Here is a 288,358-nt window from a genome sequence, read left to right as displayed (position 1 = left end):
CCGACAAGTGCATCACAGCTCCCAGTTTGAGAAACCCTATCTTGCTCCCTTTCACACTCTTTGTTCTAAGTTGTGGCAGTGTCTTCAGCAGGCTCACAAAGATGGTCTTTGAAGGCTCCTGGCCCAAGAGCCCTAAACAGGACTTGCTAGTACTCCTCTATTGGTCAGAGTAAAGGTGGAAATTGGACCCATGTTGTGAGGAAACAGCTTGGAGAATCCCCTGGGGAGATACCTGTGCATTGGGGGGGGGGGGTTGGTTGGTTAACTCTCTTCTATCCCAGTGTCATCTTTCTCCCTCAGCAGTCTCCTTCTCCTCCTTTCTCAATGTTCCACTTCTCCCATCTTCTTTCCAACCCTCTTCCATGCCCCATCCTGCCTGCTTCACCACTTTCCAACTTGTCCCTTGCCTCTATAGCTTCCTTATCTCCAGGTGCCAGCCTTTGGACTCATCAGTTTTGTCTTCTTTTGTGCCATTGTCTCTGCTCTGCCTTTCCCCAGCATCCCCTTCTCCCTCCCCACGTTGGCTGTTCCTCATACTTTTGTATCTTCTCACTTTGTCACCTGCATTGCTGGCTGAGTATTGTGGGACTTTCCTACCCAGAGGTGACATCACCTTGTCCAATGGTCACTTTGCCTGGCTGATCTTCACACCACATCCCAGAGGAAGACACAACATTTAAATCAGTACAGAACCAATATCCTTGGAATGTAGCTGTACCTTCACTTTCTTTTGTTTCATTTTCTCTTCCTCCATCTTTCACTCTCTTCTTTTTTCCTAATTGAACAAAAGCAGTGGTGACACTGGTGTGACTTGCTTAGGTCAGGCTGCAATCCACTTGTGGGTCCTGATCAACTAGCTGACGAAGACCAAAGGAATAAATGACTACTGGTTAATTGCACTCAACTGCATTCAACCCAAACACTTACCTCTTGACTCGCATGTCTTTAAACTGATGGAGTTATTGACAGTGGACCTTGAGGCAACAATTATGCATGTGATATACTCAGATTGGTCTGTATTCTTTGGCAGTTTGATACTGGAGTGCTCTTCAGAGCTACCTTCATTACTAATGTCATTCATGTTGGTGTAATTCCAATGGTATGACACAGGTAACTCATAGCGGGTCACTGACGTACAGTTTACATGGATGCCATCATCGTCAATAGTGCAGGCTAAATTAGGTGCTGATGGAGGTTCTGGTGGAGGAGAAAACAGAAATATAAGTTACCCAATAAGATTACATGACTTCAAAGTCCTATTCTCATTTTCCCCTTCCAGCTTGTGCTGGACAAATATAGGATTCAGCTATGTTGTGGAGATTTTGAGATTATCTAGTCCACGGGTCTCCAAACCCTAGCTCATGGGCCAAATCCGGCCCATGGAAGGATTTGATGAGGCCATGGCATGTGGTGGGAAGCTTGACTGGAGTAACTTCTGCCTGATTCTCCCAAAATTATAACACACCCTTTGGAAACCTGAGGGAAGGAGTTCCAGATATATTCAATACCCTGATCAGTCTGCTAACCAATCAATCCCATCTATCCAGTACATATTGAAAGTATGTTTTCTCTTTACAAATTAATTTCTCAGATTTCTCCCAAGTTTACTAATTACTCAATTGTTCCCTAACTCTTTATCCCTCCAACACATTTAATTCTCTCTCCAATCCTTCCAAATAATTTCCCCATCAATTTTTTCCCAAAATACTGATGCTTTATCATACTTCTCCTTTCAAAAATTTTCCCAAAATTAATTTTCCTTTTCAAAATCCATCCTCCCCTCTTCTTGCACAAATCAATTTTGCCTTCTGTTCCCCCAAATCCTTTTTCAAAATCCATTTCCCCCCCTTCCACCTCTAATGTATTTACTCTTTATTATTTAAATTTATTAATTTTCTGACCCTCAGATATAGGATGTGGCCCTTGTGCTGAAAAGTTTGGAGATCCCTGATCCAGTCCAATAACTGAAAACATACTACAGGTGCGTGTTACTTAGCGTGATTCCAAACCACCACCAACTGCATATATGTTGGCGGTCACCTCCCCTTCTCTAACTCCCACGCACCTTGCAAAGTCTCCTGTGACAATTGCCATTTCCTCCTTTTGATCTCTGAAGCGGAACGGCAGAACTCCCACTTGCCTAGAGCAGGGGGGTCTCCAAACTAAGGCTCAGGGGCCACATTCGGCCCCCTACCAGATTTTATCCAGCCCACAGCAATTTAAAATATTTTTATTGCTAATTATTTTTTGCTAACGTTTTACATTTTTACTCATATATATCATTTATCAGTTTAAGTTCTTTTGTTTTGAATCATATCATGCCGATTATAAAAAAGATTCAAGTAAAACTTATAAAACTGACTCTTTTTTTGGCCTGCAAAAGTTTATAAAATATACGATGTGGCCCTCGTATATTATACTCGTAATAATAATAATAATAATAACTTTATTTTTACCCCGCCTTTCTCCCCAAAGGGACTCAAGGCGGCTTACAACATATTAAAAACATAATTTAAAAACAAATAAAAACATTAACACATCATAAAAAACAGCAGTCAGAGTAAAAAAATAGGTAAAAAGAGCATAGAGCAGCAGCAAGTCATAAAAGAATCAGGCCTGTAAAAAATATTAAAAGATGTTTAAAAGATGTTAAAAGGCCGAGAATTCAGAAGGCCTGTTTAAACAGAAGGGTCTTCAGGCCTCGCCGAAAGGTCTCAAGAGAGGGAGCCATTCTTAAGTCAAGGGGAAGGGAGTTCCATAGCGTTGGTGCCACTACTGAGAAGGCCCTATTTCTTGCAGCCGCCCCATGTACCTCCCTAGGCGGCGGCACTTGTAAAAAGGCCTTCTCTGATGACCTAAGAGGACGAGCCGGATTGTACGGGAGCAGGCAATCTCTAAGATACCCTGGCCCAGAGCAGTATAGGGCTTTAAAGGTCAAACCAGCACCTTGAATTGGGCCCGGAAACGAATGGGAAGCCAATGCAGCCGCTGGAGAAGCGGACTGACAGAGTCGAACCGCCTACCTCCAGTAACCACACGGGCTGCCGCATTCTGCACTAGTTGCAGTTTCCGAACCGTCTTCAAGGGCAGCCCCACATAGAGCGCGTTACAGTAATCTAATCTCGATGTCACCGAGGCATGGATCACCGTGGCCGGGTCGGCACGATCCAAGTACGGCCGCAGCTGGCGCACCAGCCGAAGCTGAGCGAAGGCCCCCCCTTGCCACAGCCGCCACCTGGGAATCCAGGAGCAGCTGCGAGTCCAGGTGGACCCCCAAGCTGCGGACCTGCTCCTTCAGAGGGAATGCAACCCCATTCAGCGCAAGCCGATAGTCCAGCACCTGCATCGAGGATTTCCGAACCAGGAGAGCCTCTGTCTTATCTGGATTTAATTTCAGCTTGTTAGCCCCCATCCAGATCCTCACTGCCTCCAGACAGCGCTCCAGGCCCTCAACCGCCACCCCGGAGTCTGGAGGAAAGGAGAGATAGAGCTGGGTGTCATCAGCATATTGATGGCACCCCACTCCAAACCCCCGGATGACCTCTCCCAGCGGTTTCATGTAGATGTTAAATAGCATGGGGGACAGAATTGAGCCCTGTGGCACCCCGCATCTCAAGGGCCAGGTTGTTGAACAGGCATCCCCCAGCAGCACCATCTGGAACCGACCCTCCAAGTAGGAGCGGAACCACCACAAAACAGTGCCTCCAGCTCCCAACTCGGCCAATCAGCCCAGAAGGATACCATGGTCGATGGTATCGAAAGCCGCTGAGAGGTCCAGCAGGACCAACAGGGACGCACTCCCCCTGTCCAGTCCCCGGCGTAGGTCATCCACCAAGGTGACCAAGGCGGTTTCCGTCCCAAAGCCCGGCCTGAAGCCAGATTGAAAAGGATCCAGATAATCTGCTTCATCCAAGACCCTCTGGAGTTGGGACGCCACCACCCGCTCAATTACCTTGCCCAGAAACGGGATGTTGGAGACTGGCCGGTAGTTATCCAACACAGCGGAATCCAGGGTGGGCTTCTTCAGGAGGGGGCGAACCACCGCCCGTTTCAGAGTGAGTGGTAACGTCCCCTCCATCAAGGAAGAGTTGACCACCTTCCCTGTCCACTCAGCCAGCCCACCCCGGGCAGCTCTTATCAACCAAGCTGGGCAAGGGTCGAGCAGGCAGGCAGATGGCCTCACACTCCAAAGGAGTCTGTCCACATCCTCAGGCTGTACAAGCTGAAAAGAATCCCACAACACAGAACAAGCAGTTGCCAAGGGGACATCGTCAGACACTGTCAATGTGGCATCCAAGTTGTGACGAATACGATCAATTTTATCTGCAAAATGTTGCGCAAACACGCCACAGCGGCTGACCGTGTATTCTTCCTGGTCTACTGGGGGGGCCTGATGGAGGAGGCCCCGCACCACACGGAACAGCTCTGCCGGATGATTGTCAGCAGACGCAATGGTAGCAGAGATCTCTTCGCTGCTACCACCACCACGGAATAGGCTCTGTAATGGGATTGTGTCCGATCGGATTCATCCCGAGTTTTCTGCCGTCGCTCTAGACGCCTGCCTTGCAGTATGTAATATACTGCAAAGTTGGGAGACCACTGGCCTAGTGACCTACTCAGCATGATCCTTTGATCTCCAAGATATGAAGTGAGGCGCATGAGACCTCTTGCTGCTGATATCACTTCCGCATATCTCAGAGATCAAATGCCTCCCTTCCACATATCTTGGAGACTACGTTCAGAATGCTCTAGCCTAGGTGGTTCCACTTCAATTATCAAAAGAAGGAAAAGGCAACCAGCGCATGAGACTTTGCAAGTTGTGTGGGGGTTAGAGAGGTGAAAGACAGTGCTGCAGCTTCCCAGGAGGAAACTCAGAAGCCTGTGGTGTTGCTCCTTTCACTTAACAACAAATTCACTTAATAACGGGAATTAGAGAATGCATCCCCATCATAAAGTGATGCACATCTGCAAATGGAGTTGTTCTATTTTGATAAGAAGTAGCTGATACTAGTTTTTATTTTTAAAATTTTCTCACTCACTCCAAAAATATTTGAAACCGTTACCTGCTGGGATTGACATGGCCAACTGATTTGGTAGCTAGGCCCACTTGACCAGGTCAGAGGGCAGGCAGGGATGTTCAGGTGATGCTAAAACATCCAATCAAATGGGGCAATCATAATTGAAGCTAGGGTACTCAAGGTCAAGCCCATGGATGCCTGGGGTGATTTAATTCTGTCAGAGGAACGTATGCATGGCCTTCCTGACTGGGATAAGAGAGGTATAATAGCATCCAGAAGTCTGAGGCCTCGAGTAAGGAGAAGCAGTGAGCCAAGAGGCATGAGTGAATCTTGATTTTAAATTTGCCTGTACGTTTGCGAAGATCCCTACCGTGGTACTTCCGTCTCCAAGACATTTTCCAAACTTTCTTGTTTTATGCTTGCCTCCCTACATTACCTATGCCTTTTTTGTGTTTAATGAACAATTTTATGTTTTAACTCTTTATCTGCCTCTTATCAGTTAAACTCAGCCAGCACTTTGCCCCAGACTTCTAGGATCCTTGTCTGTTGGATGGGTTTTGGGGAAATTATCCACATAACTAGGAGGGAGGTTTTTGAGGACAGTTTCTCTTGATCTGTCTTTATCTTGGGTTCCTTGGGGTAACTGCAGAGTCTACTGTTTTGATTCTGGGAGGAGGAAGGGGCCAGCACCAGCCCCCTTCCTGCCCCCACCCCAGATCACTACAAGTAGTTTTTATTAGTACTTGTGGAGGAAGATCAAGGCATTTTTGGGTACTTTCTTTAAATTTCAACTACACATTTTCTAGCTACTGTTAAAAACATTACTCTGATTACCAAGAAAACACCTGGGAGATAAGAGTTCCACCTGCAAGGCAGTTTGCTAGCAAAAGGGAACAATCACTTCAACAGGAATTAACCCGTGAAAAAATATTGGACTCTGAGAGCCCAATCCTGTGCTCAGCGGCAAGGCTCCGTGTCGCCAAGCACAGCCGCAAACGTGCCGTAAGGCACATTTGTGAGGCTCACCGCCGGGCTCCCACCCATGCTAGCCGAGAGCCTGCCAGAGCTGGGGTAGCGCCGGGTGGTTGCCCAGCTCCCGCGGCTTGGCAGTCTCCCAGATCGCCAACCAGTGGCACGATAGGTGGGGGCAGGATGGGGAGAAGGCGTTCTGGGGAGGGGGGAGGCCGGCGGAGAGAAGGCAGGCGGGAGGTGTGCCAGGGGAGGGAGGGAGGAGGATCTGCGCAGCTCTGCTCCGCAGGATCGAGGGCACTCGTGTAGGGCTGCATGCCCTACATGAGAGCCTTTACCTTACCGCCGACGGTTGGCGGTAAAGTGAATAGCCCCATTGGGGGGCTGTTTACCTTACTCGGGGGAAGGGGACAAACGTCCCGAGGTGCCTCCCGCAGTAGCACGGGAGGCGTTGGATTCGGCGGCAGCCCTCCTCGTGCCGCTGAGCCTGGGCGCCCGGGCAGCTCAGGATTGGATTGTGATACATCAACAGATGCAGTTGATATTTAAGGTAAATTTACAAATGAAATCAGAAGCTTTTTTGTTGGGAATATTGGATGATTCGATTTAGAAAGACTATGAAACTATGTTTTCATATATGACAACTGCTGCAAGAACATTGTATGCCAAATACTGGAAAGTTCCAGAGATGCCTGCATTGAAAGAATGGTGGCTAAAGGTATTGGAATTGGCAGAAATGGATAAACTTACAATTCTTCTTAAAGATAAGTCAGTAAAAACTTTTATGGACAATTGGAAACCATTCATGGACTTCCTGCACATTGACGGGAAAATGGGCCATATAATCTATGGATCTGATGAGTAGATAGGAAATTTAATTTTTATGTTTTTCTCATTTTTCTTCTTGCATCAAAAATGTACTTTTTAATAAGTGCAGACTGTTTAAGATTAGATAGCTAATATTTTGAATGATTTAGTAGTGGAACAAAGAAATGTAGTTCGAGATCTCCACACTTGCCACACAACTTGCAGTATCGTTTACTTTTTAATGTTTTGTTTTTAATAAAAATTAAAAAGTCAAAATTAAAAAAGGAATTAACCCAAGAAAGCAGACTGAACATCTGGCTACAGTTAATGGTTGGCAACCTTCAGTCTCAAAAGACTATGGTATAAGCCTACAGCACCCAGTATTCCCAGGCGGTCTCCCATTCAAGTACTAACCAGGCCTGACTCTGCTTAGCTTCCGAGATCAGATGAGATCGGGCATATCACTTTTTAGTGCCAGAGAAAGATCTCCCCTGATATACTGTACTGAAGAGGGAAAACAACTAAGCTATTTGTCTTGGGGCACACAAGCACATTATTTAGCCATTTGTGATGAAGAGTTCTATGAAATGTATATGGCTGAACCATCTTTAAACTATATGTTGGTCTAATAAAAGATTATCTCACCAGTTTTGTGCTTCTATGTATATAAATTGCTAAATTCTCTTGTACCAGAGTTTACAGGTTAAATAAGCCTCCTTAGGCTCAACAATCTTACCAATTATAGAAGAGAAACCACCTTTTCCCCCAGAGCACTGGGAGGGAATTTAGAGGGGTTTTTGTAACATGAACAAGAAAACCCTTGGGTTTCACAGTAGAAATTTAAAAAAATCCTACTTCTCTTTTTTCCCCAAGCAGTAATTCAAAATGGACACATTCACTAGTAAAAAAAAAACAAAAAACAAAAAGACCAGTCTTTTGGCATCTTGAACACAAAGTGAGATGTGTTATGCTAACACAAAACATGTTTTTAAAGTGCTGCGAGACTGTTATTTTTGCTGCCACAGACTGACACAGCTATCTGTCTCAGACGCCTTCCAGTCCCTTTTGGTCCATGCCTTCGCGTGCCTGACCCAAAAAACACTGCTTTGAGTCAAAATGACTGAGGAATTTCGGGGGGGGGGGGGAGTCAGCAAAGTGTGCCCATTATAAGAACATAAGAACAGCCCCACTGGATCAGGCCATAGGCCCGTCTAGTCCAGCTTCCTCTATCTCACAGCGGCCCACCAAATGTCCCAGGGAGCACACCAGATAACAAGATACCTCATCCTGGTGCCCTCCCTTGCATCTGACCTTCTGACATAGCACATTTCTAAAATCAGGAGGTTGCGCATACACATCATGGCTTGTACCCCGTAATGGATTTTTCCTCCAGAAACTTGTCCAACCCCCTTTTAAAGGCGTCCAGGCCAGATGCCGTCACCACATCCTGTGGCAAGGGGTTCCACAGACCAACCACACGCTGAGTAAAGAAATATTTTCTCTTGTCAGTTCTAACTCTCCCAACACTCAATTTTAGTGGATGTCCCCTGGTTCTGGTGTTATGTGAGAGTGTAAAGAGCATCTCCCTATCCACTCTGTCCATCCCCTGCATAATTTTGTATGTCTCAATCATGTCCCCCCTCAGGCGTCTCTTTTCTAGGCTGAAGAGGCCCAAACGCCGTAGCCTTTCCTCGTAAGGAAGGTGCCCCAGTCCCGTAATCATCTTAGTCGCTCTCTTTTGCACTTTTTCCATTTCCACTATGTCTTTTTTGAGATGCGGCGACCAGAACTGGACACAATACTCCAGGTGTGGCCTTACCATAGATTTGTACAATGGCATTATAATATTAGCCGTTTTGTTCTCAATACCTTTCCTAATGATCCCAAGCATAGAATTGGCCTTCTTCACTGCCACCGCACATTGGGTCGACATTTTCATCGACCTGTCCACCACCACCCCAAGATCTCTCTCCTGATTTGTCACAGACATGAAGACTTATGCATGAGTTGAGTCGTCAGGGGTGGAGACTTGGGACTCAACTCTCACCACAGGACCAAGTTCCCATCCCTGCTGCATATTGTGACATACCTAATATTTCCAGGCATACATATGTGGGCAGGTAACTTCCGTTAACTAGTGGTTCTCCCATGTATCTTCCGCCATCTATCTTCTGTGATATATCCCTGATAGTCAAATTGCCAGAATCTTGGTCAATTCCTGCTCTTTTCACCAAATGAGAATATAAGTGCAGTTCACCATCCCATTGAGCTACTTTGTTGAATGTTGTACCCATTTCTTTCTTCCAGGTAATATCTGTTAGTTTGCCCTTGAATTCTGCTGACAGAGTGATGTCTTCTCCTTCAATGCCCTTATAAGGCTTGCAAACTAGGTCGAAAGAAACACAAATATAAAATAAGCAATTGTATACTGAACTGGGGTTCCTTATATTTCATTGAAATGTTTTGAAGCAAAGAAAGCCTGAAAGAGGACAGCCATTGAAAGACAGATGCACACAATAGCAGCAACTAAAACCTGTTCCACTCTTGAACTAAACACAGCCAGCCCACTAGATGTGGCGAGGCAACTGACTTGCACTGATTGACATCGGAGATGTCCCATGCCCACCTCTGCCAGCTGATCACCCCCTCTCTTAGGTTGCCTCACGTCCTCCTTCATCATTATCTTCAAAAGGCACAGGAGGAACGAGTGGCATCAGCACTGCCCCATAGTAAAATAAGGGGATGGAAACACTACCAAGGGAAACATTGGTGGACTCCATTTTATTTATTTTTCACATTTTTATGCTGGTGTACATAGTTCCTTCCCTCAATTTGCCTGCACAACAACCCTGTGAGGCTGAGAGATAGTGACTGGCAAGGTCACCCAGGAAGCTTCATGGCTGAGTGCTAATCTGAACCTGGATCTTCCAGGTCTATATCCAATTCCTGAACCATGACACCATCCTGGTTTTCTAAAATGGACTCTTTCACAAAAGTTTATGCTACAATAAAAGTGTTAGCCTTCCTAGTGCTACTGACGTTTTTTCTATGAGGTAGGAGAGATAAACAACTGACCAGGGTTACCCACTGATTGTAGACTCAACTGGTCTGAGCCTGATATTGGATTTAGACCTGGAAGATCCAGGTTCAAATCCCCACCCAGCCAGAAAGCTTCTTGAATTACCCTGGACCAATCACTATCTCTCAGACTTATCTACCTCACAGGGTTCTTGCGAGAACAAAAGGAGGGAACAATGTACACCACCCTGAGCTCCTTGAAGAAAGGACGGTATAAATTTTATGTTGATACTGTAAGCTGCTTTCAGACCCCTTTGGTGTGGAGAAAGGCAAGATTAAAAAAATCCTATAAATAAATAAAGTGAAAAATAAAGTACCACAAATAAAAATAAATTTTGTCAGGGGCATGAAGTTCACAAATCCCCATGGGGGCACAGAAAGAGAAAGAGAGAGAGAGAGAGAGAGAGAGAAACCCACATGTGTGAAAGAGTTGCTGAATGCAAGCGGCACATGCCGTGAAAGTTTAAGGTTTAAAAGAAGGACAATAAATGTGAAGCAAAGATTCAAGCTAGCAGAAATAAGGCAAGGCCCAATCCTATCCAACTTTCCATTGCTGGTGCAGCTGCAGTGCAGCCTTGAGGAAGGGGAAAAAATGTTCCCTTATCAGGAAGAGGCCTCCATGATTGTCCCCTCACTGCCAGGATGCAGCGCATGCTCCATTGGCAAGGCTGCACAGGTGCTGGAAAGCTGGACAGGCCCTAAGGCGGTCTTCCTGGCTCTGCACATCAACAAACACGCAATAGGGCAAGAACAGCGGGTGCTTATCAGAGCTCCAATGGGGGGACCCATACCTGTGAAGAATGGGACCCAGTTCCCACCCAGCGCTGAAGCTGGTTGCTATCCTTGCCCTCCAGGACAGCTGGGGAGGGCCAGGCACCACCGAGACACCCCCTGGAGGAGTGGCACTGCCATAAAGGGCACTTAGTAGAAGGAAGGTGCTCAGGGCACCTTGCAGAGACCTGTGCCCAAGGCGAGGGACACGTCTGCTGCCTCTCTGAGGCTGCAATCCTATCCACATTTACCTGGGAGTAAGACCCATTGACTATGATGGGACTTCTGTGTAGACATGCATAGGATTGGGCTATCCACACTTTCCAGGGAGTAAGCGCCATTGACTCTGATGGGACTTACTTCTGAGTAGACACGCATAGGACTGGGCTGAGGCTGCAATCCTCTCCACACTTCCCTGGGAGTAAGCCCCATTGACTCTGATGGGACTTACTTCCGAGTAGACACGCATAGGATTGGGCTCTGAGGCGCCATTCCTAGCCACACTTTCCCGGGAGGAAGCCCCACTGAATCTAAAGGGATTTACTTCTGAGTAGACAAGCAGAGGACTGGGCTCCGAGTCAGCAGTGCGAGAGAAGGGAAGGCGCGCCCTGCTCTGCCTGCAGGTCGCCCCATCTGTGCGCTGCACCCGCAGCTGGGCCTGCCGCGGGTCTTTCCCGGCCGTGGCACCCCGGGGGACCGGGCCGAGCTCGCCATTGCGGAAGCAAGAGAGCGACAGAGCAGCGGCGACGCCCTCCCGCTGGGCGTGGGGGAAAAGCGGGGGGCCTCCTTACCCTCCGCGCTGCAGAACGCCAGCTCTCCCACCAGCAGCAGCAGCAGCAGCAGCAGCCGCCCCGGTAGCAGCCTTCTTCCGCCTCCCCACATGGCCACACTGCCTGCGGGACCCTCCGCTTGCCCCGAGCCTCGCCAGCAGCGGCCGACGTCCGGCGGGGAGCGAAAGCGAAAGCCCCGTGGCCACCTCCCCTTCCTTCTTCTCCTTCTAAGGACCCAGCGCGCTGCCTTCCCTACTCGGCCACTGCTCGCTTCCCCAGGCCAGCTCCCCTCCAGCCGCAGGGGGAAAATGCCACAGGCACAGCCCAGCTCAGCGGCCGTGCAGCGCTGCGGAACTCCCCGCCGCTTCGGCAGGGCAAAACCTGGCGCCGATCCTGTGCACGCCCACCTGGGAGTCCGCCTCATTGAACACAGTGGGACTCACTTTTGAGTAGGAGTGGGCTGCCTAGCATCCCTAGGATCGCATAGGAGAGGAGCGGGCTGCATGGGATAGATAGGGCATGCATAGCATTGCCTAGGGTGGGGCTGTTTGCTTTTTTGCTCGGATCTAAAAGCCACCCTGCTAACTGGGCAAGAAGGCACCTTTTAATGTGGCAGCCTCTTATATATAGCAGGGGAAGAGCAACTCTTTGCTCAGTCAGGTTGGTGCCTTCTTCAGAGCCAGTTGCTGGTATCTCTTTTGTATTTTTTTTAGAGTGTGAGCCTATTTGTTGATTTATTTCTGTGTAAACCACTTTGTGAGCTATTCTGTTGAAAAGTGGTATATAAATATTAAGTAGTACAGGGGTGCCCAAACCCTGGCCCTGGGGCCGCTTGCGGCCCTTGAGGCCTCTCAATGCAGCCCTCAGGGAGCCCCCAGTCTCCAATGAGCTTCTGGCCCTCTAGAGATTTGTTGGAGCCCACACTAGCCCGATGCAGCTGCTCTCAGCATGAGAGCAACTGTTTGACCTCTTGCGTGAGCTGCGGGATGAGGGCTTCCTCCACTGCTTGCTGTTTCATGTCTCTGATGCAGTAGCAGCAGCAAAGGAAAGGCCAGCCTTGCTTTGTGCAAGGCCTTTTATAGGCCTTGAGCTATTTCAAGACCTTCATTCATTCATATGTTCATCTTTAATATATTCATTTATGTAAACTTAGGTAAATTTATTCAAATTTTAAATGTAAATTCTTTTTTTCCCTGGCCCCCGACACAGTGTCAGAGAGATGATGTGGCCCCCCTGCCAAAAACTTTGCACACCCCTGATGCAGTATATAAATATTATATATTTCAATAATAGAAATCTCACAACTATGGCCAAAGCATACCAAAGTGGTCCCCATTATCATCGGGGCACTTAGAACAATCGTAAAAAGTTTTACAAATTACTTTAAACAAATGCAGCTTTCTGAAATAACACCAACAGATCTGCAAAGAATGGCACTATTGGGAACATCATACATACTGCACTGATACCTAGTTGATACTTAGGCTGAGACTTGTATCAATTGCTCAACACCAGTTAACATAAGCTTGTTTGTGCTTTCAAGTTTTTCAGGGTAACCAGATGTCATTACCGCAAGAGGACAAGGCACCCCAAAATGTAGGACATCCAAGAAAAATGTTGGACATTACAAAATAAAAACTAAAAACACTAGTATATTGATTTCATATGGTTAAACATTATATTACTTATTATTAAATTTAAAACTTGATTACATAATTTATTACATATAATTTATTAATTACAAGAAGGCGATGTGCTGCCTACAGGGGCCTGCTGACAGGGAAAAGGAGGACATTGAAGTTCTTTTCCAGGACATGAACTAAAAAAGAGAACATGTCCTGGAAAAAGAGGGTGTCTGGTCACCCTGAGTTTGTTGCTTAAGAGCCCTTGGGATTGTTTGCTGCTTGTGATTTTTGGTGCGACCTGGAAGCCACAAAGCATTCTGGGCCACATCACACCCCCAGATGACTTGTGGCTTCCAGGTAGTGCTGGCACGCGACTCACTTTGTCGGCTGCATCATGCCCCAGAATGCCTTGTGGCCCTGCATTCTGGAGCATGATGTGAAAACCACCAGGCACTCTGGGGTGTGATGACCACAGACGACTCCACAGACGACAAAGTGGGTTGCAGTGGTAAAAAGTTTAATAACAGCTGGACTAGAGCATTGGAGGTGCTCTGGCCCACCACTGGCCACATTTCTTCTTGTGTTCTGTACCGTTTTTCCTTTTCCAAACCAGGGAGTTGGAGAAGAAACAGAGGAGGTGGGTATCCCAAAGTGATATCTGGAGTATTGTGCACAGTTCTGGTCTCCACATCTCAAAAAGGACATAGTGGATCTAGAAAAGGTGCTGAAAAGAGTGACCAAAATGATTACTGGGCTGGGGCCCCTATGAGGAATGTCAACAGCGTTTAGGACTCTAGCCTAGAAAAAAAAGTTACCTGAGGGGGGACATGATTGAGACATACCAAATTATGCAGGGGATGGATAGAGTGACTCGGAAACCGCACAGGACCTCACAGGTCCACCACTGATATGGTATTCTCCCTTAGACAACCGCAGGAGAAATGCAGAGAACAACGACAGCCACTCTTTATAGCCTTCATAGATCTCACGAAGGCTTTCGACCTGGTCAGCAGGGACGGCCTCTTCAAGATTCTCCCCAAGATTGGATGTCCACCCAGGCTGCTCGGCATCATCAGATCTTTCCACAAGGACATGAAGGGCACTGTTGATGGCTCCACATCAGACCCTTTTGACATCCGAAGCAGAGTGAAGCAAGGCTGTGTTCTTGCGCCAACCTTGTTTGGGATTTTCTTCGCTGTCCTGCTGAAGCATGCCTTTGGAACTGCAACAGAAGGCATCTATCTCCGGACCAGATCAGACAGAAAGCTCTTCAACCTCTCCAGACTGAGAGCAAAGTCCAAAGTCCAACTGAAATGTCTGCGTGACTTCCTCTTTGCCAATGATGCAGCTGTCACTACCCACTCTGCCAAAGATCTCCAGCAGCTCATGGATCATTTTAGCAAGGCCTGCCAAGATTTTGGACTGACGATCAGCCTTAAGAATAACACAGGTCATGGTTCAGGATGTGGACTCACCTCACTGCATTACAATCTCTGCGCATGAATTGAGGGTTGTCCATGACTTTGTGTACCTTGGCTCAACGATCTCCGACACTCTTTTGCTCCATACCGAGATAAACAAACGCATCGGTAAAGCAGCTACCATGTTTTCCAGACTCACAAAGAGAGTCTGGTCCAACAAGAAGCTGACAGAACGTACCAAGATCCAGGTCTACAGAGCTTGCGTCCTGAGTACACTTCTGTACTGCAGCGAGTCATGGACTCTTCGCTCACAACAGGAGAGGAAACTGAACGCTTTACACATGCGCTGCCTCCGGCGCATCCTCGGCATCACCTGGCAGGACAAAGTTCCAAACAACACAGTCCTGGAACGAGCTGGAATCCCTAGCATGTATGCACTGCTGAAACAGAGATGTCTGCATTGGCTCAGTCATGTCGTGAGAATGGATGATGGCCGGATCCCAAAGGATCTCTTCTATGGAGAACTTGTGCAAGGAAAGCGCCCTACAAGTAGACCACAGCTGCGATACAAGGACATCTGCAAGAGGGATCTGAAGGCCTTAGGAGTGGACCTCAACAGGTGGGAAATCCTGGCCTCTGAGCGGCCCGCTTGGAGGCAGGCTGTGCAGCATGGCCTTTCCCAGTTTGAAGAGACACTTGGCCAACAGACTGAGGCAAAGAGGCAAAGAAGGAAGGCCCATAGCCAGGGAGACAGACCAGGGACAGACTGCACTTGCTCCCAGTGTGGAAGGGATTGTCACTCCCGAATTGGCCTTTTCAACCACACTAGACGCTGTTCCAGGACCACCATTCAGAGTGCGATACCATAGTCTCTCGAGACGGAAGGTTGCCAACTAACTAACTGGATAGAGTGAATAGAGGGATGTTCTTTACCCTCTCACACAAAACCAGAACCGGGGGACAGTCACTAAAATTGAGTGTCGCAAGAGTTTGAACAAACTAAAGAAAATATTTCTTTACCCAGCATGTAATTAGTTTGTGGAACTCCCTGCCACAGGATGCAGTGATGGTGTCTGCCCTGGATGCCTTCAAAAGGGAATTGGACAGATTTCTAGAAGTGAAGTCCATCACAGGTTACAAGCTGTGATGTGTATATGCAACTTCCTGGTTTTAGAGGTGGGCTACCTCAGAATGCCGGGTGCAAGGCTGTGGCACCAGGATGCAGGTATTTTGTTGTCTTTTGTGCTCCCTGAGGCATCTGGTGGGCCATTGTGAGATACAGAAAACTGGACTAGATGGGCCTTTAGCCTGATCCAGCAGGGCTCTGATGCTAATTCAAGTGATGAAGCACTTGAGGCATGTTTTTTCCCCATTTTCCTCCTCAAGCAGGTTTCAAGATCAGTGTTCCAATTAACAACATGAAAGGAAACTGGAAAAAAGTAAGAGTGAAGACAGGTTGAAAGACTGTGGGGGCAGGCTGGAGGAGCACAGGCAAGGTAGCCTTGAGAGCAGGACCTCTACAGATCACAGAAGGTTCCAGTGTCTATGATTGCATTTACTGCAATCCATGCTTCCTAGGCAACAGTGTTGTACTCACAGGCTTTGTACCATCACTGAACCTTATTAAAAAAAAAAATAGTGATGTTTTTGGCAAGCCTAAGAAACAGCAGCAACCTGGCAAATTAATTCAGAAGATAAAGTGAAATTTAGACAAAGCATTCTTCTATTCATTTGTAGCCTCTTAGGGCCCAATCCTGCCCTACTTTCCAGCATTGATGCAGACATGCCAATGTATTGCATCCTGCAATTGGAGGGGGCAGTCATGGAGGGATCCTTAAAGTAAGGGCACGTTTGTTCCCCTTCTTGGGGGGGGGGATGCATTGCAGGTGCATCAGTGCAGGAAAGTTGAAGTGGATTGGGCCCTTCTTTAACTGTGTCCTTGATGCAGTAACTTTGCTCCAGCCGCCTTTGAAATAGAGTCAGTAAACAGTGTTTTGACCCATTGCCAGACCGTTGCGATGCAAAACTTTGATTCAACCATGTTTGTGTGCTGCAGTCTGAACAGAGCGGTTATTGAAACATCCCCTGTTACAAGATCCCCCTTTCAACAGAAAACAATACTTGAAGCTCCTCCTACCAGCGGATTGCTTGGTCTGAATCCATTTTCCATGCAAGTGTTGCAACAGGCAAAGAGGAGACTGTCCCCATTTGTAGCCTCATAACCTCAATGTCCATTGATGATTAACCAAGGCAAAAAATAATCTGAGCAAGCAACAGTACAGTAGTTGAGAATTCACATTCATCTTCTCTGGAACTTCATCATCCACTGCAGGCTGCAGCATTGAAGACTCTAGCAGGAAAGATGGTGGAAGGTCCCAGCAGATGGGTCATAGTACAACTGCTTTTCATCTTTGCTGCTGCAGGTAAGGAAGGTGCTGGCAGACTTTCAAATGTCTGTCGTGGTAGAGGTCCGGGAAGGACCGGGTGGAGGGCAAGGATGGACCTGACAATTGTGTATATTAGTAGAGGTTTCAACAGTTAGTAAATGATATGAACCTTTAAATTCTGGGACCCCTGAACAGGTTGCAGTAAAGCAGGTATGCTCAACTTGCAGCCTTTCAGGCTCAACAAGGACAACCAGCTGGTTGCTGTAGCTTGCCAGGTGCTCAATAATCCCCCTGTTTCTGTAGTCTCAGGTATGCAGCAAAATGAAGAGCCTTTAGCCCCAGATGGTAGGCTGTAGTAAAGTCCTTGGGCTATAGTCACATCAGGGAGGTAGACACAGCTCTTTTCTGTTCTGTATGTGACCATGACCCTCATTCATGAAGTTCCAAAGAACCTTCAAAAATAGAAAAGAGTGTAAGTTCAATGCTGGAAATGCTTCATGTTCCCTGCATCCACCAACCCATATGTGGTGAACATGCTAAAAGATACAGTTTTACTGGAAGCAAGTCATAGGGGTCAGAAATTAGACTGTGGACCTTGACCCTTTCAAATGTCTGCTGTGGTGGAGGTCCAGGAAGGACCAGGTGAAGGGCAAGGATGGACCTGACAATTGTGTACATTAGTAGCGATTTCAACAGAGAGTAAATGATATGAACCTTTAAATTCTGGGGCCCCTGAACAGGTTACAGTAAAGCAGATATGCTCAGCTTGTAGCCTTTCAGTCTCAACAAGGACAACCAGCTGGTTGCTGTAGCTTGCCAGGTGCCATAGTCTTTTGGGGCAATCTTTTCAATCTTTTGTTGATGTTACAGATCACAAAGGGCAATAATTATATATGTGTTAAAAAATCTCTTATCACAGACATGCTACGGACTATGAAAATCATTTGGGTGCAGCCCTGGAAAAGTGTTTACCTTTCCTTCCTTCCCAAATGCAGAATGGCTACTGAAAACATTGCAAATGGACAAATTGATTGACATCGTTCATGAGAGTTGGGTTATCACAATGGACAAATTTAGCTGATGGATGGACTTTATTAGTTACGGTCCTTGAATATGCATTATGATTATATTAGACTGAAAGGAAGTCTATTTTTGTAACTCTTGCTTTTCTTGAAAAAAGAAGAAAGGATATTACTTAGGAAAAAAAAATCATAACTGACAGTATTAATTACAAAGAGGAAGAAACACAATCAGAGCCTTCTCTTTTGAGTTGGAACTCTTTATTTCCGATATTAAAGAGGGGGCATTAGAAATAAACTCAAAATAAATTCCAAAGTCATTACAAACTGAGCTCAATTCCCCTTCAAATATCGCCTTGGCTTATAATGTCTCAGTGCCAGCCCTCTCTTCTGCCACTTTCCTTTCCTTGTCTTTCCCAAGCTATGGTGGTCCAGTGAGGCCTCGTGGTCCACCAAATGTAAGTAACTTCTGTGTAAACAAACTCAATAGGATGTTGCTGCCAGGAGACAAAATTTACATCTGAAATCTAGGAACAGCTAGGGCTCCCTTCCTCACCTCACCTCCCACCTAAAGTACTTCCAAAAGACAGAGGTTCCCTCAGCCCAGATGCTATAGGAGATATCTGGAAGGCCAACCGCTCAGGTGTAGCGTGACACATGCCTAGCTAGCTGATGACAATCAGCTGGGAGGTGAATGATGGTTCCAGGGACAGACTTTAAAGCTGAGCCTCAGGCTGCCAAGGTAGATGAAAGAAGGAGAGGATAGAGAAAGCATCAAGGAGGATGAGAAGAGTTGAAGTGCAGAGACAAGCTACTGTGAGGAAGGCGGCTGGCCTAAGAATGACCTATCAGAGTGACCTGGCAAAGACATAGGAGTGTTAGAATTACTCATCTGAGCCATCTCCTGCCTTGGGATGAGCCAAGGAGGTGCTCCTGAAACTATAGCCAGACTTGCTCTGCCACAGACCTGGAGGAGACTATGTGCCATCGGAAGACTTGGCTCTTGAAACCCCACTCTCCCTTTGGTCAGCCTAGCTTCCTGGCTGTCTTCCGTGACAAAACCAGAGTCAAAATGGCTCCTCTACAGTCAACTGTCTGAGGACTGCAGCAACCTTTTCATGTGCTTAGTAAAATACATGGGATGTGAGGAACCATGGAGAGGCTGTGCACGCAGAAGGAACTGATCCTTGGTGTCCAAAGCCATCTTCAGTAATAACATATAAGCCATGTTCTATTCTACTAGCAGATAACAGCTGGCTCTGCTAAATCTCATTCCAGTGCCTGAAAAGCTTATGGGAAGCCAAGCCTGCACTGACTTCCAGTCTGCAAGCTTCCTGCGGGGTACCAATCTCCGAGTTCAGTTTCTTCTGTTCACACCTTCAAATTCCGGCTGTGGACAGCTCCTTTCTATAAGTGATGACCTCCAGTACTCCAGCTTCAATGCCAGCTTGGGAACTAAAATTATCATCCATGGTTTCAGGTACAAAACTGAACAATTTGCATCTGGAAAATATCTTGGTTCCCACTAACATTATGAAATAGTTTGATTAGTCATTTTTGCAAGTGGTTTGGTCTCAGTGGCAGCAAATGGACACGTTTGCCTAAATTTATTACATTACAATATTTATATCCTACACTTTCCTGTCCTGTTAAATTTAAATGGATAATCCAAACAAGATAATCCATTCAAGAGGGAATGGCCCTTCTCCATTCCTTCTTGTGAGCTTCCATCCATATCCAGATCTATTCTGAACTTCTGAGGTGAGACTCATCTGACCTAGTGTATTTTTCTTCCAAGAATTTTAAACACTCTGAAATGTCTGAAGAAACACTCTGGAATTTTAAACACTCTATTCAATGGGCATAGTCTGAACAAACCAGATATTTCTGATCGCAAAATCAGTCACACGCCATTCATTATTTGGAATGTAAAAAAATTTCAAGCTAGCCAACAGTTTAGATACATCAGTGTTTTCACTAAGAGAAGCAATTTGTACTTGCAGTTTGGACCTCTGAGAGCAGGATGCAGGGGGTACATTGTACCTGGAGCTGAGGTAAAAAAAAGGGGGGGCTGGGAGCCAAATTTCACATTTAAACGGAGAAAGGTAGAGGCCCAAAAGAAATGTTGTACCCTCTGATAAAATTCCTCTCTTACAGTGTAAGAAATGAATGAGGCAGGAGTACCATCAGTCCTAGAACCTTTTCATGTGGTTGTGTTGACTTTTCTACAATGGTTAACAGGGAAAGTTTTTTTACCTGCCTCCATAAAAACTAAATTAGATGTGACTTTGAACATTCCCTGCGTGTTTGATTTGTTTGTCTGTAAATAGGTGCAATGGGGGACTCCAATCTGGTTCAGGAACCTATGATTCTTTTAGGATACAAAGACAATAAACACACCAATAGGTGAAGAAGCAAGGTTTAATATGACAAGTTCAAGTAATCAAAGCAGGTTTATCAATATAGTACAAACAGGATGAGCAATGTTTAAGCCACTTCTATTGTCCTGGTATAGACGAACTCCAGCAACAGCCAACAGGGGTGTATAACTCTTCTCCCAAAGCTCAGACTTACACCAATATGCCCCCTCTATGAGTATCTCAGAGGATTTAAATTGCTTGAAGCTACATACCTTCTATCTCATACAAAATGGCTTTTTATGCCATATGTGCCTCCCAGTCTCAGCCACTCTGGCCTTGGACTGGTGACCAAAGTATCCCAAGATACAATAAACATCAAAGGAGGCATCTTCTTGATAAGCAGTGACTGCTGTCTGGTGCCAGAAAGCTAGTAAGAGTGAACTCAACAATTCTCGTTATATAGTCAATGGGGCTTACTCTCAGGTAAATGTAGAAAAGATTGCAGTCTGTGTCTATAAGTAGAGATCATAAGAACAGCCCCACTGGATCAGGCCGTAGGCCCATCTAGTCCAGCTTCCTGTATCTCACAGCGGCCCACCAAATGCCCAAGGGAGCACACCAGATAACAAGAGACCTCATCCTGGTGCCCTCTCTTGCATCTGGCATAGCCCATTTCTAAAATCAGGAGGTTCCACATACACATCATGGCTTGTAACCCGTAATGGATTTTTCTTCCAGAAACTTGTCCAATCCCCTTTTATTTATTTTTTTATTTATTGAATAAAGATATGGGTAAAGGAACCAAATATACATGGGTTGAAGGTAATAAAAAGGGGAAAAACATTAGGAATTCGCAGAACTGTAGTTATTACCATTTTAAATCACCATCAAAAAATTAATTACTGCTTTCCTCCATTCTATAATGTCAATACCAATTTAACAACAATTCAGTCTAATCTTGTCTATAATTGTCATAAACATTAATGTGTTTACTTTTGTCAATTTTGATTTTACTTAATTGACTCTTAATCATTTATCCATCTGTGAAACGGATTCCATAATTGCTGTATTGTTTCCAGTCATGACATCACTTCCGGTGGGTCCCAACAAGATTCTTTTTCTAAAAAGTGGGTCCCGATGTTAAATGTGTGAGAACCACTGCATCGTATGATGCAGTGGGGTGCAGCAACGGTGCAGCACCACAGCCACTGCCTGGGGCATGGCCCCCTGCCCACAGCATAGGAGGTGGTCCATCATGGGGGCGACGTGGCCTCCCACATTGGGTGATGAAACACTAGTAACGCCTCTGGGGCTCACAATCATATTAACCAAGTCTCAAAAAAGCAGGCTGAACATTGGGAAGAACTGGTGCAGACAGTACTAACTCCTGGAAGCAAAAAGGCTTCTGGTGATGCTGCCACTACAGAATGTCACATGAGGGGAGATGGATTTTTCCATTTATTTGCACTGTAGTATGATTTAAACTCCCCCCCCCACCTGCTGATTACAAAAAATCCAACCAAAACAGGGCAAAATGAAGTCCTATCCTTTTACTCAGGCCTGCAGAGAGTAAAAGTGAGAGGACACTTTGCCTTCATCCTCAAAACAACTTTCTGAGCTTCTGTTTATTGAATCAGTAATTTTGAACCAGTTACTAGTTTTTCTGTGTAGGCAGGTTTGGTTCTGCTTCGGGTATAAGCTTCGCTATTGTTTCCCATGTCAAAATTTATGATATTCCAAAGTTCTAAATTCTCTAAGTGCTTCCCAAACATTTTCATACCAGGACCCACTTTTTTAAAACAACAATCTATTGCAACCCACATAGCTTAGTAGACCAAAAAAGAAGAAAAGAAAACGAGATCTTGAAAGAAATATCTTATTTATTATTAATAAGCAATTAATAATTAATAAGTGGGCTCCTGAGGCTGCTAGAGACCTTATGTAATTATGTGTGTGAAAACATTTGCTAGACTTTCCCTAGAAATGGTTTGAGGACTGTTTTCCCAAACCTTTACAGTCATTCCAGGGGACCCAGAAGGCTGAATTGGAGCGCAAGGTGTATAGTTTGGGTCTTCTAGGCTAGATAAAAGGCTGAAACTGGGTTCATTCATGATCTATTCTATAGCATGCCAATTACTAGAGAAAATTGAAAAATGTGATGTTTTAATTTTGGGGTATGAAGTTTACCTCACACCACAGGTTAGCATTTCAGCCATGAAAGTGTTCTCTCCACCTGGACTGCCCACTGCTACACTTTTCTTCTGCAAACTGATGCTTGAAAAGTTTTTTTTAACATACAGGTCCAGCCTATTTATACACGGATTTGACTCAACATGAATGGCCCCTACAAATGAGAAAGAATGTGCTGATCCCTGGAGAAGGGGAAAAATGCATCCCTTTAAAATCAGTTTTAAAAACTCAATAATTGGTTTCCAAAAAATCAATAATTGGTTTTATTGAACCAAAAATTGGTTTCCAAAAAATCAATAATTGGGTTTTTTTTTAAACAGAGAGAAGACAATGATTTGATGTATTATGGATTTGAAGATTGGTTTTGAAGGATTAGATAGTGGTATAGATTACCATTTGTTAATGTTTGGACTTTATGTATCTAAAATATAACTAGTAGGAATTTTTTGGCTTCGCTCTTGCTACACCATTAGAATATTGTTTATGTATTTTATGTTTATTATAGTTAAATAAATAAATAAAAATAATTTAAAAAATCAGTTTTAAAAACTGAACAGTCCTTTAACAACAGCTTCCTTAATGAGAGAGGGGTAGCAAGGCTAACAATCCATCAATCCTTCTCTCTCCTTCGGACCCCTCCCTTCCCCCAGCACATGAAAGAAACGTGATCATTTTGCATTGGTGAAGGGAGGGGCTGAGTGAAGTGCTGATGGATTGTCTTCTTAATGACTCTTATCTTGGAGTCAAAAGGTCAGCAAGGCTGTTTTTCAATAACTGGAGCAAAGAAACTTTGTTTTTTAAATTGATTTGCTATAGTGCATTTTTTTAAATCCACGTGAGTGCTTGAAATGGAACCTACGCGAATAATTAGTCTCAACCTGTATTTCAGAAACTTTTCATAATCCACCTAAAATGGTCTTGCAACCCACTGGTGGGTCCCAACCCACAGTTTGGGAAGCACTGCTCTAGCCTCTTTCACCTCGGAGTCACTTTCATTTCACTTTTGGTTTTGCACCATTGCATCTGCCTGCAGAATGTGTTTCACTATAAGTGCTGCTGATAAGGATGGGAGGTAGTTATAGGCACTGCACAAACTGATAACGAGCAGCCTGAGATCAGGCCTTGCTTTTAACTTTGCAGGGACTTCGACCTGTCATGGTTAGTACATTTTGAAAGTCCGCTGGTTTGTTAAATGTCACACTTTGTGGAATAGGCCTCACTCATCCATCTTAAGAGGAAGCAAGCTCATGCATTCATTTCTGTCTGTCTCCTCAGGGCACTAGGCACCAAACCCTCCTGGATAAATGGGCTCATTTCATCCTTGCTGAAGGCAGCCCCGGTCAATGTGATTGCTGTTGACTGGGTGAATGGAGCTACTGCAGCCTATCATAATGCAGTAGAAAATGTCACAGAGTTGGCATTGGAAATAACCAGTTTAATCCGGAAGTTCCTGGTAGGTGAAATGTACTTTGAGGTTTGGCTATTTGGCTAAAACACATTGAATCCAAGACAGTTCAGGCAGTTTCTTCCTCTCTGCTGCTAAAACAAACAAACAAAATGGGACCTTTACCCAGTACACAGGATCATGCATCAAGGTGCATGATTCAAATGAATAGGTGTGGTGCCTGGGGGTACTTGCCTTGCTTTTGGGTAGGTCGGAGGTGGTAGTGGCCCAGAGAATATCTTTTCAAGTGCCGCTATTGTGACAACTTCACACTTTCTTAGTGAGAAAGGAAGGATCTGACCACATTGATAATTTTGTAACCTTTAGGATTGACTGCTGCCATATGTTCTACGTAAACGTGCCCTTGAAGACAACTCAGAAGTTATACAATGTGCATAATGCCACTGTTGATACGAGGCGGCAGAAGCTTATTTGGCTGATTTTACAAAAGTTGCACAGGCTGCCAGTTTGCTTCTGGTCTGAATTCAAGGTGCTGTTGCTCACCTTGAAAGACCTACATACAGTACTCCTGTTCCATATGGCTTCTCTACGGGAGGTAAAAACATCAGATACATGAGCACGGCCTTTGCTCTCCTTGCTCTAAGATAGTAAAATGCAATCCCAGATGAGGTCTGAAATGGTAGCTCTCTCATTTCTTTCCAAAAAGAATGCAAAACCTTCTTATTCTGAAGGGAGATTCACTTCTGAGATTTGTTGTGCTGTCATTATGCCTTTTTTCTGCTTCATTCAATTAATCAAATAATCACAGTACTGTACTGTTTAATATGGGGGTTTAAGTTTGTGTTTAATCTTTTCCTGTTGTTAGATAGGTGTTATCATTACTGAACCCTGAGGCGAGGAAATGTGGGAGGAAATTTAAATACAGTAACTAAAAATAAATCAATGTAAATATACGTATTGCTGTTCCTGAAAGGTTGAGATGTGTCCATTGTCAGTGATTGGAACATTGCTAAACATTACTTTACAGTGATCGGAACATTACTAAAAGTTAGGAAGTTATAAAAGTTGGAAAGGAACAGATTAAAGAATAAGGATGCAATCCTAACCCCTTATGTTAGTGCTTTCCAGCACTGGTATAGCGGTGCCAATGGGACATGTGCTGCATCCTGCAGTTGGGTGTCACTCATGGAGGCCCCCTCAAAGAAGGGAATGTTTGTTCCCTTACCTCAGAGCTGCATTGCCCTTATGTCAGTGCTGGAAAGCACTGACATAAGGGGTTAGGATTGCGCCCTAAGACAAACAAATGAATTTAAATCAGCAGGATTTGTGAAATCTGATTGTCCATCTTTCCATTTATAATATTTCTATCGCTTCTTCAAATAGCTCACAAAGTTAAGGCAATCAACAGTAACAATAAATAGACAGCATAAAACAATAAAAACAGAAGCAAAGTTAACATGAAAGGCAGTAAACACCAGGCTAAAAAGAATCCAGAGCATGTTTCCAGAGCATGGATGACTGTGCCAGGCTATTGCTGTCCAGGAAAAATGGCACCTCAGCCAGAGCTGGTAGAAAGTGTGTTACAGAGGCCACTTGGTTCTCTGTTGTTATGTGAAAGGACTCCAAAGTTGGCCCTGATCCTTCTGGAGAAGGAGTGCAGACTCATTCAGAACAGGACAAACCACCAGCCAGCCAAACCAATCTTGCTGCTCTCTTAGCAGGATTCCACTACCTCTAGTTGGCCCTCATCCACGCCATTATCTGGTCAGGGCAGTGGCTCAGCAGTTCTGTGGCTTTATCTGTGTTTAAGAGAAAGAGAAATAAAAGTTGGGTGTCGCCAGCACAGTGATGGCAAAGCTCTAACCAAGATAGTATAAAGAGCCACCGTCACTTATTTGTGCTGGTTTGTATAGTGAAAAGGAGGACATTTCAGCAGATACAACTCTTTGTACCTCTGCATGACAAGCTCTGTCTGCCAAAATCCTTTCTGCAAAACTCAAGGTTTACAGGAACGCTGATGGCCTCCTCTGCAGCTAGTCATCCTGCTCTCATGCAAAAAAAGTTAAAATGCTGCCATCTGCAAACTTCTTGTTTTTCTCCTTATCTGATCAATTGGTTCTGTATTGCCTAACACCTCCCCAAATGGAACCATTCTACTCTCTAAACATTTTTATACTGCATTTGATGGTATGATCCCATACCTTTTTCATTAGTAAACCATATGTCAGTGGGGCAGCCTGTCAGGTAAGGAACAATCCAGGCTGCCACTTCCCTGTTTTTGAAGCATCCTTCATTTTTGCCTTGCTTCGCATTTGGAACAGATCAATAACATGAAAAGGGCATGCAAGTGAAAAACATGAAGATAGAATTAATCTGTCTTGAACTGAAAGAGCAGGTTGCTGGGAGAAATGTTTCCTGAAGTGTGTTTTGAGAAGAAAATACTAAACTTTCATGAATATGCCTATCTTTTTGATTCTTCAGGCTTTGGGGGTGCCAAAGACATCCATCCACCTTATTGGTGTGAGCCTTGGAGCCCATGTTGGGGGTCTTGTTGGCTATTTCTATGAAGGTTCCCTGGGGAGAATTACTGGTAAGGAAATCTGCTCCCTTAACAGCACAATCCTATGCATATCCTCGCAGAAGTTTTATTGAATTCAGTGGGACTTACTCCCAGGAAAATGCGTGTACTGAGGCTTCTCAATCTTCTACTGCCCCAATCTGCTTCATCAGCCACTGCAGCTGCAGCACACCCCAGAATGCCTCTTGGCTTCCTGGTAGCGCCCCAGAATGCCTTGCAGCTTCCAGGTAGCGCCAGTGCACAACCCACCAAAAATTGTGATGTTTGAGAAATGCTGGAGTATAGGATTGCAGCCTTATGTTTTCTTAACCCAAGTAAGTGTGCGTGTAGCAGTGTTTCTCAAACTGTGGGTTGGGACCCGCTAGGTGAGTTGCGAGCCAATTTCAGGTGGGTTCATTTCAATATTTTATTTTTAATCTGTTAGACTGGATTCTACCATGGTATGTGACTGCATTTGTGGAAATGTTATAGACCTGTACTTTGTACTGTGTATATTCTTTTTACAATGATAGTAAATGGGACTTAATCGTGGGTAGGACTGCAATCTTGGATTGTTAAAAAATTTTCCTGCTTGATGATGTCACTTCCAGTCATGACATCACTTCTGGTGGATCCTGACAGATTCTCATTCTAGAAAGTGGGTCCTGGTGCTAAATGTGTGAGAACCACTGGTGTATAGGATTAGTTTTCCAAACTCCAAGTCTTCAAATATACTAATGTAGTATTTTACCTCTACAATGTGCACTGCTATCCATCTATGGCTGCGTGACTGAATGAAACAGAAAAAAAGTATCTGTTTTTCTTGCAGTTTAATTTGCAGTACATTTGCATTTCTGGGTTTAGTGAGGGAGTAGATGAGTGAGATTTCTTTTTCTTCAGGAAACCGATTTTCTTATCAAAATAAAGGAGGGCAATTAATTTCACTTTGCCATTTGTTTATGAGATCTGCTCACTTTAATAGTTAACCTTTTAAAAAGATGGTTTTAGATGAGATGTGCTGTTTTTATAATCTATTGTTCTTATATTGTTTTATTATTTTTATATGATGCTTTAGTTGTATTGTTTGATTTCAAATATTTGTGTAAAAGAAATCTCGGATCTCTCACAATCATGTGTAGTTTGGCCTTTGTTCTTTTTAAAATTTTAATCTGCAAAGTGCCATCAGGCTCCACTCCTGCTGCAACAGGCTTTACTCCTGAACTTCCGGGCTTCACTTCCTGAATGTCAGGGTCTGAGTTTCAGGTGACCTGGCATCCCCTTATCTAGCAAGGTCATTAAGATAGCATGGATCCTGTGATACGCCAACACTATTTTTATCATGTTCCAGGTTTGGATCCTGCAGGACCCAAGTATACCAGAGCCAGCCGTGAAGAGCGCCTTGATCCTGGAGATGCTCTCTTTGTGGAAGCTATTCACACAGATGCAGACAGTAAGCTGGTTGTGTCTCGTCTCTCCCTATTCTTTCCCTCTTGTTTGCCCTCCCCTGTCTAATGTTGCAAATTGGAGAAGCGCATGATATAGGGACTTTCTGGAGATACCATCCCCACGGCTTGCTTACAGCCCAATTCTAAGAGACCTTTATGCCACTGGAACAAGCATTCCAGTGGCATAAACCCTTTCACAGCTGTTGCAAACTTGGCAGCACCAGTTTGCATGGCTTGGCCACCACCACAAGCAGCAAGTAGCCAGGTCCATGCTATAGTGGATAGTGGACACCATCAGAGCAGGTAAACCCTTGCAGGGGTCTGGAGGAAGGCAGGAAGGGGTGGAATGAGGCAGGGTTGCACACAATGGGGAGATGATGGGGATGGAGTGGAGGGCAGATCAAGCCTGGGAAGGGAGCAAATTCAGTGGCAGTGGTGTCCACCAAATCTGAATCTCCTTCCCAGGCTGAATCCACCTTCCTGTATCAACATAGACATGTGCCAGCTATAGAGCTGGAACAGGTACGAGTTGACCCATGGCAGCTGCTGGGGCATAGTCAAGGGTGAGATCTCACACTGGTGGCTGCTATTTTAATTAAAACAAAAACAGATGCACAAATGAGATGTTCAGCAGCTATAGTTTCACACCAAATCTGATCAACCCTTCCAAATGACTTTAGTGGCAGAGGAAGGGGGGGCAATTCTAACTCAGGTTGTCTTTCAGATTTTGGTATCCGGATCCCTGTTGGCCACATTGATTACTACATCAATGGAGGCCGAGATCAGCCTGGATGTCCCCGTTTCTTCTCATCTGGTGAGGTTTATGGCTTATTATCAGAAGCTGCTTTTCACAGTCATTTTTCACTCCTGGCCACATCATCATAGCTCCCCGAAAAAAGAGAAATGTAGCTACTTGCCTTGCTCCTTGCAGTGCAATTCATTTCAAAACTAGAGGAAGTGCAGGTCATGCTGGGAACTCCCGCTGCATTCTGCATGTTCTGTTTTATTTAGAGGGACCGTAAAGGAGGAGTGAGGTGAGTGGGTAGTGAGGCTAATGAGGTTTCCCTATTGAGTTTAGCTGGAAGAGTCAATCTGAAATTAGCTCAAAATTGTTCCTGGTGCTGAAATTAGGTCTCTAGGAACCTCGTTAGTATATACAGTATTCACAATCTTAATTTTGTTCATCCAGAAAAAAACTTCCATCTCTATTTCTGTATGCTAGAGTGAAAAATACAGTACTTTAGAATACAGACCTATGAACTCTCCTATGATCTTAAGTTTTCTATGCTCTCTCTTTCTCTCCTGCAGGCTATAAGTATCTGATTTGTGATCACATGAGGGCTGTGCATTTCTACATTAGTGCCTTGGAGGACTCCTGCCCCATGATGGCGTTCCCTTGCTCTAGTTATGCTGATTTCATGGCTGGGCACTGCTTAGACTGTGTTAATCCTTTTTTGCTTTCCTGTCCCAAAATAGGTATGTTACTTCTTTCTGATTAACCCTGTCATACTAGATGTATACATGGGTATCCAGGAATCTAGAATTTTGTTGGAAAATGTGATTCTAAGAAATGTCACATTTACTCACAAGATGAGAAGTGAAATGACAGTTGCATTTGTGCTTCTTACAAATCTTATTGGAATTTCTGTACAAGTAGGAAAGGGGTAGGATTGCAGACCCCTCATCTGACTAATGACAGAAGATAGGTAGCAGGCTCACATGCAATCATTCCACCTACCCCATGTTTTGCCAGATTCCAAGGCCAAGCTCTGCCTGGAGAATTATGCCCACTTTAAGCAAATTGGCTCCCCTTCTTTCCCCCAACAAATGACCCTGGTTCTGCCCTGCAGTCCTGCTGGACCCCATCTCCAGGGTAGCTCGCCTGTTCAACCTGCAGAGGTCCTCTCTCCTGCCAGCAGCCTCCCACCACTACAGCAGACCCTTGGTCCTCAGCAGGTCTTGGGCACAGCAGCCACACACCAAACTCCAGTGTCTCCAGCAGTCTGTTCCAGCAGTCTCCAAAGTCCATTCACCAATGTCTCCAGTCTCTCCTCAAGCTTTTCCTCCTTCTGCTACCCACACCAAACTCTCCCTTCATCAGGTGCTTTTATGCCTGAGGGCCCTATTGCCTTCAAGTAGACAATATTCAACCCTGAACCCAATGAAGTTGGCCGGCTGGGCTTGAAGTAAGAATAGTAAACAAAGTAAGATAAATTAATTCTCTGATCACTTTAGCTATAAATGGTCCCTATGCTTGTGACTTACAATTGTCCCAAGAATCCTCACTTCCTACACTTACTCTCCAGTAAGTTGGTGTCTTTTGGGTGCCAGTATTAGGTTCCCATGTAGCAGACCAACACAACAAGCTTCTTGGAACTTAGACCTTCTCAGAGCTTTCGTTGGATGATGCGATCAGCTTACCTGATTTGAGGAGTGAAGCCCTCATGGCTGCTCCATCCTGCTCTTTTACCTATATCAGGGGTGTCAAATTCGTTTCATACCAAGGGCTAAATACCATTCATAATGCCTGCCGAGGGCCGAAAGTGATGTCATTAGGCAGGCAGTGATGTCATGAAACAGGTCATAACCGAAAATAAGCACTTCTTCTCATTTAGGAGCTCATTCACTGCAAATGACAAAAGAGAAAATACACAAATCTTGATCATATTTCAAGATAGGAGAGAGCCCAATTTTCATGTGGGCTGCCCTTTCAGCAGTAGCACCTCAGCACTGCTCAGCAGCTGAAAGCCTGAGGGCAGGATAAAAAGCTTCCATGGGCTGCATTCGGCCCCCGGGCCTTATGTTTGACATCTGTGACCTATATAGACAGGTTTGGCTGCCTGTCTAAGGGAATCAGCTCTTAATTTTGGGCAGAATAACTTCTGCAGACAGGATGAATCTACAAGCTCCTGGGGAGATAATAGAATTTCAAATAAAGGACAAACACTGCTCATTAGCTGCTTACTAGGCTGCTGAACTTGCATAGGAGCTTCTGGAGAGTTAGAAGTGTCCAAAAATGGAGGGGAAAAAATAGGGGGAAAACAGTGCATTTGTCACATTTAAAAGAGATTCTGCATGCTAGTTAAGTGTTACATATTCTTTTCCCATATTCTTCCTAGAGATGAATTCTGTGGCGTGTATAAATTATGCACAATAATGCAATAAGCAAATCATTGCCAATTTTATCTTACATTTTGCATCTGTTAGCTATAAGGAGGAACCAAGAGTTAAGTTGGAAACAGAAGGACTCCATTATATTGGGTATCTTACACAACCTCACCTCCCCTATTCATCACACTCACACACTTTCAGGCCTTTCTTCAGAGATATCAATGTTTGCAGCTTGCTTTGTTTTCAGATTGAAAGTTGAGATTTTCAAGAAGCTGAGTTCACAAATGCCATGTTCACGCTGTTTTGGGGCAAGAATTGCGGAATACGCACAGCCCCAACCTGCTCTGTTCTTACCCTGGGTTCCTTCTGCATTCGGTTCTGTTTTCATTTTAGGACTGTTGGACAATGGAGGAGTCAACATGGAAAAACTGCCCACAGAGGTAAAAGTTTATTTGGCCACTGCTAGAACTGCACCTTACTGCGGTGAGTAGCAGGGCATCTGGTGGGGAATTTTTCTTGATATTATCCTGGGGGGAGTATACAGAATCCCACAGATGCTAGGCTCTTTTAGATGTTCACTGAATGCATGTGGCAGGAGAAGCGTGTGACCTACACACATTTATTTGAAGGTCTGCATGCAGCCCACGTAAGCAACTCTTTCCATATACGTAACTGGGAACTTTTGTTTTTCAGAGTTACCAGTCACATACACAGGGATACGTACGTATGGCTGTGGTCATTATTACACTTCCCTTACCTTTGCACATGCAGGTGTACACAGTGTGAACATCTGAAAGGAGTCATGAAAACTGCTGATTCACACATGCACATACATCAGTTGATTTCTCATACCAAACTAGACATGACATGAGAAGCATGTTTACTTTCCAGTTCATAGGTCTTTTCTTTGCCCCACAATTTTTTTCCCCTTGTATAAAATGTTTTGATCTATATGTTTTGATCTATCTGGTGTGCTCCCTGGGGCATTTGGTGGGCCGCTGTGAGATACAGGAAGCTGGACTAGATGGGCCTATGGCCTGATCCAGTGGGGCTGTTCTTATGTTCTTATGTTCTTATTGCATTCAGTATCAGGTTCCCAGCCAATGCTGCAATCTCAGATCAACCATGAACTAAATTAACATTTAACCATAGAGACTATTGAAATCCACATATAGGTGCCTGGGAATGCAGTGATCTTGGCAGAGGCAAAGTAGTGAAGGCATAATTGTTCAGTCCCACGCATATAGGGCACACAGAAAGTGAAAGTGCATGCATGAGAATACAGAAAAGCAGAGTCAACCAGAGATAACCACATGGTTATCAAGTGGTATCTTGTAGTTAGAGATGTAGGCCCAAATCCTAACCCACTTTCCAGCACTGGCATAGCTGTGTCAGTGGGGCATGTGCTGCATCCTGAAGTTGGGTGGCAGTCACAGAGCTCTCCTCAAAGCAAGGCAATGTTTGTTCCCTTACCTCGGACCTGCATTGCCCTTATATCGGTACTGGAAAACGGGTTAGGATTGTGCCTATAATTTAATATGTCTAGTTTGACCTTTGATTACTGAAGGTTGGTGTGTGAATTGACTCCAAAGCAAAGCACTGTGCATGAGATGACAGGAGAAGATAGGGAGGTTTGTAGTTCTCACACGCTACAATCATTTAGTCTTGAATAAGCATGCGTAAACCAGCGCTGAGAATACAGTGTATGAAATGCATCCTGTCTTGTAGGCTGTGTCAGCTCCTCGTGAAGCACCAAACAGATTATTTATTACGCTGTGCAGCTGAAACATTGTTTATGTAGAATTTTTAATGTTCCTTATACAGTTCCAAGGAGCTGATTCCAACTGTAAACTTGGACTGCAATCTAACCTCACTTTCTTGAGAGTAGATTTAGAGACCTTTATTGGCATTAATTCATGTTCCAACAAATGAGTCATTAAAGTAAAATAAAATGTAAAATAAAAAGAAATAAAGAATTAAGAATAAAATAAAAATAAAGTAAAATAAAGCTCACACAAATTTAAAGTTAAAATGCAAACAGGCCATACAAATAAACATTACACCAATCTCTTTCCATACTTTTCTACCACGGACAAAAGGAAATTAGTAGTGCCCTGCAACACATCTACTGGGCCGTCATTTAATAAGTATACAAGTTTCATGTGCTCTGGGAGCCCATTCTTCTTCGCTAGATTAGATTCTAGAAAGCGCATAGCCATAGAATTGTTGTTTGGAAACCTTCAGTCTTGAAAGACTATGGTATAAGCCTACAGCACCCAGTATTCACAGGTGGTCTCCCATCCAAGTACTAATCAGACCTGACCCTGCTTAGCTTCCAAGATCTGACAAGATCAGGCATGTGCAGGGTAACAGTTGCTGTCTAGCCATATATGTGGGAGAGGGCCTCAACCTGGAGCAGAGAACAAGGGCAGAGCCAATCAAGAAGAGGGACCTTATGGTGCCTTCCTGAGGTTACTGCCGAAGGAACAACATTAAATCTAGCTTGTGTAATTACACGACATTCCTTAGGATTAATCAAAAGAGTCAGATAAGGAGCCATCTGGTTGTGGGCTAACGGAATGTGGAAATTTAAGGGGGAACAAGTTCGTGTGGCCTGGCTAAGAAAGTTTTGAAATTCGATGTCCGCAAGCCCCTGTTTAACTTTTGAAAGGAGTTCTGTTTCCGAAGAGAGGACCAGATGGTCGAAAAGAAGGCCCTTAGATTCTATTTTCTTCCAGATGCTAGTGAGCCACACAGTGGTATCTTGTTCAGACTATCCTGGCTAGTGCAAAAAAGGACACGCAGCCAGTACTTAAAGGTTAGCTACCATGCCCTAGTCTCCAACAATGATTGCCCCCGTTCTAAACAAGTAGCTGCATAAGGTGCATATTTAGGGAGACCCAGTATACCCCTAAAGAACTTAGCCTGAGGATGCTCCTGGGAGTAAGTGCCATTGAGCACTATAAGACTTACTTCTGAGTAGACCTGGTTAGGATTGTGCCTTTAGTTTATTGAGAGCCCAATCCTGAGCTCGGCTTGCCGGCTTACTGTCGGCTTGCACTGTCACAAACGTGCCATAAAGCACATTTGCAAGGCCCAGCACTGGCCAGTGCCGGGCTACCACCAGACAGGCACCAGACTTCTGCCGCTCAGAGGTCACGCAGACCACTGGGCACCGGAGAGGTAAGCGGGAGTGAGAGGGGAGGCGGGAAGGAGGCATTCCAGGGAGGGCAGGGAGGAGATGTTCTGGGCATGTGGGAGGCAGAGAAAGGGTGGGGGGAGGGAGCAGAGAGGGAGGGAGGCGGGACTAGTGGAGCAATGCTCCACCAGATCCAAAGGCTCCTTGTTTGGTTCTCCGCCTTACAGGGAGGCTCTTGATTTACTGCCAACATTTTGGTTGGCGGTGAATTGAATAACCCCATTGCAGGGCTACTCACTTTACCCAGGGGAAGGGGACTCACTTTACTACCACTGTAGCCCCACGCCCTGGGCAGCTCAGGATTGGGCTGTGAATCAAAAAAGCTTGTTTATTTATCTTGAATTTTGTGTGTCTATTAATCCTATCGCCTAATCATTAGGCTCTAATGCAGTGGTTCTCAAACTTTTAGTGTTGGGACCCACTTTTTAGAATGAGAATCTGTCAGGACCCACAGGAAGTGACTAGAAGTGAAACCATTAAACGGGAAAAATTTTTAACAATCCTAGGCTGGAATCCTACCCACACTTACCCAGGAGTAAGTTCCATTTACTGTCATTGTTAAAAGAATATATATAGTAACCTGTTAAAAGTGCAGATCTGTAACATTTCCCCAAATGCACTCACATATCAATCCAATATATTAAAAATAAAATACTGAAACAAATGGGGACCCACCTGAAATTGGCTCGCAACCCACCTAGTGGGTCCTGACCCACAGTTTGAGAAACACTGCCCTACTGCATTGTAATACATGTTGTATCATACAACTGCATAGATTTGGAGGAGCATGACTATTGATGGTATGCCAAAAATAGCAGCAGTTTTGAAATCCTTGCACAATAAACATCAGAATATTCAGATAACCATGAAATTGTTTATAGATATTGTTTGGAACTTTGTCCTGCCAGGTGATGCCGAGGATGCATTGGAGGCAGCGCATGTGGAAAGCGTTCAGTTTCCTCTCCTGTTGTGAGTGAAGAGTCCATGACTCGCTGCAGTACAGAAGTGTACTCAGGATGCAAGCTCTGTAGACCTGGATCTTGGAATGTTCTGTCAGCTTCTTGTTGGACCAGACTCTCTTTGTGAGTCTGGAAAACATGGTAGCTGCTTTACCGATGCGCTTGTTTAGCTTGGTATCAAGAGAGTGTCGGAGATCGTTGAGCCAAGGTACACAAAGTCATGTGCATCCTCTGCATCACCTGGCAGGACAAAGTTCCAAACAACACAGTCCTGGAACATGCTGGAATCCCTAGCATGTATGCACTGCTGAAACAGAGACGCCTGCGTTGGCTCGGTCATGTTGTGAGAATGGATGATGGCCGGATCCCAAAGGATCTCCTCTGTGGAGAACTCGTGCAAGGAAAGCGCCCTACAGGTGGACCACAGCTGCGATACAAGGACATCTGCAAGAGGGATCTGAAGGCCTTAGGAGTGGACCTCAACAGGTGGGAAACCCTGGCCTCTGAGCGGCCCGCTTGGAGGCAGGCTGTGCAGCATGGCCTTTCCCAGTTTGAAGAGACACTTGGCCAACAGTCTGAGGCAAAGAGGCAAAGAAGGAAGGCCCATAGCCAGGGAGACAGACCAGGGACAGACTGCACTTGCTCCCGGTGTGGAAGGGATTGTCACTCCCGAAGATAGATAGATACTTTATTAACGGTCATCCGACCAGCTAGTCACAAAACAACACAACAAAATACACAAAATTAAAACCAACATCCCTTTACACATATATAAAATCATAAAATCATCAATTTATACTCTCAATTTTCTTTCTTATCAACTGTGCAGCATGGCAGAAACGGGCCACCCTGAGCGATATATCAGGATTTACATCAGACAGCAGTAAGGCAAGCTGCTCCTCCACCTGCATTCCCGTTACAGCGCCAAAAACCGGGGAAATAAATTTATATCGCAAATCATCATAGTTTGGACATTGCAGAATAATGTGGGCAGTTGTCTCCACCACATTATTATGGCAGGGGCACAGTCTCTCTGAATAAGGACGCTTTGCGTAATGCCCCTAAAGAACTGCTGATAGGAGTGCATTGCACCTGGCTTTAGTAAAAGCAATCCTGAATTTTGGAATAACGATGTTATAAAAATACCTGGCAGGAGAAAGCGTAAGAGCTTGATCCCCAAGAAAAACATATGTAGAAAGTCTGGTTCTCGCAGATCTCATTTCAAGATCCACCAACCTCTGACACAAAATTTCTTTTGCGTCTCCCAGGCTCATCATCGTTAAAGACTCAGGGGAAAGATCACAAAAATTAAAGTAATCCAGGCACCTCTTTTCCCAGGAGCCTATAAAGGGATCCAAAAAGATCAAATGAGTAAAATTACCCTGTCTCGAGAGAATCTTCAAGAAATAATGCAAGGCATTTAGCCACATCGACATCTCTATACTTGGGATACCAGATTCCAGCCTAACCACAGTATTCGGCACACATCGGGGGACATACATCAGTTGACGCAAAAATTTGGTCTGGATCACCTCTAAAGACCTGGTGTTTAAATATCGGGCGATCTCAGAACCATAAAGCAATTGAGCCCTAGTTTTAGCATTATGCAGCCTTAGAGCCGCAGGGAGAAATTTGGCGCCTTTGGATGAATAAAAACGATAAATGGCACCAGATGTTTTCTGTGCTGATTGACCGACATAGTTTTTATGGGCCAAACGGCCACCTTGATAGTGAAAAATCACCCCCAGGTATTTTATTAATTTAACCTGCTGGATGGGTTTCCCATTTAGGAGCCATCGATGAGTCACTCCCGAATCAGCCTTTTCAGCCACACTAGACGCTGTTCCAGAACCACCATTCAGAGCGCGATACCATAGTCTTTTAAGACTGAAGGTTGCCAACATGTCATGTGTCTGTCTGTTTATAGAGTTTGTTACACATTGTTATCAGTGAGGAGGCCAATGTTGGTGATTTGCACTTCCTTAAGGAGACCTGCCGAGGGGCCTCAAACTGCAGGGCAGGTTTCTGGTGGTCTTACAATAGTAGCATTAGCAATCTTCTGTTAATACTGGACGCTGAGTATATCCTGTGCTGAGTGTCCCACATTGTGCTTTCCCTCTTGCTTAGTGTACCACAGCCTGGTGGAATTCCACCTGCAGCAGAGGAGGACTTTGGATACCAACATTGAGATAACCTTCCTCGTCAGCAACAACTCCTCCTTCAGAACTAGCATCAACATGTGAGTAACAGAAATCTCCAGTATGTCTCTGTAGTTCTCTGCCACTTTCTTTGCTACAATGCACCCAATAAAGTATCTGTTCAAAACATAGCGATGATAATATTGCATAGGGCCAAATATATTGATTTTCAAAGGGGTCTAAGTAAGATCTAAGTATTGTGAAGATATGAGTGCCTATGGATCTACGGCTGCTGAAATTTATGCAACATTTAATTAAATGTTGCAGAATTCAACAGTTTATTGCAGAAAAACCAGTAGTTGTGGTCCCAGGAGTCACACCAGTTGCCAGTCCAAGCACAAGGGGTCAAGTGTTTTGTTCATCTAATGCCAAATTTGCATGGCTGAATACAAAGCTGCAAAGCATCTGCAACCTTTGATGAATCACCTGTTTGGATTTCCCCTTGAGGCCTGGTCTCTTTCCAATGCCTCTTTTCTCCAGAAACTCCACTCCTTGATCCACTCCCACTCCTTGATCCATAGAAAACATTGTCACCACCTTGCAGCTTCCTGGGTGCAGGGTGACCAGATGTCCTCTTCTTCCAGGACATGTCCTCTTTTTAAGTCTTGTGTCCTGGAAAAGAACTTAAATGCCCTCCTTTTCCCTGTGAGCAGGCAGTGCAGAGCCTTCTTGGAATGAATAAATTATATGTAATAAATCATATACAATATAGTTTAAAATTTAAAACTAAGTAATCTAGTATTTAAATTAACCACATGAAATCCATATACGAGTGTTTTTAGCTTTTATTTTGTCATGCCCTATATTTTTCTTGCGTGTCCTACATTTTGGGGTGCCTTGTCCTCATTTGCGGTTATGACACCTGGTCACCCTGCCTGGGTTCCATGACAAAATCTGCAACAAGTCAATAAAGATTTCTTGACCAAACCTGGCCAAGAAGGTCTTTTGGTTCACCTACATTCCTTGTTTGGCTTCCCAGACCCAAGCAACAGACAATGGGCAAAGGCCTCCTCACTCACTCGGTCCCCTTGTGCCAGATGGAGAGAGTGACACTGAAGTACCTTCCCAAGATCTGGAGGTCAAAAAGGGATGAGACCCCTGTCATTGGTCAATTCTGTACTGCTCCCTTGCCAGTCAGTACAAGGTAAGCAAGAAGCCTGTAATTCTGAAGTCTTCTCCAGGACGGGAGTTTAAGCAAATGTTCTTGCCTTTTGGTTTTACAACTATTCGAGAGGGAGTGTAATTGAGAGGGTTAATATAAAGGGAAGTTTTTTTTCTTTCCTTGCTCCTTTTAAAGGACAAATTATGTACAGGGCAAAAACTTCAATTAATAGTTTTTCTATGGTCTTTATATTTTTTTAGACTCCTTCCATCTTTAGCCTCACCCAGTCCCTCTCAGCAGGTTACAATAAATTTACACACTAAGGGCGCAGTCCTGACCCAGGCTTGGGTGGGTGCAGGTCCCTTGTGCCAGCCCAGGAGGGACGCAAACGTACCATAAAGCATGTTTGAGCCTCTTTGGGAGTCAGTTAAGCCGGCGCACAGAGGCATGCTGGCCTGCAGAGGTTGGAACAAGCCGCTACGCTTATGGAGGCACTGAGCCTTGCATTAGCCTGGCTGGGCCTACACAAGGCTCTGAGGTAGGTGGGGAAGGGACAGGGAGGAGGCAGGAGGGAGGCATTCCTGGGCGGAGGGAGGGCAGGTGGTGGTAGGCCCCAGGGGGTAGGCAGATGGGGAGCAGGAGGTGGGGCTGGATCCAACCCCCGTTCCCTGGGGAGATCGGAGCAGCTTGAAGCCGCTCTGTTCTCCTCGGACTCAGGAGGTAGTTATGCTGGATCCAACCCCCGTTCCCTGGGGAGATCGGAGCAGCTTGAAGCCGCTCTGTTCTCCTCGGACTCAGGAGGTAGCGCAAGTCTGAGGAGACCTATAGGGGCAAGGGTGCCTTGCCCAGAGGTAAGGGGAAAAGTTTCCCCTTCCCTCTGGTTGAGCCGCTTTTGGCCCCTATCCTGTGCTGGATACAGCACAAGCCTCCTGGCTTGCCTGTTCCAGCTCAGGATAGGATTGCGCCCTAACAGAAACTAGATGTAAAATTAGACAAGAACATAAACTTATTAGATATGAACATAAAGTTCTCAGTTATAACTTAGTCACTGAGGTCCACTTTACCAGGCCAGTGTTTCTCAAACTGTGGGTCAGGACCCACTAGGTGTGTTGCGAGCCAATTTCAGGAGGATCCTCATTCATTTCAATATTTTATTTTTAATATATTAGACTTGATGCCACCATGGCAAGTGACTGCACTTGTGGAAATGTTACAGATCTGTACTTTTGACAGGTTTCTATGTAAATGCTTTTAACAATGATAGTCAGTGGGGGTTACTCCTGGTTAGGTTTGGATAGGATTGCAGTCTCGGATTGTTGAAAATTTTCCTGCTTGATGATGTCACTTCCAGATTAATTACATCACTTTCAGTGGATCCCAATAGATTGTAAAAAGTGGGTCCCGGTGCTAAAAAGTTTGAGAGCCACTGCCTTAGACCTCAAAGACAGCTCAAGACTTTTTGCATAGAGTTAGTAAAATGGTACAAGGACAGCTCGTGGCTGCTTCTTCCAATTGGGCAGACCAAACTTCAAGAGCCAGCTGGGGCCTTGGGCCAGGGACTGTGCTGGTCCAAGAGATGTTGAGGGGTGACTGTAGACAAGTCCCCTGCCAAAACCCTAGAAAAGATATGCTGATTCTGAAGCCAGGTCAGGGACAGGTGAATGAAATGGGCAAGAGCAAAAGCATAATAGTACTTCACATTCACGTAGTGCTTTCTGAATGTGCACAGAGCTTTTTCGTGTGTTATCTTGGTGTAGTTCTTACAACAACCCTGTAAGGTAAGTATATTTATCCCTATATTGCAGCTGAGGCTGAGAGGGAGCATCTTGCCTAAGGCCACCTAGTAAACTCTCATGGCAGAGGCGATTCACAAATTGGGGAAGCCCTGCTTGCAGCTCAGCCTCTTTGCTGCTGTGCTATGCCAGCATACATGAAGCAAGATGGCTGATATGTTGCTATGTATGGTAACCTTCAGTCTCGAAAGACTATGGTATAAGCCTACAGCACCCGGTATTCCCAAGCGGTCTCCCATCCAAGTACTAACCAGGCCTGACTCTGCTTAGCTTCCGAGATCAGACAAGATCAGGCATGTGCAGTATGTCACTGGGGTATCTGAGGTGTCCTGGTTGCTGATCCCAACCTCCTCCATGTATTGGGAACTTAATACAACATTTATTTAATAGGACTCATTATTGACTTTGTGACTTCCTTTAACTCTACCTGACTTTTCTGCAGTGAGAAGATGTTCTGCTTGCCTCAGCTACTGCTCGTGACAAGGAGCAACCCTCAGCCCCTCGGCCTGACCATTGCCTGTGTTTAGCGCTGCTTTGCCTGGTGTATACAGGACCCTAAAGGTGAAGTCAGACCATATATTCTCAAGAGCAAGAGAAGTGGTTTCTCTGATCTACAAACAGATGCCTTGGAATTGGGCATTCCACCTCTCTTTAGAAAGTGTCTTTTCAAAGCAGTTCTCTTTTTTTGCAATGCAGGAGAACACAGATATAACACAGCACACATCAAATGACTGGACACTGAAGCACCTTCATTTCAAAGTTACCTGTTCCTCTCAAGAGTCACAATGCACAGAATCTGGCAGACAATTATTGGCTGTCCTTCCCCAATGATGTCTTCAGTAGCTTCCTTCCACTCCAGTAGTGGTTTGTTTGCAGAGCACTTTAGAAACAGTTTTCCTTTTTTAATTATTAAGGCAAAAATGAACTTAGAATTGTATGTATATAATTTATATCCTATTTACAAGCAATTAAAAGGCTTTGAAAAAGAGGCTGTCCAAACCGCTTGTTCATAATAGCAGAAAAAAGAGTGAGGAATGAATGTGGAAAAAGTGTTTCAAAAGTAAATTAAAATTTGATCGGCCAATGTGTGTTCTATACTACAATCATGTCAGCATCAAAAGATCTGTTTTGAAACTTTGTCATATAATAAATGATATAATATCATGCAACTGCGCTAAAAATTAAGAATAAAAGGGAGAACAATTAGAAAGTAAAGCTTCACATGTGAAGGGGATCAAATTGTCATATCAGGCGTATTCCACAGGGAAACTCTATATTCTGTAAATAAACTCATAATCTAACATAATCTAACATAATCTAACATAATCTAACACTTTGCCAACAGTCTGAGGCTAAGAGGCAAAGAAGGAAGGCCCATAGCCAGGGAGACAGACCAGGGACAGACTGCACTTGCTCCCGGTGTGGAAGGGATTGTCACTCCCGGATTGGCCTTTTCAGCCACACTAGACGCTGTGCCAGAACCACCTTTCAGAGCGCGATACCATAGTCTTTCGAGACTGAAGGTTGCCAATACAATCTAACTGTTCATAAATTCAATTAATAATAGAAAATATATTCTGTGAGATTGTGCCAGAAGCAGCAATCTATACAATTAAATGCACTTGTAATAAATTACATGTATTTCAACATTAATATCATCTTAGTGGACTGACATTTTTTGGGCTGACATTTTTTTTTCTTTTATTGTCTTATATTGTTTGAGTGTTCTTAACAAAAAAGCAGAATACAAAGAAATCGTCATTCTGTATAACAAAGTAATGAAACCTTTAAAAAGATAATTGGAGGAGATCACATCTGAAATGTAACAATAAAATAAGGCCCCTGCTTGTCAGCGTGCCATTGTATCCAAAATTTGCCTGCCAGCTGAGGGGGGGGAGATAGAGTGTTCTACTGAGAAGTCAGATGGGCCTTAATGTAACCAGATACCTGAAGAGTTGAATGAAAAATGCTACATCTTAAGCCCTGAATGGTGCAGCAGCTTTTTAGATATTAGTGTCACTAATATTACTGAGCAGGTTCTGTTGGAACAGAGTAAGCTCATAGCTACAACTAAGGCTTTGGCCTTTTTGTTTCCCACAGCTGGAAGCAGATTCAAGTAATTTATATAATCTTAATATTTTATACTGGTGATTTTCAACCACATTGAATACTTTCCAAACAAGTGTTCGGACTTCTTTATTTTGGCTAAACCACTTCTTGACTAGAACAGGCACAGGGGCCCATTCATAGGAATCTGTGAGGCTTCGTGGCTTGTCCCATTACTTTCAGGTACTGCACTGTGACTCGTGATTTTGGTTGGTTCATCTGTCAAAATGCTTTTCCTGCACCTTAGTTCAGCAAAACACACTGAAAATTTGGAACCTTTTTTTGAACTCATTTATTTTGAGGCAAAGAAGCCATGATTGCTTACCCAGGGGGAGCTTCCTGGAGGGAGGCTCAGTAGGTGCTTGAACCAAGGATTGAGGTGGTGCTTGGAGGAAGGGTGCAGGTAAGAAGGGGGAAAGACTTGGAAAAAGAACACGGTCTCACCCCTGTACTTGGTGCTGGCTGGCACAATGGTTCTTGGGTTGCAGAGGGAAAGGAGGTGTTTCATTCAATATCAGCAGGTCACTGAGAAATCCATGGGTAGCCCCCAAAACGGCAACAGCCCAATCCACAGATGGTTGACCAAGGGGACTGTGACCCATCTTTTTATAATCAGGTTCCCCATAGGACAACAGAGAGACTTTGTGGGATAAGACATCAAGGACTATTCTTTTGTGTCTTGGTGGCCCTTGATGGTTCAACCACAGTTGGAGATGGTTGTCCTCTATTGTTTTATGCTCTGAGGTAGGAGACTTCTTGATTGTTCCAAAGACTTGTGAGACATGATGCTTCCTTGCCACCTGTTGGCAACCTTCAGTCTCAAGAGACTATGGTATCGCGCTCTGAAAGGTGGTTTTGGAACATCGTCTAGTGTGGCTGAAAAGGCCAATTCGGGAGTGACAAACCCTTCCACAACGGGAGCAAGTGCAGTCTGTCTCCCTGGCTATGGGCCTTCCTTCTTTGCCTCTTAGCCTCAGACTGTTGGCCAAGTGTCTCTTCAAACTGGGAAAGGCCATGCTGCACAGCCTGCTTCCAAGCGGGCCGCTCAGAGGCCAGGGTTTCCCACTTGTTGAGGTCCACTCCTAAGGCCTTCAGATCCCTCTTGCAGATGTCCTTGTATCGCAGCTGTGGTCTACCTGTAGGGTGCTTTCCATATACTTGTGCCATGATTAGGCCCTTTGGTGTTTTCCCACTTTCTCCCTCTTTTTTCATCTTCTACCTTTCCAGCTCCTCCCCTGCTACCTGGTTCTTCGGTCCCTGTCCTCCCTGGGCAATCACTCAGATTTCCCTAATATGTTAATATCTTACTCTCCCTTCTTACTTCTCACTTCTATTTTGCACCATAATGTACCCCTTTTCCTCATAAGGATGTCCCCTTTTTGCCTCCTAGAAACCAAGGACACTTAAGGCCTAGTTGTGTTAGTGTGTAGTTGTGTTAGTGTGTTGCATTATATTTTTGATTCCCCTTCCGGGTTACTGTACTTTTATCCTCACTATAAAAGCTATATATTGCTGCACCCATATCCTTGCTTTTCTCTTCATTTCATACCAGGCCAGTGAGTTGTGCCATGAGCCAGTGTTCTTGGTCCATGCAAGTGTAGACAATTTCTCTTGCCTGCACATATGGCATGTGTCTTGGAGCACACCAGCTAACACTATAGCTCAAACAATTAATAAAATATTCTATTATTTTGGTTCTAGTAGGATACATGACTGTAGTATTTACATGCACAGGCACTAAGGTTTAAGATGTCTTAGCATATTTGGCATCAAGGACAGTCAGGCATGCCTGCGCAGTTGAGCACACTCAACCAACCTTGAAAATATGTTGGGTCATTGAACTCTGTGCCTGTGAGCAGCAGAATGTTATGAAGAAGAATTATATCTAGGAATGTATTGCGGTTAAGCTTTTGAGGACTACTGCTTACAGCCAGTGTGAGTCTTAACATCCTCTTAGAAAAGTCCCTATTATGCAGACTATTGACTCATGGGTTAGTATTGTAAACAAGATGAGAGAATGGAAAACCCCAGCCTGTTGTGTAATGTTTGAAGAAGGAATAAAAGGCAGAAAAGGCAGAATCTCAGAACTTCTTCTTCTTCTGCATCAAGCCTTCCTTCTGCATCTAGCTACTATACTTGTCTGTTGTATTCATTGCTCTAACTCTTTGCTGCCTCAAGATCTAACTTTCAAACCCTCAGAGTGCTTCTGCTTTTAAAACTCTCCATCAGGCCACAAGATATAGTCTTGTGTGTCTCCCACCAAGCACGAAGGCCCTCAAAAGCCTTGGGTGCTCCCCAGAGCAGCATCTTGCGCTGCTACACATGACATAACCCAACAAAAAAAAAAGTTTTATTTTTGTTGGGCTGTGTAATATATCCTACTCGCACCAATAGAATTTTTTTTTCTGTTGCTTTGGGAGTTAGACCTATTCTTGGATATATTTGGGATGCTGATTCCAAAATGGCATTGGTTTGACTATATCAGCTCTAGTTTTGGAGCTACGGCATACCCACCTTGGATGTTGATGTGCAGGTGACCAGTTGAATCACATATAAGGTGGTTGGAACCAAAGGTAACAAACTGTGTCCTGAGCAGTGTTACTATGTTATGGGCTATAGTGCCAGATTTAAAATGCTGTATTTCATCTCCTTTTAATACGTTGGATTTACTTGCAGGAGTTTATTTGATTCAGGTCATCACATTTCAAAGAAGGTTGTGATTAAAGATGTGATTCAGACAATCCCAACAATCTATTTTTGCATTCTTTGAATTTCATTATCACAGTCTTGAATATGTGAGTAATCTTGCATCAGTGTCATTCAGTGGTTCTCAAACATTTTTGACTGGCACCTCCTTTGATCTCCTGGGCCATTGGCCACGGCCCCCCATTAGGGCTACAATATTATACATTGTGTAGGGTGGTGGGTTTTTAGCAAGGATTCCATGGCTACCCTGGCTGGTTTCTGCAATTCTCCAGGGAGCCATGGCTCACAGTTTGGGAGCCACTGCTATCATCATTTCTGGTAGCAGCTGCATCATCTTTTTACTTCCTGCACTGCAGTATATTGGATATAAGACTGCTTGCTCTCCCACTCAGTTATATAATATCAGTTTTCTCAGCTTCCTTGAAGAGCCCTGGCCTTCCCAGCTCTGGTTCATATCCACATTCTGTTCTTTTGCACCATATTTCCAGAGCCATCATTTGCCAAGCCAGCCATTTTTACCTCTACTTCGGGTAACATTTGTTGGAAGAGCAACAGTACATATGCAGAGCAACCAGGTATATACAGTGGAGTCACATCATATACACATTTAGCTTACTTAAATTCAAGTATACGCACTCAGCAAAAACAAAAAAGAGGGAGAAAATAATTTAAATAGTGCGAGCGATTCCCTGTGCCATTCCACTCAATTAGTGTATGCGCTGGAGTGAATATGAAATGGGAATCATGATGTTTAAGAACATATATGGTCGATAGTAATTTTGATTATACTGTATCTGATTTTCATCTTACGTGCTGACTTTAGATCCTAACCCCTGCAGACGATTCAACTCTACTGTACTGTGGGTATATAGTATATGTTAATCCTTACCAGTAGGGGGAGCTGTAATCTATCTTGTTGTTAGTGGATTGCTATCTCATACTTTGACTCTCAGTTTCTTCTTTTTTTTTTCTACCTGTGTAACAATGGCTACAGTTATTTCTTTGTTGTAATAAATTTCTTAGCAAACCTCAGCTTTGTGCTGTGTAGGAATGATTGGTTCCTTCAGCTCTTAACCTTCTGCAGCAGGAAGAGTGAGCCATATATCTACATAGGTTATCTCCTTGCCCAAACCATTTCAGGTCAGCCAGGGCTTAGCAAGTACATCTTTGTCAACCAACACAGAAAGCAAGGACAGAAGATTTATTTCCTCTCACTGTGTTTTGTAGCAAGAGAGAACTTACAGACCCTCAGACGAGGGCAAATTCCATTGACTAACTATACATTTTACCGTTCAAGTTGTTTAATGCACCTAATAACAGGACCATGTGACAAGTGTTCAAAAATACAGACCCATATAAATAGGTGGTACCACTATCAGCAAGCTGTGGGAAGTGTCCCACCATCACACTTCAGTCTCACGCGTGTACTTCAAGTGTGTCAGGCTGGTGCCAATGTAACACGCGTGTCGACACACAAGCAACAAGCACCATTCTGATCAGGCATGAGTGACCATAGAGTTGTGTGTAGGACTTCATGATTCAATTATTGTTCTCTATAGTTCTGGGGTCTGAGTAGGAGCCAGAGGGGCTCGTCCTTTTGTGAGGGCTTGACGACCAGTCCTCAGGAGACTTCCAGAAGCTGCAGAAAGGAAAAACAGATTGTTATCTTATGATTGCTGTTTGTTTGTACCTATGTGCCCAGTTCTTCCAGGGGAAAACAAATGTACTTGGGGGACCCACAATCCAAACAACTATTTTCCTCTTATTAGTTTGCAAGGTCTCAATTTCTCTCACAGACTGACAGACCAAAACGCTCAAATCAAACTGTCCCTTTAAAATCAGCCCATGAATTATGAGCCTCTCTATGGTGCAAAATTCTTAGGTGAGTTTTGTACCTTGAAAGTTACTAGGACTATGACAAAAGAGGCTTGAAACATGAGCTCTTGGCTTTATGTAGCCCTGACATAGGTTTTTATGGTTATTATTCATTCCCTAACCATAACCCCATTTGGAAAGGTTTACAGAACTATTGGGCTGTGGAGAAAGGTAAACTGGGCTCCTTGAAGAGTCAGATTCTGGGAATCTGCCCACCTTCCCTCGCAGGCAATTGGTCTTGAGGTACTAGGAGTAGACCATCACTCAACCGTTTTAAAAAATAACAAAGAAGAAAAAGTGGCTATAGGGAAACCATTTGTTAACTGTGTCAGTTTATTGAGGGTTTATGAGAGACAGAGCGCCCAAACCTATTTATGTCTACTCAGAATCCTCATGTCTACTCAGAATCCTCATGTCTACTCAATCCTATGCATGTCTACTATGCGTGTCCCATTATAGTCAATGGGGCTTACTTCCAGGAAAGTGTGGATAGGATTGTAGCCTGAGGGTCATTTTTATTAGTACTGCTAGTATTATCAATGGTTTCACAGCCCGCCAAACGCTTAGACTGGGGTTTTGGGTTCTCACTAATTCAAACTCTACCCAAGAGTTTAAGAATTAGTGAGATATTGCTGTATAAAGTTTGATGTTCCAAGTAGTGTTGCTCATTGCAGTTGTTCAACTGTTATCCTGTCGATATTTATATTGGCCAGATGTTTCTTAAGGGCTTTGGGGATTGGGCCTCGTGCACCAATGGCAATAGCAGGCACTGTACAGTATTTCAGTGTCCATGTCTTTATATTTTGTAATATTTTCCACTTGGTTCTTTTAATCTGATTAGCTCCTGGAATGGCCACATTAATAAGCATCACCTGTTTATACAGTACATGTATATATATTGCATGTTGTGTTCCAATTTTTTAATCTGTCTGCATTTTGAAGTCCCACAGGATTTTGACCTGTTCATTTCCTATCTCCTTTTCAGGCACATGTTCCCACCTTGTCTTTACTGAAGTTATTCTATATTTCTTGCACAAGTTCCAGAGGAGCATAGCAGCAACTTTATTCTGGCATCTTTTGTAATCACTCTGTGGAATTTTGCTGCACCCACTTACAATGTGATCTGTCATTTCATCATTTTCTTTGCAAAGCCTACACTTGGCATCATTTGGGATCTTTTCCACTTTTGCTTTAAAATCTGTTTGTAATGTCTGGTCTGGTGCAGCAAATATCAGTCCTTCTGTTCCTTTCTTCAGTCTGCAGCTACTTCCAGTTGGAGCCCTTGTATACCTTTTCTTCTGTTTTCTTGATGTATTGGCTATGCAGTGGTTTATTATATTATGCATCTAATGGATTTTTCACTGTTTGCTGCTTGAAGGCCTCTCTTGTTCATTACAAGAATTCTCATTGTTCATTCTCTACAAGTTCATTCTCTCTATTACATCTTAGTAAACTTCTGCCAACATTTTTTCTTTACTGTTCTTGATGTAGTCCTTATATGCCCTCTTTTATTCTTTCACTGTTTGTTTTACTTGCAGTAGACCTTAGCCAGCAATGTTCCTAGGTCCTGAGGTGACCAATTGCGGACTAATCAGCCTATAGTTTTCTTTACTTACCTCTCCTGGACCATATAGTCCCCAGCCAGCCCATAGCATTCAGCACACATTCCATCAGCAGCACTGCATGCTCTGGGCTGGCCCTGGATAGGACTGGGTTGTAAATCAAGCAGAATTATATAATGGAACAACCTTTGTCCAATTGCTCCCCACCAATCCTGTTGGCTTCCTGCTAACAATAAAATAGGAGCAGAGGCAGTAAAGAGGTTTCAAAGGAAAATAGTTTACTTACAATTCAAAAGTATGTACATCCCTGGACAGGTCCTACACTTTCGAACAGGGAATCCTAGAACTATTCCCTTTGCATGTGTGTGTGAGACCTCATGGCATGGTGGACTCCACACCAGCTGGCAGAGCTCATGGAGAGAGCTGAAAATCACATTGGAAGGGGAGAGATGGAGGGGAGAAGCCAGATGGGGATAAAACCCCACAAATGAAAGAGAACATGAATAATGGCCTGACACAGCGGTGGCCAAACCCTGGCCCGGGGGCCACTTGCGGCTCTCAGCGACTCCCAATCCAGCCCACTGGAATCCCCCAGTCTCCAATGAGCCTCTGGCACTCTGGAGACATGCTGGAGCCTGTGCTGGCCCAACACAACTGCTCTCAGCATGAGGATGACTGTTTGACCTCTCGCATGAGCTGTGGGATGAGGGCGCCCTCCACTGCTTGCTGTTTCATACGTGTGATGCAGCAGCAATAGCAAAGGAAAGGCCGGCCGGCCTTGCTTTGTTCAAGGCAAATATGCCTTGAGGTATTGCAAGACTTTCATTCATTCATATAAGTTCCATCTCTAATATATTCATTTATTCGAACTTATTAAAATTCTAAATGTAAATTAATTCTTTTTTTCCCGGCACCCAACACAGTGTCAGAGAGATGATGTGGCCCTCCTGCCAAAAAGTTTGGACACCCTGGTCTGAGATAAGTAGGCTTGGAATCATCTGCCTCCTGGACAATACACTGCCCCCTGGAGGTGGTTTTCCAACATCCAATAGACACCACATACAAAGGACTGTAATATGTCATTCAAGCAGTTAGGCTGATCTGGCCAGATCACCTCACAACCAGAGATTAATTTTCAGGTTCCTACAAACACCAGAACCGACTTCAGATGGCAACACTTAAAGTCTTGACACTTCCAAATAACAAATTCACTGGACCTAATTTTGTCCTGCATTTTCCAACTGATTTTTGTGCACTCTCTGTGATGGTATGTAACCTGACCGAGTCACCAAAATCAGATCCCACATACCTAGCAGTAGGAGCTCTGAGCACCCTCACATCCTGCAAGGAAAACTAGCAGAATGGTGCGCACCTCATGCTGGGCACATCAGTCACCACCTCCCAGCACACACTGTTGTGTTGCCTTCCACAGGCACAAAGAGTACTTACTTACACAGAGTGATGTGTGCCCATGTTAGAAGTGCCCTCACTTCATATATTCCCCTTCGCTCACATAGTCCATAAAAGACCCTGTCATCTCAGCAAAATCTTCCAATACAAGACTGGTAGAGTCCTCACCAGACAGGTCACTGTCAGGCCGAGTTTTCCTGGGAGGGGCAGGATGAGGCACAGAGCAAGGGGCCATGGGAGCTGTCTGGACAAAGGTGGGTGAATGATGGCATAAGGGTTCTGAAGGTTTTTCACTTCCTCCTGGTTCTTTCTCCACCTCAATGTCTGAAGAGGTGGGTCCCAGGAGATGGTAGATGCTGGGCAGACGGATGTCAAATCGTAGGCCAAACTTAGCAAACAGCTTTTCGTTCACGGCATACAGCTTCTCTGATATGTCATGGCCCAGGAGGACTGAGAAGAGACGAGCAATGTAGCGCTCCTTTGCCAGGAGCAAGTAGAGCTTCTTCCTTTGCCAGGTGATGAAACTGCAGTCGGTCTCTGCTGTAAGTGTTACCTGCCAAGGAAAGGAGAGCAAATTTAAAATGTTGTAAACCGCCTTGACTGCTCTTATCGGGAGAAAGGCAGGGTAGAAATTCTTTGAAAAATACATTTAAAAAATCACTGAAATTGCCTCAGCAGTTAGTCAAGGGCTGGCCAAAAGTGTGATCATTCTTGATACCTGAGAAATCTGTTTCCTGTACCTTTTGTAAAAGGCACTCTAAAGTTCAGGAAGGGGAATAGGGAATGGCCCAAGAAACAATTTGGACAAAGCCAGTTTAGCCATTTGAATGTGGAATCAGAGGGGCAGACAGAGAGCAAAGAGTTTTAAGTGGCATTATTTTAAGCCTGAGTGCTGTTTTAGGGGGCTGAAACAATGGCTGTTTGGAATCTGATGTGGGGTATGGTTAGAAGCTATACTTTCTTTATAGATATGTATTTGTCTTCACTGTGCTCTGCTTGAACATTTGTAAATAAAATTATTTTTTTAAACATTTATACCCTGCCCTTTTGGCCTGAAAGGGTCTAATATGAAGACATCAAATGACTCCACTGGTATCTCATTCAAAGGATAGTTGTCACCCTATCCCTCAGCTCCTTATCACTCAGGGAAGTAGGACATGCAAAACAATATAGTCTGTAAGATTGAAAACTGGAGATCATTGCAGAAAATTCTGGAAGATTTTAAAGCCTGACCCAAGAGATGTGGTTTTCTTTTCTCAGTGAGTACAATCTGGCTAGTAAATAGATGACATTTCACAAACTGGAGTGAGTAAATGAGCCGCTGGCATGTGGGTATTGCAAGAGCTGGGCCAAGACATGCAAGGGGCCTCCCTGTGTCCAGGTCTCTTTGGCCAAGGACCAAGGAATGGTTATTTGGGAAGTAGAACATGGACGAGTGACACGGCATGTCCTTGGGCTGGATATTTAATGCTGCTGGCTGCAAGCAGCTGCTTTGGCCTTATTACACACAGGACCCAGAATATGAGAACTTATCTGAGCTAAGCCTGACAGGCTCCAGGGGACAGCAATCCGGTTTTTCCAAGCAGCAGTTCCTAGCCTATTAGACAGCATGGTAATTTGTATAAATTGATTCCAATTACACCGAAACCAAGATCAAACTAAAATTAAGTGTTGTTATAAATGTCAAACCCAATAAGCAATCTTTCCCTGTTTACAGCAGCAAAGAGGGGCTTTCTTGAAACATGAAACAAGGGCCCAATGCTATGCAAGACTCTAGCACAAATGTAGCTGCAACACAGCTCTGAGGTAAAGAAACAAATGTTCCTTTTCCCTGAGGAGGCCTCCGTGATTGCCCTCCCACTTCAGGGTGTCCAGCTGGCACAGCTCCATCCTTACTGGAAAGTTGGATCAGTCTGGGCGCAAAGTTTGATAAATATACAAGTAGTTGTCTGATGGAACCAGTAACCTGTGAAATCTCAATCTGTTCACACTCTTGGCCAAACAAGACATGTGACAATCATGTATATACTTCCCTTGTGTTTTTTTTCTTGAATCAAAATCAGATTTACAGTCCAGTCCTATCCTCCCTGGAACTGCTGGTTACAGCGGCACCAAAATGGCTACTGCTATAGCCAGCAGGACCAGGGAGGCTACTGGAAGTCTTCTCATGCAGTGGTGTCGCTAGGGGGTGCAGGGGGTGCGGGCCACACCAGATGACGTGCACGGGGGGGATGACGCGCACAGGGGGGTGACGCACACTGGGGGGGTGACAAGCTAAAATCACGGTGGTTAGGAGTAACCTCAATATATTATATACTGTTGGATGCAGAATTTTGAGTGGAATGCAATGCAACAAACTAAAGTGAAATATCTCCTTTCTATCAAAAGCTATGGCCAAAAAACTGGAGAGCAAAAAATGCATGGATCCCTATGGAAAGTGAAAGTGAGCCATATTGCGCGTTTACTCACGAGTAGGCAAACTTGCCTTAGTCCGTTGGAAAGGGCAGGCTGAGAGGAATCCAACAACACCAGATTGGTCCTGATCCAATAAATGCAGCCCCCAAAAACACCTGAGAAGGAAGTCCCTCCCTCCAAGTAGATGAATATATTTCGCCCTATGGAAAGTGAAACTAAGCCTCATGGTTGAGTTTACTCAGAGTAAGCAAACGTGCCTTGGCTGGTGGTCAGGCCAGGCAAAGGGGAATGTGAAGCCACCGGAATGGTCCTGATCTGATGGAACTGGAGCTCAACAAATGCTCCAGAAGGCAGCCTTCCCCCCCCCTCCACTAAAAAAGAATCAAAACAGAGGCTTCAGCTGATAAGGTGAACCTTTTTGAGACTTGCAAAGCCAGGTGGACCCTGACAGTGATCTGGTTTAAACAGAAGTTCTTAAATTGAACTGGGCACTGGGTAGGGCTGAAAACCTTGCTGGTTTTTTTTTTGGGGGGGGGGGTGTTATTGCAGGCAGGCTTCAGAGGAAATTCACTTTGTGGAACAGGGCTGGCTTCTGCTTATTTAATTATTTGTTTTACTTTAGTTATTTATATTTATTTATTTTAATTTTCCTGATGATGTCACTTCTACCATGACATCACTTCTGGTGGGTCTTGGACAGACTGTCATTCTAAAAAGTGGATCCCAGTGCTAAATGCTGGTGAGAATAGGATTGGGCCCTTAGCTGTGATTCTGAGTGGAAAAATGGTGAGGGTACAATGAAGAATTATTTAACCCTCAGTAGGCTGTCATACTCAAATCCCTCTCCCAATTATTTTTCTCCCTGCAGGGGAAAAAATTGATATCTTTTCCTCTGCATGGAGAAAATGCATTTGAGAAGAGAATAACCTTGAGTGGCAAAAAAAAAGGGGGTGGGGAGGGTTAAGGACTCATAAGAACATAAGAACAGCCCCACTGGATCAGGCCATAGGCCCATCTAGTTCAGCTTCCTGTATCTCACAGCGGCCCACCAAATGCCCCAGGGACTCACACATACACCATACCACCATTCAGTGTTGAAACTTTCTAAGGTTGTTTTTTTTTTTTAATAGGGAAAAGATAAATGTGACCAGTCTGTCACATATCTAGTTTGAACCTGATCCAGAGGCAGTGTGAGAAGAAAACAACATAGAAACTTTCAAAAATTAGTGGGGTCTCTGCAAAAGTTTGAATTTGAACTGAATTTGGACACAGAACCATCACTGGCATCTTTAACTGTGAAGCTGGCTGAGACTCTAATCTTGGACCAGTTCCAACTCTGTCATAGCCTTTCTTCCTAAAACAGTGCACTGTATATCTGCATTCCTTACGTTCCCTTTATCTCTTGTAACTCTGTCGTTCCTGAAAGGATGTGTTCTATGAAGGTGTTGGCATCAGAGATAACTGCTTAACACTCCCTGCAGGAATAAATGCTTTCCACTTGTCCAAACGATGGCCTGCAACTCTGTGTTCTATTTTCAAACTTCCTGCAAACGTGACAATTTGTCACAGACTGTGCTCCATACAACAAATTCTTGCAGGGTCTCTCCTATTTCAAATTCTGATTTGGCATTCTTGAGAGTAAGCCCCACTGAGTCCAGTGAAACTTACTTCTGAGAAAACAAAGGCATACGAGGATGGTGCTACACATGTATTGTACTTTCTGATACAGCCCAGTCTTTCAAAGTGTGATGCTATCCAATGATGTTAAAATTACTAGTACATCCATCTGATGTAAGCCTTACAGGAAAGGAGATGGAACCCTGACATCAACTTTGCAATTATTTTCCTCACTCATCAGGAATTGTCTCCAAAATGACAAAGGACGCAATCCTAACTCCTTATGTCAGCGCTTTCCAGCACTGACCTAAGGGCAATGCAGCTCTGAGGTAAGGGAACAAACATTCCCTTACTTTGAGGAGGCCTCTGTGAGTGACACCCAACTGCAGGATGCAGCACATGTCCCATTGGCACCAACCGCTATGCCAGTGCTGGGAAGCACTGACATAAGGGGCTAGGATTGCACCCAAAGTGATACTATCCAAGGTTGCTTCCATACTAAAGATGAGAGCCAGGATGGTGTAGTGGATCAGGAGTTAGACCTGGAAGACACAGATTTAAATCCCTGCTCAGCCTTGGACCAGTCATCTCTTTCAGTCTCATCTACCTCACAGGGTTGTTGTGAGGACGATCCATGTACCCTCTATCCATCTACCATGTACCCTGAGCTCCTTGGAGGAAGGAGGTGATATGTATAAATAAATAAATAAATAAATAATTGAAGCCCTGTAGTCCAACCAAGGCATTGCAAGAGCAATTACAACAGAGCCTGGCAGGATGTGGCTGCCAGAGACATAAGAAAAAGAGGGAGCAGGCAGCTAAGTTGCTGAGAGAGTGGTCAAAGGAACAAACATGATTTGGGAAAAGCCTCTATCATATTTGTCAGTCTAGTAATGATTTTATTACTACTACTACTACTACTACTACTACTACTACTACTACTATTATTATTATTATTATTATTATTATTATTATTATTTCCCTTTACTGATTTTTTCAAAATCACAAAAGAAGGGAACAAAAGAAAGAAAACACAAACATCAAACAAGAGTAACTTGTTGCTTACCCAAGCTCCAGGTAAGACTTAAAATCCAAAAAAGACTGGGGTGATCATTATTATACTTAGGGTAATACAAATCCTTGTATTTCAGTTAAAAAAAAAAAAACAACTATTGTGTTTTCCTTGTGTTTTGAATTCTAATGTCCACATGGCATCCATTTACTCTTTAGCTACCAATGGTGTTGTTTTGTATACTATGAAACAGAAAGACAGATGATATGTGTCAAGTATAGACCCAGAAGCATATAAAAGACTTCCTGCCCTCTCCAGGTTGATATTGTGTCTGCTGAACAGTAGCTGAGAGTCAGTTTCAGACCAAACTCATGATATGTGCAAACATGTGGCTGGAATCCCATGGGGACAGAAGTACCTGGGGGAAGAGATTTGGAGGACAGAAACACTATATGAAAAGAGTTGAGTTATTGTTCAATAAGCACAAGCACAGAGGCCTCTTGGCCACATGGGATGGCTTGAGTGATTCTTTAGATTCCAGTCTCTGTTATATGTTTCTAAGCAGGAAAATAAATAAAGAAAAGGTGCACAAAACTGTCAGGCAGTTAGGTTTTGCAAGGTTACCTGAAATGTTCCCTCTTCAGAAGGCCTCAGTGATTCCCACTCTGGGGAATCCAGGAACTGATATGGGAAGATATAATGGAGAAATTGTCCATCTTGGCTTACTCTAACCCTATAGCAGGATGAAAAAGACAAACTTTAAGCAGATTTTAATTATTTTAAAATATTATATCCTGCCTTCTAATTAATCTTTTTTCAAGACAAATTGTATTATCTAAGTAACAATAAAAAGAACTAAGTAAAAAGTAAGAGCCACGATGGTGTAGTGGTTTGGGAGTTAAGCATCCCTGGAAGATCCAAGTTCAAATCCTCACTCACCCATGAAGCTTCCAGGGTGATCATGGGACAGTCACTCTCTTTCAGCCTCATCTACCTCACAGGTTTGTTGTGAGGACAAGAGGAAAGATGGAACCATTTACATCATCCTGAGCTCCTTCTAGGAAGGGTGGTGTAAAAATGTGAAATAAATAAAATAATAACACTTTTTAAAAACTGTTGCAAATATGTATCCACGAAATAGCACATATAGTTCTAAAGCAGCAAAACAGATATAACCTAAAGCATAGTAATCACATTTACTAAATATTAAAATGTGGGGTTAATAAAACTTTTATCCTGGTGCCGACTGCTCAAACTCATAAAACCGGGGAGCGAAATGAGTAGCTCTGGGGAGAACATGGCAGGGTCACATTAAAGACCCTTCCCCACTGGCTACCTGTCTAACCCCTGTTTGCAGGGGGAAGCCAGAGAAGGTTATCTGATGATGGACATATTTGTGTTAGAGCAGGCAGCCCATGCAGACAGCACCACTACTAATCTAGTATGAACATTTTTTCCTGGTATTTAATTTCATTCATTCATTCAAGTTGTAACCCGTCTTTCTCCCTGGAGGACATCCAAGGCGGTTAACAGCAATTAAAATACATAAAAGATATACCATACATAAAAAACTATAAAATACAAATAGAAGTATAGCGAATAAAAGCGGAATGAGAGGTATGAGAGATACAGCAGCTGTAGACGGTGACACACCTGGTAAATGTTGGCATTTTTTAAACAATGCCGTGGGAGCAGTTGTCACCACAACTGATGTGACCTAAACATGGAAGAAACAGGCAGAGAAGTAGACAGGCAGATGAGCCTAGAGAACAGGAAGGGATGGCACTACCCCCCCGCCTAATGCTGCTGCTGAGTTTGCTCACATACCAACCAGCATACCGCACAAAGTGCCAGCTGCTCTAAGTGTGACTGCTGAAAGGCAGTAATAGCACACTTTGCCACTGGGATGCAGCTCCCTCCCATATCTCACCTCCCCTTGTCAGGGGCATGTCGCTCTGTGTGTGAAGATGCTGGGAGTCCCTTCCTCACTCCACTTTGTAATGATCGCAATCAGTCATCTGTACCCAGGAGCGATCCAAGTGGATCTGTTGCCTGAGCTGAGACAGATCCAGCCCCTGCTACCTCATTATACCCTCCTCCTCTTACATTAAAAAAAACAAAACCTACCTCATGTACATTATCAGATGTGCACCACCACCTCTGTTGCTGCCACTGTCTCCTCCTCCTCTCCTGCCCACCTACTTAATATAACCAGTCAGGTAGACAAGGAGAGTATGAGAGTATTTGCATCCTGGTCAATTGTGTTCTGGTCAAATGTGTTCTGGTCATTGGCATCCCTGGACATTCACGTCTGATTTTTTTTTTTTTACATTCTGGTTCTTTGCGTCGCACTATACATGGGCGACAAACTAACTATAACTAGGGAACAAACCCCATGCTATATATGCTAAGCCTCTTCTCCCAGCCCTAAGCCTACCTTTGCATTTTAAAAATTATAAAGTACATCTAATATAAATATACATATATGGGGACACAAATGTCTGGGACACCAAAAAAAAAAAATGGGCGCAAATGTTCAGGGACCCCAATGACCTGGATGATTTGGCCAGGACACAGTTGTCCAGGATGCAATGGTCCCATCACCGACAAGGAGGGCAAGGCAAGGAGGGCTGGGATGCTACAATCCCCAGCTTCCCCTTGAGTCATCACTGTCATTGCTGTCCTTGTTGCCTCCCTTGAAACAAAAAGAATTGTCAAAGCAAGAGAGGGGCAGCAGTGACAAAATGCTGTATTATGAAGCAGGGCTGCATTGTGACCTTTGTGGGTTCTGGGTACTTTTGCCTTTGTGGGCCCCTCCCAACATAATAATATCAATATTAAAAATTAATATTTTTTTTAAATATTAAAAATTATTGTTGATATACGGATAACTTTAAATACTTGGATATTTAATTTCTGTTTGAGGCCAAATTTAATAGATTTCTGTGGGCCCTAAAAGTTTTGTCTTTTTCTGGAGAAAAAAAATCAAAGCATTTTCTTGGATCCTATATGTTCATATTTTTTCTTCTGATTTTAAAAGAAATTAAAACATTTTTGTGGATCCCTAGGTACTATGCCTGCAATGGATAAGTCAGCTCTGGCTATGGCGGGGGGGGGCGGACATATTACTGGTCTGGATCAGTCTGCTGCTGCATGCTGGGTGGTACTTTTGTGTGTAGAATGTTGTTGATATGTTTTGCATGTCCTGGCATTTGTTTGCATGTGTTGTGTTGCGGCACACCTTTGAGTGTGGCATGCATGTTTGCATGTCTGTATGCACACTATGCCTACTGTCCCTAATGGGTAAGTCGTCCCCAGTAAGAGGAAAGGGGCAGTGCTGGATGAAAAAGTGGGCTGCCACTACCCTGATCCCCCTCCTGCCCATCCTTAACAAGCAAGAAGATTGGAGAGCCCATTGAAGTAGCATGGTGCGGGGTGGGCTGATGTGGAGGATGGACAGGGCACCTCTTGTGTTTGCCGCTCCCTCCACGTCGCCACCTGAAGCTGGCACTTCAGTCAGCCTCATGGCTAGGCCGGCCCAGTCTGAACCAATCATCTTGAGTGCAGACACCCATTCAATGCACCGCCACCAATCACATTTTGGAAAGATTTGCAAGTGAACCGGGCATGCAATACAGCAACCTGTGCTTTCGACAAATGGTTGGGGTAACCAGCTGGCCACGGCCATAGCTATAAGTTGGTCTCCAGTTACCTGTGCCAAATTATGACTAGAAATCGCCTGACAAACATGGCCACTTAGAAGAGATGGTCTAAAAGAGAACGCACACACAGATCACATGCAGTGAATATGCCAGCCGTTCAGGACAAATGCTGCACATCTATTCTCCCTGGCCATTTAGGAAGAATGTGCAAATTTTCCTTTGCTTTATGGGGAGCCATGTGGAAAAACCTCTGTTCCACAAAAGCAGAGAAGTGACTGCTGGAAAGCAAGCCTCCCTGAGGAGAGTGTTCTGGAGACGGGCTGCTCCAACTGAGAGGACCTTCTCCCCAGTTGCTCCACTCCTCATATTAGATTGTTGGGGCCCTCTGATAAGTCATGCAGGGCTTTGAAAGATAAGCACCAGCACATTTAATTCTGCTCAGAAGCAGACTGAAAGCTAATGCAGCTGTTCAAACGTTGGTGAGGTATATTCCCAGCATCTGGTCCAAGAGTTTAGCAGCTGCTATTTTGCACTAACTGCAGTTTCCCAGCAATCTTTGAAGGTAGCCTTACATACAGTACAACAATCGAATCTGGAGGTTGCCAGAGCGTGGATAGCAGAGAAATACCCATTTACTCTGGGATTGTACGCAAGATATTTCTGGCTGTCTTTTGAAAGAACCAGACTCAACAGAAAGATAAAGAGTTGGCTTGAAACACATTAGCACAAGAAACCTTTCTCTGAGCACCTTGAGGTCTTGTCTGTCCCATGTTAAAAAAAGAGCCACTTGTAACTAACTAACTAACTAACTAACTAACTAACTAACTAACTAACTAACTAACTAACTAACTAACAGCCCAATCCTGAGCTGCCTGCAGTGCCCAGGCTCGGTGGCTCCGTGGAGGGCTGCTGCCGGATCCTGCGCCTCCCACGCTACCGTGGGAGGCACCTCAGGAGAAGGGGACATTCTTCCCCTTCCCCTGAGTAAGGGAAGCAGCCCCACAATGGGTCAGCGCTAAAGTAAAGGCGCTGGAACACCTCCCCCACACCTCCGCCACACCCCCACCTCCTGTTCCGCAGCCCGGTAGTCCATCGAGCCACAGAACCCAGGTGACCACCGTGCGCTAGCCCAGCTCCGGCCGGCGCTGGGCTAGCTCCGGCGGGAGCCTGGTGGTGAGCCCCACAAATGTGTGACAGAATTGGGCTCTAGGACCCAATTCTATCAAATTTTCCTGTGCCGGTGCTGATGTGCCTGTGGGATCTGCACTGCTTCTTGTGTTGGGGAGGCAGTCTTGGGGGCCTCCTCAAGGTATGGGAACATTTGTTCCCTTACCTTGGGGCTGCATTGCAGCTGCCAAGGTGCTGAAAAACTGGATAGGATTGGGCCCTAAGGCTGCAATCCTAACCAAACTTTCCTGAGAGTAAGTCCCATTACTCTCCCATTACCTGAGAGTAAGCCCCATTGAACAAAATAGGACTTCTGAGTAGACCTGGTTGGGATTGTGCACTAACTAACATGATGATGATGATGATGATGATGATGATGATGAGATTTTTGCACAGTCAGGTAGATGTTATTGACTGGTTTGTTTTGTCCAAAAATTGTTGTTGTTGTTAATAAGATTCATATACCACTTTTTAGCAAAAAAAAGTTCACAGAACAATTTTCAGAGCAAAATACAGTAAATATTTACTTCACCAAGGGCCCACTCCTATCCAGCTTTACCACCCCAATGCAACCACAGTGCAGTCTCACGGGAAGGGAAAAACTTTCCCCTTACCTTGAGGAGGACTTTGTGTCTGCCCCCCCCCCCCGCCCAGTACAGGATTCAAAGCCCTGTTGGCTCAGCTGCATCAGTACTGGAAAGTTGGATAGGATCGGGCACAAAGTTGCCATTGTCATAAGGGGTTGCTTAACAAATACCCTATCTCAGGGGTGCCCAAACCCCGGCCCTCGAGGCCTCTCAATGCGGCCCTCAGGGAGCCCCCAGTCTCTAATGAGCCTCTGGCCCTCTGGAGCTTTGTTGGAGCCCGCACTGGCCTGACGCAACTGCTGTCTCAGTGAGGGCGACTCTTTGACCTCTCACGTTAGCTGTGGGCTGAGGGCTCCCTCCACTGCTAGTTGTTTCATGTCTGTGATGCAGTAGCGCAGCAAAGGAAAGGCCAGCCTTGTTTTGTGCAAGGCCTTTTATAGGCCTTGAGCTACTGCAAGACCTTCATTCATTCATATAAGTTCATCTTTAATATATTCATTTATGTAAACATATGTAAATTTATTCAAATTTTAAATGTAAATTAATTCTCCTCCCCCCCGGCCCCCGACACAGTGTCAGAGAGACAATGTGGCCCTCCTGCCAAAAACTTTGGACACCCCAGCCCTACCTCAACCCAGTTCCCATCTTTACAGCTTGTCTTTTCGAAACCTCTTTTGAAAAAGCCTCACTATTTGCCAGCATTCTCAACTGCCTGAAAATGGGTTGTTTTCTACGACTACAGAACTATCACCCTGCTCCCATAGGACACTAGCGATTTCTCAAAGCTCTGAGGCTCCAAGTATCTGCCACGCTACAGCCAGCTGCAGTGCAGCTTGACAGCCACTTCTCCCCTGCAAAGTGTTCTCAGGACAGACAGCTTCCAGAAGAGAAGCAGTGGGGAGGGCAGTTACTGAAGTCTTCTCCTGCTTACTGCTTTTCCCCTAAACCCCCCCAGCTACTAAACCACTTTGTGAACTTTTTGTCAGAAAGTGGTATATAAGTACTGTAGTAGTAGTAGTAGTAGTAGTAGTAGTAGTAATAATAATAATAATAAAATTACAATGTCCTAGGCCCCTGGGTGGGGCCCGACTAGTAGTTAACGCCAAGTCCAGCTAAAGTGATATGCAAGATAATAATAATAATAACTCCCTGCCCCAAAGAATTCCAGATCCATGTTTTCTTGGGCTGTACCACTTCAGACTGCAAGTACAGACTCATACAACTGAATATTAGAAAGTCTTCCCACAGAGACATTAGAGAGAAGAGTCCGAGCCTCCACTTGCTATGGTTTTTTTGTGAAGGATTTTTTTTTTTTCATGAGGAACCATTCTGTCATAAAAGTTCCCACCTCCAGACTGACTCATACAATCAATACAGTCAAAGTTGCAGTCTTAAGTTTCATGCTTAACTTTCGTTTGTAGGCTTCACTATGGAAGAGGACAGTTGGTCTTTCCGGTCTGGTTCTCAAGAGGAGGTGAACTTATTTTACAACAGTCCTCTTCCGTAGTGAAGCCTACAAAGTTTAGCATGCAACTTTGATGCTCTCTGTATGTTCGTCAATATACCGCTAATGAGGCCAAAGCCATAAAAAGTATATTCAAGCTGAGCAGAACCCAAACCCACTCACAGCAGCTGTAGACTCACTTGTCACTGTCAAGACTCACTTGTCTTGTCAAAATAACAAGAAAGCCAGTGAGACATAACTCCCCCACCATGTGCATACACTTTTTCTATGGTAATGGTTCCCCCACTGATTGATTTTTCTATCAGCTGCTCAAGGAGTCTTTTAAGTGAAGGAACAAAGCAGGAATGCTTTAAATAAATATTGTCAGGAGGAGGTAAGACCTACCTGCCTGACAGCAAGAATGACAGATGATCAATGGACGTCTTGCCTTCCACAGCATAGGTTTGGTCTTTGGTCAGCGGCAGAACCTGTTCTTCACAACATTTGACAATTTCTTTGTAGATCTTAAGAGGTACTTGCAGAGGCTGGCAAACTTGTTTGTAGAGCTGGTCAAATTCTTCAGAAACGGTGTCCTTTCGGAACTGGTAAGCTAGGTGAGCTAATTGCAGCAAGCAGATGACAACTAAAAGCATGTTCCAAGTGAAGATGTCTAGTCCACAAGCATCTAGCCAGCCCCAAAGAGCAAAGCAGAGGAAGCCAATGGCCAAGAAGCTAAATATGTAGAGGCAGCCAAAGGTTCCACTTCCTCCCATGTATCCTAGGAGGAGGATGCAACCAGCAAGGTGATAGGCTGCTCCCTCTGTACTGAGTTTCCAATCCTCACACAAAGTAGGATGGAAAATGATCCGGTCCAAAAGGGTGCTGTTGGGACTCATTTTCTTGCCTCCTAACTTCCACACCTGTTTGCCTTGAAAATTATATTGAAACACACAAGTGACGCCAATTTCTTGAACTGGAGTTAGAGAGCTGCTCCCCCTCTGTTGGGATATTAGAGGCACATTTTTGAAACTATGAAAGCGTTTGCGCAGAATGCAATCCCTTCCCAGAGAGCATAGGAGCAAATGACTTTCTGTGTGCTCCTGCTGGGCTCTGTGACCCTGCAGCCACCTGTAGAGAGAACCCCAGAAATTCAGTCCCGAAAAGGTAGCGGCCTTTGAGTTTGAGAACGCTTTGGAAAAACAGAGCTGGAAAGAGTATCTGTGACTTGCTCACTCTCCAGCCCTGTAAGAAGTGAAAATAGACACAGGGAAAGAGCAGCTGGGAGGGCAAAAGGGGCGGGGAAGAGACGGAAGCAGAGGGTACTTGTGTTTAATTTGGAATGTATAGCACTGGGCAGCGGGAAGAGGAGAGACCCCAAACGGATACCATGTTTGGAATTGAAATCCTAGAAGCAACGGCCGGCTGTGAGGGGAAGAGAGGCCAGGCAGGCTCACACCACTTAACATAACTCGGAGAACTAGATTACACACAGTATTGTTTGTGCATGTGTCCCTTGTGTTTGTGTTCTGTTCCTGGAGGCCGTCTGAGATGTGATCTCTCTCATATCACAACACACACAGAGAGAGAAAGAGAGAGAGCCTGAAATGCAGGGCAGTATGAACAAGTTGAGTTGGCAAAGAGGGATTACAAACTGGATTTTGTACATACACATTTAAATAGCTACACAGCACAGACTTCCAAAGAAAGGACTGTCAGGACATTTAAAATTAGACTGACGTCCTGGATTAGAGTTTGATTGCACAAGCAGTGATGTGAAATATGTGCTGCAGCAAACTTTGTAAACGATTCACATGGGAGTGTAACAAAGGAAGTGTACTTGATGTGCACAGTTCTTACACTGTGCATCAAGCTGCTTCTTTAGGTTTCTGTTCCTTGCCTCATGTTCCCCCAAACGGCTTCCCTCCACGCAATCACATGCAGAACATCTGTGTTCCAGTAATGAGCAATGAAAAAAGTAGGATTTTCCACTTTTCAAATTCTACTGGCAATCTTAAAAACACCACTGTAGCAAGCATGCTGGTCGCCTGGAAAGAGGAGAGTGAGGAGTGATATGGGGAGAATTAAGGTCCATCCTCCTCTTTACCTGTTTTCTTTAGTAGCAATAATACCCCTCTGAGATGTTGCCACAGATGGTGGGTGGGTGCATCTTGACACTGAGAGGGGCATCACTGTTTGTGTATGGTACTGGTGGGAGAAGCTGCAGTTGCTGAAATTATCCCTTTTATTCATAACCTAAAGAGATACCAGCCCCCTCCACTTTGTACCAGGCAAGTGTTTGCCCTTTGGTTTTCTAGTGTACAGTTTCCCCTTGCTACAGCTCAAAACAACCCTTCCAGCCCCAGTGTCCTGTATAGGTTTGCTGCCTTCCTTTTTCATTGGCAGAGCTCCAGTGAGGATCACCCACTCATTCAGCCACAAGGGAAATTCCTGGAAATTTCCAGCACTGATGCAGCCACAATGCAACCCTGAGGTAAGGGAAAATTGTTCCTTTACCTTGAGGAGGCCTCCATAACTGCTCCCACCACCACAGAATGTAATGCACAACCCATTGGCATGGCTCCATCAGCTCTGGAAAGTTGGGTAGAATTGGGCCCTAAGTTATTTAAGAAAGGGACTGTCTAGCTTGGATTACAAACAGGTTTTGATTTTGTTCTTTGCCATACGAAACTTCTCTGGCAGGAGGGGCAGGGGGAATAGTGGCTTGAGGGATTGAGCTAAACACCAGCTCCATCTGCTGAGCGTTAATGGTTATTTTCATCCTTTGGGAGAAAACTTTTCTTTATGCTATCCGGCCAAGCTCAAGCATTTCCCATGTGCCTGCTTGTATTTTTGCTACCTACTTTTCTTTAATCCCTTTTTGTTTAGAACTTTAAGAAACAAGTTACCGCAGATACTCGCCTATAGGGCGATAAATTTGTCCCAACAGATAGCTCCTGAATCTACCCTTCGCCTTATCTGCAGGGCCACTCGGGTGTCAGAGCTGTTTCAGGCACATTGCGGAACAGCTGTGGTGCTGCTGGGGAGGGTGACATGCCACCCGCTCCCCACCATGCGTGGGGAGCCTGACGGAGCTGCTTGGCTCGCCTGCCACTCCCTCCTTCCCACCTGGTGCAGGGAAACTGAAGGAGCTGCTCCGCTTGCCTGCTGCTCCCTCCTTCCCACCTTAAGCGGGGAGCCTGACGGAGCTCCTCTGCTCACCTCCCTCCCTCATTGCTGCTCCTGGGCATTGCAGTCCCGCCCACTCAGGCTCCCCAAGCCTGGACTCCCAGGCTCTGACTTCCTCCTCCTCTGCCCCTGCTAATCTTCGTAAGGACAGGAAAGCAGAGCAGGAGCCTGGAGCGCGTCCCATGCATATTGTCAGTGGGGCTTACTCCCAGAAAAGTGCGCATAGGATGGCAGCCTTTCAGCCCAAGCCAGTGCATGCCTACTCAGAAGTAACTTCCATTATTGTCAATGGGGCTTACTCCCAGGAAAAGATTGTAGCTTGAAGATGGGGAGAGAAATGGGAGGGCTGCTTCTTCACGCAGTCTACAACTCTGCATCTGCTTCTTCTGAGCAAGAGGGAGGAGGGGAGCCCCCCACACAGCCTCCCTCCTGCCTGCCCGCCCGCCCGCCCCCACTCCTGAACTGCCTGCTTCTCTCTGCCCTTCAGCCCCAGCCCCTCTCTTCCCTCCACCAGCCTTCACTCTGTTGTACTGTTTTCTCCCTTCTCTTCTTCCTCCCCCACTGTCCCTCTTTCTCTGCCCCCTATTTACAAGCCATGCAATCAGGGAGACTGACCAGGAAACCCCCTGACAGTCTTGATCCTGCTGTAAATCAAGAGGAGGAAACAGCCCTCAGACCAGGTGAGGGTGGGCTTGTTGCAGCTGCAGGATGCACCTTCCCTGAAAGTGGAAACACTCCCATCAAATGTCTCCCAAATTACAATTCAGAGCACCATTACTTAGGAATAACACCCAGGGAAAGCAATGGGTCTGCTTCTGAGTAAATAAGAGTTTCAGTTATGTGCATCGGCACTTGGTCACAGCCATTTGCTGTTGCTTGTCTCTGCTGTGAATTGAATTGCACACTCCCGGTTGTGTTCCAAGTTGTATGTTATATGTAGAACTTCTGGCTTAAGAGCAGAAGACTCTGCCTTTGCACTGTTTTGCATCAGCTGTGTCCTGAGAAATTCTGAGTGATAGATCACTTTTTTATGTTTTAAGTTTTTTTCCTGTGCTGGTCTTCAATCACTGGTTCATACATGAATTGATCACCAAAATTAGCTATTGGTGGGGCTTTCACAGTCAACGAGCTACCTCCCTTCCTGCCTTGCGGGCCCTGCAAGGCATTCTGGAGCACTGCCTTATTCCATTCTCTTTCAAGTACCCCTAAAGGTCCCATTGAGTGCCCCTGGGGGTACATGAACCCCAGGTTGGGAACCACTGTTCTATTAGTATGTTGTTTACAGTGCAGTTACTCTTTGATAGTGTTTACAAAAAGATAGTGAAGACCAGAATTTAAAAGTTTATGAATAAAAATGAATCTTATGAACTTTTACTATATTTTTTAATAAATTAGACACTATCAGTTCTTAGGTAACAATTACTGGTAGGTTATTTTTCAGGATCTGGCCTAGGGTAAAATCAGACAAAACTATAATCAGACACCCCCCCCCCAAGTTTATGATCCCGACTTATTCAAGGGTCATAGAAAATTCTATGATGCTTGCCTCAAAACCTGACCTCGGCTTATCTGTGAGATCAACTTATGGGCAAGTGCCTGCGGTGCATTTTGACCTTTCCTCTGCTTGGTCCACACTCATGCGTAATTCGGGGGATTGTCATGTCTCTTCTCTTTGCAGACGCTACTGTGGATTTAACATTTAATAACCACCACTTGGGTTCAGTACTCTCTTTGGAGGGAGGTTTTTCCAGTTGACCCTCCTCTGCCTGGCCTCTGCAGCCTGGGATGGTGGCAGTGAAAACAGCCTACCAACAATCTTTTCTGTTTTGCTGCTTATTTAAGAAATGGAAAAGAGGAAGCAGGAAAGGGTGTGAATGTGCTAACCACTAGTTGTTACTCTCCCTGGTCAGTCTGCCTTCTCCCAAGAGTCCCTTTAACAACTACCATTGTTCCTGCTCTTAACATCCTCCATTTAAAGAATGAGTTTATGCTGTAAATTAAAAAGTCATCCCCCTCCCATCTAGATGAGGTGAAGCAGTGCTTTAGACTGAGCATGCACCTACTGGCCCCAACCTGACTACGATTCTAGGTGGGAGACACGGTAAGTGGTGCTTGTGATCCTGTTGCTTGGAGGACAGCAACACGACTGCAGCAGCAGCACTGGAAGAGTTAGTAGGGGGATGTTGTCCCTCATCTGCATCGTGCTCAGGCAAGCAAGAAAAGCTAGTGGTGGGTCAGTGATAACATGGAATAGCAGGCTGCACAGGGTGTAAGGCACCTCCCACCAGCTTGCCCTCTCCCTAGTCCAGGGGTGTCAAATGCATTTCAAATAGAGGGCCAAATAGTATTCATGATGCCTGCTGAGGGCCAGAAGTTATGCCATTAGGCAGGAAGTGATGTCATTAAACAGGTCATAACCAAAAATAAACACTTTTTCTCACAGGAACTCATTAGCTGCAAATGACAGAAGAGAAAATATGCAAATCTTGATTATATTTCAGGTTATGGGAAAGTCCAATTTCACGTGGGCTGCCCTTTTAGCAGTAACACCTCAGCACTGTTCAGCAGCTGAGAGCCTGAGGGCCAGATAAAAAGCTTCCATGACATCTGCATCTGACACCCCTGCCCTAGTCCTAATCTTTTAAATAAATAAAACTGCTTCAACTAAGTCATGTGTCAGTGGATTTTTTTGAAATCTGGCCAGATTATACTTCTTCCCAGATAAGATTCTTTATGCTAAATTCAATACCAATTTAACAAAGAATACAACAACTGTACCTTACAATGACAGAATGTTAAAACAGCTACTATAGGGTAGCTGTCACAGCTCTATCATCCTTCTCGCTTATAGCACCTCCTGGGAGGTGTAATTTCTTACCTATGTAGTACAGAAAATGAAGTAAAAAAGATGCAGGACCTGTTCTAAAAGCAAGAATGTTATTTCCTCCACTGCTATTGTGGGGAGTGAGTTACACATGTAAGGCCTAAATATCCTACACATCAGACTGTTTTATCTATGGCTCACGTTTCTCACCCATCCCCATCCCCAGCACAAGCAGAGAAGGGTGATTCTCACAGGCCCATTGGGCTTATTGTCTTTCACATCTCCAGAATGAAGATTCAAGCAACCTCTTCCATAAAACTATATCAAATGCAAGGGCTTGTGCTCTCTGCTCGAATGAATCCCATTTTATAGTGCTACACTGCTGGTGAAAGAGAAGCATCACAGTATTTTGCTTCAGGTCTTGATAGACTAGGATTCAGTGTCTCCAGCACTAGAAAGGAAACCCAGCAGAATGCCTAATCCAACAGGGCAGATTAGGTTATGTGCACCAAGAGTTAAACAAGCTGCTTCTTGGGTGGGGGAGCACTGCTGCCTAATCAGCATTATAGTCACACCCCTTGGCATTTATAAATCAGGCAGCAGCCTCTAGGGTCTTTAAAAAGTTTGGGAACCACTGGCCTAGAAGGATATTACTGTACTGCCACCATCTCACAGGAATCAGTTGGTTTTTTTGTGTGTTTGAATGAAACACACAAAACAACTTAAAAAACTTTATTAAGAACTCTCATATTACTGCATAATCTGCATACTGTAATGAAAACAGCAAATGAGACCTTTTTTCTGTGATTTTAGAATTCTATCGTAAATAAATTTTTTAATAAATTCATCTCTGATATAAGCAAAAACACACTATTCAAACAGCTGTGGAAGCAGAGTCCTCAGCCCAGTCATTCAACAGCAAATCCTAGAAGGAAAAAAAGGAAACCATTAAGCAGCAGTTTTGACAGTATATGCCTTGTCTGTTAACAGTTATGTTCTTTCACCACTAATGTTAGAAGGTGAAACGCTTTACTAATAATTGGAGATCTAAAGATTAAATATGCCTTTTTGCACAATGCCGTGTGATTTTACGTATTAGTATTAATATCTCCAATAACAAGTTTGAGGACTTCCCTTGGCATTGCAGACTTGGAAATTGCCACCTAGCTATGTTGACTTTGAAGTCTTTCCTTGAAATCTGGATTTGAATGATGAACAACATACTAAAGAAAGCACCATCTTACAGCCAAAGAATTTTCTACCCAGATGTTATAGCCTCCTTGAGGCATCTTGTACCATGTCTGAAATAGTGCTTTATTTAGCAATATCTACCTTTACAAATCCAAAATTTACAGCTATCCAAGACTTGCAATGGCAAGAACTGTCAAGACACAAAGGTAGCACCAATGGCATTCTTGTGGTGCTCTGAAAAGAGTGTAGTGTCCTTACAAACAGCCCTATATCATATCGTCTCCCATGTCTTGATGCTGTTTTATGTTTCTTAAAAAAATAATCTGCTAGCCACCCAAACCTGTTGCTTTTAACTCTTCACAAGTCTGAACCTGTAAGGACTAGTTACGGTACTTGTTTATATGGTGCAAAGATAATTATTAACCATGGGTTAATATTCATGGTTCAATCCTCATTATCACTGCTAGTCATCATAGTAATTTCTCTTTTTCTCTCTTTGAGTTAACAATCCAGAGTGTTCACGATAATGTGTGGCAGACAAAATGTATAGCATTTGAATACTGCCAAAAAGCACTGTAATTAGATGATATTTTGTGAATATAACAAGTGGTATTCCCAACGTATGGCAACATATACCAAGAGACCAGGTGTAGCAAAATGGCCAAGACACAGAGTTATAAATTAGAAAGTCTCTTAAATCTCACCTCTATCAGGAACTCACTATGTAGCCTTAGGTAAGCCACTTAGTCCACCATCAGCTATGGTGGGGGGGGGGGGTGTAATTCTAAGGTTGCAATCCTATACAAACTTATCTGAGAGTAGGCCCCACTGCATACTAGCTTACTTCTGAGTAAACATGTAAGGCAGTGTTTCTCAAATAGTGGGTTGCGAGCCAATTTCAGGAGGGTCACCATTCATTTCAATATTTTATTTTTAATTTATTAGACTTGATGCTATCATGGGATGTGACTGCATTTGGGGAAATGTTACAGATCTGTACTTTTATCAAGTTACTATGTATATTCTTTTAACAATGATAGTAAATGGACTTACTCCTGGGTAAGTGTGGGTAGGATAGCAGCCTAGGATTGTTAAAAATGTTCCTGCTTGTTGATGTCACTTCTGGTCATAACATCACTTCCAGTGGGTCATGACAGATTTTCATTCTAAAAAGTGGGTCCTGGTGCTAAATGCGTGAGAACCACTGATGTAAGGGATTGTGCTCTTATTTCAAAGGGCTGTTGTAACAATGATATAAATGAAGCACTTTGAACACTTGAAAGTGCTACACAATGCTAGCACAATGTTGGTTTTTCAAAAACCAACGCTGATTGTTATACAGTCTTGTTCTGGATCTGTTTAAAGAGTGCTTAAGTTTCCTTATACAGCAGGGGGGCAAACAATAAGCAATGTCTGCTGCATAGAGACAAGAGTAACTCATCTCAGTGTCTGTAGTACACTAGAAGTTTTAGTCTAGTTGTACACTAGAAGTTACATTTTTCTCTCACCTAGGGTGGAAGTGAGAATTGCCCCATAGAACTCAAGGGAGAAATGAGTAACTAGAGAGCATTTCCATCACCAACATAATTGTGAAAGGTGATCAGTCTACCTACCACGCATTCATATCTGGGATTCATCTTGTTCATATCTTGAAGCCCAGCGCTCTCATGCACTCCTTGTGAGCTTCAATTAGATGACCACAGTTTTCTTCACCCTTTTCAATGATGCTGTGAATAAGATTTCACTATGAAGTTATTTCTCAAGGAATCTGGTGGGGAGGCTCTGCCTCGTCTGCCTCCCCATGCAGGGTGTGTGGGTTGTGGGTGCTTGGGCACCTCACACGTGGCAGTGCTTTTCGAAGGACTCCAGTGGGGAGGCTCAGCCTCCCCTGCCTCCCCACACAGAGCCTGTGGGTGCCTGGGCACCTCACACGTGGCAGTGCTTTTCGAAGGACTACAGTGCGGAGGCTCTGCCTCACCTGCCTCCCCACACAGAGCCTGTGTGTGCCTGGGCACCTCACACGTGTTAGTGCTTTTCTAAGGACTCCAGTGGGGAGGCTCTGCCTCACCTGCCTCCCCACGTCCCGTCCCTGCCACCAGGCAACCGGATCAACCACCACTCGGATCAACCACCAGGCAAACCCACCCAGCTTAGGCCCCCTCGGGGAGAGCGGGAGCAGGCAGCGCAACAGCTGGGAGGGGGGCTTCACAGCAACCCCGGAGTGGCTTTGCACGTGTCTACACGCGTTCAGACGTGCGTGCTAACGCGTGTCCCAGAGCTGGGCTCGACCTTCCTGTACCCACCAGGCATCGCGAGCCTGCTTGGTCTCGGGGCAGGCACAGCAGGGCTTCAGGTTGGGCGTCGGCGGCTCCTGCTTCTCTGCAGCCTGAGGGGGGCTCTGAAGTCCCGGACCATCGCAAGAAGCCAGGCTCGACATCGCTATGAACTGCGCATGCGCCAAACCCAACGCGCTCTCAAAGTTCCACCGGAACTTCGCTCCGAGTTTGTTTTTTTAACAAATCTAGGAAGCACTAGAGTGACATATCCATGGGATGATGGCGGTTTTTCAACACATCATTGAACCAGGATGAAATTCTGTATGGAAACGTCGCTGTCGTTAAGCAGCACCATGTTCTACAGGAAACAAAGGAGCAGCAGCAGCTACAGGAGTTTCTGTTCTCAGGCTGCCATCCTATTCACACTTACCTGGGAGTAAGCCCCATTGAATATAAAGGGACTTGCTTCAGAGTAGACATGCATAGAATTGGGCTCTAAGGTGGCCATCCTATCCACACTTTCCTGGGAGTAAGTCCCATTGACTGTAATTGGACTTGCTTCTGAGTAGACATGCATAGGATTGGGCTCTAAGGCAGCCATCCTATCCACACTTTCCTGGGAGTAAGCCCCATTGAATATAATGGACCATTGACAAGGCACATCACACTGCTGGTGGGGCAGTTCACATCCCCCAACGGCCCTACTAATATAAGGCCTCCCCAAACTCCTGTGACACACCTGCAGACAGTTCGTGGCACACCAATGTGCCATAGCACAGTGGTTGAAATGGCTGGTCTAAGTGGGTTGGTCTGGTCTAAAACCTGATGAGTTTTCACAAGAAATGTAAATTGGAGCTCTTGCTGCCAAATGAATGGACATGATGCTCCCCAAAGCCTGGTTAAAATGTGGGATTTCTTCAATGTTTTCATTGGGCCACTTCAGGGAAGATTTTAAAAGTGTTCAAAATCAAACCTGGAATCTTTGAATTCTGTGTGAGGCTATTCCACCCACAGAGATAGGACTGTTTTTCCCCCCCTCAGATATCTGACAATTACATGCACTCCCTAGCTTTTGGTTGATTAGGAATACAGCAATCCTAGGCATGTCTGAATTAGAAGAAATCTCACTGATTATTAGATTAGAAGTTCTAATGATTCAAAGTTAGAAGAAGTCCCACTTGCTTCTACTAAATAAGCAGGTACAGGACTGCAAACTAGCTGGTATTAACAAGTACTATTCTAGCATCTTTCAACCTTTTCAGGCCCAGGATCCACTTTTAATCCCAAATTGCAATATAGGACCCACTTTTTTTAACTGCATGTACCTGTTTTTCCGTATTGGCCTCTGCCTTTCCATTGGACCATTTCAGCGACGTGGAGAGTGGGGATTTGCTGCATGGGTAACAGCCTATCCTCCATACCTACTTTACCCAGGCTTCGCGCACTGGAGAGGACACTCTGTTCCAGAACCACAATTCAGAGCGTGACACGATAGTCTTCCAAGACTGAAGGATGCCAACAACAACCTGTTTTTCTCCTCTACAGCTTGGTTTTTCAGGATGACAGGTCGTACTTGGCCCCACTGCCACAGAGACTGTCTGACACTGCTCTGCCTAGTCTGAATACCAATGCCAGTGCAATGCCTGCTAGAAGTGTACAGCAATGCACTGGTAGCCAGGAATGGTAGTGAAGGAGCCTGGCCTTTCAATAAGATACAGGTTGGGCAAAAAGGAATGCAAAGGCAATTAGGAGGCTATAACACTTCTGAATTTTCATTATTAGTTCATTATTGTGATGTAAGGATCATATCAACTCTGCAAGATTAACCAACAGCCACACAGTCCCCATATATCAGACTAGGGAGGAGGGACTGATGCAGAGACTGCATTGCTCAAGGCCATCTAGTAGGCGAGTTCATAGTAGAGGTCACATTTGAACTGGGAAAGGCTGCAACCTCTAATGACTTTACATGGGACTAAACCCCACTGAACATTGTGAAATTTCCTTCTTCTGAGTACATATGCATAGGATTGGGCTGCACGGCAATAAGCCCTATTGAACTCAATGACACTTCCTTCAGAGGATATACTGCATTGTGTTCTTCATTCAAATATCTTTATGGTCGGAGAGCCCAATCCTTTGCCTGTCTACTCAGAAGTCTGTCTGTCTACTCTCTGGTAAGTGTAGACAGCGCACAGCAATGCACTGGTAGCCAGGAATGGCAGTGAGGCAGTCTGGCCCTTCAATAAAGGTGCAGGTTGGGCAATGCGCTATGCACACTTTCCTGGGAGTAAAACCCATTGAACACAATGGGACTTACTTCTGAGTAGACACGCATAGGCTTGCGCCCTAAAGATGCTTTCCACACCCCTTCCCTTCAACCTGGGAGTGGATTTTGGCTGCAACTATCCCAGGAAGGGAAAGCAACCATGGGTGGGCTTGGCTTGCAACAACTTCCTCCCCAAGCAACAGGCAACTTCCATGCAACGCTCTGTCTTCTCCAGCCTTTCCCACGATGATCAGTGAGTGACAGTCCCCGCCCTTGGGGGCGTGGCCTCCCCGGCAGCGAAGAAGGTTTTGTTGCAGTCGTGCCAGCGAGGGCCCGCCCACCGGGTTCCAGCGTTGCCAAGGCAACCGCATCAGGCTGGGGTATCTCAGAAGGCGGGAGATCAAGGTGGTGCAAGGATGAGTCGCTCGGTGGTGGTGACGGCCAGGCGGCCAGCGTCGGCCTCTGGGAGCCGGTACCGCACATCTACAGCTCCCAACCGGCCCTTCGATTTTCTCTATGGTAACTCGGGGAGTTTGGCTGGGCTGTTCCCCCCCCCCCCCCAGCAGGGCTTTAAGAAAGGAGGGGGAGGAGATGAGTGGCTGCTGCCCATTCACTGCTGTGCTCAGAGCCAGCATCTCTGCCTGGCCATTGGTGTACCACTCAGTGTACGACCAGTGGTGCTTGGTGTACCACGTGGTGTACCACTAGTGGTACTTGAGGTGGTGGTACTTGCTGGACCCCGTACCCCTGCTTCTTGGCAGCAAGACCAACCATGCAATGTGGCAAGCAGCGATAGGAGGCTTGAATTAGCTGGCAGACCTCCAGCATGCACTTTTCATGCCCTCGAAAAGTGCTCTGGGAAGTGATGGCTCTGCTGGGACAGCCTGGTTACACTGGGGGAGAGGTGGAATAAAGAGCTTCCAGGGGCTAGATTCTGCCTGCAGGTTTTATGTTTGACACCCCTGATCCACAAAATAGCATGTGAATCCTTGCTACTTCGTTGACATGTCCAAGCAATATCTATCATACCCTAAGACAAGCTGATTGCATCACATGAGGGAGGGGAACCAAGAGCCCAAACAACTCTGTGGAGGTGCAGCCCAGCCAGTAATTCCACTAGTGTCCACAGAAACACCAGTACCACCCACCAGTTGCAAGGTGGCGGCCAGACAATGACCCCATATAATCAGAGAATGTTAGCGTCAGAAGGAACTTTGGCCCTTGAAAAAAGAGCACCTCTCACCATCTTTATTGTCCTGAACTCATTCCAACTTGTCAATGTCCTTATTAAAATGTGGTTCCCAAAATGATGTAATATTAACAAGGTTCCGTGAGTGCAGAATAGACTGGAACTATTACTTCTCATGATCTGGTCTCTATGCCTCCTCAATATGGCATTTGCTTTTTTTCTCTTTGCTTTTTTTGCAATGGCATCACACTTCTGGCTCACATTCAGCTTGTGGTCCATTCACACACTCAGACTGTTTTTACGCATGCTACTGCCAAGTCTGGTGTCCCCCATACAGTACTTTTATTAATGATATTTTGGACATTTATGTAGAACTTTACATTTAATCTCTGTTGAACTTCATGTTGTTTATTTAGGCTGCAATCTTATCCACACTTTCCTGGGAGTAAGCTCCATAGGCTATAATGGGACTTATTTCTGAGTAGACAGGTATAGGATTGGGCTCTTAGGGCCCAATCCTATCCAACTTTCCAGCGCTGATGCAGCTAATGGGGCATGCACTGCATCCTGTGGTGGGGAGGCAGTCACAGAGGCCTTCTCAAGATATGGGAACATTTGTTCCCTTACCTTGGGACTGCATTGCAACTGCACTGGTGCTGGTAAGTTGGATAGGATTGGGCCCTTAGTTATTTAAAATATATATACCCCAGCCTTCCCCATCACCAGGGCACCCAACTCAGCTTGCAACAATTCACTAAATTACATTAAAAGATAACAATGAAAATAAAAGATAAAAAATACAGTATCCCAGCCAATGATAAATAAAAGCAATACAGACAGCAGTATTACAGATAATAAAAGGCAATTTGAAACCCTACAAAAGCAAGTGCCAGTAAATAGCAAAAGACAACAGGCAAAAAGTTAGTAACCAAACTATTGGTACAGCAAAACAGAAACAAACAAAACTATGGTAGGAAGGCTAAATGGAAAAGAAAACATTTTAGCCCCTGCCAGAAGGCCAACAGGGAGGGCACAGATCTCAATTCAACCAGAAGGGAGTTCCATAATAGTGGCACCACCACAGAGAAAGCCCTGCCCCTCGTTGCCACCAACCTGGCTTCAGCCAAGACAGAGCAGCACAGGTAAGAGGGCCCCCTCAGATGACCTAAGGGGATGATCTGGCTCCTATGGAAATAGGCAGTTCCTCACATACCACAGTCCCACCCTGTAAAGGCTTTGTAGGTCAGCACCAGCACTTTGAATTGTGCCCACAAACAAATGAGCAGCTGTTTGACAGAGCTGAACTGCTGAGCCCCCAAGACCACACAGACCGCTGCATTCTGCAGTAACTGTGCATCTGGACAGTTTTCAAGGGCAGCTTTACAATAGTTCTGGATGTCTCCAAGGGTTTGATCGACTCAGGTATGGATCCAGTCGCCACACCAGTTTTAGCAGGGCAAAGGTTGTCCCCCTGGCCACTACTGCCACTTGCCAAGTCACTGTCATTGGCACCACCAGAGTAGGCTGAATAACAGAAATCCAAGAATTCAGGGTTCACAACAATGGTTGCACTTTGGTTATGAGTGTCATAAGTCTATAATCAGTAAAACTCTTTCTATTTGTTTAAATGATCTTAGATCCAGTACATGCCTTATCAAGTGAAAGAGACCATGCGAAAGCAACTATCCAGGCTCACCTAATGCATGATGAAGTGGTAGGTACCGACGGGGTGTGCGCTGCATCTTGTGGTGGTGGGGGCAGTCATGGAGGCTTCTTCAGGGTAAGGGAATGTTTGTTTCCTTATCTTGGGGCTTCATTGCAGCTGAATCAGTGCTGGACAGTTGGATAGAATTGGGCCCAAAGGGTCTGCTTCAGATTTAATCAAATTCCATCACATCTCTGTGAAAACACACTTGTGATAAGAGACAGAAACAGGAAATCTACTTTTTAAAGGAAGTAAGAACTTTATAAGCAGGATATCATTTGTACACTCCTGCACATAATCCTGCTCGTTCACTGATTTAGAATCAATGCTATGAAATAATTTGTATACTAGTAGTTATTGCCTATGTGCTCGTGACCCACAGTGCTTTTTCTTTTGTGATGCTGTTTGTGCAATTTATAGTGCGAGTCTAAAAGTGGAAGTTATTAGGATCCTGTGAAGATACTCATTGGTTAGGTTTTAGTTTATATTAAGTCTTAGTAGTCAACGTGTTTATGTATGTACCATGTACTGTGAGAGAGAGAATTCTGTTTCTAGAAGTAGTTGCTTGTCTTTTGGGAATTATTATAAGGCCTCTCTCATCAGCAGAGACTTGTAGCTATTTGAACAATTTAAGAGTACCTGTGTTTCTATCAGATACTCAAAAACTAGCCTCCAGACCTTGGAATTGTTTCTTCTGTGGTCTGGAAGCTAGCCTATTCAAAAAATTGACCTGTTACCTGAACTATGTCCTGGAGGCTGCTAAGTCTGGCAATGATATTGTTCTATACATGTTTACACACAGTATTTGTTTTTCCTGTCTTCCACATGAAAAAGAGAAAGTTTCCAGTATTTAAATCTATGTTTAGTAACATGAACCACTATCCACGATGCGTTGCGCGACTTGAAGAGACAAATCCTGTCCCCCCATTCATTGAGCAAAGATGGAGAGGAAGAGCACAACAGCGCCTTCAGACTTTTCAGTCACTAGCCACGTAAGTAATCTTCTAATGCAGGGGTGTCAAATTCATTTCATACAGAGGGCTGAATAGCATTCATGATGCCTGCTGAGGGCTGAAAGTGATGTCATTAAAGCAGCTAATTCTGTCATTAGCTGCAAATGATAGAAGAGAAAATATACATTTCTTGATCATATTCAAGATATGAGAGAGCTCAATTTTCAAGTGGGCTTCCCTTTCAGCAGTAACACCTCAGCATGGCTCAGCAGCTGAGAGCCTGAGGGCCGGATAAAAAGCTTCCGCAGGCCACATCCGGCCCCCAGGCCTTATGTTTGACACACCTGTTCTGATTGATAAATGTGTGTGCATGTGTATTTTAAACTATAATTGACTCAGGATTACTCTGATTTAGGTTTGCTTAGAAAATGATTAAAGTACAGCTAAATATGCCAGCTAATTAACCACTTACAGCACAATCCTATGCATGTCTACTGTGAAGTGAGGCCCATTGTGTTCAATCTGGCTTACACCCATGAAAGCATTTATAGGATTGCAGCTTCAGTATGGTGTCAAAAGATTGCGTAATAACCTCCCTTATGCTGCCTGATGGCTTTAACTGCATGTCCATTTTTATGTGCCCTGAAACAATATGGTTCAGTGGAACACCTGCACAGTTCATACATGTATGCCCTCTGTATTGCTGGATTTCAGAACTCTTTGGCCCTCTGCATGCGCTCCCTGAACACCCCCCCCCCCGGAGGTGAGGTAAGCTCCACTCCCCTCATCTCCAGATGGTCCTCTGAGCCCAGCAGAGGCTGTCCGTGGGCTCTGCTGGGCTCACACTGAGCCGGACAGTTAAAAAAAGCTACTTCTGGATTCTCTGTGAATCTGGAAGTGACGTTTTTTATGTCTTATAAGGGATAAAAAAGTCACTTCTGATTTCACAGAGAAACCGGAAGTAGTGTTTTTGTTTGTTTGTTTGTTTTTGTTTTTTTTTTACTGTCAAGCTCAGAGGTTCCTCTGGAGGCGAGGGGAGTGAAGCTCCTCTCTCCTCCAGAGGATGGGGGCATTCTTTGGTATCTGTGGTTTAAGTTAACTGCAGGGCATTCTAGAACATTCTTCCCACCGATACTGGGGCATGCCTATATAAAAATTCTTCTTCCTAATAATAATGATAATGATAAATAATATTTATTCATTAATAAATAAATTATTATTTATTTTTACAGCTTATATATCTCAAGGCAGCACACAAAGAATGATAAAATTAATTTAATTCGGGATCCAGGTTTTATTGTGTTTTATTATTTTTAAAGGTGTGTTTATACATACATACACACACACACACACACACACACACACAAACACACACTTTATATTTTTAATATGGTTTTAATTGTGAGCCACCTTGTATTGTATTGGCAACCTTCAGTCTCGAAAGACTATGGTATCGCGCTCTGAAAGGTGGTTCTGGCACAGTGTCTAGTGTGGCTGAAAAGGCCAATCCGGGAGTGACAATCCCTTCCACACCGGGAGCAAGTGCAGTCTGTCCCTGGTCTGTCTCCCTGGCTATGGGCCTTCTTTCACTTCCCACAGTAGGTGGGATGATGGATTTCAGCAGGGTATTTCTGACCGCAAAGCCAACGCCATGTTCCCTGGTTTCGTTTGGTGCCACCTTGAGTACCCTTCATTGGCTAGAAAAGTGGGATATAAATTCAATTGATTAATTAATGTTGCAGGAAGCAAAACACAATCTTTATACCACAGATGCAGTAACAGTACTGAGTGCTACAAATACTGCAGAATACATTGAATGTGAATTTGTTGCCACCTTGAGTTCTGGAAAAGAAGGATAAAAGTCTTTATATAAATTTAAAAAAAAAACAAATAAACAAAATGAAGTCTAGAAGAGCCAAAAAGCCCTCAGTTAAAAAAATAATTAATGTGCTGTGAAGCCTATATGATGAATGCGCTGTTTCCCCCCTGTTTTTGCCATTTCTAACTCCCCCAAAACTTTTGTGTAGATTCAGCAGTTTTAGAGCTGCTGGCAAATTCTCCTGCAGCATTCTTCTTCTTTGTTTGGAAAGTCAGTTATTCACCAATCACATGTATTTGTGGGTTGGAAAAATTCTTGCCAGCTTGGGATAGCTATTCAGCCTAATGTAAGGCCTGCCCTACCAAACCTGCATGTCCAGGTAAAAGGGGTGAGATGGTGAAGCCTAGGGTTCCACTCCTCCAATTGTGTGGTGTAAGAATGTGGACATGGTCCTCAATCCGTTTCAATCTAGTTTTGAGCCTGGTTTTGATATTGAAATAGCCTTGGTCACCCTGGCCATCAGGGCTGGTTCCAGGAGCTCCAGGGACCAACTTGAATCATTTTTTGCAGAGACCCTGGGGGTAGACATCAACCCCCTGCCCCGCTGCACAGCCTCCCCTACTCACAATGATGAGCGGCGGGCCTGGGGCCGATGGTGAAGTATGGCACCTGGAAGTAGGTGGATGGTGATGTAATCACCAACAGCTTCCTGTTTGCCTGATTTTGAGCCAACTGGAGGCAGGGGTGGGTGGGAGGAGCCTCCAGTCATGAAGCTCCACTTGCTGCACTGGCCTCAATATGCTCTGCATGGAGGCGGCAATCCGTTCTTCTACAGGCAATCCGTTCTTCACCCTACTGTGGAAGCCCTTCGGGTGTGGGGCCCATTTGGTCCCAAGAGGTCTAAAGCTAACCCTGCTAGCCACCCATGCTGGGAAAAGGAGAGATAATCCTACTAATGCTCCTGGACCTTGGGATAGCTTTCAATATCATGATGTCTTTAAAGCTTAGATTACTTGAACTATCACTAAGGCAACTGATAACTGTAGCATCATTTACTCAGCATCATGTCCTCAGGAGTCAAGGAGGCTTCCTGTACACTATCAACCAAGAAAAAGGGGATAAGTGCAAATTCAGAAAGAATGACTTTTCTGAGGGATTAAGGGCTTTGAACCACCAAAGGCAGGGGTGGGTAAGTAAAACCTCAGATGTCCAGCCAGAGCAAGCCTAAACATACAAGTCCTCTGACAAGCTTAACTTCAGCCATAGGCTTCAGAGTCTGTATTACTTTCTCCATGATCACATGTTAAAAAATTGACAGTTTCTTCTAGTATACAGTCTGACTGATGAGACTATCTTTCTCTGAAATATTATATTTAGTGATTAATTTTACATCTTACCTTTTCATTATAGATCTCAGCCCTCAGTTCCCATAATTGAGTATGAAGATCCTGAAGTCAGTGGAAAAAATCGCTGGAAATATTTTGAACGGTGAGGATTGAACAGAGCTAATCATATTCACTTCAAAGATATTATGTTAACATAACCAAATGCATCAGTGATGTCAAAACACATGTGAAGAGCAGATTCTTTCATATTCCTAAAGCACCAGAGAAGATTTCACTCCTAGTTTCCATGGTTTTGTTCCAGAAGCTTTGGAAGAATCTGCAGTGGTAATTTCTTGCTGTCCTGTTTCAAATGATAAAACCTGGGAGTATATTATTTTTGAGGGATTCCTAAACTAGGCGTTCTACCTTCTTTGATGCTTTTGGAATATGAGAGAATTGGTCCTTCTTGTGTAGGATACCCTAGAAAAGCGTGGGCTGGATCCCACCAAGAAAAGCCTCTTGGGTGCAGTGGTGGTGAAGCCTTACTTGGCCACCTCCCTTCATCGCACCCAGTCTTTGTGGAAACGTGCACTTGGCAACCCTGGGAAAGACACAGAGCTTTCTGGGGCATTCGGCTGCGTTTCTACAAAGATTGGGTGTGATGACGGGAGGCAGTGGGGCAGAACGGTTAGGCTTTGCTGCACCATGCCAGAGAGGTTTTTCTTGGTGCACCCCAAGCTATATTTTGGAGGCCCCTGCTCTAGAATTTTAGACAGTGTTGCTTCTCTGCTTATGAGAGCCTTGCTTGTAGCGTAGAACACTTGAGGACATCAACTGGACACCTGCACTTGGAGGAAGGACAGAATATAAATCCAAAATAATTAAGTAAAAATAGCTGAAAAGTAAATAAGTAAATAATAACTGAGACACTTAAAAATGCTTGTATTTGCATCAATGATTGACTTATTTTATTTATTTACATGGAGAGTCCATGGTGAAGTGATTTGATTATGAAGTGAACTCATTGTAAAGTGAGGATCCACTGTATCTTAAATAAGATTTTAGGGCACATTCCAGATTGATGTGCTGGTGCAAGTCCCTTACGCCTGTCCACGAGTGTTGTGAACATGCTGTAAAGCACATTCGCGTCTCCTGGAGAGTTGGCTGGGCCAGTGCATGGATGTGCTCTGGCTTGTGGAGGCCATATCCAGTCTCCACGCCACTGGACCCAGATAAAACTGTGCCAGCTGAGGGCGGCTGGTGTGTGTGTGTGTGTGGGGGGGGTTTGAGAGTATTTCAAGGCAGTTGGAGGATGGGTTGGTGAGTGGGCCTGGCCTGGGAGGGGGGTGAGACCGGCCTGGGCAACCTTGGCCAGATCCTACCCTCCTTGCTAGCCTGGCATTTCACTGGGTTGCTCGGATCTGTGCAAGTGAAATCGCTGTTACAGATTCGAATAGCCCTATTGGGGTGGCTGCCACATGGTATGGAGTAAGGGGAAATAAATCCCCTTACCCTGAGTTATGCTGCAACCACCACCTATGCTCTGCTGGATACAGTGTAGGCCAATTGACCTGACTGTTTCAGCACAGGATAGAATTGGGCTGTCTGATATTTTTAAAAGCCAAAATATGAGAATAGTGACTATTGTTTGTAAAATAGCTGAAAAGTATCGGTTAGGTACTGAAGAGTAGCTAAATAATATACTTGCTAAGAAACATGCGGCCTTGGAGAGCTTTAATAACTGATGCTTTGCTTCATTGGGTTACCCTAAACACACTATTCTGTCTTTGCAGGCCTTTCATTCCGTTTCATAAGCCAATGCCACTGAATATTGTGTATGCCATGTCAAAGTAAGTAGCAGGAACAGAATGTCACAGACTTCAGGTGATGCTCCATTGATTTTTCTAAACAATGAAGTGGTATTGAAAAGCCAAGGAACAGTATCTTTCACTGGAGAGCTGGGTGAGGGTGAATAAGTGCCTACTAGATCTCCCAGTCCCCATAATGACCATGTGCACATGCAGTGAACAAAAGAAAGGGAACAGGGCTGTACAGAGCTGTATGGCATTCCCTCTGCACGTGGCTGCTGCACCTGCACTAGGATGAGTCAAACTTGCTCAAACTGTAGAGCACGAATGCACATTCACAAAATTCCACATACAAGTCAAAGGAACTCAAAGACTAGATCCCTGCCACAGTGGCGTAGCTAGCAGGGGGCAGACAGCCCTGGGTGCCACCCTTAGAGGGTGACAACACTAGTGACAAAAAATTGTGAATCTGTGAATCACGTGAATACATGACACATGAATCCATAGATACAGGAGACGCCTACCCCCACCCTCTGGAAGGGGGGGGGACACTCACCACATAGGGGGGGGCGCAGGCCCAATCTGTAGTTAACAGAAACCGTGGATTCAGGACCCACGGATATGGCGGCCCCCCCGTATTAAAAAGCAGTAGTGGGAGACACCCCTAAGACCTTGGAAACTGTTACCAGTCAAGGGAGATGGCAGAACTGCCATGAAATGGTCAGACTTTCATGACTGGCCACGATCCACTGGAGAACACCATCGATGAAGAATGCCAAACCCACAGTCTGTGCCCTCGGTTTTCTCATACACCTGCATTCATGCATACACTTGTAACATTAATCGTGAGCAAAATCAGAAAGTAGGAGGCAACAGCTCTTTACTTTGATCTGAATGAGACAGGCATTTCAAATATAGAAACAGTTTGCTGAGAAAAGAAAACAGAAAGTCGACAAATTCAAAGCAGAAAAATTCCCTATTTGAAATTAGAGACAAAATTACAAAAAACTCTAACATAAAACTGCTGGAGTTGACGATGTCTAGCATCTGGTGGTTCATGAGAGCAGTGTACAAGTAACTGTACATATACTGAGACAAAGAGTACAAAATCTCAATCTAGCTGACCCTTTTATGGGGTTTTGAGGGATTGAGATGCTACTGTTCTCAGCTAATTCAGTGGTAGGAAACCGTACTCAACTGGAACCCAGGGGATACCTTGAGTGGAAATGGGGAACAGGGTCACACACACCCAAACTTGCCTTGATTGTGTATTAGTAAAGGCCCAATCCTATCCAGCTTTCCAGCACTGATGCAACTGTGCCAACAGAGCGTGTGCTACATCCTGCTATGGTGGGGAGGCAGTCACAGAGGCCTCCTCAAGGTAAGAGAATGTTTGTTCCCTTAACTCAGGGCTGCATTGCAGCTGCATCAGTGCTGGAAAGTTGGATAGGACTGGGGCCGTAAGAGTATTTATATACCACTTTTCAAATTACATAAATGGCCCTTGCTTTTGAGTATACTGTACTTATACAGTAAGTACAAAAAGTGTACTCTGGGCAAAAGTGGAGTCTATCATCACAACCGACCATAGAATTTGTATAATCAACTTAAATGAAAAGTGAGCCAGTGTGATATAATGTCTAGGGCTGGTTTATGACTATGGCAATCTGAGTTCAAATGTCTGCATGACCATCAAGCAAATTAGGTGTTCTCAAGCACCAGGGTTAGAGGGAAGTGATCACTAATAGTAAGATCCCCGATGTCAAACTCTTTCACATGTGGTTTCAAAGACATGGACACGAGAGCATAGTCTACGACGCTTGACCCACGGGGGGACATGTATGTAAATTCACCAGCATTGGGGTACTCCTTTAGCCCATTAAGCCAGAGCAGATTAGAAATAACAGAAAATCTTGCAAGGGCCAAGCCATTAGCATTGTAATGAGAATCCTTTGACCATCTATCTAACTTACAAAATGAGGGGAAAGAATCTTCTTCATCCACAATCCATGCTCTAGAATAAATTTGATTAGAGTTTCCAACCCTGGAATTCAGGTCGCCCAGCAAAACAACCTCAGCTAGAGGATGATTCCTCTTGAGGTCATCTATACCAGTCAAGAGGTCACTCCAGAGCTGGGATCTCTGAGAACTGTCAAGTATAGGGGGGATATAGACGTTAACACATAATAAGTCAATAGCTTCACAGGATATCATTAAAGCTTGCATCTTACAACACCCCGAAGTTGTGACTAGGGAGCAAGGTTTAAGATGCTCTGCCACCAGCATGGCTAAACCTGCTGATGGGCGCCCACTAGAATTAGGTTTAATAGCAGGGAGCAAAAAAGCTTTATATCCATTAAGATGCAATTGGCCCTGGACCCATGTCTCTTGCAACATAATTACATCAAAGGTTCTAAGATAACTTAAAAAGTCGGTGTCATTTTCCTTGCGCCTCCATCCTGCAATATTCCAGGAAAGGATTCTCAAAAAGGGAGAGACCAAGTCAGGAGAAGGGTTGATCAGTCAAGCTTCATTCATGGGCAGGTTCTCAATTTCCAGGGGGGCATGAGACACACAGCTAGATGAGGCTAAGTTAGCCTCCATGAGTAACACAGAATCTCTTGAATTAGTAACATGTTCCCTGGGTGAAGTAGTTTCTGATTCAGATTGATGACCCAAAGCTTGCTCTGGAAGAACCGAAGGATGCGTTCTGCCAGTCAGAGCTTCCTTATTAGGACTAATAAGTTCTGCTCTAACTTTATCCAGGCATTTTATTATGTTTGCTTGTTCCATCCTTGGAAGGCTCTTGAAGGCATTTATAGCTCCTTCCACAATCTCATCTTCTTCTGGAGAAGGGGAGGGAGGCAAGTTTCCTCCACCTGGGCTCCTGATGGATCTCAGCCTGAATGGGCAGCTTCCAAAGGGAGTCTGCTTCTAGAGATGATGCTTGAGGGTCTCGTGGAGATAAACTCTCCAAAGATGTAGAAGAACATTGGATCAGAATAATGTTTGTTAATTCCTGCCAAACCATCTCAATTTTTTTGACCATCTGTAACTGCTTTTGTTGAGGGAGAGCTCTGCATGCCTCCAGAGCCTCTCTGGTTAGTGTGTCCTCGTCTATATCCAGTTGGAGCAGCAGGTCCATGGACTGGGAGCTTGTATCACCGCTGTGAGGACTAGTATTCTGAGGAGACGTTGTAACTTGTGAAGAAGCGTTGGGCAAACACTGAGTGATATCACCAGTGTCTGAGATCTCTGAGCTGAACACAGAATTCCTCAGGAGATGATTCCTGACACACACTGTGTCTGAGGCAGGCAACTCATCCTGTACCTCTGTGGATGAGTTTGTAATCCTCACAGGGCAACTAGGAATGGCAGGCATTGTCTCCATTGGGCAGTCTAACCCTGGTGCTTGATCTATACTCGGGGAGAACACCAGCACACCCAGGGGTTGAAGTAAACACAGAGAGTAGTAGCAAAATCATAGTGAACAACACCCTTTCTTTAAAGTTCCATCAGTTAATTAGGGAATTAACAAGTATAGATTCATTATCATCCATTTTGAAGGAGCCTGACCCCTTTGCCCAAATTCAGTCATTTGAATGCCTAATCGACCACATCCTTAGAACCCTGGGTTCCAACCCTAAGCGGAGCACTGTACATGGTGTATCCGATAAAAAGGACTGGTTTGATAAAGAATGCAGAGACCTCAAGGCATTGATCAGAGCAACTTATTTGGCCTTCAGAAAATCTAATGCTCCATGTGAGGCAGTTAAATATTTTTTCTACAAAAAACAATTTAATGTCTTACTGGTAGATAAAAAGCAGAAGTACACCCATGCCCAATGGATCAAGTTGTTGCAAGCGATACAGCAAAAAAATAACAAACAATTTTGGGCCGTGGTATCAGGCTCTCTTAGCTCCAAAATGGATGACCCAGTTATAATCTCTTCTTCTGTATGGATTAAACATTTTTCAGAACTATTTTTTGATAAGTGCAAATCCCCAGATACCCAACCTGACTTCAATTCATCTGATCTACCTACCTGGCCCCCTGTGATGCCCATGGAGATTATACAGATAATAGATCAATTGAAATCAGGGAAAGCTGCTGGACCGGATCTAATACCTCCTGAACTCTTAAAATGTGACCCTGAGTGGTGGGCTCACTTGCTTGCACCCTTCTTCACAATGATCGATAGGACTGGCTTAGTTCCCAAAGATTGGGTCTCGGCAACAATCATCGCAGTTTTTAAAAAGGGTGACCCTAAGCTCCCTGCAAATTACCGGCCTATCAGCTTGCTCTCTGTAATAGGCAAAATTTATGCGAAATACCTAAATAATAAGCTTTTTACCTGGACCAACTCTAAGGATATACTAGGTCCTGAGCAATCAGGATTTTGTCGGGGCAAATAAACAATGGATAACTGTTTAATTTTATCTCACCTAGTCTATAAACAGATTAAGAAAGCCAAGGCAAGACTCTACGTGGCTTTCCTCGATCTAAGAGCTGCATTTGATTCCATTGATAGAGATCTTCTTTGGTCTAAATTAGCCAGCATGGGGATTGATAAAAGACTATTGATGTTAATTAAGGTCTTATACTCTAACACATCATGTAAAGTTAGATATACCAGGAGTGGTAGCCTCATACACCCCATTGCTATAAACAAAGGGGTTAAGCAGGGATGTATTTTGGCTCCCATGCTATTTAACCTGTTCCTGAATGATTTAGCCCCAGCCTTGAAGACAGTGGATGGTCACTGCCCAATACTTGGGTCCCATCCAGTGCCGCTATTACTGTATGCGGATGATGCGGCTCTTATTTCTCGAACAAGAATTGGCTTAAAACGTCTACTTAATCTATAGAGTATTTTACATCCAACAAGTTACAGATTAACTACTCTAAATCTAAAATCATGGTGTTTGCCAACAATTGGAAACCATTTAAATGGTCATTTATGGGCAACAAAATGGAACAGGTAAAGACATTCAGATATTTAGGCATTAATTTCCACTATAAGCATTCGTGGGTTTTTCACCGTAATGCAGTCCTAAATGCATCAAAAATCTCATCCCTTGCAATTTCCCGGTTTTTTTTTAGCCAAGGTAACAGATATGTCCCGGCTGCTTTAGAGGTATTCAAGGCTAAGGTACTTTCGCAAGTTCTTTATGGCTGTCCAATCTGGCATAAGGCCTTGAATCATTCAACTGAGAGCATACAGGCCTCCTTCCTGAGGAGGATCTTGGGTTTTCCCACATGTGTTCCATACTCTGCTATGTGTCTTGAAGTGGGTTTTATTAGACTCAAAACATTGGCTTGGCTGAGATCAGTAAAATTTTGGCTTGCAATCCTCTTCAGTGCTGCCCCATATGGGCTAATGTACCACCTTCTGGCTGATTCAGTACTGCCTATGTAGGTTGCGGATTTACTCACCAAACTTAAATCGATAGGACTAGACACAGCAAGTCTGGGTATGATTGGTTTAAGCGAAGCCTACAAGACTATCAAGGAAAGATTGCTCGATATTGAGCGTCAAGAGCTACTCTGTGCAGCTAACACCATTTGCTCCCCTCTCCATCTGCACATCCCAGTCAGCTTTGGGAAACCGGCTTCTTTCCTTTATCACCTGCAGTGCCCACAGGCTCGCAGAGCATTCTCCCTTACGAGATGCAATGCCTTTCCATCAGCTCTGCTAGCGGGCAGGTTTTGTGGCACTCCCTACACAGAAAGAAGATGTACCTGTGACAGGAATTGTGTGGAGACATTACATCATATATTTTTTTACTGCCCACTCCATGATACCCTTCGTAAGATCTATCTGGCTCCACTGCTGAACAAAATGCAGGGCTGGGAGGATTCATTTAAATTACAAACTCTTCTTTCCATAGAGGAAACTGACTCTCTTGACAAGGTTGCCAACTTTGTTTCTGAGATTCTGGCAGGACAGAATTCTGGGTCTTCAGCTATATTATGGTGAATGGGGGGAGGGGGTATTGGATGATTACGAGTGTTTTATTTATTGTGTGTGTGTTCTGAATGTTTAGTGTTTGGTTGTTGTTTTTTATTTCCATTATCTATGCCAATAAAGGTCTTATGTATGTATGTAGGTGTTCTCAGGTTAAATAAACAAAAATAAAAGAGCTACTGTTTGGGTCTTTTGACTTTTAGGCCTGAGCCATACATCCATCAAGGGCTACCCAGAGACAAACCAGCCTATCTTGTTTCACGCACAGTGGGTACGCAGACGGACTACCGAGATGGTGAAGCTCAGACAGATCCTTATAGCCCTGAATACATCGTGCCTCCTGGTTCAATACCAGAGTTGCTAACTCTAGTCACACTATCTTGGGGTGAGTTGAGCAAAATGCTGGTGATTATATGAGGAGCACAGGAACAGTTTTCTGTATGTCAGAGGTTAGTTTTGTTCCTGGTGCCTGATGCTGTGTTGCTACATTTTCAGGTTCCACCTAACAAAAGATCTTGGGCTGCAATTCTATACAAACTTTCTTGGGAGTAAGTCCCATTGTGTTCATTGAACACAATGGGACTTACTTCTGAGTAGACATGCATAGGATTGTGCTGTTGGTTTATTCCTGGATCGAATACCTAACACTGTATTTATTATATCCCACTTAAAACATACTTCCAAAAAATAACCTGCTGAACTTCATATAGGTTGATTTCTTTTCCCTGCACTTTGAAGGGCGGGGACTTCCAGCAACTCAGGCGGAAGTGGAGGTAATTGAACGAGCCCGAGAGAAGCGAGCATGGGAGGCAACCCTTCCCCCACTGAGCGATGCAAAACACATTGCAAAAAGGAGGAGAATGATGGAAGAAATGGAGAGAAAAGAGTGGGCCTTCCGGGAGGAAGAAATAGAAGAGTAGGTGCTCAGTTTTTACCTGCCTATGCTCTTAATCCTGGTCTCATGGAATCCTCCAATTCAGGTGTGAATCAAGTACCAGGAGAACTGACTTATTTGTGAAAAGTGAGGAGGAGCTCACTGGGTGCCCCCACTCTTCCTTACCAGGAAGCCTAGTCTCTGTTCTATCCCTTACTCTTAGAGTCGCTCAGCACAGATTTTCTTTCATGTCTTTGATTTTGAAGGGCTGAATGGGCATCTTGGGTTATTTCCTCCTCAGAGTCACTGCTACAACACAAAGGCTCATAGGAATGGGCCTTGATATGAAGGCAGGTCTAGATAGCATGAAGCACCAATCAACACAAGCCACCAACCATGAATCATGGGCTGCCAGGCCTTGAAGACCCCCCTCTCTTGAAGTCTTAGGCAGGTGGAAAAAACAAGAGTTTTTGAATCTTTGGTGGGATACCAGGGTGGACCACTGGGCACTGCAGTGATTGTACATCCTGGATATATTTGCAGTAGACCTTAGGTATCGGCTACCATTCAGGTCTGCAAAACCTGCACCAAACTGAGCACACCAGCCAGATATTGTGGCTTGCAGATTCTTGACAACAAAGTTTATCCACGATAAGCAGCAAAAGCAAGAGTCCCTCATAGGACTCAATGCATGGACGGTGGACTGTGTTTGTCTTCATGCAATGGTTCTCAAACTGGTGGGTTGCGACCCCCCCAGGGGAACTGGAAAAGGGCCATTCTCCTGTATGGAGAATGGCAAAGAAATTGGCAGCAATATAATCACGCCGATTATGTTGCTGCCAGGCAGGAGGGGGATTTTCCAATCACTTGGGGGTAACTATGGCTCTCCACAGGGTCTGGGGAGCCTGCGACCCCCTCTGCAGCCATCCAGCATCTTCAAAGTCTAGAGCTTCTTTGCTATAGGAGATTCTCCTTGAGCCCTCAACCCTCTGCTGCTTTGTCCTCTCATCATAGACCCCTAAACTAGGCTTTTAATGCCTTCAAGGCAGTCCTTGCAAGTTCAGCCCCTTTCCTAGCTTTCCTGAGCCACACACTGGAACAGAATTCCCCATGATGAAAGTGATGGAGAGAGCTGTGCCACAACTTACCTGCAGCCATAATTCTGGGAATGGCATCTCTTGCCCCAGGAAGTTGCATCCAGAGTGCTCCAAGACTGGGTTGCCCTGTTCCCTGGGACAAACTTGGACACACATATACCTGAAAGGTGATTGGTGTTTGTACCTAGTTCAGTTTTACAGTCTTCTTAAGCTAGGCATGCCCCCTTGGATTCTTGTTTTTAAAATCTGTTCTCTAAATCCTGATTGTGCAAGAAACAATGGCTGTATATCTAATTACTTAGAAACCATTTGAGATACTATCTTTATCTTAGTCCACTTTAGAATGAAGTTCATTCTAATCAGGCTGTAATCCTCTGCACACTTCCTTGGGAACAGGCTTTAGTCTGGAACTTACTTTTGAAGAAGCAGAGGATCCGGCTGCATCTCTTATTGTTAGCTTCTTGGCATTCCTCCTGACTTCCAGATTTCCTGTTCAGGTGTGTAGGGGGAGAAGTGTTGGTGATTGTGAATCAGCAGTCTTGCTGCATGCTGACATGCTCTCAAAGTCCAGCTCCCACACATACAGGGTTTGTCTGCATAGTCAAATACTTTCTGCTCATGCTGCAATGCTGTACATACATGGGAAGTTTGGGAGGGGGAACAGGACTTCGGAAGCATGGGGGCATACGAGCTGGGCTTGGTGTGCTCTTGTTCCCCCCAATCATGTGGATGCTCTCCACGTGAACCTAATGTCCGCCCAGGGCTTCAGTTATTCTGATAAGACAAGGATGACTTGAATATTTGGGAACTGTTGGACATTCTTCTTTATGTGTTTGTTTTTTCTTGACTTGAAGACTGCAAGAGGTTAGACTAGAACTTTTAAAGGCACTGCTTCGAAAACGGGAAGAGAATCGCAATGAACTGGATGTCAGTCGTTTAGATGCCCAGTGGTTTAATCTTATGCAAGAAAAAGAAGAGAAAGCAAAGAAGATTCAACATGAACATATAAAAGGTAACATAGAGGAGAAAACCTACATCTATAGCCTGATCACCAAACAGGCACATAGCCTTGAATTTCTCTTTGATTAATCTCTCTCCTTTGCCTCCCAGATTGAATCTGTTGCCGATTCATGTTGTTTCTGTCTCTACAACATTTTAAAAAAAACATATGGCGCTTTCTCTCTCATCAGCACAAACTCTGGTCCATGCTCTGATTCTTCCTCACCTTGACTGCTGCAACCTTTCCCTTTCTTGTCTCCCATTGTCTCACCTCCATTCCCTCACCTTTCTCTATCGCTCTGTTGAAAACAAAACCATTTGTCTCATTGCTGTGAATATGTGATGCCCCTTCTTAAATCCCTGCTCTTACTATCTTACTTAGTAAGATTGTCTTACTATCTTCTCCCAGATTCTATCCAAGTATCTTGTCCTTATCTTGCCCTTCTTATCAATCTGCTCTTGTATCCAAGCACGTATCTTGTATCCTTCTGTGACCTTTGTGTCCACTTCCACCACCTTCATCCACCCACAAGTGTCCTCAAATGACTCCACCCCTTATGCCTCCATGATACCACCTGTCTCTTCCTTTACACCTTAATGCAGGGACTTTAAGAAAGGAGATCCATGCTGGTTGAGAAATGGTAATTTGCAAAACAGATTGCAAGGCTCCTTCCCCACAACTTGAACTGCAATCCTATGCACACTTTTTTGGGAGAAAGCTCCATTGTATGCAATGGGACTTTTGACTAAAGTAATATATACAGGTGGCACCTCCCACCTTTCACTGGGAAGAGGATCAGAGTGTTGCTGGCTTCCCCCCCCCCCCAATCCTAAGCAGTTAAACAGCAAGCAAAAGATATGTTTGCTGCTGTCTCTTCCTTCTTGCCACAAGCAAGGGGGAGCAAAGGCTGCCATTCAAAGCCAAAAACAAGGAGAGGAGGAGCTATGGCAGGGAAGGGTTTCCCAGGAGAACAATCTAGATGTGTATCACTAAACTCATGTGGGTTTTGCAACCATGTGGGTTTTGCAACTGTATGTTCAAAAACCCATGTGGAAGGCTCCAAACTCATGGAGAGGGGGGCACATGGGAAAGAGATACTTGGATATTTCATGGCACAAAACCCATGAGATAAGAAAACTCCTGTGGGTATTTCTTCCTCATGTGTCCTTATTCCATGAAAAATGCCCCTTATCACATGGATATCTGCACATTTGGTTTGGACCCAAGTTTCAAGGTGACCACTTTGCATTTTCACCAAAGCATACATACACATGCCCAGCTCACCTCCGTTTTCCAAGCCATGTAGTGAACCTGCTGCGTTGAACCTCTGGATTTTGACTGGAGTTAAATTCCTTTTTAGCAATCAGAAGACTAATAGCTAAAGGAAAAAATGTTGAGGGAAAACTGGAGAGAAGAAATATCATCAAGGAGTACACTAACTATGACTCACAGCCGTATGCTCCTTTATCGAGAATTGGGTACTTTCCGGACAATCATGCAGATCGCTTCATAGTGAAGAACCCCTTTCTCAACACTTATGATGGTAAGTCATATTAAGACAGTCTCCCTTCCCGTATGTGCTACAAGAGCTCCCAAAGAGATGGGTTTTTCTTTTCAATTAACGCAAAGGCAGCTGCATTTGTGTGCCACATAAGCAATGGCAATAGCCGTGTCCCCATCAGTGAAACCAAAAGAGCAACTATTTTGGATGAGGGGCACCCTGTCTGTTTTGGAGCCTGGCTGCTTGGCAAGGCCTCATTAGATTCCGCTGCTTCTTTTTAACATAATTCAAACCTCTCACCCCCATGCTCTCCTTCTGCATTTCCTAGGATTACATCAGCTAGAAGCATCTCTCCCTGCCTCCGTCACCCAGCCCCAAACCGAAGCTCCAAAACCCAGGAGCACCACCACTAAGGATGGGTTCATTAAGCGATCAGCTAGATTAGAGATGGAACTGGCACAGGTTTACCAGGTATTTTGATACTGTGAGATCATATCAGCTCTTCCTGCCTGAGTTCTGTTTCCTGAACAATTCACTTCTTGGCTTGCCAGCTTTAGTCAGTACTAGATAATAAAACTGGGGGCTAAGGAGAATCCATATCAGATGTTTTATTGAGCATGTGGAGGTTGATATTTGAGCACTATTACTTGGTCATCTTTTTGTCTTCATCCCATCTTTGCTTTCTTTCTCACTGGGCAACTGGGAAAGGAACACAACTAGTTTTTCTTTCTCTCCACCCCCCCCCACCCCTTTCCTTTTCCTTTCTAGCAGTTTAGACAACCATTGAAACGGCCAATTCCAATGCAAAACACGGATCAGAAATTTGAAATGTTTTCTAAATCTGCAGGAAAATTTGGAGTAAATAAAAGAAGGGAATTATGAGATACTGGGTTTGGCCAGCTTGTTAGAGCTTGTTCCTTGAATGCCACTAACCAGGAAAAGGTGAATTTGTGGACACAGTCCTAACCAACTTTCCTGCACTGGCATAGCTGTGCCAGTGGGGCATGTGCTGCATCCTGCAGTTGGGGGGCAGTCATGGAGGCCTCCGCAAGGTAGAGCAATGTTTGTTCCCTTACCTTGGAGTTGCATTGCCCTTATGTCAGTGCTGGAAAATTAGTTAGGATTGCGGCCACAGGCACACAGTGCTCATCAGCTATATCAGTGTGATGTGCAAAATGAAAGTACAGTAGGTTCCAAAATCTTTTTGTTTTTAAATATGCACAGCCCTCTTACTTCTTTTCAGATAATTCAAGACAAGAAAAATCAAATGATGGAGCCAGAGAAGCCACTTCGTTTCCTTCAGAAGATAGCAAAAGCCATTGGTCGTCCTTCCACTCCAACACTGGAAGCACCTTCACTAGTAGGTGGCATTTGGGCGGCACTCTGTAATAAGTTGTACAATTAAACCAACAGGAGAGGGTTATTGTTATTTCATGTAGAACCCTTTGCCTTCTACAATCCAGTTTTTAAGAGTTACCAGCAGCATTCCTTTATGCCACTGAGTGGCCTTTGCTAAAAGGGTTGTTGTACACTAGAAGGAACATTGCTGCGCCCTCCTTTTCAACACTGGAAAACTGTGTACTTCTGTTAAAACAGGATATGTTTATGTTAAATATCACCTCTCATTCATGAACTGAATTTGTCTTTTCACATCACAGTTTATAGATTTCTGTGGCAGGCAGTTTTAAGCTGTGCAGTAATCTATTTGGGCTGCAATCCTAACCACACTTTCCTGAGAGTAAGCCCCATTGAACAAAATAGGACTTACTTCTGAGTAGACCTGGTTAGGTTTGTGCCCTTAATCTGCATTGGTGTGATCTTCCTCTGTGTAGTGTTTTACAAGGACTGCCACTGCTCCTCCTCAATTTATAATGATTTGTTTATGGTACTCATAAGTATACTATAGTGTGCCATGAGCATGCTTGTTCTTCACAGCAGCGTTAAAAGAAAGTCCTTTCTCTTGGCTTGCTGTGCAATTTCTGGCTCTGAAATTTTTGGCTGGCTTCTAGATCCAAAGCATGTTTGACGAGCCCAGTCATGTTAGGACTTAGCTTTGGCTGTTTTCTTTTAAACCTGACTTCAGAAGGGGAAAGAGCTCTGCACACATTAGACATTAAGCATGCCCTTTCTATACTGATAGAGCTGCATCATTCTGGACAGAGAGCAGGCTTTTTATCTATTGCTGGGTGCCCCATAAGGGAAAAAGGATGTTTCCATCCAGATATCCATCAAGATGTCCAACCATTCCCTCTGAAAGTCAATCTGTGAATGATTCAGACTAGTTTTGAGAGTATTCTCAAAGGAATCAAGGAAGTGGGTTTCTTCCTCACCCTTCCTTACCCATGCTGTACACATGAAATCTAGATGATACATAGATTGTTTTTCCTGTGTCTTTTCCTAAGCATTCATCTAAAAGAACTTGGCTGTGACAAATTATTTCATTGTCATTTGCAGATAGAGGAAGAGAAAGAACTAGCTGTGATTACACTGCAGAAGTTAATCCGAGGCAGAGCGATCCAAAACATGGTATGTGTTTTTTCTTTATGGTGTCTAAATATCTAGCTGCATGTTATAAGTGGTGGAGTTCTGCTTCCTTCCCCTAACATCAAACACTGTGCATAGTTAGTTTTGGCAGCAAAAGATTCAGTTTTGTGCCCAGGCCCTGTGTCAGCACATGGCATCTTTGGGCAGCTTACCTGCTCATGGGTTCTACAAAGGAGGTGTGGCCACCATTTTTTTTTCCATAATTCCACTGAAGTAGCTTCAGCCTTGCTTGATACTGGAAGTCAAACGGTGGCCTTCTACAAACTGGAACCACTCTCTTTCCCCAAAATGCCTCCAAGACACTTGCCAAAGGACAAGTTCTTCTAGAGATGTGTTTTTGGGACTTAAAGCTGACCGTGTCAACATTTCAAAGCCTTGATTCATCTCAGAGCAACACCTCAACTCCTTCTTCATCATATCTGCGTCTTGGAGTAGTTCTGCACACTTTCCGGGACAGGGTGTTCCTTTCTAAGCAAACATCAATCCATGACCTGCCACTTCAATCACTTCCCAGGTCTTGCCTTCTATCACTGGTGAAACTCTTGGGGGGATTAGGGTTTTTGTATGGTCATTTTGCCATGGGCACGGCTCCTTGTCTAGACCACTGCAGACTATCTGCTGGGGTTTAGTTTCCCTAATGGCCTGAACCTGGATGTATCAATTCCAAAACTAGTGGGGAACAATCCCCACTGAACGCAAGGAAGCTTACTTCTGAGTTGACATGCACAGGATTGCGCCATAACTCGTGATGTGAGAAAGAAGCAGTTTCAGAGAAATAAGTCAAATATATCTAGGATATGCTCTTTAAAAAGACATAAGGTTTGAAGGAAGAAAACATTCATTGTGTATTTTCTTTCATTGATTTGTTATATCTTCGCTTTAAAAAAAGATGTTTGAAGGCAAGGAAAAGCGACTGGAACTGATCCGGGAGTTACGCACCACTCATGCGCTTCAGGAGGATGGGCAACTCTTGAAGAAGGCTGAGAAGCAAGTGACATTGGCCTTGCAACGGCAAAGAGATCTACACGAACACAAGGTTTGGCTGTAAATATAGTGGTAGTGATTCCTCAGTTAATTTGCTCATTCTGTGTTGGGCCCTTGTTCTGTATTGGGCCCTGTGTTGGGTCCTACAAAAAGTAATGTTACACCAACTGAAGGTGAAAGAGAGCTCCAGCCTCATAGTGGACATTTGACTACCTGAAGGGGAAGTGAAATTGCTTACAAGAGCTGATGTAGAACCAAAGGCAGGTTCCACTTGCTTTTCATAGCTGCATTATTTAAATACTACAACGTTGTGGAAGACTCTAGGAGCTTATCATTACACTGCTACAGGGTGAAAGTGAGCATGGCCAAGAAGAGAACCAAGTCATTTTCATGACTCCAAAACTAACGTGCATAAATCTACAATCCAACCTTAAGGTTGAGTACTGGGACCAAGTTCCAGCACTGAAGATTCATCCCTGTGAAAGACAGAAGGGCTCACCTTTTAAAACTGAGCATAATTCTTCTTGTTTTGCTTTCAGATGTCTCTCATGGAAAAGCATTTGGCTCGAGTGGAAGGGAGGGCCCTTGCAAACATGTTGGACTTCCTTTCCAAAGAGCTAATTAGGCTTCAGGAAGAGCGGAGAATCCACGCTTTTGCTATGCTAGCTGAAAGGCAACGTCGAATGCGGGAAGCAGAGGAGAGTGGGCGCCGCCAAGTAGAAGAGAGGCGCCGACGTGAGGAGGATGAGGTCTTTAAACAGGCACGTAGGGGGCATGTGGCCACTGGTCTTAAGGGGACCCAAGTCCTGGTGTTACCACACTTGCTCATTGATACATGCAATCACGCTTATATGTCCATTCATCTATATCTGAGTCTCTCATCTATTGTGAATGCCAGTCTCCTTGAGTTTGCACTGTGAGTTAATGATCAAAGGTCCCTAGATCATTGACGCATAGTGCAAACCCAAGGAGATTGGCATTCATAGTAGATGAGAGTTTCAGATATAGACGCAAGAATAGGACTAGATATTGCAGGGATACGTTTACAATTAAGGGAATCAAGAATGAAAATGGAACCAAATAGATGAGCAGTGATTCAAATGTTGAATATTGGATTTATAGTAAAGTGGCACTAGACTTTAGAAAAGCATGTGTGGTAGTGTTGCTGAGCCCCTTGGAAGCAGAGGGGAAGAGTGGAGATGCAAAGTGGAGAGACATTTAAATAGTCAGTGGAGATTAGAATGTTTAGCTGGGGCAAAACAGATCACTGGGAAAATAAGACTCTAGGGTGGGTAAGAGAGGAACAGAGGAATCCTGTGACTTATAGCCCAATCCTATCCCTGCCAGCCCATAGCACGGAGCATGCACTGCATGCTATGGTGGTGGTGGGAACAAGACAGCCTGGGAGAGGTGAGTAAAAATGATTTGCAACGCCAGACTGGGACTTATAGTGGCAGCTCTCAAGATCCACCACCATATGCCCCAGATAGGATTGGGGCCTACGTGTGGAGCAAGCTGGAGCTCATTATGGTGCAGAGATAAGCCAGGCAAATGTAGTCACTTAAAAAAATTTTAATAGGGGTTGAGGAGGGAAGGCAAGGGGGGAGTATATTTTTAAAAATCTGGTTGGGATTTGAGGTGTCCCAACACCAGCCTTGGATAAAGACACATAAATCTGTCTTGTGTTCCATGCATTTCTAGCACTGACCAAAGACACATGCTTAGGCACCTCAAAACAAATAGGGGTGCTAACTTGGTTGTGGGGCAGTTAGCAGCCCAATCTCATCCATGGGAAATGCTGGTACAAAACATGATCTGCCAATGGAACGAGCGCTCCATCAGTGGAAGTCAGCTTCCACCAATGGATGCAAACCTAATGCAGGTGGATTGTGCCTGAAACCCAGCACCATCGCACACCTGATGCAGATCAGCCATCAGGATAACTCCATTGGTGCTGGGGACATTCCATAGGAGTTTATTGGGTGTGCTGTGCTAATGATGTGGGTGAAGCACCACAGGCGAAATAGCACCAAATCATATCCCCACCACCACAGGGCAAACACACCCCTTACTGCACAAAGTCACTATGCCAGCCCCAGACCAGGCATAGATTAGAGGAATTTCATAGGTGACCATGCACGTGTTACAAGCACCAAAAAAGCACAGTACCCTCCAACCTCCCATACACCTCCCCCATCCCACAGAGCATAAGGCATAACTCTGGCAGGCAATCAATCCACACCCACCCCACCATATAAGCTCAGCTCTAACAACCACACTCTCTGATCACAAGATGCATGGCATGGGGCTATATCACCCAGCCCTCATGAAAGGGGACTTCGGTGGAGGGGAGCACTTGAACAAACACTTCACTCTGCACCAACAATCACACTTTACACCAAACCCCCATCATTATCCTGAACAAAACACGGGGCATATACTCCCCTTGGGACCGATTGCCAACACTTGTCTTCTCACATCCAGATTTTTCTTAGCAGAAAATACATCTAGATTTCCCCTTCCACACATGTGAGTAAACTCAGCCTCCCATCAGTTAGCCATAAACCACATGCATACAAAGATCTGTTGCCTGAAAAAAAACATTTGACACACAATGTGTTCTCAATGAAACCCACACATTGCTGAGCAGCAAGGGCCCCCCAAAATGTGCTCTTTGTCTTCAGCTGTCAGTTTGATGGGTGGGATGGTGGGAACCTCCTCAGCTTGGTATAAATGGCTCATGATTCACTTGAAGTGGAAAAAAGCATCAATTTACGTTATCAACTAAGTATATTTTATCATTGGGATTTCCCCCCCCCCCCAGGTTATTAAGGTGCACCAGAGCACAGTTGATTCCTACCTGGAAGATATTATCTTGAATAGCATAGAGAATACAGCTGATGAACAAGCCAGAGAAGAGATTCAGAGAGTGGCTGTGGAAGTCAACAACATTGCTTATGAAATGGAAGAACGGTAGGGATCTCCAGGGAACAGCAGCAAGCACCATAGAAGCGAAAATAATAAAGTATCTGGTGGTACCTTAAACAGGGCCGGAGGCAGGTTGCACCAAGCCCTGGGGGGAGGGGGGCACTGAACCTTTGAGGAGTCTGCTTATGCGGAAATTAATATTGCCCTGTTAGCACTGAATCTGGGCTCATTTGCGTGATGCTCAAAGGAAAATTCCTCTTTTTTTTTCAAATTGTCTGGGAGGTCCCTGAGTCAGACTCACTTGGCAAGAATGTTCACAAGTAAGAATATTTCCCACATATAGCTCTACTGTAAAATGGAAAGAGGAAAGAAACCGGAAAGGGAAAGGGGACTGAAGGCAAAAACATAAAGTAACCTTTTAAAACGTGATCTGCTCTATAGTCGAACCTATCTGCAGTCTGAGGAGATTGTGGCCGAGCTGGTTTATGGCTTCCTGATCCCTGAAGTGCAGAAAATGGCCATTAAGGAGAAAGGTGAGAAATCGGAACACTTAAACATTCCTGAAGTCTGCTCTTCATTCGACACCTCTGGCCATAGGGTGATGTTCCTACTTGAACAAACTTGACCCAGCTTTAGTGCGTTAGCAGTAACTAGCTGCAGGGACTTTTGCATAAGATGTTGTTTATTTGTCTCACCCTTTTTCCACCGTGAACTCAAGACCGTGTACGTAGGGCTCCCAGACAGTCATCCAGCCAAACCCCTGACCAGAGCAAGACCTGCTTATTGTTCGGAAGGTGCTCTCATAACATGCTGTGAACCTTATCAAAACTAAACTCATACTCCAAAGCTCCTTACTGCCAAATTGTCTATCCACTGTCTTCATTTTTCTTTACCTGTCTGCACCCTTCAGCACAGTTGTTCACTCTTTCTTGTTTGACTTCCTTCATGGCCGGGATCTCTGATTCTGTCTTCTGATTATTCTCTTCTTTCTTGTCTAATTGTCCTTTCAGTTTCTGCAAGGGGACATTCTTCATCTGCCTTCCTCCTCTCTGTCACAGACCTTCAGGGTTGTGTTCTTGACTCCCGTGTTTTTTCTCTACAGGCTTCAACTGGGTAGTCTCATCAAATCTTATGGCTTTCAGTACCACTGATGTATACTGATGACACCCAACTATACCACTCTATACCAGAACTTTTCTCCTGCCACCAAATTCCTCATCTTCAACTGTCTATCTGGGCATTTCTGTGAGGATGTTTCATTGTCATCTCAAACTCAGTACATTAAAGGCAAACTTCTCATTTTTCCTCTGAAGCCTTCCTTTCCTCAAGCTCTCCTTGTTCATTCATTCTGTGGCACAAACTGAAAGCCTTTGACTTCATTCCTTATATGTCTGTCACCAAAATATATTGCTTCTCCATCTGTAACATTGCAAAAACATGGCCCTTACTTTCTGTCCTCTCAGCAAAAACTGTAGTTCACATCCTAGTCATCGCACCCCGATTACTACAACCTTCTCTTTTCATCTTCTTTTGTCTCATCTCAACCCCCTTGCCCCAAATTCAGCATTTTGCCACCAAAATTGCTCACCTCTGTCATTGCTCTGATCATGTCATGCGCCTCCTTTATCCCTACATGAACATGGGTGTAAGCAATTTTGTTGACATTTCTCTGCCAGCTGCAACTCCTTGTGCGGCATCCAGTCCTGTTCTGGAGGGTACTCTCATTTTCAGAAGATGCTTTTCCTGAGAACGGGAGTGGGGGTGATGGTTCAAAAGCTCTGGGACAGCTTTTTCTATTTCAGTCTACCTGTAATGTTTCGCTTAACAACAAGGACACATTCTGAAGAATGCATTGTTAAGACTATTTGTCCTTGTGCAAACATTCTTAGTGCACAGTGCCATCTAGTGGGACAATCTGGTATACCCTGTTGCTTCAAAGCTCCATTATAATCTTATAGGACTACTTTAGTATGCGGTCCATTATTGGTTGGAATGTTGTTATGTGGCACATATCTGTACTTTATGATTGAAGATGGGATTTTATCTCGGACAGCACAGCATCTGACCTGAAATTGATTTGGTAGCTAGCATGCTTTCAAAGTATTTTTTATTTTATTTTTAATGGGAGAGTTTATTTTGCTGGGTCTAAATTTTTTGCGACATTCCAACTAAGTTGTTTCTGGTCAAAACCACAACAGCAACTTGATACTTTCAATTGACCAGAAAATGTTTCATTCTGATGTCAGCTCAACGTTGCTGACATCAGAATGACAGAGAATGACAGAGCAATGTCAGCAATGACAGAGAATAAAAAGGAACATAAACTGTGGCAAAAGAAATGTAAGAAGTTGATAGGGGAGGCCAAGCGAGACTATGAGGAACGCATGGCCAGCAACATTAAGGGGAATAATAAAAGCTTCTTCAAATATGTTAGAAGCAGGAAACCCGCCAGAGAAGCGGTTGGCCCTCTGGATGGTGAGGGAGGGAAAGGGGAGATAAAAGGAGACTTAGAGATGGCAGAGAAATTAAATGAGTTCTTTGCATCTCTCTTCACGGCAGAAGACCTCGGGCAGATACTGCTACCCGAACGGCCCCTCCTAACCGAGGAGTTAAGTCAGATAGAGGTTAAAAGAGAAGATGTTTCAGACCTCATTGATAAATTAAAGATCAATAAGTCACCGGGCCCTGATGGCATACACCCAAGGGTTATTAAGGAATTGAAGAATGAAGTTGCAGATCTCTTGACTAAGGTATGCAACTTGTCCCTCAAAACGGCCACGGTGCCAGAAGATTGGAGGATAGCAAATGTCACGCCTATTTTTAAAAAGGGAAAGAGGGGGGACCCGGGAAACTATAGGCCGGTCAGCCTAACATCCATACCGGGTAAGATGGTGGAATGCCTCATCAAAGATAGGATCTCAAAACACATAGACGAACAGGCCTTGCTGAGGGAGAGTCAGCATGGCTTCTGTAAGGGTAAGTCTTGCCTCACGAACCTTATAGAATTCTTTGAAAAGGTCAACAGGCATGTGGATGCGGGAGAACCCGTGGACATTATATATCTGGACTTTCAGAAGGCATTTGACACGGTCCCTCACCAAAGGCTACTGAAAAAACTCCACAGTCAGGGAATTAGAGGACAGGTCCTCTCGTGGATTGAGAACTGGTTGGAGGCCAGGAAGCAGAGAGTGGGTGTCAATGGGCAATTTTCACAATGGAGAGAGGTGAAAAGCGGTGTGCCCCAAGGATCTGTCCTGGGACCGGTGCTTTTCAACCTCTTCATAAATGACCTGGAGACAGGGTTGAGCAGTGAAGTGGCTAAGTTTGCAGACGACACCAAACTTTTCCGAGTGGTAAAGACCAGAAGTGATTGTGAGGAGCTCCAGAAGGATCTCTCCAGACTGGCAGAATGGGCAGCAAAATGGCAGATGCGCTTCAATGTCAGTAAGTGTAAAGTCATGCACATTGGGGCAAAAAATCAAAACTTTAGATATAGGCTGATGGGTTCTGAGCTGTCTGTGACAGATCAGGAGAGAGATCTTGGGGTGGTGGTGGACAGGTCGATGAAAGTGTCGACCCAATGTGCGGCGGCAGTGAAGAAGGCCAATTCTATGCTTGGGATCATTAGGAAGGGTATTGAGAACAAAACGGTTAGTATTATAATGCCATTGTACAAATCGATGGTAAGGCCACACCTGGAGTATTGTGTCCAGTTCTGGTCGCCGCATCTCAAAAAAGACATAGTGGAAATGGAAAAGGTGCAAAAGAGAGCGACTAAGATGATTACGGGGCTGGGGCACCTTCCTTATGAGGAAAGGCTACGGCGTTTGGGCCTCTTCAGCCTAGAAAAGAGACGCTTGAGGGGGGACATGATTGAGACATACAAAATTATGCAGGGGATGGACAGAGTGGATAGGGAGATGCTCTTTACACTCTCACATAATACCAGAACCAGGGGACATCCACTAAAATTGAGTGTTGGGCGGGTTAGGACAGACAAAAGAAAATATTTCTTTACTCAGCGCGTGGTCGGTCTGTGGAACTCCTTGCCACAGGATGTGGTGCTGGCGTCTAGCCTAGACGCCTTTAAAAGGGGATTGGACGAGTTTCTGGAGGAAAAATCCATTATGGGGTACAAGCCATGATGTGTATGCGCAACCTCCTGATTTTAGGAATGGGTTAAGTCAGAATGCCAGATGTAGGGGAGAGCACCAGGATGAGGTCTCTTGTTATCTGGTGTGCTCCCTGGGGCATTTGGTGGGCCGCTGTGAGATACAGGAAGCTGGACTAGATGGGCCTATGGCCTGATCCAGTGGGGCTGTTCTTATGTTCTTATGCTGATTATTCTAAATCAGAGCCGCACAAACAGCGGCCTGAAGGCCGGATCCGGTGTCCTCACAAATCCGTCCACCCGATGAGCGGACTTTTCGGTTCTGTTCAGCTGCCATGTGACCTCCTCCCTGTTTGGAGGACAGGGACGCTCTGGGCAGTTGCATCTGCCTGGACATCCTGTTGCGCAGCCTTCTGGGACGCCAAGCAGATGATGCAACTGTCCAGAGTGTCCCTGTCCTCCAAGCAGGAAGGACATCACATGTCAGCTGAGCGGAATGCTTGGATGCAGTCTGGATGGGGACCACATTCTGGGCACACGGCACTTGAAAGTTTGAACTGTACTATTCTAAATGGAAAAGCAGAATTCCTTTTAGTAGCTCCACCAACTTGGAGTTCTTCAGCAGGATATGAAGTGGTCCTTAAAAGATGTGTTCCCAGAGCTTTATTTTGTACTTTCAGTTATAGGTAAACAGCTTGTTCTTGACATTCTTTTTGCTAGCCTCTATCAGATCTCTTTCTTTTCCCTCCCTCACAGTAAGGCAGTCCCAGAGAAAGCATATTTATGCAGCTCATCAGATCATCCATGGGAACACAGAGACAACATTAACAGACCTCTTTGCCTCAAAGATCTATCTGGCGACAGGGACTCTGCCTCCAGGGCCTTCAGCAGAATCCGTTCCTCCTGCAAAAGCTACAGGACCAGAAGAAGGTGCTGAACCACAGGAGTCAAAGCTTTCGAATGACCCACCAGCTGCCCCAGCTGACCAAGCTCAGTCTGAACAGCCACCTGAAGGAAGTCATGGTGTTGGGTCTGCCAGGCCCTCACTTAGTGAGGAGACAGAAAAAAAATAAGGTATGTTTAGAATTGTGTTCTTACCAGCCTTGCAGTTCTGGCTAGTGCTCAGTGTTGCTTTAGCCCTGAAGCAGGTGAAAGCAGATACTCTAAAGTGTTGTGGAATAGCCTGAACACACTTCCTCTGCCCTGAAGAGAAATTCCTCGGAAGGCAGTGCAGGTGTATTAAAGCCACTCCCCCAACCTGTTAGAACAGTGATTTTCAACCATTGTGCCACAACCTATTGTTGTGCCTGAGAATGGTCCACAGGTGTGCAGGGGGTGGGAGGTTTGGAGGAGTTTGGATCATTTATTAGTAGGGCTATTGGGGCATGTGAACCCCCCTCATCAAGGCAGAATGGTGTGCCTTGACAATTGTAGCACCTTGTCAGTGTGCCATGAGATGAAAAAGTGCTGTGTTGGAATGTCTCTCTGGATTCATCTTCAGCATTTTTTGGGTGTCGGGAGAGGCTGGGCAAATCTTGTTCTCTGGGGAGAAAAAAATCAGGCCAGGTCCTCCTTGTTTTGAATACTTTGCTTGTTGCTACCACCCGCCTTGCGTCCTTTCCTCTCTCCCCCACAGGGGTCTCCCCCTGTGACAGAAGGGGTCAGCCAGCAGAAAGGAGGTAGCTGCAGCAAGAGGCTGAAAAGGGTTTATCGATAATGCAGAGAAGAGTCCTTCTTGTAGCCAAAATAGCCTGAACAGTTACCTTGCCTGCAGAAAACGAGGGAAAGGGCCAAGAAGCTGGCAACCTGAGCTGGTGAACCTGCCGCTCCAAGCAGGGCAGTTTTACATGGGAGTTGAGCAGAGGAGGGTGTGATCAAGTGGAAGTTGTCTTGCAGCAACTCCAGAGACACTTCTGACTCCAAGGAGGATGGCCAGCAAGGAAGAAACTGGGTTTTGCACAGAATGTTGAATGTGTTTGTTCCTGCTGGTAGATACACAATCCAATCCTATCCTGGATTGGGTGATGGGGAGCAGAGACCACTCTCTCAGTGGTCATTTTGGAAGTACTGCCCCAAGAGACATGATAGTGTAGGTCACTTGCAGTTCTATTATTCTTGTGCACCCCATTCACTATTCAAGGTAGTGCCTCTGCCAAATGATGTCCACCAGATGCAGGGCCTTTCTCTGTAGTGCTGCCAACCCTGTGGACTGCCATCTCCTGAGCAGTAGCGGACCTTTCATTAACTAAGTGGGGCAAATGCCCCGGGCGCAGAGTTCTGCATCCCTCTTGGTCCCATGTGGAAGCCTCTGAGGCTCCCGACGCGGTTGGAAACTGTGCTTCTGGTTTGCCAGCTCTGCATGCTGAACCAAGCCTCCTACCACTATTTATTGTGTTGAGCTGTTGGTCTTGCTGATAGGCAGCAGGTGTCTGGGGGTCCTGCATGTACCACCAGCCACCACTTCAAGTACCATTAGTGCTACGAATACCACCGGTTGAGAAATGCTGGGTTCAATGTTCTAGTTTTTTTTTAATTTGTCCTGTCCTCTGCTTCTTATAACTGCTTATATTTTTCTATACCTTTTGAGAAATTTGCTGGTTTTATTGCTGTATTTTGTAGTTTGTTTTGCTTCATTTAATATTTGTTAGCTACTTTTTGGTTTTGATAAGACTTAAGTGTGATGCAGTTTTAAAAAAATAAAGTAAAATTTTAAAGATGGTTGTAAACTTCCATGTACCCGGTTGTTGCTGTGGCTTAAAAATTGGGTCAGTTGATTGGTACTTCGGTTGCTGAAGAAAACAGGAAGCAAGTTTTTCCTTACTCCATATTTTCCTTATTACAACACACACTCTGGAAGAGGTGGTGTGTCATCATTCTAGACCCTGCTTTTTTCTAGGATTTGACTGAGCCAGTCTCCAGGTTCAGCTCTGGAAGATGTAAGAGTAGTAATAACACACAGGAAGGGAAAAAAAATTAGGAGAGCAGATGGCAACGGAAACTACAGGATCCCTACATTAACAGAACCAGCTTTCTTGAACTGCCCTCCCAAGCTGGCTCCTAAAAAAACTGGTTGGCTTCCAAATCCTGCAAAATATTTTACACCCCTGCCACTAAATATATATATGTTGCTCAAGGTGATGGAGAAAATAACTGAACTCCTTTTGTGGATGTGCTTCTCTCATTCAAGCATTCATAAACTGCTCTAAGTAACCTGCTGTGTTCTCTTGGTCAGACTATCCTGAAAATTCTTGGAAGATAGAAATGCCAGCAAGATGTGGGCCAGGAAGAATGCATACAGCCCTCTCCTGCAGTCTTCAGTGGGTGCTGGTGTCTCAAAAGTCATCCATGGTTTCTATGTGTAAAGAAATAAAGCTAGAATAGTAGGAATCATGAATGCTTGTTTCCTGTAAGGGCATTTTAAGTCAGGTTACTTTTCTATAACATGGAAGTGTCTTAGAGATGTTTCTTCAGCCCTTTATTAAACTCATTTTTTTTACTGCTTCAGCTGCCTGGTCCAAATTCATTCAGGAGGGGGTAGGTTGCCACACTTTCAAGACTGTCACATTTTTCTACTTTCTGCTCTTAAAGACTTGGGTGCTCTTTATTACCCAGGAGGCTTTCCCAAGGCAGCCTTTTTTGTGTCTGGCTTCAGGTGGTGGCAGGAACTATCAGGCCAATCCCAGTATATCCTAGTCTGACCAAGGATTGAGGGAGCAAAGGAGAAGTCAGCACAAAAAGACACAACACCTACAACATTGAGACTCCATTACTGGTTTCTGATGTTCCCGACATCAATATGCCATCACTGGTTTCCAGTGTGCACAACATCAACATAATTACACTGATATCATCCACTGATGTCCACATCATCATTAGTGCACCTATAACATCCCTGAAGGCAACACTGGCACACCGTCTCTTCAATGTGGACAGCATCTTATAACTTACGTAGGTGCAGGAATCCCATCAATGAAACAGTGGTCAGGGCCAGCTTTATGATGTCATGAGTAGAGGTGTTTGAAAACTGTTGTTCATTTTACTCAGAAGTAAGCAGGTTGTGTTGAGTAAGATTTAGGTTGTAAGTCTCTTACTCATCAGAAACAGACACCTCTAAGCATGTGTTGAAACTGCTACTTGGATCAGCATCCTTACTGAGATGACAAAGGGTACAATCCTATCCAACTTTCCAGCATGAAGGCCATGCTTCAGCAGCAGAAAAGAGACCTCTAAGCCAGTGTGAGCAGCCAGGAATAAAACCAACAACTTTTAGCCCACTTGGAGTCTCATCAAAAGGAGAACCCTGTTAGCTCAGCTCCTACCAGGGATCAAGTGCAGCTTGTCCAATCAGGAGTGACTGAGGAGATCCATGAGTAGATGAGCAGTAAAAGGGCTTATACTGTAAAACATTTGCAGTTGGTGCTAGAGAACAAGATCTCCCCTGCCTGTGAATTTTCCAGCAGTGGTGAGAGACAGCTGGAAGAAAAGCAAAAAAATGGGCAGGAGAAAGCACAGGGCATGCTAGGAGCGAGTGCCATAGAGACAGAACAGCTGCAGTGTGGAAGTGAAGGGATTCTGCTTGAGGCCTTCTCTATTCTATGACAGCCTGTGGAAGAGAAAGTGCATTAAGATTTGCTGGAAGGGTAATCTTCCATCAGTCTAACCATAAGGGGCAGAAGAGTATACAGCCACTAAAGCCATAGAAGGGGGAAAGTTGCTTACGGACCTTGTTGCCCCATGCATGCCCTTGTGAAGGCCTTGGGGGTGCACTCTAGAGGCAAACTCCAGGAGTGGGGAAATGCCAGAGGACTACAAATTAAGGGGAGCAAAGGAGAACAGAAAAACTGATCTGCCTTCTCTGGAGATTGAACTGGTGGAGAATCCAGCCAACTTTGCTTTGCCCTACCTAGCAGGTGTATATACAACTCAGAATTGTATGTTTTTAATTAAATGTTAACATATACGGTACTGTTATTAACTGTAGACTATTTTAATGCATACATTTAAAGGTTAAATTCAATACTGAATTAATTCATTAATTACCACCCTAGAATTCATTTATTAATTACCACCCAATCCAACTTTAATCCTGCTCTTATTACCCCAGTATTATAAAAATGGTTAAGTACCTCTAAATTTTCTCTATACAGAATGATATGCTGATTTTAAACACCTAATAGTGCTCTACCATTTGTTTTCACCATGTTTTAATGAACAGGACTTTCTTCTTTGTCCAATGTTGAACAATTAGTCATCTTGCTGCTATTAGCAGGTTAAAAATATTCAGATTCTTCTGCGTCTAATAACCCCAAATTATGTTTCAGGAATTATAATTTCTACTTTTTTCACGAACTGAGTTTTTATCTTCTGGTAGACATGGTAGTTGGTAGACACTGCCAAGCACTTTAATTAGATTATACCGACAGCAAAATAGAATAAGCCTTTATGGTTAAATAGCAGCTTACCACAAATTCATAGTAATGTACAACTCAATGCACAGTGATATTTCAGATATCCAGACCCTAATTAATGTTAATATTTTCCAAGATACGTTCACCAAAATCTTTGCTCCATTTAGTACAACAGCTTAATGCTATCTGCAGAATTTATTATATTTGTTATCTTTTGCAATTGAAAAAGAACACCTTAGTTTGACCTCTTTATATTTTTATAAACCCATTGATGATGAAATACTTCTTTTGTCATTGTCACGAAATCCTCATTCTTATTTTTTCTGTTACTAATTGTTTCTGTTAGCTAAATGAAATAAGATTCCAATGTTAATGGAACTATGTTCAAACTTTTCAACATCACAGATTCCCAAGATGATTTTCTGGATAGTATTGTCTATTCCAAATCATTAATGCTGATTTAACTGCTATATTATTAATGTGTCCTTTGTCTGATCCTTTCTACCATACAATTTCAAAAGGTGTTCCAATTCCCTTGAAGTTTATATAGGATTGACACATTGCTTTCATTGGATTGACACATACATTAGGAGCTGCAGTTGTGATACGATTTCAATTTCGAGAACCTTTATTGGCATTAAATTGTGATACATAACACCACTGCAAACTGGAAATCCCAACTCTTTTTTTAATTCTTAAAACAGATTTTTTATTGCTATTCTCTTTTCCAGTTGAACTAAACTTTTGCAAAATGTTTTTTTTTTCAACCTGAAAATCTATAAACTGAATTGAAATAAAACTAAAATCTTGACTAAGAATAAATGAAAAAGAGCCTTTTTTGCAATATAATTTTTTTTATTGAAGCAGTAGTCACATGACCTTGCATCTAGCCTTTTAGGATAGTAACAGAATGGATATGGCCAGTCATCTGACCTGAAAAAGATTTTTTTGTTTGCGCAAACAGACATCACGTTTAATACATACATTATCCAGGACTGAAACCCAGCTCAGAGATAGCAACGTGCCAATTTGTTGGAGGGAACAGCCTCACAAGACGTGGTTATGATAAACTCTTCACACCATCACTAAGTATCATTACTCAGGGGCTCAAAAAAGGGAAGTATGTTATATGAACTGTCTTAGCGTGTCCTGCAAGTGAATAAGTAGGGGCATCTTTAGGATGATGATTGTGAAAGGGCTCCTTCCTCACTCTACCGAAACAAATGGCTTGGAAGAAACCAGAAGCTGGCATCTCTTGCAAATACACAGAGTAATACAGACCATTTAAGAAAACATGCTACTTCCCTGTGTTTTCATTATAAAGATTCAAAACCACCTTTTGAATCTGGAAATACAGTTCTGGAACAAGGTGAACAGTAGAAGACAGATTAAGGGAGGAGATGGGCAGAAATGGTCAGAGTTTTGAAATAAAGACCACACACTTTGAATTTTAAATTTCATGTCCAGACTAACCTACTTTTTATTTAATGCAAATTACAGTACCAGTTAACTATTTCCGAACCAAGTCACACAGAACAAAATGTATTTACAAAGGAGCAGAAGGGAGAAGGTAAAATAATAAAACATTAAGCATACTTTCCACAAAAGAATTTATATTTAAAATGAAAAAAATCAGTCACAGAGGCATTCAAGTAGTAATAATGTTATATAGATTTTGCTTCTTCTTTGAATCAAGACAGCTTTGCATGTGTACGCAATAGTTTGTATACAACTCACAGTCCATTTTTAAGATTTCTGCTTTTAAGATGGAAGTGATCACACTAACCGTGTGTACAAGCCCAAGTGATCTATCAGCAACATAGTAACAAACGCAAATTTTACAGGCAAGTATATTATTTATATATATAAACTCTTATTTATATATATAAATTGTTCTTCTGAAAAACCAAGAACAAACAACACAAGGAAGGAAGATACGTATTTCAAGCTAAACCTCTACATACTAGTCTTAATATGCCTTTTCATTTTGCTTTTATTGCCTTCTTGCAAAATGAAGCAAGAAATTTGAGCACGTTTGGCTAAATCTCCTGTAGAAATATTAGAAATTCTCAGACTCTCTGATGTTTACATCTGAAAAATGTAGATCCTGCGCATGATACTAAACTGTGCTTTTCAAACTGGCTTAGACCTCCAGTGACTGAGATTTCTAATGGAGAAAAGTTTATTGGTTAACCTCTCTTTAAAAGCATTACTAGTCCAGGAGTATTTCAAATTAACATTAATTACAGACATCCACCATTACTTGGCTTATTAATAAAAGGAAGTATGTTCAAGCATCAGCCATATTTGTTTAGGACATTCTCTTTTGTTTTATTTTCTTAAGGAAGGTACTTAGAAATTAAGATAACCAGTGTCTTGATTGACATTCAGTTGGGGAAGCAGAGAATATCATTAATGCCATCCCAGGGACATGCACAGTTGCAATGCAGACAAAGAACAGATCAAGAGACCATACGGTACTTCATTTAAAAGCAAGCCACAAAAATAAAATTCTGAGTGGACTGTCAGAAACCAAATGCTATCACTGACCTTTGTGTCACCAGAAAAAGTGCAGCCTCTGCCTTACTGGAATGAACACAAGATGGTTACAAAAACAAAACAAAACAAAAACCAGCAACCTTTGGTTTGATAAAAAGTTCAGCATTTTGCCACTGAAGACAATCTCATGAGGAATACTAACATGGTAGAACATACAAGTGAGCTAAGTTTCAAAAGCAAGGCCTTCGTGCTGGGCACAAGAAATTAAGGTCAACTTCAAAATTATTTTCATAAGAAAATAACACTTCAGAGGTGGGGTGGCTGGGAGAGGGAGGGCAAGAGGTGTTCTACAGCTTCAGACCCTCAAATACCACAGATTAATCTCTGCCCAATCAGGCTTGCAAGATTTCTTGCAGGGGTAGGGTGGGGTGGGGCGCTGATCCTGATTCCAGGCCATCTTCTCTGCAAAGCCCAATCCTGCCTCTACAGCAACACAGAGACTACACCAAAGCTTCTAGAAGCTGGTCTCTAAAAGAACTCTTGACAAACATACTGGGTATAGACGAGCAAAATGTAAACTTGCCACTTAGATGCCAAGAGAGGAAACGTAAAATGAAACCGGTCACTGCTATTCTTAGGAAGAGAAGGAAATTTTTTTAAATACCTACAATGAAGCCAAGGTTTGAAATGAAATGAGTTCTAAATGCAGTTTTCTATTTATTATGCTGCTGACCATGGAATTGCTGAAGAAAAGGAAGCAACGATATTGCCATGTGGGAGACATCCATTACAAAGTGTGGAAAAAAATTTAAAAAAATCATGGAAGCAAAGGCACTCCAAACTATATAGATATACTATACATCGCTAGAGTTATTGTTATAATAATAATAATAATACAGGCCGGTTATCTACTGTACAGAGTTAGAACTATATGGCTTTAAAAAGCTCGTCTACATTTTGTCTGAATATTAAAACAGAATAACTGCCCTGAATGGTAACTTTTTGCTCATTAACAGCAGTTCCTGGGTCCACATATTTACATACAAAGCAATAAAACTCAAAATGTTTAAAACAACTAAATGTACAAACTTGAATTTGGTGAGGAGCTTTTGTCAGTTTATTTACAAAATGTTATTGAAACTTCTGGATCCAAAGTTGTATAAAACTTCATTTGCAGACCCGCCATGATCCTTGAGAAAATAAAAACCACCAGGATTCCAGTTTATACACAAATACACATACACTAAAATATTTAAAAAGAATTAAAGCTTTTAATTCTTCTCCCTTGCTAGCTACAAACTTAAAAAAAACACCAGTAATGCGAATCCTAAGGTACCATCTCTCTCTTCCGTGCTCAGACTGTCTTGCTGTCATGACTGTAAAATGGACCCCTCTGCAATTTCCCTGCTTGTTCAAGTGTCTTGTGAACAATGATCATGAAAGCTGTATACACAAGATAGAAGACACTTACACATTTGTTTCCTGCAATAAGTTCACCTTTCAAGTCTCTCATTTATCACAGGTTCTTTTATAGTAAACATGGATAATCTGAACAAAGATAGTTCCCAGACACATGGCATTGAAGCCATTTTAAAAACAACTTAACTGAATACTTTTTCCAGTCATCCTGTCCTTTTAGGCAGGCAATAACCATTTCTCTGGCAGGCACTCTGAGTCAAATGTTAGGAGGGCTTGCTCTCCACCTCTGAATGCCTTCACATCTAGGGAGCAAACATGAGGCCTAGGAGAAAGGAAGGGTATCCTGAGTCTACAAGGTCCTTCTTGCCCTCAAGTAGTTGCATCTGCATGCCGTTGGCTATGCTTGAGCCAAAAACAGTTAATCCTACTTCAAAAGATTCACCGGTGGACTCCAAGAAGCACCAAAATGACTGAAGTTCATTTGAATTGATATAAGGCCTAGGTGGATACGTTTCTTAAATTGACGAGGAAGTCACTCAAAAGAACCTGTTTCTGTCACTGCACTAGCAATGGCATTTCCTTTCACAACCTCACTAAATATTGCTTTAAATTTCAATAACAGAGACACTGACCTTTTGCCACTACAAGAATAACCAGGACAGACACAAGAAACAGGTATATGTGCTTCAGTCAGATTGATTATGGATTGAAAAAACAAAAATAAAAAGCAGCATTGTATCTATGTATATATTTATGTATCTGTATATACTGTATGTACACACACACACACACACACACACACACACACACGCCTGTTATATACATACACATACACACACTTAGCTTTCTATAACTGAGCAGGTGCAAGTAAACAGATCTGTCTACTTAATTAATACTCTACCATTATGAAAGAACCACGACAGCAACTGCTGAAGAGCAATAAATAAAGATGAGAATGGAAGAAATTGAAAAGATGGTGCTAAATACAACGGCTAGCTCTGGACTTAAAATGATGTGTAAAATAATGAAATCTCTAACCGAAGTGAAAACATCCTGTCCCATTCACATTATAATCCCCAACATCCTTTCCTATCTGTTTCTTCAGAAAAGAGGCCAGTGGAAAGTCAAAAAATGGGGTAGATCAGGTGTAGAAGTGCCTTCACACCTGCACCCAAGCTCTTGGAGGAATCTGCACCTGGAGGAATCTGAACACTGCTGAAGAATGCAAATGACTGGCTATGGTCTCTTTTGTGCTTTACAGATCTCCTTTAATGTTCTGCTCTAACAAGCTGAGGTGAAGGGAATGAGCATCTTTAACTCAGTCTGTGTGAATATATCTGTAACATACATATCTGTAGGATTCTCCAATGCTAGAATGAAATTTAAGATAAAGATCTCTCTCTAACTGCTCCTAAGTTTCAGCACAAAGCAATGGCCCTTTCCCCCAACCCACCCTACTTCCCTTTGGCAACTCTGCATATTTTAGCACCTCACCTTGTCCTTCCCTCTTCCCCTTCTCCCAACCCAAAGACAGTGAAGGTCTTCAGCATATGAGATTCAAGATGAGTGATACCTGCTAAGCTCCCGACCAAATTCAAGTTGCGCTTTACATCACAAGTTGTGGAACTTCACTTAAAAATACAAGGCTTAAAAAAAGGAGCTTCAGCTGAATTTAGGAGTTTCCTTCTAGTTGTCGTAGAGGGGCTTAAGTCAAGATTCCTGATTCTGAAGTACACTACAGCAATTGTTTGAAATTAGATTGTCATGGGAAGAGACACTGGTCTGTTCTATTGCTCCATTTCCCCTTTTCCCACCCCACCTATTTCTCTGCCCCAAAGAGCCCACAGAGTGAAGATACAATGAAATTGGTTGTATTTATAGATATTTTACAAGGTTAAATAAGAACAACAATAATAAAAAAATCGAACACTATAATGAACAGGGTTTTCTCCTCTTTAAAATTTTCTTTCCAAATGTGACCAGTGTTGCTGAGCGAGACTCAAATTACTGGTGATTGTTCCTGTACAGGTTGCTGCTTGGGACCCTTCAGGTGGAGTTGGAAGCAGATGCTGAAGCTACGTTATTGGTCTGAACTCTGTCTCCTGCGTTAGCATCTGCAAACAGAACAAAAGAAAGCAAAGCAGGTTACAGACTGGCAACTGGCAGTTTTGTAGCAAGCCTAGTCGGCCTCTCAATTCAGCTAGAAATTGTGCATCTTTTCAATTAGGCCTGTTTGGCGCCAAACAGGTAGTGCAGTGCACACAGTGTTTTTCCAGCTGCTGTTGGATCTGTCCCATGCCCCATGTCACAGTTGTGAAGAGCAGTAAAACTCTGGTGCTAAGCATGAGTTCCGAATATCTGGATGATCTCATGAGCACAGCTATCAATCTGTAGTATATTCCCCAATGTACCAAGAGATGCAGGCACTGCAGAGAAAAGAGTGAAGGCAACAAGTCATCCCTGGCTTTATAGGGCACTTCCTCAAGTAAAGCACATTTGAGACATAAAACCAAACTGAGGTTTCAGTTTCATGCAAACTAAAGTTATTACTAAAGGTATTAACAGACATTAATAACATAGTCTGTCATAGCAAAAAAAATTTAACTTGACAAATATCATTAGAACATACTGTATATACTCACCTATAAAGTGAATAAATTTATGCCTAAAAACTGAGCATGAAAACCTGGGTTGACTTATACACAGGTGAAAACAGTGAATTAGGCAGGGGCTTCTGGGAAGCTTAACAGCTCTCTGGTGAAGTTGGGGGGGGGGGGGCCTGGGCTGAGAAGCAGGACACAAGGGGTGGAGGAAAAAGAAGAATTTTTACTAGTACTTATGATATACAGAGGCAGCCATTTTAGCTTCTTCTCCAGACAGGAAGAGAAGGCACTTACGGGAACTGTAATCTGTTTGAGGGCTGCTGCAATGGAAGTGCAGCACTGTAGTCCTCACAAAGCCTACAACTCCCATAAGCACCTTCAACTCCCATCCAGTTTGGTGAAGGTAAAATGCCTCTTTTTTCTTTTTGCTGAAGCCTCAGAACATTCCTGGCAAGTCATTTTCAAAGAATTCTTGCCCCCCCCCCCCCCCGTAAAAAGTAAGCCAGGGCTAAAGGTCTCCATTGAAATCAAGCAAGCCTCTTTCTCTTTAGCACAGCTGCAGCATCATTTCATTTTGCAAATGCTTGCATTTTGCAGAGATCTGTTTTTTAAACACCAGGATGTATCTTTGTTTCACTTGAAAAAAAGTACCAGGCTATAATTCAGTGCACCATGACTTAAGAATAACACCCATGGAAAGCAGTGGGTCTACTTTTGAGTAAATAGGATTGCAACTATGTGCAGCCTGCATTTGCTCAGTCATTCCTTGTTGCCTGTCCCTCTGCTGTGAATTGAATTGCAGACTCCCTGTTATGTGTTATAAGTTGTATGTTATGTGTAGAGCCCCTGCTTAACACACCAGGAACCTTAAAGAAGGATTTGATTAATGGTTCTACTGTTATATTGTTTACAGGCATGTACTCTGATAGTGTTTACAAAAAGGTTGTGAGACCAGAATTTTAAAAGTTAATGAATAAAAATGTATCTTATGATCTTTTACTACATTTTTAATAAATTAGAGACTGTACTTTGGTGACAATTACTTAGGTTATTTTTCAGAATCCGGCCTTGGGTAAAATCAGACAAAATTATAGTCAGACATCCTTCAAAGTTTAACCTCCGACTTATCTGAGAGTCATAGGAAAATTCCTTGATATATATATTTTTTAACTCAAAACCTGACTCACCTATGAGATCGACTTATAGGCAAGTATCTGTGGTGATCTGACAAATGTCGGGGCATAACATATCCAGACTAGGGTGTGGGAAAATGAGAGCTTGCTATGTTTCTTCTTCTTCCTGGGTTCAAAGTTATGCATACCTATTAAACATAACGTTGAATTCAGTGAGAGGGTTGTGGGGAGGATTCATGTACAGAGTGAGGAGAAATATGCGATCCAGTGACCCATTCCTAAATCCTAGTTTGTTTTTTAGTGTACTAGGCTGAGACAGGAGTAAATCGGTGCATCACCTCTTGTTTTTAAGAAGAGGTGGAGAAAGAAAAGGGTAATTTGTGAAATTTGTACTCTGCTAAGAGTGAGGACTCTAAAATTCTTGACATGTCTTCATTGACAATTTAATATTACAGAAAGTAGGAGGAGGAACATGGGGACTATTGTAGACCTCATCCTCATCCAATTGGGAGAACCTGGTTGATGAGGTAAAGGCTAAGAGAACCTTAGGAGTAGGAAGGAGAAAGAGATAGCCAAATAGAAAAGCCACAAGCACAGAAGGCTACCCAGCAGTGTCACCTAGAAAGTTAATGCCAAAATGCGTAAGTGTGCAATAAAATTAAATCACCATACACAAATAATCCACAAGCATGTTACTATTATAGTAGCAAGTCAAGAAGGATAAAGATAAAAAGCATAAACCCATAACATACTGATCATGTCAGACTCCATGATGCTTCACTGAACTCCCTTAGCATCTAAATCAAGCTGTTACATACATTCCATGAAAATGACCTCCCTTAGCATCTAAGCATTTTTCATGGGCTACAGATTCTTGAATAAAGTAGATCAAGAAGTTTTTAGAGTTCTAAAGTACAGCTATGCACCACTTAACAATGGAAATATGTTCTCCTATCCCTGTTGTTATGTGATTAGGTCATTAAGCAAACATTAAGCCTAATCTATTGCCTTTGTTGTGTAAACAAGCAATCCCTGCAAGACACTAGCTGGCTGCATAGGCTATTGGAGATAGATTGTCTCTTCTTTGCATTAAGAGCCTCCTTGTTATGTAATCAGACACTTTGCTGCAGGCTATGGGAGACCTGACTGCCTCATTAAGAGCCTCATTTGTTGTGCTTTGACCACCTTCATATATGCTGTTCATCATTAAGCGCATGTTAAATGACGCATACCTGTTCCTGTATATTTGAAATGCTAGAAACAGAAATTCATTCATTACACTAAAATCTGCATATAAACCTATGCACATTTATGAACTTTCTAGCCTGGGCCCAAAGTCTTGAGAATCTGCTAGCACAATCTCTGCCCTCTGCATTCCTCGAAGACAGGGGTGTCAAGGCCCGGAGGCTGGATGCAGCCCACGGAAGCTTTTTATCTGGCCCTCAGGCTCTCAGCTTCTGAGCAATGCTGAGGTGAAAATCAGGAGTTTATGGCTTACCTTGGTAAGTCCTGTTCCTGGTGGAGACAGGGGGCATTCCTGACAGATGGGAATGTCCCTCGTGGCATTCTGTAGGCAGGTCAAAACCCAAAGGGTGGAGTTCCCTGTGCGCAGGGACCAGGACCCAGACTAATAGCCAAGCCACAGTCCTCAGAAAAAACAAACTTCACAACGCGTAAAAAGTTAACTTCAGATAAAAACGGATAAGAGACACCCAGGGTAGAAAATGAGAGTGCAGTGGACCCCTAAACAAGCAAAGACTGACCCCTCATTGTGTGTTCAAACCTCAAACTGGACCAGAGAGGTGCCGAGTCCAACGAGAATAGAAAAGGGGAGGGCAGAATGCCCTGTCTCCACCAGGAACAGAACTTACTGAGGTAAGCCATAAACTCCTGATTTCCCTGGTGGAAACCGGGGCATTCCTGAGCAGATGGGATCTCCCTGAGCAGTAATCCCTGAGTTGGGCGGGATCAGAGACAGAACACATTAAACCTTAAGCACCTTTTGGAGGACTTTCCAAAGGCAGCAACCACAGAGGCATGAGAGCAAACTTTATAGTGCTTGAGAAAGGTATGAGGTGATGACCAAGTGGCTGCTCTACAGATCTCAGACAAGGAGGTGATGCCATTGAAGGCGGCTGAAGTGGCTGCTCCCCTCAACGAATGTGCTAGGATTCCTTTAGGCGGTTGGAGTCCTAAGGCTTCATAGGTCAGAGAGATGCACGTTCTCAACCATGTAGCCAGAGTCACGGGAGAGACTTGCCTCCCCAGTGCCCTACCCTGGTAGGCTATGAATAGAGCATCGGTCTTTCTAAAAGATTTAGTGTGCTCTGTGTAGAATCTGATAGCCCGACGGACATCCAGCAGGTGCCAGGACCTCTCTCTTGGATGTTTGGGATTTGGACAAAAAGATGGAAGTTCTTGTTGCCGGTGGAAGATCGAATTGACTTTGGGCAAGAAAGATGGGTTTGTCCAGAGAACCACACTGTCCTTATGAAAGACGCAGAGTTTGGGATGAATAGACAGGGCTCCCAGTTCTGAGACTCTAAGAGCAGAAGTGACAGCCACAAGGAAGGCAGTCTTTATGGAGATCATTTTTAAAGGAATTGCAGCCAGGGGCTCAAAGGGGGACTAGATAGAGCTGTAAGAACTTTGAAAAGGCCCCAGGTTGGAACCCTGTGAATGGGGGGAGGATTAAGAAGAGCCATCCCTTTTAAAAAACGCTTAACATGGGGGTGCATCAGTAGAGACAGATGACCTCCTGCTCCTAGAGTGCCCTGAACTGCCACCACCTGGTGCCGCAGGGTGGAAGTCTTGAGGCCCTTTTCCAACCCATCCTGTAGGAAGTCAAGAATAACAGAAACTGACAGGGCAGGAGGTCTGGCTCAGTTGGTAGAGCTGCCACCTTGTATGCCTGAAGATCTGAGGCTGCCAGTTCGAAACAACCGGAAGTACCCCAGAACTGACGACACGCTGATATACTGATGAGCTGACCTTCGGTGGCAGAGAGGAGTTGCCATGAAGTGGAGCGTGGGAGGCGAACGGCCAGAGAGAGGCCAGACCGGGAAGGAATCCAGCTGGGAGGAGGAGTTCTATGGAAGACTAGAACAATTGTAAAAAATCCCTACGGGGGTTTAGAACAGCCTGCCTATGTAAACCGCCTTGGATTAAGGTCTGAGGAGAAATCTGACGATCAAAGAAAGGTGGTATATAAATACCTGTATAAATAAAATAAATAAAAACTGGGGTCTAGATCCTTTTCTCTGCATCAGGAACGAAACTTCTTCAATGTGGTTCTATAAACCCTTCTTGTGGAAGACCGTCTAGAGCTGGGGTCGGCAACCTGTGTTTTCAGAGCCGCATGCGGCTCTTTCAGTCCTCTGATGCGGCTCCCCAGTGGGGGCTGGAAGCAGGGCGCCTTCCCCTTGGCCTCCGCACAGCCAGCCCAGCCCCGAGGGCGCCTCACTCTGGCGCGGTGTGCTGCGGGTGCTGGCTGCTTGTGAGTGTGGGGCGCTGCTCCTCCCTGCAAAGCTGCAGCTCCTTCCCTGCAGCTCCTTCCCTGCAAAGCGCCCCCCCTGCACGCACAGCAGCTCCTTCCTTGGCAGGCAGGCAGGGGCAGCGGCGCTCTCCTGGACCTGCTCTTATAAAAGTTGCATATACAAGAGGGGAGTGCATTATAAATTGGGACATACAAGGGGGAGTAATAACTATAAATCTCTTTATTGTATTGAAAAATACTAGTCATTAGATTTTGTATTTCATTGTACCTCTTTTACATTACTGTGGAAAAGACACAAAGATGACTATTTACTGTTGGTCAGGATTTTCTGCTAGGGAGGGCACCAGCCCAAGTCTTGCCTATAGCACCAAATTGACTAGGGCAGGCCCTGGGAAAATAAATTAGTATTTAATTTAAATGTATTTTATTTTAGCTCTTTCGTTTTTTATATGTAATTCTAAATTTAAGATTACGGTGATCTTGTAACATTAAAATATGTTACATATTGTTTTCTCTGTAGCAGTTCATTCATTTCAAAAATGCAACACACTATAGTTTTTTTATACATAGCATAAAGGTAAAAAAAACTATATATGCAGTGTTATCTTCATTTTAGATGTCAAAAGGGTTTTGTGGCTCCCGAGGTTTTCTTTTCTCTAGAAAATGGGTCCAAATGGCTCTTTGAATGTTTAAGGTTGCCGACCCCTGGTCTAGAGGATAACATGGTGAAGATGACCCCCTCAGAGAAACCTAGGCGTTTAAGCTCTAGCCTTTCAACTTCCACGTAGTCAGATGGAACATGTGTGACTGTGGATGACATAGTGGGCCCTGGGAGAGAAGATCTGCCAGGTGAGGAATTTTCCAAGGGGGGAGAGCTGACAATTGCAGATGGTCTGGATACCAGGGTCACCTTGGCCAGTTTGGGACGACTAGGACAACTGTCACCTTGTATAGCCTTATTAGTCTGAGCACCTGTGCCAGAAAAGGAATCGGGGGGGGGAGCGTAAAGAAGACCCTTGGGCCAACAGTGCATCGATTGCCTCCGCCCTTGGATCCTCCATCCTGGAAAAGAATCTTTCCAGTTGAGCGTTTTCGCTTATGGCGAACAGATCCAGGACTGGTAGGCTGAAGTGGGCTGTAATTTCTGAGAAGGCTTGAAGATGTAGACCCCATTCTGCCTCTGCAGGCCTTCTCTGGTTTAGCCAATCCACTTCTACATTTGATTTTCCCGCCAGGTGTTGGGCGCTTAGAGATAGAAGATTTCTTTCTGCCCACTGAAGGATCAGGTTTGCCTCCCTCATAAGTTGCCTTGACCGTGACCCCCCTTGGTGGTTCAGGTGGGCTTTGGCTGACACATTGTTGGTCCTGACTACGTGTTCCTGAAGGACAAGAGGCTCGAAATGGGCAAGAGCTGGTCGGATCACTCCTGCTAACTGGGTAAGAGGCACTCTTTCAAGTGGGTGCTCCTCTTTTTAGCAGGGGGAGAGTAATTGGCCCACCTCACCCCAGCAGTGTCTTTTCTAGTGGCTGTCTACTGGTGTTCTTTTTGCATCTTTTTAGATTGTGAGCCCTTTTGGTACAGGGAGCCATTAGTTATTTGATTTTTTTCTCTGTAAACCGCTTTGTAAACTTTAGTTGAAAAGCAGTATATAAATACTGTTAATAATAATAATAATAACTCTCAATTCCAGCAGGTTGATGCTGAGGGATGCTTCCTGAGAGGACCAACGCCCCTGAACCAGTCTCCCATTCAGATGGGCCCCCCATCCTACTAGACTGGCATCTGTGGTAAGAACTGGTTTGGGATGGATGTGGAGACTGACCCTTTGGGTTAACCGGTTGTCGGTCATCCACCATTGCAGGTCCCTCTTCAGAGACAAGGGGACCTGGAGCCTGATCTGGGACCGTCTCTCTATTAGCTTTGCATAAGGAGACCGAAACCGCTGCAGTTTCTGAGTGTGAAAACGTGCCCAGTTGACTAGTTGGAGGCAAGAGATCAGCATCCCCTGAAGCCTGGCAAGTGACAGCAGTTTGGTGTGCGTGTCCCTCATAACCTTGTGTAGCAATTGTAGGATCTTGTGTTGTCTGTCCTGTGATAGAAAAGCTCGAAAGGTCTGGGTGTCGAACTGTACACCCAGATGTTCCAGTACTTGTGAGGGTGACAGAACGCTGCTGGATTCGTTGATGACAAACCCATATTGCCTGAGGCACTGTACTGTAAGGGTGGTGTGCAACTGAGCTAAATCCCTGGACGATGCTTTGATCAGGATGTCATCCTGGTAAGGAAAAAGATGCAGACCCTGTAGCCTGAGGTGTGCTGTCAGGGTGACTAGGACTTTGGTGAACACCCTGGGAGAGTTTCGTTTTGGCACTAAGAAAAAGACTGAATAGACCCCCCAAATTCCTTTCTGGTATGGGAACCTCCTCTACCGCCCCTATGGCAAGGAGGTGGTTGATGGCTTTTAGCATGGCAGAGTGCTTTGCAGGAACCCTGGAAGGGGGGACCTGCCAGAACCTGTCTTGAGGTTTCCTGAGAAATTCTAGAGAGTAACCTCTGGAGATGGTTTCCAGAACCAAGGCATCTAAAGTGATTTGATGCCAGAGAGGAGCGAATTGCAGAAGCCAGGCACTGATTGGAACTGAGCGGGAAGAAGATCTGGCATCATGCAGATTTGTCCTTGGAGGACCTGAGATGTGAATTGGCCCCCTGAGAGGGGAGGAATTTTCCCTGTTTCTGGGGAAGGCTGCTCTTGTGCCACCTAGGCTTGAATCTGCCTTGTTCTCTAGATTTGCCGGAGGTCCGAAAAGAGCGAGAAGTTGGGTCTGAATTTTACCTGACTTTTGGGTGCAGAAGAATGAAAACCTTTCATTTGTCCCTATCTTCCACCAGAACTGGTTCAAGGGACTGACCAAATAGCTTGCCCCCGACAAAGGGGTTACCTACCAGCCTGCTTTGTGAACCAGAATCGGCGTCCCAAGAGCGAAGCCACAGGTCGCATCTAGCCACTACGTTGGAAGCCATGGCCCTGGACGAGAACTGGAGAGCGTCCAGAGGAAAGTCTGCTGTGAAAGCAACTGCCAGGGAGATCTTTTTGAGAGAATCCTTCACAGCCTTAGGAAGAGAAGGGCTGGTGTCAGAGAGTTCATCGATCCAAATAAAGGTAGCCCTCGCAAAGATAGAGTTGGCCGCTGCTGCCCGCAGGGCAAAAGAGGAGGCTCCGAAGGCTCTTTTAAGAGTGGCCTCGATCCTCTTATTGAAGGGATCTCAAGGTCCTCCCTCCCCTTTGGATGGAAAGATAGCATTGGTGGCCAAGGCTGCCACTGGGGCATCCACAGAAGGTGTCCTAATTTTGTCAAGAACCTCCTTGGGGAGGGAGTAAAATTTGTTGACTAATCTAGCATCCCTCCTACCATGCAAAGGTGTTGTCCATTCAGATTCCATTACTTTAAGAAAAGCCTTGGTAAAAGGGATCTCTGCCTGGTGGAGAGGCCCTTGGGGAAACAGAGGCCGGCCTGAAGTGGAGGGCAGTGCAGCCTAGCCAGATTCAACATCTGTGGATGCACTGAGGCTCAGAGCTCTGATTAGCTTCTCCAACACCCTGGGTAAGGAACTCTGTTGGATAAAGGCGATTCACGTTCGAGGCAGCACCACCCTGGTCCTCCCCTGACAATTCTCCTTCTTCTCTAGAGGAGTGTTCCTCAGAAGAACTGAGCTCGAAACCCCCACGTCCCATGGCAGCAACTGGTGAGCGTTTGGGTTTGGCAGCGTGTGTGGCTCCCCTTGGCTTAGAAGGTTTAAGACTCTTCTTACGCCTGGGGGCATCAGAGTCTGAGGCAGCAGAAAAATCAGACCCCTGTGGGGCCAAGGGTGGGCAGGTAGGGTTTCTGAGACGTTTAGCCTTGCTCTTACCCTTCCCATTGGAGGACTGTGATGGTTGAGCAGCAGAGCTGTGTGCAGCCAACCTGGCATCTATAAGTCCCTCTAGCCATTGCATGATGTGTTCCCTGTCTGCGCTCCCTATGGAGGAAGGGGCAGCAGAAGACTTGGGTGCTCTGTGAGTGGGTGCCAGAAATTTGACTAATCTGGGTATACGTGAAGTGCCCAGGTCAGGCAGGCTGGACTCAGAACTCGTGTCAGAAGACATGGTGAGTTCAGCAGGAAAAAATTATCAATCAAAAATAATTTTAATTTTAATTTTTTTTGGGGGGGGGGATTTATTGGGGGGACAGGGCCAACACCCCTAGCAATTTACCAGCCTAAGCCAAGACCCAAAAAGGGGGTACTTCAAATTTCATCCAGACCAGGTCTCACAAAAGTTTTACCAGCCAGAGCCAAGATACAAACAAGGGCCCTAAAATGGCTTCCCAGCCCCTTGCAACTTACAGTTTAGGCGGGAAATGTGGGACCAGGCACCAGCAGGCACCTGCAGGCAGCAGCAGCCAGCTCAAAATGGCGCCCGTGCCTCCGTGGAGACACTTGAAGCTGGGCTGTGCTGGGCAACCTGGGGCACTTATGAGAAGGCTGCCTGGTCTCCCCCACACGCTGCAGTAGTGCTGGGTAGACCTGCGGGGGGAGGAGATCGCCCCTGCTCCCTGCCGCCACCTCTGAGAGGCACGGGCCAGACGCACCAAAAAGGCTGCTGCTGCTGTGTCCCTGGAGGCGGGCACCGGGCTGCGGTGCTTGGGGAACCTCGGAGCGGCAAGGCACGGAGGCAGGCTGGAAGCGCTGCTGACTAGAGCATGCCTGCCTGCTCCGAAGAAGCCTCCCGTCACCCCAGCCAACGAGCCCAGGGAGGGAGAAGGTGTGGGAGAAGGAAGAACAGGCGCGCTGTGCAGGAGAGCTCCAAAGGGCGACCAACCTGTGTGCGAGGCAGGAACAATCTGGGTCCTGGTCCCCGCACACAGGGAGCTCCACCCTTTGGGTTTTGACCTGCCTACAGGATGCCACGAGGGACATTCCCATGTGTCAGGAATGCCCCGTCTCCACCAGGGAAATTGGGTTCTCCCATATCTTGAAATATGATCCAAGTTTTGCATATTTTCTCTTTGTCATTTGCAGCTAATGAGTTCCTAAGTTAGAAAAAGTGCTTATTTTTGGTTATGACCTGTTTAATGACATCACCTCTTGCCTAATGACATCACTTCCGGTCCTCAGCAGGCATCATGAATGCTGTTTGACCCTTGCTATGAAACAAGTTTGACACCCCTGCTCTAAGACAGTAGAAAAATCTTGTTTGGTTTGCAGTTGAAAAGGCTTCAAGGTTACTAAAAGCCATTAGTTTCCGTCTAGCGGGACAGAGATTGTGACTGAATCTAGCAGGTTCACAGTTATCTGTGTGCCTAATAATCAGTTTATCTCACGCTGTAGTTTACTTGATAAGCTAAATGGCAGAGAAGCATGACAATAATTTACTTTTGGGTAGTTCCGTTTAAATTTTAGCTACAGTTATCTTCCAAATAAAAAAAAAGTCAGAGGTCTGAATGAAAAGTTCATTCCATCTCGGCATCTAAGAAATAAGTTTCTGGCTACTTTTCTCCCTATTTTTCATGTCTGGAAAGGTCTGGTCAGGAGGTCTGGGCAGAAGGTCTGGTCTAGAGGGTAGAGCCTCCATTTGCCTGAAGATTAACATCCACAAGGTCGCCAGTTCGAGGCCACCAGCACCGTGCAACCTTGAAGCAGCTGGCAAGCTGCAGCTGAGCTGTTCCATCTGCTCGGAGCGTGGGAGGATGGAGGCCAGAATGTTAAACCAGATCGGAGTGTAACACCTTGAATGTAGTGGTTCTTGAAAGAAAGAACCTTCTTTCAATTTGTAAAAATCCCTGCGTGGATTTAATAAGCCTGCCTATGTAAACCGCCTTGAATAAAGTCTTGAATAAAGACCAAGAAAGGCGGTATATAAATACTGTATATTATATATTATTATATTATTATGTTCCATTCTTATTTGTCAGCTTATGAAGAGGTAAGTAAAAAATTCTTCTATTTACAACACGTATGCCTTCTGGTTCCATTTCCCCACCCCCTAGCACACAGCTCAGTCTCCACTAGCACGGATGCATGTTATGACGCAGTGGAGGACAGGATTAGACCGTAAGTGAATTGAGAGCTTCAGGCCAACCCCTCCTGGACCTAGCTCTGAGCAAAAACAGTTCATTACTTTTATGGCTTGTATGAGAACTGAACAGTGTCACAAAATCGCTTACCACCTCAGAAGAAAAAGTCTAACTGCATTAATCCCAATCAAGGGCATATGACTAAAAAAAAAAAAAAAAGAAACAGTTGAAGGAAGCCATAATTACATGGTCTGTCTTGCAAATGAGTAGTCATTCAAAAGTGAGAGCCTGGAAATCTTGGGTATGAGTGGCTTCACCAGGAGAAAGTCAATATGAAATCTAAACCTTTAATTCCAGACTTTAATTACATGGTCACAACGGCTGAGGATGTAGCATCATGGATTGAAAATATTTGAAAAAATATTGGCAGAAGCAGCAGAGAAATTGAGCTATTTTTCCCCTCCTCCAAACAAGAAGAAAGGTGAAGGAGTTTATGGGAGTTGTATTCTGAAGTACTTTAGTAATTTTCCATCTACAAATACTGTATGTTGAGCCACACAGCACTTTGGTGACAGTTCTCTAATGAATCCAGGACATTTATATCTTGCGCTAGGATATGGGGACCACACATGATTAAGCTTAAGGGTGCCTCCCTTCTGTTCTAGGGCACAGTCATTTAGTGCATCTAGAAATTTTCTCTGGCACCTTAGACCAAGTTTGAGTACTGCCTCCCCAGCATACAAAGCATGCTGTGAACCTTACCTCACCCCTGCAACTGCTTACCTTCTCCTCCTCCTCTTGCTACCTGGTTCCCTGTCTATTGTACTTTCATAAGGCAGAGGAAATAGAGGAAATGAGAAGAGGATGTAAGACTGGTAGCTTAGGACATCTCCTATCCCCAGTTCCCCTCTCCCTTTCTGATTTTTGGCAGCAGACAGGGAGACTGAAGAGGTAAGGGGAATCAAACAGGTGGCACCTCTTCCCCCATTCTAGCTTCCCACTATGCTGTGTCTGGAGGACAAGAAAGGTGGCTCTGGTGGTAGCCATGGCTCATGGCAGCTCAGCCACACTCTCTAATGTGCCACTGCTGGTCTCATTGCTGCTCACTTTAGGACTGGCTCTGTGAGGCTGAAGTAGAAGAGCAGGATCTTGTGGACTGTTGCTTACTAGTAGAGCATAAACTTTGTAACAAAAGATCTTTGTTCTATCTCAGCAACCAGGTGGGGCTGGAGCCTGTCTGAAAGCCTGGAGAACCACTGATAGTCAATGTAGACAACACTAAGAGAGATAGACCACAGGTCTGTCTTGGTCTAAAACAGCTTCCTATGTTGTGCAAACACAAAATCAAGCTATGAAGAAACTGGGCAATATATGAGCAGAAGGTCTTAATGTGTCCCAGAATGAAACTGTCATTTATCTACAACAATGTCTCCATTCTATATAGTTTTGGGGACAGGGGAAGCAGACTCTCGCTCTCCTGGAAGCTTAGTTCCTTGATCCTGTGTAAGTATGCATAGGTTGTAATCCATATCATCTGTTTCTTTGTGCATAGTTGTGATTTACAGAAGACAATTATTGTGGCTGCTGCTCTTTTCTGATTGTGTGGCAGCTGCTGTGTTATGCTTGAAAGATCTGAAAATGCAATGAAGTCTCTCATGTTCTCACTGCCTTTACGATGTGGTATTCTACAGGGGAATAGAAACTAATTCCAATTGAGAGAGATGTATTAATTCACCTGGGCAGTCTCTCAGGGTGTATGGTAGATACTTGACTCCATATCCACTTTCTTCTAAGTAGAGGATCTGTGCCCCAATTCAGCCTGCGCAGGCTGAGGTATCTCGAGGCCCAGCTCACCTACTGGGTTAACCTCAGCCCTTGATCTTTACTGGTCAGATTGACCCATCCTAAGGAGGTAGTTAGGAAGAAAGGTGAACCTGTGATCCTGCTCTGGCTGCCTTGATGTACTGGGGGACCACTGGGGTTCTTGCGACCTTTTTCTTCTTCTGGGTTACTTAAAGTGGGTTCCCCCTCGGTTTTCCCCTATCCCTACTCTTTCTTCCTCCTTTGTCTTCTTCCTCTCTTCCCCTTTCATCTTCCTAAAGGTTTTGATTTTCTTGCTCTCCTCCTTTCTCCTCTAACAGCCTTCCCCTTTTCCTTCATCCCCTGCATGGCTTACCTATCTTTTCCGACTTCCTCTCTTCATTTCTCTTGTCCTCCTCCATGCTTTGATTTCCCACCTTTTTTCCACTTGGCTTCCTTCTCCATCAATCTCTATCCTTGCTCCAACTCTCCCACCATTCCTTCTTCCATATCCACACCCCCTTTAAAGGGCTGTTATCCACCTCCACCACCACCCCATTTAAACATATCATGGCTGGCTGTGAAGATGACAACAGTTTCAAATGTGTAGATATCCACAGTTTACTATGATAAACTGTGTGTAGATACCTATTAAAAACCTCATAGTAAACTGTGGGTAAGTCAGAACCATTTTGTTTGGCAGATCAGGCCTGTGCAGTCTGAGGAGTAGTGGGCAGGGTTAGGGTTCCTAGATGAGGTGAATTCTTTTTCCCAGTCTTGCCAGGCTGAGAAGCAGGCAGGCTGGAACGGACGCTGCCTACCTGCCTCTGATTCAAGACAGAGGCCATTCCAGGCAGGTATAATCCATTCCAGCCTGCCAGCCAGATAAGACTGGGAAAAAACTCACAAGAGGCAGAAAGAGACATGGCACTGTAGCCAGAGTCAAAGTCCCTTCAGGATTTGTAGAAGTGTGGGAGGATTCACAGCTGTGAGGAGGGGGATTTTTGGGATTTAAGAACTACACACAAAAAGAGCACCCCAAAAGCACCAACTTGATTGCCTGTGCTAGCGAGCCATCAGCATCCTCACTCCCAGTAGCCTGCTTCTGCAATTGCTGTTCATGGAAGTGAGTACTTGCAAACCTTTCCCTTAACCCATGCCAATCCCATTATTCTCCATGGGAAAACCACTCTATTTTCGTGTCTTTGACATATTTAGGATTCTTCAGTAACCTAATGCCTGCATAAATCGAGAGCTGCCCTTAGTTACCTGAAACAACTGTATTTGGTCTGAAATGATAGTGGTTTGGGCAGGCATAACACTATTTTACAAAACATGGAACCCCTGCTAATTGGGTAAGAGGCACTTTTTCAAGTGGCTGCCCCTTTTTTTTAGCAGGGAGAAAGTAACTGGCCCACCTCAACCCAGCACTGTCTGTTCTAGTGGCTGTCTGCTGGTATTCATTTGCATCTTTTTAGATTGTGAGCCCTTTTGGGACAGGGAGCCATTTAGTTATTTGATTTTTCTCTGTAAACCGCTTTGTGAACTTTTAGTTGAAAAGCAGTATATAAATACTGTTAATAATAATAATAACTATGTGTGCGAAATATTTTCACAAGAGGTTAATATTTTATTATCCAGCAGCAGAAAAGCAATGACAGAAAGTTGAAACATTGGGCTCAGCTATTTTACAAAGCAGAAGGCCATCTGCTGAGTCTTCAATTTATCTCATTTTCCAGAGCACCTGAGGCATTCCTTGCAGATCTCCTATCCAATATCTGATGTCGCTCAATTCACAGTCTTTTTTTATAGCTGCAAGCCAATTTTATACTAGCAAAAGAAAAGTCTAATCAGATATTTCATCAGGCTTTCTGATATAGGTATAGATTAATTTTAATACAGTGCGATAAATTATTTGCACATTTTTCAGATGGCTCCAAAGGTGAGAAAGAACATAGGAAGAGACATCTTAGGTTATTGCCAGAAAAGAATTAAACCCCCCAAACAGAAATTAATTAATGATTTCCTTAAGTTTGAATTCTGCTCACAGCACATCTGACTGTGCACACAAAAACAGGGTTTTATGAGCAGAGTGCAGAACAAACACTTCCAAATAGGATATTCTATTCTCTTACCACTGCATTTTGAGACTAAAGTAACTGATCAAAATACGAAGCTGATGCTCTGATTCAAACTAACAACTCACCTAACCCCAGTGTTCTCTGCTCTGACAGGCAACTGCTCTCCAAAGCATTTCCTTCCCTGCTACCTATGAACCTTTAAGTGGTTTGTGACCCTTTCCTATGCAGGGCCTATGGCACTGGATCTTGCAATCTGCTGCTCTAAATCCTAGGCCAGCACAACACTGCTGTCATGTGCTTCGGGGTCACCAGTGCAAATGGCTGGAGGCTTTGCATGAGAAATAGACACTCACTCAGTCTGCACTGGAGCAGGTAAGGTAGCAGCAGGGGTGCATCTTGGCGGCAGCGGCACCAAGATTCAACCCCCTTTTCCCAGCCCAAGATGCCCCCAATTGACATCCAGGTGACTTACAGATTTTTACTTACCTCTCCTGGGCCATCTGATTGTCCCTCCCCACAGCATGCAGCACATGCTTTTCAGCACCAGTGCACAAGGCTGGTAGGAACACAATTGGACCTAGGTGATTACTCATACAAAGCCACTGTGCGGAAAAATGCGCTACAGCCCCTCTAATACCAATTCTGGCTTTATCAGGCAAGCTTCAATTCAAAATCTAACAAAATCCAATCCAAGCCAGCAGATACCCAATAAAGTCTGACAACACAGGCCTACAAAATTGAGGGTCAGAAAAGTTTTTCCCAAACTTAATGGTGGTTTGATATGAACTTGGGGTGATGATTCCAAAAATAGCATCCGTTTTGCCCTATCACGTCTACTTTGGGAGATATAGTACAGCCTCATTAGTGAAATGGTTCAAGCAGCTTCCTCTTAAGAAAGCTATCGTGTAGGCTTCCTCATGAGGCACCCCAAATATATACAGGAATTGGTGCAACGTTTAAGGAAGCAAAATGTGTGTTGCCCTGTGTAATCTGAGTTTAAGTCACTTTTCATATTTGATTGACAGGGTTACTGCACCGTTATGCATGTTGTAATGCAGGGGAGCCCAAACCCTGGCCCAAGAACCATTTGCTGCCCTCAGGGACCTCCAACTGAGCCCGCAGGGAGCCTCCAGTCTCCAATGAGCCTCTGGTCTACCAGAGATTTGCTGGAGCTGTGCCAGTCCAATGCGACTGCATTCAGTGTAAGGGCCAACTGCTCAATCTCTGCTGCAACTTGCAGGTCGAGGGCTCCCTCTACTGCTTGCTGTTTCACATCTGTGAAGCAGCAGTGGCAGCAAAGGAAAGGCCAGTCTTGCTTTGCACAAGGCCTTTTACAGGCTTTGAGCTATCATGAGACTTTCATTCATTCATATAAGTTCCATCTCTAAAATATTCATTTATATAAATTTATTCAAATTTTAAATGTAAATTGATTCTTTTTTCCCAGCCCCCAACACACTGCCATAGAGATGATGTGGCCCTCCTGCCAAAAAGTTTGGACATCTCTGTTGTAATGCAATATTTTATGTATTTTCTCAATGAATACTCATCTAAAGAAACAAAGGAAAAAGAGGAGCTTGTTAAGGTTTGTATTATATTTTCTCTTTCATCTCATAACAGTGCAGTATGTGATGCCTCCTGAGATGGAATGTGGGACTTCAATATGGCACCAAAGCCAATATATATATCCCAGAAGCTGATGCAATCATGTTCCCTTGGCATTTTGATTTGCCTGCTACAGAGAAGCTGTGATTAATGATATGAGATTTTTAGTTAAGTATTGCCAGCCATTCACAACATAGAAACAGAGGAAAAATGCTTCAGTACATGATACACATCTGCAAATGACATGCCAAGATCTGTGTTCAATGAATACAGATCCCCAGCAAATGAAAAATAGTCTTTAATGTTCCATATAGAGTTTTGACTGAGAAGAATTGCATAGCACTTGCTTCTGATAAGGAGTTTGCATTGAGGATGAAGTGTCAGCACCTATCAAGGAAGATTTTACAGGGAAGAAGCGATGTTCCAAGGATATGAGTGGTATGTGAACTGCTCTCACCTGAGGCTGCTGGAGCATTTGTAGGAGTAGAAGCAGCTGCTTGATTCCGGGCATGAGCAGGTATGAGGGTTGAAGCCAGAGATGGATTACTTGACAGTTCTAGAAGGGAAGTTGAAGAAAGAATTTTAATAGCCAAATCATAGGGAGCCTCTGCCAGCTGATTCAGTGGCAATCCTGTTAAACGTAGTCATGGGGAAAAAAGGGAGGCCCTTACACAGTCATCAGTACTTCCACACAACCCTGTTAAAAATGTATGTAGAAGATTGAAATTCCTTTCCACAGAAAGGAAATTATCCCCAATTTTAAAAAATGCTAGTATACATAATTACACCAACACACACAACAATAATTTTGGGGGAACTGGTGCAGAAACTATGAAATACATCCAAGGGAAATGTACATCCAAAGTGACTGGAAAGCTAAGGACAGAAGCAAACCAATGCAGATCACACCACATATCAGCCACAATGGTAACCCACAGCAACCGCCACAGGTTATCTTAGGGGAAGGGGACTATCCCCTTCCCCCAAGGAAAGCCCCAAGCCTGCAGTGGAGCTTTCGAAGTCTGCACCAGTTATTTTGCAGGCACAGACTTGAGTGACTCCGTGTCGGGCCTTCCAGCCTAACAGAGTTCAGAATCCAGCAGAGCAGAGCTCCGCCAGTCCCAGCCCCCTCCTGCCCCAGTTCCTCCTCTTGCTCCACCCTTCCCCCAGAACACCCACCCCCACCCCATAGGCCTTCACCACTGCCCAGAGCTCTTACCTAGCTCCAAGTGGGTTTCAGCTGGTGCTGGGCTCCGTGCTGACTGGGCACAGGGTGTCGCGGGTGTACCTTACAGCACATTTGCAACACCCAGCACTGGTGGTACACTCATACCACCAGTACTAAAGAGCTCAGGGTTTGGGATTTAAGTTAGCTAACACACACTGTTGCTAATTTCAATTGTAATTAATCATGATCTTTCTTGGATACAACCAGATTATTAAGAAATGCAGTTAGAAGTACCAACATCTTTTGAGCTTATGTCAAAGAGGACAGAAAATCCTCTGAGGACACAGTAATAATTGTAATAACAATTACTCCAGCCAGTAATAACACAGTAATAATTCCATTACAAAAAAATGTTAGATATTTTTGCAGGAGACTATGCCTCTGCTAGAACCAGTTTTGTAAGAAATACAAGCTATAGATGAGATGTTTTGTCCCCTATCCCAGAGGTTCCCAAACTTTCCTGACTCACAGTGCCCTTAGTGCCTCAGTAAATTTTTCACAGCAACCCTAGGTCAAAAGAAATACAGGTCGCCCCTCGTTATCCACTGGGGTTCCATTCCAGAACACCTAGCGCAGTGATTTTTAGTGCCTTGTAAGTATGCCATGAGGTGGAAAAGTGGTTAAAAAAACCATGGAAAAAAACAGTGGAAAAATAGATTTAAAGACCCAGTTCCAGGTTTCTTGCACATCCATGGCTCCTAATAGAATAAGGTCATGTCTCAACATCTGCATCTAGGACTCCCTGCTGATACCATAAAATGTGTTAAATACAGTATAAAAAAATTAGAGAGTGCATCCCTTTACAATTATGGTTTAAAAACAGCTTTTCTTACTGTTGTAGAGAGTCAGTCAGCAATTAGCAATGCAAAGGACACCTGGCCTTTGCCTGGTTCAGCTGAAGAATGGAATGATCGCTTGCAAATACGTCTTCTTCATGTGTTAAGATTCTGCTGCAGAATTTGGCTTCCAGTTAGCGCTGGCATAGCCAGGGTGCTGGGCTGTCAGTGTACCCAGGTAATATTACCTGAGAAAAACTAAAATTGTTCTAGTTCAAAGTGTTAATCCTTCCTAATTTAAATCTGTATTAATACCACACACCAAATACCATGCTGCTGGAAATTACTGGTAGTTCAAGTTTTAGTTATACATTCAGACTGTGATTACACGTAACATACAGTCATGAGCCACTTAGCGACAGGTATGTGGACCGGTATCCCTGTCGTCATGCGGGGCTTGAAGTTATGCGTCCATTTCCGTCGCCTCCAGAGGGGAGACTTTTCTGAGCCTCACAGAGGGAAACTGAAAATTGTGTCTCTCGCGCAACTGAAGTATTCTATTAATGCACACCTGTATTTAAAAAAATCAAAAATTTCTAGATTTGAAAGAATAAAACTGTAGTGGAAATGTAAAAGTCAGTCATTTTCAACCACTTTGCCATGGCACATTGGTGTGTCACGAGTGGTCCACAGGTGTGCCACAGGAATTTGGGGGAAGGTAATTTATTAGTAGGGTCAATGGGTACGTGAGCCCCCACTAGCAGCATGGTGTGCCTTGGCAATTATCAAAAACCTGATGGTGTGCCTTGACAATTTTAGTATCTTGTCAGTGTGCCGTGAGATGAAAAAGGATGAAAATTGCTGATTTAAGTATACCAAAAGGAACAAGTGTTACAGAATTTAAGCTGTTTGAAACAGCCAAATGGAATTGTAGGTTGCTACTTTGTGTCCATTTTGCCCTGCAACATTTTGTAGCATTTTGCAAAATACCTCTTCATACAGTCTGCCTTCTCATTCACTCTTTGCTATTTCTGCATCTAATAATCCCTTTATCATCTATACCAGCTCTCAAAAATGGCTACAGAGTTAAGCAGTCTTCTACCTTTGCTCATAAAAATCATAGACTTGACTCACTGTCCTCAGTAAATTCAGGTGCTGGAGTTGCATCTAACCACCATGAAACTGTCTGGAAGGGTTGGTTTACCATAAGACAGTATTTCATCTCAGTTTCTGGATCTGAGAATTCCCATTCTTTGCTTTCTAACTTGCTTGCTCAACAACAACAAAAAATTCACTAGCTTCGAATAACTTTTACTTATAGGTTGCCAAGACAAAGAGGATACAAGTTCAGGTTGAGGTTTTGGTGTTGCTATATTTAAAATAAGCACTGGTGAGTGACTTTGACCTTTTCAAGACACCAGACAATTTCCAAAGAAACTGAACACCGGTAAGCCGCAAATTATGCTTTTGTTTAACTGCTGGTGTTGCATCTTTTTAGATTGTGAGCCCTTTTGGGACAGGGAGCCATTAGATATTTGATTTTCTCTGTAAACCGCTTTGTGAACTTTTTGTTGAAAAGCGGTACATAAATACTGTTGTTGTTGTTTAACAAAACATCTTGAAAAGACCGCTGTAGAAACTTTGAAAACAAGTTCTGTGCAACTGCTCTGTTTACGACCTCTCCGCAACTGTATGCCATACGCCATCTGATCCTCACTTTCTCTACGACAATACTGCACACAGTCCACCATCTCCACGCACAGCTTCCTGCTCCTTCCTCAACCTAAAATGCATTAATCCTGATGCCAGGCTACTGGGGGCTCTGGGCCAAATCCCTGCACTGGATACTACCAATCTCATCAGTACTGAGGATGCAGGCCTGGTAGGCCCATTCAGAGACTGGGGAATGCGCTTGAACCCTTTGTTGCATATCCAGTCTCAAACTCACATGGATAATGAGTTTAGGAGCTTTTATGTACTCAAAAGACTTCTTAGGTTCGCTGAAATATATAACTTTGTACATTAAATTTTTTTCCTCCAAAAAGAAAATACAAATTACTCTGTGACCTTCCAGGCTATACAAAATGTGGAGAGCTCTTGAGAGAGGGTGTCAGGCTTTGTTCATTTTATTTAAAAAAAGAAAAAAGAAAAAAGAAAAAATAGAACAACAGAGGGCAGGGGTAGAGAGGGATTGGTCTCAAGCCCTCAGCAGTTTATAGTGTATAGTGCAGTGTTTCTCAAACTGTGGGTTGGGAACCATTTGGTGAGTTGTGAGCCAATTTCAGGTGGGCCCCCATTCATTCCATGTTTATTTTAAATATAATAACTTGATGCTACCATTGTACATACGTGACTGCATTTGGGAAATATTAGAGATCTGGACTTTTCAACAGGCTATTATGTATATGCTCTAAACAATGGTAGTCCGAAAGATTGCTCTTCTAAAAATGGGTCTAAAATGTACTTCCTGGTGGTACACAGCAGGAAAAGCCTCAAGAAAACAGGAAAAAAGGTGTCCTTTACTCCTTGCTCCTGAAACTCCCTCCCTGACATGCCTAGGCTCACATCACTACAAGGCCCCTAGTCTAAGGTAGCTACAGCCCTGAAGCTCCTCTTTAAGGTTGGGAACATATGCAACATTATGTTATAAATTGTAATAGTTTCACCTATGACTGTTCAAAAATTGAGCTTCCCTGACACATACAACAGCATGTTAACAATATGGATGCTAATACACATCACAGTATCTCAACACTGAGGCTGCAGTCCTATACACACTTACCTTGGAGTACTGAACTCAATAGGATTTCTGAGTAGATGTGCATAGGATTGCACTATGGGTTGATCAGTGGGACCGAAGAGTTCAAAGTATCACTAAACCTTCCCTATATTCTATACCCTTGAGACCAGAGTCCATGCTTTCAAACAACTGCAATCTTTCTAGCTGCCCAACACTTTCATCCATCCTTTCTGACTTCACTACCTGAGTTGGTGCCGTATTTGTGGCAGACAACCCTTTGGGCACACAGTCTTCTTTAATGCTCCCAGACTACCTTGAGTGGTGAAGTTAAAGAGCGCGGGTTTCTCTCGTCCATTCGGTAGTTTGATGTTTGGGTCCCGTAATTCATCAAAGAAAGAGTGTGCACATGCTTCCAGCGGAGTCAGACGTGCAGTGGGAGTGTATTCCAGCAGACGGCTACATAGTGCTATTGCTTCTGGTGGAGTGCGTGGCCGGAAGACCTACAACAAAACAAGATGGATATTCTGTCAATACCTCTCTTTGCTGTTGTTGTTGATGGGCAGTGTGTGGCAATTAAATTTTCCCAAGTAGGAATTATACTTGGTTTTTCTAAAGATTAATCAACCTTCTAAGGCTGAAAGGGTTAATTGCAAAGAAATTTGCTGAACTAAAGTGACATTACAAGCCCACTGGAAAAAAATGAGACAGAGCTAAGAAACACTTTAGGAAAAAGGAAACAATTCATTCAAATGTGCAGTCAGTCATGCATATGGGTTGGAGGAGGGAGAAAAGCAAATGAGTAGGAGCTTCTGAAGACAAAAAGATGAAAGATCACTTCTTTTTAAGCACTAAGCTGATTTTTCCCCCCCTGGGTATGGATTTAGGCTGACAGATTGGATGACACTGATCAGGTCTATCAGTTAAAAGTTTTGGTTGATTTTTCAAATTATACATGAAAAGTCAATAATTAGGATATTTCTTCTACTTTTGGCACACATGTGTAGTTAGAGAACCCTAGCTGGCTCAGTACCCTTCATCAGACACATGCTTCACTGGTTATAAATCAAACAGGTTACAGAAGACATTCTTCAAACTTCTGATTTCTACTGTTCACAAGTAGTTTTGTCAGTAGAGTTGCACTCCATCTAATTTTCCTCTCTCTCTCTCTCTCTCTCTCTCTCTCTCTCTCTCTCTCTCTCACACACACACACACACACACACACACACACACACGTCACATACAATCAGGGGTGTAGTTGAGAAGCAGCAGGACTTCACCTATGGCAGGAACAGTGACACCATCAGCAGTAGCCTTCAGATTTTGCCTTTGAAACTTTCAAAAGGACCTTCATTGTGTACTTACTTTAACTACATGAGGGGTACCAGGCAACTCAGGCAACAGACATATGCAGGACTTACTTTTGAGTAAACATGCATAGTACAGAATTCTAATATATATTTATTAGGGATATTTTTAAACTCACTTTTCAATTATAATTTGTTTTAAACTACTGTAATCCACTCTTAACAGTTTTGGATAAAATACACATTTAAAGGTGTCATTCAATAAGTTTCTAAGTAGAAATACGCGGCAGAAGAAATTTAAATTTTTGTTGTATAGTCTTAGTGGGGTGGGGCTACAGGGTGACATGACACACTCCTGCACTCCAAAATGTACCACAATATCACTGCATACAACCCACAAGCAACCTTTTCAATCACTTTTTCATCTAAAATTAATTCAGAATGCAGGTCATAGGATAACGAATATTTCAAATCCTGAAACTATGGCAAGATGGATTTTGATTAACCTAATTCACAACAGGAATAGTGTATGCCTCATGCAAAATCAGTTGCAAATTGCACAGATTTTTTAAAGAGGCATTTAAACTTAATAGAATGGGTTCTGCTTCAGGAATTTTCTAACCACAGGGGTTAAACTACATGGTGTTAAACTGTAGCAAATACAACTTTTAGAGTTAAATAGTCACCTCATAGAAGAGATTTTCAACAGGAAAATAGAATGGCAATAACCTCTGTACTGCGACCGTGATCCAAATTGCAGCCCCACAAGGTTGCTATGCAAGAGTAAAGTTAAAGTTAAGAGTAAAGTTAACTCTGTAACATACTGACTCTTTTTACAGCACAAGCCTATGCATGAGTAAGTCCCATTGTGGCCAATGGTGCTTACTCCTATGAAAGCATGTATAGGATTGCAGCCTCAGTGTCATGTGTATGTTGGCTCTAACAATGGGGTTGGATTTCATCAAGAATCCTGAATTCATTCAGAGCACTAGCTTAACATATAACTCTAAATCAAAAAGCTAAAAAAACCGAGAGCTGGAATTGAGTTAGGCAAGCCAACAACAATATAAGGAAAAATGTTCAGCTCTGGTGGCTAGACTTTGTTGAAAGAAACTTACCAAATCACTGAAAGAAACCAAGCTAATGCTAGCATCTATGCCTGAAGTAACTGTGGGTTTAACTCTAGGAAGAAGTACTAATGCAATGACATGGTTATTCTAAAAGGAATCCCTTGGGCCTCCAATGGACATAATACTGACCCTTTCCTAATCATCTCACTTTCTGAAAAGGGGCCTGTGGGTCCTGCCCCAGCAGCAAAGTATGCTACATTGCTCTGACCAGACCAGAGTAAAATATCACATTGCTGTAATTGTTACTAAGAGCCCAATCCTATCTCTCACCATGCTATAGCATGCAGCCATGCCAAAAAAGCACATGCTGCATGCTATGAAGGTGATGGGTACTGAAGGCAAATGGGAAGTAAGTAAAAAAAAATAATTTACTTACCTCCATGTAAGCTCTTAGAACGCTTATGGGTTTCCTTGGACATGTCAGCCATTTTGGTGACGTATGTCCAAGGAGAGAAAACAGGTGAGGAGGTTTTTAAAAGAGGAGATAAGATCTGGGATACACAACTGCCACTGGCTCCATCCCTCACTCCCCCACCCAGCCCAACTGCTCTCCAAATATGCCCTGTTTCCCTCACAGCCTACAGCTATCCTGTCCCCCCTACACCTGGTACCAGGTGATCCAGGAGGGACACTGCCATGCAACTGGTGGAAGTGGCCTAGCAGTGTGCAACAGAGTGTTGTGTTTCGCAATACTGTTAAGTCAGGCTGCCCTGCCAGACCATAAATTCTGGCAGTGCAGTCTGATATCAGGATAGGGCCACGAGTCACTGCTCACTCTTTACCTTTAGGGGCAGAACATGCTCTCTTGGAAAACATGTTCTCAACTTGCATTTGATGCAGTAATGTGAATTCAGGAGAGAATCAACAGATGAGAGGTCATTTCCCTCAACTGTGCTTACTTCCAGTCCAGAACTCAGCATGGGGAAGGAGAGTAAGGCTAACACCACCTGGGAAGTATTTGGAAGAAAATTTTAAGCACTCCCCCTCCAATTCTCTGCTGCAAAGATAAGGTTAGGAATCCGGTGTATATCCAGAACCTTCTTTTATCCCAAGAAATAAACACTGTGGTACCCTGTGACTCAGGTCTAACAGTGTTCATTTCCTGGGCTAGGAAGAATGTTAGGACTTTGCTGTAGATGCCTCTTCTACTTCCTTTAGTCCATGACAGAGGAACAATGTTAGGGCCATGGCATTTAAATTCCAGTTGAAATAACTTTGAGGAATTATTTTTGCAACAGCTCTGGTTAGGAGACAGTTGTAATTGCGCTCTGGCATGCTTCTTGGAGGACAGTGGTGGTAGACAAAGAAAAGGGGGAAATTAAGAGGGGATCAAAATACAGATGACTAATAAGTCAAAGCCTTCACAACACTGTTTAGAAATGTGCTTGACCAAACTAATCTGTGAAATAATCTGGCTTTTGGTATTTGCTGCTGATAATTTGATACTACTGCTTTTGTTTCTTTTACTGTTTTATGGTACTATTTTGATGGCAAAAAAGCTGGCTTTTTAAAGCTTTTATAATGATAAAAGTTTTTTATTATTATTTATTATTATTATCTAGTATGACTAACAACATTATTGCTATGGCTGTTCTAGAAGTCAAAATTACTAGTCATGATATAGAGCCAGTTTGTCTTCAAAACTTGTCTCCGTTGCTGGAGACAGGGTAAAAATCTTTCTGCTGTATTTTTGAAGAACATCTACATTAGGAAGCTTTGCACATTATAGCTGAAGCTAACCACAAGAATCTTTAGGTGGGAGGGGAGAGGAACTATAATGTATTTTCCCAAATATAATGTATAAACCCAAACTCCATGGCAGACTATGAAGCTAGAACAGCGATTTTCAACCTCTCTCATCTCACGGCACAGTGACAAGGTACTAAGATTGTCAAGGCACATCAGTTATTTTTACAATTGACAAGGCACACCATGCTGCTGGTGGGAGGCTCACATTCCTCAATGCCCTAATAAATGATCCTTTCCCAAACTCCTACAGCATACCTCCAGACTATTTGCAGCACACTGGTTGAAAATTGTTGAACTAGAGTCATAGAAGAGCACATGAATGTTTGGAATCTCTTGCTGAAGATCCAAGCATATGAAAACAAATGGAAGCTGAGCAGGCATGAGGCAGAACGTAGAATTCGACATAGGGACCACTAGGAGCACCTGACTGGGTAATTCAATTTTATATTAAGAAAATATAAAATGACTAGTTACTTATTCAGAGCACAGTTGCTCGCTTTGGTTGAATCTCTAAGTGTGACTTTTAAGTTGCAATCTACAATCCACTGAGCATACAACTAAAGTCAACAGGAAAGCCCTAAATTGTGTAGGCTACGATTGCAATTTGAATAACTCTGACAGTAGTCCACCCATTTCAAACCAACAACAAAACCATTAACTGCAAACTTTCAACAAAGAATAAAATTTTAAATGCATATACATCTTTCTCCTCTTCTCCAAATTTCTATTTTTTCCTTCTTTACCACCCTATATTCCTATGTCACTTACAAAAACAAACTTCACCGCTATCAAAAGGTGACACTGCAACGGGCAGCATTGCAGGATATGCAATCTAACTTTGTGGAGAAACCCAGGTATGAGATATGACCCACTTGACAAAGGGCAACTAAAAAAACAAAAACTCCTAGGTTTGGGATTTTTAAAAAGTTGTTTAGCACCCTTGATCCACACCTGCCACCAACTTATCAGCAGCAGCAGAGGTTCTGCTGGCTGGTGTCACTAATACACAGCCTCCAGGGAATTGCACCCATGGTAGTGTCCCACAGAACTGCAGTGCGCCTGCTGTGCAGCAGCCCAGACTTTATCATGGCAGATGTTGAGATTCACCACCTAAAGACGTGAATTAAATCGGGTTCTAATTTTTTTTTTAAATTCTAAATCTTCTTGGAAAGGACACTGAGGTACTGAAAATTCAATCCCACATTCAAATGTGGGTAGAAATCCATTAAAACCAACACTTGTCTAAATTTGAGGAACCCAAATCTTATCCCAAAGTTTATTCAATGAAAATGAACACTTGCACCACTCCAAATATTAAATTTGATGTAAAATCAGTAGAAGGACATTCATGGGCAAAAATGCATAGAGGAAATTGCTTCCTTTAAATTAAAAACTGTTGGTGTTGTACTTTTCTTCATTACAGTCTTTTGGTGAATGTAACTGGAAAATATCATATTTCTGACTTGTCTGGAAGACTAATAGTAGTACTCCACCCCCTCTTCTATGAGTAAGAAGCAGCTATTCACACTTCGTATCTCTTGACATGCAGCATAGCATCAATTCAAGCAACTCCCACCAGAGTAGGCTTTTGTCAAGATCAGACTGCTCTTTTTTCTGCTGGGGCTTGAAATGAGTTATCTGCAATAATAAAGCCAGAAAATCAAACTATTGTCCCATGCTCACGTGACTAGTAGCGAAAAGCTATATTGGGTATTGAGCTATAATTTTACATTCTCATTCAAGGGGAGATAATATTTAGCTGATGTGTGGCTGTTTGGTGTCAACATTTTCACCCTCATTTTTGCCTTTCCTCCTCCAACAATAAGCCTGATGATATGAATATATATATACATATATATGTATATGTACATACCCGTACTCCTGAGGTGAAATGTCCTGTTCCTGACGAGTCCTAAAGAGGATAATGCAGTGAAATAATCCAAACAGGGGGAGTCAATCCAAAAGAATAGTCCAGCAAGGAAAAATATATCCAATATTATTAGAAATCCATGGTGATGGGGAAATATTAAATGTTTTAAAACAATTAGAACCTTTAAACATCAGTCCCCATAGCAGCAAGTCCAACTCCAAAATTTGATTTTGCAAGGATAAGGCATAGTATAGAAACATTCTATTTTAAATGCATGTTCCAATGCCAGTGACTGTACTAAAAAGTAATGGAAACGGTGAAATCAAAAGTCAATGTAGAAGTTAAATTATGCTGAACTTTCAATAAGTAAACTGAAGTCCTCCTCCCTGTCCTGGAGACAGACGTCCATAGACATGGGGAAGAACATGAGACACACTCTCATGCATAGACTACATAGTTTTATCTCTGTCCCAAAAGCACAAGGCGAAAACTGTTTTTTGAAACCAAACATGCAATAAAGTTTTATGTTTCATTTCTAAGATGGCTGCTTTAAAATTTTTATAAGCTATGAATCAGGCCGCCGCGGATTATTCTTCATTTTGGATTGACTTCCCCGCCAATGGATTTTTAAGGTTAACTTTTGGGGCTGATATTTCATTAGGATACTTCAGGAACTGGAGGTGACACACCAGGAGTGCTGTGAAGATCTTAACTTTTCCTCCCTTTATTGTGATTTATTTTCTTATGCCCTTGTGCTCTTTTAGATATGGGGGAAGGGCAGGAAAGATATGTCTTTTTCTTGGTAAAAACATATTGATATGAAACAAAACACATGGTAATTGTTTAATTCTTCTTACAGCAACCTTTTCTATTGCCTTATTCACCCACCAAAAACTACACAATAGAAACAACAAACAAACATTAAAAGCAAGGGACTGTCACAGTTACAGGTCAAAAAGTCAATAATAAGTTTTCCAACACTTAAGCACAATGGGGCGCTTTACAAGCTGGGGATGGTTTCAGCGTTCTATTGTGCCTAGGTGCAAAAGGGTAGGTGGAAGAGTTTGCTGTTAGCTGTGAACTGTCCTCACTATTATGCTTTAAGGAGAACAGTTAACTGTCCTTAATGTAGTTTTCAGTGAGGGAATTGATTGAGTAAATAATCCGCGGATTATTTTTTAGTCTGCGGACTAAAATTTAGCACTCGGTCTAAAAACCGGCCCATCACAGTGGAATCTATGACAATCTAAAACAGTCTTGGCAAAGGAAAGGAAAAGTTAAGAGCACAAAAGAGAATGCAATTGGGCAGACTAACCTTTAGTATGCAGACTAAATACGGCCAGGTAAAATGCACAGGAAAGCCAAAAGTAGAAAATAAAGACTAACACAAAAACATGTGAACTCTGACAGAAGCTTTTACTGGAACTTTTAAATATTGCCTTACTTGCTCCCATACACATCATCATCACACACCTTTACTATTTCCAGTGGACTTGCTCTGTGTAGCTTTAACATTTTGATACAAGATACTATATGTATGAAGACACATATGTATATATCAAATAAAGCCTTTGTATGACAAATCTTGTAAAGAATAGTCACTTGCAGCTACTAAAAATACATTCTCAAACATTAATCAACTAATTAGGATCTGGGTTGCCAACTTTCTACTGTATGTCTGATCATAGTTTGGCAACACTTAGTACCCCAGTACAATTCATTCCTGGGGAAAAAATGATAATGAAAAATAGCAAAAGCATTAAGTCTCACAGTTTAGAGGTATGAACTACAACTTCCTGTAGCTAGTTCCCTTCCCCCAAAGCCCTTCCCTTCACTCCAAAGCTCAGGAAATTCAGCAGAAAATGGGTTTGATAGCCGTCTGAGATACTAACCCTCCCAGTCACCAACATTAAATGCAAGGCATAAAGGACATTCTTTCCATACATTTCTGCTCCCTGGGACTCTTTGAGGATATTCTAAATTTCATACTTTGGGACAGCAACTCTACTTGGACTCAAGCCAACAACTTGCAACAGCTACTCCATGAAGAGGGATAATCTTGTTCTCCCTGATTAAATTAGCAGAAGCAACAGAAACCATTCAACAGAAACAGTAAAGCAATTTAGATGCACGGAACATAATGGCCCTAAATCGACAGCAAAGAAGGAAAACAGGACAGGAGGAACAATTCTCAGGAGTCCTTAACAACCCAGAATGTAAAATGGACATCTGAAAGCAACAAATTGTTCACCAGAAGGAATGGTAAGAACAATGTCCTCTGGGAGTCTCAGAGAACAGAAATTCATAATAATTTACTCCTTCCAGGGATCCCCAGAACACATTCTAAATGCTTCATTCTTTGGGATGTACCAAAGCAGAACAAAACAAGGTGGACTATCAAAGGCTCAAGGTTAAATCAGTTGCTGCAGAACCTTGCTTCCCAAATACTATATATGCAAATAGATAGTTGGCAACCTTCAGTCTCGAAAGACTATGGTATCGCGCTCTGAAAAGTGGTTCTGGAACAGTGTCTAGTGTGGCTGAAAAGGCCGATTCGGGAGTGACAATCCCTTCTACACTGGGAGCAAGTGCAGTCTGTCCCTGGCCTGTCTCCCTGGCTATGGGCCTTCCTTCTTTGCCTCTTTGCCTCAGACTGTTGGCCAAGTGTCTCTTCAAACTGGGAAAGGCCATGTTGCACAGCCTGCCTCCAAGCGGGCCGCTCAGAGGCCAGGGTTTCCCACTTGTTGAGGTCCACTCCTAAGGCCTTCAGATCCCTCTTGCAGATGTCCTTGTATCGCAGCTGTGGTCTACCTGTAGGGCGCTTTCCTTGCACGAGTTCTCCATAGAGGAGATCCTTTGGGATCCGGCCATCATCCATTCTCACGACATGACCAAGCCAACGCAGGCGTCTCTGTTTCAGTAGTGCAAACATGCTAGGGATTCCAGCACGTTCCAGGACTGTGTTGTTTGGAATTTTGTCCTGCCAGGTGATGCCAAGAATACGTCGGAGGCAGCGCATGTGGAAAGCATTCAGTTTCCTCTCCTGTTGTGAGTGAAGAGTCCATGACTCGCTGCAGTACAGAAGTGTACTCAGGACGCAAGCTCTGTAGACCTGGATCTTGGTATGTTCTGTCAGCTTCTTGTTGGACCAGACTCTCTTTGTGAGTCTGGAAAACGTGGTAGCTGCTTTACCGATGCGTTTGTTTAGCTCGGTATCGAGAGAAAGAGTGTCGGAGATCGTTGAGCCAAGGTACACAAAGTCATACCAGTCACAGTCTATGCAAATAGATATCCATCTTGTAATACCTGCAAAATGTGTGTACCAAAGTCTCAGAATTTTGTCCCTGGCCTAAAAGAACTGCAGAGGATGATGCAATCCAGATACAAAGTAGGTCCCTGGCTACTGTGCTACCAGTGGGACCAGGAAACACTCTGGTGGTGGACATGAAACCAAGGGCAACATGCTTTATTGAAACCTATGGTATCATAAGAAGGTATTTTTCTGTGATTATATCCAGTTCGTACATGGAGATAAGTCACAGACAGATCTACCAAAACTAGAATGTCTGTTTATATTTGGTGGTGTGATAGATGGATTACAGTGTTTCGATCCTGGAATGCCTGTTGGGCAGAAACTTAATTCACCCAATTCAAGTTCAGAATCATTCTCACATCCCTGTGTTGTTGTTTTTTTGATAACTGTGTGTGTGTGCTTGTGTGTGTGTTTGTGTTTGTGTGTGTGTGTGTTTGTGTGTGTGTGTGTTTCTGTGTGTGTTTGTGTGCGCGTGTGTGTGTTTGTGTGCGCGTGTGCGCGCGTGTGTGCGTGTGTTTGTTTGTTTGTTTGTGTGTTTGTTTGTGTAAAATTGGCACAGACACTGAATCACCTTCAGCCTGATTGGGGTGCAATCAAGCCGCAGTGTCCTACTGGAAGGAAACACCTTAACTCAAACAAGCCTGGGGAAGTTCTAGCTGCACAGTCAGAAGTTTCAGATACTATTGTCCACCCAGGAATGCCTTTTTTCCTCCAATTTGAATTTAATTCTGAGGCAGACTGATCTGGATCTGAGACTGCATTCAAATGGACAGGTGTGCAAATAGACACAAGTGCATAGGAATGAGCAGTGTTGTAATAAAAGCCTTACAGACCACAGCTGATGCTTCAAAACTCAATTGCATCCTCCCTTGTTTGGTACAAGGATGTTTTGGTCTGCTGGTATGATGGCATTTGATATCAGGACTGCTGGTGAAGCATGTGCCACTGGAGTTTTCAGTTAGACCATGATGATTTGAGAAAGGTTGTACTGCCTGATTACCGAATGATTTACACTGGCCCACTCATTTCTCCATACTTTTTCAAACAACTTTAGCTGTAATAAAAGTGTGGATTCTATGGAAGACTTTGTTGTAAGGACAAAGGCATATGACAATGCAAGACAGGGAAACATCTCCTCTTAGGAAAAAGTATAGACGCTATCTCCAGGCTCAATGGGAAGAACTAGCCCAAACAATGAAAAAGAGGCCCTCCAGGAGAGCTGCAATTCCTGTGATACCTAGCACCTATTTGATGTTACTATATTCTTGTGACAGCATTTAAGCCTTAAACGTGAGATCTATGCCACTGTGAGCTCTACCCATTCCTGAGAGCCCTTGCCTGGGTAAGTTGGGAAAAAGGAAGGGAGGCAGCAGGAATGCCACTGGATAGGAACACATTTCCGCATAGGATCGAGCCAAAGAGATGTGTTTTAGCCCATTCATTATTTATTTCAATATGTATTTAAATATAAATATTTATTTAAATTACATGTTCTCCAGAATAAACTGCTTTACTCAAGCTCATTCTAATGTGGGCTAGGAGGTGTATGCCTACCACTAATGCACACCATGGTTTAAATGTGACCAGACAGGACAAGAAGACCCTTGCCTGAAACCTTGGAGAGTATCACTTCTCATTAGTACAGATAGCACTACTCTACATGGACCAATGGTCTAATTTAGTATAAGGCAGCTTCATATGTTCATAGCTTCATAAAACAGATTAAAAAACAAACTTAAAAGCTGCCCCAGCCCCTAATTAACAAGACAGCAGATTTTTAAATTACTTTCAATTGCATTTTTAAAATACCAATATTTATAGAAAACTGCATGTGGCAATCACTGTCTTAATAAAGGCTCTACCCGTCCTCAAGGAGGGATAAGCAGGAATACTTTTTCTAACATAATACCTGCTGCAAAACATGTGCATATAATCTTAAATCAAAGAAAGCATGCTTTTTCTTACCTGAAATTATGCAGATTTAATTTAATAGACTAAAACTACAACTATCTACTAAGATTCACCGCAGATACTCTCCTACAAGTCGATCCCACAGATAAGTCGAGGGCAGGTTTTGTGCCAACAATCATGGAATTCTCTATGACCCTCAGATAAGTTGGGGGTTAAACTTAGGGGGGTGTCTGACTATAGTTTTGTCTGGTTTTACTCAAGGCCAGATCCTAAAAAATAACCCACCATTAATTGTTACCTCAGATCAGATCAGATACTTTATTAACGGTCATCCGACCAGCTAGTCACAAATCAACACAACAAAATACACAAAATTAAAACCAACATCCCTTTACTCATATATAAAATCATAAAATCATCAGTTTATACTCTCAATTTTCTTTCTTATCAACTGTGCAGCATGGCAGAAACGGGCCACCCTGAGCGATATATCAGGATTTACATCAGATAGCAGAAAAGCAAGCTGCTCCTCCACCTGCATCCCCGTTACAGCGCCAAAAATCGGGGAAATAAATTTAAATTGCAAATCATCATAGTTTGGACATTGCAGAATAATGTGGGCAGTTGTCTCCACCACATTATTATGGCAGGGACACAGTCTTTCTGAGTAAGGACGCCTTGCATAATGTCCCAAAAGAACTGCTGACAGAAGTGCATTGCACCTGGCTTTAGTAAAAGCAATCCTGAATTTTGGAATAGTGATGTTATAAAAATATCTGGCAGGAGAAAGCATAAGAGCTTGATCCCCAAGAAAAACATATGTAGAAAGCCTGGCTCTCGCAGATCTCAATTCAAGATCCACCAACCTCTGACGCAAAATTTCTTTTGCGTCTCCCGGGCTCATCATCGTTAAAGACTCAGGGGAAAGATAGCAAAAATTAAAGTAGTCCAGGCACCTCTTTTCCCAGGAGCCTATAAAGGGATCCAAAAATATCAAATGAGTAAAATTACCCTGTCTCGAGAGAATCTTCAAGAAATAATGCAAGGCATTTAGCCTCATCGACATCTCTATACTTGGGATGCCGGATTCCAGCCTAACCACAGTATTCGGCACACATCGGGGGACATACATCAGTTGACGCAAAAATTTGGTCTGGATCACCTCTAAAGACCTGGTATTTAAATATGGGGCGATCTCAGAACCATAAAGCAATTGAGCCCTAGTTTTAGCATTATGCAGCCTTAGAGCTGCAGGGAGAAATTTGGCGCCTTTGGATGAATAAAAACGATAAATGGCACCAGATGCTGATTGACCGACATAGTTTTTATGGGCCAAATGGCCACCTTGATAGTGAAAAATCACCCCCAGGTATTTTATTAATTTAACCTGCTCGATGGGTTTCCCATTTAGGAGCCATCGATGGGCCTTATAGCGTCTGGCAAAAACCAAAACCTTTGTTTTATCAGAATTAATGATCAATTTCTCCTGTGAGCTAATCAGGGCTAAATGGCGAAGGGCCCTCCTCATGCTGACCTGTGTTCTTTATAATATAAGTACATCGTCAGCATATGCCAGAACAGGGATGTAACGATCAGCAAGCTTTGGAGGATGTAAGGCCAGATCATCAAAGGAGGTAATCAGTGAATTTATATAAAAATTAAATAAAAGGGGGGCAAGAACACAGCCCTGTCTGACCCCTTTATTAACTAAAATTGGTTTCGTTAAATGACCACTAGATGAACACCTAATCCTTATGCCAGAGTTGCTATATAAGCTGACCATAAGCAACAATAATCGACGATCAATAGATGAAGCTGCAAACTTATCCCATAGCCTTGATCTAGGGATTAGGTCAAAAGCAGCCTTGAAATCAACAAAGGCTGCAAAAAGTCTTGAGCCCCTAGTGGCCAGATGTTTCTCGACAAGGAATTGCAGCACCAAAGTCTGATCAAGGGGTGATCTTCCGGGGCAAAAGGCTGCCTGAATATCAGCTATAATGTCTTGAGATTCCATCCAGGCTAATAGCTTATCTCTTAGATGTAAAGCACAGAGTTTGCTAATAGCATTTAGGAGGCTAATAGGCCTGTAATTTGAGGGAATTTCATGACCTCCTTTCTTATAAATGGGAACTATAATCGCCCAAACCCCAATTTGAAGGCATATTAGCAGTTTCATCGATATATGAAAATAAAGCAGCCAAAGTTGGAGCCCACCAATCCTGGAGTTCTTTAAGCATATCACTCCTAATAAAATCTTCCCCTGGAGCTTTTCCACTTTTTACTCTCCTGATAAGAGAGACAACCTCCTCACTAGTTACAGGTTCCCAGGATGGAAGATCTTCAGATAATAATTTTGATCTTAAATCTGGACAGGGGGGTTCCTGTGATGCATAAATCCCCTGAAAGTGTTCCACCCATTCTGATGCTGTAATATGAATAGAGGCTCCTGAGGAAGACACTTTCAGTAGTGGATTAATAGTATGCCAGAAAAGAGAAGTATTTTTCTGAATGGCCGCACTAATTAAGTCTTCCCAATTTTTCTTTATGAAGATTTCCTTCTTAAGTTTGATGGTTTCCTTAAATTGCTTTTTTAAGTTTTTTAGATGCACATAATGAGCCTCCAATTGAGATTCTCTCGCCATAATCAGAGCAGCAGTAACCTGCTTCTTCAGGATCCTACATTCAAAATCATACCAATCATAAGATCTACGTCTCAGACTGATATTGTTGCGCGTGTAACTACTTAAAGAAGGTTTTAAGGCAGCAACAAAACCAGCCATGGGCAACAGAAGCAGACTTTACTTCTTCCAAAGTACTCTTTCCAACCTGAGAAGGAAGCAGCAGAGAGGTTGAAGAAAGAGGAGGTGCCACTGACTGATCTTTAAAGTCCATTAGACACTGTAGATCTGGATGAACGATCTTAGAAGCAGATCTTAGAAGAAACTCATTAGATAAGAGATAAGAAACTCATTAGAAAAAGAGAAAACACTGTGATAAATACATGAAGTCTGGGCTTTCATATACAGGAGATGAGGGCTTGTATTATTAATTACAAACATTTTGCTAATATGAAGGGTACAATTTATGGAAATGGGCTGCCAAGGGATATGCAAGTGAAAAAGGTTGGGAACTACTGCAGGAGAACCACGAATCAAATCCACCTTTAAGGTGTCTGGTGCGTTAAGCCAGAAGCTCTACGTACAACAGGCAACCCATAACACATAACTGGGAGTGTGCAATTCAATTCACAGCAAAGAGATACAGCTGCCTATATTTGCAACCCTTTTTACTCAGAAGTAGACCCACTGATTTCCTTGGGTGTTATTCTTAAGTAAGGGTGCATGAATTGTAGCCTGCTTTAGGTGGAAAGGAGGATTCCCATTCTGGTATTTCAAAAAACAGACCTGCTTTGCAAGTATTTGCAAAGCAGAACCAGGCTGCAGCAGAAGGAAGGAGAATAAAAGGTTAACTAATTGCTTCTAAGGAGCTGTGCCTGCCTGCTGCTTGAAAAGCTTGGCGCCTGCCTGCCTGTCGCTTGAGAAACAAAAATTTTCAGAGTTGAAAGGCTTTGCCCTCTGATTGACCAGGAGATAAGGTGAAGTGATAATTTGAGCTTGATTACTTGGTAAAAATTTCACGTACTATAGACGAGTATCTACGGTATTTAACCAGATGACAACCCACATCCAAACCAAATTAAGCTAAGTAGCAATGTGCTGTTCAGAATCCCAACAGAGGATAGTATTGGAGCACAGCACAGACACATCCTTCAGGAAGGAATGTTGGAAATGTTTTTTGGACAAATGTTTAGGAGAAGAGCTGCACATTCTGTATTCTATCCAAAATGTCATTTAAAAACAGGCTTGTGGATGGTGCAAAGATACCTGTACACATCATGATTTGTGTATTCACATTCTACATTCCCTTTTTGTGCACAAAACGGCTCAGTATGTCATCACATAAGCAGTGCACACTGAATCCACATATGTAAGGATACAAGTGTGCTCATATTATTTTCCTTATGCACAATGCACATGTGTACATAAACACAGCACAGCATCCTGGTTACAGGACTCCTTCATTCTCTTCCCATTTGTGCTTTTATTTAACCAGGATCCCAAAATGGGGCAGGCAGTTGGTTAATTAACCACTTGCCAAGATAACCAGGCCCAGAGCAGAAGTTCTTCACTTCAGGAAGGTTATCTAGCAAACACACTTGAAAACTATTAAATAGCAGCTTCAAGCAGGGCTGTTGCAGGCAACATTCGTGAGCAAGACCAACCTGTTAGTATGCTAGATGTCTGCCTGAGAATAGTCTACATTGGGATAGGAAACATTTTTATATTGAATGGCCCACCAAACTCGTATACCCACCAAACCATGCAAACTTTATTGCTTAACCCTGGGCGATCCCTTCCCATTTTTAACAATTGGAAGAACACCACTCACAACACATGCACAGATGGGTTGCACAGATGCAAGAGAGGATTTATACATTAGTAGTGCACAAGGAAACTTTGAAATAAAGTTTTAGTACTCATGGTTTCAAATCTTGTGAAACCACAATTAGTCGAGAAGGCTCAGAGTATGGCTTCTAGCAGCTAAGGTGAAATGTTATCTCACTGTAGTTTGGCTAGCTACTGTTGGTTTCATGTCCCAAAGCTTTATTTGTCTTATACTATAGCTCTTTTATTACAACAAACATTTGTAGCCCTCATGATTTGCCCCGCACATTTGCCTCATGACGCTTGCCCTGTTGTATTGTCTGTTATAATTTGTACTACAGTAATACTTCCCATAATGCTGCTTCCTTTTACACTGTTTGGCTACAGCACTATTTGTTCTGACTGAGACTGACAGCTATTGCAACCAATGGGAGCACTACAGGCTGGGTAGCTCAGGATGAATCTGTGCCAGTTTTCCACCTTATAGTTCTTCAGTGTCTCCTATAGAACTGTTCATACAGTGCTCAACTTTTCAGGGAGCATATCCTCTGTGCTACTGGAGGTACTGCTGGACATGACAATAATGGTAGGAAGACTCTCATTGCTTTGAAGATGACTAACAGCTCAGTACATTGATGTGAGCTTTCCTCTGTTGTGGTGACAAAAGTCCCAACGATTTTGAGGGAGCTGCAGTGAGTTTGCCATCCTCACATTAACATGTTGGTGGTCACTGTTCTGGAAGGTGTCAGGATTAAAGGAGACAACATCGAAAAGTTTGCTTGGTAGAGCCCACCATTGCAGGAAATGTAGGATTTGGTCCAATGTGATTAGCAAATTTTGTTGACAGTGTAACCGAGGCCTGAATGCCAAACAAGAACCATTCTTGTGGAAACCTTACATGAAAATGCACCAAGACAATTATTGCCATGCAACCTAAAAATAGCTAAATCTGATCTACAGGTTTGGATAGTGACAGATCTTTGGAAACCCAGGAGGAGAGTCATCATGCTATGATTCTTTGATTTTGGGAGACAGGCACAACAAAGAGTAGAATCCAGCAGGACTCTTATGAACTGGAAACACCGAGTCAATTCCAGGTGAGACTTCTTGTAGTTGACATAATATTCCTTGGACTTCTATCAGAGTGAGAATGAAATCCAAGTGTTTTATGAGTTGTTGCTTGAAATCTGCCACTATTAGCCAATCATCCCAGTGAAGGAAAACCATTACAGTATCTTTGTTACGTGAAAATCCCCTTTTGCCTTTTAGTTGTGATTTTCTCTCTATCTAGTTATGTTACTATGGACTAAAATATCATGCAGGCTAAACTTCTCACACAGGCCACATTTCCAAAACTCTGGTCACACATTATGGGAGGAAGTATGGCATCTTATTCATTGTATTGTTTTAACCCAATCATTGTTTAAGAACTGTATGCAAAAGTGACTCCTGACCCAATCACTGTTTAAGTATTGTATGCAAACTTGAACTGCCTTCTTGTGTTGCTGATTCTTTGTATTGTTTAAGTTTCCCCATCTAGGAAGCCAGCCATAGACCACATTTTCTCCCCTTCTCTCCCAATCTTTAGTTAGCAGCTGGGTTTGGCAGCAGGGAACCCTAAAATCATTCCCTACAACCTTTCCTTTTTCTAATTTTCTTGGATGCACCAAATACTCTTTACATGCAACCACCATGAAAGCTAGGTACACTAGATTCAAGTACTAGGACCAAGAAACATACAATTATCATTTTTCCATGTGCATTATGTTTACCTTTGTGCTTTTGTAATAAAACTATAATCTTTTATTAAAAGATATCTTTCTCTCATTCTCTTTAACAGGGAGAATTTCCAAAAGGGAATTTCTCTGCATTACAACGTCTTGTTATCTAGGCTACGATCCTAAGGTTCCAATAAGGGCAGTGTAATAAAACAGCCCTTTTGGTAACATCTTATGCCAGATCCCAACTGTCATCCCCAAGCAGCACAGAGCGGCTCCAAGTCACCCCATTTTCCTCAGATTTGTGCCACCTCCTGAGGTGGCACAGGTCTGAGGAGACCCACTGGGGCTGTGGTGGCTTACCCGGGGGTAAGGGGAAGAGTTTCCCCTTGCCTTTGGCTGAGCCAATTCTTGCACTACATGCAGCATTACAATCAGCCTTATGTCACTGTGTACTTTGCAACTCATTCCCAAGGACCTCAGGTGAAGAAAATGCTACTTTAGTTGCATTTAACGCTCTACCCCTTTTGTTTTAAAAGTGATTTCAGCAACACTGGAGTCAAATTGACCCTACCAAATAGCTTCTTTCCTAGCATGGAACATATGCCCGAGAAGACACAATTCAGTCTACACTGACCTATTACAGTAAGGGAGAAATATACTTTGCAAGCAACATAAGGAAAATGATACCACCATACAAAAGTTCCTTTGTTTACATGACTGAAGAAGCAAAAAAACATAAACAAAGCTCAATATAGCAGCAATATTTCCATTTTTGAATTGCATCTTTCCCCTGGGAAAAAACCAATTTAGATTCAAAATGCACTAAGTACAGTCTCCCTATTGATGTAGATGACACATATAGAGATGAATTGTGCTGGGTTTCACATATTTTTCTTCTTAGTTAAGAGCCAGAACATTTCAGTTTAGCATATAACATCCTTCAAGAAAGAAAAGACTCTGAACCCTTTATATTTACACAAGATCTCCGCCCCCCCAATGCATACACTACCAGGCACTATGGTTCTGATCATGAAGAACAAAATTTGACCCTACAAATCTCTGCAAGCACCTGAAGAGATGTATGGGCATTCTCCACCTGCAACCACTGTTTGTGTGCTATCCCTCTAACCATGCCAAAGTGCTGCAAATATATGATCTGCCTGAAGGGCTCCAGATATATTATATGCATACCGGGCAGTAAAAAAATCCAAATCCTAGATATGGACAAAAAACGCATATTTATAATTTATAGGGTCACTGATTAATGTAGTGTCTCACTTCTGTTTAATGTGTGAAAATTAATGTATGGGCCTCAGTGCTGTGTCTGTGTTCATATTTCTCAACAGCATTCCCCACTGTCTTTTTTCCAGACAGACTCACCTTAGTCCATGGATGTGCCTTAATCTGAGGAAATTTAAATTCAGTGTAGTTTGGATTCATTTCTCTAATTTGTTCTCTTGTTGGGGTTCCAAGGACCTAAAGAAAAGTAAAGAAACTATTCACACTTTGCTGCAAGACAGTTACTGCATCTATCTGTAACAAAGATATTAGGCGGTATTCTTAACAATAATGATAAAACATGAAGTACAGTTATGGCAAAACATAAAAAGCTGTATTCTATCAAGACAAACCATTAGTTTACCTAACCTAACCTTGTCTGTATTGACTGAAAACACCTCTCCAGACAGGAGTCTCTCCCAGCTCTACTTGGAGACACCAAGAAATAAGCCAGAGACCTTGTATATGAAAAGCATTTGCTCTGTTGTTGAACTACAGCTCCATCCTAAAAGGAACAGAACATTTGTAAGGAACCCATCCAGGGAGAATCCAAGCAGGGTTCCATATGCCCAGCAACACTTCTGACAGTACTTTTTGAGCAGCGGTTTTTTGTGCATGCTTTACAAAATGCATCTGCAATTGGAAGAGAACGTAAGAACTGATATTATAAAGTCTAAAATTGCAGTGATCTCTCAGACTCATTATGTTCAGACTTGAATCACTGGCTATACGTTTAGTCCAACACACACAACCCAGATGCAAGTAGAACTATGTACTATATAAGGAGCGTTATGCAGACCAACTCTGAAGCAGCAAGTCTTTTGTACAAAAAGATTTAAATGCTTCTATGAACATACCTAATTTTGCTACTGGCATAATACAGAGCTGAGTTCACACAGGAGAACACTCCACTTAAAGCAACTCTTTTTCTGCTTTTCAAAGTGTACTATTTACAATGTAAAGCACTGTTTCAAGCATGCATGCATGTTAGTTGATTACTCAACACCTGAAGGCTCACAGATGAATGTGTGAATGGTATCAATTGAAAGACACTTTCTTTGAGGTACTAGAAAGTTCTGCTTGCAGTGAGTCATTCTGACATACAATTACAGACTGTCACAATTTGATACTACAGCCTGTCATTATGTGGTAACTGTGTGTATTCAAAGTGGGTCATTGTTTCACAACTTCTCTGCCTTACCTTGATTCTAGTCATGAAATCACTTTGACAACTGAGCCCACCTGAATGCTGATAAAAGCTAAGGTATACGGCTTGGCTCCTTTTTCAAGCTATATCGTGGGGGTACATAGACATTTTAGAATGGAGTCAAAATCATTGCTGTAGAGGTAAATTTTAAAGTGGAGGAGCTAGTTATGACCCTCCCTATTGCCAAGTGCAACAGCCACAATAGGTTAAGAGGAGAGCAACAAGAATAAGTGAAGGGTCTGGAGCGAAGTCCTATGAGGAACAGTTAACAGCGTCGTAAGTTTAGACTGGAGAAGAGAAAACTAAAAGGAGATACAATAGCCATATGCATATATGCGAAGGGCTGTAACAAAGAAGAAGAAGGGGAGGTTGACTCTTAAGGGCAGAACTAGAACAGTTCTAGTTGAAACTACAGGGAAGCAGATTTAGGTTAGATATGAGAAACAACCCCCTAATGGTAGGAGCTGTCCAGCACTGGAACACTCTGCATCATATTGTAGTGAGCTCTCTCTCTCATGGAGGCTTTTAAAAGCAGAGGTTGGATGGTTACCTATCAGGCATGCTATAGCAGCTGACTGTACTGCAGAAGAGACTGGACTAGATGACACTTCAAGATGACCTTCAAGGTGTCTTCAAATGCTAACATTCTATGAGCAGCAACTTTAAATTCTTCATTAGTGTTTTCTTTTCCTGGCACTTATTTCTATTTTGAAACTTATATAGGTATAACTTAATTATCCACTGATATGTCAAAGATTTTCATGTGAGAAGGTTAAATTAAAGGAAAAAAGTAGTTTAACAATAGCCTCCTTAATGTGAGAGGGGGGCGGCCAGTTAACAATTCATCAATCATTCTCTCCCCAGGCACTTAGAACAGCTTCACTGAAAGACAAGCAACCCCTCTCTTACCCTGAGCATATGAAAGAAAGATAAGCACTTTGCATTCTTTCTCAGCACTACGCTTTGGGTGAAGGGAGGGGTCTGGGTGAAGGGAGGGGTCGCTGGATCAGAATGAAGCCTTTCTAAGCACTTGGAGAGAGACTGATTGATGGACTGTCTGCCTAAAGATTCTGTCTTACATCACAAAGGTCAGCAAGGTTGTTTTTAAATCGCCTAGCAAAGTGACATTGTTTTTTAAATGGATTTGCTTTAATGCGATTTTTGCCATCCAAGTTCTGGGAATGGAGTGACTTCTGGGAATGGAACCCTCCTGAATACTCAGACTCAACCTGTACTACATTTAAAGATGTAGCTCATCTTATCCCATACTATTGGAGTGGTCAGCAATATCTTAAAACAAATATGCACAAAGGGGAACATGGCATAAAGTATCTTACATGTTATTGAGATGCCCCATACAATGCTAGCCTAAGCATATTTACTCAGAAGCAAGTTCTGCTATGTTAAAAAATGATTGGAATATCAGATAGATTGCATAGCATTGTAGCCTTAGTGTAACATGAGCTACACAGTCTTTGAAGTAGCACTTGACAAATACAACAGTCTAAATCAGTGTTTCTCAAACTGTGGGTCAGAACCCACTAGGTGGGTCATGAGCCATTTTCAGGTGGGTCCCCATTCATTTCAATATTTTATTTTTAACAGACTTGAAGCTCCCATGGTAAGTGACTGCATTTGAGGAAATGTGACACATTTGTATTTTGAACAGGCTACTATATATATGCTTTGAACAACAAAAACAAATGGGACTTCCTCCTGGGTAAGTGTGGGAAGGTCTGCAGCCTAGGATTGTCGAAAATTTTCCTGCTTGATGATGTCACTTCCGGTCATGATATCACTTCCAGTGGGTCCTGACAGATTCCCATTCTAAAAAGTGGGTCCCGATGCTAAAAGTTTGAGAACCACTGGTCTAGATATTAACAAATGCCCATGGGTTAATTTCAGTTTGCTCCTACACAGCCTAGTCCTTCTTCTCAGCAAAGGTCCTTTGAAAAATGACCATCCAGAGGCAACACCTGATACCTCCTGCTGTTTATATCATATTTCTGCTGCAAGAAAACTCTGGTCATTCTATTCTCTCCCGCTCCCTTTGATTACACCCCTGATCAAAATACATTCGAGGCACTGAATCCCTGTAAAGACTCCACTCATGAATAGAGGGAGATTTCACTCTTGTCTGAAGCTAGTATTGAGCCACCTGTTAGATCAGGCAATTCATGAGCAATGAAGGACTACCTAAAGCTTTGTAATTGAGAACTACCTTCAGCCCAACTGATAAAAAGATTTTTGGCTGCATGAACAAGCAAGCATTCATATTCCAGAAGTTATACAGCTACAAAAGCCAACATGAAATGAAGAATAAATAATATGGATACACAGAATGATCTGACATAGGCTCAAAATTATTCCCATGTACCAACTGCTCAAACATTGCCACAATACATATATACATTAAAAAAAAAAAATCTGAATAGGATACACATATCAAAAAGATGTAAAAGGCCTGGCTATTCCAACACTAGGTAGAACACTAGGTAGAATGCAGAATTTTGCATGCATATCCCAAGATACCTCAATTGCTAGAAAAGGCTAAAAATGGAATGTGGAGTTTTAACAGTCAAATTGCAGGACCAAATGGACTTTGCTGCGGAATAAAGGACAGAACTCCAACATAGAGCAAGCAAAACTACAGATGGGACAGAATCTGGAACTGGGGGAATTTCCCGTCTTTTGCAATAGCCGAAGTAGTCTCAAAACCCACTCCCGCCCAAGACACTGGATTTTCCCCAACTGAAATTAAATTCTTATTTCCAATTCTGAGCAAGTTTTAGGTTACTGCATTTCCCTAAATATATTCTCTTCTACAAGTCTACCCCCCACTCTTTCCCTTACTTTTGTTTTACATTCACCTAGGGGAGTAGCCTTCTTCGACTATTGCAGCATAAATAGCAAAGTATCTTTGAAACATCTTAACCCATTTTTGAATGGCCCAGAGGTGCACATATTTGGTCCCTGCTGTGTATATTCAATGTTGGACAGAAATGGCTTAAAAACAAACCAATCTATTTCAGGACAAGCTTTCATGAACTACAGTATTGTATAAAAGTTTATGCTAAAATAAGTTGACTAGTCTCTAAGGTGCTACAAGACGCCTTTTCTGTTTGATAATGTAAGACAAGGAATGTTTCAATCACCATTTCAAACTTTGTACATCCAAAACAACTACTCTCTCCTTCCAAATACTCTATATTTCATACACTCTCCTTATTCATTGACAGTGTTGCCAACTAATCTACTGATTAAACCTTACAGGTAGTCCCCGACTTAATGATGTCCTACTTACAGGCATCCCAAATTACAGACAGCCACATCTGTATTATTTCTGCAGGATCAGTAGGCCCAATCTTGTACTTTTGCACAGCTGTAAACCATCCAGCCTTGTGCTTTTACGCCTGTGCGATAGCATTGTTCTGATTTACACTGGACAAATGTGCATAATAGATCCTGTATGGAAGTCAGGGACTACCTATAGTTTTACCTTTTTGCTATTCTTTCCTTTATTCTCAAGGAGCTCCTTTGTTTATGTAGCCCTTGTAAATCAAACTAAAAGTCCTGCACTTCTGTGTTTGAAGAAACCACAGATGGAGCAAGGTAATGAGGAAGGTGATCCACTTTCTGCTCATTTTTAGCAGGCTGAAAGCAGATCAGCATGGGTTGTACCTACAGCAGGGTTAGAGGGAGGCAGTGGCAGCAGTAGACGTAGCAGACACACCTTAATCAACTGCCCACCTCTGCAATCTGCCACTGATGCAACCTGCATTACCTCACCTAATGGATGGGCTGCCCCTGCCCATAGTTCCAAGTCACCCAGCAGACTGAGCAACTCAACAACTACAAAACTCTTGTACATTTTTTATATGAAATGTTCACCCCTAAAGGGGGCAGTGTAACAGCTCCAATTCAGTAGTATGCTACAATTGGACTGAGTGCAGGTTGATCATAAGAAGATGCCCAAACAGGTTCTCTCTTTTGGACCTCGTGACAAGGCTGCAATGATGTATAATGGGATGGACCGAGTTGTTTTATTGGAGAATTCCAGGAGCAGGCCATCTCAGCTTCCTGTTACGGAAGAAACTCCTTTGTTCAAATAACTTTCCAAAGAGCATAGTGGAGTTTTTCTTGCCAGTCAGTATGACAGCATAATGATCTTTATCACTTAGTGGGCCAAACACCAAGAGAAAGTATTTATAAGTTTGTTACCCTTGGTAACATGAATAGCCAGGGGTGTCAAACTTGTTTCATACCGAGGGCCAAACAGCATTCATTATGCCTGCCGAGGGCCAGAAGTGATGTCATTAGGCAGGAAGTGTTGTCATTAAAAAGTTCATAACCAAAAATAAGCACTTTTTTCACTTAGGAACTCATTAGCTGCAAATGACAGAAGAGAAAATGCACAAATCTTGATCATATTTCAAGATATGAGAGCCCTTGCTACCCACAAAATTTTCACGTGGGTTGCCCTTGCAGCAGTAAAACACCTCAGCACTGCTCAGCAGCTGAGAGCCTGAGAGCCAGATAAAAAGCTTCTCTGGGCCGCATCCAGCCCCTGGGCCTTATGTTTGATGCCTCTGGAATAGCCTGTTATCTGCCAGGAATGACATTCTACTAATGTGTGTAGAGAGAGAGAGAGAGAGAGAGAGAGAGAGAGAGAGAGACCATGTGTTCAATGTTCAACACATGCAAGGCTCTCCCTATTTCTGAGACCAGTGCAGAAAAGAAAGCAGGCAAAGTCAAGCCTTGTGTCAAAAATGGAGACTACTTCAGATAGAAAAGGAAAGTCTGGTCTTGGCACAATATTTTCTACATGAAAAGTGTGGAAATGGAGAATCAGAGTGCAAAATTCACTGGCCCGCCTTGCTGATGTTTTAGCCATTAGGACCACCATTTAAAACATGAAAAGCTGCAGGTCCGAACTAACCATGAGTTCAAAGGGCTTGCCCATAAATTGTGTAAACCAGCAAACTTCAACATGGAATTGCTTATAAATGGATAAAGGTTAGCCAGACATCTGAAGAATCTTTCTCCTCAGAGAATGTAAAAAGATTTATACGTTGTCTGTTACCAGATGAAATGCTCATATAGCAGTAGAGTGAATTCTCAGGAAGAGTTAGAGTCTGTCAGGCTTAAGGTTAAATCCATAATTAAGAATCTCCTGCATGCTACTATTTTAAAAATTTTCCTCAAGCATTAAGTACAGAACCATTTCCAATTGGCCATATATATTTTTTCTTGAAAGATGCAAGATATCATTTAGTTCTCTTACCAAATTTATTAATACCCATACTATTAGTTTTAAAACTGTTTCATTTAATTTAAAAGATTAAAACTGTTCCAGAACCACCTTTCAGAGCGCGATACCATAGTCTTTCGAGACTGAAGGTTGCCAACTAACAGTTTTAAAGTCTCAAGGTCTTAGTATAGAATTCAATTTTTATTCCAACACAGGTGCTTCAACTGAAGTGAAATGTGGATGCATTCACCCGTTCACTTTTGGGGTGTGTGTGAATCAAATCTCATGGGCCAGTTAGGCTTGGCTATGCCATAAAGTTTACACAACTCCCTCCATTAGGAGTGTTCCACGTCACACAGCCATCCTAAACTATGCTACACTAAATAAATGTTCTTCCCCAAATGGGTGCCACTGAACCAGTGTCCCCAGTCATGATCAGAGATTATACTTGAAGTATGTCATTATACCAAAGAGGAACAGTGGCTTGTACCCTATCTGACATTTCCAACTTGACAACAAATACAGAGTCACATGTTAAAAGATTTATAGTTTCTTTCTTTTAAGAGAAGCCTGGTAGAAATTCTGAATGTTGACTCCATCTCTCTCCAAAATGTCATACTCAGTAATTAATTTCCATCTTGCCCTTTCATTATAGATCTCACCTCTAACTTCAGAATCTCAGAATTGAGCATGAAAATACTGAACTTAGTGGAATAAACCGCTGGGAACACTTTGAACGGTGAGGACTGAACAGAGCTAATCACATTCAGTTCAAAGAGTGGGCCAATGCTCCCTGTGGGACTGTCACCTCTTCAGCCCTTTAGGCTGTATCGATGTGCTCCCTGAGGGTGTGAAGGCCGACACCCAGTTTGGCCTGTTTGTAGGATACAAACATGGCCTCAGACTTTTGGGTTCAATATCAAGTGTGTGTCTTTGACTTCACAAGATCTTCTCTTGCCATCAGCTTCAATATCACTGCTGCTGATTTTGAGTTGAACCAATAGTAAGTACTGGTACAGCAAGTTCTCTCCCTTGGGACACTAAAGGGGAGATAACCACACTTTTTGTTGACTCATTATACCTGGTCAAGATTAAAAGAAGTTCAATATCATATTTACCTTTGACTAAAAAGGAGGAATTTAGGTAAACATAAGTTAACAAAATTACAGTTATCATGTTTATGCTTCAAATGATGTCCAAATAATAACAATTTCATACCTTGATTATTTCCACCAACTGATCCACACCACTGTCACCTGGGAAAATTGGTTGTCCTAGTAATAGTTCTGCCAATACACAGCCTGCTGACCAAACATCTGAAGAACATGGGGGAAAAGAAATCAATGGGAGCATTAAGTATTGTAGACATCCACCTGCATTTACTTCCACAGAACTCAGGTCAGGGGCCAAATGAAATAAGATTTTTAAACTGGTAAATAGCAGCAGAATAGTCAAGCAGAATAATTACTTTAAGAAAATTACAGAGCTATTCCATACTCCTATGCTATAGTTTCTCTGCAGTGATTTACACCAACATACAGTGAACCTCAGTTTCATGGAACTAAATTTAATAGAATTTGGAAACAATGGACATTTCTGCTTCATTAAAAGTAATCACATACAGTCAGTTCTCTTTATATGAGAATTCGCTATCTGCAAATTCACTTATCCACGAGGGGCAGAATTGCTACCTTCTCTCATTACTGGCGCCTCTGTTCTTGTTATCTGCTAGCCTTCCAGAGGTTGCAGGAACCTTCGGAACAGCACCTGTGACCAGCATGGATCCCTTTAAAATGGCCAGTGGAAGTGTCTGCTGATCATTTTAAAGGGGTCTTCGTCGGTTGCGAGAGCCATTTGGAAGGTCTCTGTAGCCTCTGGAAGGTCTCTACAGCTTTCACAGATCTTTTGGCACTTACTGCTGCACTCTGCTGCTTCCTGAGGGTCTCTGCTGGATTCTTCTGATGGCAAGGAAGGTATCCCTCCCCCCAGGGTACCCCTTGTATCTAACCTCATTGATCCCTTCGGGTAATGGTTTGTTATCTGCAAATTTGCTATCCACTAGGGTTTCCAGGAACCCAACCCTGGTGGATAATGAGAACTAACTGTACTTTTTCAACACACATGTATCCACTAACTTCAATGCATTTGGACTTAATAGACTTTTGGCATTAGCAGACATCTCTCTACCCCCCCATGTTAGTCCATTAAATCAAGGATTCACTGTACAATGTACATACAAATGGCAACTTGTATGAAATTATGAACAAATGTAACAGTATAATGGATAAAGTTTCCAACTGAAAAGAGACAAAATTTTGTGGTTGCATGTCAAACCTGTACAAGTCCAAGGGTTAACAATGAATCTGAGGGTCATTAACACATTTTTCCGGATTCCAGAATTTAGTGTAATTCATAGTCAGCAAGAGAAGAGTTCTGTAACAATCACTAATGATTCAGATCAAAGTTTCTTTGCAACAGAAAAGCCCATATGGACTCCAAAGTTCCTTCCAAATATAATGTACAGACGAATACGTACATGCTTTTAACAATGATAGTAAATAGGACTTACTCCTGGGTAAGTGTAGGTAGGATTGCAGCCTAGGATTGTTAAAAAATTCCCTGCTCGATGATTTCACTTCCGGTCATGTCATCACTTCTGGTGGGTCCCGACAAGATTCTTTTTCTAAAAAGTGGGTTCCGATGCTAAATGTGTGAGAACCACTGAGTTAGGAGGTAGCGTATTCTTGCCACAACTGTAAGTCCTTTTCTTATTCTCAGTATAGGATCCAAATATCTTTGACGGATCTCGGTGTACAAGTGACAATAAAGAATGGAATGGACAATGGTCTCAACACAACCCAGCCCACAAGGGCATCACCTTTCAGAATTAGCTTATCAAATTTCCCAAAAAGGACGGCTGACGGGAGCAAATTAAATCTAGCAAGGGAGAAAGCCCTCCTTTTTTGATAAGTCTACAGCGAGTAAAGATATGAGGCTACTTGACCATACAATATAGGACTCTCCAGACTTAACGGGGAACATGCTCTGTCTGCCATCCTATAAAGATCCTGACTATAAGATGACAGGATCCTGAGGGAAGATTACCAGGAGGAATATCATCTGCCAAGAGCACATACTGGATTTGGTCTTTTGCACAGTATCAAAGGGGTTGCTCTGTGGATTGGGAAGCCAGAAGTTGTTCTCTGGTCAAAGACAAATCAATTTCTGACTAAGGTTGAAATTCAGACTGCTCTGGAATGCTGTAGAGGTGGGGTATCCATTAAGATGGTTCTCTCAAGTTTATGGAGTCAGATCAGCAATGAGCAACATGAGACACACTTTGTTTACTGTTGCCCGTGTGCAAGGAAGGAAAATTTCTTACAGTGAATTCCTGTTCTCTGTAGGCAGGGAGTTTTACTTTTCTATGCCCTCTTCAGGGGGAGGGGCTACCGTCCAGTGATATAGACTTGAGTCGATCGACTCACTCCCAAACTGAACTCAGGTCATGTCTGACTCAACTTGGGAGTGATGAGGAAGTGACTGGAATTGAGATTTTTGTTATTTACGCATCCGCATTGTCAAGTTTTGTCTGGGGTTTATCACTGCTTCTGAGTGGCACTGCAAGGCCTCCTGGGGTGATCCTGGCTGGGTGATGCTGAAAGGCATCTGCAATGGGCTATCAACCAGAGGCATGACTGCAGAGGCAGTGGGAGGGAGGGACAAGGGGGCAGGACAGAGGGAGGGGGTTGTAATAGGTGGTTTTTGGTGCACTTTCATATTGGTGCTTTCCTTGGCAGGAAGGGCAACACGCGTTTCTCCGGCCTCTGTTCTTGCCTTGGTGTGTTCCGGTGCATTTTGAGGGAGGAACAGTTCCTCAAATACATCACTGGTGGTGGGTGGGGAGTCAATACACTGCTAAACCATTTGCATCACCTATCCAAAGTTTGCTGCTTTAAGCACCTGTGCAGTACAAAGTGCTAGACAGCTGGGAGATGGGTTCCCAGACTGGACTTCAAAGTACCTAGCAAGAACTTGAGACTTGATTTGAGAGCTGAAAGTACAGACTTGACTCAAGACTTAAAGACTGAAAGAGTAAAGGACTTAAATACGTCACTGCTATCCTCTCTTCCAGACTGTCAGACACTGTCTGCTTCTCCACAAGAGTAGTGAACGCAGAAGCCTGTGGACTCCAGGAGACATGAGCAACAAGTGGAGTACCCTTCAGAAAGCACAGAGAACCAGAATTCACAGTAAGAAATTTTCCTTTCTCCTGTGCCTTCTAGAAAGCACCCCCAGAAGATTCAAGGTGTACCAGAGTAGTGGTTTCGCTAGGTGGGGTCTCGCAGCGCAATCTCTTATGAAACTACCCCTGTAACACTCTTGTGGTCAAAAGCTGTTGAATGACAACTTATCCACCTTGCGGTGATGAATGAATGTGTAACCAGAAGGCCACCTGAAAAATCATCATGAAAGATCAACCCCAAGCCGCTGCTGAAGTAGCCACCTCTCTGCTGGAGTGCACAGTAATGCCCTCTGATGAGAATTTCTCCAGTGACTTGTAGGATAACACATATGAGTCGTATAGCAAGCGTGAAAATGGATAACTTCTTCCTTAAATGCTTATGGTGAAAGAAAACAAGTTGGGCTTCTGCCCAATGCAATGCTACTGTGCTACAAATTTAATTGTATTTTTTGTGTGAAGGGGTGGGGGTTGCATATAGGAACCATTTGAGGGTGTACAGGGGGTAATTTGTACCTAGTCTCAGGATCCAGGATCAAAAAGGTGGCCCAGGAGCCAAAGGAGGGCTCCTACAAATTTCCTGGGATCTTGTATTTTCCAGTCTTATCTGGACTTACTGCCTGCTGGGATGCTAGGTGCACAGTGGCTGCTGCAAACCATATGTGCCAGGCCAAGGAATGCATACATGACACTCCTGAACACTGTCAAATCTGGGAGGAAACTGGTCTTCTACAGTGGCTCTTTGGCTTGTGGATCTGCTTACCATGAAGGAGAGTATCAAGGACATAGCTGTGGAACTACAGCTGCACGGGACGCTTTCCATTCTAGTGCGAGTCTAAATATTATGATCTGATTTTCTGCAATGACTTTATATTTAAAAATTTTTAGAGACTAAGGAATGTGTTTAGTTTTCTATATTACTGTATCTAACTGCTGACACTGTGAGCAGGTAGACCTGGGTTCCACATTGGGAAGTACAGTAGATCAGGGCTCCAAAGGTTTTTTTTCTACTGCTGCAACCTCCCCCTGCCTTGTTTTGCCCCCTTCCCAACCCTGTTGCCATCCTCCCCCACTTGGTTTCACCCCTCCCCTCTCCCTTTGGGAAGGAGCCCAAAAGAAACATTGTACCCCCTGATAAAATTCCTCTTGGAGACCCTGGTTGGAGGCCTCCCTGCACCTTAGAACACTCTGCGATGCAATGGGAAGGCAATTCCATTCATGCCTGGAGGTCTTCTGATGGCTGCCCATGGATTCAATTATCCATAGATTTTGGTGTCCGCGGGGGCTGTGCATTGGTCCCAGGAACAGATCCCCACAGCTTCTAAGGGCCAACTGTACTCTCAATTTTCCCCTTATGCATCGACCCTAGAACGCAACCCCCATTTAAAACGCAACTTTTCTATACGTAGGGCTATGCTTAAAGACTAGCTATACCGGCTGTCAGTGTTCTTCAGGGCACAATTCAAATTGCAGATCATTCACCTTTCAGGCCCTAAATAGTTTGGGATCTGGGTATGAAGGGCTAAGCCTACCTAGACTTTACATTGCCACCAGAAATCCTTCTTAGAACCCACCTCAGCAGATACTGGCTAGACAAATTGCCTTCGCTGTTATGGTGCCTCTGAGCTTTTCCGAGGAGAGTATTTAATATCTCTCCCCAGAAAAGCTCCGCTGGCAATATTCTTCTATCAAAAGGTGAAGGGTTTTTTTTCTACTCAGACATACCAGCATGTGATACAGTTGGTTTTGATTTGTGTTTTATCTATTATGTGGTTTTTTATAAATTCTCCTGATTTTATTGCTGTGTCAATTTTTTTAGTATTTACTGTTTAAACTATTTATGCATTTCATCTGCTTAACTTCTATGTTGTCCTGAGAATCACAATGAAGGGTGACATACAAAATTTGAAGTGAAATAAAACAAATATCAACTCTCTCCTAAAACAAGTAGAACAAAGTGCAAAAACTGGCACAAAAGAAGTCTGAGCAAACAAGTACTTCCAGCAGGGCTTGAACACACTGTTCCAAGAAAGGTAGGAGCGGACAGGTTCATAAAGGCAAAGGTAAAAAATATCTGAACAATATGAAAGAGCTGAATTAAGAATGCCTTCTGGGAAACATATTTGCATATATAAGAACCCATGCAAGACTACTAAGAGTCTAGGGTGGGGAAAAAAGCAAAAATTGTTACTTATATAAATGTATGAAAAAAATTTATGCAATTACAAAACTTGCTAATTTGACTTCTTCCCAGATATAGACACTATACCCTATAAAACAACTAATTTAATGTGTCAAGGGAAGTATTTTTCATAAAATACCAAACTGATTTAATTCTCTGAGTCACAGATTTTTGCAGATAGAGATAGAAGAAATACAGTGGGTCCTTGGTGCCCAGAGGAGACCCATTCCTGGCCTCTCAACACTTCCAGGGTGCAAACAGAAGGCCACTTCCAGCTGCATCCAGGAGATCTTGAGACAGTTTGGATGTGGGCTCAGGTCCCGCATTGAGTGAAATCCGCAGGTGCCAAATCCGCAGATTGGGACAGCCCACTATATATATCTGATACAGTACACTTTGATTTCAACCTACAGCTTAGGCAAGTTCAAAAAAATGTTCCTTACTCAGAAGCCCAGGCAGCTAGCTGACTACCATACACAAAAGGAAAAAAAGGGCTGGAAGTTTGGAGCATAAGTGAGGGGTTCAGAATAGTTCAACATCTTCTTGGTGATTTTGACTGAGAAGGGGCACAGTATGCTATTTCACATATAATATGGTGGCAAACCTTTGCCACCAGGCACATTCTCAATAGAAAGTCACAGTCTGTCTGGTCACTGGCAATCATATATGCAGGATATTTCTATTGATTGAATTCAGTGTGCATTATACTGCTGTCCATGATTAGTGATGATGCAGCTTTTTGCTGTTTTGCACTTTTACAAATGGTATTTATGTATTGGCTTTATTTATTTTGTATTTTTTAATATCTTAGGCTATTTTAAGAAAGGCAAGTAAGAAATTGCATAAATAAAATACAAACATTTTTAGATGTATGCATACAATATATTAGACAAACCTCCAGAAAACATAAGGACTGTAAGAAGCAGTCCTTGAATTTAAAGTTGACACACTATATATTTACTACAGGATAGACTAACATTACAAAACTATTCTCATGAACTTGGTGGCAACGGAATGAAATGCAACAATTTATGTTTGGTTCAGTTTCACTTTCCATAGGGCTCAATACATTTTTCTTGTTGGGTATTACCTTGTGGGTTTCGTGACCCACTGTTGGGTCCCAACCTACAGTTTAGGAACCACTGGGTTAGGAACACAGTAGCTCAGGACACCTAAGCACCCGTAGCATACGAACCTTCTGTTTCCCTATGTGTTTTCATTTGGAGTAGGGAGACTGGCATACGTGAGTAGTGATGAAGAAATGAAGTTGAGAGGGGGAAGATGCACAGGAAGATATAATAATGGGACCAGATAAGCACTGGATTATGCGTCAATCATAGGGAACACAAACATCAGCAGAGAAAGGAGGCAGATAATCCTGCCTTTATGACTAAAGCACACGTAGGGTTGTCCTGTTCAACAGGTTGGCCCTGTTTAAGAATTAATTAAAACCTTCAGAACGGACAGACAGAGCAGAGCAAGCCTGCAAGTCTGATTTCCCAATTCACTTAAATAGTTACTTTGCTGGTTTTACCATGTTCAGCATGCACAAAATTGCCTGCAGTAATGTAAGATAAGATATGCATAGAGGTATTTAAAAATGGTGTTATTTACCTTCGAAGTAAGCCTATTGTATTCAGTAAGACTTGGGTGTAAACCTAACTTATTCACTACAAACAAACAAAAACGGCTGGATACACTGAAGGTGTCATTGAAAGAGGCTGTCTTTTAGTGCCATGGTTGACACTTCATAGATGGGGTGGGCAAACTTTCACCTTTAGGGATCCTGGACTTTTAACAATTGTGTAGGAGAGGGAATTTCAGCAGGTACAGTTTGTCAACTGTGAGATGACAAGCTGCACCTGCTGAAATTCCCTCTTCTATACAATTGTTAAAGGTTCATGATTCCTAAAGTTGAAAGTCTGCCCACCCCTGTTGTCGATGAAAAGCTGATATCAAAACATAGGCTGCACTTCAAAAGAACTGGCAAGAACGTGTTAGGCAAAAGCATGGTAAACCTGATCAAAACACTTTAAGCAGTAGGGATGGAGACATAAGCCCAAAGTTTAATTCACAGGTAAGAGCAACAGATAGGGACTTTAGGAATAAATTTGTAACTGTGCAATGTCTGGAGATGCCCAGCACTCCCTAAACTTAAAGCAAGAGGGTACCAGATCATAAATCAGGGTTGTCACTAAAATTTTATTTTTCATTTCCCTGACTTTCCCTGACCAACATTTGTCAATTTCCCTGAATTCAAATATAAACACAAGTTAAAAAATGAATGTCATTTGCATTAATGCAAGGCTTAAGGAAATGTTCCACTCTACAACTACACAAGTCTCAACTGCAAAAATTTGTCAAAGTAAGAGATTTAATATCAACTTCTTTCAACATTAACTGCAGCAACATCTGTTTTGCAATTCCACCAAAAATTACTCCAAAATACAAACATATTGTGATGGACTGTTGACTTGATTTAATTTTCAGGTTCTTCTGATACAATGGTCCTTGTGCATGAGACTCCACAGCTCTAATTCCCTTATTACTTAGTTCAATTTTTTTATAGCACACTTTACAATAACCTTTGCATTTGTCTCCAGCAACTGGTGATAGCCATGGAACAAAGTCAGAATGAAGTTTGAAATCCAGCCACTGCATATTAAAAATTGTCCTTTTGGAAGCCATCTTCAAAATGTGGTTTCAGATACAGCCGTATATAGAACCACCTGCCTGACACAAGAAGTTAGCAGATTTGTTTTCTGGCAAGTAGGAACTTGCCAAATCTGGGAAAGTTTCACTTTCTGGTTCCAGAAAGTGTAATGAGCAGATCAGCAGCAAGAAAGGAAGTGGAGTTTCCACAATCTAGAGCAGCGGTTTTCAACTGGTGTGCTGTGAGGTTGCCTCAGGTGTGACACAGGATCAGAGGAGGCAGGCAGCAGCTGCATGCCCACGTGCGGAAGAAGCAGCTGCTTTGAGCCTCCCGTGGCAGGCAGCACAAGCAAGGGAGCAGCCACTGAAGGAGCTGGTCATGGCTGCTTTGCATCCCATGCAGCAGCTGTAAAGTTCGCTTGGAGCTTGCTCCTGCTACTGAGCACGACTCAGCCTGCAACCTGATCCTCACTTTCCTGGGAGTAAGCTAGGCTACTATGGGGCTTACTACTGAGTAAACATGCACAGGGATGGGCATGAAGGAGGCTGCTGCCTGCCTGCATGCTGATTGGCCAACAAGAGAAGCCTGGAGGTGGAAGCTGCTGAGTGAGTGAGAAGAGGGAGCCAGAAGCAGGCAAGCAGGTACATAGCGAGCGAGTCTGCTGAGGCCCCCAACCTAAGGTTTCAGGGTCCCTGAAAGTCCCTTTTCCTTGCCAGTTTGCCTGCAACTTCCCAAAGCGACCCTCCCTGCACTTTGGGGCTTTCAGAGGAAGGGCACTGGGGCACAATCCTATCTACGCTTTCCTGGGAGTAAGCCCCACTGACTATAATGGGGCTTACTTCTGAGCAGGCATGCATAGGATTGGGCTTTTGGTTGCACTCTTTTCTCAAATACACAAGCACTTGTGTATTAGCACTTTTCTCTCCTCTTCTCCCCCACCCCACCCCCTTCCCAGAAATAACCCTCCCCCAAATCTCATAATCACAGTTAGCAACTCTCTTTCCCTCCCCTCACTTGTCAGCACCTTCCAAAGATACAGAATCACTGCCTCACATTCTCTCTCTCTCTCCCCCACCCCCAGTTTAATCCTGCACTTGTTTCAATCATGTCTCCTCACTGCCCCTCACCCACAATCTCCACTATGTGATCAACCTGTCCTGTGCACTTTCCTGTCTTTGCCAACACTTTCTGGCACTTTTGATAAGAATTTGAACATATAATTTTTCCTCCTTTTCAGAAACCACATATACTTCCCTCTCCATGCTTCTTGTCAATTTTTTTGTCATGTAATGATTTAATTGTATTAATTTTATTAATGCAAGATTAACTGTAATGTAGTAATTTAATGTAAGTAGTTGTGGGGTGTTGTGGCGGTGTTGTGGGATTCTTTTCAGCTTGTACAGCCTGAGGATGTGGACAGACTCCTTTGGAGTGCGAGGCCATCTGCCTACCGAAACGAAACTGTTCAGAGTTGAAAGGCTCTGCCCTCTGATTGACCCGGAATAAGGTGAAGTGAGAATTGGAGCTTGATGGCAGAAATTTCATGTACTATACGTGAGCATTTACGGCATAAATGCTTTATGTAAGAAGTGACCTGCTACTCTCAACTAGAATAACTATTCTAAAGAAAATTGTTTCAACTCATGCATTCTCTAGTATACAATTTTAATCACACTAAACCAGTGGTTCTCACACATTTAGCACTGGGACAGAATGCAAATCTGTTGGAACCCACCGGAAGTGATGTCATGACCAGAAGTGACATCATCAAGCAGGAAAATTTTTAACTATCCTAGGCTGCAATCCTATCCTCACTTACCCAGGAGTAAGTTTCCTTTACTATCATTGTTAAAATAATACACATACTAGTTTGTTAAAAGTACAGGTCTATAACACTTCCCCAAATGCAGTCACATATCATGGTAGCATCAAGCCTAATATATTAAAAATAAAATATTGAAATGAATGGGGACCCACCTGAAATTATCTCGCAACCCACCTAGTGGGTCCCGACCCACAGTTTGAGAAACACTGCACTAAACAATACTGAAAAAGAAACATGCACATACCTATACTGGAGGTATAATCAGTGGCTCCGAAGATCAACTCCGGTGCCCTGTAGTACCGAGAGCAGATGTAAGAAACATTAGGCTCTCCACGAACCAGCTGTTTTGCACTAGACACAAGGAAACAAAGAAGACAGATACTTCTGTTAAAAAATAAATAAATCACACTTTATACATGCTTGCTTTAAGACCCGAGATTTCATTAATGACTCTTCATTATACATCTATCACATAATACTTCCTCACTTTCCCAGATTTGGGACAGTGCAAAATTTAAGGATCAAAAGCAACAACAATTGCACCAATGCAATATCATGAGCTGTGCAAGGTGGACTGATATATTTAAAACTTAATTTAAGATCAAGTTACCTTCTTGCAATTCAGATATTTACTAAACAAAAGTATCACTGCTCAATGTAACCATAAAAACACAGATTTACAGCTAAAGAGCAACTTGCCTAGAAATATATAACAATATTTACATATGAACAATGCTGAACAAGGCCATCACTTGCAGAACATGCTCCCATAATTTTTCAAAAGCAAACACTATGTTTATCCATGAGACAGGAAGTAAATGTTCATGTTGTATGGCTGGCAAGAAGAATATTTATAGTTCAAGAACTGAGCAAGCTTCAGAGACAAGATAACTAAAGGACATACAGAGATCATTCAGATGGATTTTTCTAGTGTCATTTTCAGGCAGGATCTCAATCGCTGTAATGAATTGCCAGACATAGGCCTCCTATAACAAGCCCATAAATGCAAAGAAGAGAGAGGGTACCAATCTTTGGCAGTGATAGAAGGAAAAAAAATCTTCTCTACTACCACTGCAGGCACACACTATCATCCATCAGAGCTCTTTCAAGTAGACAGATTTTTTACATTCTGGATAGAGAGAACGGAGTACAACTCACTGGCACCCACTGTGACAAGTTTGCACAATATTTTGCAGATGAAATTGCTTATGTTTGCTTCAAATTGGATGCCATGTTTCAAGAAACCGTTTCAACTGTCATGTTTCAACATTTCAACCGTTTCAGCTATGCAGCTTTTGATAGATGCCATCTTAGACATCATAGTTCTTAAGAAGGAGGGATACAAATCTTTTAATTAAAAGACTTTTTCAATTTAAATAACCTGAAAATGTTGGCAAGATTCTTGAATAGAATGCAAGAGGTGGTTCTCGCAAGGGGATATTCATCCATAACCCATACCCATCTTGGCTTATTAAATCTGCCAGACCACTGTTGGGAACCCAAATCTCCAAGGTTACAAACTTCTTAATTCAGGGAAGATGAGATTCCTAAGATTCTCAAGGATGCCATGGCTGACTCCTTCCATGACTGACTCAGGGCCCAGTGTGGCCTGAACTGAATAGAGGGAGATGATGTGGTGTAAGACAAAATGGCGGTCAGGTTCCAGAACAGGCAAACAAGCAGATAAAGAAAGTCTGTTTATCATGTTCCCTTACTTTCTTACTGGAAACAAGTTCACGCTCTCCTCTACTGGGAGAGTTCTTATATAAGGCTAGTAGGGACCCTATTGGATTTCTCTAGGGCTAGTTAAGTGTGCTGCGCCTTCCTGTTCCAGGCTTGGTGACACAAAAGAGCAAGTTACCTTCATCCTGCTATATCAGTCCCCAATTTGAGACTCCTCACATCTTACATCTTTAAGAATTTTCACAGAACTCATCCAATCTAAACAGCTATCAAACTGTTTCTAACTTGCTGCACTTCAGCAAGGTACTTGAGTGCACAGTCATGAATGATGCCCAGATTTTCTTGAAGGAAACTGAATAAACCTATCAAGCACATACTGCTATGGAGAACACATGAAGGGCTTAACAGGAACACACATGCTAGCCTCCTCCATTCAATGCATTCAAATACCAGAATTAGTAGTAACTGAAAGCTATTAAAGCCATGCATTCATTGAACACTCAAAGAGGCAATGAAGAATCTGGAAGGAAGGATGTAGAAAAATGGAAGGATGTAATATTGGTAAGCTTGGTGCCCTACAAAAGAATGTCCAAAACTTTTCAACACCGTATCGCATATCTGACACAGTGACAAGGGCCAGAAAATAAATACATGGAGGACTGGTGTGCTAAGAGTCTGAATACAATAAGTGGGTGGTGGTGAAAGAAGGAGCGGAGCAGAGGACAAAATTGATTTGTACAGGAAAGGGAGGGAATAGAATCCCTGCCTCCTTCAGGCAGGAGGTCTGGTCTAGAGGGTAGAGCCTACATCTGCCCGAAGATAACATCCACAAGGTCACCAGTTCGAGGCCACCGGCACCGTGCGACCTCGGAGCAGCTGACAAGCTGGAGCCGAGCAATTCCATCTGCTCTGAGCGTGGGAGGATGGAGGCCAGAATGTGAAGCCAGATCGGAATGAAACACCTTGAATGTAGTCGTTCTTGAAAGAAAGAACCTTCTTTGAAACTGTAAAAATCCCTATTTAATAAGGGATTTAATAAAGCCTGCCTATGTAAACCGCCTTGAATAAAGACCAAGAAAGGCGGTATATAAATACCTGTTATTATTATTATTATTATTATTATATGTTTCCTAGATGTTTATGCCTCCAGCATTTGCTGCCTTATTGTAGAGTGCGTAACATTATGTACTTAATAAACAAAAATATCTTTTACTAAGCTGTTTCATTGTCTGTTGGGGACAAAGGTTCAGAATCCTGCCTAGCTGTTCAGCAAGCTACCAAGTGCTCATTGAGGTCTAGTAACTTGAGGACTGAGGCTTTAATTGGAGAAAGAGCTCAGTGCCTGCAAGGGATAGAATTAAGCCTAGAGGGTCTCAGTGTCCCTGGACTGAGGCACTGGCACATAGAGGGTGCTGGCAGAACTACTGAGCAGAGGGGCCTTGAGGGCTTTAGGGTTTGAAAACCAAGAACCCTGAGCACCCAAACCCCCCTATGTTTACGACAGGGGCCAGAAAAAAATCCTCCCAAGGGTCGGTTTCTGGCCCTGGGACAGGGTTTGCACACCCTACCCTAGAACAAAACTAAAAGGCTGTTTGTGCTGTACTCTGATAGAAGTGTGCAAATACAGGTAGAGCCTATTTGTCCATGTTAGTTCCGTTCCGTGACTCGGTGTGATTAACAAAAAACGTTTTATGCTAAATTCCATAGAGTTACGCAAAGAGGCTGCAGCCTGACACTTCTGGATGGAAGGAAACTAAGGCAGCTGTTATCAATCCCCTCCCCTGCCTCCCCCTCCTTCCCCTTTCACAGGTGGGATGCTGAGCTTGCTTGGGAAGCCTTGTCCTCTGTGTCCCAGGCAGCCTCCCAACAGTGCTGCAGGTTCTCCTCCTCCTCTTTGCTGCTGCCACTCCTGCAGCCCTCCCTGGCCGCTGCCATCATGGAAGCTCCTCTGCCCCAGAGCATTCTGGGACGTAGTCCTGCTCTCTGCTCACCCTCACCTGTCTCTCCAAGGCTTCCCAAGGCTTGCTGGAGCAGGAGAGTCTGCATCATCTGGGGGGGGGGAATTCGGCAAACACTCCCTGGTTTTTTTTAAAGCAGTCCCCTCTCCTCCCCCTCCATACTCAGCCCTCCCCATTGCCAGCTGTCCTGCTTCTTTCACAGGTGGGATGTTGAGCTTTTAAGAGTCCAGCCTTATGCCTTTCTACTCAGAAGTAATCCCCATTCTAGTCAATGGGGCTTACTCCCAGGAAAGTGCAGAGAGAATTGTAGGCAAAATCTCATGTTTGCTAGAAAGGCTTACTTGTGTCAGCCTGCACCATCTGGGGGGGGGAATTCGACAAACATTCCCAGGGTTTTTTAAAGCAATCCCCTCTGCTGCTACTGCACCTGTCTGTGTGTGCGTGTGCGTGTGCGTGTGCGTGTGTGAGAGAGAGAGAGAGATCCACCTTGCTGTACCTGTCCTGGCTACAGAGGTTTTTGGTCCCCCCTACCCCTCTTCAGCCTTGGCTGGCTCAGGGGCTCCAGGAATGTTACTGTTCCTTTGCAAGGGGAACCTCTTCCATGACTCCAGGGCTATTTCCCTGCCTGGTGGGGAGGTGGAGCCTTTTTGCAGTGTTTTGGGCTGCCTGGAAACAGCACAGGGCAAAGGAGGCAAAGGTGTGTGTGTGTGTCTTTCAGTACCCCCGTCCCATTTGAGACAAATTCAAAGATAAAAAAATCCTATTGATAAATAGGCTGCACCTGTATATATTGTCTACTGGCATTATTCAGGCTACTTTGTGACTTGTCACTTTCTCTCAGCCTCAGCAACTCAGCTGTAAAATGGGGATACTAATACTTCCATTACAGAGTTGATATTATCTATCCTTAAAACCAAAATGCTTTGCAAACTCAGAAAGCACTATATAAAATGTTAACTACTGTTGTTATCCTGGGCACCTGTATATACAAAACCAATAGTGTTAGAATTTCGTTTTGTAAGAAAAACTTCATTTGAAAGAATGCAATTTTGTCTTATGACACAGTCTGAAGTAAGGTCCATGACCCACACAACTAGTGGACCAGCAAATATTGTATTAAAGGAGAACAAGAATGAACTGAATAGTGAGGAACTGAAGGGAAAAAAGGCAATCCATTTCAAAGGCTACAGCTGAAAGGAAGTGGAAAATGCTAAGATGTTTTCCCTGACACCCTTTCCAAGAGATCAATCTTACATGGTTGCATCTTATGAGAAATCAATGGGAACCCACTAGCTACAGCCTATGGAACATCCATGCCTAGCCTTCTAGCAGGGGCATGACAGTCTCCTAAAAAGCCAGAGCTCTAGAAATTCTGAGAGTTGTTCTGTATAGGTTCCACTAACTGTAGCTGGAATACACAGAAACCACGAAGAAAAATGTTTCATTTCTTCTGCAGAATTACCAAGCAGGGTTTTTAAAAGTTCTATAGTTCTTTTTTCAATGTGTTTCAAAAGGAGTTCAATATTACATTCACAGCATGGCTGCCAGGATCCAATAGAATACAATCAATTCAATAGAATACAAACAACAATGCTCTCAATGAATCTTCACTCTTTTTCAAACCTAAAACTCTACCTCCATAGCAACGGGATCAGACTTCCATACCCCTAAAGCCGAGGTATTCAATCTGTTCGTCCTGCCTCCCTGGGGAGGCGTGGCTAGCTGCCAGGGGCATTGTGAGGCATCTCCAGGAGAGAGGTGGCCATAGCTGCAGGACAGAGTAGAGGCTGCACTGCTTAGCTCTGCTCAGCTGCACCTGCAGCCTCCCTACTTGCTGCTTTTCTTTGGCTGTGAACGAGGTGGGTGGGGCAGTGTGAAACATGGTGGGGGGAGGCATCTCAGGGAGAGAGGTGGTCATAGCTGCTCTGCTGCAGGTGCTGCCTCCTGACTTGTTGCTTTTCCTCTGCTGAGAATGAGGTGGGTGGGGCAGTGTAAGGCAGGGAAGGCAATGTGAAACATGGTGGGGGGAGGTGGGAGAGAAGGCTGGCCAGGCAGCATGGAGGTGATGCATCTCATCAGCACAGGGCAAGCTCCTGGCAGGCTTCAAACTGGGAAGGAAGCAGCGCTTTCCTCCGCTTGGGAAGGAGGGAGCCCAGCCTGCTCTTGGGGGGGGGGGTGTCCAGATGCCCCAGCCTACATTTCTCTGTCTTGCCTGGGGGGAACAGGGGTGGCATCTGCATGCTGGGGTATATGTATGTGAGCAGCCCCCATCTTTGGGGCAGCAGCTTTGGGGATGAGTTGTAATCTTGCTCTGTGTGGCTGCAATCCTTTCCACACTTTCCTGGGAGTAAGCCCCATTGATTCAAATGGGACTTACTTCTGAGTAGACCTACATAGGCTTGGGGTCTGTGTCAGCTTAATCAAGGATCCTTACCTTTCTCTTTTTTCTCCCCCTTCAAAAAAGAGAAAAAAGCCACTCTTGATGGCTTTGTCTCCAAAAATTGATTAAAAAATAAAATACCTATTCCTTTCCAGCCATCCCCCTTTTTCCTCCTGCCTGGGGGGGGTACTTCCCATGTTGTTATTATTAAGAGTATTTATACACCATTTTTCAACAAAAGTTCACAAAGCAGTTCACAGAGAAAAATCAAGTAACTAATGGCTCCCTGTACCAAAAGGGCTCACAAACTAAAACAGCCATTTTCAACCTTTTTCAGCTCACAGCACACTGACAAGGCCCTAATGTTGTCAAGGCACACTACTAGTTTTTAATTACATTATTATGTTACAATTAATTTAATTAATATAACTAAGGCTGGGATCAGCAACCTGTGTCTCTTTCAGCCATCTGCTCTGGTTCCTGCAGGCTGGGATTTAAAGGGGCAGGACGGGCAGCTGCTGCTCTGGCTCCTACAGGCTGGGATTTAAAGGGGCAGGATGGGAAGCAGCTGCTTTCCCCTTGGGCAGAGGGGGAGACTGTTTTGTGCAGGACAGGCTGCTGCTGATTTCCCCTTGGGGGGAGCGGGAGATTGTCTTGTGCTGCGGGGGAGGAAAAGGGGGGCTTGGCCACTCCTGCCTGGGAAAATGGTGTGCTAGGGCTTCACCTGCTCCCGTAATGCACTGTGCGTCCTCTACGTCCTGTATATGGTGAGTGTGGCTGACAGCAGCCAGGCTCCCCTCCTGGCTTCCTGCCACCCGGAGTGTGGCTGGCAAGGGGTGGGGGCGCCAGGCGGGTGGGGGCGCCAGGCGGGTGGGCTTCCAGTGGGGGGTCGGTGGGGGGCACAGAGGCAGGAGGGGGAGCCCAGGCAGGGCTGCCTGGGTGGGGGGAGGCAGGGGCAGCTCCCAAGAGAGGGCAGAAGGCACCTGCAGTCCCCTTGTGGGCATCTCCTGTGCACACAGCTGTGGGTGTGGGGCTTGGCACAGTGAGGCAATGGGGATGACCTCACTTTTGTCTTGTAGGGCAATAGGTGAGGCAGAGCAGTGGGAGAGGGGGGAAGTGTTGACTTTGCAAAGGTGGGTGGGTGGGGAAGAGGGAGGCTGTGGAAGGGCCACCTGTGTAACTCCATCTTTACCTTGCTTTTCTGGGGTGCCATGGGGAGCAGGAGGGCAGAGATGGGGCTGTGGGAGCCTTAGAAAGGGGTGCTCTTTCAGGAGCAAGAAAGATGGGGTTGACCTGGGGAAAATGAAGAGTGCTAAATTCAAGGGTGCCATCTTAGCATGCACCGCCCCAGTGTGCGCCCAGAGGTCCTCTTTTTCCAGGACATGTCCTATTTTTAGCCCCATGTCCTGGAAAAGAACTTAAATGTCCTGCTTTTCCCTGTGAGCAGGCAACACATCCCCTCTTGTAATTAATAAATTATATGTAATACAGTTTTAAATTCAATAAGTAATTTTAAATTAGGCACATGAGATCAATAATACAATATATAATAAATATATAATCTATATATTGATCAATATATAATCAATATAGATGAGTGTTTTTAGCTTTTATTTCGTGGTCCTACATTTTTCTTCAATATCCTACATTTTGTCTTTTATTGTTATGACATCTGGTCACCCTGTGTGTGCCTCAGAGTGCCGTCTCAGGGCCCAATCCTATCCAGTTTTCCAGTGTCGGTGCAGCCATTCTAATGGGGCATGCACTGCATCTTGTAGTGGGGAGTCAGTCACAGAGGCCTCCTCAAGGTATGGGAACATTTGTTTCCTTAAGTCTGGGCTGCATCAGTGCTGGAAAGTTAGATAGGATTGGGCCCTCAGCCAAGATATATCTATCTTGAAAATAAGTATATTGTCTGGTTAGCACAGGAAGGGGAGCTTGCAGCAGATCATAAAGGTAAAAAAACTATATATGCAGTGTTATCTTCATTTTAGATGTCAAAAGGGTTTTGTGGCTCCCGAGATTTTCTTTTCTCTGGAAAACGGGTCCAAATGGCCCTTTGAATGTTTAAGGTTGCCGACCCCTGAACTAAGGACACAAGCCTAACCAGGTCTACTCAGAAGTAAGTCCTTTTTGTTCAATGAAGTTTACTCTCAGGAAAGTGTAGTTAGGATTGCAGCCTTAGATCATTACATACATGACAATGAAAGAAATTCCCAAGAAGCTTGGAGAGGGAGCTGTATGTGGTTTCTGGAAAGGATGAACCATGTTTTGAAGCAGGTCTGTTCAAACTGTTACCAATTGATATGCTCTGATATACCAGGAGGTGTTGGCAAAGAGATGAGACTGAGCACACTGGAGAAATGGGGGATGAGGGGCAGTGAGGAGATGTGGCTGATACAAGTGCAGGATTAACTGGGGGGGGGGAGAGAGAGAGAGAGAGAATGGGAGGCAACTGACTCTGGACTTTGGAAGGTGGGGAAGAGGGAGGGGTGGGGAGGGGCAGTAAGAGGGGTTAACTGCAATTATGATGGGGGATGTGTGTGCAGGAGGGGAGGAGGTGGGTGGGGGGGAAGAAAAGCATCACTTGCCTGCTCATGTATTCAAGAGAGAGTGCAACCAAGCCTCTGTACATCTACTCAGAAGTAAGCCCCATTATAGTCAATGGGGTTTACTCCTAGGTAAGTGTGGATAGGATTGTGGCCAAGCACCCTTCCTGCCAAAGCCTTGCCAGGGGAGACAAGGCAGGGAGGGTCACTTTGGGGCATTGCTGGCAAGGTAAAGGGTCTCTCCAGGATCCTTTCCAGCCAGCTGCTTCTGGCTCCTACCTGCTTCAACCTTCAGGCTCTCTCCCTCCACATTCCCACCCACCAGGAGCTCTTCCGGGTTGCCCAATCAGCACATGGGGCAGGCACCAGCAACAGCAGGAGAGTCCAAGCCCCTGCACAGCTGCCCCTTTTTCTCCTGCTGCCAAACAAGGCTCCAAGCTGCCGCTTCTCCCACACATGCAGCTGCCACCGCAATGCAGCACACCTGAGGCACCCTCATGGCACACCAGTATGCCGCCAATGATCTAAAAAGATGCAACACCAGCAGACAGCCACTAGAAAAGACAGAGCTGGGGGGGGGGGAGGTAGACCAGTTACTCTCCCCCTGCTAAGTAAAAGAGAAGCACCCACTTGAAAAAGTGCCCCTTACCAGTTAGCATTGGTTAACTGTTGTAGGCTGCTAAATGTTGGCTGCTGTTGTAAGACAAAAGGCACAATCCTAGCTAGGTCTACTCATAAGTAAGTCCTATTGTGTTCAATGGGACTTACTCCCAGGAAAGTGAGGTTAGGATTGCAAACAGTCTCTGGGTCTCAATTTGCAGCAGTTTGCAATTAGCAGATGCACACAAAACAAAGTCTTACCCTCCCCAAGCAAATTCATCATTTCCCCCCTCCCTTTCCAAAACCCTCCAGGTGTGCTACTAACAAACTCAGGGAACAGTCTTAACCAGGTCTACTCAGAAGTAAGCCCTATTTTGTTCAATGGGGCTTACTCAGTGTGGTTAGGATTGCACCCTCAGAGTGCTGGCAGGTTTTTTTTTTGTTTCTAGTGTATAATTAGAACACCTTCATCCCCATTTTGGGGGTAACTGAGGTGAGGTGTTGTACTGGGGAGCCGTGGCCAATGGCCACAGGGATCAGGGAGCCGCAGGTTGGAAAAGTTCGAGAACCACTGCTCAAGAGCCATGACAAGTGAATTTTGGTAAACAGAGTTGAAATTCTCTTCATTACCATGATATATCAGTGTAAACATCACTGTGCAAAAATTACATGCCACAGTTACAGTAAATATAGTAGGTTCTCTCAGGATGCTTGAAAAGCTTACCTTCCAAAATCGCAAAGTTTTAGGACAGCTGTGTCGGGGTCCAGCAAAAGGTTCTGTGGTTTTATATCCCGATGGCATATTCCAAAGGAATGGATATAGGCTAAACTTCGAAATAGCTGATACATGTATAACTGCAAAATAAACGAACGACAACGTGCATTATCAACTGGCAGGAAGTTTCACACTAAAACTACAAGAAAACCTAAAATACATCTAGTGTGGCTAAAAGCAGGGCTTTGAAAGAATGCCTTCTCTCAATATGTTTTATTTTAAAATATTTCTCTCTCATTTTTTTCCTACCAGAGAATTTAGCAAACAGTAGCACAGGAAGTGTAGTATTTTGTCATAACGCTTATTTCTAAAATCAGCAAGACAACAGCAATCAAGAAAGTGCAGCTCAATTTTATCAATTACATTAATTAATGGAACAAAAAAGGCACTCCCTTCACAACTCAGATGGCTAGCAGAAGTTTCAGTAAGCCACACCCAATCCTAAAACAAAATATCCAGAAAACAAAAAAACACACACAAATTTTAAAAAAACCACAATACTCATTTTCATGAGCAGAAGAAAGATAAAATTATTTTAGATGTTCAGGAGACAGATTCTATGGAATATCGACAGCACAGCCCTATGAATACTTTCTTGGTAGTAAGGTCCCCTGACAAAATTGGACTCACTTCTGAATAAACAGGACAGTTTGCCTGTGAGAAAACGTTTATACACACAGGCAAGTAGAAGAATGAATTAGATTTTTTCCTAGCCCTGATATCAGGGACATATTTATTTTGCTTTGGCAGACTCTTGTGAGTTAGAATTTGAAATAGAGTAACAGATACAGAGCCATTTACACTGTTGCCTCACAGGTAGCACAAACGGGGGGGGGGGACTACAGGAGATTATGCAAAGAAAAAAGTCTCAATGCTCTCCTGGAAAGCAGATTTCAGAACAACAGTTTTCTAATAAAGCCAAACCTCCCTGTTCCAAGGACTTGCAAGTAGTTGCTGGGGAAGAGGTGATAAGAAGGGGGAGAGAAAAAAAGACTAGAATAAAGAGAAAAAGGATACACTACAAAGACTCAACAAAAATTCCTACAGTTGTCACAATGAGTTTACAAGCATTCAAATGAAATGCTACTAGAAGGCTCACAACGAAGAATGAGATTCAGGGTCTTCAGACAGGGGAGGTGGGCACACTTGGCAGCTTACCAGGCAGACATGTTGTAAGGAGGTAGGGTTGGGTACATAAACCAGGGAATTGGGTAAAGTGCAGTCCCTGATGTCCAGGTGACCCTGGATGCACTTGGGTCCTTGGGGTAACGTTACACTGAACAAATCTGAAATTTTTATTTGAATATGATAGCCAAGTTTTCAATTGAGCATATTGTGAGTGACAAATAGTGACAAATAGTAATTGTCATGAGTGTAAATAGACTACTTAAATAATAAGCTGCTCAAAACAATAAAGGGAACACTTAAACAACACATCCGAGATTGAATGAACGAAATATTCCTATTAAATGCTTTGTTCCTGACATAGTTGAATGTGCTGACAACAAAATCACACAACAATCATCAATGGAAATCACATTTATTAACCCATGGAGGTCTGGGTTTGGTGTCATACGCAAAATTGAAGTGGAAACACACACTACAGGCTGATCCAACTGCGATGTAATGTCCATACAGCAAGTCAAAATGAGGCTCAGTAGTGTGTGTAGCCTCCACGTGCCTGTATAACCTCCCTACAACGCCTGGGCATGCTCCTGATGAGGTGGCAGATAGTCTCCTGAGGGATCGCCTCCCAGACCTGGACTAAAGCATCCGCCAATTCCTGGACAGTCTGTGGTGCAACGTGGCGCTGGTGGATGGAGCGAGACATGATGTCCCAGATGTGCTCGATTGGATTCAGGTCTGGGGAACGGGCAGGCCAGTCCACAGCATCAATGCCTTCATCTTGCAGGAACTGCTGACACACTCCAGCCACATGAGGTCTAGCATTGTCTTGCATTAGGAGGAACCCAGGGCCAACTGCACCAGCATATGGTCTCACAAGGGGTCTGAGGATCTCATCTCGGTACCTAATGGCAGTCAGGCTACCTCTGGCGAGCACATGGAGGGCTGTGCAGCCCCCCAAAGAAATGCCACCCCACACCATTACTGACCCACTGCCAAACCGGTCATGCTGGAGGATGTTGCAGGCAGCAGAACGTTCTCCCTGCCATCTCCAGACTCTGTCACTTCTGTCACATGTGCTAAATGTGAACCTGCTTTCATCTGTGAAGAGCACAGGGCGCCAGTGGCATTGTTGCCAATCTTGGTGTTCTCTGGCAAATGCCAAACGTCCTGCACGGTGTCAGGCTGTCAGCACAACCCCCACCTGTGGAGGTCAGGCCCTCATATCACCCTCATGGAGTCTGTTTCTGACCGTTTGAGCAGACACATGCACATTTGTGGCCTGCTGGAGGTCATTTTGCAGGGCTCTGGCAGTGCTCCTCCTGTTCCTCCTGGCACGAAGGCGGAGGTAGCGGTCCCGATGCTGAGTTGTTGCCCTCCTACGGCCTCCTCCACGTCTCCTGGTGTACTGGCCTGTCTCCTGGTAGCGCCTCCATGCTCTGGACACCACACTGACAGACACCGCAAACCTTCTTGCCACAGCTCGCATTGATGTGCCATCCTGGATGAGCTGCACTACCTGAGCCACTTGTGTGGGTTGCAGACTCCGCCTCATGCTACCACTAGAGTGACAGCACCGCCAGCATTCAAAGGTCACCCAAACATCAGCCAGAAAGCATAGGGACTGTGAAGTGGTCTGTGGTCACCACCTGCAGAACCACTCCTTTATTGGGGGTGTCTTGTTACTTGCCTATGATTTCCACCTGTTGTCTACTCCATTTGTGCAACAGTATGTGAACTTGATTGTCAATCAGTGTGGCTTCCTAGGTGGACAGTTTGATTTCACAGAAATGTGATCGACTTGGAGTGACATTGTGTTGTTTGAGTGTTCCCTTTACTGTTTTGAGCAGTGTATATTACAGACCAACTTTTTGGTTTTCTGTAAGCGTGGGAGAGATGCATACACACGCAGTAACCCCTCCAGTGATTATCACATGTGTGCATGGGAAACTGGGGTCCTAGATTAGTAACTCTTTTGCAACCGGATTGAGAGGGAGCTAGAAAACTATTGGATTGATATAAAGCAGTACCATATCTGCAATTTTTCTATTCCAGATGGGATGCTGCTGGGTTGAAGCGGGGTCTGTCAGGACAGACCTAATATACATGTCTGGCTTCTCCTTCCTTAACTCACCTCTCAAGGCTTTTGAGCCTTTGCATAGATCTGTTTTTCTATTACTACAGCATTCATCCAGGAGCAACCAGTACTTGTTCCTGGAAAGCATGAAGGCAGCTTACAGATCTGCCTTTCACATATAACTTAAGCTATAAAGTTAAACATCGATGCAAGGAGAAATGTGCATACTGTCATGCAAGAAGATTGTCCATGTACAGCTGGACATTGGTATCTGGGGGGATCCGTTTCTGGACCACCTGTGGATATTGAAACTCATGGATAAGTGAATCCACAGGTTGGTCCAACGGGACTTCCAAAATGGACCAGAGGCGTTTTCACGCCGCATCCAGTGGTGTTCTGTGACCCCCAAAGACATCAGAAATGCACTTCCTGTTTTTGTAGAAACACCTCTGGTTGAGTCTCAGAAAGCAGGTGAGGCCATCGCAGGTTCAGAACCTATGGTGGCTCACATACACGAGTTACAAACCCACAGATAAAGAGGGCCCACCCATATGAAAAAACTAGAGTTATAGCATCTTCAATTTATTGTATGTTTGAATAAATGTATTTTAAGTAGAAACTCTTTGTCAGGGAGCACCAGCCTTGCCATAATAGCACAGACTCACCCATCTCAACCCTGACACAAACAAGCCTTCCACTGTGATGGGAGCCACTCAGGAACTTCCAGAGTGGCACAATGAGGTCAAAATGGCATCTTGTTACTAAGATGATGGGGCACCATGAACCATGAGATGAGGGGCAGGAGAAAAAGCCTGCACAGAGGGCAGCCAGGGATTTAAAATCCTGACTGAAGCCTGTGATGAGGAGGCTTGAGCTGAGAGCTAAGGCAGATGTTGGGCTGGCACCCAAATGCAGCAGAAACAATCCCAGAGAAGCTACCCTGCTGCAGGGAAGAGATACTCTGCTGTATACACTGTGAACCCATTACCATTACATGTGGCAGCATGAAACACACATGCAACCTTCATATATGACTGTGTACATTCCTCCTCACAACCATCCATAAATGCCCAGCTTCGCCGTCCAGCAGGAGTGCCCCAAAAGGTGCCACCACCACTCACATTGTGAGGCCCGTCAGAGCAGCACCACATTAGACATGAGGAATTGCCACTAGAAAGAAATTTTTTCACCCCCATGAGTGAATGAAATACTCATGTACTGAGTGACTGGGACTCTGCCCTGTATCTGAAGTCTCCAATAAGCCCCAAACAATCTAACCTCTTAATTCATTTTACCTACCTTCACAAATATCATGGGGAGTGTCTGCTTGGCCCGACTATAGTGTCTGGCAACTCTGTATACTGTTTCAGGAACATAGTCCAAGACCAAATTAAGGTATACCTCATCTTTCTAGAAGAGAGAGAAAATGAGAGAACAGAGTAAAGAAAGCAATATGGAAACCACAAGTACAAATATCTAAGAGGTGGTGGTTTAACTGAATCACAATATGCATGAAATAAATATTTAACAAAATCTGTCTATATTCAAGGAGAATAATATACCAGAATTGTTTTGGTTTTCTGCAAATACTACATCATGCTGAATAAGACATGTTCTTCCTGGTACTGAATAAAACATGTTCTTCTCAGGTCAGACAAATAATGTGTTAACTTTGACTCATCATATTTCAACACAGTGAAACAAGCAGGTTTTTTTTTTAAGCACCTATTTTTAAAAAAACATGGTTATACCACTTTCACAACTACTAGGTTAAAAGGAAGAGGATTGAAGTCATCTAAGAGAGCTTAATAGAAAAGGGTAGTGAACAAGAACGGTACAAAACATGCTTCGGAGAAACTAGTCATTGTGAAATGTAGTGACGAAGTACTAGAAATAAACAATTACAGGATATATTCTTTTAAAAAAAGGAAAGGCCCACAAAGACTAAACTGTGTATTGAATAAAGTATTTCTATAGGCACAGGGATTCCATCTGCATGATTATTTCTCACAGTCACATATCCACTTGTGTGTGTCTTCCATCCCCATCACAAAGTCAATATTGTTTTTGAGAGACATATACTTTCAGGCCAGGTATCAGTGGTTGGCTTGATTGGCCAACTGCTTAGGCACCAACAGGAGCCCCTGACCACAATCTCTTTGTTCATAGTCAACCCCTCCTCCCCCTCCAAAGCATAGGGATTAACACAGCATCCCTGAGCAGGGGAGGAATGAGGTGAAGTGCACTAGTTGCTTCCTGTTACTATGTCTCTTTTTAAATGTCGCCAGTACAGTTGAATCTTGCAGTCAGTAGCAGGTGCTGCCACATGCATCCTTCCATTTTGGGGGGAGGGGGGCAAAGTCTTCCTACAATCATGCATTGTCTTTGTCACTGTTCATTCATTCATCCACCCTTTGCCTCCAGAGCCAGCACAATGGGTTGTGGCAAGAACAGCGAGAAGGTTGACAAGCAACTACCAAAACACTTCGTCCTGAAGATCTATCTATTCCTCATCCACTGCCATCCCATGGACCCCCAAGTAGTTTCTTTCCTACATGCAGTTCCAAACTTACCTTCTCTCCACTGGAGTAAAAGAAATAGCGCAATCTGACAATGTTACAATGATCGAGCTTTCTCATGATTTGAAGCTCTCGATTCTGAAAATAGAGAACAGTATTTGAAATAATATTTTCCAAAGATACACAATCCTGTATGATTTCACAAAAGCTCAAACATTAGAAACTAGGTATTTTGGAAGAATAAAAGCAATTACTGCTGAACACATCATGCCCCAACTTTTACTGAAATAATGAAGAACCTTCTAAACTGAGATACAGAGTTGTTTCATTTGCATCTAAGCAGCCTAAGGCATGTACTAAAGATAATACAGATTAGTCATTTCCAAGGTGGAAGAATTTAAATCACCACAAAAAAGGTCACTTTAAGCCAAAATTTCTTATTTTGTATCTACTGAACATTACAATTGATTGTTATCACCATTAACACATTGTAAAGGTCTCCAGGCAATGGTTGTTAGGTGTTAAAGCATGCTTCAGGTGGGGGTATTCCTAGGATCTCCCACAGTCTACAGCACTGAATTTAGAGACGGATCAGGCACAGTCTTGGAATTTACCTATCTTTGTTCCCCTATTTCTCTGTCTGCAGACCTAATTGAAAGATGTTGGGCATGCACTAAAACCTTACCCAGGCAGCATTCCATGAACCTAGTTTCCTTCTGAAATCAAGACTTCAGCAGTTACACGTGCAGAATCAGCATATCAGCACAAAGTCTACCTATGATACACACGACTGGTGTGCTAAGACTGGATACACAGCAAAGCTGTCCAATTAAAATGAGTTGTATGAAATGCCTCATGAGTTAAATTCTTATGAAAGTCCGATATTGTGTTTAAATCAGAATTCTCTCTCCACTATCTCTGTCGCTTCTTTGGCCTAATTTAGATGTGATACTAGGTATGCCCAACAGACATGTGGCATTCCACACACCCAGGATCTTTTTAAAAAGACGTTGCCTTGCTTGCATGTACTGCATTAAAATGCCTGAGATCTCTGGACTGAACGGGATCCATGCTGACTTGTTAACACTGCATGTTTTAAAGTGACATCAGCATATGGGAAGCAGCTTAGTAAGATTTTTGTGCATACCCAGCACTGCTTTCAGTCAGGCGCCTGGGCTTTTTCAGTATTCCTTTTCTGCACACAGGCCACCTGATTCTGGCTCTTCCAGACAGTTCATAGTGTGGCTTCACTGCTACAACCACAAGACAAGACTAGCATACAAATAAAATTCAAAAATTTAGTCATGCAGCTTCCACACTAGAATTCCCTGTTTAAAGTGTGGATGGGTGAAAATTACCTGATTTCTACTTGACACTCTCTGTAAACAAGAAATGAGCAAGACTGTCAAATTGAAAAGAACCTAGAACTCTTCAGAAGAAATGCAGTACTAGGTAGAACGGTATTTGTCCATGATATTAAAAAAAAATCACTATGTCAGTGTTTCCCCAACTGAGAATTGTGGCTCCCTGGGGAGCCAAAGAAACCAGCCAGGGAAGTCACAGAATCCTCATGAAAAACCTGCCACTCTATATAACGTATAGGATTGTAGCCCAAATGCGGAGCCACAGCCAATGGCCCAGCAGGTCAAGGGAGCCGCCAGTCAAAAAAGTTTGGGAACCACTGAACCATGCTGTTTTGTTGGGAGAATCAACTCCAACTCCATTTTTTTTAAAGAACTGAACACAGTGCAGTTCTCTTCATGGTCACAAGACATAAAACGACAATAGAAAATCACTGAGCTGGGCTGAGTGGATGGTCCTGGTGAAATATACAATGGTTTCTAGTGGCTTGCCTGTCCTTGTCTCCATTTGCAACCTACAATAACAAATACACTACACCTATTGTGTCACATACTGTGCTTGAACTCAAAGTCCGATTTTCCCCTATGGCTCACATTACTTACACAATAAGCAGTTGTGTACTTAGCAGAAGATTCTGCCTTCAGCTATTAGAGATATTCAGACTATTTGTAAATGCAAAAAGAAGTGAAATGTAAAAACAAACTTGCTTCTTAAAAATCATAATGGAAAAATTAAGATGTAAATTAACAGCTATTAACCATTTTGATAGTGATAAACTTCCAATACATGTTTAATCATAAAGTAGGAAATCTATAAAGTGTACAGGAGCTAAAACTGTGATACATCAGTTTCACCTTGCATTGGGCCATAGACAGGGTCCAACACAAGTGCCATAGAACAGATTTTTGTTCCTGCTACATGTTAACAGGAACATGACATGAGAGAGCATGTTTTTCAAACACTGGAACAAAGGAAGACGTTTGCATCAATCTCATCAGTTAACAGAATAGCTGGACAACAATTCCATCATCGTTACATTGCTTTTTGCAATGTTGATTTGAGGTTCTGCGGAATCTGTTAACACACACTTCTGGGTTCCCATCTCCAGCACTATGGAAGAGAGGGAACAGAGAGCAAGAGGAAACATGGAAGAAAGGAGAGTACTGAGTACACTGGAGAAAGGGGGGGGGAGTGGCCAGCAGATCACTTAGTAGGCAGGGCAGCATTTGGTATGCCACCACAGGTAGCTCCTGGCAGGATCTTTCCAGAATACTGGAGACTTGATGGTTATCCAAACATGCCAATTTCAATACCACTTTGGTTCTCTCTGTTAGATCAAATATTTTGTGAACATTTTAGATGAGCAAACTTTTTCCAAGTCAAAAAAATTGTAGACTTCACTTTCACCCCAAAATTATGACTTTTTAATAATGAAAGGATAAAAAAGAAAGAAAAGGAATCATCCTCAGTGAAGCATCATCTACATTTCAACAATATATTTTTTGTTTCTCCAGAATGGAAGGAGACAAGCCCAGAGTAATGACTGATGCACAGATTCAGTAGACAGCATCTCTTACACATGGGTGCCTTAGGGTCACAGGAGTCTTCATTTCCTCTACATACTATCTGTTCCATCATGACAATTAGTGTACCCCAGTATAGAGCTTGAAAATTACTGGTTTAGATGAATCTGAAGACAATACAGCAGTATACATTACTTCTTCAGCACAGAGAATTTGAGAACAGTACTAACTATAGCTAACCTATATTTTGCTTTCTAGGAAGCTTATAAAACCTTAGAAAGTGTGGCATGGTGTGTGTGTAATGCATCTCACTTTACACTTCAGTTCATACGCAAGCAAGACTAAAGGGGAAAGAGCAGGAACTGAAAGTACTACAGAAAGAAGAAGCTTTTTTGTTACAGTTTATTGTCTTGAAACATTAAAACTCTGTTCAAAGACCTCCAATCTGTGGCTATTGGGTAGACAGTCGGGTCTAATCTATTCATAAAACTTCAAATTCTCTCTCTAGAGCAGACTTGCAATAAGCTCACACAAGTTACTAGCCTGCAAGAAAAATTACTAACCTGATTATAGCCTGTTCTCTTATTATTCTGTTCTGTCTGAGTCAAAAGGAGTTCAAATCCAACCCACAGAACGTTGAGCTCTCAACAAGCCTTAGACACTTGGTCGTAATAGTGGCTGCACAGCACACTGCACTCTTTATAACTCCAAATTCCCACCATGTAATCATGATAAAGGACATTTATATACCACTTTTCAACAAAAAAAAGGTTGAAAAGGTAGTTTATACAGTTTGACTAATAAGGAATGAGAAGACTGTGAGCCCCTTTAGAGCAGGGAACTATCTACACACACACACACACACACACACACACACACACACTGCTGGAGGGTTGCTGTACCAAGTTGAAAAGAGACACTGCCTGCTTGCAAATTTAAGACAGAAGCTCAAGTCCAACACACAGATACTTCATGGGTTGTCAGCAACCCTCAGAAACTTGGCAACAGTGGATGCACATTTGGCCTCTTTATAACCCCAGACCCAAAACATCCCACCAAGTTATTTTCTGCACAGTAAAAAAAAAAATACTGAGTTGAGCATTTGAATCTATTAGTATCTTGGAGAAAAGCACCCACCATCATCCTAAACAGGACTTATTTTAGTGTCAGGAACCCTGTTCAGATGCTTATAAATATTTGGGGAGACCAGAGTTTGCTGGTACACATTGCAGGGGAAAGGAAGGAGCAACTTCAAAGCAGACTGGAACCTCTGCACCTTTCATAAGAGTTGGCGTACGCACACAACACTGGTAGAGGGCTGAGCTAGGATACCAAGAGTGCAATCCCAATCAGGAAGGAACTTCCTTTAAAGCAAGTGGAACTCACTTCTGAATATTCATGGCTAGGATTAGTGCTGCCAAATCTCTGTTCTCCCTCCCAGACATCACAAGTTCAGGAGTCACCTCTTTAAATCTCTTTGTAGTTGCAGAACTGAGCAGGTGAGGATCAATCATGACTGCAGAAGAAGCATAAAGAATCTCTTTGCTTTCAGAGCATGGGAGATCAGTTTTTATATATAGAAAAATGTTACACAAAAGGTGGATCGTATCCGACCCAATTGTTGGTGGATCATGAAACTGACAAGCTGATAGCTGACAAGGAAAATGCACTGAGCCCTATCGAAAGTAAAACAGCCACACATGTGCATTTACTTGTGAGTAGGCAAGTCTGCCTCAGCACTTATCATAAGCCAGGTGAAACGGAACACAATGCCACCAGCATGATCCTGATCTGATGAATATGGAGCTCAACAAATGCTCCAGAAGGCAGCCTCCCCACCATAGTAACAAGGATGAAAAGAAAAGCTTGAGCAACTGGTAAAGTGAAAGTTTCTTTTTTTTTTTCCCCCCCCTAAGTCCAATACAGCTAGATGGGTCCCAATTGAGTGGTACATTAAAAAGTGGATCCTGGTGCTAAAGACTTTGGAAATCACTGGATTAGGGCATTATGTTCCCATAGGTTGAGTTTGTGTAACTCAGTTGTAAGGATCAACCTTACAGTACCCAGTACATCTGCTCCAGCATCAGTTAAAATGCAAAACAGACAAACAGAAAGTTCTCTTTTTGTCTTTTTGTCCCAAAACGAGCATGGCAGCAAACAGTAATTTACTAGAAGGTTGTATTCAGAAGCAAGCAATACAATCATCATTAAGATACGAGTACTTTTTATGCAGACAATGAGTGCTAGTTGCTGAAGCCATAAGAACTACTGCAAGTACCAATGAACAGTAGTAAGGGCCATCTATACAGTAAGCACTAAGCACCAAAGCTTGGTTTATACTATAGATAGTTCAAAATCATGATACCTAAACCAAGCTTTGATGCTTAGTGCTAACTGTATAGTGTTTCTCAACTGTATAGTGTATAGCGTACAGTGTTTCTCAAACTGTGGGTCAGGACCCACTATGTGGGTTGCAAGCCAATTTCAGGTGGGTTTCCATTCATTGCAATATTTTATTTTTAATATATTAGACTTGACACTACCAAGGTATATGACTGCATTTGGGGAAATTGACACATCTGTACTTTTAACAGCTTGTACATTCTTCCTGCTTGATGACATCACTTCTGGTGGGTTCTGACAGATTTTTATTCTAAAAAGTGGATCCTGGTGTTAAAAGTTTGAGAACCACTGGTCTATACAATGAACAGTCTATCCAATGAATTGGTATTGGTACCATGAGTGCTAGGTATCAAAATAGTATGCACAATGAATGTGCATAAGTACAAAAGACCTTGTTTAAGTACAGAGATTTTGGACTCATAGTACAATGTGCACTATGTATTAAAGCCTGGATAAGGTACCAAGACTATGGACTATCTGACTGTACTTAAACCTTATGCAAATCATGGGGGAAGGCCTCTGAACTTCCAGAACCTGGACAACAAGATCTGACAAATCAAACCGTCAGCATCAAAACAAGGTCAAATATAAAGTAACAGGAATTACAACCAAAGCAGCTTGGGGGATTCAGCAGGATATATCAGCAGAAAGTATTACTCTTGCAACTCCTTGTGGGAACGGTTCTCACTGGTACCATCAAAAGAACTGGCCTTTTGTAAACCCAACTATTTCTGAGACATTGTCTATCCTGAATCCTTCAGGCCAAAGCATCTATGAACCACAGTCAAGACCAAAGGAACAACTGAGGCAGATGCAAACAGAAACTTGACATCAGAGCCTCAACCATGGAGGGTTAACAGCTACACTGAGGTAGAATTAGGAAGATGACAGTGCCTTGTAGCTTTTGAATTCCCATTCCCAGAGAGACACATGTATTTTTAATTAAGATGCACTTGTTTTTATGAAATTCAAAAAATGCAGACAAGTCAATTTTATGCGCCTCACCAAGGCGTAAAAGACGTAGAACATAGCCGTTGAGATATAAAAACTATTCTCAAACAAGCAAGAGAGATGAAAACCGAGGTGAAATATTTCTTGAAAGCTAGAACCAAGGAAAACGTTCCAAAACTCTATAGAAAATTCTCTATTGTGCTGCTGGTAACTCAGCAGTAAAAAAAAAATTAAGAAGAGCACCATGTCTTGGAGGCAGGCAGTAGCATAGGGTTTCCTGCTTGAAGGTGAAGAACGAAAAGTCTTCAGCACCAGAAGATTCCAAAACGCTGTTCAGCATAGGAACAGATCATGTGTGTGTACAACTTTAGATACCACAAAAAAAGAAATAGGAAGTATACACCTCCTTCCTGAACTCCTTTTTAATTTTATGAACTTGCTTTTCCAGAATAAAATCTGGATACCACAAAGAAGAAATAGGAAGAATTCCATATACATCTCCTTCCTGAACTCAATTTTATGAACTTATAGGATGCTTATCCAGAATAAAATTTGCCTAAAGCCAGAACACAAATACAACAACCAACTACAAAGAAACCCAGCAGTACCAAAACGATATCATCTAAAATAATCAAGTTAACTAACATCTAGCTGATTAGGTACCTTAGAGGAATGAGTATTTTATCACATACAAAATGGGATAAAAACAAAAGATATATAGCCCCTCCACTCAGTTAAACAATTATGGCTCTTTCAACACATGCCAAGGGATGACAGTCTGCATGCAAACTTACATCAGCTTCTTGTCAAACATTTGACCTCATCTGAGCACAGAGGCAAATGCTTGCCCCCCCCCGCACAGCCTGCCTTGTTTGACAAGCTTGTCAGATCAGTGATCTCACTGAAATTAGCTTTGTTTTGCTGTGTGTGCATGAATACGCACATATGTTTTGCCATTGGTTTATACTGCAAATATAACAACTTCTGCCCAGTTGGCCCAAGTACAACACTGTTTGAACTCTGCTATAAACCACATAGCATGGACCATGTCTGCCTGTATCTCTTCTAAACTGTGTGCCCAGAACTGGACACAATATTCCAGGTGGAGTCCGACTAAAGCATAATCAAATATCATGTAAGTGATACCCAACACAGACTAAAAACAGCTGTAGCGTTTGGTCTTATTTCTGATGTAATTATAGTATCTTTTTAATAGCAATTAAAGCAATTGCTAAAGTAACCTGTGGCTATGAATTATTTCTGAATAGTTCTTACTGTGTTACTGGAATAGTAGACCTTCTTCCACTTTAAGAAGATATATAAAATAGGAACTCATTTGGAACAAATGTTTTTATTACGAGTATAGGCACATCCCTGTATTCACAGGTATCTGTTCCATGGACCCCCCAGCAGATATGGAAAGATAAGGGGAGTCCCATCTCTGCTGCTCCCCCCCCTCCCATTAATGTGAAAAAGCTATGCAGTCAGACAGCCAGCAGCAGGGTGGGGGCTATCCAGTGTTCTGCATCGAGTGCCACATGTATGATTATATGCCTCTGGGGCATAAGTCATGGGTGTGTCCTCGGTGCAAGGAGCTCCAGGCTCTCAGGGAACGCGTCCGCTCCCTTGAAGCCTTGGTGGCCGACCTGGAGAAGCGCAGGCAGCCAGAGGAGGACCGTGGGGAGACTTCCGGGGACGATCAGGCTTCGTCCCAACCTCAGGCGTGCAGCTCCTCGGCTGCCCGGGTGGGAAGTCTCGGGACTGGAGGACGTCATTCTGGAGAGGAGGGAAACAATCCCCTAGGGGGGATCCCTTCTCCAGGGGATGGGCCCGTATCCGAGCGCACTCGGGATACTCCTCGGCGGGAGGGGGGTCGGGGGCTTCTTGTAGTGGGGGATTCGATTATTAGAAACATAGAGAGGGGGGTTTGCGACGGATGTGAGGATCGCATGGTGACTTGCCTGCCTGGTGCGAAGGTTGCGGACATCACTTCTCGTCTAGACAGGCTGGTAGACAGTGCTGGGGGAGAGGTAGCGGCTGTGGTGCATGTCGGCACCAACGACGTGGGCAAGTGTAGCTGGGAGGTCCTGGAGGCCAAATTTAGGCTTTTAGGCAGGAAGCTGAAAGCCAGGACCTCAAAGGTAGCGTTCTCTGAAGTGCTACCTGTTCCACACGCAGGGCCAGCTAGGCAGGCGGAGATCAGGGGTCTCAATGCGTGGATGAGACGGTGGTGTAGGGAGGAGGGGTTTAGATTCGTTAGGCACTGGGGAACGTTTTGGGACAAGCGGGGCCTGTACAAGAGGGACGGGCTCCATTTGAACCAGAATGGAACCAGACTGCTGGCGCATAACATTAAAAAGGTGGCAGAGCAGCTTTTAAACTGATCCCTGGGGGAAGGCCGACAGGAGCCGAGGGGCATCCGGTTCGGGACTCCTCATCCCTATGGGATGAGGATGGGGAGGTTAGAGAACAACAAGACAAAGGCAGGGTAGGAGAAGAAATTGGGAAAGGTAGGGAGATGGGATGTGATAGACGGTTTGGCACAATGAGAGGATGCGGGGACAAAGGAGCGAATAAGCAGCCCATCCTGGGGCATTCCGTGTATAAATGCTTTTATGCGAATGCACGAAGTCTACGAGCAAAGGTGGGAGAACTGGAATGTCTGGTGACAAGGGAAAATATTGACATAGTGGGCATAACGGAAACCTGGTGGAATGCGGAGAATCAGTGGGATACCGCAATCCCGGGCTATAAACTCTACAGGAGGGACAGGCAGGGGCGTGTTGGAGGTGGGGTGGCCCTTTATGTTAAGGAAGGGATAGAATCCAGCAAAGTAGAGATTGAAGGTGGGTCCGACTCCACCGTAGAATCTCTGTGGGTTAAATTACCAGGCTTGAGCAGCGATGTAATACTGGGGGTGTGCTATCGTCCTCCAGACCAGAAATCTGATGGGGACCTTGAAATGAGGAAACAGATCAGGGAGGTGACAAGGAAGGATAGGGTTGTAATCATGGGGGACTTCAATTATCCTCATATTGACTGGGTCAATTTGTGTTCTGGTCACGATAAGGAAACCGGATTTCTTGACGTGCTAAATGACTGTGGCTTAGATCAGCTAGTCACGGAGCCCACCAGAGGACAGGTGACTCTGGATTTAATTTTGTGCGGTACGCAGGACCTGGTTAGAGATGTAAACGTTACTGAGCCATTGGGGAACAGTGATCATGCTGCGATCCGTTTTGACGTGCACGTTGGGGGAAGAATACCAGGCAAATCTCTAACAAAAACCCTTGACTTCCGACGGGCGGACTTCCCTCAAATGAGGAGGCTGGTTAGAAGGAGGTTGAAAGGGAGGGTAAAAAGAGTCCAGTCTCTCCAGAGTGCATGGAGGCTGCTTAAAACAACAGTAATAGAGGCCCAGCAGAGGTGTATACCACAAAGAAAGAAGGGTTCCACTAAATCCAAGAGAGTGCCCGCATGGCTAACCAGCCAAGTTAGAGAGGCTGTGAAGGGCAAGGAAGCTTCCTTCCGTAAATGGAAGTCTTGCCCTAATGAAGAGAATAAAAAGGAACATAAACTGTGGCAAAAGAAATGTAAGAAGGTGATAGGGGAGGCCAAGCGAGACTATGAGGAACGCATGGCCAGCAACATTAAGGGGAATAATAAAAGCTTCTTCAAATATGTTAGAAGCAGGAAACCCGCCAGAGAAGCGGTTGGCCCTCTGGATGGTGAGGGAGGGAAAGGGGAGATAAAAGGAGACTTAGAGATGGCAGAGAAATTAAATGAGTTCTTTGCATCTGTCTTCACGGCAGAAGACCTCGGGCAGATACCGCTGCCCGAACGGCCCCTCCTGACCGAGGAGTTAAGTCAGATAGAGGTTAAAAGAGAAGATGTTTCAGACCTCATTGATAAATTAAAGATCAATAAGTCACCGGGCCCTGATGGCATACACCCAAGGGTTATTAAGGAATTGAAGAATGAAGTTGCAGATCTCTTGACTAAGGTATGCAACTTGTCCCTCAAAACGGCCACGGTACCAGAAGATTGGAGGATAGCAAATGTCACGCCTATTTTTAAAAAGGGAAAGAGGGGGGACCCGGGAAACTATAGGCCGGTCAGCCTAACATCTATACCGGGTAAGATGGTGGAATGCCTCATCAAAGATAGGATCTCAAAACACATAGACGAACAGGCCTTGCTGAGGGAGAGTCAGCATGGCGTCTGTAAGGGTAAGTCTTGCCTCACAAACCTTATAGAATTCTTTGAAAAGGTCAACAGGCATGTGGATGCGGGAGAACCCGTGGACATTATATATCTGGACTTTCAGAAGGCGTTTGACACGGTCCCTCACCAAAGGCTACTGAAAAAACTCCACAGTCAGGGAATTAGAGGACAGGTCCTCTCGTGGATTGAGAACTGGTTGGAGGCCAGGAAGCAGAGAGTGGGTGTCAATGGGCAATTTTCACAATGGAGAGAGGTGAAAAGCGGTGTGCCCCAAGGATCTGTCCTGGGACCGGTGCTTTTCAACCTCTTCATAAATGACCTGGAGACAGGGTTGAGCAGTGAAGTGGCTAAGTTTGCAGACGACACCAAACTTTTCCGAGTGGTAAAGACCAGAAGTGATTGTGAGCAGCTCCAGAAGGATCTCTCCAGACTGGCAGAATGGGCAGCAAAATGGCAGATGCGCTTCAATGTCAGTAAGTGTAAAGTCATGCACATTGGGGCAAAAAATCAAAACTTTAGATATAGGCTGATGGGTTCTGAGCTGTCTGTGACAGATCAGGAGAGAGATCTTGGGGTGGTGGTGGACAGGTCGATGAAAGTGTCGACCCAATGTGCGGCGGCAGTGAAGAAGGCCAATTCTATGCTTGGGATCATTAGGAAGGGTATTGAGAACAAAACGGCTAGTATTATAATGCCGTTGTACAAATCTATGGTAAGGCCACACCTGGAGTATTGTGTCCAGTTCTGGTCGCCGCATCTCAAAAAAGACATAGTGGAAATGGAAAAGGTGCAAAAGAGAGCGACTAAGATGATTACGGGGCTGGGGCACCTTCCTTATGAGGAAAGGCTACGGCGTTTGGGCCTCTTCAGCCTAGAGAAGAGACGCTTGAGGGGGGACATGATTGAGACATACAAAATTATGCAGGGGATGGACAGAGTGGATAGGGAGATGCTCTTTACACTCTCACATAATACCAGAACCAGGGGACATCCACTAAAATTGAGTGTTGGGCGGGTTAGGACAGACAAAAGAAAATATTTCTTTACTCAGCGCGTGGTCGGTCTGTGGAACTCCTTGCCACAGGATGTGGTGCTGGCGTCTAGCCTAGACGCCTTTAAAAGGGGATTGGACGAGTTTCTGGAGGAAAAATCCATTATGGGGTACAAGCCATGATGTGTATGCGCAACCTCCTGATTTTAGGAATGGGTTAAGTCAGAATGCCAGATGTAGGGGAGAGCACCAGGATGAGGTCTCTTGTTATCTGGTGTGCTCCCTGGGGCATTTGGTGGGCCGCTGTGAGATACAGGAAGCTGGACTAGATGGGCCTATGGCCTGATCCAGTGGGGCTGTTCTTATGTTCTTATGTTCTTATGATTTAAAGGTTTACTGGACTGAAAATACTGTTCCTCACAATACAGGAATATTGTTCCCGGAGCCTTATAGCAACCTGTATAAGGAAGAATGTGTGTAAGGAACAGTATTTTCAGTGAAAATATTGAAATAGCAGGTATCAGATTCACAGATAGTGGGTTCCGTTTGTATTTATATACTGCTTTTCAAGAGAAAGACCATTTTACACAATTGTTTCCCAATCTGAAGACTGCTGGATGTTAAAGACCTAGTGACTCGTTAACTCCTGAATTATGGATCATCCATGTGTTGTATCGACTGCCCTGCTTAGGGCATCTGCTGGGTGGTTATCCTTTCCCAGAGCTTTTCTCCGCAAGGAGTATTTGAACCTGTGACTTCCTAGATGCTGAAATTTTATAATGGTGCTGTCTCAACATAGCCACAATGTTAAGCTATCACACCCTTGTACTTACTATACAAATACTCTGAGGGCCCACTTGTTGCCCGAGTGTGAAGCTACTGTTGCAATTGTTGTGGCTGGGAATGATGGACAAAACTGGGTCCCTCTCAGAAGTTGCTTGTCCTAACCAATCCTCAGGAAAAGCAACAAAAGAACCAATTCAGAAGTGAGCATGCACAGGTCTTAAGATAGCCTGAGCCTGAGCACCCTACTCATAAACTGTAACAGGACAAATGATATCAACCTTGGATTGATATCCAAGCACCTTGGATGATATCATTTGTGCTGTCACAGTTTATGAGTTAAGTCCTCCATGAAGTTGGCCTTAGAGGCAGATAGGGATGAGGAATCATTCTGATACACAAATGTGCATTACCACATTTGGAGATAATAAGTCTCTAAGTCAGCCATTTTCAACCACTGTGCCGTGGCACATCGGTGCGCCACGAGTGTTCCACAGATGCCACAGGAATTTGTGAGAAGGTCATTTATTAGTAGGGCCAATGGGGATGTGAGCCCCCCACTGTTAGCATGGTGTGCCTTGGCAATTATCAAAAACCTGATGGTGTGTATTGACAATTTTAGCGCCTTGTCAGTGTGCCAAGAGATGAAAAAGGTTGAAAATCACTGCTCTAAGTGAAGTTTTGGTTCGCTTTTTAAAAGATGGACTAAGATGGTCTTTAGCACTCTTATGACACCTGTTAAGGTCAGATACTCTATGCTGTTAACTTTAGAGCATCACTTCTAAAGTGAAGAGTCACCCAAAGACATTTGCCCTTCAACATCTGGAAGAAAACAGCAAACCATACCTGACTCAGCCACCACAGGGTGCTGGTGGTGCTAAACATACCCTACTGATGATCTTGGGGATTAGTGGGAATGGGGGAAAAAAAATACAGAGTGGAACTCCTGCACAAATAAGGGCCTCATCACCAATGGATTGGGGAGTAGGTCTTGCTTGATTGTCAAATTTAATATTTCATATTTTGTTTGTGACAAAAAGGAGAGCAGTTTTTAATGAAACAGAGCAAATTCTTGAAGTAGACATTCCAATTGTGAACAAATGCTTTGTCTCCTGCTCTTCTGAGGGAGTCCACCAACTTGTCATCCCCCTGAGTCCCTGGATAAGGTTGCTTCCTTTTTATCCAGGGTAATAGCCAGACAGAACTCTGGCACTCTGGACAGTGTATGAGGAAAGGACTGATGTTTATGCTTGTGATGTTGTTGTATATTTGTGTCTTGTTTCGTTTCTTTCTCTGTATTTTATGCCAATAAAGGTCTTACTGAACTGAACTGGTCATCCCACGCTGTTGATGACAGTCAGGGCAATTTGGTGTTTAGTATTCCGGTTCATGTTGCACATGCCTATTTGTAGAGAACATATATATCGACATGCTAGCAGGATTACTATTGCAGTCACTGACATATCTCAACATCTGCTGTACTTGATAGGCCAGATGCACTAATGCTCAGCAACAATTATGTACAAGTGATATAATAGTTTGTATAAAAGAAGGTAGGTAGACCAGTGAGACCCTTAGGCTTCGGATTGTTCCCCTCCCCCCAAAATGAAAGAGATACCAAAACATGCTAGGGTAAAAAAGTCATAGCTTGATATCAAAGCCCAGACCTTTTGTAAATGGAGTCACATAGCAGGACTTGGGTTACGCATCCAAGCACTGAAGCGCCTACTCAGGAGGCTTAGGCATCAACCATAACTTGATATCAAAGTTTTTAATTGTCCTTGAATAATTTACCAGCTACTAAAGCTTAAGTGCCTAAGTACTGATATGCCAATAGTGGAAGAGGTAGGCATGGAGACCAGAGGTCTGTACTGAAACTTGGAATGGGTTTAACATAAAGGGTAAATGGTGAAGAATTAGCTAGATATCAATATTTTACGCTGTCCATATTGAGGATACGCAATATAAAGGCAACTTCATGATACTGAGGCTGAAACTCCTCATGGAATCTGGAATTAGTGAGATTAAAACTGGTACCAAACTGATGAACTACCCATACCAAAGGAACTCAGAATGGGAGCTCAGTACTGAAGCTTAGGTTACTTTTAACATGAGATGCAGATGCTGATGTAATTGGGTAAGAGGCACTTTTTCAAGTGGGTGCTCCTTTTTTTAGCAGGGGGAGAGTAACTGGCCCACCTCACCCCAGCACTGTCTGTTCTAGTGGCTGACTGCTGGTATTCATTTGCATCTTTTTAGATTGTGAGCCCTTTTGGGACAGGGAGCCATTTAGTTATTTGATTTTTCTCTGTAAACCGCTTTGTGAACTTTTAGTTGGAAAGCGGTATATAAATACTGTTAATGTGTAAGTACTAAGGTTTTGAGCTACTCAGTTTCATTATCAACAAAGTTCAGTACAGCACTCATTGCTAGTTATTGCAGTTAAGACTGCCTCTGAAACAGGCACCCCAATGTGTGTGACTAAACAGAGACCAGGATGAATTGCCTTCACTCCACCCCCCCCAACTAAGTGAAAAAATAGGCGCTGCAACATGGTGACAGTGGTTTTGCTCTGTGCTATACAGTATATTTTCTCTCAAAACTGCTACAAAAAACCAGTTCATCTACATAAGGAGAAAATGTGCATGCTTGTCCCCAAAGAAAAGCAACTATTACTGCCATATTTCTCTATGAATGGGGACAATGCAATGGCTGAATGGAAACACCCAGACTGGAAAATGCATGGCCCACAAGTAAACCTGAGGTAGCATCGGTGTTCTAAGCTGCACATGCAGCTTCACAACAATCCATTAAGTTCTGCACTTAATTGTAATAGCCACTTGCTCATTTATTATCATATCTTGCATCCTCCAACTTAAATTCAGTACATAGTGTTTATATTCTGTTTTGCTGCCTACCACTTCCTGTCCACCCAAGCCAACAGGAGGCAGCAAGTCAAGCAGCAATTGGAGCAGGTTTGCTAAAGGATTCCAGCAGTACTTGCTGATCTGCTCAAAGAGTAGAGCCAGACCAGATGATGGAGTACAGCTCAGCTCAGCATCATCAACAACCAGAGTGACAAGAGACTGTCAGTTTGTGTAACAGAAAGAGTCACACACACATCATCTTCAGGTGCATTTACTAGGCAGTAAACCCACTGAACTCAGCAGGACTTGCTTCAGAGAATATATATATCTCCATGATACTGGATATATACTGCCTTAATTATATATATATATATATAATCAAGCATGTAACCACAACGTGACCCATTTTAAAAATACCTCTTCGGTTCATTCTTCATTCTTTTTTTAAAAAGAGTCAACATGGAAAATCTTAAATTCAACGTTTCAAACCTACAGTGTCCATTAAGAAATGACAGTATGCAAACCTCTGTGAACTTTAGTATAAGCCCACTGAAGTAGGTGAAACTTGAACAAACAGCCTGTTTACTATTTCACCCAAAAAGCAAAAACAAGGCACCTTTTTCCTTTTTTTTTTTTTTTTAAATAATTGCACTGTCACCCATCAACCCCTGACCCTTTCTTCTCAATTTTTCCCCAGCATCACCAAGTTTCCAGCTTTGGGGCATTAAACAAGCTGTTACTGCCTTCCAGTATAGTGTGAATATGATATTTGCTATATAAACGTAAACCAAGTGCAGCTTGGTCTTCCCATCTTTAAATTAATCCATAGCTTCCTGAATGAGAATACACCTTTCCATGGCTACTATTAGCACACATCCAACCATTACTCCAATATAGAACCACAGAGCAAATTCCATCTTGTGTTGAAGCTCATGCTGATGTGGAAGGAGCCATTCTGAATAACTGGGGGGGGGGGGAACCAAACATCTTTTGGCCCAATCCACCCCCCAACTGTGCCGGGCAGAGAGTGTGCTTCATCAGTACACACTGTTGCAAAAGCGCTGTAAAGCACTTGTTCCAGGTGCGCCAGTTAGAGAAGGTTTCCCACTGGCAGCCACAGGAATAGGCCCCTTACTCCAAGAACTTCAGCAGCCAGAATTCCCCTGCAGGGTGCAGTGTAGCCTGCGCCAGCACCGCTCCATCACTATGCAGGAATCTAGTTAGGATTGGGTTGTTTAGCAAATGGAGGGTATATCGCAGAAACAGTGTTTTCAATTGACAACTCCGACAAAGTCATGTCAACTTGGATATAAAAAGGACTACTGGCACCCTCCTTTTTCACTTCACAATATATGCGGAGTAGAAACCAAAAAGCGTTTCCTAGACAAGATCTCTATGGAAGCTTTCTCCAGTAAGGCTGATACCTCTTATAACAATTAGGGGTCCTCCCTCCATTTTTATCCTAAAACTGTTTTAGAGATTATTTCTGCTCTGGCAGAATCACATACAAAGAACAAGGAGTGATTTTGGTTTCCATGGCAGGAAGATGACTGTCATTTATTTTGGGTAAATGGAACCTCTTAGCTATGCATGTCTATAACACACTATGTGCTATCTTGCCTGCTTGATCAGCAGTGTACAATCGGGCAAATAAACTTGGCAGCCAGGATGTCTCATTTCTAGCTGCTAAAGTCACAGATGAAACACAAGGGACCCAATACCTCTTACTCAGAAAATTCTCCATTATCCAAGAGCTTCCTATAGGCTGGAGTGAACACAAAGCAGCTGCCCCTTGCTAGAAAGCAGTACAAGATTTTTAGTTTCCCTGAAAGTGTCATGAAGACCAGGCTACTGCAATCCAATATGGTCAGTTTATCTTAAGAACGGGATACTAGGACCTATAAGCCCAAAGACCATGTCATTCTAAACGCCTGCTTGCTGCTTAGCACGTTTGTCACTGAGACAGACTGGAGGAATGACCATGGGAATTCAAAAGGAATCCCTTGGCAGTAAGAAGTAAGTTTTAACTGTCATCATTGGTCTTAATTTTTTTTTTCTTGATGGCTGCCTATGCAGCACATAGCTGCCAAAGGCCCAAAGAACTATGTGGTTGGCTGCATTTCAGAAGCCTTTTGAAACAATTTGAGAACAAAGGAACCTGCAAGGTTTTGGGGACACTGCCAGGATAATAGCTTGAAGCACACAATGTAGAAAAGCCTTTCCTTAAGGTAATGGTTCTCAAATTCTCAAGGAGTTTGAGAACCAGTGTTTGTGGGGGAGGGGAGGGGGCAGCAATGAGATCACTACAATCGTGCTGCTGCCAGGAAGGAAAGATTTTTTTTTAACTTACCTGGGAATCACTACAGATCTCTGGAGCATCCAGAGAGCCTGCTAGCCCCTTTGCATCTCTCCCCATGCATCCAAAGTACTAAGTAAAAAAAAAAAAAACAGCAGCCCACCAAACACAACAAAAAAACCCACTTCCGGTTTCTGTCATGAACCCCTCTGCGGGGGGAGGGGGGGGACACCTGTGGGAAACTTGCAGTTTTTGTGTGTGTGCGCGCGCGCACGCACACTTTTTACAGTACTTAGAAGGTGCAGGGAGGGTTGCAGAGGGGGTTGCAGGTTTCCCAGACCCTCTGGAGAACCATAGCAACTACCCAAGTAAACTCTGATACAAATTCTAGGTAAATGAGCTTTTTATAAGATGATTTAAAGGCATTCACAATCTGAACAATGATATGATAGAGGGCTTACTAAATCTTTGTAGGTTTCTGCAACTGTACATTTTGAGAAGCAGACGTGGTGCTGGTGTCAGAACCCAGTGACATCCAGATGCCGAGGAGGTCTCTTCTAGGTTAGAGAAAAAATTGCCCCTGCAGGAGCCTCCGACATCAACAAGGATCCTGCAGTGATCACGGTGCTTAAGGGAGAGACAGAGGTTACTCCTGTACACATTTTTTCAAGCTCTCCAGGAGCTTGAAATCTTGAGTGATCTCACCATCCCAGATTTGGAACTCTGGCCCTGCTCCAGAACCTCCTTCATAGTCCCCAGAACCACAAGAGCAGTAACATGAGTAGATCAGAGCCAAGGCCCAGAAGTGGGTGCAGTGCCTGTTTGCCCAAAAACTCACTTCTCATGGGTCTATTCAAAAAGAGAGCAAAAGCAGAGGCAGAGGCCTTCAGTCAGAACCCAACTAAGCTCAGGAAAGGACAGGATTCCCATTACCCTCATAAGTTCTTCAGTTTCAGCTAGACACTTACTGCTGCCACAACTTTACACCAAGAGTCCCTCTGAAGCCAGTTCCTAGGTCTCTGCTCTAGCCTTCCCCTATTCTTCTCTCCCTTTGCTTCTTGCCATCAGTTCCAGTGCCCAGTTTCCACTTTTTGTTATAGTCTGCAGGGGTAGAATCCACTATTTGGGCTGACCCTTGAATCCTCAGTACACTCGACAGTGGTAGCACCCAATGTGCATCATGAGACCCAGTGTAGGACTTTGCCCCCAGCAACCCAACACCAGCACTGCCAGTCTGTCACTCTGTTCTATCACTCTTGCTTCTCACCACAGCTCCATAATATGACCTCAACCTCCAAACCAGAGCCACATCTTGAATTAATCACAACTTACTTCACTTACTTCACCTCAGGTACTAGTTAGGAAGAGCAGGACAGGAGGTTAGGAAAGGAGGGGGAACCCCTCTGCATTCCCTCCATAATGTGACATACCAAAATGTAGCTTCACTACGACATTTGGTGCCAACAGATTTAGAGTGTTCAGCAGCATCAAGGAACTGGTAACTCTTTTGGGCAACCTGAGGATGTTTCTAGTATTGTATCTTCCTGCATCTATAAATCAGAACAATGCTGACCCTGATCTGAACAGTTGCCATAGTTCTCAAAGGAACTAGATGCCCAAGAGCTAAAAGGTTATAGAAGCTGCCTTCCATCAACATTGCTAAGATCAAAAGATATTTCCTAGGCCATATATTCATCAGCAAGGAAGGGAAAAAATAAGGGATTTTTAAAAAATTTAATATTAAGTTAAATGATAATTTAAAAAATTAATCTTCATCTTGTAAATATCCAATTATGGCAAGCTTCATGTTTAAAAAACCAACAGTTCAATGATCATTGAATTTAAAACAAAAAATCTACAATAGTATCTTAAACCTGAATTGATTCATATAACCCAGAATCAAACATCGTGAGTGCAGGCCCAGGTTTCAGAAGATGCTGCCATATATTTCTCATCAGGATTAGTTCACTGAGCCCACCTTATACTCTTAAACTACTTGGTTCTGCTATGTGATTAACTTTCAAATAATGACTACGGTTACCAACCAACACTGTTCCATGAAATGGAAAGTCAAAGGTGCATTTGGTCTGACATTAAGCAGCTTTGCTCAGTATCTCTGCATGGGTTCAAACATGAGAGAGGCAGAAATCTGTTTTCTGAAATAAGAAAACCATTTGAGGGACCTGTTAACTCCTAACTGATTATCTTAAAACAACTTGATACAGTCATGAACAGAGGAATCAAGTATCATAAACTATTTTTTCTAGAACAGTAAAAAAAATGTTGAGTGCACCCTCCTGTGAAGTATCAACACATTTTAAGAATTATAACAGACTATAACTATGTACTTTTGCTTACCAAATACCTTAAGCACAGATTAGAGGCCTGATTAATCTACTTTCTAAAGCCCCAATGAACAAAATTGCATATTTACATATTAGTATACCTCTAAAGAATTCAAGGTTTCTTAAAAAGCAGTATTCTTTACAATAAAAATGAAGCAGTTAAGCAAGCAACATTTTCTTTATTCCTGATTAATGAGTTGCTACCACAGACCAGTCACAATTTCAAAAGAAACAAGTTTTCAGATCAGGATTTCAACTTTCTTCCTACCCATTTTGCACAAAATTACTGTCACAACACTAAGCATATCAACGCACACAATATATCTCAGTGAAAAATAAGTCAGCAAGGAATAGCAGAGGGTGTCTAAAACATCAAGAATACTGTTTTTTACTCAGCATTTCTCACCTTAAATCTCTTGTCTTGCAGAACTTTCTTAATGGCAACCAGCTCTCCTGAATCACAGAGTTTGGCTTGATACACAACACCAAAAGATCCATTTCCTATCACCTTAGTATCCGTGTAACTGACTTCTTGAGGTCTGTCTGGACCTTGTCCAGGAGTTGCTACCACTGTGGTCACTTTGCTGCCATCTTTGTCTCCTGGAATATCAAAAATGAAAGTGAGATAGTTAACATAGGTAAACCTACATTAGAACAAAACAATATACATGGTATAATAAACTGTTCACATAAAAAAGTATATTACAGGGAATGTATTCCTCTAGGGCAGTGGTTCTCACATATTTAGCAATGGGACCCATTTTTTAGAATGAGAATCTGTCAGAACCCACTGGAAGTGATATCATCAAGCAGGAAAATTTTTAAAAATCCTAGGCTGCAATCCTACCCACACTTATCGAGGAGTAAGTCCCATTTACTATCATTGTTAAAAGAATGTACAAAATAGCCTGTTAAAAGTACAGGTCTGTAACATTTTCTCTAAGGCAGTGTTTCTCAAACTGTTTCTCAAACTGTGGGTTGGGACCCACTAGGTGGGTCACGAGCTGATTTCAAGTGGGTCCCCACTCATTTCAATATTCTATTTTTAATATATTAGATTTCATTTTACCACGGTATGTGACTGCATTTGGGGAAATGTTACAGACCTGTACTTTTAACAGGCTACCATTTATATTCTTTTAATAATGACAGTAAATGGGACTTACTCCTGGGTAAGTGTGGGTAGGATTGCAGCCTAGGATTGTTAAAAAATATCCTGACTTGTACATATCATTGTTAATGTTGTTCATGTCAGTACTGCTCTGCTACCAAATATTTTACTAGAACCACTAAATCCTTACTGTTTGGCTACCCAATGGTGGATCTAGGGTTTAGATGAGCATCTTCCAAGATGTCATCCAAGGTATTCTTACCAGGGAACTTTTGGGTGGAGGCTGCTACTGTTGTCCAAAGATAAGAGAGCTGGATGCCTATTACATCCACTATAATAAAACCTGCCATCTTTACACAGATGAAAACACCTTCATATCTGGCTCCCCTTTTATCTTCTTCCCTCCTAAGATAGCAAAACTTTGAGGTCCCATGTACTGACAATAGTATAGAATAAAATCTTATGTGCAGAGTTGTTTGAAAATGGCGTTATTTTACTTCTAAGTTAGCACACTGGCTTCAGTAAGACTTGGACTATAAAGATATCTGACTCACCAGAAACAGACACCTCCACTTATATGTTTATATGTGGCTGAATAGCTACAGGTTTCAGACTTCCTCACTTATTGGTTTGGGAACTTATTGGTTTCCGAACCACTTTTGGAACCACTTCAGAACCTAACCTCACTTATTGGTTTCGGAACCCCTCGTGGATACCGGGAGATGGCTCCCACCCTTTGGAGGCTCTTCTGAGCCCCACAGAGGATGCACACATCCCCCCATAGACTCTGCAGGGCTCAGAATGACGATTAGGACAAAAAAAATCCCAGTTTTTCAGCAAAACCCGAAGTGACTTTTTCCTTTGCTCCTAATCATCATTATGAGCCCTGCAGAAGCCGTGGGCAAATGTGTGTGTCTTCTGCGGGGCTTAGAAGAGCCTCTGGAGGCAAGGGGAATGCACCTTCCCTCGCCTCTGGAAGGGGCGTGACCCCCCACAAATCCTAGAATAAGCGAAAATGTGGATATGGGATCCCCGTATTAGTTCCATGAGAATATGCTGGCTGACTAAAAAAAAATTGAAACTAACCTGATTACAGGTCTGACCTGTTTATTCAAGGATTCAAACCTGTGAATTTAACTGCCCACGGGTTCCAAACAGTGAATGGCCAGTCTTGAGCTCCCTAAACGTGATCAGAGATGTTCTCTGGTCATATCCGAGAGGCTCTCTGAGGTCTGTAGAGCCCTCGTGCAGCCTCTGCAGGCTTCAGAATGCCTCTGGAAAACATCTCCAGTTGTGACCATCTGTCATAGTGGATCAGACCCATTTGCTTATCTGCAGATTTCAGTATCCGCATCAGTCCAGGAACCGATAGCTCGTAGATACCAAGGTCCAACTGTATATACATTTCAAGAAAGACATTTTCACCCTTTCTTAACAAGCAAGTCACTGAGAAATGGTGATCTGATAGTGGTAAACAGCAATAAAATCAATACTGACATGTGTATTGAAGAGATGAACCTAGGTAAGTATGCACAGGATTGCAGCCTTAGTATACTTTTTAAGGCAGAGTCTAAGGACCTATCACATATTATACAGAAGGCACTGAAGACATGTGGATGTTCTGGTTCAACAATTCCACTTTCTCATTCCTTCACAGAATCATGAACTCTGCCTGTAGACACAATTTGTTCCTGAATTGCAAGTTGCATACGGTCCTTCAGCATCTAACATAAACTATAAATGGACATAAAGATAGAACTAAGATAAAGAGTGCATCAACTACATTTTAAATATAAAATAAGGAAGTGGTTAGTAGTAGGCTTTCTTCCTGGCCTCTTTGAAAACTATATGAAAGCTATTTTGAGACCTAGAATTGTGTACTGAATGCACATATTAACTTTCATTCTAATGTCTTGGTCTTCATAGAACCACATTACAAATGTTCAGCTCTCCTCCTCTACCTGAATTATACTAGAAGCATACATATTGGACTACCAATAAAATTTGTATATTCTCCCCCCCCCCCAAAAAAAAAAAAAAAACCTGTGTGGGATTTAAGCTGGGGGACCTGATGTCTTTCTGGGGAAAGAGTAGTTTCCACCGAGTCTGGTTTAGAGAACTGGAGATTCAGTCTGTGTTTCTACTCCTTAAGTGTGACAGGGAATGACTTCAAGGTTCCAAGAGGCTGAGTCAAAGGTATAACATAGGTACAAAATCAGAAGACAGGGATCTGGCTTTAGTTTGCATGGTGTTAAGAGTAGCATTAGCCAGAAAAGGTACTGTAATATAGGTGGGTGCCTTTATTCTTTGTTTTACGCAAACTAAAGTTATCAAGTTTGGGGCACTGACCAGAAAGTTTGTCTAGAGCAGTGGTTCTCACACTTTTAGCACCGGGACCCACTTTTTGGAATCCGTCAGGACCCACCAGAAATGATGTCATGACCAGAAGTGACATCAAACAGGAAAATTTTAAACAATCCTAGGTTGCAATCCTACCCACACTTACCCAGGAGTAAGTCCCATTGTCTATTATTGTTAAAAGCATATACATAGTAGCTTGTTAAAAGTACAGGTCTGTAACATTTCCCCAAATGCAGTCACATACCATGGCAACATCAAGTCTAATATAAAATAAAATACTGAAATGAATGGGGACCCACCTGAAATGGACTCATGACCCACCTAGTGTGTCCCAACCCACAGTTTGAGAAACGCTGGCCTAGAGATATGATGCTCTGTAAATTGTCAATGTTATGGAAGAGAGAGAGTAGTATGCTGCAATGAAGTTTATGTACAGGGCCATCTCATCACACCAATTATCATGGTCACTGAGCATCTCTTCTTCCATGGTGTTGATAACAGATGATGCAAGCAGTACAATGAGGGCATTTACCTTGGGTACCTGCATGTTTGTCATCACATCCTCATATAGAAAGTAAAAGGTGCTTGAAATGACAATGAAATGCTTTATATTTTGAAGAGTTATCACCACTCCTCCTTCAAGCGAGCACTGGGAGAGGATAGAAAGGGAACAATCTCTTCTGTCAGAGAAACGTTTGAGGAAAAAACCCAACTAATTCCAGGAGATTTAGGGCTGTTGCTGGAGGAAAGACTAAAAGAAGGAAGCCCAAGAAGATATGGTTATGGCTGCTAGCTTAGACAGCTTTAAAAGGAGATTAGAGAGGTTCATGGAAGAAAAATATAACAGCTACCAGCCATGATGGCTATATGTTACTTCTGAATACCAGTTGCAGGGGTATCACCAAGGAAGAGGGTATGTAGTGGTATGCCTTAGGAAGCATGTCGTCCTCCTGGTGCATATATCCAGGTGGTGAGGTTGCAGAAACTCATCAAATCTAGTGATCTCTATCCCTTCCTTGTGTTCCACGAACAAACAAATGATACAGCCAGAAGAAGCCTTAAAGGGTTCTTAAAATATGAGGCTCTGGGGAAAGTTGGGGACACAAGCAACATTTTCATCTATCCTTTCTGTTTAAGGTCAGGACACAGCAAGAGAGAACAAGAAAGTGAACCACAAAGATGGTACCATCAGGAAAGGACTGGTTTTTGGACCACAGGTTAACCTACCATTGTGAAGGATTACTGGTAAGATATGGGTTGCACATCACAAAGACGAAGAGGAATGCATTTGGCATGAGTCTTGCAAACCTCATCACAAAGTCCTTAAAACTTTGTTTAAACTTTAAACAAAAAATAGGCAAAAATTTAGAACAGGGAAGCCTGTCAGGAGATTCAGTCTTTCAAAGTCTATTTACTAATGTGAACAGAAAAACAGGCCCAACTTGAAACCCTATTACAGGAAGGAAAATATTATCAATAGGTATCACAGAAACATGAGTGGGAATTCCACTCATTCCACTCATGAGTGGAATTCAGGACTGAAGAGTATAATTTTTTTCAAGAGGAACAGAACCAACAGAAAAGGAGGGGAATTGCATATCAAAAGTACATACATCTTCACAGAAATTCAGAAAGCTGAACACAGAATCTCAGTTTCAAGTGTGTGAGTAGGAACAAAAAAAGAGAGGAAGAGCGATACTATAATGAGCGTCTACTGCTACAGATCTGCGTTTTTTTTCTGATGGGGGACTAGCAATTTCCCCCCCCCCCATATTAGCATACTTAGCATCCAGATCATAATACTCATCCAGTTTTGGGCATCACATTTAAGAAGACAATGATACTGTCTTTTTTTTTTAGGGAGGACATCTTCAGTGGAACTTACTGTCACCAAGGACAGTCAGGTTCTTTACCAATGCGGAGGAGTGATTGGGAGAAGGAGCAGAAAACCTTTCTTCTCTCTGAACCCTCAAGTATGATTTTGTCTATACAGTTTTGGTCAAAGAACTTATCACTAAAGTAGAATGCCCTGCCAGCTCCAGAAAAGGGAGATAATATTTCTAAATTCAGGAAGTTCAATTGATGATAAAGTAATCTAAGAGGGAGATAAGAGATAATGGTGAACACACATCCTGATCTTGGGACATATTTGAAAATGTAACATAGAAATACATTCTAAGTATAGTTTAAGGAGTATAAAGTATCAAAGACATCATACATCATAGGAAAACATATTCTTAAAAAAAGTGGTCAGACTGAAGACTGTAACAAGCCATGGCGAGAAGACCCTTCTGTAAATAAAGTGTAGACAGTGACTAAAGAGTTGGATGTTCTTAACTGTTTCCTAGACTGTAGCCCCAATCTATAGCAATGCTACTCTATGCCACACACAACAGGGCACTACACAGTAACCAGAAAAAAAGCCCGAAGTGGGGGATTCAATGGGTTAGGGCAATGGTTCTCAAACTCTCAGAGAAAGTTTGAGAGCCAGTAAGTGTTTGCCTCCAAAGGAAGGGGGCGGGAGGGAAGGCAGAGATGTGATGCTCAGCATCACGCCTCTGATCTGGACGCAGGGGCATGCTACCACTCACCCCTGCCTGAAGCAGCCTCCTGGGGTTTGGGGAGCCCAGCGCCAGCCTCAGCAGGGCTCTCCACACAGCAGACCTTCCAGAAGGCAATCACAACCATTTCCTGTTTTACGATCGCAAAACCGGAAGTGGTCACAATAGTCTTCTGCTGAGGGTGGTGCCGGGCTCCCCCAACCCCCGGGAGGCTGCATCAGGCAGGGGTGAGTGGCAGCGCACCCCTGCAGCCCCCTGAGCAGTGCCATCCTGGGGATTGCACCGCTGCCTCCTCCCTGCCTCCAGGCTACCCCCGCCCCTTAAGGGCAAAGAGGCCAGGACCCTCAGGCTGGAGCATCGCGACATCCCAGTCTGAAAATTACTGTGTATGGGTAAGGATTAGAGTTAGAATTTTTTTCCCCCCATGGGTAAAGTTTGCGAGGGCTTTTTACATAGAACCACACTACACAATCCACCACCATACCACATCCTTCGCACTGTTAACCATATGTAGGATGCAGAACCATCAGAGTTTGCTTCCAGAGTTTTGTTCCTTCTAGAAACACAGCAGCAAGCAGAAGGTGCAGTTTCAACTACTCCCACAGTGCCCTACCATAAAGAGCTCAGGATGGCTTGTGGATCTTGGACAGGAGTTGTTGAAAGTGCTTCTTCCAGCAACACTAGCATCAAACTGAAAAGTGCTGCCTGAAAAGCAAGTAGTTTGTCGAGCCTGGTGATACATGTCCAGCATGCAGCACAGCAATGCTGCTGTGGATCAGCTTCTAATCTTTAGTGTTAAAAGCAGAATTATCTTTTCAGTTAGAGATCTACTACCAAAGCAATCAAATGTTGAAATTAAATATTAAATATAAATTCCAAGCATGCTGATTGCAAGATACCTAAAAATAGGACTCCTAGAATTGAAAAATCATATATAAATATTTATTAAAAAGACACCATTTTACCAAACACATGTAATAAACTTATTAGCATTCTGAAGCAAATAAAACCATTTTTATATATTATGCATCAAAGAAACTGGATAATAGATACTGATTAGAGGACTAACAAAACAATTCAATCTACAATAAGGTACTAAAAGAATGGCTATAAGTTTCTGAACAGAGTTTGACTGGGATGTGCCAAAGTAAACATACTGTCATTAAAGGAGCATAAAAGGATAGTCATTCACTGGCAGAATATGCTTAAAAGGCTTCTCCCACTGAAAACCCAGAAGTCAACTAGTATCTACACATTGCATGTCATTCTAGTCTTTGGTATCTCTATGAAGAAACCAAGATGACAGACTTCCCTCTTTCATTTGTCACAATCCCTTCATCCATTGCAATTCAACTGCTGAGCTTCCAGCAACCACTGGAGCAATCCCCCTCAGGGCTGAATTAGTAGTTATGTCACCATAGAAAAGTCTCCTGTAGGTGAGAACCATAAGATGGAGAATAAGAACAAAAGCAGAGATATAAAGTTTGCTCTCATGGCATCCAGCTGCCACAAATACTTAAGTCCCTACCTGTGATCCAGATTTGTATTTTTGTATTTGTATTTTGTTTTTTCAAACCAGTGCCCTAATTTATACAGGTAGCTCTAAGTTTTATTCATGTCCATCATAATATCTGCTATTTCTCCCCATTTCATATCCTCTGGAAAACTTGATGGAACATTTCATGCTTATTTAAATCTACAGGGTATACTATTATTGCCATGCTTTCCTTTTCAGTCCGTTCATGATTTTTTCCCCCCAACCATTTGCTTTGACTGTGACCCTTTTCTTGCAAGATCGGCACTCTCATTGAAAGACTAGTAAGGAAAGCTATTATAGCACCTTCAGCAGTTTTTTTCTGTATAAGATCCCATATGCTTTCACACTGATTAGTCTGCATGGTAACACTGGGTTAATTTATGAGCCAAGTGGGCTAATGACACAGGACAGCAATATACAAAAATGCTGCAAAAATTTATATCTAGTACATTGATGTCCATAAACAAGCACACAACTTAAAAAGATCAAATGACAAAGTTCTTCTTCATGTTCCCAGTGCCCAATTTAAACCAACTTGCAAACAACTGGTGGGAATATAAACTGAACCCAGGTACTGACACAGGGCCCAATCCTATCCAATTTTCCAGTGTTGGTGCAGTTGTGCAATTAGGGTATGTGCTGCATCCTGTGGTAGGGGGCAATCACTGGGGCCTTCTTAAGGGAACATATGTTCTCATACCTTACCACAGGGCTGCGCTGTGGTGACACCAGAGCTGGAAAATTAGATAGGATTGGGCCCACAGTCTCCGATTTGCAACAGTCTCCTATTAAAAATGTAGTGCTCCAAAATGAATTAATTGCATACACTCTCAGGACAGGAGTGCTTTCCACCAAAAAGCACTTTGGTCAGTCAACAGCTACCTCCACTAATGTAGTTACATTTAGCTGCTTTTGCTAGCCCAGAAACTAAACTACAGTATTTGTCAATCAAGTCATGAGATAGACTAATGATTAATTTTAGGATGTAATCCTTGAGGGTAAGATCTTAAAAATACACTGAGAACTAAAGAGCCTAAGTGTTTTGCAAAAGACTTTTCTTTACGCACAACTGCAGGAGTCTAACAGTGTTTCTCAAACTGTGGGTCGGGTCCCACTAGGTGGGTCGCAAACCCATTTCAGGTGGGTTCCCATTCATTTCAATATTTTCTTTTTAATATATTAGACTTGATGCTGCCATGGGATGTGACTGCATTTGGGGAACTATTAGACCTGTACTTTTAACAAGCTACTATGTATATGCTTTTAACAATCATGGTCAATGGGCCTTACCCCTGGGTAAGTGTGGGTAGGATTGCAGTCTAGGATTGTTAAATTCCTGCTTGTTGATGTCAGTTCCAGTCATGACATCACGTCTGGTGGATCCTGACAGATTCTCATTTTTAAAAGCGAGTCCCAGAGCTAAATGTGTAAGAATCACTGGTCTAACAAATGTTGATTTAGCATACTAGCCAGTCATTACTTGCAATCCCCCCACATACACACACACACGAGTGTTGTCTGGCATATATAGAGAGACTAAGGGTGCAATCCTAACCCCTTATGTCAGTGCTTTCCAGTACTGACATAAGGGCAATGCAGCTCTGAGGTAAGGGAAAAAACACTCCCTTACTTTGAGGAGGCCTCTGTGAGTGACACCCAACTGCAGGATGCAGCACATGATCCATTGGCACCGCTATGCCAGTGCTGGAAAGCACTGACATAAGGGGTCAGGACTGCACCCTAAGAGAGGCAAGATTTCCTGCCGGTGCATGACGAAAGGTGATAAACAGTTGGATTATCCCCTACTGATGTAAAGTCTCCTATTACTTATCATCTTCTCAAAAATGGCAGTGAAATGTGAGCTCTAGAGGGAACCTGCTGAGTTTCTTGCCTGCCAGAGGGCTGAATTCCCCTACTGAGCCAGATTTATAGATACCCGAGAAGCTGAATAAATCTCTTTTAGGGCTAACTTACATAAGTTTGTGAAAGCCTTGATTTAGGCCAGGTTCCCATATTTAAAATCATGGTTTTTCTAGATCAGGGGTCTCCAACTTGTCAATAACTGGCACAAACGTCAAGGCCCAACCTGCAACATGGGATCTAAGAGCTCATCAGGTCAAAACAGATGAACAAGTGAACAACCGGGGTTCCTCCTTTGTCAACAAGGAGTAGTTAATCAATGCACACTGATTCTGTATCATTTTTCTTCTGGGTCGACTAGAAGAGGGTCAGAGCCTGGCACACTAGAATGCAAAGAAATAAAGGAAGCAAAGCAAGGCACAGACAACAGGGAGTGCCATAACAGGATATGAATGGAAGAATTGAGGAAGATTCACTCAAGTTTGTAGGGCTCAGTCAAATTAACCCATCCAAAGCCAAAGTCCTTGACAGGATTTACCTCAATAGCTCAACAGCAGGGATAATGAGAGAACAGAAGGAGGGGAGAGACGCTGGAAAGGAGAAGGCAAACAGGGATAAGGTGAAAAGGGCTGGGAAGGCAATAAAAAGGATAGTGGGGCAGAGAGACCAGGAGAAGGATGAAAAGATACAGAGTGAAAAAATGAAGATAGCTGATTCACTCTGGAAGAAACCTTGGCAGAACTGAGCCAGGTGGCCAGGACCCCAGGATAAAGAGACCCTCTGGTAGGAACTCCAGGAAACTTCCCTTTGTGAAGATATTCCAAAAGGGTGCACATGGGGAAAAGGAAGAACCAGGAGCTAGCAATGGTTCCCAAACTGTGAGCCATGCCTCTCCAGGGAGGCGTGGAAACAAACCAGAGCAGATGCAGAGTCCTTGCGAAAAACTTACCACCCTAAAAAAATGTGTAGGATTGTAGCTCTAAAGGGGAGCCACAGCCAGTGGCCCAGTCGGTCAAGGGAGACACTAGTAGAAAATGTTTGGGAAAGGAAACACCGGGCTAAGGTAATCCGCCTCATCAAATGGACTCTTAAATTCACTCATTCAGGTGGTTAGAACAAGTCAGGATTTGCCAGAATCCAAAATTATGGCAAATACTGCCTTATTTTAAATCAGAAAAGGAACCTGAAATCTTCTTTCCCTCATGCAGGAGAAGGAGAGTGAGGCTTGTGATACCATGGCTTGGGACCATAGCATTTACACAAGGCCAAAGAGTTCTCAGGGTTTCTTTAAAATTTCTTCTCTTTTATGCCCGAGTAATGATATGAATATCTCCTGTGACAAAGCTCAACAATCTTGCTATTAACTCCACAGTTGAGAAGTGGAAGCTCCTCATGAAACCACACAGTAATAATCAAAAAGTGAACCTGCTCTATGGAGTGGTTCAGGCTCAAACAGGCAGTGGGGTAAGAGCTGAGGAAGTGCTTTGTAAATCAGCAATGAATAGTGTTACAGACACCTTCTTTCCCCAAACATGTGTCCAGTTTAAACTGACTCCATCTTGGTTCCAGAGTCGGGCAGGCCTCCCTGAAGTGAAAAGAGATGAGATTTTGCTGGCTCCCAAGGAAAAGCCCCTCTAAGGTTGATTAAATCTGGGTGCTTGAGGTCAGACAGAAGATAGCTAGCAAGAACAAGTCCTGCCTGAATGTTAAATTGAATTACCATTGCCCAACTGCTGTTAGCAACCTTCAGTCTCGAAAGACTATGGTATCGCGCTCTGAAAGGTGGTTCTGGAACAGCGCCTAGTGTGGCTGAAAAGGCCAATTCGGGAGTGACAATCCCTTCCACACTGGGAGCAAGTGCAGTCTGTCCCTGGTCTGTCTCCCTGGCTATGGGTCTTCCTTCTTTGCCTCTTAGCCTCAGACTGTTGACCAAGTGTCTCTTCAAACTGGGAAAGGCCATGCTGCACAGCCTGCCTCCAAGCGGGCCGCTCAGAGGCCAGGGTTTCCCACTTGTTGAGGTCCACTCCTAAGGCCTTCAGATCCTTCTTGCAGATGTCCTTGTACCGCAGCTGTGGTCTACCTGTAGGGCGCTTTCCTTGCACGAGTTCTCCATAGAGGAGATCCGGCCATCATCCATTCTCACGACATGACCGAGCCAACGCAGGCGTCTCTGTTTCAGTAGTGCATACATGCTAGGGATTCCAGCACGTTCCAGGACTATATTGTTTGGAACTTTGTCCTGCCAGGTGATGCCAAGAATGCGTCGGAGGCAGCGCATGTGGAAAGTGTTCAGTTTCCTCTCCTGTTGTGAGCAAAGAGTCCATGACTCGCTGCAGTACAGAAGTGTACTCAGGACGCAAGCTCTGTAGACCTGGATCTTGGTATGTTCCGTCAGCTTCTTGTTGGACCAGACTCTCTTTGTGAGTCTGGAAAACATGGTAGCTGCTTTACCGAGAGAAAGGGTGTCGGAGATCGTTGAGCCAAGGTACACAAAGTCATGGACAACCTCCAACTGAGTAGTTCCTTTTCAGACTCTAGGCCAAGAAGTCCTTCCACATGAGATAACACTCCCGGCTATGCTACTGTTCAGCAGGAACTTCCTGGATGGGCCATCAAGCTCTTTTGTGTCCTCCTGGAAAACTCAATCTAGGCCAAGAAGCTCAGGAAGAAGCTACAAACTCCTTTGTCCTGCAGATATTCCTTTGTTTCCTTTGTGAAAAATCTTATAACTTCCCTACTCTAGAAGCAGATCAGACAGTAGAAAGACTTCACTCCAGAGGCAGTGGGGAAGTACAGCCTGGCATTTCACTTTGGAAGAACCTGGAAACTTTGCAGCCCTGCCTTGCTGTTTAAGAAGGACTTCACACTCAAGCAAACCAGCAGACTAGGATAGGTGATTCCCCCCCCCTTTTTATCTCTCTCTCCCCCCCCATAAAGATTACTTCTTTAATGAACTCTTTATCTTCTTTGAAAAGCTCTGTCTCGGGGTTACTGTTAGCCTAATTTTGAGAGGCACTTTGAGATCGGTTGTACTGCTCATCCATGTCAATGATCCCAAACCTTGTCACACTGCTAGATTTGACCTCTGGCTTGCTAATTTCCCAATTTCAGGTATTTGTGTATGTGCGCATGACACATGTAGGTCACATGTGTACATGTGAAGGAGCAGTGTTGGTAACAATACACTGGCATATTCATATGTACTACAGGCAGAATTCCCCTCCTTGAAAATTGTGGGGTGTGCAGTGCAAATTTGTTCTTGTTACATGTGCAGAAAATTCCTTCATCAGATTGTGGCCTTCCTTATGGTATTTCTCAGTAGGATTTGAGGATAGTGTTCTACCAAATATGATGCTAGAGCATGGTCTCTCAGTTACCTGTATGTATTTCAGCTTGTTCATAATAAGAATTGCTCATCCATTATCTACTTTAATTATGCCAAAATTGGTTCTAAAGCTGTGGATTGCATCACGTTCTTCACAGTTGAAATTGGGCACAGCATCAGATATTCTATGTAAAAGCAGTCCAGTGCTACACCCATTAGGAGAGATTCATAGAGTTATTCTTTACAGCATTAAAGAGATGACTGCTGCATATTAATGAATTATTGCCATTTCTAGATATCACCAGACATTCAGAAACAAGTAGGTGAACATTTTAATTTACTAGGACACACAGCTACAGCCTTTGAAGTGACATTTCTTCCACAAACATTTCAAAGACAGACTACAGCAAGAATCAACTGAATTACAAATTAAATTAACAACCCTCAACACTATCTCTACAGGGTGAAATCAAGACAAGTTTATCACCACATTACCAACTTAAAACAACTTAGTATTTCTTAAGTAGTTATAACCATAATATTGTGCATTGTCACTTTGCTTATCTTGTGTACTTTCAAGCTACCAAGATCATACTTTTTGAACTTTCTTCCGCAACTGATTCTGCTTACTAACACACACACCCTAGCTTCATGATTTCACTTAATGCAGCTGACATGGATGCTTATGCTGCAGGTTTATACTACAATAAACCTTTAAAATGCCACTATACCTTTTTTATGGAAGAATATTGCTGTTCACCGTTTAACCTGAAAGGTAGACATTTAAAGTTCATTGCTGAATGCTTTGTGACATTTCAGTTGGTTCCAATATAAACTTCATCCTGAATTGTAGTATGAGTTTTTCTTCTAATGGACCAACATGGCTACCTACAATTGTTTTCTCTTGCTAATGTAAATGCCAAAATGCAATATTTGCTCAGTGAGCTCTTCCATGTCCATAAATCTGTATATGAAACTAGCAAAACCACCCAATCTATTCTAAGCTATGAAAAAACAAATTGAACTAAGAATATTTGAGGGTGATGCTTTGTTAGAATAGCAGCTCAGCATAGCAGATACAACTTAACTCAAAAAAATCAGGTCTTCAATGGATTTCGAGTAACCATTTAGCCTATGTTATATGCCAACGAGAAACTGACAAACAATATTAAAGCACATGGGCATTTATGAGTTTAATTGATGTGCTATACACTTTTCTTTTCATCGATGACTTACATTTTTTGACAGAACTTCATTTAAAAGTTTATACCACTTTTTAAAAAGGCAAGATAGTGTACATCATAAACAATACAAAGGTGGACAACATAAAAAGTTTTTCTTCCAATTCTGCTACGGATGCCTTAATTCTTTTTGATGTGTTGTCTCTGAATGAAAGCTTCAGTGCTTTTGTCATATCAGCAATCACTAACCCCATCTCAAACATGATTACAAGCAGCTGTTATGCATTCTATGCAGTTAAATCAAAAGGTCTCTTAGCAACTGGCTCTTTCCTCCAACAATGTTATTCACATGTGCTGTGGCCCTTTGCCAATTCAGCAGCTCTTAAGGAGCCACAAGTCCTGCACCACTAACATTCGTGTATGTAACAGTGGCATCACAAAATAAACTGCAGTAGCAACAAAAGATGATTGGTAATTAATATGCTGATAACTCAAGAAAAAACACAGAAATATCCAGTCTTTGCTTGGAAGAGATGACCCAACAGGCAATTACCATGAGTAATAAACAATGAAGAGAAAGGTCAGAAATCTGCTCCTGCCTGACCATATTAACCAAGCTGCAGTAAAGAACTTGGGTGCAGGGACAGCCCAAAACAATACTATAAGCATTGCAGCATTGAACTATGATAATCAACTGAATTCAAACATATTTCAAGCCTTGCAAGTACTGACATTTTGTTTGCTCCTAATAAGTCTAGCATTAGAAAACAGACTAATTTATATCAACTGATGCAAACTAGTAATAGTTCAGCTACTACTATTTCATCTTTTGATGCAATTTTCCTTCATGATGATTTAGACATAATTCCGAGTTGTAGCCAAAGAAACACACAACTAGTTCCACATCCCCAAAAGAGATTTGGACTTGTGCTTTCTGGAACAGCTTCCTCCCCCCAAACGTATGGCCAAAATCTTTTGAAACAGTGGAAAGTTTGAAAATCAATTTTTAATATGGCACAAAAGAGGTAATATGCCAAAATTCCACTAAGGCACACTCAAGGGCTTGGACAAAAGCAGCTCTTTAGGTCAAAGTCATTGCCTTTAAAACTCCAGACCTGGTTTTCTACCACCTGGGTTGCAGTGGTGCAAGGTAGTAATCATGGCCCATCCAGACAGTTGCAGGGACACAGCAAGGTACGCAACCTGTGAATGTGTCTTTTCTATGTAACCTTGGATATCTTTTAACACACCACAGGGTAGAATCATTACCTTTCTTACCATTGTCCTTCCAAATTGGGGTATTGTCTCTCATTTCACCTCCCATATAGAGTAAACCACAAAATCTCAGGGTTTGTTCAGAATGGTAGACAGCGACTAGAAGAGCAAAGCCCCACTCCTTCATACTTGCTCTAGATAGCAATAGCCTGGTGTAGATTTCCGCTAGGACAGAAACAAGCAGGTACCTTAAACACACACATGGTTTTACACATCAATCATAAAATGGGAAATGGGAAAGGTACAGGCACTTGATCTCAGAGGCAAAAATGAAAACAAAAAATGTGACTTTCAAACTAGCCATCTCCTTATAGTATGCGTTCCAACCTGTGGTCCGTGGGGGGAAAAAAGTTTGTCTTTGATCACTTCTAATGATCTACTGAGTGAGCATTCCCTCATGGACTACCAGAGAGAGCAGAGAACAAACCACCTACAGTCGTAGTCAATCATTATTTACATTATCATTGACATAAAATGTTGGTCCACAACTAGCAGGGATCTCAGACAAATCCTAGATAACTAGGTAATTTAAAGTGTTTTCTTTTATTTAGCATGGTGAGATCTCTTGGAACAGGAAACACTAACTCATTTGCTAAGTAAATCAATTTGTAAACTTTTATCAAACAGCTGTATATAAATACTCATTAAAAAACAATCCATAAAATATGGCAACTAAAGATCTATAGGCCAAGGTTTTAAAACCAAATACAGCAAGTTGTAATACTCTGTCTTTCCAGTTTCAGTTTCAGTACCTTTATTGGCATACCGTTACAATACATACACACTTACATATACAAGAAAAAAACAAACAAACAAAACTTGAAAGAGCTGACTAGAAAACCATAGCATACCAAACTAAAATTGACAATTATAAAACACGAACTTCAGGGAGTAGGGACACGCTTCAAGTTGGACGCCACTATCTGTGAAATAAATGTAGCTATCTGGAAAATGGTGTTAGGGTCAGTGGAGGCTAAAAAAGATTGCAATATAACAGAGACCTCAAAAGAGGAGTTAGGATTGGAGAACTAAGCATTTTCCCCTAGCCACACTATGGAGCGGGCAATGAAAAAGGAGGTGATCTAACGTTTCTGCAACTTGCTGGGGGCAAGGACAGATTCTTTCCTGAAAAGGAATATCTTGAAATCTACCCCAAAGAACAGTGGATGGAATAGAGTTGCAACGGGCCATAGAAAAAACCCTTCTAATTTTGGGGCATTCCAAAAATGTAAAAATAATTGGGAATTTCCCCCACTTTGACCAGTAGGTGATAATGTGCTGGTGAACAGGTTTTATTAACAGCAAGTAGGATATTAGAAGTATAGGTATCCAAAAGTCTCCCTTTAATGAGCCTAAATGCCTCATCTTGGGACAAATGGCCAAGGAGGTCAGGCTCAACTCCCAGTTGCTTGAAATAGAAAAACTGTCAGCCAAAGTAGAAATTGCCTTTCACACTCTTGAAATCACAAAAACTTTCTTCATAAGCCCAAAGCAAAACCAATCCTATTCTGCTCCAACTCTCCACTTAAGATAGGAGGGCTCTCTATAGAGTTTCTTAAGATAGGAGGGCTCTCTATAGATTTTCTCTATAGGGTTTTCTTGAAATCACAAAAACTTTCTTCATAAGCCCAAAGCAAAACCAATCCTATTCTGCTCCAACTCTCCACTTAAGATAGGAGGGCTCTCTATAGAATTCATCTCTTAAAAGGAAACCCCTGCTAACTGGGTAAGAGGCACTTTTTCAAGTGGGTGCTCCTCTTTTATTTAGCAGGGGGAGAATAACTGGCCCACCTCACCCCAGCACTGTCTGTTCTAGTGGCTGCCTGCTGGTGTTGTTTTGCATCTTTTTAGATTGTGAGCCCTTTTGGGACAGGGAGCCATTAGATATTTGTTTTTCTCTGTAAACCGCTTTGTGAACTTTTTGTTGAAAAGCGGTATATAAATACTGTTGTTGTTGTTGTTGATCTGCCAAGAAAAATCTAACTTTAATATATAAACTTCAAGCTGCAAACCTCTATGGTGGAATGGAAGACTAAACAAAGCCACATTAAGGAATGCCTTCATAAAATTCAAGGAATTCACATAAGGGTTGGTTCTGTGTGTCCCAAGTACAGAGGATGCTTCCCAGCAACTGCACATAAGCCTAGTCTCCTGTCCTTCCTGCAAGAATCCAAAAATGTCCTTGACGTGGACCACTAACAATGATTGTCAAGTCTATGGCAATAAAGCCTGCCTGGCTGGGGGGATATTTGCCATTAATCCCAACTCGCAGTTTTAGAATAACTATAAATGCTAGAAAACAAGATATCTTTCACCCTTTTTACAGAAATCAAAATTCTGTTTTGAACAGAATTAAATGCTTTGTTCCTACACTTCCACAACTGTCCCAGGGAGACATCATACCACTAGCAGTTACGTTTTCCAGTTTTTAACTGAATTTTGTTTCAGCTGGTCTTGTATCCAGAACAACTTGTAATGAACATACCATACTTCTTTATTAGTCCTTCCAATACTGTATTTGCAAAGAGCCAACTTATCAAGAAAACCCATCAGGCAGGAATGTACCATAGTGATTTATAAAAACGAGATATGAAATCAGAAGAGGCCAAAACAGGAAACTGGTTTTTTGTCTTACTAATTTGCAAAGTTGTACATAACGCTCACTTGACACAGCTGTTAGTAGGTAAGAGACAGGCTCTTCAGTGACATCAACATGAATATACACATGGAACTACGCACCAATTCATTACTATTGTCTAATAACAGTATATAATACGAGTCATCTTATGCACCAGAGTAGCATACTGGATCAACAGCATGACATAGCCCATTTTTGCCCAGCCCATAGGTTTACACATTTGGTCCGCTGCTTATAAACAACGTTGGGCAGAAATGGTTTAAGACAGAGGAAGCCTGGGGTCAGATCTAAGTTCAGCCATGAAGCATAATGAGTACATATGGACAAGTCACTGTAACAATTCAACCTGTGTACTTAAAATAGGATAATCCCATGCATGCTGATCTTCTTGAAGAAGACTAAACCAACTAATAAAACTTCTAATACTTATGTGACCTTTATCAGCAAAATAAATTATACCTTGCAAGCATATCGGAAACAGGGATTATCTTGGTTTTCTGGGGAAATCTCCCATTTCCCAATGGATAGGTGTCTGGGGCAGCAGAACAAGCATCTCTTGTACTCCTCTTCGTCCTGCCAGCAACTTGAAGTAAAAAAAAAAATCACACTCTACTTAAGAGTAGTGCCTGGCAAAGTGAGTGAAGAGAAATATAACAGCACCCCAAAAGAGGTTAAGTATAATCTTTCACTTTCCCAGTGAAAGAGGGGTGCCCAGCAGAAGAAGGAGGGGTGCCCAGCAGAAGGCAGAAGCCACACTTTTCCAAAAACAGAAGCAGCAACAGGATTGGAGACAAAATGCTTGCTTTTTGGATTACTTATTCTATATTTTTAATCTAATCAAAACTTTGATTAAAATCAATTAAGATTGCAGTCCTAATTTATCATTTTATACTATTAACCTTGAAAAAGTGCTATAAGGAATCTTGAAGAGTTTTGATAGATATCACCATCCACAAATACAACTACTGCAGATACTCGCCTATAAATCGATCCCACAGATTAAATCGAGGGCAGGTTTTGAGCCAACAATCATGGAATTTTCTATGACCCTCAGATAAGTCGGGGGGTTTTCTTAGGGGTGTCTGATTATAGTTTGATTTTACTCAAGGCCAGATCCTGAAAAATAACCCACCACTAATTGTTACCTAAGAACTGTAGTCTCTAATTTATTAAAAACATCGTAAAAGATCATAAGATACATTTTTATTCTTTTTAAATTCTGGTCTTCACCACCTTTTTGTAAGCACTATCAGAGTAAGTGCACTATAAACAACATACCAGTAAAACAGTGGTTCCCAACCTGGTATTCATGTACTCCCAGGGACACTCAACAGGACCTTTAGGGGTACTTGGAAAAGAATGGAATAATGGTAGAAAAAGGCAGGTCATGCTCCAGAATGCTTTGCAAGACAGGTATGCCTTGCAAGGACCAGCAAGGCAGGAAGGGAGGTAGCTAGTTGGCTGTGAAAGCCCCACCAATAGCTAGTTTTTGGTCATCAATTCATGTATGAAACAGTGATTGAAAACCAGCACAGTAAAAAAGCTGAAACATAATATGGAAAGTAATCACCCAGAATTTCTCAGCACACTTCTGGTGCAAAAACAGTGCAAAGGCAGAGTCTTCTGTTCTTCAAACAGAAAAAAAGAGAAAACACTGTGATGAATACATGAAGTCTGGGCTTTCACATAGAGGAGATGGGGGCTTGTATTATTAATTACAAACATTTTGCTAATATGAAGGGTACAATTTATGGAAATGGGCTGCCAAGGGATATGCAAGTGAAAAAGGTTGGGAACCACTGCAGGAGAGCCAGGAATCAAATCCACCTTTAAGGTGTCTGGTGTGTTAAGCCAGAAGCTCTTCGTACAACGTACAACCCATAACACATAACTGAGAGTGTGCAATTCAATTCACAGCAGAGAGATGAGATATTTGCAACCCTTTTTATCAGAAGTAGACCCACAGCTTCCCATGGGTGTTATTCTTAAGTAAGGGTGCACTGAACTGTAGCCTGCTTCAGATGGAAAGGAGATTCTGGTGTTTCAAAAAACAGACCTGCTTTGCAAGCATTTGCAAAGCAGAACCAGGTTGCAGCAGAAGGAAGGAGAATAAAAGGTTAAACTGCTTCTAAGGAGCTGTGCCTGCCTGCTGCTTGAGAAACTTGGCACCTGTCTGCCACTTGGAAACTTTTCAGAGTTGAAAGGTTTTGCCCTCTGATTGACCCAGATATAAGGCAAGTCATAATTTGAGCTTGATTACTTGGCAAAAATTTCACTACTATAGGTGAGTATCTACAGTAGGTTAAATTACTAATCATTTATGTATACCAATGTATCCTGTACTTCATAGATCATAAGCATATGAGCTTCAAGGAGGTAGCAGCAAATACAAATTCTTGCAGTACCTTAAACATATTTATTGCAGCATAAGTTATCAGACTACAATTCAATTTGCCAGACTCATGTCTAAATAGCTCTCTCAGAACCCAATCCTGTGGTCGGCAGCATGTCTCCGTGCCACTGACCACAGTCGCAAACGTGCCGGGGCTCACCGCCGGCGCTAGCCCACTGCCAGCCAGTGCCAAGCTACCACGGGGCGGTTGCCCAGGTTCTGCGGCTCTGCGGTCTCCCAGACTGCTGAGCTGCAGAACGGCAGGCGGGGCAGGGGTGTGGAGGAGGCGTGCCGAGGGGCCGGGGTGTGGAGGAGGATCCATGGAACTGAGCTCCATAGGATCCAGGGCACTCGTGGAGGACTACATGCCCTACACGGGTACCTTTACTCTACCGCCAACGGTAAAGTGAGTAGCCCCATTGTAGGGCTGCTTACCTTACTCAGGGGAAAGGGATGAAAGTCCCCTTCTCCCAAGCAGCCTCCCGTGGTAAAGCAGGAGGCGCAGGATTCAGCTGCAGCCCTTTTCGGTGCCGCTGAGCCTGGGCGTTCCGGGCAGCTCAGGATTGGGCTGCCCAGCAGGATATTATAATCTATATATTGGTTCCCAACCCACGGTCTGTGAACCACTTGTGGTGTCTATGAGACCCTGAGAAGTGGTCCATGAGGTCTCAGGTGGGGGGGGAGAACTGCCTTGTATTCCAGCATCTCACTGAGCAAGCAGTCCCCCCCCCATGAGCCACCAGTGACGGTGGAGAATGGTTCATCTGAAGCACTGAAGTGTTGGCTGCAGCTATGGGCTGTCTGTTCTCTGCCCTCTCTGGTAGTCTACCTGGGAGTGCTCGCTTGGAAGATGCTTCCCCACGGACCATCAGCAAGTATGGAGAACAGGTGCCCGCAGCCAGCAACAAAAGCAGTGATCCACAAATCTTCTCTATAAATCTTCTCTAATTATTACAAATTTAATTGTATTCTTGTGTGCAGGGGGATGGGGTGGAGATTACATGTGATCTACAATGATTCTGAATTTTCCTACAGCAGTTCATGAGTTTCTAAAAGTTGGGAACCTCTGATTTAAAATGTCAAAAGTGAAGGTACAAATGGTTACAAGAGATGGATATGGGCAGGAGGTGTAGTCTGGTGGCTGAGCTGCCCGAAGAACTAAGCAGGTGAATCCATGGTCATGTTTCTGGTTGGGAGATGGAATGCCAGGCTGTGACAAGCTGTTGTACCTGTTGAGGCAAGAAGGCATCACTGATGAGCTGATTACTGCAATGAGAGTGTGGAGCAGTGTGTGAAGGCCAGCCAGCAAGGACAGAAACAACCTTGAAGACCTGTCCAGGCTTATGATTTACAATTCCTGCTAAAGCTCAATGGCATGCAGCCAGAAAAGATAACCACACTGAGAAGGTAACATCTGGTGCCTAAGGGGTCTGTGAAACTTCCCAGGACACATTATAAAAAACCACATTGAAAAATGGTGGTTTAGACTAGTTTGTGTAAACCATCTTGAATGCTGCCTAAAAAATAGAAAGGCAGTATACAAATACCTATGTGTATCTATATATGTACGAGCAACTGCAGTTGAATATACTTAGACTTTGCTTCAGTTAAGGAGGTGAACTAAGTGGTCACACCAGGGCACACAAATTGTATCTCAGTTTGGTACCAAAACCCAGACACCCAGATCAGCAATCATAAATCTGAAAGGGGAAATGCTCAAAACCCACAACAGTAAAACACACTAAATTAACACAAAGAGTAAAACATCACCACTTTAAATAGAAATTTGTTATTGGTGAGCAACTGAGTGGTTATTCAATTCAAAAACCTTTACTGACGTAAGTATTACTCTTGTACCTGCATAATCAGAACATTAACTCATTTCTTCTAAAGATGAAAGCTTGCACCAGACATTTTTATATAAATGGCAACTTCATAACTGTTTTTGCAAGAACTAAGTGAGTTCCCCCTCACAAGAAAGCATTTTTTAAAACTCTCATTAAAAGGGACATCATTACTCCTCAACAAGGAATCAAATATGCAGATATTTCTGAATGACTTAAACATGAACCACCGACTACCTCTTCAAAGATTTCATTTTTTAAAATAATTTCCCTTAAAGATGCATTTCAGATCTTCTATATGTTCTGAGATTTATTTCCTACATACAACATTTATATGTACTTATACCCTGCAGGGCTACCACCAGGTTGCGGCAGGTTATGGGACAATACCAGTTAAGGATCTTTTCGAGCACACAAAGCAGAGTTTGTTTCCTTCCCCTCTGGAGCAGCTCACTTCTCTCTTCCATTCCCCTGGCTTCCTTACACAACTTCTGCATCATCGCTCTGAGCTCAAGCAGCAGTTCAACCTACTCATCAGAAAATATTAAGTCATGCAGTGACTATTTCCATATGGGATGCAACTCTGATAAGCATTGTTTTAGGCTGCCATGACTCATATGCCTATAGATTGGCTCTGGCCCTGCCCATTATATTCTATCTTTCTTGCCTTTGACAACACAAGATGGTCAATACAAGCAAAAATTATGAAAATGAACACTAAAAAGGGAGCAAAACAAACTACAACCCACAACAGATAACCATAAGACTACCATCTCCTGAAAGCAGAACAAATGTCAGGCCTTCACATAGCACCTGAAAGAGTTTGGAACAGTCCCTAACAGAAGGGCAACTTTTGGTGTCAAACACAACTGGTATCAACAACAGATACCAGAAAATGCCATGGTCCTAGAGCAATGGTTCCCAAACTTACCTGGGAACCCCTGCAACCTCTTCTGCCTGGCTCAGCTGAGAACCACCATCTTGGATCTCACAAGATCCAAAATGGCAGTGCTCAAATCTCACAAAATCCAAGTTGGTGGTGCCGCAACATCCAAAAAGCAGGAAGGGCCACAAGGCCATCCCACAGCATTCCTGTCAGTGCACCGCAATGCCCTAAGGTGTTGCGATACACACTTTGGGAACCCTTGTCCTAGGGGATGATTACCATGACTGAGCAGTATGGCTGACAGATCTTTAAGGTATCCAGGTCCCAAACTTTAAGAACAGACTTATGACATGCAGAGCAAAGTGAAAAAATGAAAACTTGTATCAATTTCAAAATGCCCAATTTTCTGCAATACAGAACAAATAGACCAGTAATCAATTCTCTATTCACAAACATACTATCAGAATGGATCTAACAAACAATCTTTCACATTCATAGGTTCTCTTGAATATAAGAGAAGCTGCCACATTCAAGACCATGAGGATTGTACAAAAACATAGGCATATAAAGACAAATGCAATTATTCAAAAGCCCAGGTAATACTATCCACTGAACATTTGGTTTTACATAGTAGGAGTGCTGCCAGATGTTTGGGTCTAAATAATCACCCCAAGATGGTATCGTCTATTAAACAGTTGGTTTTTTAACGTGGTTATCTTTTTCATGTGATGAACTTCTCTTTAGCCCAAGTCTACTGCCCATATGGTAGACTAACGCACAAATTGTAAAAGAAATTCCCTCTCAAAATTATTCCTATTCATTAATTTAATGAATACATTCAGATAATCCATCACTAGCTTTATAAAAACTTCTAAATCCAGAAATGAAAGAATATTTGTACCCGACTGTTAGAATAACATTCTTTTGGAGGAGATTCTCTTTTGTAACATCAAAACCTTTTTAGCTATCCTATTGCCCAATACACTGTAATACGCATAATATCATACAACTGCATGAGCTTAAGTTGTGGCTAAACTATTGATGTTATGCAAAAAAGTGACATTTTTGAAATCCTCACACCAAAATTAACAAACATTGAAATAATTAGATAAACACAAAATTGTTCAAATTTGTCACACAGTGTAATCAAAATCATCATTATACAGAAACACATACCACCTCTTCCCTTCTAAAGCATAAACTGGGAAAAATTAAGATTACCATTGGAATTGGCACCTCTGAACTGTATAAGGAACATTAAAAATTCAACATAATTTTTGCGTCACACTGTGTTATCAATAGTGCAGTTTTTACCTTAACTGCACTTTCTCAAAGTAGAGGATGAACTGGCTCATCCTAGAGGAAAGCATTTATTGTTTATTAATTACCGCAGTTCCCTTAGCATTATCTACTTCCCAAGCAAACAAGTGAAGAAAAAAGTATCTCTGTAGCATTTATAAATACCACTGAAAAAGATAGACTGATTACATTATCCTCTAAGTCATGGACACATTGGCAAGACTACAGACAAACCAACTCCCTACTACAATTTCTGTTATCTAAAAATAAAAGAGATCTAAAGGATTCACAGCCATTGTACCAAGTACTACATCAACTGGAATTATGGTTCCCACATCCTAGCTACAGTATCTTTGGGGGCATCAATACAGGATCCAATCTGAGAGACAAAGTGATGTAAAAATGAGCCACTAGATAAGACAGTTGTTCCAAGACCAAATTTGAACTAGGCAGAACTGAAATGCTTTGAATTATTCCATTTTCTTGGTTTCGCAGGTCAACCACTGATTCCTAGAAATTAGTTGTTTAGTTCAATTATACTACAATATATTTAGTATCAGCTGATGACCCATTCCTGCCCATGGAAGACTCAGGGAAAAGGATTCCAGGAACATGGAATGGCTATTGTATTACTCAGTAGTGATGAAAAGATACACATGCTCAGTATATAAGAGTAATTTCAGAAATCTGTAACTTAATTTGGGCAATCAATTGTTTCCTCTACTGATAATTCCATTCAATAGCCTTTTTCAGCCTATCAACCAAAAAGTGTTTATGTTATTTCCCACATAATTTTTCTCCTCCCATATTAACACAAGCTGTTGACTTATTCCAAGTCAGACCACAGTACCTCTTGCCTAGTATTGTTCACTATGACTTGCTCTCAATGGTTTCAGGCATAGGTCCTTCCCATCTCCTACTACTACCTAATCTTTTTAACTGGAAAGATTTAACAGACCTTTCTGCATGCAAAACATGGGCTCAGACAGATATATATTTTCCTACTGCAGCTTCCCCCACTGAATTTAGCTAAATCAAATGTTAACAGCATTATCCTTTGTAAAAGTATTCAGAAATCAGCCACAAAGAATTCAGTAGTTCTTACTGTAAAATAATTGAAAGGCTGGAAGGAGGATCTGCGTATTCGGCAACTCCACCAGCAACTTCCCAGATACAATGTGCTCACATGTCCGATGAAAAAGTAGGAAAAACTAGGAGAAAGAATTGCACAGAGAATCTTGGGAACTTCATTTCTTTTTGCCCAAATCTATTTTTCATACAGCAACCTGCTTTCCAAAAGCCACAATTTGATCAAGGGAAGAGGGATCACTATCACCTTCACCACACAGCCTAGTCACTTTGAAGCAGGTGTACAAAAGACAAAAACCAAAATATGCAATCACCAATAAAAATCCTTACATTCAGTTAATTTTGGCTTCTTATGGAGATTTTTTTGTTACTCTTATTTTGTGTTTTCTCTCTGGCATGTATCCATTGACTAGGAGAGGTGGAAGAAGGTGCCTGCTATTGGGGAAAAGACAGGTTGAACCTGTCAACCCATTTTAGAAGAACCCCCGTGAGCTCTTTTTTTCCCCCCTGACAAACTACAGATTTGCTGCAAATGAAACTGGTATTCACAGTCCAACTGCACTTCATGCCTTGTTTCACAAACAGCACAATCTGTCCAGCGCTGGTTAAAGCCAGCAGAGCATCAGGAGGATAGAGGTACTGACACACACATACAGGGGAACTCCATGAGTCTTGCACCCAAACTATGCAGATGATGGAGAATACCAGTACCATGTACACATGGAGTGAAATACAGTACCCAAGCCTATTACTGCTACCACCTTTGCCCCAGTCCAGGTGAAACCCACAGATTCTCTCTTAAATCTAAATTACATGACCTATGCAAATGTCTCAGAATTTGTATCCTAATCATAAATATTTATGATGACCTACCAATCATGAATAGTCTGGTGAAGGAACAAAGACATGGGTTCGCCTGATTTTGAGGAAGAATAATAAAAGTAGTCCAGTAGAAAGTTTAGAAATGGCATTTCCAGGGGAAATTTCCAGGGGTAATGCCATTTAGACAGTAGACTGTGTCAGGTTGTACAAACATAGGACATTTTAAAAAAACCTAAATTCATAATTTTATTTTTCAGCTTCAGTTCTAAAAAGTTTGTTTTTGAACAATAATCTTGTCAACCTAAATCTGAACTTAATTTAACTGGAGAGTTCTATCCTGCTTTTGGGTCCCCAAAGGAGCCCTCAATGCAACTTACCTTATACAAAAAATAAAATACTCTAATAAAAGTTGAACAATTCAGATAGTATATATTAATATAAACAGCTAAAAGCTTTAAGCTGATTTATGATCCTCTTGTGAATTTATGGAAGATTGCTTTTCGCTGTACAGAAAAAAGTATAGGGAATATGTCCTTGTTGGACATGATACAGCATAGGTAGTTCATGTACTTGTGTTTATAGCTCAATACTGAATGTTACTGATTGGAAAGACATCACAGGTATCATCCACTGATTCTCTCTTATGCCTAAATTACCTGATCTCTGCAGTTGGCTAAGAAGCAATATTCTAATTATAAATATTTATGATTCTACCTACTTATCAACTAACTACTATGCTCTTTTATATAAAAAATTTCAATAAGCTTGTTTTCTTGCCAATTTAAAACCTGCTTTGCGAGAATTGAAGGAGAAAGAGTTGGAAAAGTGACCATCACAGAAACAAAAATAATGGGAAATGAGGGTAGAAAACACAGCTATTTAATCAGTAAGGAACAAGGGGTTTGTGCAGGATGGCAGAATGAAAGTCTGTGCAGAGATTTTAGACATGGAATCGCATTGTCCAATTGCAGAAAGCAATATGTGTCTTTCACAGCAGAGTTTTGGCAAGATCAAGCATGACAGGCAAAGGTCAAAGAGAAAAAGTTTCAATAGTTAAGTCAACCAGATTTTGTTTTCCCTCTTGTATGCACTTGAATGCATACATACACCATCCTCTCTGATAGAGGCAAAACAAAAGAAGAGATAGGAATTTCATGTCCTGTGATGACTTCTTCTGGGACTAATGGCTAAGATCAAGGATAGCATCTATTCTAGAGTACAATAAGCATGTCTTTAGGAATTGTCTCATTAACCATCAGTATCATCAACACAGAGCTCATACAACTACTTATTGATTGGAAAGGACAACAAGTCTACCTCATAACCCAAACGAAAGAAAGAATGAGGCTAAGGAGAGTGAGTCAGACATAAATGAACCTGCACTCACAATATTTTCTAATTTGAGAAAGAATTCTATCTAAGTTCATCCCATACAAGATAGAGGAGAGAAACACTTTTCATTCAGCCACCCAATGAGAAGAGTGACAAGAAATCTTGTGTGTTAACCAACATTTTACATACTGCAACATTACTATATACATGGTCTAGAAGACATAATATGCAATACACCAAGATTAATGATACATAACATAGAAATTATGTTGTTCCATAGAGAGACATTATGGATTCTTATACTGTATAAGTGAACATTGCTTAGAGATGTTCCAACCAGCGATGGGTCGCATATGAGACGGCCATCACTGGTCCCTATTCACACCTCCAAGCCTCCGAAGCTGAGAGGAGGGCTTCCCTTGGCCTCCAATACCTTATAAGGCGGAAAAACATCACTTCTGGTTTCCCGAGGAAACCAGAAGTCACATCTTTTTGCTGGTTTTGGCCATTCTGAGCCCTGTAGAGGCAGTGCACGGATGCATGCTGCCTCTGCAAGGCTCAGAAAAGCCTCCGGAGGCAAGGGGAACACAACTCCCCTTGGCTTCAGGGGCTTCACTTAATGTTAAACTTCACTTGACAGTGGGGGTGCAGGAACACATCCCTGTCATTAAGCAACTGTACTCTAAACACTACTATACCTGAGTGATCAAAGGGAAAAGGTAGACTATGACATTTCCAATTTTCTTCAGTACCGTTAACATATTATATTAACAGCTTCTACGTGGATTAAGAATGCAAGTTTTGCCAGGATTATAGTTCCCCTGGTCTGTGGTTATATACAATGATATCCACCTGCCATTTCTCATAGCTACATGGTCCACGGTTTCTTGAGGAAGCTGTGCATTGGTACACAAGTTTGTGAAAGGCTTTTCTGCCACAGGCAGTATGTATGTTTTAATGACTTGTCAATCTTCGTTGTGCCAATGCATATTCAGACTACCATATAAAAATCACACTATGGACATTTTTAGCGTACTTCTTGCAAAAGTCTCATGCTTTCACTCCTCATTTAGAACTGTTCTTAAAACAATAAATCTATACATTTGCAGTTCTTATTTTTGAATTAGTTTTTACCTTAAGCTTACCTTGAACTCTTCAAGTCACCAATACCCAAAATACATAATACGTTCAACACAGTATGGTATCACTGAGAAACTTATCCCCATTGTCATTATATTCATTTAGTCATACACCAATTCAGAAATGACTCATATTAATAGACTGCTAAAAAGATCACTATGTTTGGTTCTTGGAAAAAAATGTGGAAACATTCAGGGATCAGTAACAATCAGCAAATTTGGGCATGAAATTGAATTCTATGGATTTCCTGATCTATTTGTTATCTGACAAGCATCAGATTAACCAAGAGTTTTCATGCATACATTGAGACTTTGTACTATATTACAATTATGCTCAACAATTCGTGCACTGGTCCATGTACACTATAAAAATTAGAATGGTCTGATTAGGTTTCTTAAATACCTAGTTCCAGACAAGATGGCAAGCTTCATACAAGTATTTATGAAGGTAAGAAAAGCTACATATCATACAGAGCAGACTTGGTGTACTTCCAAATCACTACATTCTGTATTTAAACAATATAAGATTTAAACAAAATAGAAGAACGATTAACTGATGAAGATTTTTTTTAAATGTTGGAAAATAGAGGGCTATTAGAAAGAAAAGCCAAGATAGATGCACCACAGGGAAATAGATAAGGCAAAAACAGCATGTAGATTGGAAAGGCAGTTGTAGAAAACAAAGAGTTGTTTTATTCCTTTCAAGAAGCAAAAATTTTAAATGAAGTGGACAGGTCAAAACATACTATGCTTTTACCAGCCTGACAAATAATCACTGGGCAAGCAAGGAGCTGCCATCCTAGTATTCATGAGGCTGTCATCCAAAAGTGGAGGTAACCAACTTCTCCTGAAGTCAAACCCAAGTCCCAGGACCCTCGTCCAATCAGATCTGGGAATATGTCAAAATTTGATATGAATTACTTCTCTAGCTGTAAGGTCATTTATTATTTCCACATGGAGAAAACCACTTACTAGTTCCACATGGAGGAAACAAATTACCAACTGCCAGGTGCACAAACCAACTAGCCAATAGATTTTAAAAGATTTATGTCAATGTCACCTTATTTAAAATTCTATGGATTCTTTCAGATAAGCAAGACTAGAGATACAAAATAAATTACGATAAATATCTAGCCTTAACAATTTAGAAAACTACAAGTCCCGATTTATTAGGAGGTAAGACCCAACAACCTGCAAAATCTCCTGTACTGTACAATAAAATTTGTGATGCCCACCTGTAATTGTATGATGCTTAAGTTAGGTTCTTGCCAGTCATTCCCTTTCCCTTCTTTTACAGGACCAGACATATAAAACCAGTATGCATTTAAGAACTTCCTTTATCAATAGAAACATATTATAGATGAACCAATCTACTTCAGCAAACACTAAGAAAGGGAGCCTCTAAGAATTCTACTTAACATCACAACTCCAAATAGTCAATAAATTAAAATATTTGACTGATCAAGGGTAGAACTACAAGTTATACACCTGCTTACCAGCTAATAACAATGAGATAGGGTATGGGCATTTGTAGAGGAGAATCAGGAGGGAAGGCAATAATTTATTCTACCCACACACCTCCTCCCAAGTTCTACCCTGGTGAATCTCAAAAACTGCCTAGGAAGAAAAATAAGGATGGGAGAGCAATTGGTATGGGGTCAAGTCTCTCCAGCACATGCCACATACACTGGCCTATGTTACCTTTACAGGGCCAAGTTGGAAGCTCCATGTCTGTCTTATATGTAGTTCCATCTTAACCATTACTTTCAGTGCAGTAATGCATATTTATTGATATAGCAGTTTTCAAAGTCCATACATTACATACGGTATTCAGTATCATGAAGTCCACAAATTTCAAGTGAAAAAATACAATAAGTATTAAAAAGATCAATATTTCGTCTCTCCAATCTAGTTGGTAGCAATTCAGTTTTATAAGGTCTTAAGTTCTGTGATCAACTTTAATTTGCTCCAAAAATAAATCAGGATGCCTGATCAATTAATGTTAAAACCTAGCACAACCCCCGAATTATAAACTCACTCAAACCTTTAATATGCTGCATTGTCAGAAAGCCACTTAAGTGATGCAGAGCACAGAGCTTGCAGGGATTGGCTGCAACTCCTCAACCATCTTACCCCACATGAAAACTCACATGAGAGCATGTGTACATTGTGGTATTTTGTACACTATTTCTTGAATAAAATCATAGTCAGTAGCAATGACAAACTGTATGGTATTCAAAGTACAACAAATACTGATTTTTCACAAGTACTAGTGACAGTCTAAGCATACAGCTATGGCAACACAGAACTTGAACCCATAAATCCAGGTAAGCATAATGAGCCAGGGGGCTCAATAAAACACATCTTGCTTGTTGCCTGGAACTTCAAAAACAGGAGTTGTCAAGGCCTGGCAGCTACAATACACTAGGGCTTGGTCAGTCATAGATACCACTGGCTTCTTACAGTCCACTGTCCCCAAACCAATTAGTTATGATTCTCTTATATTTAACAAGTGAGAGTAACCATCTCAATTTATCCCAGCACAATTTCTCTCCCAACTGTTTTTAGTGACTTCCATGCATTTTTGCTTGCTCTGTATTTTTCTGTGAGCCCATAGGGACAGGGAACCATCACATTCCCTTCCAAATGTAACCTGCTTTGGAAACTTTCTTGATGCAAAGTAGCATATAAATATGCATAATAAAATAGAAAACAAAGGGTAAAGGTTCTGCCATATTTCTCACAGGCACCAGTAACCCTTAACACAAGTAAAAGCAAACCCTTTTACTGCATGTTCACATATAATTCCAAGCAAGAGTCTTAGAAGTAGCATATAAACACAAAATATCTTTCAAAGTGCAATCAATTTAAAGACTTATCAGAAATCTGATGCGCTAAAAGAAACCAACAATACTAAAGTGCTTTATGAATACAAAATTATATCCACAGCTCATTCAATTTTTTCAGAACGTGAATAGAACAGATTTCAGAATGAGTAGGAATTTTCCAACATCAAACACATTTTGATTAACAAACTGAAAATTGTAAGTACATCACAAAAACCTTTATTTTGTGATGTAAATATTAATATACCAGATGAAATCCGTTTGTTTCAGATACGTGCAATACTGTCTGGAATAGAACAGAACCATAGGTCTCTTTGAAAGGCATTCCCCCAAAACCCTAAGACTGTGAAAACTCATTTTCTAAGAGAACCAAGTTAACACAATCCCTTAAAAGCACTCATTATACTAAAAATTTAAAAAATTAACCATATTAAGGAGATTATGAAGCATAGATTTTAACTGTTACCAAGTAACCTCTTAAGGACTGTGGGAACAAAGGAGATAAATCAAACTACAGATGTATTCCCAACAAAAGCTACTGTACAAATCAAGTACCACACACAAAATATCTGACAGGATGTGCAAGAGGAGGCACATCTTCCTCCATACACAAAAAAACCCTCCTTATATGTAGTATGCTCCAGAAGCATTACCATTCATATACTTTAGATAAAATGCAGTGAATAACGTCTTGATTTTTCTCTTAAAAATACAAGTTACAGGATAGGCCTACTGAGAGGAGAAGGGGGCACAGGAAAGAAAGGAAGCTGTGTTATGCACAGCCAGCAACAACCCAAGGCCTCACTTCTTAGAGAGAGACCCAGTTGCAGGAGAAAGAAATAATCACAGATTTCCATTAAGAAACCTGATGTTTTAATGAAGGCTACAATCCTACGCACACTTACCTGGGAGTAAGCCTCACTGCCTGTAGTGGGACTTACTTCTGAGTAGACATGCCTAGGATTGGGCTGTGAGAGAAGCCACATAAAGGAGGTGTTGGGGGGGTTTATGAAATCAATACTCACTGCTAACTTTCATGCTGCCGAAGGCTGAAGGCTGCTGCACCGGTTTGCAGCTCTCTGCAAAAGAGGTGGTCCTGGGCCGCCCTGACATGGTTTCAATTTCTTATGGTCTTCCTTCTTCCTCCTCCTCCTCCTCGCTTCCCTTCCTGTTTCTTCCTCTCAGGTGGCAGAGCGAACAAGGAAGCGTGTCGAGTCCTCCAGCCCCACCGCCTGCCCCCCTCCTTCCCGGAGTCTGCGCCCCCTTCCTTCCTTCACTGGGCTCTAGAGCGAGAGGGCCGCCATCCCCTTGGTCCTCCTCCCCTCTCCCATGAGCCAGGGGCCGCCTCCACCCGGCCTCGCGCGGTCGGCACCCACCCCTTGCCCCTCTCCAGGCGCAGGGGTGGGAAGGGAGCGAGAGGAGAGGCGAGGGCCGAGCTTCTTTCGCTGCCGCTGCTCGCCTTCCGCGGCAGGGAGTCAGTCACATGAGGAGGCGACGGCGGGCGGGCGGGCGGGCTCCTTCTTCCTGGGGGGCGCGGCGGTCACCGGGGCTGAGGAGACCCGGCGAAGGAGGGTCGACCAGCCCTCGCGGCGGCAAGGCTCCCTCAGGAGCAGGCCGCGGAGGAAGGCTGCGGCGCCTGAGGGCGAAGAGGAGCCCCGACGAGGCTGCTGCGAGGAGCAGGGGCGGCGGCAGGCCGCGCAGGCAAGCGGGCGGGCGGCGCGATCCTCCTCAGCCGCTCGTGTGTCTCCTCAGCGCAGGGACGGCTCGGGCCCGGCGCTCCTCCTCATAGCGCCCACAGGGCGGGCAGGCGGCGTCCGAAGAGGCGGCTCTGGCGGAGGGCGCTGCAGTGCGGTTGGCGGGCGGCTCGGGCGGCGGGGCGGGCCATGGCGCTACCGCTGCTGCCCCTCCTGCCTCCCTCGGCCAGCTGCGGCGCTCTCGGAGCGGCGGCGGGTCGCGCTGCGCTGCGTTGCTTGGCCCCTCCTCCTCCTCGCCGAGTTCCTTTGTCCGCTACGGAAGCGGCTGCCGCGGCTCCTTCGCCTCCTCTCCTACGGCGGCCTCACAGCGCGCGATGAGACGCCCCCCGCAGACGTCGCTGCACCGAACGCCCCATCCCGCCGGAGCCGAGTGGAATTGCTGCGCTCGCGTCCCTCTGAAGAAAAAGCCGCACTGACGCTTACGCAACCCCGCTAAGCGCCCTCCGTGAATGCCGACCCGAGAGCCCGAATTCCGCCAGAACCGAGCGCGCTCGGAAGGCCAATCCGGAACGACCGTCGCCCCGAAACCTTCTCCTCGCCCTACATCGGCGGACCAATCGGCGGCCGCGAGAGAAACGCTCCACGCGACGCCTGCGAGCCAATCGTGGGAGAGATAAGAAAAGGCAGCCAACCTTCACTCCCTCCCTGTCTCTTGGGATCCAATGACAAGCCTCTGCCTCAGAGCAGTGGCCAATGGGACAAACGGATGTACCCCACTTCACGGGGGCGGGCTTAAAGTGGGTGGGGCTCGCTACACCCTTCTTGGCTGAGCACAGAAAGGAAAAGTCACAAGGTTTTTTTTTCTTGGCCTGCTGGGCACCTCCCTGGAGGTGGGGCTACTGAACTGTCTAAGCTGCGATTGGTGCGTAGCTCCTGAACAGCTGTAATATGATTGGAGGGTGGTGATGAGGCGGCCTGGAGCGCTAGCCAATTGCGCTCTCCGACTCAACGCGCAGCCGGGTTTTGACTGAAACGCGGGTTTTTATTGGAGGAGGCGTCGAGGTGAGGGGGGCAGGGGCGCGCCCGCTTTCGCCTTAGCCGGTCGCGGAAGGCTTCCTCGTATGCAAATACGCTGGCCCCGCCCTTCGAGGCAGACTGCAGTTCCTTCGTCTCTCCTCTAGCGGAGCCCCTCCCAGCAGGCAGCGCCGCAGAGGCAGAGGCCTCAGCTGCGGAAAGGGAGACGGTGACGACTCGCCTGAGGAGGCCTGTCGAAGGTGGGTCCCTCGCCAGCCCCGCAGTCCGTCTCCAGCCGGTGCCCGCCCTTCCCCCCAGTGGCACTCAGAGGCAGGCCACACGCAGCGCTGCCACTGGGCTACTAGAGGCTGCCATCCCAGCCACTCTTACCTGGGAGTAAGCCCCATTGATTCTAATGGGATTTACTTCTGAGTAGACATGCACAGGCTGGGGCTCTCAGGCTGCCATCCTAGCCCTACTTACCTGGGAGTAAGCCCCATTGACTACTGTGGGACTTACTTCTTAGTAGACATGCACAGGATGGGGCTCTCAGGCTGCCATCCTAGCCCCTCTTACCTGGGAGTAAGCCCCATTGACTGCAATGGAACTGACTTCTGAATAGGCATGCATAGGATTGGGCTGACACTACCAGCTGTGCACAGAGACCTCCTTGCTGCTGCTGCCTCTTCTGTGAAGTTATCGAGCTTTAAATAAAGTGAGCTCTGTTGGATTAGTCCAAAAAGGTATACCTAGTCACCTAAGAGCCCACTCCTGTGCTTATCTACTCAGAAACAAGTCCCATTCTCTTCAGTGGGGTTTACTCTCAGGAAAGTGTGCATAGAATCACAGCTCAAGTCTGTGGTTGGGGTGACCAGTTGCAAAGGTGACAGAATGACTCTGCCTTTCACCATTGTATAGAAGAGGGAATTTTGGCAGCTACAGCTTTTTAAGTCCTTGCACATTAAGTCAAAATTCCCTCTGCTTTACAGTGGTCAAAGGTAGAGGGAGTCTGTCAACCTCTTTGTATCTGGTAATCCTATCTATGGACATAAAAGCAGCCCTTCCCCATTCTTCCGTTTCAGCATCAGCCTTCATTGCTGCTGACCCCATCACCCTAGAGCAGTGGTTCCTAACCTGGGAAATGTGTAGCCCATGAGTACTTACCAGGACTTGAAAAAGCATTGAATAATGGTGGGAAAAGGCAGAAACTGTATTAGAATGCCTTGTGGGGCTGGCAAGGCAGGAAGGAAGGCAGCTAGCTGGCTGTGAAAGCCCCAACAATTGCTAGTTTCTGGTCCTCAATTCATGTAGCATCTATCAGATCAAGATCTGTAGTTGAAAACATAAATGTGAAACAGCAGCAACTATGGGCACAATCCTAACCAGATCTACTCAGAAGTAAATCCTATTTTGTTCAATGGAGCTTACTCTCAGGAAAGTTTGGTTAGGATTGCAGCCTTTATTAATTACAAACATTTTGCTAATATGAGGGGCGCAGTTTATAGAAATGGGCTGCCAAAAGATACACAAGTGAAAAAACATTGGAAACCACTGCCATAGAGTAATAAACTCAAAGATACCATTTTTACCCATGTTTGGTCAGGATCACCATGAGCTTTCGTCCTCCATCATAACAGGTATATTTATAAAATGTATCCCCCCCCCCCACCATTCTCCTCTAAGAGATTCAGGGTGGCTTGCAATAAAACTAATGTTTTGGTGCATAAGCATAAGAGATCAAAATACTGAAAAAAGACAAAGTGACAAAATTCTTTTTTTAAACCCAACAGTATCTTAAATATATCAAGCACCACGCAGTACCAAAGGCCAGCTGAAAGAAGTTTTCAGCCCAATCTGATGCAGGTCTACTGAGATGTAAGTCCCATTGTGTTCAATGGGATTTACTCCCACAAAAGTGTGCAGAGAATTATAGGCTTAACCAACCACCAAAACATCAGCTTCATAGGTGTCTGCAGCACCTCTCACAGCAGAGAATTCAATGGAGTGAGGGACACTGCACAGAACCTGCATATTCAGGTTCAAGGCTGTGTCCAAGACAACTCCTAAAATTTTATTTACTAACCTTCTATCCCACTTTATCTTCCCAAAGGGCATTTAAAGCAGCTTACAGCATAAAATCTCAATAACCATAAACATTAAAAATCTACTCAATACAACATTAAAAAGACAAAAATTATAAACTAGCAGCAACAGATCCTTCAGGGGGACTGTAGCTGTGTCAACAGGAAAATATGTCTTTCCTGGATTTAATTTCAGCTTTTTCATGTTTATCCAGCCCTTTACCAACTCCAAACACTGGTGCAGAATCTCCAGAGTCTCCTTAGCATGAGATGGAATGGATGACATTGGGTATTATCTGCATTTTGAGACATCCCTCCATGAACTCTGAGATAGCATCTAACTACTGGGAAGGTTATCAGTGAGACAGAAAGACAGAACCTTTTCATATGTAGAGGTGTGATTTTTTCAGTTATAACAAAATAAACACATAACACAGCTTTTTGCACTTGTTTTGTAAAAAAACTAAAAACCCCAAATCTACAAAAAAGAGATACCTCACCAAGAACTGCCATCATGGAGTCTAAGTTGTGGTGTATGCAAGCAATTTAACTGCAATGTTTTAGGAAATTGATCAAAGTGAACCACCAAAGTATCTTTAATTTCTCCCCATGGGCCAGGATATAAAAGGCACTTCAGACAGTTCAGCTGGATGACTCTCTGCACACACAAAATGACAAAAAATAAGCCTTTTTTGCTGGTCACATCATCATAAAATACTCTCAAAGATAAATTCTTACCTATGTCAGGATCAGCATGAGCCTTCCTCCATCATCACTCAGCTGGCCAACCATTTCATCATCTACTTAAGATATAGTAATTGCCTTTGTGATGTGTAGTTTCTTAAAAATTATAATTAAAAAACAAACCTAGACTTTAAAATCTAGCCTAAATCTGATCTAAATAGAAAAGGCCTTAATAAGCCAACTGAAACTAGCCAGTGAGTTGGTGAACCCCTCTAGAGAGGGTATTGATATAGTGTTCATCATCTTTGAGTATAATTCTCTTAATCTCTTTTCAAAATCTCCTTAGAAAATGTAGTAGACATGGGATAAGAGTATTCTATTCTATAATCAGTAGTATTAGCTGATCTTGACCAAATAAGGGTAAGAATTTACCCTTAAGGGGCAGGGGCAGCCTAGAGATGGGGGGGAAGGCAGCAGCGCAGTTCCCAGGATCGCGCCACTCAGGGGGCTGCAGGGGCTTGGGTGCACTTACCCAAGCCTCCTGCAGCCTCCCCGGGGTGCGGGGAGCCCAGTGCAACTTCTGGCAGGGCTCCCCACAGCAGGGAAAGTGGATGCGGAGCGATCGCCGCCCCACGCAGGCAGAAAGTGGATTGCCGCCCCCCCCACGGGCAGAAATCCACCCCCCTACTCACCAGAGGCGCACAAAGCCTTGCGCAACTTCTTCCCACACCGGGGAAACCTCTGTGAGGTTCCCCAGAGCTTTAAACTGTGCTTCCAACAAACCAGAAGCACTGTTTCCGCCCCCGTCGGGAGCCTCAGAGAGGCTTCCATGGGGTGCCAGCAGGCAGCGCCTGGGGCTTTTGCCCTGTCACAGTCTATGGCAGGCACACAACTGTCTTGGCTAAGGTTATTGAATGGGTAGTGATGTCTCAGCTCTAGGGGATCCTAAATGAGACAGATTAATTGGGCCCCTTTCAGTTTGGCTTTGAGACAAAGACAATCTTGGCTGCCTGATGGTGAAGATCATCCATCTTCACTGGGGACTAGGCAGGAGTGCAGCCTTGCTGGTCCTGTTGAACCTCTCAGCAGCTTTCGATACCATTGACCATGATATCCTTCTGGGATATCTGGGATGGCTGGCCAAGTTGGGCCTTGGGGCACTGCTTTGTGATGGTTCCACTCCTTCCACTCTTTCTTGGCTGACAGGTCCCAGATTGTGATGCTGGAGTCCACCTGCTCTGAGCTTTACACAGTGGTTCTACAGGGTTCTAGTCTGTCCCCCATGCTTTTAAATATCTACATGAAACCACTGGGGAAGATCATCTGGGGATTTGGAGTCGGGTGCTACCAGTATTCTGATGATACCCAACTCTTTCTCTTTACCATCTTGTTCCAAAGAAGCTGTAGAAGTCCTGGAATGATCTCTGGAGGCAGTTGGGGTCAACTGAATGAGGGCCAATAGACTGAATCCAGAAAAGACAGAGGCCCTCCTGGTCAGGAAATTCTTGATGCAGTTACTGAGTCACCTGCCAACTCTGAATAGGGTTGCACTCCCTCTGCAGGAGTGGGTGCACAGATTGTGAGTGCTCCTGGACTCACAGCTCTCCCTAGAGAGCCAGGTGGCAGCAGAAGCTAGGGGTATGTTTGCCCAACTTTGGCTGGTGCACCAGCTGCAGCTATACTGGAGTCGATAGGACCTGACCACAGTTATCCATGCCTTAGTGATTTCAAGACTGAGGGCCCAATCCTATCCAATTTTCCAGCACCGATGCAGCCCCAAGGTAAAGGAACAAATGTTCCCATACCTTAAGGAGGCCTCTGTGACTGCTGCCCCTCCACAACATGCAGTGCATGCACCATTGGCACAGCTGCACCGGCACTGGAAAATTGGATAGGATTGGGCCCTCAATTACTCTAACATGCTCTGTGTGGGGCTGCCCTCAAAAACAGATCGGAAATTGCAATATGCAGCAGCCCAGGTGGTTTCTGGAGCAAGAAGGCGTGATTCTGTTGAACTACTGCTTTGGCAACTGCACTGACTGCCCATTCGTTTTCAGACACAATTCAAGGTCTGGTACAATTAAAGCTTTTCATGGTTTAGGTCCAGGTTATCAGAAGGACTGTCTTCCCCCATACATTCCAGCTGGCCCTCAGAGATCTTGTAAGGGAGCTCTCCTACAAGTACTACCTTTGTCCCAAGTTAGAGGGATGGCGGCATGAATTTGAGTAGTGGTACCACAATTATGGAATTCCCTACCAGGGGAATTAATACCCCTTCCTTGTGGCTTTTTTTGAGGGCTCAAAACACTTCTGTTTCATCTGGTGTTTAGTTGATGGGTTGATGTCTGCCTTCTGTGGCCTTGTAATAGTTTTTTGGTTCTCTCTGTGCCAAATAGTTGCCACCCTAATGGTTTTATTGTTCTTTATTAATTTTATTCTCTGTATAAATTGTACATTTTAATATGCAACTTTATGAGCCTCCTTGAGTATTTGCTTCAGCATGGGAAAGGCAGGATATAAATTCTTTACATAGAGACACACGTACCTGTGCAAAGTGGCTGCTGGAGCTGCCCAGCAACAGTTTTGGGCACCAGAGGCCATTGGGTCCCATGCAAGGGTGGTGGGCAGCACCATGGCTCCCAACTTCACAGTCTGGTGGGAAGTGGGTCAGGCTATAGAGCTCCATAGCTATGGGAGCTTCATGGGGCGGCTGCAGGGCTAGTGGAAGGCCATCAAAGCAGCATTTCACAAGGAGTTGGCCTACTGCTACTCCCATGGGTACCCCAGTCACAGGCCACCCATCTTATACACAGAGATGCTGCAGATCTGGGAGTGGGCAGGGTGGCCCACCTTCAGAGACTGCCACCATATGAGTAAACTGCTTTGGGGGACATGTGCCCACAATAGACTATGGCATGGCCTGGATGGGGAGGGCATGACTGAAACCAGTTTGCCAGGGCCTGGGACAGGGCAGGTGTGCATGGGGTGGAATCATTGTGCCTCACACCCCTCCCCACCCCAGATGCTCTTGTCAAGTGCCCATTTATAGGGCCATTAGGATTGTGACATCTGCTGCAAATTGCAGTCACACCTATCACACACTTAAGTCCCACCCTTCCTCCATCTGGATTTAATTGGCTCTTGCTGCTGGGGCTCCTTGGGTCCCTCACCTGTCCCCATTGCACATCTCCCACCTGGCAGCTGGGCATCCATCATCACATGACAGGAAATTATAGCACAAGACACACCTACCTGCTCCTGTGGGACTTACCTGTGTAACCATGCGTGGGATGGTGCTATATGTGTTGGGTGTGCTGGCCTTAGTGGACACACATGCTTCAGTTGTTGTCAGTCTCTGTGCCGGAACAGCTCAGTTGCTAGACATGCATGATTCAGTTGCCAAGTTGGTTGCTGTGCATGCATGGTTTGGTTGCTGGCCACGCATGGCTTGGGTGCCAGTCAGTCTCTGTGCATGCTCAGTTTGGCCGCTACGGCAACGCTGCAATTTTTCCTCGGTGCATTGCTTCTCTTGTTACTTTTAACTTCCGTTTGTGTCCTAACAACATTTTAGCGGTTAATAAATTATTTGCATCCATTTTTGCATATTGTGATTTTTTTCCATTATTTTGCCACTAGATGGCAATATAGACTATCTGTTTTCAAAGCTCTTTTTCAAAAACCTGGATCAGCTCATTAAGTCAGTGGTATTCAAACTGAGGCATCATGATGCCCCAGCCTGTGGGTCCTGGCCTCTGCCCCCTTAAGGGGCGGGGGCAGCCAGGAGACAGGGGAAAGGCAGCAGCGCAATCTGCAGGATGCACTTGCCCAAGCCTCCTGCAGCCTCCTGGGGGTGCGGGGAGCCCTGCGCAACCTTCGGCAGGGCTCCCCAGGTCAGGAAAAGTGAAAGCGGAGCAATCACGCCCCGCTCCGCAAAACCGGAAGCGGAGCACAATCGCTCCGCTTTCCCTTTTGACGGGGCTGGAGGGACTGGGGTGCACCCTCCAGTCCCTGCAGCAGCTGTCCCTGTGTGCGGGGAGCCCTGCACGAGCACCTGCAGGGTTCCCCAGGTCAGGGAAAGGGAGAGTGGGGCGATCGTGCTCCACTTCCGCTTTTGCGGAGGCAGAGCAGATCGCTTCACTCTCCCTTTCCCTGACCTGGGACGCCCTGCAGGCGCTCGCACACTTTTGGAGTGTGTGCACTCCAGTTTGAAATTGCTCGAGTGCATATTTTCTTGAGTATCTGTGCTATAGATCTTCTAGGGTATATAATTGTTTTAATTCTGTTACAACAAAAACAACCATCTTGTAGTAACTGAAATAGCTGAAATGAACGTGTTACCCTTTAAGGTACTATAGAACTCTTTTTCTTAACATCAACAAACATATCACAAAACCAACTAAGCACTGTGAATGCTAGGACTCTAGGCTCTGAGTCCTAGAAAGACATTGTTAGATACTGATTTATAGTGTGTGTAAAAAATAGGCCAATCCTATGCTGAGCCATTGCTGGCACTGAGATGGATATCATAATAGCACCATAAAGCGCTTTGACACCCAGGGAGTAAGCGGCACCAACGGGAAGGCCTGCACGATTACATGGGTGCCTTATCCCACTGGATGGCCACTGGGACAGGTAAGTGCTGCACTCAGTGGCAGGGAGGTGAGGAAGAGCAGAATGGAGGCAGGAGTGTTTCAGGGAGGGGGAGGGGGCAGTTCAGGCCCAGTAGAGGGGATGGTGGAAGGGATGGTACCCTACCCCCCATCCTGGGTCTGTCATCCCTGCACAGGGCTACTTGGTTCTGGACCAGTGATTTAGCTGGTATGGACACAAGTAGGGGCTTGACACAAGTTAAGGGAACAAATGTTCCTTTAAAGATTTTTTTTATTGTTTTCCATTTTAAATACATTATTGTATATGTGTCCAGTTCTGGTCACCACATCTCAAAAAGGACATAGTGGAAATGGAAAAGGTGCAAAAGAGAGCGACTAAGATGATTGCGGGGCTGGGGCACCTTCCTTATGAGGAAAGGCTACGGCGTTTGGGCCTCTTCGGCCTAGAAAAGAGGCGCCTGAGGGGGGCCTGACTGAGACATAGAAAATTATGCAGGGGATGGACAGAGTGGATAGAGAGATGCTCTTTACACTCTCACACAACACCAGAACCAGGGGACATCCACTAAAATTGAGTGTTGGGAGAGTTAGGACATACAAAAGAAAATATTTCTTTACTCAATGTGTAGTTGGTCTGTGGATAAGTGGATTTGTAAAAAAATTCACTGGATTAAAATCCAGTAGATTAAGTAAAAAAAAATGTGGATAAACTGGCTGGGGATAAGAATAGGCCCTCAGTTTGGCTGTACTTGTCGTAAGAGGCAACTAAGCAGCCACCGGCTAGATGGGACTCGTCAGCCTGGGAAGGAAGCTCATCTGAGAGAAGGAAAACTCTGATCCCAAACCTCCACTGCCTTGTGGCTACATCCAGTTATGGAAAAGGCTTCAGGAGTCAACCTCGAGGCAAAATCCAGAGCCAGAGTCCCTGAGGCAGTTCATGACTGAACACAGTCACATTCTGGCAACTCCTGCGACGCTGCTGGAACCAGCCATATTGGCTTCTGCCTTTCCATTGGACCATTTCAGCGATGTGGAGAGGGGGGATTTGCTGCATGGGTAACAGTCTATCCTCCATATCTACTTTACCCTGGCTTCACGCACTGGCGAGGACACTCTATTCCAGAAAAACTATTCAGAGCGTGATACCATAGTCTTCAGAGACTGAAGGATGCCAAAAAGTTGGTCTGTGGAACTCCTTGCCACAGCATGTGGTGATGGCATCTGGCCTAGATGCCTTTAAAAGGGGATTGGACAAGTTTCTGGAGGAAAAATCCATTACAGGTTATAAGCCATAATGGGTTTGTTCAATCTCCTGATTTTAGAAATGGGCTACATCAGAATGCCAGATGCAAGGGAGGGCACCAGGATGCAGATCTCTTGTTGTCTTGTGTGCTCCCTGAGGCATTTGGTGGGCCACTGTGAGATACAGGAAGCTGGACTAGATGTGCCTATGGCCTGATCCAGCGGGGCTGTTCTTATGAATTCAAGCATTCTCCAATGGCAGTAAAAGGCAAATAATATTTATTAAAGAAATAGAACATACAGGCACATTAAAGATAAGTATGGGAAGACAAAAAGTGATGTGTCAAAGCACTCCTGCCGGTTGATACACTAGATATTGCTTTCACTATCACGTTGTATCATTCTCTATATAGGTTTTTAATGGTATCTGGGTAGATGTTAATGGTTGAGGAGTGCTCCTTGACTTGTGCTGTATTTTGGAAGGCTCTCAAGTGGCTGCTGTACCCAAGAGGACACATCTTTTGCTTCATCTTGTCTTCAGTTCAAGGATAGAGTAACCATCATCTATATTCTTGTAAATGACACTGCAGGCATATCCTCAAGTACAAACATTGAACATTTCTTCCATCTACCATCAGTGGGCAGTTTCTGGACTTGGAGGAAAATCTTATAGTTATTTAAAACTAACAAAAAATATACCCACACTTTTTTTTTTTTGGTGGCAGGAGTGGCTTGACAAGGTTGATAGGACTAATATCACCCTGGTAGTTGAAAAGCTTCAACTGCCCCATGGTTACAATCTACTGGATGTTCTTTTTTTTTTCCAAGAGAAAATCCCAGTTAAAAGTAAAAGAGGAGCAGCAAGACAATAGCTGGGAGCAAGGGAAACATGAAGCATTTATCCAAATGACAATTCATAGGACTAACAACTTCCTCACAAATTTATGCCCCTTAAAAATAAAGTTGCAACTTTAATATAAAATAAATAAGTATAACCTTGTCTAGGCATTTGGTGTATCATTGGCGCTATTTGTTGTTTTCTTTTTTTTTAATAGATTGCTCAAATGCCAACCAGTGCATACATAATTTGGGCTGAGCCTTCTTTCTGCCAATCAGGGATCCTTGTTCATCAACAGTGACCCGTTCATCAGGGCAGTGCAGCTATGTTCTTCCAGGTGCAGATTTTTGGAGTTTTTTAATGGGTAGAATGGGTGAATTGGGGAATGACTTATTTGAGAAGGAAAACTTCCCATCACAGTTCTGGCAGGGAAAAAACTGTCGCATGTTATACTCCTGATCTTCCCAGACATTTACACATAGATAGGGTTCAAATCTTCAATGAAGTTAACAATTGGCCGAGGCTTTCCATAAAATGTTGCACAGTAGTCCAGGTCCATACCGTGTTCAGGATCTGTGTCAGTGCTGCAGCTGTCACTAGAGGAAGACAGGCTATGATGACAACAGGTCACCCCCCCAGAGAAGCTGCTGGCAGAGTCAGAATCAGAATAAAGCTGCTGAGAAGGAAGGAATTCTAGTTCAGTATGTCCCAGAAAATCCTTCCACTGAAGGTGGAGGTTTCTGGGGCTGCCAGGATACATTGTGGACACAAAATCCTCCATGTGGTGCTTGTCTAACAACCAGCCATGCCTTTCATTCCTTGAATGTTCAGGCAAGTTTTCAGCCTTGTATTGATGCATTTTCTTAAGTTCCAATGAGGACAAGTCAGGTGGCTGATACAAAGAGCTTCCATCTTGGGTGTGGTTTGCTTCAGTCCAAGGACCTTCTGTTAATCCTCTGCAGCTTCTCTGCAGTCTGGTGGTTCTTTCGTTCATACACCAAGTGTTAGGAGCCACTAAACCAGGCATGTGGATGGGGATTTTCTTCTCCTGTCTTGTCTTAGAGGGACTGAGCTTAGTAAAAGCGCTTGCCTGAATGTCCTGCGGCTGCCATTCCATGTGCTTGTCATCCTTGGGACTTTGCGCAAACCCCCAGGAAGAAATTGGAGAAAGGGTAGTGTGATTCAAGCTTAACTCTTGCAAGATTTCTTGAAGTTTTTCATTGGTCGCAACGCTGATCCCTGGGAACTGCTTTTGGGTCACAGGTGAAAACTCTGGTTGCTGTGTTTCCCCATTCAGAGTGGAGGGACTCTGTTGCTGCTGGGTGCCCATATTACATGTGGTGGCGTATTGGGAGAGCCACTGATCTTTGGCATGTGAATTTGAAACATTGTAAGTATTCTCGGATTCATTCAGTAGTCTGCACCTAGCAGTGATTTCTGATGGTGTGTTCTGTTGACTTCTAAAGTCTAGATAATCAATGCCCTCTTTTTTGCTAAAGGTTCCTGGACTGTACCATGCGTCTGAAAGCTTTAGCCCTGACTTTAGTTCTTGGCCAGGTGAAGAAAGAGCTCTTGATGTTACCACTGAAGTGCAACTAGCTACAGCATGGTGCTGCAATAAGTTGGAGGAATAAGGAACTGGGGAATCAGCAGCATTGTAGTTGTCATCTTCCTCTACAAGCCTCATCAGTTTCTCCTTAGCATTGTTCATTTGCTCTTGAAGGCTTGCAATTGCTGTTTCTTTCTGTGTTGAAATAAAGTAAGGCAAATATTTGGCAAGACTGTGGGCACAATCCTAACCAGGTCTACTGAGAAGTAAGTCCTATTTTGTTCAATGGGGCTTCCTCTCAGGAAAGCGTGGTTAGGATTGAAGCCAAAGTCAGATTGAATGGAAAAGGCAGAAATTAGTTCTGTTTCACATGTGCCTCAGAATGATGTGGAAGAATTCTGAAGCTGCAGAATGAATCATAGAGGGGAATCACACTTTTTAATGTTCCGTAGGCTGAAAAAAAATACCAAAACTTTGTGCAAGTAGAAAACTGGCACAGCCACAACAGGATCAGGACTGTCTCCCTGACATGCTAGTTTTTTTTTTTACTTGCAGTGTATTTTAGACGGTGCTTTTTAGACAGAGGAGGATAAATAACAGCACTTTCCACCCAATGGCCTAGCTGGTCCCTCTGGCACTCAGGGCTGTGACTCTTAATGTCACCCCCCCCCCGGACGTGCCTGACCAGAAATAATAGCAGTGATATAATGACGACACCGCCAATTACTTCCAGGTCACAGGCAGTCAGAACGGTTGTGTGCCTTCTGAGTGGATGACCACTTTTTCATGGGGAAAAAGTGGTTAGCAACTCAGAGCAGCTCACAACTGCTCCAAGTGCCCACGAGGCAGGGAGGTGCAGGAGAAGGTACTGCACTATAGTGACAAGGAGGCCTTTTGACAAGGTGTGGTACTCTAGATCAGACTAGAGTTCAATTTTCTTGATATATACAGGGTGAGAGTGGAGGAAGAAGCATGAGAATGGTAGTACAACCCTCGCTCCTTATATGTTCAGTTGAACTCTAGTGAACACTCATAAATCTCCCCTCTATGTATGTTTAATTATGAAAATGGGACTTAAATGTCCATTTAACCCAGCATTCCATTTCCAAGAATAATCAGCCAATATCTCTGCGAAGCTCATAAACAGGATATCTGCATCCTGGACCAATGTGTCCCAGGCATTGGCATCCCTAGACATTCACTTCTGGATTTTTTTTGTGTCCCAATCATTTGCATCCCTCTATAACTGGACAACAAACTATAACTGGGCAACAAATTCCATGTCACATATCCTACGCCTCTTATCCCAGCCCTAACCCTTACTCTACCTTTGCATTAAAAAAAGAAAAGAAAATCTAATATAAATATACATATATTGGGACACAAAATGTCCAGGGTGCAAAAAGAACAGATGCAAACCTACAATACCAGGGTGCATTTGATTGGGATACAGTTGTCCAGGACACAGTGGTCCTATCACTGGCATTTTGTTCTTGTGATGTATTTTTCAAAGACTATACGTTTGCTAACTGAAGATGCTAAAGAAAGACTCTAATAGCCGTGCTATTTACGTGTAAGCAACAGAGACACAAATCTGATGTTTGGATCTAACCAAAAGAAAAGAGCCTTGGGGAACTACAAAGATATGCTCTCTTGCTTTGGGGAAAACTGACCAGCTTTGTCTGCTTGCTACCCCCATAATCCAATACTGTATATGGAAAAAAGCACATATTACAAGACCAGTATCAGTATTATCTCCTCCCAAAACAACTGACCTTGCAAAAAGCTGTCCCATGGAACTCCCCCCCCCAACTCAATAGAAGTGAGGGAGAGGCAAGAATATGGTATGTTCTGTTGGAGACTCAGACAGAAACAGTTGCATGAGCATTGAGAAACAACATTGAGGGGGAACAGTTCTTTCTACAACTACATTAATATCTTTCACCTCTGCAAGCAGTTGCATCATGGAATTCTTTTCCCCCAACAGCTGGTAGATCTCCTCATCGGTGTACATTGTAGAGTGAAAGTTCTTGCTGGAGCTGGTAAAATATTTGGCCATGTTGCTGATGTCATCTTTCTCTTTTTCAAAAGCCTTCCATTGTCTTACCTGCTAAACATTAACATATACTATTATAGACCTAGTGGCAAAAAGTTCAGTCCAGCTCCAATGTTGGCTTTTCAGATACCCTTAGTCCTAGATAAGCTTATTGAATTCCACTAAGAAAAGGAAATCTACAATATTTTTATATAAATATTTAGTATCACAGAATAAATATGCTCTTTCTTGTCTTCAAGAAGTGTGGAATCAAGAAATGGAGCATCCCACTTTATATGATCAATGGAAAATAGCATTAGAAATATAACCAAAATATCAATTGATCCAGCAAAAAATCCTCTTTACAGTTTGTTGGATTCCAAAACATCTTTTTAATAAGGGACTACTGGCTTATTAATAAGAAGCTAACTGTTGCCGTTGCAGTGAATCTGAAGCAACACTTTAGAATATGCATTGGCCTTGTGTAGTTATTCAGTGCTTCTGGATGGAGGTCTTTAATTGCATTAATCGGATTTTGGGGCAACCATTATTGTTTGTGGATAAGCCTGTTTTATTGAATTACATACCTATTGTATGTAAGCTTTCTAATGACCAACAAAAATTGATTCTCTTTGCCCTTACCATTGCTAAACGTCTGAAAACATGGGAAGATAAGAGTCCTTCCATTATTTCTCAATGGACAGAGGATCTTTTAATTCTTTCTACATTCAAATCAGTTGTTCATAGAATAAGATTTCATGGAGATACATTTTTGGATATTTGGAAGCCTTTTTTGAAAATATAGAGCATGTTTATTTTTGTTTATAGAGAGTTTCTGTATATCTATGCCTATCTTTACTGATTATATTTTTTTTTCTCTTCTTTTTTTCTTGGTTTTTTTCTTCTTTTAAAAAACTATATGTTACTGTTTTGCACTTATAGTATTGATATATATGATTTCATTATTGTATTATGTTATTAATCAATTTTTTAAAAGTATATAAATTATAGACCTAAAATCAGTTATATTAAAGAGAAACAGATGGAGGGAAAAGGATAGAAGAAAAGCAAGAAGCAAGAGGAGCCCCTTGAGGCTGCCCTATAAGTCTGCCTCATGCAACTAAAGTAAAGCATCTTCATACATTGAGCTAAAATAGTATTTGAATCTCTCACTCTTTAGGTGAATGTTTTTGTTGCCAATATGGAAAAGCATGTGTAATGCAAATGGGTATTCTAATGATACCAAGAGGGGCTCCCAGATACCAGCCTCTTGCCCCTTTCTTCACTTGTCACCAGCAATCTTTCTACTTCTCATTAAATCAACTTTCATACTTGATTTCATACCTGTGGAATAAAAATCAAACAGGTTATTGTGGCCGTACAGACAAAGATTCCTCCAGAGGCAAATCCAAAGACCAGGTTGTGCCACAAGTGGAAAAAGCGATTCACCACCAACATAGTTCCAGAAGAAAGAAAAATCAAGCTTATCCCAACAATGAGGCTCAGGGATTGATTGACCGGCGGACTGCTGACACCATCTGTCAGACCAGCAAGGTAGGCCCCGTGCAGCAACAGGATGCCCTGGGACCAAAAGCACAGGAACATAAAAGGGTTAATTTAAGAGAAGGAGTTTTACTGTGCTTAAGGTGTGCAAACTCGCTTCACCTGGTCATCAGATCTCCTTGTCTAGAATGCCAGATTCAAATACATATTTAGTGTTGCAGCTTTTATGCTCATTTGATCTAAAAAGCATTCACCTGATACAATAGCACAACAGCAACTAATCATCTATATTAATCCTTGGAGAATTTCAAGGAGGGGATGGGCATTTCCACAGCATTCGATATCATTAACCATGATAACCTTCACTTGGAAATTGGGGTTGCTGCATTGCAGTGGTTCTGCCCCTTCCTGTCAGACAGATAGCAGAAGATGATGCTGGTAACTGCTGCCATGCCTGCTAGAGCAGCTATTCTCAACAAGAGCCATATGGCCTTCCTGGGGAGCCCAGGCACATTTGAAGGGGGCCACAAACAGCAAACTCTTTAGAAGGAGTTTACATGTTTGTGTTGTATCCTAATTTGACAGGGGAGCCCTGGAACCCGAGAAGGATCCCACTGATCCCGTAGGACAGTGTTTCCCAAACTGTGGGTCAGGACCCATCAGTGGGTCACAAGCCAATTTTTGGTGGATTGCAAACAGTTTTTGTAACATTTAAAAAAAAAAAAACCTTGCAAGCATCCTTGCCTAATTTGAAGGAGAAAATAGTTATTTGTATAAATAATCTTCATATCCCCAACTTAAAATGTCACAGTTTCAAATTTTATCTAGTAATTGGTGTACCACAGATTGCACATGAACCGAGCTTCAGCCTTTATCAGGCCTGGAAGTCCCCATTGCGCATCTTGTTCAGCCTTCTGGGTACCTTGGAATGACTGTAAAATTTTTGGGGAACCGTCCTTGAATTCATTTCAAAGAAGAGTCTAGTATGTCTACACACACATACTAAAAGTATGGTCTCTAGCAGCCTCAGGAGCCCAGGACCAGTTATTATTGATAAATAAAATATTTCTTTCTGGATCTCTTTTTTTTCTAGTGGATCACTCTAGATTGTCATTTTTAAAAGGGGGTCCTAGCGCTAAAAAGTATGGAAAGCACTGCTATAGGATCAATGATTTGGTATCCACTCATATCTTCTGGGTTTTCTAGGAGTCCAGAACAGACTGTTATGTGTGTTCTAGCTACTCTCACCCAGACAGTGAGTGAATGAATTTCTATACATCTTGAGTTTAGTTGTGTAAAGTGGTGATTAAGGGAGGGAGTCACAATGCCAACTGGCAAGAGGTGCATATATGAAAGTGTGGATAAATCAGGTATCTGTATCCATGTACAAAAAGTGGACTGAAGAGCATCCCTAGGCTAAACAAGCACCATTCTGTCAGTCACCACATGAGAAAGAGGATGGTCCTGTGATCATTCCTGATCCATGAAATGTGGGAATGCATTGCATTACATACCTTAAATCCCAGAAAGAGAATAAGCCAAAGATCAGAATACAGAGATGTGCAGAAGTACCCTCTGTTCACTGTACAAGTCAGGCCTGTCTCGGTTACCTAGCAGAGAATCAAAACACATACAAAGGTTTCTGCCCTCCACTACTCAATGCTCACTTTTCAATCATGCTTTATTTCCAGTTCCCTACCCCAAGACATATGTCTGAAATCCAAGCTGACATTAATAAAACTTTATTAAAATTTCCCTCAAAGATGCAAATAAATACAGCAATACCTTGACTTTCATCCACTTGACATTTTTCACTTTGCTCTTTCAGCCTTTTTCAATTATAACTACATTTCAAATTTCATCCACATGCTTTTCTCTTTCATCTCATCTTCCAAAACATTCATTGATGTTCTTATGTTTATTTTTAATTTTATTTTTATTTAAATTTTGCATGCATTCGCATGTGTTATATAGTTTCTTATTTACATTTTTCACCAGCCAAAATAAATTTGCAAGCCAAATAAGACTATGCTTTGATAGTCATCCATTTTTTACTTTCGTCCATCCTCTGTTCCCTAACCAGATGAAAGTGCAAAGTATTACTGTATGTTTCATGCTTAGTATTTAAAGTCCAGTCCTCCAGTCCAGTGTTTCTCAAACTGTGGGTTGGGACCCACTAGGTGGGTAGTGAGCCAATTTTAGGTGGGTCCCCGTTCAATTCAATATTTTATTTTTATTATATTAGACTTGATGCTGCCAAGGTATGTGACTGCATTTGGGGAAAAGTCACAGATCTGTACTTTTAACAGGCTACTATGAAGATGCTTTTAACAATGATAGTCAATGGGACTTACTCCTGGGTGAGTGCAGGTAGGATTGCAGCCTCGGATTCTTAAAATTTTTTCTGCTTGATGATGTCACTTCCGGTCATGACATCACTTTTGGTGGGTCCTGATAAATTCTCATTCCAAAAAGTGGGTCCCAGTGCTAAAGGAGTGAGAACCACTGCTCCAGTCTACACCTCCCCTTCCTCATCTTACCTTCAGAGTTGTATTAAAGCTTTGAAGACATTGGATTGGGTCTGTAAAGATCCATATCAAGAGCAGGATAACGTCAGCCAGAACTAACATTGCCACCATCACCAACAGCTGGAAGTCTTTGATTATCTGCAATACAAACACTCAACATGCTCACTTCATGATGTGGCAAGATAGCAGCCCATCTTAAATGCACACCAGAAAACATTTTCCTCAAACCTCACTCCAACAGGCAAGCATTAAGGGCCCAATCCTTATGCTAGTGGATCTTGCAATCCACACTTTGCTGTTTTGCAGGCTACTGCCACTAGTGCAAAGCCGCAGAGGCTAAGCACAGGCAATGTCAGCCAGTAAAACCTGCACAGCCACTGGTAAATCAGCTGCAGAAGTGAATTTGGGGGAGGGCTGGAACAGTTCAGGGTGGGGAATAGGTCAGGTTAGGGCAGTTGGGGGGAAGGGGGAGGATCTTGGCAGCAGTCATGCATGCTGGATCCTATCCCCTCGTCCCCAGCCCAGACCCACCCTTTGCCTTTCCTCAGACTTATGCAAGCTAAAGAGCATAAATCTGAGAATCATTGGGGACAAAGTGCCTGAGGGGAGTTAAGTAAGAGTGAAACAGAAATGGCCACCATCCCTCAAGAAGGATATTGTAGGATAGAATAACCAGAGTGATCAGTGGGCTGGAAGACCTTTGTAGGAGGTAATGCTACAGTGGTTGGAGCTTTTTAGCTTTGAAAAAAAGACAATTATGGGGAGACATAATTGAGATTTACCAAATGGTGCAGAGAAAGTGATATCAAATGTTGGTTTGCAGAAGGCACAACCACTTACTCTCCGGGATTCCGGGGACAATGTCAGTAGCAAGCAATAGGGCCTGTATTTCTAAGTAGATGAGTTTAGGATTAATTTTGTTTTGTTTGCTCTTTTTTCACTCCAAGCCAGTCTGCCTGTTCACCGGTTTCAGTTTCAGTAAGAATTAAGGATTTGCGTGCTTTGCTGAACATTACTGGTTATTGTACGTGTTTGATCAAGTTTCTTTGTGTCTATCCAACAGAGTTCAGGTATTTTTCATGATCCTGTTTGTACATTTTGCTATCCCCCCTTCCCACTTTAATTCCTTTTCTTTTGGGTTTTTAATAATCTAGCTATGATTTTACTGTCTGCCTGGTTCATGTTCACAGATAATGCAGGGGCTCAACATGTCTGATAGCTTGCAAGCACTACTGTGGTTTTTATTTCAAATACAAATCACCGTGGCTTTCTGTGCTCTCCTGGGGAGGGAGATTTTTCCCATATGGTCCTCCTCTGCCCACTCTCTGTAGTCTGGGATAGTGGCTCCAGACAGAACTACCAGCTTCCCCTCCCCCATTCAGATGCTGACCAAGTAAAAAGACAAATTGAAGAGCAGGAAGACATGTGTGAGCACTAACCATTAGGCACTACCCTCCTCAGCCTGCCTACTTTCTGGTACCTCCCCTGACAATACATGAATGGGACAAACAAATGTGGCTGCCCTCACCATGTCTAATTTGTCCCTATGACTGGTGCTTCCCGCAATCTTCAGCAACTCGTGGCTTCCAGAAGTGACTGGTGATGGTGTCATCACCAGTTACTTCAGAGTTCTGAATCCTCACGGGACATTGAAAATAGTTTGTAAGAGGCTGTGTGCAGGAGCTCTGCCCACCAAGCAGACCCTCTTACTGGCCATTTCCAGTATGCCACACAGTCTTGCTGCCAGCCGGCTGATGGCCCACAGTTCCCCAAGGAGTGCTTCATGGCACTTCAGGGCATCGCAACTCAGTTTGGAAACCCTAGTCTAAGACATTTTTCTTAAGCACAGTCTTATATCCACTTAACTGCAAAGAGCTGCATGTACACTATGGGAACTCACCACTCTCTTGTCTGGAACCTGCTGAGTGAACACTTTATACAGCCGCCAACTTTTTCCCAGGATGGGACCAAAAACCAGGGTCATCCCAATACATAGCAAGCAGATTCTCACCTGGGAGGAGCAAGGGGGAGGAGAGAGACAGAGAGACTAAGGGCACAATCCTAACCGGGTCTACTCAGAAGTAAGTCCTATTTTGTTCAATGGGGCTTACTCTCAGGAAAGTGCGGTTAGGATTGCAGCCTAAGGCTAAGAATCATGATGTGAGGAATCTTTTTTTAAGCTTTAAAATATAAATTTAACAAAAAGAGCATAAAGAGAAATAGAAGTGTCATCAAGAAGTTGGTTCGCCAATAATACATTTTGTGTCATATTTTATCTAGGCATCATAATATTCCAATATCATTTAGAGTCCAGTGATTTGCAAAACTCTTTGTTGTCTGTGTGAATCCTGTCAGCTTGCGTGGGAGGAAACTGGAGGCCAGAATATCACAGGAACTGTGATACCAGATCAGAAAGATCCATCTGAAATGTTGTGGTTCTTGAAAGATAGAACCTTTCTTCAATTGTAAAAATTCCTACGGGGATTTAGAACAGCCTGCCTATGTAAACCGCCTTGAATAAAGTCTGAGGAGAAATCTGACAACCAAGAAAGGCGGTATAGAAATACCTGTATTATTATTATTATTATTGTTGTTATTACCAAAATTGTTTATAACAGATATGCTTATGCATCAGCAAACTGTATCACATTGTTTTCATATCTTTATGAATGGCAACTGCATGGAAGAGACGTTCTCCGATTCTGTGCTAACAGAATACAAGCAGACATCGACATGTTGCTAACAGTAGTCTTATTATTTCTTACATATCCTTGCCCACAGCCTAACAAAACCACAATAGGATTTTAAAAAATTATAATTTACAACACCTTTAATATGTTGCAGAACCACCTTCTAATAATAACTAGGGACTGCAGACTCACCAAATATAGAGATATGGCACTCATAGAAAAACTAACATAAATCTGAAGGCATTCCAGATAACCAGGAAGTGTCTACCACATAAACAATAATTTGTAAATACTCTCTTTGGAAGTCAGACGTAAAGATTCATTATAGATCTATGTCTGTCTTTCATCACTAATATTAATAATGTGAAAGATCTGGAATCAAGAATGTCCTTTGGTCTTTCAGGGCTTTAATCTTTCCCATGCTCAATTTTCCTGACTGACACACATGCCTATTTGCCCCATGGAGAAAAGATATGTGTCCCTTTCTGCTATTAAATGTTTTCAAGGAGATTCTAATCATGGTTTTCCTGCATCATGTCTACTTGCAGCCCGAGAGGACAGGACAGAATGACAGAAAAAACCCCGATTACTGATTCTGTTTAAAGGTAGTATATAGTAATTGTCCAGGGAGCTGTAAATCAGTTGCCATTGATGAACTTGTCCAGGGGGTTGAGAAGTAGCAACAGAAATGCTGCATAGCTGAAACCAGCGTCTTGCAACTCGCAGGTGTTTTGCTACCCTGTGCCCCTTTTGCCTTATGATATGGTAAACAGAACAGCAAAATAACTGATGAAATGACCAAGAGCTGATCAGTACAGGATGTTCTCATTTTCAGTGTCTGCCACTTCTCCCCCCCCCCCCCTTTTACAACAGGTCAGACAAAGGAGATCGAACAGCTCTCCATGGAGTCCTCTGCAATCTGTCAATCTACCCAGCAGACAAATTGCTCAACTGCCTCTGCATGCTTCCTCTAAAAGTGCAGTCAGTGGCTCTCTACCTGCCATTTACAAAGCAGAGGCAGGTTCCCTCTTTAAAACAGACTTTCAGGGCTCTGGTGGGGTCACTTCACAAAGTAAAACTGGGGGGGGGGAACCCGGCTGCACCTCTTCATGTGTTTCTCTAGATTCCAGCTAACTTGCAATATAAATGTGCCCCCACAAATGCAATGCGCGTTAAATGCCATATTTTCTTCTCCCAAATTGCTTTTATGCACCTGAACAAGCATCTCCATGGATTGTCTGGTTAATGGAGTCTGTCTTTCAAGTCCAAAGAGATAAGCACTACTGTAAGTCAAGCCACTGCCCAGAAGAGTCACTACATTCAGGTTGGGACTGGACATCTTCACAATCCTACAGAATACAAAAGAGTTAAAACAACATGATGCATGAGTGATTAAAAAATGAGTTAGGCCAACAGATCAAGTCCTCACCCATCCAACTCATGCCATAAAATTTTAAGAACATAAGATACTTTCTGGACCAAACCCAAAGTCTTCATTTGGCCATTTCTCATCGGAGCCAACCAAAAAGTACGACTACAAAACCCACAAGCAGGAAATGTAGGCAAATTACCATCTCCCACTGTGGTATTGGTATTTCAACTCCAAGGCACACTACCTCTGAATCTGGATTGACCATCCAGTCATCATAACTAGTAGCCATTAACAGACTTCACCTCTGTGAATTTATCTACGGTAATCCCCTTTTAAAGCTCATCTAAACTAATGTCCATTCATGACATACTCTTGTTCAATGTTTTAATACAGGCATAATCCCTTCCCTGTACCCGAAGATTCACATATCTCTGGTTCTCCCTCTCCCCCCCCCCACTCATTACTTATCTATTTCCTTTACTGTGGTGCCAAGCACTCCTGCGCACCCTGTTATAGAATGCTAGAAGAGGAATGTGAGAAGCAGCCATCCAGAATGCTAGAGGAGGGAGACTAAGAGAATGCTAGTAGGAAGGAGGAAGCTTCTTGCTTCCTGTTAGCATTCTGGCTGTCTCCCTCCTCTAATGTTCCGGACAACTACTTCCTGTGTTTCTCTTCTAGCATTCCAGAATAGGCTGCAGAAGAGACAGGAGTGCTTGGTGCCATACGAAGTGTGGGGTTCACTTTTATCCACTGTTCCAGTATCCATGGGAAGGGGGGGAACGTATCCACTGTGGTTAAGGGGGCATGCCTATATTCTGTTTTGCTCTTTTCATATCATAGCATTTTTTTTTTCAAATTACAGAGAAAAAAAAACATCTTTGATTGCTCAACAGCAGGGGTGCTCAAACTTTCAACTTTAGGGATCCTGGACCTTTAAAATTGTGTAGGAGAGATAATTTCAGCAGGTGCAGCTTGTCATCTATGGGATGACAAGTTGCACCTGCTGAAATTCTCTCTTCTATACACTTGTTTATAGTTTGCCCAGTTATTAACAAAGAGGAAAAGACATCTCCACGATATGCACCTGGCCTTACCTATTCTTTCTGAAGTGAATTGTGAAGATGAGAAAGAAGAAACTGAGCAGGACTCCCCCAGTAAGAAAGACCCAGACAATTCTCAAGAGGGCAGCTGAAGAGGAGGGGGTGCTTTTACAACTGGTCTCAGATGACGGCTGAGGAATGATAAAAGATGACAAGCAATAAGAACACCCAACTCTGGCCTTTACCCCTGTGACACCTGCGGTTAGAGAAGCAAGGTGCAGCCCACACACCAACATTTCCATCTTTTCCTTTTGGTGTACAGAGTGCCCCAACATCCCAAACTCCAGTTGGTTCCTCCCCTCAGTGAGAACATTGACCATCCCTACGCAATCCTTGCTACGTTTCCTTCCTAGCTCACAGGCCTGAGGAAAGGGGGCAGGGGGGCAAAATCCCCAGGGCCTAGGCTTCCATGGGGCCCTGGCTATGACAAAACAAACTACAGGGAAATTGCACTTGTTGCAGGGACTAAATTGCAGGGAAATTTAGGCAGGGGGCCCAATAAGGCATCTTGCTCCAGGTCCAATGCCAGCTCTCAGCAGCCTTGCTAGCCCCCCATTTTCATTTCTCCTTTCTCTTTCCTGCCCCATTCTAATTTTTTCTAGAGGCTGCTATTGCAGTTATCCTCATTACTTGGCTCCAGTATTCCCTGATAGTGGCTCTTCCACCCCTGCTCCCAGGTACCCAGTCAAGGTACAGAAGAGACGGAGGGTGGGAATGAGACCAGAACAAGGGGGGAGTGGAGGCATAACTGGTCAGAGTGACCACTTCTTCCAATCCCCAATTCCACCCTCTGCTTTTCCAGCAGAAGGCGCAGCTGGGAGCAAGCCAAGAGGCAGGAGCAGTCATCGGGAGGCACAGTGGCTTTTGCTGTCATTGGAGGTTAAGTTTGGGGGCATGGGATGGCTGGGATACAATGAGTCCATCAGGCAACAGATTAACAGAGGCTGCATGAAATGCCACTCCAAACTTTTGTTGCTTGATCAGGCAGTCTCGCTGGATGGCTGGCCCTGAGAACCCTTTGGAGAATTCTTGTCTAACAAAAGCATACCCCACAAGAAGCAGCACAGTTTGAGAGCTCATCAGCCAACTTAGTGAAAGCAGCAATGCCAACAGTTAAAAAAATACTGTAAATTCCTTCATGCCCCTTCCTTAACACCAAAAGCCTGTTAAAGAAGAAAGACCGCATTTTATATGATGAGGATCCTGCCTTAAGTTGTTCTGTTTGAATGCATTCTTCTTAGCTGCACTGGGAACAATTAAATGACAGGGAAGTGAATTTGACTTTTCAGTTCTGAAGCTATTTGCTTCACACAATCCTTGCACATGTGGAAAGTCTGCCTGTTTTCAATTCAGGCTTGACATAGGTTCATGGTGAACCAACAGCATGAGACATTTGTTGCCAGCAAAGGTGCAACATTTGAACATGAATAGCCAAGCTTCCTAGACTGCGCTGGGAACAGCAACATCACAGCCTGCATTTATAGCAATGACTCACACAACTCAACTCATGTTTTGAACCCAGACTGAAAATACGCAGGGCTCATGAACTTGCTTTGCTTTCTGGTTCTGAATGCTATACAAGACCATTTAGAACAGGGCTGTCAAACATAAGACCTGGGGGCCGGATGTGGCCTGCGGAAGCTTTTTATCCAGTCCTCAGGTTCTCAGCTGCTGAGCAGTGCTAAGGAGTTACTGCTGAAAGGGCAGCCCACACGAAAATTGGGCTCTCCCATATCTTGAAATATGATCAAGATTTGCATATTTTCACTTCTGTCATTTGCAGCTAATGAGTTCCTAAGTGAGAAAAGTGCTTATTTTTGGTTAAGAAAGACCTGTTTAATGACATCACTTCCGGCCCTTAGCAGGCATCTTGAATGCTATTCAGCCCTCTGTATGAAACGAGTTTGACACCCCTGATTTAGAATATGGAATAAAATCCTCCTAAAAATAAAACATTAGGGCTCAAAGTGTATTCTTACCAAATTCTATTTGTGCGGTATGTAGTGTGCTCATTTGCCGATGGACAGCAGCAGAATGTCAAGTATGACTGACCAACTTTGTTCACAAGTCCAGCACAGTTCATGGTTTTCAGTTGAACATTCCCCCTCCCCAATAGATATAGATGTGGCAGCACAAATATGAGGGGAAATGAAAATTCCATGGAACTAAAAGAAAATAAGGGGGCCCCACCTTGTTCATCAGCAACAATAATCCTTTAATTAAAATGTAACTGTACAAAATTTTTGAAAAGTGACAGTATCATTTTGGTGTCCTACAGTGTCTTAACTGTATTGTGGGAGGCAAGCTACATACTGTACTACAACCATGTGTAACAAAGTCTGGATAACTCTAGATTTGCATCAGGGTGGGGGGGAAGTGTTTACACATTCTTTAGGACTGAACCGTTAATGTTTGAACTCAGCATCAACAGAGAGAATATTGTAAAACAGCATTTCTCAACGTTTCCCCCCCCCCCACTGTACAACTTAGCACGGCCCACTTTTTGGATGTACCACTGGAAGTAACTGAAGATTATGTCATCACCTGTTATTTCCGGATTGGGAGGTCAGATGCAACACGAAAAACACTGATAAGAGGCTCAGGGCAAACTGGAGGGCTTTCTCGAGCATTTAAAAAGAGCATGCTGGAGCTTTGCCTGCCAAGACTAGCCTCTTACTGCTGCTTGTTGCATTGCATTGCTAGTCTCACTGCCCAATGGTGGGGGTCTAGGGGTCCTGCAAGTACCACCAGACACCACCTCAAGTACCACCAGTGGTATGAGTACCCACAGGTTGAGAAACACTCAAACACTTCTACAAAAGTGTTCTAAAACACTTTTACATAGCAACTTCTGATTTTCAGAGTTAGGTACTGATACAAACAGCTCCAGTATCTGGAACTAGGAAGACAGATGTAAAAAAAAACACAGTACTTTTAGCATGTCTTCACTAAAGTGGACAAAACGAGACATAAAATCTTTTTGACATATTATGCCATGATAGCGATGAGACAATGGAGTCTCTCCACTACCACAGCATTTTCAGAGTGACACCCAATAGAGGCATTCTTCAAGGCAATAGGTTATCATTTCTTATTGGAAGACAACTTTACACTCCATTTGTGGATAAAGCTATTTGCCTCTGGTCCAACTTGAACCACACAAGCTGCTTCCCACTGCTAGTTCTCTTGGGGCACAATCCTAACCCCTTATGTCAGTGCTTTCCAGCACTGGCATAGCAGTGTCAATGGGAGTGCTGCATCCTGCAGTTGGGTGTCACTCACGGAGTCCTCCTCAAAGTAAGGAAATGTTTGTTCCCTTACCTCAGAGCTGCATTGCCCTCATGTCAGAGTTGGACTGACATAAGGGGTTAGGATTGCACCCTTGGTTCCCTTTCAGCCTGTTTCATCCTTGAATATTAGCAAAATGGCTAGAGATGTTTGCATGATTGCATGTGGTCCAACCTGACAAGGTGGATTCTTGGAGAGGATCATAAACGCTGATGAGAAAAGGGCAGGATGCTGACACTTTTAGAAAAAGAAAGAAAGAAAGAAAGAAAGAAAGAAAGAAAGAAAGAAAGAAAGAAAGAAAGAAAGAAAGAAAGAAAGAAAGAAAGAAAGAAAGAAAGAAAGAAAATTCTGCCTGTAGAATGTGAATAGCTGCATTCTCAGACATTTCACAGACACACCTTCCCTTATCTCATTTCAGTCTTGCTATTCTCTAATCTTGCTCTTAGACACATTTTAATACATTTACACAATACTCTGCATCATTGTTGGACCAATAATTCAATATTTATATTGGTACTACTATTGCATTATAATTTAATTTTCATTCTGCCATTCCTTAAAAGAGCTATGTTATCCTTACAGCCTCCATGTGAAGTATGTGAGGCTGATGACTAGTCCATCATCAGTCACTGAGCTCCGTGACTGAGGGGAGATATAAACCCTGGTTTCTCTGATCCTATCCAACACTCCAGCCCAAGATACCACATTTTTCTCATGTGACAACTTGTGTAGTGCACCAACCACTTTCTCAGCTACATGATGTGGAGCGGGAGGGGGGAATTGCTACATATCCAAGTTCAGAGGAACCCCTTAGGAACCCCTTAGCTGTAGCTTCAGAGATCACAACCCACATGGATTACATTCTTTCCTTATTTGCCGTTCAAGAGGTAGTGATGGAAGCACCACCCTAATATTACAACTAGAACATTCCAATGGAGCCATCATTATGGCAAGCAGCACGTGTACATGAAGAACACTGTATTCAAAATTAAAACGCCTTCCTTATATTTACCACAATTGTTATAGTACAGTTATAACAATCATAGTAGAAATCCCGCAGGGTCTTGGGCCGCTGTTCTTGGCTCTTGCAACCAGAGCTGTTGTCACACAGCTTGGAGTAATTGAATCCTGCCTCCACATCACATCCTAAGCCTTCATTCAACCACATTGTCTAGGCGGTGCCAGTTACGCTGCTGCAGAGGGCAAGTTGTCCCAAGAGGCTAGAGTTCAGGTGTATCCAGTGTCAACCAGAGTTACTTGAAGCACATGCCTTTCTCCTGCAAGGGGGCCAGAGGGAGAGATCATAAGCAAAATGGTTACAGAAGCACTTATTTAACAATCACTCTCAGGGGCTGGTTTAGAAATAACGGAAAACCTGGTTTCCCACTATGTGCATGTGATTCTAGCCCTCCTGAGCTGCATATTCCCTCCCCAGCTCATGCTCATCCAAATTCTGACCTATTTAAACTTTGGATCTGTAGCTCATGCAAAATCAGGAACTGTGGTTTTAATCCTGGTTTTAATGTCCTCCTCGTCAGCTGTTTGTGGAGACTAAAGATCTGGTTCTTTCAACCTGCATTTCAGGCTTTGTTTCAGAAGTTCTCATCAACTTCTTTTTGGACTGCAAAGCAACTGGAGGCTGCTGAAAATCTCTTCCAGCGTTACCACTATTCAGAGATCAGAAGAATAATCCATGCTCAGTATTGCCACCGCTGTCATTTCAGTGACAGTGTAGTAGGGTCTACAAAAGCAGTTGAGACAAAAGTGACTGAGGCACTTTTACATTCAGCTAATTCCCATTCAAGATATATAGTCTTGATGGAACAGGATGTCACAGTTAAAAAGAAACAAGAAACCGAATTTAAGGTTGTGTTTACAGCTCAGCAATTACAGTATATAATTTTGAAACGGGTATAGATACAGCTCTAACAAAACTTTTCATAAGCTTGTATACAAATATAACAGGATCATAAATGGAGGGTCATAACCATCCTCTCTTTCATGGTCAAGGCAGCAAGTATGGTGGTCTCTACTTTTACATTTTTCCTTACAATACCTTGCAAAGTAAGTAAAGAAAGTACAGGTCATCTACTTCGTGGGAATCCATTCAGGCTGCCTGTAATGTGGACAAAAGGGGTAGACCCAAGAAATCCAGATCACCCATGTGCTGTAGCAGGCAGAACCTGGGGAGACCTGGGTTCAAGCTCCTGACCTGGAAAAGTCATTATCATTCTGCCTAGCCAACCTCACAGGGTTAATGAAAGAATAAAAGGGATAGAGAGAACTATGCAATCCCTGAGCAACTCGGAAGGGTTAAATGTAATAAACACATACATTGAGCTCTTGCCCTGATCCACAGTTACTTATTTAAGTGCGATAGGTGCAACTAATTTGTTCTATTGACAGGGCCAGCCCGTCCACAAGGCAAGCTGAAAACTTCGCCTCAGGCAGTGACTTGGGAGAGGTGAGAAGTTGGTGGGGGTATCTGTGCCCCCTGTCCCCCCACTTCCATCACCTCCTCCCTTAACCTGCCACCTGCATGGAGTCTGAGGTCATCCTGTTCTTGTGTACTAGCTCACAAGAGGAAGATGGAGACAATTTACCTCCCTCTTCCAAATCCAGGGCCACCCTCTAGTGCAGCCATTTTCAACCACTGTGCCGTGGCAAACTGGTATGCCACGAATGGTCCCCAGGTGTGCCACGGGAGTTTGGTGGAGGGTCATTTATTAATAGGACCATTGGGGATATGAGCAACACCAACAGCAAGGTATGCCTTGTCAACTGTCCAAAATCTGATGGTGTGCCTTGACAATTTTAGTACCTTGTCAGTGTGCCATGAGACGAAAAAGATTGAAAATCACTGCTCTAGTGGCTGCTAGAGGAAATGGTGGAGCCAACCCTGCTGAACCCAGAGGAGGAAGGTCAGTGAGGCTCACAGGGGCGGAGCAGCTGATCTCCCTCCTCCAACCCCAATGCTGCTGCCTCCACTGCTTTCTCTAGTGGCCTGCTGAGAGAATGCTGGGAGCCCATCTTCTCTGTGAGTCTGTGACCACTGGAAGCTGGAGGTCAGAGAAGCAGGTGGGGTGGCTGAGGTACCTCCACATCCAGCATAACTGTCTTCATCACCATTGCTTCCTGTAGAGCAGCGTTTCTCAACATTTGTCCCCTGCTGTACCACTTTACATGGCCCACCTATTGGCAGTGGCATAGCTAGAGGGGGTGGGAAGCACTAAATTCTGCAGGGAGCCTCACTGAAGCATGCAAGGGGCCCTTCCTCCTCCCCTTTAGAGCCATTGCAGGCAGTGGGAACAAACAGGGGGGCCCTTCCACACTGTGGGGAGACGCCTTGTAAAACTTAGTGCTTTGCACCCCCTCTAGCTATGCTACTGCCTATTGGAAGTACCACCACAAGTAACTAGCAATGATGTCATCACCAGTTACTTCTGGATTGGAAGGCCAGACAAATGCAACAAAAACCAGTAAAAGACTCAGGACAGATGGGAGGTCTTTTTTGAGCTAATGAAAAGGACACACTGAAGCTCTGCCTGCCAAGCCAAGCCTCCTACTGCATGTTGCATTGCATTGCTGGTCTCGCTGCCAGGTGGCAGAGGTCCTGTGAGTACCACCAGACACCACTTTGAGTACCACCAGTGGTACAAGTACACTGGTGGTACAAGTACCACTGGTTGAGAAACACTGCCCTAGTGGCAGTACTGGACTCAAAGGGGGGAAGGTAGTTCTCCTGGTGCTCCTCATGCACGATCTGAGTGAGCAGGACTCTCTGGCACTAGCAAGTGGACACCCCACACACACACACACACACATGTGCCATCAAGGGTACACATGCCCATTGGGGTGGGTGGAATAATTATGAGGGGGTCAGGCAGCCTGTTGGAGTGATTATAATCTCATTGATTATTAGTGGAGCCTCAATTTTCAGTGGGGAGAGAAGGGCTCACAAGGAAAAGCCGTGCAGGGTATTGGAGATACCATTACTGTCTTCCAGCCCAATCCTTGGCACATCTACTCAGAAGTAAGTCCCATTAGAGTCAATAGGGCTTTCTCCCAAGAAAATGTGGATAGGATTGGGCTGTTCATCAATAGAAGACCCATGGGGAGGTGGAAGAGCACATTCCTATGCATGCCTACTCAGAAGTAAGTGCCAATAAGGCTCCTGCCTGCTTAAGGTAGGGGGTTGGACTAGATGACCTGTTAGACCCCTTCCAACTCTGTGATATGATTCTACTCTCAGGTTAGTGTGGATAGGAGTGTCTCGCGCCTCTTTCTTTCGCCCAGGAAACAGGTGGGGGGTCCTGGGTGTGCTTCCCCACCCCTCCCTCAACCAGGCAAGGCAAGCGAAGTTCAGCTCCTCTCCCTACCTGCATCGTGCCAAGCGGAGGGACTCCTGCTGCGCTCCCCCAGTCCACCCAGCCGGATCCTTTCTAAGACCCCCCCTCGGCACTGGTCCGATCCGTCCTCTCTTCCCCAAATCTCACAGCAACGAGCGGGCAGTTCAGCGCAGGCGAGTCATCGAGCAGCGGGCTCGTGGGACGGGCATCTGTGCCTTTGGAGAGGAGGCGAGCTGCAGCCCCCAGCAGGAAGGGCTTGGAATGAATGAATGAATGAAGGAGGGGAGGGGGACGCGCTTTTCAGGGAGACTCTCCAGGGAGGAGGGAGGCTGGGGGTGGTTCAGGACAGACCCCCCCAGGAAGGAAGCTGCGCCATTTGTTTTGCCCTGCACCCAAACAACTTCTTCTACCACACCCTAAAGCTGATGTCACCATTAGCCTGTGTTACTCTAGGCAGGCTTTGTTGCTACAGATTTCTCCACTTAAAACCTTAAAAATCTCCTTTCCCCTCCTAAAAAAAGAGGCACTCAAGGCAGGGTGACCCGATGTACTCTTTTTTAGCCTCCTGTCCTGGAAAAATAACTGAAATGTCTTCCCTGTGAGTGTGCCCCAGCAGGCAGCGCAGAGCCTTCTTGTAATTCCTTATATACAAATAGTATTTCTCAAACTGTGGGCTGGGACCTACTAGGTGGGTTACAAGCCAATTTCAGGTGGGTCCCCATTCATTTCAATATATTATTTTTAACATATTAGACTTGATGCTACCATCGTATGTAACCACATCTGGGGAAATGTTACAGACCTGTACTTTTAACAAGCTATGATGTATATTCTTTTAACAAATGGGACTTTGTGTGGGTAGGATTGCAGCCTACCCCTTGTTAAAAATTTTCTGCTTGATGATGTCACTTCCAGTCATGGGTGGGTCCTGACAGATTCTCATTCTAAAAAGTGGGTCCTGGTGCTAAATGTGTGAGAACCACTGATATATAATATAGTTTTATAGTAGCTTCTCAGCCTTTTAGCTAAGATCAAGTGTAGTAATACAGTGTTTAAGTTAACCACATGAAATCAATATTCAAGTGTTTTGACCTTTTATTTTGTCTTGTCCTACATTTTGGGGGGATGCCGTACATTTTGGGGTGCCTTGTTCTCTTTTGTGGTTATTACATCCAGTCACCAGACTCAGGGTGACTAACAATAATAAACATGACACTGGGAAAGCACCAGAGGCAACAAAATCCAAATCCCACTCAATTACAAGAGCCAGTTCAATTAATAGCAAGACCCAAAGAGGCCAAACTTGGTCAGCATAAAGGAACCAACAAACCAGAAGAGCTCAAGAACAAAATACATGAGAGAGAAAAAGAATACCACAAGAAAAACCAAAAGAGCGAAGTGGATGAGGTAGGTTTACAACTGCTTGCAAAACACTGGCAGTGAGGGGGTTAATCTGGTGGGACTCCTGTGGCAGAAAGTCCTTCATATTTGATGCCACTAGAGGAAAAGTGTGGTGTGTGGCCACCAAACAAACTTCCAAAAGATCAGACACAATCAGTGTCAGTCAGTAGGACACCTGGCCTAATTGGTCAATTAATGTGCAAACACATTCTGCACTAACTGAAATGTTCGAATGGCTTTCAAGGGCAGCTCCAAGTGTTTCAGTGATTCCACTTTGATGTAACCAATGCACAGAAAACCAAGCTGCGCTGATTGAACTGCCCTTGATACCTCCTTCTAACCATGTACAGTTTTTCACTAAAAGTAAAGCCTTAGCAGAAGGCCTGAGCTAAGAAAAGAGGTTTCACTGAGACACTTTGAAATCAGCACTTCAGCAGAAAGACCACATGGAACAGTAAGCAAATGTTTTGTGGATTACTTGTCTTCATCACTTGGTCTACCAAGAACACTAACTCTAAGGATTTAGAGTTAACTGCTCTAACTGCTGGGATTGGGTGTGCCAGCCTACTGGGCATCCAAACCTACCTGACCAGATCAGAGTGCAGATAGGGATGTTCAACATCCTGTTGGATGGACCAGCAACATCACTGACCCTAGATCAAGCCCAATAATTCTCAGGTGTGTTCTGACTTGGCTCCCTCAGACTCTCCTTCTGAGAGTCATCAAATTCTCAGCTTCCTCCCTGCGAATCAGAGAGGGATTTTAGACTCCTCAGGCTGATATAAGCAGGTTAGAGGGAGGCAACAATACACTGCAGAATCGGGCACTTTCCAGATTCTGGTGAATGGACTGCAGGATCTGACACTTTCCAGCCCCTCACCTCTGTTGCAAGCTGCATCACCCATTTCATGGATGGGCTAGCCCTGCAATCAAAGCACATTGCCCAAGAACAGAATGTTACAGATTGGCAGGTTGTCATTGCCAAAAGACAACGATAAAATATTACCACTAGGAAGGACCATGCAAAACCTCAACATTGTTTGCTAACTTTCAAGGTTCACAGCATTCTTCATTAGGCTCTATTGCAAACTATATTTAACAAGGTGTTTAAAAAAATGCTTCTGTTGAGAATATGTTCCAGTCAAGAACTTAAAAGGCCAATACAATTGCCTTCTTGTCTTGCATTTGACACCTCTCCTCCATATTCCCCACAGCTTTACTACTCACAAGTGTCATCATGCTCTTCTCTGCATCATCTTCCTCATAATAATCATGACTTTTTATATTAAACAACTATTCAGAAATATTTTCAGTAATTGTTTTAAATGTCCCTCATGAGCACCTGTGGCACCAAGAGGCTGACTATTTTTGATTGTAAGACTCAATGCATATCACAGTTTACAGATGTCAAACAGACCATTGCACCCATTAGTCACTTTATTAATTGGATATCTGATCTGTTCTCTTCTGATTCTGAGATGGCCAATCTACTGAAATATTTACAACTGTAAATTCTGCTCAATACAAGCAGATGTTCAGCTCATCTTCCTACTCGCTCAACTCCACACATGGGAGACATTACTGAAGCTAGTAAATGTCTCTGTTTCAGTCATTTTCAGTAATTACTTAAAGTAATTCACTAAAACTGTTAATTCGGGGCTCCTTTCCCATACACTCAAGAAATATTGGAATTTCTTCTGCATTGGCGAGAAGCCTGCTCACAGTCTTAAATATAGGAATACATGCACAGTCTCCTGGTTCTTTGATCTGTAAAGAAGACATCACACTCAACACAGCAGAGCTTTTGAACCTGCCTTTTGTAGCTCTATAACTCACTGGCCAAAAACCTCACAGTGGAATATATTATATAAAATGAAGAATATTTCAAAGCATGCAAAGCACATCACATGTATCATTTCAATGTAGTTCTTACAACAACCCTATAAGGTAAGCAACATTAACCTCCTGTTTCAGGTGGGAAGCTAAGACTGGCTTGTCTCAGGCCATCTAGTCAAAACTGGCTTGTCTCAGGCCATGGCAACAGTGAGATTCAAATAGGGACATCCAGATTTACAGCTCAATCTCTTAACCACTCAGCTTATTATGCCACTGGGATAATCAATATACCTCTCCTAGGCCAGGCACGAGGCATTTAAAGAAAACTTTTTACCTGCAGCCAATGAGACTCCTGCAGCAAGCACTAGTTCTAAGGGGCAAACCATATGTTCAGTACATTTGCCCTTTAAAAAAGTGAAAGCAGCCTCAGAAGACTGAAGCTTTCAACAGAGAGTGGGGGGAGTAGGTAGACTTTAAACTGAATGGTGCAGTAGCCTCACTAGGCTATATTGTGCCATACACTTGATTATGTTGAAAGCACCCACCTCTAGGTTTCTATTCAGTTCATCCTTTAAAAAATTTTTTAGCAAAAAGGCCCAGGTGTTCCCAGATATAAAAAAGGTAGTTTTAAAAATTGAAAAGAAAGCATAAAACTGCTGCACCAAGCAAGAGAAGGGCCAAGCAAGAACTCCTCAGAACATGGTATACAAGGTTCTACAGCAGGGGTACCCAATATGTCGATCACAAGCTACCAGTTGATCTCGAGGCAAAATGAGTCGATCGCAGGCTTCTCTCCCGTCCACGCATCCCTAGGAGTGAGCCCCTGGCAGGCTTGTGAGCCCAGGGAGTGAGTCCAGGGAGCCTAGGGAGTGAGCCCAGGGAGGGAGCACCTGGCAGGCTCCTCCCTGGGAGAGGAGCTGCTGGCAGGCTTCTCTCCCATCCACGCATCCCTGGGAGTGAGCCCCATTGACTCTACTGGGGCTGACTTACCTTTCCCCTGTTTTTGCACTGGTATGTATGGAGATCTGCCCCCCCCCCCAACTTCCATCTGTTGGTTCTGTGTGCAAGGGGTTTTGCACTGGTCTTGCTGTGATGTCTATACAGAGATCTTCCCTCTCCCACACCTTTCCCCTGTTTTTGCACTGGTCTGTATAGAGATCTGCTCCCCCCCCCACTTGTATTGGAATCAAGGAAGATCTGGTGAGGAGGTAGATGTGGTGTCAGCAGTGGCCCCTTTAAGGGTAAGGCCTGGGCATCCAGCAGAGTGTGCTGCACAGCTGCAGCCACTTGAAGGCAATAGGGCCCTCAGGGATATAAGAGCACCTGAGGCAGGAAGGGCTCCACTTATTTATGTGAGTCAGCCTTTTCCTACATGAAGATCATTAAGTCCAAGTACCGTTCCACCATGACTGATGAACATTTGGAAGTGTGCTTGAGGCTGGCTGTCAGCAGCTACTGTCCGGACTATGCATCCTTGGCTGATTCACTTCAGTGCAAGTCATCAAAGTAAACTCAAGTAATTACAAAAAATGTTTATAGTTAATTATGTTGTGTTGTGCAATATTGGCTCATGCGGTTATGCAAGGTACACCAACATACATTGTACACATAAATGTTATATGTTATGATGGCGCAAACATTGTAAAAAAACTCTGGTAGATCTCTGGGCCTTGCTGGGTTTCAAAGTAGCTCTCGAGCCAAAAAAGTGTGAGCACCCCTGTTCTACAGCAAATGTTGGATCAGAGAAGCAGTACTTCAGAATTCAGAGGCGGGGGTACATTTTAAACATGCCATCAAACCTTTGGATTTGCCACTGGCAAAGACAGACAGAGAAAAAGCCACCTGTAACACAGATGAGGAGAGCCCTACTCACTCTTACTGCCAGCTGCTGGGTTATTTATAAGGCCAGCAGCTTGTAAATGGATGGGTACAACCACTAAGGTGGTGTCTCATGTTCTTCATATAGTCTCGCTCTGGGATGCCATTGCCTAGGAAAGCCTGTCTGAACTTGGCTATGTATCATCCCCGACACAGAACAAAGGGAACTTTTTAAAATCTGCATGAACGTGGGAAGGGGCCTGTGAGGAGGCACAAACCGAGGCATTTTGGCCTCATGGGCCAGGAAGATTCTCTTCCCTTCACCTTTTAGACCATTTTCCTCAGACACCATCTGCTATTTCCACTCAGCAGCCAGTTTTTCCCCACTTTTCCCCTCACATAACTCAGCTGCTTTCCACTCTTCCATCTCAGCCTCCAGCTGGTAATGGAGACAAGCAGAAGCCACAGGAGCCCACTGCTGCTCCTGCAGCCTGACTCTAGAAGCTCCCTCAGAAAAGCTGGATTACTTGGGCCACCTTCTGGAGCAGTGTTGTTCTGAGTACAAACTTCAAGTGGCACTGGAGCCTCTAATGCAGTTTTTCTACCATGTGCAGTTTCTCTACCATGCAAGAGCATGCACAGAGTGCTGCCTTTGTTTATCTAAGCTCACTATCCAGTAGATCCTGAGAGATAATAAAGACCATTTGCTTTTAATGGCAGCCAAACTGCAGCCTTGTACATTTGGGAAGAAGCCATAGCCAAAAAATAAATCTTCCATAGTTCATGCAGTAGTTACCAGAAGATGGTATCCCACCACAAAGCTAACCCTGACAGGGAAGGTCTGAGGAGGAGGTGGTTGGTGGTGGGGAAAGGAGAAAGCTTACAGGCCTGGCCTCCTTGCTAAATTTGCACAGGTGCATAATGCAGATACCTGCTTTAAATTTCTCAAAACTGTAACTGGGGCTGTAATGTTTCAGCTGGTGTGAGCTGAAACATTACTGGAGCACCCCAGCTCTTAAAATCTGAATTAGCATGCAAGCTAGTCTTAAAATATACCAGTGGCTAGCACTAATGACAATTGTGTGACAACTACAATGGTTTGCTCTATAGCAGTGATTAAAAGGGTATGGGGGCTGTGCACTGCCCACTCACGAGGGAGTAAATCTCATTGAACATAGAGGAACTTTACTTGCTTCCAAGTAAATATGTATCAAATCACATTATAAGTGAACTAAGCTCCCATGGGAACTAACTTTAAGTGTGCCTCACTTGAAGTCTGGCTAAATTTATAATTTTATAAGCCTACTCTTCAGTTCAAACCTTAAGTCAGTGATTTCCAACCTTTTTCATCTGACATCACACTGACAAATGCACTAAAATGGTCAAGGCACACAACCAGGTTTTTGACAATTGACAAGGCACACCATGCTGCCAGTGGGGGGCTCACATCTCCCACTGGCCCTATTAATAAATGACCTTTCCCCAAATTCCAGTGGCACACCTGTGGGCTACTCGCGGCACACCAGTGTGCCACGGCACAGTGGTTGAAAATGGCTGCCTTAAGTCCTTAATTTAGTAAACTACACCAGTGTCGTTTTAAAACAAAGTGTTCTGGCTGGTACAAAAGGCAAGTATTGTTGAACCACTTGAAAAAATGGTTCAAACCAATGCCAAACTGGGAAGCTGCCTGGCAAATTTCAGTCATATTTAGATTCAAATGGGGAAATTTTCCCAGAAAAGTGGGAATCACCTCCTTTAAAATAAAGGGTTCTGGCTCACTGAGCCAAGCCACTTCAAGACACGTTATTTGAAATCAAACAAGCTGACAAATTAGTGAAGGCACAAAAGTCCAAGTGGATGTTTCTATAAATTCAAATAGCAGAGTCAAGATGAAGGTTCTTTGCATCAGCCTTTATTGCAGATACGGGAGAGAAACCCACACCTGAACCAATGCCTGAGGGGTGGTGGGACATCTCTAAAGTTAGGTAATATGTAACTGTGTCACTGTGGTAATTTGTATTGTAAGTGGTTTTAGGATCCTTTTGTTTCCAGTGGCTATTTTTATCTTTGTAGTTTTACTGACATTGACATTTGATATTGTATTTTACTGTCTTTACTTTGAACTCATTCACCTTGAAAGGTACAGTATAAATCCCACAAATAAGAGGTAATAAAATAAATTTTAAAATGTTGTTTAGGTCAGACCTCATTCACCTGCATTCTTAAAAGAACTAAAATGTGAAACTTGTTCATTTTAACAGACAAAGCCACCCACCATTATCATAAGCCTCCTTAGTCAAGGACTAGAATCCCAATCACACCATCCCACATGCTATTCTAAACAAAAGAAAAAGCCTTTCAATGGATGTTTCTTCATTTAGAACACATGGGGCAAACATGGGGAAAATTGAATCCCACCATGTTTCACAAACCCCCCCTCCCCCAAAAACAGATACACACACCTCCAAACCACTTTTCCATGTTATGCATTTTTGTTTGGGTCCCAAGGTAAGCTCCAAAGTACTGAAAAATCCAGGTCTGCTGAAGATAAATCACAATGATCAGCAAAAAAGTTTGGGTTCCATAAGATTTTGTAAAATTTAACAGTACAATCCAATGCATGTTAATCGAAGGAAGTCCCACTGTCCTTAATGAGGCTTACTTTTAGGAAAGTAGCCTAAATGCATCAAGTGGCATGTAACCAGGAATGATCCAGTAGATATGGCATCCTTTACAATAGTAGCTTGAGATACCTAACTCATGAAGCGGCAGTGCTCAAAGCTCCACTCCAACTTGTGCCTCAAACACTTGCACCTCAACCATCGCCATTCTGCAAGATTATGTTTGGAAGAAGGTTAACTTGCTTCACCCCAACAGGATGTTTTAGGATATTCAACATGTTCAGAACTACCAGACCACAGAATGCATGATTTGAAGCTGGAGGGTGGGGAAGGCATTCTTAATGACAAAGATGCAAGTGATTAAAGAATCTATGATGAACAGTAGCCTGGAATACATCTTGACCCATGCATCCTGTGTGAGCTCTTTAAAAGCCATTTCTTCGCAAAGTTGCATATATACAACTGGGACCAAATGTGTACACTTGTGAGCCGGGCAAAAGTAGGTTAATTCAAATTCAAAATTCAAAGGAAAAAAATTAGAATCAAGATGGTGCAGTGGTTCAGGAGTTGAACCTGGATCTTCCAGATCTAAGTCCAAATCCCTGCTCAGCCATGAAGCTTCTTGGGTGACCTTGGGTCAGTCACTGTCACTCAGCCTCAACTACTTCACAGGATTGTTGTGAAGACACAATGAGGGAAGGAACTATGTATACTGCTGAGCTCCTTGGAGGAAGGGCAGTATAAAAATGTGAAAAATAAACTTCTTTCTCAGTCCCACATGCCCACACTCATCAGCTGTTTTAAAAAGGTCACAAGCCTTGGAAAAGCCCAATAACAATTTATTATTACAGCCACAAGCAAAGAGAAAATGTATTTTTTTAAAAATCATGTATAGATTACACATGAGAATAGCTAGCAAAATGCACATATGTGCATGCACCAAGAGCCATCTTGAATAACAATCTTAAGTTCCACTCCCACACAGAAGCACAGCATGGTCCTGACAATTGAGAGGCAGACGCAAAGTTTTAAAACAATTTTTGGTTTAGTGTTCAAAAGGAACTTACAGTTCAGAATGAAATACTGTTTGGAATATTTTACATACTTAGCAAAGTGTAGTTTTACAAACATAAGGCACATTTACAACTTGGTAAAGCAAATACAAGGCACGTAAATACATTTTACGACTAAAATGGGTGAAACCCCTTTATCAGAGTTCACTGTGCAATCAAGTGTGCTAAACAAGCAAGCAATGTAGTTGATCATAAAGTTTATAAGATGGGATGTCAAGCAAGGAAATGCATCTCCCTGGTGCAATTAAGACTCTTTGAACTCAGTAACAAAGAAGCACTGTAAGAATTAAGTTTCATTACCCCCATAGGGTTAAGTCCCTCCCATTCATTGCCAGTAATTAGAATATAAATTAAAGAGGACCAGGATCTCCCCCTTGCCAAGCAATCCAGTGAAGCTTTCAGAAAAGGATCAGAAAGCCCATTCAGAGACTCATGAGAGAGTTCATTAATACCTTGCAGGGCATACTAAAATATTCAACAAGTCCCACAAATCCTGAACAAAGAGAAGCATAAACAGGTTGGAAACTGTATAAATTGTTTCCAGTCAAGTAGGTATTTTGTTCTTGAAATGTTCCCTACTGATCTTAAAAACAGTAGGGATTTACAAAACACCCCATCTACTGTTCTTTGCTAAAGAGATGGAAGAAAAGAGGAGATACAGAAGGAAAAATGGAATTCCCCCCTCCCCCCCAACATTCAGTGTTAGCATTTCCATCATTAAATTTTGTGGAGAGATTTGAAAAAACCAAAAAGTCTATATAACACTTACCTGGGAGTAAGTGCCACTGAGCTCAAATAATGCTTTGAAAAAGCCTTAGGTGCTTGTGTGAGTAGAGAAGACTCAGAAGTAATAACAGATGTAATTAGTCTGATTATTCTGATTCAACAATCTCACAGCTAGTGTTAGAAAGCAAAGCATAAACTGTCTGTTTAGGCTTATGTCCAAAGTTAAGAATATTTATTGCACAGAGTATATTTAGTCTCTGTCCTCAATAGACACCAAGCTAGGTACTACAATAGCAGTGTTATCCACTATATATTAATGCCTATTCTTTGTGTGGTGCTGAGAAAAAACAGAATGCAGTTATCAGCCCAGCTTTACAGTTTTCCGATTCCTTGATCCCAACTCAGCTGGTTGCAAATTATGTTTTCAAGGCACGAAGTTGTTATAGGTAGCACTTTTACTGCTACCTTCCAAGTGACAGATCTCTTTATCACAGTGGTAGACTGGAACCTACCAGCAACTTGCAAGTAGGTGCCAGAAAATACAGCAAAGAGTTCTGTAGCAGAAAGAGCACCTGGGTAGGGTGACAGCATGCATCAAATCATGCCCAAGACTCTATTCCATAAAAGCACTACTGATGAAAACCAGGTTCAGATATTATGCTCTCCATGGAGAGCAAACAGGGCTCAGTAGGATTACTATCTATCGCCATTGCCACACCACAATGATACATTGGTTTGCCACATCTTCCTGCCACCTCAGGTGATTAGCATTTGTCTGCAGAGCCAACCTCTGAAGGTTTTTCCTTGTAACTGAACATTCTAGAACTGAACAATCACAGAGGAAAAAAAAGACACTCAATATTTGCCTCTGCAGCTATATGCCAGGAAAGCTGGGAGTGGCATGCCTTAGTTACCCACCATCTCTAGATGTGGTTAGCAGCAGTGTTCCCTCTAAGGGTTCTGCATGGCTGCACAGGTCTTCCATGGCTCTGCAACAGCTCCTCCAGACACTTGGGGATGTTGTATGTCATCACCAGACTTCCAGGAAAGCTGAGCACAGCTTAGAGAGAACACTGGTTAACAGGCTTGATCCTGTCTAGTGTGTTCCCTGAAGCATTTGGTGGGCCATTGTGAGATACAGGAAGCGGGACTAGATGGGCCTATGGCCTGATCCAGCAGGGCTCTTATCCTTCTGAGTCTGTCATGCATTTGCTGTCCACAGAAAGCACAACCCCTGAACACAGTTAAAGAAACACATTAACAAGAGGTCATTCATAACTGAAGTGGCAAATGCTTAGTTTGGTATGAAGGAAAAACAAGCTGTTAAGCAGTATTTATCCTCTCCCCTGCCCCGCCCTAGCATTAGCTGATAATAGAGGATTATATAAAGGGGGGAAGAAGTCAGACATATGGCTGTTAAATGTCAAAGGGGAAAAGGTCAAATGCTTGTTCACTGTGCTACAATACAGAACAGCAATTTCTATATTGTAAGACAAGACAACATGTGCTTATTCAGGAGAGCACTTCCAACATCTAGACTGAGATCAGCCTGCTAGATGTTTTCAGTAAAGAATGAACAAATACTCCATATTATTTGAGAGTCCATTAGCATCCATTCTACTAAACTGTACATGCTCATATTTCTATACAGACTATTGTTATCTAAACAGAAAGTGTTCAACAGAAGCAGAAAATGTCAACAGAAGAGCAGAGATGGAATCTGCTGGTTGTCATCTTCCTTTAGAAAGTCTTTACATAAGGTTAGGTTCACATTTAAAACATTACAGATAAAAATGTATTAGCAAAGTGAAGGCACTGATACAAACAGCTTGATTACAGAATGGAATAAAGCAATAAAGTGGCACATGTAATGTGTGGCAAAGCAATATAGTGTAAAGAAAGGCTTGGTGCTGTTTCTAGAACAGAATGCTAGTCATATGTAATTGAAAATATCAAAATGGAAGGTATTTCTGTACTTTGAACTTAAACTGTAGTCAAAAATAAATATGGAGAGACTAAGCACTTTCAGGAAAACAGCCACATGTTCAAGTATGATAGATGCTGATGTAACACTAGGGAACTCCCACCGTACACTCTCATATCATTATTTGTTTTAATCACAGTGACAAAGTTCAGAACAGTTTACTTCATTTCCAGTCTCAGTAGTTAAGAACTCTCAGTGCCCTTTAACAGGTCACTGATGACAAGGAGACCTTTGACACCTTTAACCAGACAACATACTTTCGCAAGAGGTTCCATTGTCAGCTTCCCCCTAAAAGATATGCAGCTTCCTGGGAGCACTGTTCTAAACAATTCTTTGTTTGCTCAGACACTCTTTCCATGAGCAATAAGATACTGCAAAGTCAAGGTTTTTAGGACTTGTCCTGCATAAGGGCATCAGACACCATTGATCCATGACTGCTTTTCAAGCATGATTTGCTTCTAGACTTTTCCCTTTTTTATCCCAGAAGAACCTTCTGCATCCTACGTGCAGCAACAATGGCTTCATCCTCTGAATCCGATTCACTCTGGGAAGTAGAACTTTGAGAGCCAGAACTACAGGGGGAGGAGCACTCCGGGGAACAAAGATAATGCATCAGTGGAAGACGATACTTCCCACAGAAGTCAACAAATTTGATTTGCCGGACACAACTATCAAAGTAGACACCTACAGACAAAAGAAAGGCAGTTGTCAGTCAATGTATTAAATACTGTATATGTACATATACATATTGCTTATATAATCTAAGCAACTATCTTTCTGCACAAGATACAAACAACCAGACCAAACCAGTAGAAGATACTCCCTATAACATACCAACGAATGGGCCAGGACCCAGCTGAACCAATGATATCGCTTCTGCCTAGTTTGTTTTTGGGAGGGGAATATTAAAAAAGATGGAAAATTGTTGGAAAATTGCTGATACGTGTTTGAAATAAAATACTGGACTCTGTTTTACAGAATCAGTCCAATTTGTAGCAGGCTGGAGTAAAACAGCAAGTGTCTTTGTAAAAAAGGAGGATGTCTACTGTTCGAAATTTCAGGAAGGTCCCGCCGTTCCAATTAACAAACAAGCATGAAAGTTACATCTTGAAGGCTAGTTTGTTGAATTTGCTGTGCCTATATTTTATACTATCATTAGTGTATTCTGTATAATGCTAAACACACATATTTAAGTTCTAATGTGAAAACACTGAAATTAATTATATGTTGATTTTTTGATGTATATTTCAAGGCATTTGAAAAACAAGAGGAGACACACGTGCCGTGGGGCACTGCATAAAAGGTTCCTCCATGAAAAGGGGGTCTGTCACAAAAGTATGAAATATAGCATACCTCCGCACTTAGGGTTAGGACAATTGCTGGCTAGACTCAAATACCGGAGAAGATTCCCAGGGAGATCACTAGGAACATAGTGAACATTACGAGTCTTAATGGTCCGGCCAGCCAATTCCTGGAGACTTGGGGGATTGTAGGTCAAGTCACGGACAAATCGTACAACCAGCGGGTTCCCACGTAAACTCAGTTCTTCAAGATGAATTAGATTGAGGATCTCCCGAGGAAGGTATGTCAGCAGGTTATTGTGGAGGCTAAGTGAGCGCAGGGAATGCAACCTGGGAACCAGAGCCAAGAAAATTGAGGTACTCCTGTGTCACACTTTAAAACCACCTTTCATCCCCCTTTCCCCTACACTTCCCAGTGGGAAGCCTCAAAGTGTTTTACATCAACTCCTAGAGATTTCTTCCAATGCCCTACACAAACAAAACAGAATAACTAGTATTTGTGCAGGAAAATGTATTAGAAAAGAAAGTTATTGAGTGCAAAGAAATAAACTCTCAAAAGATCTTACAGAGCAGGGTTGATCTCATGACTGGCAGGCTGCCAGTTCTGAAACCCCACTTTTAGGACCCAAATTTGCATTACCTTGACAGCTGCCCAGTCAGTATGATTACATAGAAAAACCAAGAGTGTTGGAATCACTATTTTTATTAGGAAGCAACCCTAACCTACTTTCCAGCACTGGCACAGCTGTTCCAATGGGGCATTGCTGCATCCTGCAGTAGGGGGGCAGTCACGGAGGCCTCCTCAAGGTAAGGCAATGTTTGTTCCCTTACCTCAGAGTCGCATTGCCCTTACCTGGGTGCTGGAAAGCTGGTTAGGACTGCACCCTTAGTTTATTAATTTAAGCCCTGCCTTTCTGCAGAGCATCACATCAATTGACTTACATTCAAATATAGACACACACAATGCATTAACATAGACAACATAACATACATACACCTAAACACAACAAATCTCAGTGAGGCCACTTTAAAAGGTCTAAAATTAAACATCCAGTTTAAAATTCCTGGAAACTCTAGCAGATAGCAAATTTGTTAGGTACAGGGGGGGTAGGGGTATCTTCCTTGCCATCAGAAGAATCTAGCAAAGACCTTCAGGAAGCCAGAAGAGTGCAGCAGAAAGCATCAAAAGATCTTTGAATGTTGCAGAGACCTTTCAGAAGCTGCAGAAACCTTCAGAATGGCTCCCACAACCAGTATAAACCCCTTTAAAATGACCACCAAAAGCTTCCCCTGGCCATTTTAAATGCATCAGGAATTCCACAGACTGCATAATGTAGATTTCTAATCAACCCATTACATGTAGTTGACTGTGTGAAAGTACTCCACGAAAAGCATCAATATGTAATCTATGGTGTTAGTGCTGTGATTGCTCATTTACATATGCAAGTGGTGGCCACTTGATGCTGCAGTTAGAACAGACTCAAAATGCCCCCTGCCTCCCAATTCAAAGACAGTAAAGTTGGGGGGGGGGAGAGATTTCAATTATGTTGAAGGATGGGGGAGCTGAAATGTGGCAATAGGAGGGCCTTACCAGTAGCAGTGCTCTTCCTCACTGCCACTGGTCACCATTTCCCACCAAAATGACTGTATGGCTTCACTGGGGGGGGGGGGTCCTGACCACCAGGAGCAGTGCCACTGTTACAAAACAGGCAGCAGCACACAAAGCTAAGCAAGAGGGAATATTTCCCCCTGTCCCAAGCTGAAAGTCTCATCCAAGAAAAATCTGGTTCAGGCAGGCTGTTTGTTTTGAAGATTTATAAACCACCTTTTGATCTACTCCAAGGCAACTTCCAAATTGTTGATCATCAAGCAAACAGGCATGCAAGAAAAATTTCAATTCTCCCAAATGTGGTTAATCTACATTATCACGCTTATGGAGATTCTGTTCTAGACAGAATTTTTGTACAGAATTGTGCACATTGTTTGCACACTGTCACACAATTATGAATCGCTGTATATTCATGTGATGTATGCATACTGTGAAGCTACAGTCACTCATGACTTCCCAGAACAAATGAAGTCAACTCATCTGTGCTGATCCACATCCAGGTTTACACACCTATTCCTACACACAATTGTACATGAAAATGGTAGTATCTGCTTTAGAGAGCATTTAATCTCACAAAATCAGAATTATGAACAGGTATACAAAAGAGTAAAATGGTTAGAAATACTCACTGTGCCAACTGAGGAGGAATACTTTGTATCTTGTTATCGCATAGGACGAGGTAACTTAATGAAGGCAGGTTTGCTAACTCCGGTGGGATTGAAGTAATAAAATTCCCTCCAAGGTACAAAAATTCTAAACTAAAAAATAAAATTGAAGCATAAATTTCTCAACTCAGAGCTTTATCTCAGGATGGTTTTTGCAGCACAAGACATTTTGTAAATTAATGTTACATGATACAAACAGGTTCTGAAATTTTATAACACATGCTAATAGCATAGGATAAAACAGATGGGATGTTTCAAACCTTTTTTTATTTGTTTGTTAGAAAGAGTGCTACTTGTTTCAATCAAAAACTCAAAAAATAGAAGAGATTTCTTGTTCAGTTTTCAACTGGTTGACCAACAAGCAAATAGAACAATACTTTTAATGAGACTTGAAAAAAGAAACCAATAAACAATCAATGCAAAGTGTTTGTTGAATTCTATACAAAACTTATTTTAAAACCCATTTTTGCCCAGCCCACAGGTGTACACATTTGGTCCCTGTTGCATATATGCAAAGTTGGGCAGAAATGGCTTAAGGCAATACAAGATGGAGTTTTTTATTTAAAGTAAAACAGACATCAAAAGACTTACAGCAAAATCCTATGCATGTCTACTCAGAAGTAAGTGCCACTAGAGTCAATGGGGCTTACTACTAGGTAAGTGTGGATAGGATTGCAGCCTTAAGTATTGTAAAGTAAAAATGGACATTCAGAAAAGATAAATCAGCCTGGATGGTCTCAATGAAGGAGAAGAACAAATTAAGTTGTTCAGACATGGTAAAACACATGGATGCATGGGTTAACAAATTAGTTCTATAAATGTTTTAAAAATATTTAGTGACCTCTTCTAGTAAAACTATTTGACAGACAAATTGCTACATATTGGATTCCTGACACCTGGTATAAAGAAAAAACTGGTCTAACCAGTAAGCAAGGGATTCTTCAAGAGCTAAATCTTACAGGCCAATTTATTTCCTTAATTCAGGTCATGCCTCATTATCCACCAATTTTACTCACCACCAATACCAGGGTCCATCTTTAAATGCCTTCAAACAAGGAAAAAAGGGCCAAAATCCTGTTAAACTGCACTGGTTGCAAGCTCTTGAGGTTAAAGATAGCTTTAAAAACCCACTACCAGGTTTCCTGCTCCTCCATTGTCACCCCAGAACGTATCCATATAGATGTTATACCATATTCAGTCATCATTTCATTCCATTAGATTCCATTATTCATCCCATCTAGTGGCTGAATGCAGTATAGTGTCTACCAATGCATTCTGGGGCAACAATGGAGTATCAAGAAGTGGGTTTTTAAAGCTATTTTTCCCTTGATTTGGTATCCATTGATTTATTAAATCCACTGACAGTTCTGGAACAGAACCCCAGTGGATAACAAGGCACGACCTGTACAAACCACAAAATTTTGAATCATCAACACTGACAGAGATAATTAAATACAGGGTCCTTTTATTCAATATTGGATGAGACACCATAAATGACTTGAAAACATAGAACTGACTCCTAGCCATACCTTCACAAAAGTAAGCAAATTTCACTGTAGTCAATGGGGCTTACTCCAGGTAAATGAGGAAGGATCACAGCCTTAGGGTCCAAGCCT

At 43.3% G+C, this 288,358-nt stretch overlaps 8 protein-coding genes across 13 annotated transcripts in view; 2 read left to right on the top strand and 6 right to left on the bottom strand.

Annotated features, from left to right (window-relative positions):
- LOC136642126 (uncharacterized) overlaps positions 1–11,662 on the bottom strand; it is a 20,577-nt gene extending 8,915 nt beyond the window's left edge. Inside the window, exons 1-4 of the mRNA XM_066618364.1 lie at positions 11,435–11,662; positions 8,884–9,180; positions 928–1,197; positions 719–775 (exon numbers count right to left, since the gene is read on the bottom strand). Of these exons, the coding sequence (XP_066474461.1) occupies positions 719–775; positions 928–1,197; positions 8,884–9,180; positions 11,435–11,525 (715 nt within the window). The 5' untranslated portion in view covers positions 11,526–11,662. The remainder of the gene's footprint in view (positions 1–718; positions 776–927; positions 1,198–8,883; positions 9,181–11,434) is intronic.
- Positions 11,663–16,817: 5,155 nt separating this feature from the next.
- On the top strand, positions 16,818–41,480 carry PLA1A (phospholipase A1 member A). The gene is made up of 11 exons (XM_066616377.1): positions 16,818–16,882; positions 19,144–19,345; positions 23,691–23,868; positions 26,302–26,410; positions 27,726–27,827; positions 28,547–28,636; positions 29,131–29,298; positions 31,327–31,416; positions 37,219–37,330; positions 38,269–38,433; positions 40,627–41,480. The coding sequence occupies exons 1-11, from the start codon at positions 16,822–16,824 to the stop codon at positions 40,709–40,711; spliced, it is 1,362 nt and encodes a 453-aa protein (XP_066472474.1). The 5' UTR covers positions 16,818–16,821; the 3' UTR covers positions 40,712–41,480.
- A 4,702-nt stretch (positions 41,481–46,182) lies between these two features.
- On the bottom strand, positions 46,183–63,016 carry POPDC2 (popeye domain containing 2). 4 transcript variants are annotated; one of them, XM_066614073.1, is made up of 4 exons: positions 62,153–63,016; positions 55,512–55,620; positions 49,924–50,396; positions 46,183–46,616 (listed from the first exon to the last, which is right to left on the bottom strand). In XM_066614073.1, exons 1-4 carry the CDS (start codon positions 62,641–62,643, stop codon positions 46,550–46,552), a joined length of 1,140 nt encoding a protein of 379 aa, XP_066470170.1. In that variant the 5' UTR covers positions 62,644–63,016; the 3' UTR covers positions 46,183–46,549. The 4 variants fall into 4 exon arrangements, with proteins under 4 accessions (XP_066470170.1, XP_066470167.1, XP_066470166.1 ...); XM_066614070.1 differs by having other exon boundaries at positions 46,183–46,635; positions 50,012–50,396; XM_066614069.1 differs by having other exon boundaries at positions 46,545–46,635; positions 49,887–50,396.
- A 5,458-nt stretch (positions 63,017–68,474) lies between these two features.
- COX17 (cytochrome c oxidase copper chaperone COX17) lies at positions 68,475–71,408 on the bottom strand. Its single transcript, XM_066616682.1, has 3 exons — positions 71,252–71,408; positions 70,562–70,675; positions 68,475–68,682 (listed from the first exon to the last, which is right to left on the bottom strand). The coding sequence occupies exons 1-2, from the start codon at positions 71,383–71,385 to the stop codon at positions 70,591–70,593; spliced, it is 219 nt and encodes a 72-aa protein (XP_066472779.1). The 5' UTR covers positions 71,386–71,408; the 3' UTR covers positions 68,475–68,682; positions 70,562–70,590.
- Positions 71,409–73,909: 2,501 nt separating this feature from the next.
- Positions 73,910–106,619, top strand: CFAP91 (cilia and flagella associated protein 91). The gene is made up of 18 exons (XM_066616107.1): positions 73,910–74,012; positions 76,320–76,396; positions 77,222–77,379; positions 80,570–80,647; positions 82,278–82,334; positions 88,465–88,646; positions 89,000–89,177; positions 91,087–91,244; positions 92,593–92,775; positions 93,062–93,204; positions 93,977–94,093; positions 95,188–95,259; positions 96,167–96,313; positions 96,801–97,022; positions 99,086–99,234; positions 99,631–99,722; positions 104,057–104,374; positions 106,533–106,619. Exons 1-17 carry the CDS (start codon positions 73,910–73,912, stop codon positions 104,371–104,373), a joined length of 2,433 nt encoding a protein of 810 aa, XP_066472204.1. The 3' UTR covers position 104,374; positions 106,533–106,619.
- Positions 106,620–110,156: 3,537 nt separating this feature from the next.
- On the bottom strand, positions 110,157–241,414 carry GSK3B (glycogen synthase kinase 3 beta). Of its 3 annotated transcripts, XM_066614637.1 has the most exons (13): positions 240,157–241,414; positions 208,040–208,233; positions 187,943–188,026; positions 186,669–186,779; positions 182,117–182,247; positions 172,467–172,573; positions 162,541–162,638; positions 154,967–155,062; positions 142,200–142,238; positions 138,134–138,220; positions 136,456–136,642; positions 131,856–131,954; positions 110,157–114,740 (listed from the first exon to the last, which is right to left on the bottom strand). In XM_066614637.1, exons 1-13 carry the CDS (start codon positions 240,242–240,244, stop codon positions 114,673–114,675), a joined length of 1,389 nt encoding a protein of 462 aa, XP_066470734.1. In that variant the 5' UTR covers positions 240,245–241,414; the 3' UTR covers positions 110,157–114,672. The 3 variants fall into 3 exon arrangements, with proteins under 3 accessions (XP_066470734.1, XP_066470735.1, XP_066470737.1); XM_066614638.1 differs by lacking the exon at positions 138,134–138,220; XM_066614640.1 differs by lacking the exons at positions 138,134–138,220; positions 142,200–142,238.
- Positions 241,415–251,766: 10,352 nt separating this feature from the next.
- GPR156 (G protein-coupled receptor 156) lies at positions 251,767–269,466 on the bottom strand. Its single transcript, XM_066612660.1, has 11 exons — positions 269,452–269,466; positions 268,372–268,530; positions 267,534–267,596; positions 264,066–264,202; positions 262,813–262,948; positions 260,810–260,920; positions 258,922–259,047; positions 257,896–257,991; positions 256,223–256,459; positions 254,789–254,950; positions 251,767–253,038 (listed from the first exon to the last, which is right to left on the bottom strand). The coding sequence occupies exons 1-11, from the start codon at positions 269,464–269,466 to the stop codon at positions 251,767–251,769; spliced, it is 2,514 nt and encodes an 837-aa protein (XP_066468757.1).
- Positions 269,467–282,583: 13,117 nt separating this feature from the next.
- LRRC58 (leucine rich repeat containing 58) overlaps positions 282,584–288,358 on the bottom strand; it is an 8,105-nt gene continuing 2,330 nt past the window's right edge. Inside the window, exons 2-4 of the mRNA XM_066616640.1 lie at positions 286,707–286,835; positions 284,521–284,798; positions 282,584–283,851 (exon numbers count right to left, since the gene is read on the bottom strand). Coding sequence (XP_066472737.1) covers positions 283,643–283,851; positions 284,521–284,798; positions 286,707–286,835 — 616 coding nt within the window. The 3' untranslated portion in view covers positions 282,584–283,642. The remainder of the gene's footprint in view (positions 283,852–284,520; positions 284,799–286,706; positions 286,836–288,358) is intronic.

Source organism: Tiliqua scincoides, chromosome 2 (genome assembly GCF_035046505.1).
Source record: "Tiliqua scincoides isolate rTilSci1 chromosome 2, rTilSci1.hap2, whole genome shotgun sequence".
Taxonomy (NCBI): Eukaryota; Metazoa; Chordata; class Lepidosauria; order Squamata; family Scincidae; genus Tiliqua; species Tiliqua scincoides.
The sequence above is the reverse complement of the archived record's forward strand: the minus strand, read 5'-3'. Positions and strand labels throughout refer to the sequence as shown.

Excerpts from the sequence above, each read along its gene's own strand:
- PLA1A (XM_066616377.1), top strand. The coding sequence starts at position 16,822 with ATGGTGGAAGGTCCCAGCAGATGGGTCATAGTACAACTGCTTTTCATC. Across the intron at positions 28,637-29,130 it reads TCCCCGTTTCTTCTCATCTG|GCTATAAGTATCTGATTTGT; the intron begins GTGAGGTTTATG and ends TCTCTCCTGCAG. Across the intron at positions 31,417-37,218 it reads TAGAACTGCACCTTACTGCG|TGTACCACAGCCTGGTGGAA; the intron begins GTGAGTAGCAGG and ends CCTCTTGCTTAG.
- POPDC2 (XM_066614073.1), bottom strand. The coding sequence starts at position 62,643 with ATGAGTCCCAACAGCACCCTTTTGGACCGGATCATTTTCCATCCTACT. Across the intron at positions 55,621-62,152 it reads TCATTCTTGCTGTCAGGCAG|GGTTAGAGTAAGCCAAGATG; the intron begins GTAGGTCTTACC and ends ATCCTGCTATAG. Across the intron at positions 50,397-55,511 it reads CTGAAGAGGGAACATTTCAG|GTAACACTTACAGCAGAGAC; the intron begins GTAACCTTGCAA and ends TTTCCTTGGCAG.
- COX17 (XM_066616682.1), bottom strand. The coding sequence starts at position 71,385 with ATGTCGAGCCTGGCTTCTTGCGATGGTCCGGGACTTCAGAGCCCCCCT. Across the intron at positions 70,676-71,251 it reads AAGCAGGCTCGCGATGCCTG|CATCATTGAAAAGGGTGAAG; the intron begins GTGGGTACAGGA and ends TCTTATTCACAG.
- CFAP91 (XM_066616107.1), top strand. The coding sequence starts at position 73,910 with ATGAGTCGCTCGGTGGTGGTGACGGCCAGGCGGCCAGCGTCGGCCTCT. Across the intron at positions 74,013-76,319 it reads GCCCTTCGATTTTCTCTATG|ATCCAGTACATGCCTTATCA; the intron begins GTAACTCGGGGA and ends AAATGATCTTAG. Across the intron at positions 77,380-80,569 it reads ACTTTTCAGTCACTAGCCAC|ATCTCAGCCCTCAGTTCCCA; the intron begins GTAAGTAATCTT and ends TTTTCATTATAG.
- GSK3B (XM_066614637.1), bottom strand. The coding sequence starts at position 240,244 with ATGTCAGGGCGGCCCAGGACCACCTCTTTTGCAGAGAGCTGCAAACCG. Across the intron at positions 172,574-182,116 it reads AAACTTTGCGATTTTGGAAG|TGCAAAACAGCTGGTTCGTG; the intron begins GTAAGCTTTTCA and ends CCTTGTGTCTAG. Across the intron at positions 138,221-142,199 it reads ATTTCACCTCAGGAGTACGG|CAACCTTGTGGGGCTGCAAT; the intron begins GTATGTACATAT and ends ACTCTTGCATAG.
- GPR156 (XM_066612660.1), bottom strand. Across the intron at positions 267,597-268,371 it reads ACTGTACTATAACAATTGTG|TGTCAGCATCCTGCCCTTTT; the intron begins GTAAATATAAGG and ends TTTTTCTAAAAG. Across the intron at positions 254,951-256,222 it reads GTTTGATTTTTATTCCACAG|GTAAGACAATGGAAGGCTTT; the intron begins GTATGAAATCAA and ends AATGTTTAGCAG.